This window comes from Macaca thibetana, chromosome 16 (genome assembly GCF_024542745.1).
Source record: "Macaca thibetana thibetana isolate TM-01 chromosome 16, ASM2454274v1, whole genome shotgun sequence".
Taxonomy (NCBI): Eukaryota; Metazoa; Chordata; class Mammalia; order Primates; family Cercopithecidae; genus Macaca; species Macaca thibetana.
Genome location: NC_065593.1, coordinates 59,580,430 through 59,864,380, shown reverse-complemented (window position 1 = coordinate 59,864,380; position 283,951 = coordinate 59,580,430). Strand labels below are relative to the sequence as shown.

General features: G+C 51.9%; 4 protein-coding genes and 1 long non-coding RNA gene across 17 annotated transcripts in view; 3 read left to right on the top strand and 2 right to left on the bottom strand.

Annotated features, from left to right (window-relative positions):
- Positions 1 to 48,296: 48,296 nt before the first annotated feature.
- TBC1D16 (TBC1 domain family member 16) lies at positions 48,297 to 151,244 on the bottom strand. 11 transcript variants are annotated; one of them, XM_050764227.1, is made up of 12 exons: positions 151,164 to 151,244; positions 130,282 to 130,524; positions 127,383 to 127,980; positions 68,742 to 68,903; positions 67,531 to 67,678; positions 66,499 to 66,666; positions 65,805 to 65,953; positions 64,962 to 65,096; positions 63,743 to 63,929; positions 60,914 to 61,093; positions 58,030 to 58,176; positions 48,297 to 57,023 (listed from the first exon to the last, which is right to left on the bottom strand). In XM_050764227.1, the coding sequence occupies exons 2-12, from the start codon at positions 130,460 to 130,462 to the stop codon at positions 56,775 to 56,777; spliced, it is 2,304 nt and encodes a 767-aa protein (XP_050620184.1). In that variant the 5' UTR covers positions 130,463 to 130,524; positions 151,164 to 151,244; the 3' UTR covers positions 48,297 to 56,774. The 11 variants fall into 11 exon arrangements, with proteins under 11 accessions (XP_050620184.1, XP_050620186.1, XP_050620185.1 ...); XM_050764229.1 differs by having other exon boundaries at positions 66,499 to 66,663; XM_050764228.1 differs by having other exon boundaries at positions 130,282 to 130,520.
- Positions 151,245 to 152,001: 757 nt separating this feature from the next.
- CCDC40 (coiled-coil domain containing 40) lies at positions 152,002 to 214,895 on the top strand. The gene is made up of 20 exons (XM_050764186.1): positions 152,002 to 152,061; positions 153,562 to 153,625; positions 155,583 to 156,050; positions 161,527 to 161,650; positions 163,468 to 163,646; positions 164,777 to 164,860; positions 164,935 to 165,154; positions 172,415 to 172,572; positions 172,777 to 172,899; positions 178,948 to 179,069; positions 194,224 to 194,467; positions 194,554 to 194,736; positions 199,220 to 199,465; positions 200,538 to 200,751; positions 202,130 to 202,299; positions 202,590 to 202,681; positions 204,340 to 204,460; positions 209,327 to 209,515; positions 211,277 to 211,435; positions 213,820 to 214,895. The coding sequence occupies exons 1-20, from the start codon at positions 152,033 to 152,035 to the stop codon at positions 214,066 to 214,068; spliced, it is 3,438 nt and encodes a 1,145-aa protein (XP_050620143.1). The 5' UTR covers positions 152,002 to 152,032; the 3' UTR covers positions 214,069 to 214,895.
- Positions 214,896 to 215,854: 959 nt separating this feature from the next.
- GAA (alpha glucosidase) lies at positions 215,855 to 235,276 on the top strand. Of its 2 annotated transcripts, XM_050764204.1 has the most exons (21): positions 215,855 to 215,899; positions 216,072 to 216,151; positions 218,793 to 219,367; positions 220,001 to 220,146; positions 222,356 to 222,521; positions 222,606 to 222,702; positions 223,138 to 223,257; positions 223,337 to 223,455; positions 223,545 to 223,676; positions 224,769 to 224,879; positions 225,544 to 225,657; positions 225,757 to 225,841; positions 226,810 to 226,927; positions 227,378 to 227,511; positions 227,676 to 227,827; positions 228,016 to 228,164; positions 232,420 to 232,561; positions 233,046 to 233,195; positions 233,591 to 233,755; positions 234,051 to 234,203; positions 234,670 to 235,276. In XM_050764204.1, the coding sequence occupies exons 3-21, from the start codon at positions 218,822 to 218,824 to the stop codon at positions 234,727 to 234,729; spliced, it is 2,859 nt and encodes a 952-aa protein (XP_050620161.1). In that variant the 5' UTR covers positions 215,855 to 215,899; positions 216,072 to 216,151; positions 218,793 to 218,821; the 3' UTR covers positions 234,730 to 235,276. The 2 variants fall into 2 exon arrangements, with proteins under 2 accessions (XP_050620161.1, XP_050620160.1); XM_050764203.1 differs by lacking the exon at positions 216,072 to 216,151 and having other exon boundaries at positions 215,896 to 215,967.
- A 15,479-nt stretch (positions 235,277 to 250,755) lies between these two features.
- EIF4A3 (eukaryotic translation initiation factor 4A3) overlaps positions 250,756 to 283,951 on the bottom strand; it is a 321,735-nt gene continuing 288,539 nt past the window's right edge. The window contains exons 2-13 of one of the 2 annotated variants that reach the window (XM_050764042.1): positions 265,748 to 265,997; positions 263,177 to 263,249; positions 260,818 to 260,884; positions 260,352 to 260,414; positions 259,067 to 259,199; positions 258,723 to 258,803; positions 254,683 to 254,824; positions 253,789 to 253,927; positions 252,715 to 252,830; positions 251,711 to 251,818; positions 251,487 to 251,614; positions 250,756 to 250,991 (exon numbers count right to left, since the gene is read on the bottom strand). In XM_050764042.1, the coding sequence (XP_050619999.1) occupies positions 250,975 to 250,991; positions 251,487 to 251,614; positions 251,711 to 251,818; positions 252,715 to 252,830; positions 253,789 to 253,927; positions 254,683 to 254,824; positions 258,723 to 258,803; positions 259,067 to 259,199; positions 260,352 to 260,414; positions 260,818 to 260,884; positions 263,177 to 263,249; positions 265,748 to 265,916 (1,236 nt within the window). In that variant the 5' untranslated portion in view covers positions 265,917 to 265,997 and the 3' untranslated portion in view covers positions 250,756 to 250,974. Of the gene's footprint in view, positions 250,992 to 251,486; positions 251,615 to 251,710; positions 251,819 to 252,714; positions 252,831 to 253,788; positions 253,928 to 254,682; positions 254,825 to 258,722; positions 258,804 to 259,066; positions 259,200 to 260,351; positions 260,415 to 260,817; positions 260,885 to 263,176; positions 263,250 to 265,747; positions 266,014 to 283,951 lie in introns of those variants that run through there. The other variant, XM_050764043.1, reaches the window with a different exon arrangement.
- Positions 266,085 to 283,951, top strand: part of LOC126939150 (uncharacterized) — a 24,858-nt gene continuing 6,991 nt past the window's right edge. Inside the window, exon 1 of the long non-coding RNA XR_007720308.1 lies at positions 266,085 to 266,215. This is a non-coding gene — a long non-coding RNA (uncharacterized LOC126939150). The remainder of the gene's footprint in view (positions 266,216 to 283,951) is intronic.

Genomic DNA, 283,951 nt, shown 5'->3' with positions numbered 1-283,951 from the left:
GCTACCGCGCCTGGCCTAGAATACAATTAATTTTTACATATTGATATTTGTTTATTTATTTCAGACACAGTCTCACTCTGTGCAGAGGCACGATCTCGGCCCACTGCAGTCTCCACCTCCTGGGTTCAAATGATTGTCCCGCCTCAGCCTCCTGAGTAGCTGGGATTACAGATGTGCACTGCCACGCCTGGCTAATTTTTGTATTTTTTGTGGAGACAGGGTTTTGCCATGTTGGCCAGGCTGCTCTCGAACTCCCGACCTCAAGTGATCTGCCCACCTTGGCCTCCCAAAGTGCTGAGATTACAGTCGTGAGCCACTGCACCCGGCCATATTGGTATTTATCCTGAAAGCTTGCTAAACCCACTTACTAGTTCTAGCAGTTTCTTTGTAGGTTCTGTTTCATTCTCAACATAGATGATATTGTCCACAGATAGTATCATTTCTTTCCAATTGGGATGCTTTTTTTTTTCCACAGGCTAGAACCCCCAGTACCATGTTCAACAGAAGGTGAGAGCAGGCATTCTTGCATTGGTTCTAATCTTTGGGGGAAGCATTTAGTGTTCCCCGTTTATTATGATGTTTGCTGTGCATTTTTCGCACATGCCCTTTATCACATTGAGAAAGTTCCCTTCTCTTCCTAGTTTGCTGAGAGTTTATTTTTGTCATGAATGGATGTTAGATTTTGTCAAATGCTTATTTCTGGCCAGGCACGGTGGTTCATGCCTGTAATCTCAGCACTTTGGGAGGCCAAGGCAGGCGGATCACCTGAGGTCAGGAGTTCGAGACCAGCCTGGCTGACATCACGAAACCCCGTCTCTCCTAAAAATACAAAATTAACCAGGTGTGGCGCACGCACGCACCTGTAATCCCAGCTACTCAGGAGGCTAAGGCAGGAGAATCGCTTGAACCCAGGGGGCAGAGGTTGCAGTGAGTGGAGATCGTGTCACTGCACTCCAGCCTGGGCAACAGAGTGAGACTCTGTCTCAAAAAAAAAAAAAAAAAAAAAAAAAATCAAGGTAATGCGTGCATACAGATTTTCTAAAATAGTGCAATAACTTCCTTGGCTTCCTTTTCCCTCTTCTGAACCTGTTCTCCAGAGATAGCTGCTCTTCAGGGCCCTCAGCTCTTTCTGGCCTTAGTTCTGACCATTGCCTCCAAGTCTTCAGATGGCAAACGCATGCAATTCCCCATTTGATGGATATTGACCGAGGGCCTCCTGTGTGCCAGCCACTGTCCCAGGCCCTTGTGAAACTCCAGAAACAAAACAGGCAAAGATCCCTCCCCTCCAGGAGCTGACACAGGGGACCGACCTCATCCTGGAGCAAACGTAATTCCTGCAGGGGCAGATGGACAACAACTGATAAACACTATGGTGGGTTTATGACCCGTGAGCGGGGTGCAGCTGAGAATGCAGGAAGCACTTTGGAAAAAAATAGCTCAGGGTAAGGGGGGAACCAGGAGTACCAGGAAGAGGGGGTGCAAGCTAAAGTAGGCTGGCCAGGGAACACTGAGCTGAGGAGACGTTTGAGCCAAGGCTTACAGGAGAGGAGGGGCTAGCTACGTGGAGGTGTGGGGGGACAGGAGGGGGTGTTCCAGGCAGAGGCCCCAAGGCAGGAGTGTGCCTGTGTGTTCAGGAATAGCAAGGAGGCTGGTGGGCTGGAGGGGACCCCGGAGTCAGAGATGAGATTAGAAGAGGAATGGGGAGAGGCACCCCATCACTTAGGGCCTTGGAGGCAATTGTAAGGACTTCAGATTTTTTTTTTTTTTAATCTGAGAAAAATGAGAAGTGCTTGCTAGATTCTGAGCAGAGAAGTGGCCTGTGCTGACTTGGGCTTTTAGAGGACCCTCTGGCTCCTCTGTTGAGGATCATTCTGGGGCAGAAGTAGGGACGCTGGTTAGGAGGCCAGTGCCTTAATCCAGGCAAGAGATGGCAGCTGCCTGGGACCAATGGAGGGGAGTAAGAAGGGAGGGTTCTGTATCATGGAGCAATACTGAGGGTAGAGGCAACAGCACTTGTTGATAGATTGGATGTGGAGTGAAAGAGAGAATCAAAGACACTCCAAGTTTTATTTGCTGGAGCAACTGGAAGGACGGAGTTGTCAAAAATTAGGGTGGAGCAGCTGCAGGGGAAGGTCAGGTGTCCGGTCTGTGGTGTGTGGAGGGGGTCGCCCCCTCGATGGTCTAGCTGGGATGTCGTCCATTTTAGTTGGATGTAAATCGACTGGGAGCATGGTTTGGGCTAGAAGTGTGACCTTAAGAGCTGATGACAGGAAGATGCTACTTAATGCCGTGGGACTGAGTGCGATCACCACTCATCTCTTATCTCTGCATCCGTATGGACGCGTTATCTCTTCCTGCTGTGATGGCTGAGCCGCAAACCCAGTCCCATCCTGCTCCTTCCAATACAGGAGGACCATGACTTGTATTTATTTATTTATTTTTTTAATTTTTTTTTCCCCCCAGAAACAGGGTCTCACTCTGCTGCCCAGGGTGGAGTGCAGTGGCACAATCACAGCTCACTACAGCCTCTACTGCTGGGGCTCAAATGGTCCTCCTGCCTCAGCCTCCCAAGTAGCTGGGACCACAGGTGCACACCACCCTGCCTGGCTAATTTATTTATTTTTTGTAGAGGTGGGATCGCACTTGGTTGCCCAGCCTGGTCTCAAACTCCTGAGCTCGAGTGATCCACCCGCCTCGGCCTCCCGAAGTGCTGGGATTGCAAGCGTGAACCACCACGCCCAGCTGGGTGGACCAGGACTTTCAGCTGCCGGTTGCTTCACGAAACTTTGTTACACCCGCATCTCCGACGCCACAGAAGACACTGTCCCAGCATCTCTCAACTGACTCTCCTCTGGGCTGTGAGGATATGAGGCCCCTGCCCAGCCCCTCGGGGCTTCCCTCTGCTCCCCTCTCGCCCTCTGCAGCTCTGCTTCTCTAGCCTGAGGCCGAGACTGGTGACCAGCCATCCTCCAGGCCTTTTTCACAGGCCGGTCCTAAAAGTGGGAGATTGATGGTGGTTATGTGACTATGGCACGGCCCATGAAGATTCAGGGCGTAGGTGAGTGGCACTGTGATCATGGCTGTGGGTTTTCTCTGAGTCTCAGCCTGCCCCCTCTCTCTGTTTGCACCATCTGCCTCTGTCACACCCCGGGCTCTTCTGACTTGGCCGTGATGGATAAACGCCTCTGAGATGCCCTTGGGGCTGATTCCGCTGTCAGCTTGACTGGAAGCTTCAGTGAGCTCTGAGCCTGTCCCTCTTCTGCTGAAAGGGAAACCCTGGGGTCTGGCCTTTGGTTAGAATATTGGGATGCCCAGCTGTGTCTGGGAGGGCATTTCCAGGGGAGATTGCTGCGTGGGTTGGGAGGCCAGGTGGCAAAGACCCACCCTCCATGTGCGTGGGCACACCCAGTGGCCCGGGTCCCAGATGGAACAAGGAGGCAGAGAAAGCATGAATTCCGGCTCTCTCCCGAAGCCGGTTCACTTCTGTCCTGGATGCCAGGACTCCAGGCTCTCTGGGTTTTGAACTCCAGGACTCACACCCATGGCCTCCTGCCTGGATTCTCAGGTCTTTGGCCTCAAACTGAGAGTGATGCCAGCAGCTTCCCTGGCTCTGAAGCCTTTGGACCAGGACTGAGTCACAGCCCGGGCTCCCTGGGTTTCCAGCTTGCAGACGGCCTGTCATGGAACTTGGCCTCCATAACTGAGTGAGCCAATTCCCTTCCGAACTCCCTTCTCGCCCCTCTCTCTCCCCGATATGGGTTCTGTCTTCCTGGAGAACTCTGACTGAAACAACTCCCTTGTGGGAGAAGCCCCGGTCCTTTGGGAGCCCCTGCCCCTGCTCCAGCTGGAGGTGGCTTGGAGCTGCTGCTCGGCAGGGGTCCAGGGACAGGGCTTCCCTTCATGCCCTTCCTGGGGTGGAGCCAAAGATTCCCATGACCCATTGCTACTACTGCTGCTGCCACTGTTACTACGAGCACTACTGCTGCCGCCACCACTGTTACTATGAGCACTACTGCTGCTGCTACCAGCAGCATCACCACCAGTACTACTGTTACCATTATTACTAGGAGTACTGTTGTGACCACCAACATTGCTACCACTGTTATCACAAGTATTACTGCTACCACCAGCACCACCACCACAGCACTACCGCTACCACTGTTACTCCCATACTACCGCTACCACTGTTACTCCCATACTACCGCTACCACTGTTACTCCTATACTACTGCTACCAATGTTACTGTGAGTGCTGCTGTGACCACCGGCACCGCTACCGCTACTACCATGATCACTGCAAGTACTGCTGTTACCATCTGCACCACCACTCCCAGTGCTGCTGCTACCACCATTACTATGAGTACTACTGCCACCACAGCACCACCAGTATTGCTTCCATCAGCACTGCTATTCCTTCTTCTAAATTGAGGTGAAATTCACACAACAGAAAGTTAACCATTTAAAAGTGTACAACTCAGTGGCATTTAGACATTCACAGTGTCATCAAACCCCTATCTCTATTTTTATTGTTGTCATTGTTTTGATTTTTGAGATAGAGTCTCACTCTGTTGCCCAGGCTTGAGTGCAGTGGCATCATCTCCGCTCACTGTAACCTCCGCCTCCCGGGTGGAAGCGATTCTCCTGCCTCAGCCTCCCGAGTAGCTAGGATTACAGGCGTGTGCCACATGCCTAATTTTTTGTGTTTTTGGTAGAGACAGAGTTTCGCCATGCTGTCCAGGCTGTTCTCAAACTCCTGCCCTCAGGTGATCCACGTGCTTCAGCCTCCTAAGTGCTGGGATTACAAGCATGAGCCACCGCGCCCGGCCCCCTATCTCTAGTTCCAGAACATTTTCATCAACCCATGGAAATGGAAACCACGCACCCTCTAAGCAGTCACTCCGCATCTCCCTGCTCCCCCAAGCTCCTGGCAGTGATGAGGCTGTTTCCTGTCCCTAGGGAGTGCCTGTTCCGGGCGTTTCATGGAACTGGAATCACACAGGCACGTGCCTTCCGCATCTGGCTTCTGCCAGCACAGCGTCTTCTACGTCATCCCTGCTGTGCACCCATCAGCATCATGCTCCTCTTTGTGGCTGAATGCTGTCCCCTGCACGGATAGACCACAGTTTGTTTGTTCGTCCATGGATGGAGACACGTGGCTTCCACCCCTTTCCGATTGTGGATAATGCTGCTGTGAACACACGCGTACTAGTATTCATCTGGGTCCCTGTTTTCAATTCCTTAGGATCTATATCCACAAGGGGAATTGGTGGGTCTGTGGACGTTCTACGGTAGCTGTTGGAAGAAGCCCTGTTGCTTCTTGGTGCTCCCTGCTGAGCATATCCAAAGGAACTTTCCAGGAAGGATCTGTGGGAGCCAGACTTCCTGAGACCTGGCCTGTGCCCCACTCCATCACAGCTGTCCTGGAAGCTGCTCCCCTCTCTCCCTGCCAAAACCTAGAGGACTCTTCTGTAAGAAAGAGGACGCCCTCGCCAGGGGATGCTAGGATGCAAAGCACAGTCCTGCATCAGCATTCCTAGGTCCCATCCCTGCCAAGATTCCCTTGCCCGTCGCTAACAGGAAAGCAAACTGCACAGCACCGCTCAAGAGCTAGTCGTGTCCTGACCTCACTTTATTTGCAGGACTGGCCAAGTGCAAGTCCCCGTGGGATGGAGGAGGAAAGGGGGCTCAGGGAGGCAGAGCTCCTGCTCCAGGTTCAGACGGAGTTAAGACAGAGCCTGGAGCCCTCACTCCGTGACCCCATGTCAGGGCTCCCTGCCTAAGGGTAAGGGACCCTGGATGAGGTCCAGGTTCAGCAATCCCTGGCCAGCATAACTCTGGGCAGGGACCTTAGCCAGGGGGATTATGGGGGCCAGGATAGAGGAGGTACGGGGGCCTGGGCCAGCACAAGGGGAAAACCTAACTCTGGGGTGGGGAGGGAGGTCAGGGAAGGCTCCCCGGAGGAGGAGGTTCTGGGGGCCAAGTCCTAAGGATGCAAAGCAGATAGTCAGGAGGAAGGGGGCTGATGGAAGGAGGGTGATTCCAGCAGTCATAAAGCTTGGGTGAGGTGGGAGAGTAGGGCCAGCGATTGAAGATGAAACAGGTGAAACTGAGTGGACAGGAAGGGCCCTCCCAGGAAGGAGCTTGACCGCCAGTGCAAATGTTTACATTTTATCTTGAAGGCCTTGGGAGGCCCTGGACAGCTCTGAGCAAGAGGAGCTGTGGGATGGGAGGTCTGATCCCATCTGGAAATCTTGTTCTGGATCAGAGGGGTGAGCTGAGGGAGGGACCCCACCACCCAGACCTCTGTCTTGCAGGGCTGGGGTGACTGTCAACAAGCTAACCAGTGAGACAGGCAGGAGCCCACACTCAGGGACTCGGGGTTCCCTGGAAGCCTCATCCACTCCCCATGTCACCCAAGCTTTCCTGCAAGCCTGGAACACCTCATTTCCCTAGACCCCTTCCTCCTGAAGGGACCCCACGTGCCCTTAAGCTCGTACACCAACTTTCCCACAAAGCAGAATCACATGGCATTCGGAACTTAGTGTACATGTGAAATGTAAAAGTCCTAAACTGCATCAAATGTCAGCTTTCACACGTGCAGCAATCATTTCTCTGCACCCCATCACCCAAGGACCAAATCTGACATTCAACTTGACAAGTATGGAGACAGCTCACGACTGGGTCGTACCTGGCTCCCTGGGGACAGAACAGCAGTGGCTGCCAGGCTGCTGATGGGCAGTTCAGGGTCAGCAGGTGTGCAGATCCCACCCACCTCCCCTCCAAGCCCTCACTGGGGATGTGGCCCCCTGGGCTTTATTCCTTCATTGCTTAAAAGCTGGTTGGCAGTTTGTTGTCAGCCTGGCTTTGAGTCTGGGGACCCCAGGACAGGTCTGGTCCCTGCTTTCCTGGAGTGAATGTGGCTTGGAAACAGCGGTAAAGATGCCCAGCACCAGGCAGGGACCTGTGGAGGACCCACAGGGGAGTGAGAGAGCCCTGCTCTGTCAGCCATGTCACCAGACAGGGCTGTACAGGTTGCCTCAGCTCTTGAGACCTCAGGATGAAACATGGCATGTTCTAGAAGCATTCGTGACCAGGAAAGCTGGAGACTTTCCTGAGGGTCTCAGCCAAGCCTTGTGGGGCTCCTTGGGGCCCCAGCCCTCAGAGGGCCCTGCTGGTGGAGGAGGGGCTAAGATCAGGAATTCTGTCTTTCTCCCAACTGGAGACCTTGACCAGAGCGGCACTGGGAGAGTGAATTCTCCCCTTTCTCCTGCCCCGTGAGCATGCCCCCGAATGGTTCTCTGTCCATTCCGGACTTCATCCTCTCCATCGAAAATGAGCAGACTGGATCAGACCACAGAAGTTTTCCATAGCTCTGCCCTGCATTCTGTAACTCTAGACAAGCTAGACCATCACGGCTCCTCCCCCAGGACAGATGAGGAGCAGAAACAGCGGGTGTCTTTCTCTAGATCACACAACAGAGGGATACCTGAGTGGAGGACAGACAGAAGTTTCTGAGCCACCGCCTAAGGTTCCTACCGGCAGCAAACCAAGAGGTCTGGCAGGTGCAGGGCAGTGCATAAGAGAGAGTGCGGGTGCGGAGCAGTGCATGAGAGAGTGTGTGTGGGTGCAAGGCGGTGCATGAGAGAGTGTGTGCGGGTGCAGGGTGGTGCATGTATGCCTGCACATGGGCATGAGAGAGTGTGTGCACACGTGTGAGTGTGTGTTTGGGGCAGTGGGCTGAGACCACTCAAACCTCTCCCCAACCCCCAGCACTTTGTCCAAACAGTTCCAGACAGCCTGGGTAGGCTGGGGCATGATCTCTTTTTCTGGCCTCTTGACCTCCCATGGAGGCTGGGACACCTCCCCTTCTCCTCACCCCCAGGTATTTTTAGGCCATCTCCTTGCAGGCAAGATCCCCAGAGACCATGGTGCAGGCAAGTGTCTGCAGCTGTCACCTGGAAGGCTCCTTTCAGGCCAGCAGCGGTGGGGGCAGGGTGTACAGAATGAAGCGGCCAGTGGTGCATCTAGACTTCAGTTTTCTCAGTGGCAAAATGGGGAGGATAAAATCAGTGGTTGGTTTCAGGTGACATGAACTGATGCATGGAGGGTGCTTGGCACAGATCCTGGCATTCAACAGAAGCTCGACAAACGTCAGCGTGGCCCCACGTCCCGGGTACATGTGCCCCCATATCTGCCATAGGTGCTACAGTTCACAAAGTGCACTTGCAGACTTCCTTCCGTCTCATCCTCACAACTGCCCCGGGGGCAAAGGCAGCCCTTTTTAGCCTCCTCCTTTGTCTTTGTGCTCCGCACCCTGCTTGGTTCCAGGAATCAGGAGAGGAATGTGGCTCCCCCAGCTCTTAGTTTGTCAATCCTGGCAGGAAGGTGACTGGAGTGGGAGAGGTCTGGGGGACCCTCTGCAAGGCTGGCCTATCGATCTTCCTGGGCACAGTGGTGCAGAGCTCAGGGCGGGATTGGGTAAAAAGGGCTGGATTAACGAAGTCACAGGGAGCATGAAGAGCATGGAACACCCAGCTGGCGGCACACCACAGGCACTCAGTAAATTGCCATCACCATCACCACCACCGTCACCGTCACCACTACCACCACCATCGCTGTCACCACCACCATCACCGTCACCACCTTCCTCTTCATCACGTTGTTGTGGGCATCCCCCCCTCCCCAGCACCTCCATCATCATAATGATCACCATCATGAGCCTTCCTCTCTTCTTCCTCATCCCCATCAGCAGCATCACCCTCATCAAAGTCATCATCATGGCCATCATCGTCACCACCGTCACTCTCATTATCATTCTGGGATTGGGAAGAGAGGAGGGAGTGGGCAGGATCTCATCCCTTTCCTGACATTTTGCCTGCCAATGTCAATCCAGAGTTGCGTGGGGCCGGCAACCCCCATCTCCATGTTCATTCTAGTCTCGATACTACAGACCGCCTTCCAAACCTTGAACCCTTGCACCCTCTTATTCTTCCACCCCCAACACAGATGATGGGCTGCCCAAGGAGTAGAAGTCAAGGATGTCAATCTGAATGCTCCTTGGGGAACTCTGCTGGGGCATATTTCAGAGGTCTGACTCTTCACAGCCCATCGGTTCTATGTTGAGATTGATCCTCGTGGTGGCTGATCATTAACTTATCTGCTGCTTCCACAGATATCAGCGAAGGACACAGTCCTGGCCCTGACCCGTGCTCGAGGGCTCTGGAGAGACCCACAGGGTAGCAGATGGGGTACAGGATGTGAGTCATGAGATGAGGTACACCCTTGTGAGGGGCGCCTAACCTGGACCTGACTTTGTTGTCATTGTTTCTTAGAAGATATTCCCTCCCTTCCTCCCTCTTTCTTCCTTCCATTCGAATTGAAATTGCTTTCGAATAGGTCACACAGTCACTTGCTTCAAAATTCAAAATATGCCAAAGGTTTGAAGTCATCTTTCCATCCCTGTGCTGGGGCTGCCAGGGCCCGTGCAAAATGAAAACGTGGGCCCTTTGTTAAAAAATCACTAAGAGTCATTAGGAAAATGCAAATGAAAACTACAATCAGGGCCAAGCATGGTGGCTCATGCCTGTAATCTCAGCACTTTGGGAGGCTGAGGCAGGAGGATCTCTTGACTTCAGGAATTTGAGACCAGCCTGGGCAACATGGTGAGACTCCATCTCTCCAAAAAGTTTTAAAAATTAGCCAGGTATGGTGGCATGTACTTGTAGTCCCAGCTACTCAGGAGGCTGAGCTGGGAGGATCCCTTGAGCCCGAGTTCAAGGTTGCAGTGAGCAGTGACCATGCCACTGCCCACCAGCCTATGTGCCAGAACGAGAACCTGTCTCAAATAAAAGCAAAAACAAAAAACTGCAATTAGATACCACCTCAAACCTGTTGAAACGACTAATATTAAAACAAAACAACAACAGAAAATATTACAAGTGTCGGATGGTGAGGACATGGAGAAGCTGGAACTCTCTTGCACTGGTGGTGGGAATAGCAAAATGGTGCAGCCGCTGTGGAAAACACGATGGTGGTTCCTCAAAAAATTATAGAATGATCATATGATCCAGCAATTTCACTTCTGGGAATCTACTTGCTGTGATGTCAGTGATGGGGTCCCTTCCAAAATTTATGGTGAAACTCAATCCCCAGTGCACCAATATTAAGAAGTGTGGCTTTTGGGAGGTGTTTCAGTCGTGAGGGCAGATCCTTCGTGAATGGATTTGCATCATTATAAAAGGTCTGGAGGTGGGAGGCAGTGCTGTCTTGCCCTTCCACCTTCTGCCATGTGAGGACTCAGCAACAGGGCGCCGTTTTAAAGGCAGAGAGCAGACAGACAGCGGTCCTCACCAGACACTAATGCAAGTGCTTGATCTTGTGCTTCCTAGCCTCCAGAACTCTAGGAAATACATGTGTGTTCTTTATAAATTACCCACTCTAAGGTATTTTGTTATAGCAGCACAAATGGACTAAGACAATATTCAAAAGAATTAAAAGCAGAGTCGTGTTTTTTGTTTGTTTGTTTGCTTTTTGAGACAAGGTCTCACTCTGTTGCCCAGGCTGGAGTGCAGTGGGGTGATTTAAGCTCACTGCAACCTCTGTCTCCCAGGTTCAAGCAACTCTCATGCCTCAGCCTCCCGAGTAGCTGGGACTATAGGCACTCACCACCACGCCTGGCTAGTTTTTGTATTTTAATAAAGGTAGGGTTTCACCATGATGCCCAGGCTGGTCTCACACTCCTGATCTCAAGTGATCCTCCTACTCTGGCCTCCCAAAGTGCTGGGATTACGGGTGTGATCCACTTTGCCATGTTTTTTTTTTTTTTTTTTTTTTTTTTCTTGAGATAGGGTCTCACTCTGTCACCCAGTCTGGAGTGCAGTGGTGCTATCATAGCTGTCTGCAGCCTTGACCTCCTGGGCTTAGGTGATCCTCCCACCTCAGCCTCCCAAGCAGCTGGAACAACAGGTGTGCGCCACATGCCTGGCTAATTTTTTTTGTATATTTTGTAGATGGGGTTTTGCCATGTTGCCCAGGCTGATCTCAAACTCCTGGACTCAAGCAATCTGTATGCCTCGGCTTCCCAAAGTGTTGGAATTAGAGCTACTCTGGCCAAAAGCAGAGTCTTAAAGAGATGTTTGTACACCCGTGTACATAGCACTATTCGTAGTAGCTAAAACATGGAAACAAGGCAAGTGTCCATGGACAGATAAATGGATTAGCAAATGCTCTTATCCAGACAGTGGAATATGATTCGGCTTCAAAGAGGAAGGAAAACCTGACAAATGCCACATCATGGATGAACCTCATGGATGTTCACATGCTGAGTGAAATAAGCCAGACACAAAGGAAATACTGTACAATACTTTTTCGAGGTACCTAGAATAATCAAGCTCATAGGGACAGAAAGTAGAAGGGAGAGTGCCAGGGGCTGGTGAGGGAGAATGAGAAGTCAGTGTTTCATGAAGACGGAGTTTCAGTTTTGGAAAGATTAAAAGAGTTCTGGGCCAGGCACGGTGACTCACGCCTGTAATCCCAGCACTTGGGGAGGCTAAGTGGGTGGATCACGTGAGGTCCGGAGTTCGAGAGCCTGGCCAACATGGTGAAACCCTGTCTCTACTAAAAATACAAAATTAGCAGGGCGTGGTGGTGGGCTCCTGTCATCCCAGTTACTCGGGAGGCTGAGGCAGGAGAATGGCTTGAACCCAGGAGGTGGAGGTTGCAGTGAGCTGAGATCGCACCATTGCACTTTGCACTCCAGTCTGGGTCATAAGAGTGAAACTCTGTCTCAAAAAAAAAAAAAAATCTAGAGATGTATGGGGGTGATGGTTGTACAACCATATGAATGTACTTAATGCCACTGAACTGCACACTTAAAAATGGTTAAAATAGTACATTTTAAGTAATGCATATTTTAACACAATAAAAAATTAGAAAAAAAAAATCAGGAATTTCAAGACGATGACAGAAGAGCATTAAACCATGTACGGGGCCCCTTGAAGCCAGGCCTTGTGGCTTTGCAGGTGTCATGCTCATGAAGCCGAACCTCTCTGTCCCTCACCACCTTGGGGCTTCTCCAGGAGCAGCCAGTACTGTCTCTTCTGTCGCTGTTCACAGATATCCCATGAATGTGCAATGACTGTGTGGATTTGTTTCCTTTCCCTTTGTCCTGCTTACACAAACCAGGGCACGCAAACCTCTGTACCTGGCTGCTTCACCTTGTGTCCTTAAGCTTTGCTCCATCTCAGAGTAGAAAGGGTGTCCTCATTTCTCTGACAGCTCCCAAGTTGTCCATTGTAAGGAGGTGTCACAGTTTATTAAACTGTACTACCACTGACGAACCTTTAGGTGGTTTCCTACTTTTGATAACACAAATGATGTGGCAGTGTTTGTAAGTGCACACTAGCTGCAGGTACACAATTTCTTAGTGTGCCGGCGCATCTAGGAAAAATTCCTAGACCTGGAATTGCTGAGTCAGAGTCGACTGAAAGAAGTTAGACTGGATATGGTGGCTCATGCCTATAATCCCAGCACTTTGGGAGGCCGAGGTGGGCAGATCACCTGAGCTCAGTAGTTTGAGAGCAACCTGGACAACATGGTGAAACCCAGTCTCTACTAAAAATACAAAAATTAGCTGGGTGTGGTGGCAGGGGCCTGTAGTCCCAGCTACTCAGGAGGCTGAAGCATGAAAATTGCTTGAACCTGGGAGGCAGAGGTGGCAGTGAGCCGAGATCACACCACTGCACTACTGCCTGGGAGACAGAGTGAGACCCGGTCTCAAAACAAACAAACAAACAAACAAACAAACAGAAAAACACAAAACAAAAAAACGAAGTTAGGCTGAGTGTGATAGCTCACGCCTATAATCCCAGCACTTTGGGAGGCCAAGGTGAGAGGATTGCTTGAGCCCAGGAATTAGAGACCAGCCTGGGCAACATGGTGAAATCCTGTCTCTACAAAAAAATATATATATATATTAAATTAGCCAGGCATGGTGGTACATGCTTATAGTCCCAGCTACTGTGGAGGCTGAGGTGGGAGGATCGCTTGAGCCCAGGAAGTCGAGGCTGCTGTGATTTATGACTGTGTCACTACACTCCAGCCTGGGTGACAGAGACCCTGTCTCTAAAAAGATTTTAAAACAGAAGTTATACTAATTTACGTGCATGAGAAACATGTTTACCCACCAATGAAGTGTGTAATCAAAGTTTCTGATCCTTACCAAATAAATATCTGAAAAATTTGAATTTCAGAATAGTTTTAATTTTTATTTGTCTCATTAAGCGGAGTTGACACCAAAAGTGTGGGCAGCAAAAGAAAGAAATGGATAACTTGGACTTTATCAAAATGAAAACTTTTGTGGATCAAAGAACATTATCAAGAATGTGAAAAGACCACCCATAGGATGAGAGAAAATATTTGCAAATCATGTCTATTAGTCCGTTTTCACACTGTTTTAAATAACTACCTAAGACGGGGTAACTTATAAAGACAAGAGGTTTAATTGACTCACAGTTCTGCTTGGCTGGGGAGGCCTCAGGAAACTTACAATCATGGTGGAAGGCAAAGGGGAAGCGAGGCACGTCTTACATGGTGGCAGGAGAGAGACAGAGCAATCCAAGGGGGAGTGTTAACCACTTAAACCATTAGATTTTGTGAAAACTCACTCACTATCACGAGAACAGCACAGGGGAAACCACTCTCATGATCCAATCACCTCCCACCAGGTCCCTCCCTCGACACATGGGGATTACAATTTGAGATGAGATTTGGGTGGGGACACAGAGTCAACTCATATCATCATGTATCTGATAAGGGTCTAGTATCCAGAATTTATAAGGAACTATTACAATTTGACAACAAAAAGACAAGTCAATTAACAAATGGGCAAAGGACTTGAATAGACATTCTGCATAGAAGGCACACAAAGGGCCAGTAAACGTGAAAAGATGTCCTGCATCACAGTCATAGGTGAAATTTAAATCAAAACCTCAATGAGACGCCACCTCACGCCCACTAGGATGGCTATTATTTTTTTAAAAGGGAGAATAACAAGGGTTGGCAAAGGATGTGGAGAGATTGGAGCCCGTATAAATTGCTGGTGGGAATGTGAAATGGTGCAGCTGCTATGGAAATTTTTTTGGCGTTTCCTCAAAAAGTTAAACATAGAATTACCAGATGGCTCAGCAATTCCGCTCCTAGGTATATTCCCTAAAGCACTGAAGACAGGAACTCTGACAGATACGCACACATTCATAGCATCATTCTTCACAATGGCTAAAAGGTGAGGACAACCCAATGCCATCTATGGATAAATGGATAAACTGTGGTCTGTCCTTACAAAGGAATATTATTCAGCTATAAAAAGGAATGAAATTCTGATACATGCCACAACATGGCTGAAATGCAGAAAACATAACTGTGCGAAATAAACTAAACACAAAAGCCTACATTTCGTATGATTGTATTTATACAAAATTTCCTTTTGGGATGATGAAAATATTTGGGAACAAGACAGAGGTGATGTTTTCACAACAACTTGAAGGTACTTGACTTAATGTCTCTGAATTGTTCACTGTAAAATGATCGATTTTGTTAAGTCCATTTCACTTCAATTTTAAAAAGTGAAGTTGAGCATATTTTAATGTGTTCAAGAACCGTATGTACTTCCTTGTCTTTGACCTGGTGATATCATTTGATCATTTTTCTATTGAGTTATTGATTTTTTAGAATTGATTTGTAATTCCATTTTTTAAAGACAATGATCTTGTGTAATAGATTGCAAATCTTTTTCTCAGTTTTAAATTTTTTTTTTCTGAATTGGGTTTTGGTGGATTTTGCTCTGAATATTAAAAAATAATACAGTAATTATAATCAAATTTATTATTATTTATTTTACTGCACCTGGTTTTGGAGTAAGATTTGGAAAGATCATTTAAAAATTCTTCCACACTTTCTTGGCGCTCTCTCTAGGTTCTTAGATTTTTGAGCCGTCTGGAGTTTATTTGATGTCAAGTGCAAGGTTCGGATTCAGCTCTTTTTTTTTTTGGATGGTGTCTGGGCTCGTCCATCACCGTTTATTATGTCATCATCCTTTCCTCTTTGGGTTGAGATCCCTCATGGGTCAGTTCCTGGGCACCAGATTCTGAGACTCCAAGGCTTTCCCAAAGTGCTGGGATTACAGGTGTGAGGCGTTGTACCCGACCTTCCTCTGCCCAATCATGCCTACCTCAGCCTCCACAGGTGTCACCACATCCTCTCAAGCTATGGCTGCTGTCTTCATGCATTTGCTGTAAAAACTGGGCATGGGAGTGAGAAGAGATGCTTTGCTGGGTTCACCCCTCCCTCCCATTCTTCCCTTCCCCGCTAGGGAACAGCAGCCCTTTCTCCCCATGGACCAGGGTCACCTGCCCCTGCCAGGATGGTGACTCCTTTTCTTTCTTGCTGGCTTCTTGGCACAGGAACCCGAAGTGCTCAATCAGCAGCCGTGGCGCCAAGTGTAATGGGACCCGTGATGCAAATCCTGCTGGAAGGGTCCCGCTCTGGGAATCGGGTCTTGCAGACTCACCAAACCTAGAGTTGTGAGGTTGGAAAGCAGAAATTCCCTCAAGGAGACCACTGGAGTGACAGTAAATGGAGACACTCCTCCTTCCGCCCCCTGCTTCCTTGACCAACGTATTCTGCCTACTGGGGACACGGCCCCTATAATGGTTGTTGATTTCAGGTGTATTCTGCATTTGGGAGGCTGAGGTCACATCCTTGCATCATCTTAGCCATGCCTTCAAAAGGCTGTTGCATCACACTATGAGGTCAGTGGCTTCTGGGTGGTGCAGCGTGTGACAGAGTCAAGGGACCCCTGGTCTACTCCAACACCCCTTTGGCCATCAATAGGCCCCTTAGTCCAATGTGGGGATTTTCACTTTCCACCTCCCAGACTCTTGAGGGTAGCAAGGGTGGCTTGCTTGTGCCTCTAGTCGTGCTCATGCTTGATCTTGATGAACAGTTTCTTTGTTGTTCGTTCTTTCTTTCTTTCTTTCTTTCTTTCTTTCTTTCTTTCTTTCTTTCTTTCTTTCTTTCTTTCTTTCTTTCTTTCTTTCTTTCTTTCCTTTTTCCCCCTTCCTTCCTTCCTCTCTTTCTTTCTCTCTCTCTCTCTTTTTTTCTTCCTTCCTTCTTTCTTTCTTTTTTTTTCAGAGTTTTTCTCATGTCACCCAGGATGGAGTGCAGTGGCACGATCTCTGCTCACTGCAACCTCAGCCTCCCAGGTTCGAGTGATTCTTCTGCCTCAGCCTCCTGAGTAGCTGGGATTACAGGCGCCTGCCACACCAGCCAGCTAATTTTTGTATTTTTTTTAACTAGAGACAGGGTTTCACCATGTTGGCGAGGCTGGTCTCAAACTCCTGACCTCAGATGATCCACCCACCTCAGCTTCCCAAAGTGCTGGGATTACAGGTGTGAGCCACCGCACCCGGCCTTGATGGACAATTTCTATCTCACAGTGGATCCTGCTGGGTCTACCTGACCTTCTGGCTTGGCAGGTCTGAAATGACCCAGCTCATGACAGGCAATTCTAGTTGCATGCCTGTTGATGGTTGATAGCCAAGCATTCCATCTCCAGCAGGCCCCAGAGCTGTTTTTCAAACTATGTATAATTCTCTGCTGCAAACGGCATGGCCTTTCTCTAGTTGGGGCTTGTCATCAGCAATGCATGGCATCTTTTTTCCTGCACAACCTCTAGAACCATCAGGTCTGCAGAGTCAAGTGGCCTGGGTGGCAGAGCTGTCCCCGCTGCAGAATCCCTTCCTGCTGTGATTCCTCTCAAAGCTGGCTGCCTTTCATGGATTCTCAAGGACAGAACATGCTGCTTCCAGAATCCAAGTAGTCTCCAAGGAGCCCTCCACGGTGGGAGCAAGTATTTGTCTACTTTTAATGTCTCAGCATGCCTTATACATCCAGACCCATACAAATCTTGTGGTCCTTTTTTTTTTTTTTTTTTTTAAGATGAAGTCTCACTCTGTCACCCAGGCTAGAGTGCAGTGGTGCAATCTCGGCTCACTACAACCTCTGCCTCCTGGGTTCAAGTGATTATCCTGCCTCAGCCTCCCGAGTAGCTGGGATTGCAGGCCCATGCCACCACACCCGGCTAATTTTTGTGTATTTAGTAGAGATGGGGTAACGCCATGTTGGCTAGGCTGATCTCAAACTCCTGACCTCGGGTGATCCGCCCGCCTTGGCCTCCCAACGTGTTGGGATTACAGGCATGAGCCACCGCACCTGGTCCCTGATAGGCTTTATCTCCTGTCCCTAGAGTGCAGGTGTCTTACAAGGTTTTCCAAAGTACTCAAAGTACTAGCTGTTTCTTGCCCATCTTATCTGATTAATGTGATAGCATCGGTGTAGTGGACTTCCATGGCATTCTCCTGGAAGTCCAGGTCCCTTAGGTCTATATTATGACAGATGGAAGGAGAGTTAACAGAGCCCTGGGGCAACACAGTAAACGTTCACTGTTGTCCATTCCATGTGAACACAGCCTGCTTCTAGCCTCCTTTGTGATCAGGATGGAAAACAATGCACTTGCCAGGTCAATCGCCGCCAACCATGGACCTGGGCCCATGTCACTCTGCATTAGCCGAGGTGTCACATCTGGAAGAACAGCTGGCATTGGGGCTACCACTTAGTTGGGTTTGCAGTCTACTGTTCGCCTCCAGGATTTATTTTGCTCTTGAGAGAGTCCAGTCAGTTATCAAAGTCATGGTCCCCTGCCCAGTTTTCAGACCTATGACAATTCTCAGATCTAAAACCCATCAGCGATGGAGAGACTAGGTTCCACAGGCAACCCCATGAATAGTGTGTATGCTCATGACTTCTCCAGTTCTTCCCCAGGGACCTGTGGCCACTCAGGTTACCACCCATGGAGAAAGGGAACCATTCACACAATGTCTGGGTGTACAGGAGGACTGCAAGGCCTGCATCCTTGAGGTCTCTGAGGGTGGTGCAATCTCCGCTACTCCCCCAAGGGTGCAATCCTTTTTCATATACACAGTCTTAGCTTGGGGGTGGTGGTGTATTAGATGACTATTGCTGCTGTAACATGACACCACACACTTGAAACAACATTGGCTTCAAATAACACAGATTTATTATTTTACAGTTCTGAAGCTCGGAAGCCCAAAATGAGTTTCACGGAGATAAAATCAAGGTATCAGCAGCGCTATGTTCTTTCCTGGAGGCTGTAAGCGAGACTCTGTTTTCTTGCCTTTTCTCCCTTCTAGAAGCCTCCTGCATGGCTCATGGTCCCTTCCTCCATCCTCCAAGCTAGCAACATTAGGCTGAGTCCTCCTCACACCACATTGCTCTGACTTCTTTTGTAGTCACACCTCCCTCTTACTCTTCTGCTTCCTTTTTTCAAGTCTAAAGACACTGTGATTACATTGGGCCCACCCAAATAACCCAGAACAACCTCCCCATCTCAAACTCAGCTGGTTAGCAACCTTCATTCCAACGGCAGCCTCCATTCCCCTTTCTGGGGATTCGAGTGCGGACTTCTTTGGAGGGCCATTATTCTGCTGCTATGCTCCGAATGTTTTTTACCCCCCTCCCCAATTCATGTGTTGAAATCCTAACTCCCAAGGTGATGGTGTTAAGAGGTGGGGCCTTTGGAAGGAATGAGTGCCCTCATAAAACAGACGGAAGGGTGTTCATTCATCCTCTTCCTCCATGCAAAGACAATGAGAAACTGTCATCTATCAAGTAGGAACTGAGCCCTCAGCAGACCCTGAATCTGCCGGTACCCTGATATTGGATTTCCAGTCACCAGAACTGTGAGTCATAGACTTCTGTTGTTTCTACACCACCCAGTTTATGGTATTCTGCTCCAGTGCCCTGCACGGACTAACACTACCTACCACCCAGGGGTGCAGTGGCAAAGGCTTCCACCTGCTTTCCTCATTTTGACAGCTCTTACTGGGATGAATGGATGAGGGCAGAGGTTATGTTCACACCAACTTTACCTTCAGGGAGCAGGAAATGACCACCGGGTGGGTCCCCAGTGCCAGTGAACCTGCTGTGAGCCACTGGGGCAGGGTGATACTTATCACTCGGCCCTCACACTCTAACAGAAGGACCATGCTTACACTTTGAGTGCCCAAGTATCAACTCAGACACTGTGTGAATGGTCCCCTTTCTCCATGGGTGGTAGCCTAAGTCAGTGGCCCAGGTCCCCGGAGAAGGACTGAGGGAGCCATGACCGTACACACTATTCATGGGGTTGCATATGGAACCTGGCCTCTCCTTAGCCAATGGGTCTTGGATCTGAGAATTGCCATAGGTCTGAAAACTGGGCTGGGGACCGTGACTTTGATAAGTACCTGCCCTCTTCTCCTGCTTGTCCACTCTTGGCTCCGTGAAGCTGTATAAGTGGGGCAGCCCCCTTGCTGGCTGCCTGTCTATCACACCCCTTGGGACACTGTGTTCTTTTTTGTGTGTTGGTTTTGTTTTGTTTGAAATTCCATCTCAAAAACAACAACAACAACAACAACAACAAAAACTCCCGGGCTCAAGCCATTTTCCCACCACTCTGTCACCCAGGCTGGAGTGTAGCGGTGTGATCTCAGCTCACTGCAACCCCCGCCTCGTGGGTTTAAGCAATTCCCTGACTCAGCCTCCCAGGTAGCTGGGATTACAGGCTCCCACCACCATGCCCGGCTAATTTTTGTATTTTTAGTAGAGACGGGGTTTCACCATCTTGACCAGGCTGGTCTTGAACTCCTGACCTCAGGTGATCTACCCACCTTGGCCTCTCAAAGTGCTGGGATTATAGGCATGAGCCGCCGCACCCAGCCGGACACTGTGTTCTCTTTTCTTTTCTCTTTTCCTTTCTTTCTTTCTTTCTTTTTCTTTCTTTTTTTTTTTTTTTTTTTTTTTTTTGTTTTGAGACAGAGTCTCGTTCTGTCACTCAGGCTGGAGTGCAGGGGCAAGATCTCGGCTCACTGCAACCTCCGCCTCCCAGGTTCAAGTGATTCTCCTGCTTCAGCCTCCTGAGTAGCTGGGATTAGAGGCGTGCACCACCACATGCGGCTAATTCTGTAATTTTAGTAAAGACAGGGTTTCACCTTGTTGGCCAGGCTGGTCTTGAACTCCTGACCTCAGGTGATCTACCCACCTTGGCCCTTCAAAGTGCTGGGATTACAGGCATGAGCACCCAGCTGGACACTGTGTTCTCTTTTCTTTTCTTTCTTTCTTTCTTTTTTTCTTTTTCTTTCTTTCTTTTTTTTTTTTTTTTTTTGAGACAGAGACTCGTTCTGTCACTCAGGCTGGAGTGCAGGGGCAAGATCTCGGCTCACTGCAACCTCCGCCTCCCAGGTTCAAGTGATTCTCCTGCTTCAGCCTCCTGAATAGCTGGGATTAGAGGTGCGCACCACCACATGCGGCTAATTTTGTATTTTTAGTAAAGACAGGGTTTCACCTTGTTGGCCAGGCTGGTCTTGAACTCCTGACCTCAGGTGATCCACCCACCTCAGCCTCCCAAAGTGCTGGGATGACAGGCGTGAGCCACCGCGCCCGGCTGGGACGTTGTGTTCTGTTAACCACACTCAGAGCTCTCTCTGGGTCAGCACCCCCACCACACTGCCAATCTGCCCTTGTTGCTGCTTATGGGAATTTGTAAGGTTGTCCCTGGGGGTCTACCATCCCCACTGGTGTGTGGGAGCCAGTGCTGTACCAGCACCTCCTACAGGCAGTCCTGCCCACAGATGGGCTTTCCAGCGTGTCTCCCCTCCCCACGTCCCTGGTTGCTTGGGTCTCCCATGGAACACAGGTGCTGAGTGCAGTCCCCAGCCTTTATGTGGAACGCCACTCCAGTGCCGCCACGTCTCTCAGTCTTTGGTCTCTTCCTCTGCCATCTGCCACAGTTGGTCTGGGAGTTTCGCTTTGCTCATTGTAGACAACCTTTTCTCCAAACAGGAAAAAGAGCCACTAATGGCACCGAAATAGGAGGCCTTTCTCTTTCTTCGCTCTGCAGAGTCTCTCTCTACTAAGTGCTTTTATTTGCTACTTAAGGCCACTCTAAGTAAAGAAAAATTAAAACTTTAAATTATTACATGCATTTCACTATTGGCCTTTATAAGGTGCAGTGACAGTTTTAATGGCAAATACAAGAGCATTTAACTCATGTGGAACCACTGAAATATCACGACCCCCGTTTCGTAGCTTGTTCACGGACACGTATTTCGTGTTTAGCAGCGGAGTGGAGACGCCACACAAACCGAACTCAGCTGCGTGTGTTTCACTTCTTGAGACGCACATTCTCCCAACACTCCCAGCCTCCAGCCTCCTGATGAGTAAGGAAGGGCTGAGAGGAAAAGAGCCGGAGCCGGCCCCGCCTTTCCCTGTCCTTCTATGCCATCACGTCAGCGTGAGTGCTTGGCTAATACAGGGAAGTGACACCAGTCAGGAAGGACTTCATGGGCTGCCTTGGCCATTCATGTTTCTTAAAATTCCATTGCGTTATTATTTCTGTGATTGAAGCAAGTTCTGGTTGGAACAGAAAGCGTGGGCATTTGGAACCACCTGGGTCCCCACGTCCTCAGCTGCAGACATGACATGTTCACCTTGTTCACTCTGAGTCTCACTGAACACCCACGGGCGTGGGTCTGCCGGGACACTGTGCTCATGGGGCTTTGCCAGTGGGATATAGTAACAGGGCACGTCCTGTGAGTATCCGCCCACACGTGTGCTCCACTACTCCAGAGACCTCAGTTACAAAACACAAGCTCAAAGACAAAATCATCATCATTATTATTATGTTGAGACAGGGTCTTGCTCTGTTGCCCAGGCTGGAGTGCAGCAGTGCCATCATGAATCACTGCAGCCTCAAATTCCCAGGCTTGGCCGGGTGCGGTGGCTCATGCCTGCGATCCCAGCACTTTGGGAAGTCAAGGTGGGTGGGTCACCTGAGGTCAGGAGTTTGAGATCAGCCTGGCCAACATGGCAAAACCCCGTCTCCACTAAAAATACAAGATAAATAAATAAATAAAAATTAGCCGGGCATGGTAGTGGACATCTATAATTCCAGCTACTTGGGAGTCTGAGGCAGGAGAATTGCTTGAACTTGAAAGGCAGAGATTGCAGTGAGCCGAGATCGCACCATTGCACTCCAGCCTGGGCAACAGAGTGAAACTCTGTCTCAAGAAAACAAACTGCAGCAGCAACAGAAACTCCCAGGCTCTCCCAGCACTTGGGGAGGCCAAGGCAGGCGGATCACGAGGTCAGGAGATCGAGACCATCCTGGCCAACATGGTGAAACCCCATCTCTACTAAAAAATACAAAAAACTAGCCGGGCGAGGTGGCAGGCGCCTGTAGTCCCAGCTACTCGGGAGGCTGAGGCAGGAGAATGGCGTGAACCCAGGAGGCAGAGCTTGCAGTGAGCCGAGATTGCGCCACTGCACTCCAGCCTGGGTGACAGAGCAAGACTCCGTCTCAAAAAAAAAAAACAAAAAAAAAACACAACCTCCCAGGCTCAAGCCATTCTCCCATCTCAATCTTCTGAATAGCTGGGACTATAGGCACATGCCATCGTGCCTGGCTAATATTTTTTATTTTTTGTAAAGATGGGGTCTCACTGTATTGCCCAGGCTGGTCTTGAACTCCTGGGCTTAAGTGATCCTCCCACCTCAGCCTCCCAAAGTGCTGGGAGTACAGACATGAGCCATTACACCCAACAAAGATAAAATTATTAAGAATTTTGAGCTGGCAGTGGCAGAGCATTAAGCCAAACATAGGGTCCTTTTGGGCTCGGGGCCCTGTGTGACCACAGCACTTGTATTCCTGCAAAATCAGCCCTGTTTATACACACGTACACCTATGTGTATACACACCATTGAAATGTTTTACAACTTTCTTTTATTTACTTAATAATATGTCTCAAAAAACATTCTATACAAGAATATGTCTTGCATATTACTTAAAAATATACTTAGTGCTTTTAAGAGAATGCATAACATTTCATTCAATGTATCAAAATTCATTTAGCCAATTTTCTTTTCAAAGACTCCCTTTTCCTCAATTTTTCCCTCTTACAAAACAATACTGCTTCAAATATCTTCGTGCACTTAAGCAAATGTTTCTGTCCCAATATTTCTCTGGGTGAAGTTTCTGGAAGTGGAGTTGCTGACTTACAGTGTGTGAAGATTGTATGTTATAAGAGAAAACAACACATTATCAATTTATTCCTTCAGCCCCCACAATGCACACCTGTTTCCACATGCCTCCTCCGACATGTGCTATTATCAGAGTTTTAGATCTTTGCATCCGCAAAAATGCCTCATTACTGTTTTTATTTTTGTTAAATCATCATTAAGATTGAGGATTTTATCATGTTTGTTGATTCATTTGTATTTCTTCTTTTGTAAACTATCTGTATTCTTTGAATGATGTTCCATTGCTTTAAAAAAGAAACAGTAAACATTTAATGTTAGGATGTTTTTCGACCTGCAGACACGCGTTGCAGACAGTACAGAGTTCCCATGAACCAACACCATTTCCCCTCGCATTAATGCCTTTCATTCGCGTGGGAAATTTGTCACAATTAAAGAACCAGTGTTGATGTTAAAGTCAACACTTTCCCCGCGTTGCCCTGGTTTTTACCTATTTCCCTTTTTCTTTTCCTGGATCCCACATGACATGCAGTCTTCAGGTCTCCAGGCTCCTCTTGGCTGTGACAGTCCTTGGACTTGCCTTGTGTTTTTTGTTTTGTTTTGTTTTGTTTTGTTTGTTTTTGAGACGGAGTTTTGCTCTGTTGCCCAGGCTGGAGTGCAATGGTACAATCTCAGCTCACAGCAACTTTCAGCTCCCAAGTTCAAGCGATTCTCTTTACCTCAGGCTCCCAAGTAGCTGGGACTACAGGTGTGCACCACCACGCCCAACTTTTTTTTTTTTTTTTTTTTTTGGTATTTTAGTAGAGACGGGGTTTCACCATATTGGCCAGGCTGGTCTTGAACTCCTGACTTCAAGTGATCCGCCCACCTCGGCCTCTCAAAGTGCTGGGATTACAGCTGTGAGCCACTGCGCCCAACCTGGTTAGGGGTTTTGCAGACTGTCCCTCTAATGGGATGTGTCTCGGTTTTTCTCTGGGGCCAGGAGCATGGTGGTGAAGTGTGCTTCTCACCTCACCCCATGCAGGGTCCGAGCTCTCACCTGCCGTGCGGCTGTGATGTGGGCCCGGATCACCTGGCTGAGCGGGAGGTGTCAGGTTTTTCCACGGACAGGTTGCTCTTTCCTCCTTTTCATACCACCCTGCCACATTTTGGTTTCACGCTCATTTGATTCATGTATCAGAAAATAAGCCCTTGAAACCCTAAGGCAGAGCGGCTTTCCCTGGTCTGCCCGTGGCGCTGGGCATTTGGGCTCCTGGTCTTGGTGCTCGCGGTCTCAGCGCCCGCAGTGGCTGAGTTCTCATCATCTCTCCCAGCACTGCCCACTACCCAAGGCTCAGGGCGTTTGCCCGCGTGGGTGAGGGCCCTCAGTGCCCCGGCCCTGTGGCCCCTGGTTTCAACTCCAGCCTTGACAGCAGCCTTTGGCAGGGCCTGGCTATGAGTAAGGAAGGGCTGAGAGGAAAAGAGCCGGAGCTGGCCCCGCCTTTCCCCGTCCTTCTATGCCGTCACGTCAGCGTGGGTGCTTGGCTAATACAGGGAAGTGACACAAGTCAGAAAGGACTTCATGGGATGCCTTGGCCATTCATGTTTCTTAGAATTCCATTGCGTTATTATTTCTGTGATGGCAGTTCCCAGGCCTGTCGTGAAATCCGGGTGTCCTGCTGGAACTTCAGACTCTACGTGGCCAAAATGAATGTTTTCCCCCTGCAGTCTTGACTCCTCCAACATCTGTTGATTGTCCCCAAACATTCCCAGAGTCTGCTCCGTCCTTTGCCAGCCTCTGTCTCTCTACCTGATGTACCATAAAGGCCTCCAGACCAGCCAGGCTGACCCACCGAGCTGACTTGGCTGGGACTGAGGGCCCTTTGGGGAGTGGCTGTCCAGTGCTAACACAGACGGTTAGACACCCTACAACTTGTGGCCCTCATCCTCCCAGCTTTCCTCCCATAAACGCTTGGCCACGGCTACAAGGGAGTTCTTTCTATAACTCAAATTCCTTCTCTTTTCTCTCCTGCCTGAGACTCCAAAGCACCTTCAGGATAAAATCCACCCCAGGGGGTTTAGGGGACTGTAAAAAGAAAAATACATGAATTAATGAAAAAACACAGCCATGTAATGGCACAAGAGGCCTTTCACCCTCCGCCTCGGGCCTCCGCCCTGCCCCGCCCCGTCCTGGTGCTTCAGAGACAGGTCTGCACCAAATGCTATGTCTTGGGGAAAAGGTGGCAAACAGGCTTGTGCAGGACAGACTACATCTTTATGTCTTTAGATCATTTTGCCTCTGAAATTGCATTAGTTTCCTGTGGTTGCCCTAACAAACTACCACAAACGAGGCGGCCTCAGCGACGGAAATCTACTGTCTCGCAGCTCTGGGGGCAGAAGCCCCAGGTCCAGGGCCCAGCAGGGAGGGCTCCTTCTGTGGCTCAGAGGGAGAGTCTGTTGTGGGCCTCTCTCCTGTCTTCTCGGGGCTGCGGGCAACCCTTGGTATGCCTCGACTTGTAGATGTGTGACTCCAGTCTCGTCCTCTGTCCTCTCCCTGTGTGTGGCAGTCTCTGTGTCCTCCCTCCTCTTACATGGTCACCACTGATGAGGTTTAGGGTCCACCCTAAATCCAGGATGGCCATGTCTCAAGATCCTTAACTAATTACCTCTGCAAAGACCTTCTTTACTCCTTTCCTGAGGTTCTGGGTGGACAGGAATTTGTGCAGACCACTAGGCAACCCAGTACAGACATCCTGGAGGCTGCATATGCTGTTGGAGAAACTGAGGCAGGTGTCTGCATCTGTTCTCAGGATTGAGGGTGAGTGGGTGGACCTGTGAGGTCCTGTTGCTTGCTTGCAGAGCTGGGGGTGCTCTGGGCAGCAGACTCACAGGGAGGCTCCTGGTTGGGGAGAATCAGTTCTGGATTCCTGTGCGGAGAACAGCATCAGGAGGCAGGACCCAGCAGAGGGCGGAGGTAGCTGCCACACAGTCCGTCCTGAGGAAGTGCATCCATCATCCTGCAGGAGCTCTGTAGACAGGAGGCCCCCAGCACTGCCCTGAGTTGGGGAAAGAGGGCTGGGCCTTCACATCGGCCTCAGTGGTCCTTGGAAGCCCCTGCCCTGAGAGGGGTGTGCCCTTGGCTGAGACCTCTCTTCCACCGAGGCAATCCCCCAAGGGGGCCCACGGCCGAGGGCCGCTTGATTTCCGATAATCAGCCCTTTATTCTGGAAGCGGAATCTGGTGTCTACCACCACGGGCCCTCAGGTGGATCTTTCTGTCTCTGAAACTCCCTGGTCCTTGCAGGTCTTGACTTGTCCAAGCAAGTCAGTGTGCAGACCCCTTGACCAGACAGGACACCCACCCTTGATCTGTGGCCACGCCCACACTGCCCCTTGGCCATGCTCATGCCACCCCATAACCATGCCCACCCTGGCTCACAGCCTCACCCTAACCCCAGCCAGGCCTCCAGTGTGGAACCTGACTGGGGACCCAACGAGGAGGCCAGTTTTCATGGAGAGGCTGCAGATTCTTCATCAGATTTGCCAAAGGATGTATGGCAGGAGGGATGGAAGCCACATCCACATTTGTGTTTTCGCCACGTATCTCTCGGGGTGCAAGAGGAGGTCAGGATGGACCTCCTAGCCTCTGACTCCCTGTGGGGCCAGGGCTAAGGGTGGCCACCCTTATGCTGGGTGGCCCCTTCGCCTTGTGTTGGAAAAGGCCCTGAGGGTGGGGGACCTTGTGGGGAACCGGCCCCGCTTCCCCGTGCCCCCCAGGACCCAGCAGGGGCCCCAGGTGTTGTCAGTGTGCCCCCCAAGAGCAGAGTGCAGGCTGCTGGGGGCTCTGCCGGTGGCCCCAGGACATGCTCCCTCATCTCTCTCACCAGGCCAGCGTTATCATCCCATTTTGCAGGAGGGGAAGCCGAGCTCTGGGGAAACTGGAGTACCAGCCTGTTCCTTGGCTCAGAGGCTGCTCGGCTCAGACTGGCCTATCTGATGCTGGAGACAGGGGATCTTTCTGCTGGGCCCAGGGGCCTGAGGGAGCTGGCTGGGGAGCCCTCCCTGGGGACTGACAGCATCCTCTGGGGGCTGTCCAAGCAGGGGGAGGTGGCAGTTGTGACTGCAAAACAAGTGGATACGTTTAGGAAGAAGGCAGGGAGGTGACTGGGAGCTTTTGCAAAGTGGACAAAGGTTTGGGGGCAAAATCCTTCAGATCCACGAGAAGGAGCTTAACATATCCTGGGTCATCAGGGATGCATGTATAGATTCGGGGAGGAGGCTCAGCAACCAAGGGGTGGGCCCTGGGGACAGGTACCGTGTTGGGGTCGGAGCTATTACGATGGGCAGTGAGAATGATGATGGCTTTGATGACAGGAACGTCCAGAAGCACAGCAGCAGCTGTCACGTGTTAAGCACAGACTCCATCCCTGTACTTTGCATCTGTTCTTTGTTGGGCTGTGCCTTGCACTAACCCTGAGAGACCAGTATTTTTCACCCTCTCTGGCAGTGGAGGTGACCAAGGCCCAGAGAGGTGAGGTCACTTGCCTGAGGTCACACAGCTGGAAAGGGGCAGAGCTGGGATTTAAACCCTGGTCTCTGGTCCGTCACTCCCTCCAGTGGCTTCTCTGTGTTGAGGTGAGCCCACAGCCGGTCCACACTGTGAGCCTGTCATCGACCTGGCCCTCCCTGGCCAGTGCCCGCTGCTGGCTGCACCTGTGATCCCCAGGGCTCCCCTGGGTTCTGGAGGCAGCAGGGGCCACCAGGCTGCCCTTCCTCCCTGTCCAGCAGCCTGCAGCAGGGTAACGGAAGGGGAGGGATAATTGTGGCTATTTATTCATGGTCACATACCTGTCGCCTGCGTGGTTGGGGCCTGAGGAAGGGCTCCCCGACCAGCTGCACAGGGGCTGAGCAGACAGACGTCCGCCTTTGCATCCCCATCAGCTGGACTCAGCTCCCAATTTAGAGACTGACTCCCTTGATTGAGGGCCAGGGAGCTCCTAGAGCAGCCAGGCTGACCTCGGCCTCCTGTCCCCAAGTGCTGTGTCCAGGAAGCCTGACCCCAGACCCCTGGCGCACCCCACCTGCCTTCTGAAAACCTGCCACCTGGGCCCTGGACACCCCTTCTTTGCTCCCACCAGGGCTGAACTCACCCACAACGGTCTCCCCAAGCCCCCAAACCTGCTGTGTGGTCAGGTGGCCACTCCACTCTCAGGCCCCCCTCGCTCAGCCCCACTCCAGCCTTGGATGTCCTCTGTGGCCAGGAATAACCAAGTGACTCAGACGGTGCCTACAGCAATGACCCCACTCCCCAGGCACTTTCCCTTACAAGGCTGTGTGCACAGCCCAGAGGTGATAGGCGGGACCACTGCCCCGCTTCATTCATTCACTCATCCATCCATTCATTCACTCGTCCGTCCATTCATTCATTCATTCACTCATTCATTCATCCATTCACTCATCCACTCATTCATTCATTCACTCATCCATCCATTCATTCACTCACTCATCCATCTATTCACTCATTCATTCATTCATCCACCATTTATTTATTGAGCCAGCTCCTTTGCAAAGCTCTGGGGCACAACCGGGAACAGGGAGGCAGCACTCCCTGCCCCGTGCTGCTTCTGTCCTAACAGCAGAGCTGGCAACCAGCAAAATGACCAGGTGGCAAAACACGGTGGACAGAGCGGAGCTGGGGAGAGGCAGCACAGGGAGGGGCTGGGCGAGCAGGCCTGTGGGTGCGTGTGCATGTGTGTGTGCGCGTGTGTGTGCACCTGCTTGGGTGGGTGGTCAGGGTAGGCTGCCATGCAAGTGACCTTTTGGAAAAGCTGGGTGGGGCGGCGAGGCCAGGCACAAGCATGTCTGGAAGAACCGACTGTCAGGGAGAGGGTGGCAGCATGAAGCCACAGGTGGAAGTTGGGTCCAGGGCTTGCGGAGCATCAGGAAGCTAGTGAGGGAGCAGAGGGAGGCAGGAGAAGGAGGTGGGGCTAGGGGCTGGGGGACAGAGGGGCAGGTGGAGGAAGGGCTTGAAGCCCTTTGGAAGGCTCTGGATATAGCTGGGGGTGGAGGTGGAAAGCCAGGTGAGGACAGATGAGAGGGCGCAAGACAGGCAACGTCATGGCTCAGGGGCTGTGGTTTTGTTGGGGGCTCAGAGCGAGAGTCAGGCCAGGCCTCAGCCCCAGCCCCCTGCCCACCTCCTTCTTGGGCCAGCTCCACTTCCTGGCCCCTCCTGGAGGGTCAAGCGCAGCCTGGCCACTGTGCTGCTGGACGATGCTCCTGGGACAGGCCAGGGCACGGGGGTGACCTCTCCTCGGGAATGAGGGAGGGGTGCTGCCCGTCCGCCTGCCTGTGCGGTAATTGCCTCGGCTGCTGCCTGCTTGCTTTGAGGGGAGCCGGCTGGAGCTCACAGCCAGAGGGGCCCGCAGGTCTCACCTGCCTGCCACGCCCGCTGCGGCCTCACCTGCCCGCCCGGCAGGCCCACAGCATTCCGGCCCCAGGGAGGGGCTGACTCCTGGCTGCTGGATGCCGCCGCAGCTGAGTCACAGGTCACCTTGGGCAGGGAGGAGCTGGTCCAGAGGCTGGGCTCTGGGATGGCAGTGTCACCCCAACTTTAGACGGATCCTGCCCCCGGGCTGTTGGCACACGCGGAGTAAAACATTTTCTTGGTTCTTTACTCAGACAAAGCCACTGTTAATGTTCGGTGTATTTCCTTCTAGTCTTTCTACTATATATGAGCACATATTTTTTTAAACAAAGAAATCAGAATGTACATACCGATGAATACCTTCAGGAACCTTTCCCCATGAGACTTCAAATATTTAACAGCTTTATTGACATATAATTAACATACCATAAATTCTCCCATCGAAAGTACACAGTTAAATAGTTTTTAGTAACTTTCCCGTTGTGCAAGCATCACTGTAATCTAATTCTGGAACACTTTCATCTCCCCTCAAAGAAAACCTGTACCCAGGAGAAGTTGCCTCCCATTCCCCTCCTGCCCCCGGCCCCTGGGCAAACCACACATCTGCTTCCTATCTCTATGGATTGGCCCGTTCTAGACATTTCAAGTCAATGGACTCACAAAGGTCTCTTGGGCATTTTGAAGCCCTATATTAAATGGCCGTCGGTGAGCTGCGCTTACACCATGCTTCCTGTTTTGGGCATGGCTCTGCTTTGGATGGGTCCTCACCGTGAGGCCTGAAGGAGGGGTTATAAATGGTGAGACAGAATTTGTATTCCCCTTCCCGGCCATGGTGCCCGCCAAGAAGAACACAACCGCAAGCTCTTCCCCAAGGACAGGGACTCATCTCCTTTTCCCACAGGGGCGTCCCCAGCATCGCCAGCGTTGGCTGTAAGGGGCTCCACAAACATGAGGGTGACACACACCTCAGGACTGTGGCCTCTCCAGCTGGCTTGGCCTTCCTGTGTGGTGCCGTGGCCCTGCCGATGTCAGGGTTGCATCAGGAACTCCTCTCCCCGATCCCAGCAAATGTGACCCGGGTGACCTTTCTGGTGGGAAACCATCATTCTCCCATGATGGAGATGATGGTTGGAAAGAGCCACCCAGGTGGGGTCACAAAGGTGAGCCATCCTCTGGGAAGGGGGAGTTACTGCCCAATCCAGAGAAAACCAAGGTGAACCTAGATAAGGCTGCAAGGTACTGGGACAGCAGCGTCTGTGTGTCTTGTCAACCGATTCTAAAAGGCAGTTCCCAAAATATTCTCAGCCATGGTCAACCACTAAAGCCACTGTGGACTGATCCAAAATGCCAGCTGCCCAGGACTGTGCGGGAAGGGGGGTGTCTGTGGGAAGCGTGGGGCCTCAGGGAGCCTGTGTCCTTTCTCTCCTGTGCACAATGGCAGGGAGGTGCCGCTTCTGGCTGCCGGCAGAGATGACTGCCTCTCCACTGGACACTGCTCAGGGTCCCCGGAAAGTCCCTTCCCTTGCAAAGGGCTTAGTGTGTCACCAACAGACCCTGGCAAGACATTGACCCAAATGTCCTCTATGTGTGCACATGCGTGTGTGTGCGTGTGTGTATGTGTGTGTGCGCGTGTGTGTATGTGTGTGTATGTGTGCGTGCATGTGTGCATGTGTGCACGCGTGTGTGTATGTGTGTGTGTGTATGTGCGTGTGTGTATGTGTGTGCGTGTGTATGTGTGCACTGTGTGTACATGTGTGCACGTGGGTGTATGTGCGTGTGTGTGTGCGTGTGTGTATGTGTGCACGCGTGTGTGCATGTGTGTGTGTGCATGTGTGCACGTGTGTGTGCATGTGTGCACGTGTATGTGTGTGCGTGTGTGTATGTGTGCACGTGTGTACATGTGTTCGCGTGTGTGTATGTGTGTGCGTATGTGCATGTGTGTGTGTGCGCACGCATGTGTGTGCATGTGTGTGGGTGTGTGTGCGTGTGTGTATGTGTGCACACGTGTGTGTCCATGTGTGCACGCGTGTGTATGTGTGTGCGTGTGTATGTGTGCACGTGTGTGTACATGTGTGCACGTGTGTATGTGTGTGCGTGTGTGTGTATGTGCGTGTGTGTGAGTGTGTGTGTGCATGTGTGTGTGCATGTACTGCACACCGAGCACCTGTCTGTGGATGGTGTACACACAAACACACCCGCCCTGCACAGACACAGAGGCAAGCCGCCATCCACACATCGAGTCACCTCCTCGGTGGAAGGCACAGTACAGTGACCCTGGCATTTCATTTTTCTAGTTCGGTTTTATCCAAGCTGGCTTGTGAGGTGCAGGTGTCCTCCTGCATCCAGGGCAGGGCAAGGTGGTCTGTGGTGTGGTGGTGTATGGGGGACAGATGAAGGCAGGAGCTTGCAGTGCACCCCACCACTGAGCACAGGATGAGGGCGAGGGGCTGTCCGCCTCGCTGGACTCCCCGTGACTGCATCTGCCTGCTTGCTCTGGCCAGACCTCTCCACTACAGCATGATCCACCCCAATGCCCACCCGCACCCCTCTCCTTCAGGGCAGGTCAAGCCTCCACTTCCCCCTCCGGATGCCCACCCTCCCTGGCCTGTGCCACAGTGTGGACTCCTGACTTCCTTCCCATCCTTATGGGGTGGTCGGCCTGTGCTGTCTCAGGTCCTGAGCAGCACTTCCCTTCCCAAGCCATGCAGCAGGGCCCAGCCCAGTGAAGCCATGTGGTGAGGGGATGACCCATGGCCTCCATCAGGACAGGTGGGGCTGTCCCTACAAGAGAGCTTTCCTTTTCCACCAGTCTTGGGTGCCAGGGAGAGATGCAGATGTGGGTAGTGGTGAGTACATTGGCTAGATCAGAGGGGGCTGGCTTCCCAGAAGGTGGGAGGGTCCCTTTTAAAGTCATAGAAAGTCACACGCCCGCTTGAGATAACAGTAGCACTTCTGGTACCTGCTAACGGCAACACTTACTCCCAATCCCACAACGCTGTCAGAGGAGTTTGCATTTTATCATGACAGGATTGAGATGACTGCAAGTTGCTGAGCAAACCTCAGATGAATGAATAATCACAGGGAGTTACTTGGTTGACTTTCACGCAGTGTTTGTAGCCACAGGGTTCCTGAGGTTTTGCAGAACACCCAGGCAAGGATCTTGTTGTGGTGTCGATGGCTGCAGGCCACAGGCTGGGACCCCCTGTCACACGGGGCAAGAGACCTCCCGTGGCAGCCTGTGTTAGCCCCCCAGGCCAGGCCCGCAGGGAAAGGGGGCTAGGGATTCAAACTAATCTCGCAACATTCCCTGTCCTCGGCTCCAGCACGTGGCTCCCAGGCCTCTGGCCGCTGCTGGCTGGGTCCCCTGTGGCAGGAGCTGGCCATCCTGGAGTTCAAGGCCCCTGAAGCACTGCCCACACCTGTTCTTCCTCCCCAGCGCCTCTCCGCTCCAGGGGAAGTGAGACAGCCCAGCCCTGGCAAACAGGTCCAGCTGCAGCTGGCAGCCAGTCCCGAGAACACTGCCACTCGGCCCTCCCTGCTGACCTCTGCACACCCTCGCCCGGCGCCCTGCCAGGCCTTATTCATGGGCTGGCAGTGCCAGGACCTCTCCCGGAGGCGGGGCAGAGTGGCAGCTTCTCGGCCCTGTGCCCAGCCCAGGCCAGCACCCTAGGCAGGCACTGCTCCCTGATCCAGGAACCACCTCTCTCTACAGCTGGGAGTGAGCGGCCAGAGAGGGAGAGAGCCTTGTCCGGTGCTACCCGGCAAGCTAGTCACCAAGTGGGCAGAGGGAGGAGCAGCCCTCACTGGGTGTCAAGCAGCCTGGGTCCCCAGTCCAGCTCTGCCTGTCCCTAGCAGTAAAGCCTCAGGTAAGTCACGGACCACTCAGCTTGTTTCCCTGTAAGGAAACGTCCCTTCTCCCTTGAAATACGTCCCTTCCTGTCCTCCTGGGGCCCTCGCAGGCAAACAGCCAGGAGGTGGAACTGAGCTGGGCTGGCGATGGTCACAGCAGCTTTCTCTCCTGCACTGGCTCCAGTAAGTCTTGCTCAGATGTTGGTGGGGTGAGGAGGGTCGCCGAGGCCGGGAGGAGCCTGGGGGTTCTCCTGTCATCCTCCTGGGCCCCTTGAGTAGAAAGGGCGTGCGAGGACCATCGAGGGTCCGAGGGGCATGGACCGGTGGGAGGGACTCACAGGGGTGGGTGGGAGAGGGAGCTTCCCAGCGCATCGCAGGGGTCCAAGCCCACCCTCCTCGCCCCCCCGCCCCACGAGGCTGTCTGGGTTGGGGATGCCCCAGGGGGGCCTTTGCGCAAACGTCTCCACTGGCAACAGCTAGTGGCGCTCGGCAACCCGGGGAGCCCTAAATGGGGCAGGGGTGCCCCGCGACTCAGCGAAGCCCCTCCTGCAGCAGACAGGGGAGTGGTGCAGGTGGCAAAGGGAGAGCACTCACCCACCCCAGAGCCAGCCGGGAAGCCCTTGCTGGAGCTGCTCCCTGGCACCGGGGCACCTGGGCAGCCATGTGTTGCCACCCAGGAAAGCAGGTGACCCAGGCTGCTCCCCAGGGTCCTGGCAAGCCCCTTCCCTTCTGGGACAATAGAGGTGGCAAGGCCTCCCCGGCCTTCTCCGGGCGCTGGGCGGGGAGCGAGGGCCTGCAGCTGTGACGCATCTGTTGAGGCACAAACCAGAGTCTGGGCGGGGCTCGGCAAAATGCAGTGCCCATGGGTGGTGGGTGGCAGGGTCCTTTCAGGTGGGATCCAGGATGTCCAAAGTGACATCCAGCTCTGGGCTGGTCCCTCTGGGGTCGGCTGGGAACTGAGGGCAGCAGCCGGACATGCCTCTTCCTGGACCCTGGGAGCTGATGGCCCACAGAGCCCAGGCTAGGAGCTGCTGGCAGTCATTGTGATTAGGGCCCCTCCCATGAAGTGCCTGCATTTTGGGGAGACATTAACCACCCTTGACACCAGCCTGATTTGGCGTTTAGTCACCACTCAAGGCCATGCATTCCAACCAAAAAGTTACAGGCGTCCCCATCTTAACCCACTGGCACCAAACCCGGGAGTGGGGCCCATGAACTTGGCCAAGCAGCCTGTGCCAGGATCCTGGAAGAAAGGGGTCTGGGCAGCTGCAGGGGTGAAACATGGCTTAACTTCTCTCCTGGGACTGGGGCAGGCTCCCGTTCAGCAACCCACCCTAGACACCTGCAAACACAGGGGAACTTGACACACGCCCAGCCCCCAGAGAAGTCCGGGGAGGCCTTGCCGCCTCTATCGTCTCAGAAGGGAAGGGGCTTGCCAGGATCCTGGAGAGAAGCCTGGGTCTCCTGCCTTCCTGGGTGGCAACATGTGGCCGCCCAGGTGCCCCAGCGCCGGAGAGCAGCGCCAGCAAGGACTTCCCGGCTGGCTCTGCGGTGGGTGAGCGTTCCCCTTTGCCTTTACACACCTGGGCTTCTGTGGTTTCCCAAGGGCTCTGGTGAGGAAATGGGCTTAGGTGCTGACAGTGGGGTGCATAGGAGCGGGGTCATTTGGCCAGGGTGGCTGAGCCCCAGAACCATCATTCCACACCCGGAAACCTTGCCTGTGATGCTTCTCTGTGGCTTCTTACCTGGAACCCTGGGGACACCCCCTTGCCCCAGTGACTTCTCAATGCCGACAGTGACCCAGCCCGAGCTCCCCACCTGCCAAGGTCTGAGTTGAGCTCTCAGAACCCTTGGCCTTTCCGCAGGGCCTCCGAGGGTGTCTGGTGGACCCTGTACCTGCTCTGCAGCGCCCCCTCCAGGCTTTTCCCACTCACTGGAGGCCCCAGCCTGGCTTCAGAGGGACTTAGTGGGGCTTTACCACATCCCAGTTGCGTGACCTTGAGCAGGTTCCTTGACTTCTCTAGGCCTCGGCTTTCTCACTCTGTAAAATGGGAACAAACAAGGCTTTGTGAGGATGAATGTGGCTGTCATGCCTGTGACTGCTTATGGGATTCTCACTCCTGCCCCAGGTCCCCTCCAGCTCCTCCCTTTTGTGGTCCCGAGGTCTAGCCTAAGTCTCCCTTGCTTCTCTTGCGGGGTGTTTATTTCTCTTGGCTTCTTCCTCTCCCTATGCTCTCACTTGGTTTTATTTCATCTCCGTCCCTCTGCCTTCCCCTTTTCGCTATCGGTTTCCATTCTCTGCTGAAACCTCTGAGGAGGCCCTGCCCACCCCACTGCCCCTCGGCCCTCCCCACAGCACCCACCCTGCCCGGCTTCTCCGGGGCTTGCCCTCCTGTAGCCCGGGAGTTGGGGCTGGGGGCGGCTGTGCTGACATCACTGGCGTTTATGCACTGCTCCTTGCCCAACGCAAATTTCATCCTCGTTCTCTCTGAATCAATTCACTTTTATTGCCTCAGCGGCTCAAAAGCAATTTTTCAAGAACAAAAAGGTCAGCACGTCCAAGACTAATCAATTCTCGGAGAGCTCCTGCAGCCGCCAGGGGAGCCGGGCACCGGCAGCCCCCCGCCCTTCCCGCCAGCACCCTCCCACCAGCCCCATCACTTTTATTGCTTCATGATGCCTGTCATTAGTGGTGTGTTTGAGACGCCCCACAGTGTTCTTACAACATAAAACCTGGCTGACTTGCAGGGGGTGGGGGCGGGCGCATTTATGGGCCCTTGCCGGCTCCGGACAGTAACAGCTGAGCTGATGGATCACCTGCCAGGGGAGTCAGCACAGGAGGCCTTCAGCCACTTGCTTAAAAGCAGAACCCGGACTGTCTGCCTGCTCCCGGACCCACCCTTCTCCCCCTCAACTCCCCATCACTGTGGCCTTGGCATCGGCCAGCTGTTATGCCTTCCAGGAACTTGCCCTCAAGGCCACCCTGGTCCCCATCACAGCCCTACCCCTCCCTGAGCACCCCCTCACCCCTCTGCCCGCCACGATGCCAGGCTCAGTCCCTCCAGCACTACAAGGTCTACATTGCCATTTCACAGATGGGGAAACTGAAGCCCAGCATCATGGAGGTAGGAAGGGGCAGACGTAGACCTGGAAGGATTCTGTGGCCTGTTCGAAGTTCCATGCATGAGCCGTGCTCTGTGGAGAGCCAGGTCTGCTGTTCCAGGCTTTGCTCTCCCAGGCCCCTGGCTGTCCACGTCCCACACCATCCTGACACCTGACACTCGGCACCCATGTCAATAACAGCTACAATGCACCACGGCCTTGGGACACCGCGCTCAGCGCTCTGCCTGGATGAGCCCTGTATCCCCGAGACAGCCCCACTGTGGACATTCTTATGTCCATTTTACAGATGACAAAACTGAGATGGGGGGAATGCAGTGATGTGCACAAGCCACACAGCTGGAAATGTGCGCTGGGGACTGGAATCCAGTTACCTGCTTTGGCTCTGTAATCCTCTTTTTATTTTTATTTAATTTATTTTTCTGAGATGGAGTGTCGTTCTGTCGCACAGGCTGGAGTGCAGAGGCATGGTCTCGGCTCACTGCAACCTCCACCTCTTGGGTTCAACCCATTGTTGTGTCTCAGCCTCCCAAGAAGCTGGGATTACAGGGGTGTGCCACTATGCTTGGCTAATTTTTTGTATTTTTAGTAGAGACGGGGTTTCACCATGTTGGTCAGGCTAGTCTCGGGCTCCTGACCTCAGGTGATCCGCCCGCCTCTGCCTCCCAAACTGCTGGGATTACAGGCATGAGCTGCTGCGCCCGGCCTTTTAATCCTCTTTTTAAAATACCTTAGGATATGAAATATCCATAATAGGCACATCCATAGACACAGAACGCAGATCAGTGTTGCCAGGGGCTGTGGGGTGAAGAGGAGCTGCTGAATGAGTGGGTGTTTCCTCCTGGGGTGACCAGCATGTTCTGCGGCTGCAGATGATGGCTGTGCCACCTTGTGAGTATACTAAATGCCACCCAGTGGTACACTTTAAACTGGCTGATTTTATGTTATGTGAACTTCCCTTCAATACATTATTTGAGGCTGGACATGGTGGCTCACTTCTGTTATCCCAGCACTTTGGGAGGCTGAGATGGGTGGATCACCTGAGGTCAGGAGTTCGAGACCAGCCTGACCAACATGGTGAAATCCCATCTCTACTAAAAATACAAAAAATTAGCCGGGCATGGTGGTGTGTGCCTGTAATTCCAGCTACTCAGGAGGCTGAGGCCGGAGAATCGCTTGAATCCGGAAGACAGAAGTTGCAGAGAGCCAAGATCGTGTCATTGTACTCCTGCCTGGGCGACAGAGCAAGACTCTGCCTCAAAAAATAAATAAATAAATAAATAAATAAATAAATAAATATTATTTGGGGAAAAAACAGCTTAGATATTTCTGCCACCTGTTTGGCAGGTGTCTGGGTGTCCCCACAGGCCATCTTCAGCTGCTCTCCTAATGCAGTCTGTGTGCTAGCAGGAGACACGTGAAGACATCCTCTGCCCAGCAGGAGCGTCCATTGCCTCTCCCAGGAAGCTTTCCTGGCTGTCCCCACCTGCTCTGGAGGCTCCACCTCTCAAACACCATGTCTTCTCTGATGTCTGGGGCACAGGCTGTTCTTGGCCAGGCCACAGCCTCGTCATGCATGGCTCTGCCTGGTGGCTCACAGGCTCTGTCCACAACACTGGGGGACAGGTGCTCTTGGCTGTCCCAGGAGCCAGGACGAGACGTGCTCATGCATGTATTGCCAGCTTCTCCTGGGATCCTGGGTGCTTCCTCAGCCCTTGGCCTTCCCTTGGCCTGAGCTCCCCACCTCCCTGGCACCCAAGGCTGGTGGGAAAGGAAAGCCCTCTCGTTCTGAGTTGAGCGCTCAGAACCCTTGGCTTTTCTGCAGGGCCTCCAAAGATGTCTGGTGGACCCTGTGCCTGCTCTGCAGTGCCCCCTCCAGGCCTTCTTGCATGGGACAGTGACAAGGAGCTTTGTCTCAGAGCAAGTCCAGCAGGGCCTCCATGGAGTGCAAGGTTGCCTGCCCTGCCAGTGAAAGAGCCAGCCTTGTCCCCTGTTTCCCAGACCCCCTGCCCAGTGGCCTCTGAATGTCCCCTGTGTGGGCCCCTCCCCAGCTGCCCCTCCTGCTCGCCAAGTCTGAGCCCACCAAGACCCCAAGCTCTCAGAGGCCCCTGCTACCTGGGAAGATGACATTGGGGCAGGGGTCTCTTCTGATGTCTGTGTTTTGTCTTCTGGACCTTGGGGTGCCCCTGCCCCTGATAAGAAGGGGTCTCAGAGCAGAAATAAAGCCTCAGACAGGTGAGCCTCCGTGGCACATGGCCCCTTGAGCCAGCCACGCAGCTGGGTTCAGCCCCTGCCAGGACACTGGCCAGACAGCTGACCAGGAGGCAGCCTTGACCAGTCCCCTTCCCTGCTCCGAGCTGGGATCGTGCTGGGAAGACTGAATGGGACAAAGCCGGTGAAAATGGCTGGAAGACAGTAAATGCCATTTTCTCTAAGCATATTTATTTCTTTAACAACAGTGACAGCCATTTGTGAGCCATGTCTCTGTCTTAGGCATGGCACTACATGCCAGCGAAACCTGCCGCCATTGAATCCTGGCCAGCCAGTGAAGGAAGAGTTGGGCCTGGGAGGTGCCACTTTACAGACAGGGGCACCAAGGGGCAGGGTGGCAGGAGGCCCACCGGACGTTCACCACGAAGTGGCAGTCCCAGCGTCCACACCCGGCAGGCACCACGCTGGCCCGTGGCCTCCCTTCCCGCATGCCTGGCTTCCCGGCCTCGGAACTTGATCTGCTCCCTCTTCCGGACACTGGGGCTCCTGCCAAGTCCTGGGCTGGGCAGCAACTGCTGAACATTCTAAGAAATCCCTCCCAGGGTTTTCTCAGGAGCCTGGGTGGGGCAGGAAGTCCCCAGGGGCTGAGGGGACCGTGGCAGCAGGTGGCACCCAGAGCAGTGCTCTCCTGGGGCCCAGGCTGTTGGGCCAGAGGCAGGACTGTGAGGCCTAGCGTAGGCCGTCCTGCCAGTGGCCGGCACCTACTTGTGGGCTGGGGGTTCCCCCAGCAGGCCAGGCTCCCCACCTGACACACTCACAGACCTTGCACCTTGGAGAGCCAGTGTTCCCGGGCCACATAGCTATGCCGACCAGGCGCTGGGCCTGTCCTGGCTCTGGTCCCCCGGCCCCAGGTCCTGGGCGCTGGCTCCACGCAGCAGCAGGCGGCCTCCCGAGGACACGGTCTGACCGGCTGCTGCTACGTCACACTCAGATGAGACCTGCTGCTGAGTCCTACCGGCCAGGCACGGGCAGGGAGTGAAAATTATCTACTGATTTTATTTCTTAATAACTGAACAAAAATAAACATTGGTGGTTTGACAAATAAGTACATATTTTCAAACCCAGCCAGTCCAGGGGACGCTGTTTCCAGGTGCGTTATGCAGCATGACGCCGCTGAGTTGCTCTGAGATGTCTCCTGGCTGTCTCGTGGGTTGTCTCCGGGTTCCCTCCCACTCCACCCTCCTTTGCCGCCCTCTCCCCAGCCCCCACTACCCTTCCATGCTTCTAAATTCAAGGGCCACACTGTCCCCTGAACAGACCAATCACCCACACTGTCCCCTGAACAGACCAATCACAATGAGATCCATTATAGTTCCAAAGATACCACAAAAAAAAAAAAAAAAAAAAAATGGTGGGGGGTGTCCAGGAACGCAGCCGCACCCTGGAGAGCAGTACAATCAGCTATTGTTGTGCTAGAAGTTTCTCTGTGATAAGAAGGGAATCTAGAAATGCCGTCTTCTGAACTGATTGCAAAACAGAATAAAAGTTCAAGGCCCCGAGATAGCCAAGCTGGCACCCCCTCCAGAGCAGCCCCAGGCCACACAGCTGGGCCTCCAGGCTGGCCAGCCCCTGTCCTTGTGTGCATCTGCACAGGGCTCCTTGGAAGGGGGCCTGGCTCCGTGTCCCCCCAGCCCTCCCCATCTGGGCCTAGGGCAGCTGAGCTGGCTTCCTGCACCACGGGGACCCTCCAGCCTCCTTCCTGAAGCAACTGCCCTTCCCCGAGGGCCTCCTGGGCCAGGGCCGCCCACGTTCTCTGCTTTAGTGATGTTGGTTCTCCCACAGACACTGCCTGCCCACCCCGCACAGAGGGCGTGACTGTCCTTCCCTTGCACAAGCAGGGACACAGCAGCACAGAGACGGGGGCCGATGGCTAGGACCTGAACTCTGAGCTGTGGGCCCCAGGTTTTTCATCCGCTTAGGCCACTCCCCACTTCCCAGACATCCCCTGGGGTGTCCGGTTTGCAGGAAGGGCCACCACTGGCCTTGAGCTTCCAGTGTCATTTCCAGGCGCTGACGCGCGCAATGGCTCTGACTGCATCACTGGGACCCAGGCCAGGTTATGCCGGGGCCTGCGCGGCTCCCTCCCTGCGACATTCGGGGTCCTCCTCAAAGCCACCCCTCCCCCTGCATCTAGGTCTCCAGGCCCTGAGCTTGGCCAGTCTTTCCCTGGGACACCTGTCCTTGAGCTGTCATCCTGTCTTGATAGCAACCTAGAGGGTAGAAGGCGACGATGCTGGAGTGGGGCGAAGTGTAGAGACTCGGTCCTGACTTTGAGTGTGGACTCTGGGCCAGGCTCCCCCTGGTTTGAATCCAGTTGGTCTCTAAGCAGCTGTGTGACCTCAAGCAGGTGACTTAACCTCTCTGTGCCTTGGTTTCCTAATCTAAAAACTGGGGGTAATAATAGCCCTGTCCAACGTGGCCATTGTGAGGAATGGCTGAGAGTGCTCGGTAGGTGCTCACAAAGCCTGAGTGTCAGCCCAAGCCCCTCGCTGTGTAGACTCAGCACTGCGGCCCAGAATCTCAGACCCCCGTTAGTCTGAATCGGGTACTCTTGCCATCCCGGGGCTCACTTTTCAGAACCAGCTGGCGAGTCTGCTCCTCCCTCCACCAGCACCAGCGGCCACCTGGGAGGCCTGGGCCAGGTTCCCGGTCCTTCCCGGCAGTGCCAGACACTCACTGGGAGTCGGCGGCCGCTGGTATCCCCAGGGCGGAAGGCATCGGATGCTACAGCCACAGGCAAGAGGAACCCTGGACCTTGGAGCTTCCTGATGAGCTGCCCGTGGGGCTGTGGGGGCCGGGAGGGCACTGCCAGTCAAGCCCCTGCCACTTCCCAGTCTCCCACTGTAGGGTCCTCGTGCCCCTTCCCATGCTTGGTGGCTCCTGGCCAGCAGCTCCTGCCCTTCGTGCGTCCTCAGGTCTGTCCCCAGGATGGAGGCCTTGGCCCAGCACCCCACCCCTGCCAGAGCTGTGAGACCCTCCTCCATGGGTTCCCTCACCCCTCCAGGGGCTCTGGGGACCCTTCTCCCCTGCTACCCCATTTCCCAGCACAGGAAGGCCAACTCCACCACAGTCACTGTGCCCCAGGCCCTGTCCCTCAGCTGAAAATAAACCAAGGAAACATACAAAGCCTACCTGGGAGACCCTTGCTCGCTGCCTGGCCCCGGGTCATATCCAGCAGACGCCGGGAAACGCTGCCAGGGGCGTCTGCTTCTAGGGCCCTGACCCCTAGGCCCAAGCAGTATACACAGGGGCTCAGGAACTGGGGCTACCTGGGGACAGGAGACCTGAGTGTCACAGCAGCCTCTGTGGGTGGGCAGGCCTGGGACTCCCTCCCTGACTGAGGCAGGCTGGACACAGGTTTGCAGCGACCGGAGGCTGCGGCCGGGCCTGGGCGATCTTCCCAGCCTGGGATGCCCATTCTCTCACCCCTCTGTGTTCATGGCCCCCAGCCAGGGCAGGGCCCTCTCCCCAGCCTCTGGTCCAGTTTGACTCTGAGTCACAGTCAGGTTGAGTGAGCATAGTACGTCCCCAAATTCCATGCCTCCATTTGCTCATTTGTGCAATGGTCCAGGGACTGCTGGCCCACAGGGTGCCATCAGGGCTGGAGAAGCAGCGGACAGAGACAACTGGGCCAGTGCTGCCATCCCAACCCCTGGCCTTCAGCTCTCACATCTGCTAGGGGGCAGTCACCTGAGCCCTTGGTGGGTGAGGCCAGATGTGGGGCTTTGTGTGACTGGGGTTTGTGTGGGGCAGCGGTGATGGGGACACTCAAGTCAGATGCAGCTGTGTCCACTGAGCTGGAGGTCACCAAGTGGGGCTTACAATGCAGGGCAGACCCTAATCTCGAGGCCCGCATCGTGAGGGGCTCCAACGGGCTGGCCTACGGGAAGTACTTTCTTTTTGTTTTGTTTTGTTTTGTTTTTGAGATGGAGTCTCGCTCTGTCACCCAGGCTGGAGTGCAGTGGCGCGATCTCGGCTCACTGCAAGCTCTGCCTCCCAGGTTCACGCCATTCTCCTGCCTCAGCCTCCCGAGTAGCTGGGACTACAGGTGCCCGCCATCATGCCCGGCTAATTTTTTGTATTTTTATTAGAGACTGAGTTTCAACATGTTAGCCAGGATGGTCTCAATTTCCTGACTTCGTGATCCACCTGCCTCAGCCTCCCAAAGTGCTGGGATTACAGGCGTGAGCCACTGCGCCCACCCCACAGGAAGTACTTTCTGTGTTTGGCCCTTCATGCTTTGCCTCTGGTTCCTGAAATGGGCACTGGAGGTGGGCACAGTTATTGTCCACATTTCATAGGTGAGCAAAGCGAGGCTTAGAGAAGCTAAGTGACTTGTCCAAGGTCACATAGCAAGAAAGGGCCCTCGGTCAGAACTAAAGGGCCCGTGGTGCATAGGCAGAGGGTGCCATAGAGCTGCCAGGGCCTTCTCAAACCTGGCTGTGAGCAGAAACTTCTCCTGCCTCCCTGGGCCCACCATGGTGACGTGTGGAGTGCCTCCATGCGCCGAGATCTCTTATCAGCCCATCAGCACTTGTCACGGCCACTTTTATGGTCTGTGTACTCTCGTGTGTCTGTATTGGCGCGACGTTCCTTCATTCAGGCAGTATTTGCTAAGCATCCAGGAGGCTCCCGTTTATTCATTTATCATCCAGCAAACACCACGAGGAGGCTGCCAGCCGGGGCCAGGCTGGGTGCGGGCTCCCGGGTTGGGGTGGGCATCACAGGGGCACTCCCTGGCTGATGTGGGGAGGGTCGTGATGGGAAGGACCAGGGCATGCTAGGTGTGCACAGAGATGCTGGGGTGCAGGAGTGGGCGTCTCTCCGAGCACGTGGCCCTGAAGTTGAGGGCTGTGGGTGCACTAATGTGGGGGAGAGGCCAACTTCCTTTCATTGGAGCCCCCAAAGTTTCTGGCAGGGATAACCAGGTTCGTAGTGGCTGACACTAAGTACAGGGAGGTCACAGGACGTGCTGTGAAGCAGGAGTTCAGGGTTCAAGCCCAGGCCTTTCTCCTCATACTGAACACACCTCTCCTGGGGCCATGGGGAGCCCTTGATCCAAAGCCCTCCACAAGGGACGTCTCATGGTATGTGGGGACAGGCCTTTGCCATAGCAGCCTATGCAAATGCCTTGGGGCCAGAGCCAGCCCCGCAGGGACTCTCCCTACACTATTCTTCACATACACCATGGAGGACAAGAGGAAGGGACACCCCTGGTCTGGCCATATGGTGCACAGCTCCCTGTGCATTGACCCCCAGGGGGGCTGCGATCCAGGAGTGGCCATGAGACAAGGGGGAGGGAGGCAACTTCCCAATGGGGCAGCGGGCTGGTCCGGCAGGCTGGGTTTGGTGGGGTCCTGGAAGAGGCTGTCCCAGCCCAGAGGCTGCCAGGCTTGGCCTGGGGCTGGCTCCTATTCCAGGAAAGGTGTGAGGCCTCTTGTGGCTCAACACTTTGGAAAGTCAGACAAGTTCTAAGCTTACAGGCGCATGAAGGTTCCATGTCTGTGGTTTCAAGAATATAAGAGTGGGGGTGGGAGGCCCTAGGAGGTGGTCCTGTGTGGGGGCAGCCAGGTAGCAGGCGTGGGATGGGGAATGAGGTGGGGGATGGAGTAAGATGTGGGAGAAGTGAAGTTGGGGTGAGATGGGGAAGTGGGGGTGGGAGAGGAGGAAGGGGCTGGTGCTGGGAAGTTGGCCCTTATGGACCTGATCTGTCTGTGACACCTTCTATTCCTGCCCCTCCACGTGGACAAGAACAAGTATTCCCTTCCCCAGCCTGCTCCCTCTGAAAAAAAATTATCTTCCTATTTAGTATGCAACAGGTGCTCAACGTGTGCTTCTACCGCTCTTCGGGAAAGGAGAGGGCTAAGCAGGACACAGCCCAGAGCTCAGCACTGCCCTAGCCTCCCACCCTCACCTCCCAAGGCAAGGGCCGAGCCCAACGGTCTGGCTGGGGACCCTCACCAGCCTCCCCCACCACGGATACAGGTGGCACTTCTGGAGGCCCAGAGGGGGTAGACATGACGTCCAAGGTCACACAGTGAGTCCAGACCACATGGCCTGCTCCTCACGCCCTGGAGAAAGAAAGTGCAGCCCAAAGCGGGGAGGGTCGTGCCCCACCTGGAGTGGGCCTTGATGACCTTGACGTCCCCTTCCCACCTTGAGATATTTAACAATTTTTCCAGGGTTTCCCCAAGGAGGCCTATTCACACAGGCGGGCCATCTGATGGACCGCCCGGGGGGGTGTCTCCTGCAGCCTCCTGGGAGGGGTGTGGCACTGGACAGGGAGGTCCATTTACCCCACACAAGAAGGAAGAGCCAAGTAACCCACCCTGATGGGCAGTTCCTCCACTGGGGCCGGCGCCAGGATCTGGGCGAGGGGCTGGAGCCAGGCTGCGGGAGCACAGAGCCCAGGATCTGCGCCCATCCGCCAGGCTGCCTGTCTCTCGTCTCTTCCTGCTCTAGCTTGGCCGAGCCAAGCTGCCAAAGGCCAAAGAGCACCATGAACTCATAAGAGTGACCCAAATAAATTTTCTTTTCAAGAAAAACAGGCCCTGCAAGCCTGTGGGTCCCCACGACAAGGGACCATCAGGCAGATAGACTGGACTTCAGTTTGGTTGGTGAGGACTCCGCCAGCAGCTCCCAGCCTGATGGGCCCCGGCCGTGGTGGTCACCGCTGTGGTCTCCTGCACCCCCGCCCCGTAGGGAGCTGCAAGGAGCTCGCGGTGCTGCTGCTGTTCTGAGGCGGGAGCGTCTCCTGCCTTTGCTCGGGTTTTATAGAGAGCGAGTCGGCTGGACAGGGACAGACCGGGGCTGGCGGCTGAGGGTGAGGGTGGAGCCAGTGGTGCGGTGCCCCGGCTACAGGCAGGCTCCAGGGCTGGGCTGGATGTCGGCTTGGGCAGAGTGGGTGGAAGGCTCAGAGGGGGCTGGGGCCGGAGCCTGGTGGGTCCTGCGTTGCCCTGGTTGGGGGAGGGATGGGTCACTGCAGGGAATTACAGCAAGTGGGAGGCGCCAGGACGTGGGGAGTTTCCTCTGACTTTTGGGACTGTCTGAGGCTCGGCCTGCTCTAGCACATTCTCCAGCCCCCTCCGTCACCGCCACCAGGTTATTACCTTGACCTGACGCACACCTGATGTGGCTGGATGACTGGGCCGGGGGGCTGCGGCCCCTTCTCGCACCCCTCCCCTCCCCTCCCCTCCCCCGTGCCCGTCTCCAGCCCTCTCCCGTTTTACGCGCCTCCTTCCTTCCCTCTCCCTCCTTCCCCGACTTGGACAGACTCGGAGGCCAGGCGTGTGCCGGGCGGGATCGCGCGCCCGCTGGGGTGAAATCAAAAGAAAAGCTTTGTTAAAGCGCCTTCCGCGGAAAATGGGGTGGATGTGAGCGGCGCCGGCCTCTTCCTGCTGGAATGGGAATTAGCGGCGAGGATTATTTTGAGGACGCGGGGTCCCATTGTGCCCACACGCGCCTCCTCCTGCCCGGCTCCGCGGGGTTCGCGGCGCATGGACCCCGCCCCCAAGGCCTCAGGTGGGCCGGGGGCTCCGGGAGGCCGCCGCCCCTGCGTCCCAGGAGAGCAGTTCCCGGTGACAAGCCCGGGCTCTGCAGGAACCCCACAGCAGTTGTGCGTCTTGGAGTGGAAAACGCGGCGCCTTCATCAGGACCGCACGAAGGAGGGGGTGGGGAAGCGGGTCCAGCCTCACCGGGAGCCCGCCGGGATCTGGCAGGCAGTGGCAGAGGAGAGTCCCGCTTTCTATCCAAGCCTCCCTGTGCCAAGCAGGCCCGAACCCGACCTTTGGAACTTGCTTTCTAGAAAGGGCAGCACCCCGGGGGTCCGTGCTGTGGGCATGATAGTCTGTCAGGTAGGGGGGAGGGGAGGGGACACTCTGGGGAAGCCACAGGGGGTCTCTAGGTATCTCTGGGATGCTTTCTGGTGGGGTGTCTCCTCTAATGAAAACCTTCTTGGGCCAGATTCTGGGGAGCTGGCAGCCCCCCAACACAAACAGACCTTGGTGTCCTGGATCAGCTTCAGGTGCCTGATGGGGTGGGAGGGTCGGTGCAGAGGCTCAGAGGCCAGGCCAGTTCCGTGAACCAGCAGCTGAATTTCAGACTCCGGGGTCCCCAACCCCTTGGGAGACACTGGGACCGTTTTGGGGCTGCCCTGAAGGCTCCAGAGGGTGGAGGGGAAGGGCACGGTGCTTTCGCTAACATTCTCACGTCCCCCGGGAGCGGGTGGGTGGCCACCCTGAGGCCACTGCACGGGGGAGGGGACAGAGAGAGGTGGGGAGGGGGAGGAGGGGAAGCTGCAGGCAGGAAGTGGGAGGCGACCAGCTCCCGCGGGGCAGGGAGAGGGGTTGCTGTCCCTGCTGTGGGCACCTGGAGTGACACCTGTGGGGGCAGCTCCTCATCTGACCTGCACTAACCAGTAATCTGAAGCCTTCTCCTGAGACTTGTCCACCCCGAAAGACCCCATCCTCAACCCCATCAATGGCTCTGGTTGCATTTCCGGCAAAATCTGGAAGAGCTCAGTTCTTTGTCTCACCCTCCCAGGAAACAAGCAGTTCACCTCCCCTGGAATGTCCTCACCCCCTTGCCTGGGTCCCAACACCCTCCCCACCCCCCACCGCACTCCGTCTCAGGCTGGCTGCCTCTGACCCTAAAAGTCCAATTCCGTCTGTCTGCCTGGTTGGGGGGAACTCATCTGTGGCCCAGCCAGGCAGAAAGACAGAGAACCGGGCGGGGGGAAACTCCCAACTACATGAGTCAGGGGGCAGAACCTGGGGATTTATCCAACAACCAAGAGGGTGCCTGGGCTGTGAAGAAAGGCAGCACTTGCTCCGAGGAGACTGTTTCAGGAGCTAGACCCCACCCTGCTGGTGGGGTGGGTGGTGGCATTTCCCGGGGGCACCTGGGCTCTTGCCTGGTGGTCTGGGGTCCCTGGCACTTTATTTCTCAAGTTGTCCACATCAGCAGGAGGTGAGTGGAATAGACGGTGGAGGCCAGGTGCCTGGAAACTGCTCCAGGGGCTGTGATTGGAGGGTGACCCAGGTGCCACCCACCTGCGATGTGGTCATGGTTGGTTTTATTTGAGCTGGTTGTTTGCTTGCAGAGAGGGAACCCAAAGGCCACACCAGAAAGCAGGCTTCCAGTGCGGCGAAGGCGAGGGCTAGAAAACCTCGCCCACCCCTGCACCCACCCCTGCACCCACCCCCGCACCCACCCCTGCACTTGTGTAGTCCTCACAGGTCCTCTACATCCTGGGCCAGAGGGAGAGGCCCCTTGAGCAGCGGCTCTCGCAACGAAGAGGAAGGCCCCACCAAGGGCACGCACTCAGAACCCCAGAATTCTAGGAGGCAGAGTGGACGGCACCAAGAGCTCAGTGGTCTAGAGTGGGTCTCCCGGTGCTCGCTCCGTGGCAGTGCCTCACGTGACCACTGGCGCGTTTGCCCAGTTCTCTGCACTGGAAAAGTGGAGAATGGCTAGATGGTGCCCTCTCCATTAATCTACAAACCTGGATGACATTTATTATCCTTCAGTCTTTATTTTAAACAAGGCTCCCATCCTTTACCCTTCCAAAGTACTTTTAGACATTTGCCTTCTGCCCAGAATCCTCTGCCCAGTCCCCTGTAGCTAGTGTCCAGACACTGGTCACAGACCTCCACTGAGCCCGAATACAGCGAGACCTCCCATCTCAGAAGGACTTCTTGGCCCTTGCCCATTGCCATACTCTACTGTTAGATTTAAAAACTGCTAGACCATGTGCCAATTCACCATTGACTTGTAGCCACTAGGACCCTCAGTGTATTTTTCTGTTGTGTTTGTTCATGGCCAGGAATCAATGAACTTTGGGTAGACAATCAGTAGACCTTGGGTGTGGCCTTGGTGAAGGCTTCCCACTTTGTTGACTTGCATGTGCCCCTCTTTGCTGAGGGGGTTTTGAAGCAGCTTCTGCGTCGTGGGGAGCTGGCTGCTGTACCCAGCCTGTGGCCCTGTACCCCTTTTGCACCATCCTAATTTCAACATCCAGATGTCAATTCAGAAAATTATTGTATCATTCTCTCCAATCACTCAAAACATAAAATCCTCTCTTTTGCCTCATGTTGAAGAGCTGATGGCATCGGACCTGTCAAATCGGGCTTATTTTCCTAGTCAGAGACTGAATGGCATATTTTCAAAGCACTTCGTCTAAACTGCATGGCACATACCCCAGGAGCCCAAAGATCTGGTTGTTCTCCTGAGATGCAGAGAGGAGGCCCGCAGGTGGCGGAGGGGGGAAGAAGGAGGAGCCACCACTTCTGAAGCATGAGAATGTCAAAATCTAAGTTTTCCACGAGGTCAGCAGCAGGTGTCTCCTAGTCTGGAGAGGGCATGGAAGTGGCCACAGGTCTGGACCTCTCTGGGTGGATGTGAGGGAGAGTAATCAAACTGGAGGAGGGGGCTGGCTTGAGATCTTCCTGTTCTATGTTGGGGGGGATACTGAGGGTCCCCCTCACTGGGACGAGGAGGGGACACAGACACAGGTGTGCCCAGGTACCTGAGTCCCAGCCAAAGTGGCAAAGCCAGACGTCCCGGGATTCCTTGGGTTTGGACAAAGGGTGTCCCCATGGCAATGAAGAACCAGGAGCGGACAGCCCTGCGTCTTGCCTGGGGCCCCTTGTACCTCTGGCTCATGGCCTGTCCTGGGCACGGGGAGGAAGGGAGACACCCTTAATAAAAACAGACTGCACTGGGCTATGGGGGATCACAATGGATTTCAGTTTGATTGAGAGAAAATAAGGTAAGGGACACTTGCTCACCTGAGTCTCTGGAGTAAGAGTCACGCCTTGGAGAAGGAGGGCAGCCAAAGGCCACGCAGAAATTGGGGGTTCAAGGTTTGCCCAGCTGGCCCCAAAGCTGTGGGGGTCCACATGGCCTCACCCAGGGGCCAGCTCATTTGAGGGTGTGCAGGGCACACGTGTGTCTGCCCCGGGAACCCAAGTAGCCCCAGTGCACTCCCGCCTTGCTTCCCTGGAGCGAGCCCACGGTGCCATGGTCCTTGTGGGATGAATGCATGAATGATGAGGACGAAGCCAGAACAGGGCTGCACACAGGATGCTCTCTCATGAACGAGGACCCCAAAGAAGCTTCCCTCTGGAGCCTGTGCGGCTGCTTGAGGTGTAAACACTGAGTCACGCCCACTGCCCAGCTGTGTGGCAAGAACACTCCCTAGGCACTGAGCAGGCACCGCCAGCCCCGAGGGCTGTGGGACAACAGAGAGCTGGGCCCCTGAAGATGGTGGCCCACCAGGTGGCACCTGTGTCCCCTTGGCCGGTGTGGGTGACTACACAGTTGTCATTTACGGGGGAAGTAGGGCACAGCAGAGGCGAACGTGAGGATGATGCTGCCTGTCTGGGCCTACCCAGGGAACCAGCTGCCAGACAGATTGGAAGGGACCTTCCTGGTGGGACAGGTCCAGTTGGTGGCCTGAGGTGGAGTCGTAGCGGGCCTTGTCCCCCTGCAGGGCTGACCCGTGAGGGTGGGATCATCCTCCCTGAGGAGCTGCCCTGTCCAGTCCCATTGCCTTGGAGGTGGTGACACCAGGGGCCCCTGAGCCACCAGGCTCCCCCGTCTTCACTTGGCCACCATGGCTGCTGCAGAGTCCACGGTAAGAGCCAGGATGTGGCTTCCAGGCAGGATGGGGAAGCACTTCCCAGTCCCACATGGACAAAGATTTCTTTAAACGGAGCCACCAGCCATGCCTGGTAGTGGGTGCCCTCCCTAGGCAGGCAGTGCTGGCTCTGCTGTCTTTCCTGGAGGAAGCCCATTGCGCTTCCTGGGGCCTGGCCCGTGGTACCTGCCCAGCCAGCCTTGGGAGGGGCACCCCTGGGCTTGTGGAGAGGAGGTGATGAGGCACTCAGATGTCTAGGCCAAGGCCAGGTAGGTGGCAGGTGAGACAGGCCCTTCAGACATGAGACCCCAGTGATGCAGATAAGAGTTACTCATGTTCCCCTCCAGCCTCCCGCCAGGCAAAAGGGGAAAAGACACACACGGAACCACAGAAAACAGCCGGGAACCCCAAAGGGTGCTTGATGAAGAGCTGGAGCTCCCCCCTACCCTCCATGCTCCCCGAGGACCAGAAGACCCGCTCCATGGGTCAACCCGCCTTTGCCCATCCCTCCCCTGACCCCTGCTGCACGGTTCCAAGCGCTTGGTGGGGCAGCCTGAATTTTCCCTAACTCCCACTCCTAGCAAGGTCAAATTCACCTTGTTTGCCTCCTTAAAAATTCACAAATGCAAGACTGAGGCTTTTCCTGAAACCAGAGCCCCGGCAGCCAAGGTGCAATAAAATGCTGTTTGTGTTTCCAGGCACTGGGGCGGGAGCGAAGCTCCCAGTTGCTCAGTTAACCGGTCCTTTCCCGTGTGAGACCCCGCGAGCACTCGTCAATTCTCCCATCGCTGCCTGCTGGGGCCCGGGTTCCAGAGCTGCTCTTCCTCCTCGCAGCCCACCCTGCAGGCCTAGTGCTGTCCAACCACAGCCCAGAGGGCAAGGCCTGCTAGAGCGGGCGCTTGCCGAGTCCCTGGCCAGTCTCCCGGGACCCTCGGTCCCCACAGCCCCCATCCAGCTCTTTTACACCTTCCCCTCCTCCATCTCGGAACACGGGAGAAGCAGGGCACACTGGAGTCTGCAGGCTGCCCTTGGGCTGCCACGGGGCCCTCTTTGCCCAGCACAGAGCCTGCCGTGCTTTGAGCCAGCAAGTCCCACCAGACCTTCTAGAGGCACTGTACAGCGTGCATCTGTTTTCAGGACAGTTTTATTTGCTGTGGAATCCATGAGAACCGGAAGCATTGTTGGGGCCGTGGCTAGCAGAGCTCATGGTGACCAGTCCTGGGCCTGACCAATGGGCGATTACATTTAAAAACCAAACCAAAACAAAACAAAATACCAAGAACAGATCACTTGCCATGGACATCAGTAATCTATTGGTAATGGTGGAAATTTCATGAAAATTTCCCCTAAACCATAAGAAAAACTGTCCTTCTTACCCCGAAAGTGCTGGAGGAAAGATGGTTGCATGACTCATCTCTCTTTGAACTTGAAATGCTACCTTCCTACCTGGAAACGCAACACAATATACTTAAAAGGCCAGACGGCTGAAGGCTGTTTGCACTCCTGGCTCTGCTCAGGGACACCCCTTTCCCCGGTTCTAATGTTCAGACCCGGGAGGCCAGAGTCTGCAGCCTGAGGGAGCTTCAAGGCCGAGGGGTAGGACCTGCAGGGCCCACACCACCCTTCTGGTGGAGAGCTTTGCACGTGCATTCACGCGCTCATGCCTGGCGGGATGGCTGAGGATGTGTCTCATGGCACGAGTGGGCAAAACGGGGTGCATTTTACAGAAGAGTCACACAGAGGCTCGCCCTTGGTGGAGGACACACAGCTGGGTGGGTGTGTGCAAGGGAGTGCAGGTGTGCTGACTCCGAACCAGGCAAGAGCTCTCCGTCCTGAGCTCGCCGCCCCCACGATGCACACGGCTGATGGCTGAGGTCAGCGGTCTCTTCCCTGAGTGCAGGTGTGGTCCCTGGGACTTCATAAACCATCCTCATGACAGTTTTACACTTAAGAGTCCCCACTGTGGTCCCAGGACGTGGCCTGGGCAGGCAGGCATCGTTGTTCTCGTTACAGGCTGGAAACTGAGCCTGAGGGAGGCAGAAGGCCGCACACCCGGGGAGAGTCACAGGCAGCAGGGGCCAGGCCCCTTCCACAGCACCGCCTCTCACCCTGGCCCCACCACCCCCGACCAGCCCCCAAGGGCATGCCTCTGGCTTCACGAACCTTCAGGGGAAATTAGCTTTCTAGTTTGGGGGCAGTTCCCTCTGACTGGAGACAGGGCAGAATGCTTTCAAACCCGGAATGGCCATGCAGCCTGGCTTAGAAACAGGGGACGAAGTGGATCCTGAGGCCCATTCCTCAGGGACTCCAAGAATGGGGCAGGCCCAGCTGGGCAGCCAGTCCTGGCCCCACTGACCTAGGCTGCACCCCTGCACGTGTGTATATGTGTGTGTGTGTGTGTGTGTGTGTGTGTGTGTGTGTGTGTGTGTGTGTGTGTGTGTGTGTTTTCCCAGGGGACCTCTCCTCCTTCCTCTGAGGCAAAGTGACTTGCAGGGGCCTCTGCAGAGCATACAGGGAGGTGCTTCCTTCCCTCTGCCCAGCGAGCCGAGGGTGGAGCCCTGGCACCCCCAGCACCCCCGCAGGGGAAAGGAGAGGCTGCACAAGGAGCGAGATTTCCTTCCCCAGAGGGCATGGCGTGAGCAGATTCCCATCATCAAGTGGCTGTGCCCCAGAGCTATTTCTGCCAAACAAGAAGCAGATGAGGGGACTCGGGGGGCGGACCTTACAGGAACGGAAGCACCACCCCACCCACTGTGGTCTACAGCCCGCACCCCATTTCCTGTTGCCACCCCACCTCTATTCCCAGTGGCCTCCAAAAGAGCTGGGCAACCTCTGCCAACCACTGCCCCTTAGCCCAAGGGGAGGCCTGGTTCCAGAACCAGCATCTTCATCTTGTCCTGATGCCCTGCCCACCCCTGCAAAGCTTCAGACTGGGCTGCTACGGAAAACTGAAAGGTCAGAGGGTGGAGGTCCTCTCCCTCCTGGACATGGAAACCTCCCCTGGCGCCCGACACTTTGGCTGGTCAGGAACAGTGGCTGCTCCTGGAGCTGCCCCTCCCACCTTCAGACCCTCCTCCTCCTCTGCAGGGGTGGGCTGGGGCCCTGCCTCCCTCCGTACTTGGTCCATGACTTGTGAGTTCTGAGTCCTAGGGGCTGAGACTTGAGTCAGAACCTTCTGGAGCAGAACACAATTCCCCTCTGCACCTGGTGAGGACACCAGGCTCCTCGCTTCCTCCCCAGATCTCTCTGAGCGCTCACCCGACCCCCCAACCCTGGCGGGACCTTCCAGAGTCGGCAAGCATCGAGCCTGACCGCGCGGCCTCTTGGGTGCCAGCACGCCCACATCAAAGGTGCCCTCTCTTCCCAGAGGCCCTGAGCAACATCGGGTAACGCTGTCAGCACAGACATTAGCAGCAGGGCCGTAGCACGCGTCAACTTTTAAGTATGCGCACACACGTACGCCAGCCAATAACATTAAGTGTCATTTTAAAAAATGGGTTAAATAAGCAGCATTGCTGAGGATGGCCGTGCAGGGCTGATTATCCCCTATTTGCACGTTCTGGCGGTGGGAAGGCTAGAAGTCTAATGACTGAATTATCGCCCTAATGCCTCTCGCTGGCTGGGAATAATCCCGGGGCAACAGCTGCCGCAGGGTTTTTGGCTGGTTTCCTCTAATTGCATCCAGATTAAGGGAGTTGCGGAGGGGCGGGGCTTCTCCATCCCCCCAGAGCAGCGTCTCCTCCACCAAGCCCTGAACATCCAGGTCACGGCTTCCGAGGTCCTGGCTGGTGGGAGAGGTGCAGACCTCACTGGGGTCCCGGCCAGCCCATGGGGAGCGTGAGGTGCGAGCAGTGCACGGCGGGGGTGGTACTTGGTGCAGAGATGCAGCTGACTGGTCTGGGTCAGGTCTTGGGGAGCAGCAGGAGTGAGAAGCTGTAGGGCCAGGAGGCTCAGAAGGAATGCCTTCTACTAGGACCTTCCTAAGTGAGGGGAGCCCTGGACCTGCCTACCCTCTTCCTCCCTCCCAAACACAGCAGCTCAAAGGCACGAGGTATCTAGTGAAATGCTAGGATCAGGGATGCTGTTCTCCTGGAGAGGGTGAGTGGGGAAGGAGTGCTCCAAAGCAGGCCTTATTAGGACACAGACTCTCCAGAGTCCCAGTTCTTCAGCTCTCCAAATTCTCAGCCTACTGCCACCCAACTGTGCAGAGGGGATGCTAAAGTGGCAGGTCCGTCCCCCACCCCTTAATGCTGAGCCCAGCCACGTGATTTGCTGTGGCCAAGGGGAGGGCTGCAGGTGCGGTGTCTGCCTAGGCTTGGAAAGGCACTTGCCGTCTCTCCCTCCTTGCCTTTGGCTCTGCCATGGCTGGCCTGCGGGAGGGATGCAAGAGACCACAGAGCAGGGCCAGGTCTGACCTCTGCACCATAAGCAGCCCCTGGGACTTAACAGCCCACTGGCCCTAAACAAGCAAGCTCAGCCTAGACCAGAAGAATCACCCCGCCCCAAACTGCTGACTCCTGCTCTAGATCAGTGCTGATTGTTGCAGGCCACGGAGCGTTGGGGGATTTGTTAACACAGTATTGCTGTGGCAATGGATATAACTGGTTTCTAGCGGAGGGTCAGGGCAGAAGTTCTAACCACCGCCCTAGCCCACAAAGGCAACCCTCACTTCGCAGAAGCAACGTGGATGAGAAGCCCACCCCACTCCCACTGCAGGACCCCCTACTGCTAGACAGAAATGGTCGGTACCCCAGGACGGGGGCACTGACTCCCCAAAAGGCTCTTGGGCAGACAGACCTGGGAACTTGGAAGTGCCTGCTGGAGAACCTGGGTTCATGGAGAAAAGAGAAGCCGAGGAGGAGGAGGAGTGGTGACCTCCCCTTTCCTGCTGGGAAACACTGCTTTGAAGTGGCATGGCCCAGCAGTGCCCACCCTCCAGGGAGAAAAGCTTCGAGTGGGAAGAAGCCCTCGGTCCCGGTCCCCATGATGGTTCTCAGCACATCAAGGGCTCTTCTCCCCAGAAGGATGCGATGGAGGATTTCAGGAGGGATTTGGTCTTCTTGCTGAAGGAGTGGCTTTCTGTGCAGATGGCTCGACACTTCTAAGCTGGCTGGGAGGGAACTCTCATAGCATAGATCGCACGCCCTTGTCTGTCCATCTCTAGATCCCAGAAGGAGCAACTGATAGACAATCTTTTGGAGTAGGGAAGAGTCTGTTGGGAAGACCTCACTCCCACATAGAAGGCAGAGAGCCCTGAGTGCTGACTCCTTCACTGGTCGCTCTCATGTCCGATCACCTGAGAAGCTGACTTACACATCTGAGTTCACAGGTCCTGTAGGAAAGTGGAAGAGTCTAACTACTTCCAGGTGTCCTTGTCTTGGTTGGTCGGCTAATATACTACCGTGTCCCTGGGACAAGGCAGATCATCGTCAGAGGACCTTGCAAACACAAACCCGCATGCATGCACGCACGCAGGGACACACGCACACATCAACCCACTCAAGCCCCAGCTGGTTGCTGTATTTGGTGGAGCTGACCTTAAACAACGCCAAGGCACCTCACGTAGGAGACCCCCAGCTAAGAAAAAGACATCGGATGCTTCTCCAACAGCCTGAGGCTCAGGCTCCTGGGCAGGGAGTTCCCTTCGTGTACCGGGAGGACGAAATGTTTAAATGGATGAACATTACAAGCCCCAGCTCCTCAAACCTGCCTGCTCTTCCACCTCTCTATCCCCATATGGGTTGAGCTCTTTATCTTTTTCTTTTTCTTTTTTTTTTTTTAATGGCAGATGTCTTTCCATCAGCATCCCAGCTGTGGCTGGGGAAGCTTTGGGAAGTGTGTTTGGCTCACTCCCAGAGAACAAGGTCTCATGAGGAAGTGTGTCTGGCTTGCAAGGATGTCTCCGGCCCTGGACAGGACCCTGCTCTGTTCTGCAGCCCTCGACGCGGTGGGTGAGTGAGGCCTTCCTCTCCTGTCTCTGCTTTCCTCATGGCCTGGTGATGCTGTCTGGCTGCCCGTGAGGCTGGAGCAAATCCTGGGACGTGTTGAAATCCTCCAGGGCAGCCAGCAGGAGAGTCCAGCCGGCCTGCGTCTCAGGTGCGGTGGCCACGCGTTCCACTGCAGCGTTTCAGGAGCTGACTTTCCTCTGGGTGGCTGTAGGTCTGACTTCTGTCACTTCCGGACTCTAATTTTGTCGTTAGTATGAAAAGGTTCCTCTCAAGTTGTCCAAAAGCATTTTCCTTAGGTTTCTACCATCCCCTGTCCCCTTCATGCCCAGCCCCACCCCCTCCCGTGCCCGGGGCCTCTGGGGAGGTCCCCTCAACCCCTGTCCAGCGCCAGGGGCCGACCTATCTGCGGAAGCCAAAGCCGTCCTGCGGCGTCTTTGGGCCCTTCTTGCCTTCCCTCAGGGGCTTGGGGGAAGGCATCTCCACCGTGCCCCCATAGGGACAGCTCTCCGAGCCTGGATGGTGGCCGGTGCACTCCACCGCGGGCATATAGCCGCTGTCCCACATGCCTGTCCCGCACAGCTTACACAGATCGTGCAGGCTGCAGGGGATCCGGGGCAGGAGGCGGAACTGGTACAGCAAACTCCTCGCCTGCAGAGAGAGGACGGGGGGGTGAGGAGGGGCCGGGGGACAGCCTGGCAGCCTAGGGTCCCCACGGGAGTGGCCAACAAAGAGCAACAGCAGCAACGGCCTGCACCTCGGGGGCTCATTGAGTCCTGGGTTGAGGGCTCTGCCTGCATCTCCCACCATCACTGGCACCACGGGCCCTGGGTCTTAGGTGGCTGCAGTGATAGGACCCACAAGGCGCTTGGGCTGTGCTCACAGGTGACTCAAGGTGAGGAAGGTCCCTGAAAGGGCTTCATCGGGAGGGTGAACAGGACCAACACCAGCCAGGGCTGGGCCGCGCCCAGCCAAGCCCACCTGTCCCTTCGGCAGCACCCCTCTCTTTCCCCCCACACCTTGCTCTGCACCCCCCCCACCCCAGCAGCCTCTCAGCTCCTGTAGCATCTGCGTCCTGTGCCGGGGGGCACCACTGACCTCAGGACGCCCCCTCACTGCCCTGAGGACAACCACAGAGCTAACAGGCAGTATCTCCAGGAGGAGTCTGGGAAGTGGGGGAGGGGGCCAAAGCCCAAGGCCTCCAGTATTCTGGCTACCCTGCCCCTGGGTCCAGCCTCCTCCTCAGGGTTCCTAGCTCTGGGTTGTACCTGTCCTGTCCGTCAGCCCCGGGGAATCCGTTCCCTCCTCAGCCAGCAAGGGAGGCTCCTGTGTCAGGGCTGGCATCCCAGGACAGTGAGGGGACAGCCGAGGTGACACAGCCAGGCCAAGACAGGTGCTGACTGCGAAGCCTTGGCAAGGAGCCCCCAGTGCTACGGGTGGGGGCAGGGCACGTGCTGGGGGGCCATGGTGGGGATGGGGCTCTGGGGGCGGAGCCCACATCTGGGGCAGCCTCACCTTCCTGAGAATGAGCCGGTGGGGATGGGGCTCTGGGGGCGGGGCCCATGTCTGGGGCAGCATCACCTTCCTGAGAACTAACCGCTGGCACTGAGGCTCTGGGGGCAGGGTGGGGCGGGGCCCACGTCTGGGGCAGCCTCACCTTCCGGAGAACGAGCTCCCCGTTCATGTGCATGGCCAGGTTTCCGAAGTGCAGGAGCATCTGGTCCGTGGCCAGCTGCTGCTCGATGACATCATCCCCATAGATAGCCACGATGGCCACGCAGATGAAAAGGTGGAAGTAGTCGGTCTGGGGAGGGGGGTAGAGTTCAGACACGGGCTCTGACCGAGCCCCAGGCCCTGCACTCAGGAGGAAACTGACTGCCAGGGTGCGAGCGAGGGCTCCAGGGCGAGGTGTCGGGGCTCACAGCCCAGCTCGGGGGCCATGTGGCCCTGGGCGAGCTGCATTGCCTCTTCGGCCCTAAGTTTCCCCACCCACACACGGGGTCCATCCTGGGTCGCATGCCCAGGCTGCTGTGACATCCACAGGGGACGAAACTGAGCTCAGCCCCACGGGCTGCTGCTGCTCTCCTGGGGGGCAATGTGGGTGGTCTCCATGACGGGGGCGGGGGCGGTGGGGAGGTGCCTTCCTCAGAAGGCCTGGCCTGCGCTTATGGGGAGGACTCATTTGTAACGGTCCTGAGCAACGGTGTGTGTGGAAGGCTGGGTCAGAACTCACTCCAGCGGCTCGTGGAATGTGCCTCTGGCAGCCAGCCACGGGTCAGCCTATCCTCCTGGCTCCAGGCCTCACCCCCCAAATCATGCCCCAGAGACGACTCTAGGGTTTGTGGCTAGAAAAGTGGGAAGATCCTAACAGAGCGGGCACAGCAGCTCGCCCATGGGGTGGCTGAAATGATCGCGCTGTCCTTGGGCCTCTTTTTGGGCGCCCTTTGAGGACTCCGCAGCCCTCCCTTTAAAGACCGCCCCACGGGGCCTGCCAGCAATGCGCTGTGCACCGCAGGAAGCCCACGCCGGGTCCTGACGGCTGCATCCTGTGTGCTCTCCGGCCTGGACGCCTCAAGGCACGCCACCTTTGATGCACACGCACTTCCGGAGGCACAGGAAGGACGGGGGCACTGAGAAGTCCATGTTTAGTCTCCTGACGTCGACCACACAGACCAGACGGAACGGTGTCCCCAGCCCAGGCTGAGCAGAGCACACCATGAGGGCAGAGGCTACAGGCAACTCCCACGCCCCAGCCTGCTCCTGGAGAGACCATGCACCAGGCTGCCCGGCTGCTTCCTCTGAACTAATCTGGGACGGTCTTGTTTTGGCTCTGACGGATCCTTTTGCAGTGATTTGAACTGTGGCTGGTGCGAGACACAGTGGAGGGGTTGCAGGAAGGTGGACGCCCAGCTTCTCTGGGAGAGGAATGTGCGGAGGGAGAGGGAGGGCACGATCTCCACAGCCTGTACAGTATAGGCGGATTTCAGTTCCCAGGACAGGCAGGGCGTAGGGCCGTCCAGCCCCACCACACGCTGGCAGCGGATGGATAGCATCAAAGGCCTTTTCTCGCTCAGGGGTCACTGAACAGTTAAAGACCTCACCTGGCGGCAACCTTCCCATTCCACAGAGCTCACTCCCAGCTCACTGGCAGCCCACCCCCACCCCGTAAGACTACCAAATTGATCGAGGGATGGGACCGACTGTGGCTAAATCGAGCCCACAGTCTGAAAACAACAGAAACGTGCTTTGTGGATTCCAACAAAACAGCAGCCAACAGAGATCCCACGTCACATCGGCCTCCCGCTGGAATTCCAACTAGATCTCATTACACTCGGGACATAGTAGGTGCCCGTGGGAAAGGGCCCTGTCTGCTGGGCCACGCCCTGAGTTCACATGTGACATCAGCCTGAACATAAAGGAATGAGGGCGGCAAATTTGCCACTGGGAAAACATGCAATGAGGCACGATTTTTTTCTCTGGGGTGGTGGGAATGAAGCGTCTCAGACCATCCATGCCGTGCTTCCCTTTATTAATGCAGACCGTCCACCCTGCACGTCCACGTCCAGCAGGCTAAGCCAGGAAGGAAACCTAGACCCGGGCCAGGGCGAGCCAACGAATGCATGCAAAGGCGGCGTGTGGCACCGGCACTCCGTGGCTTCAGACTCTCTCTCATCAGACATCAGCCCCCTGCAGTGTGAGTGAGGACGGGAGACGCTGACGCAAATGTCTTCCAGCAGATGGGTGTTTACCTGCATCTTCAGGGCTCTCTGATGGAGGCTGCTGGAGCTGCCGTGGTGGATGGAGCCTGCTCCTGCAAAAGGGTCCAGCCCTCCTGGATGCGTCAATGTGAGTTTTTTTTTTTAAAGGCTGATGGATTCAAAGAGACTTGCTTATCTTTTGACATCTCCAGCTTGTCCCTAATTTGGGAGTTAAGGCCATGTGACAGAGCCAGTGCTGTGCTCCAAGGGGAATTTGCTGAGAAGATGCTGGTGACGGTGGACGGAGAGAGGAAGTCGGTATCACTGATTGGAGCCCTCTGGAGGGGCCGACAGGGAAGTGGGAATCTCAGGCCCTTTCTCTGCACAGGAGGGTGACGGGTGAGTTGGCCCTCGTCCCTCGTGGCCGGGCGGTCCCGAGGGGGCAGGGCGGTGCTGGCTTACGCTCCTGGGTACCGGCATCCTGGGCTGCTGTGGTCTAGCGTAGGCCCCCGACAGTGTCACTCACACTGATTGGTTGTGACAGGAGGGAGCTCAGCCCCAGAAAGTGGTAATGAGTGCAGTCAGCGGGCAATTTGCATCGATTTCAGTGACTGGGGAGGCGAGCTGCAAGGTCTGAAGCCAGCCACGTGGGACGGGAAGGCGGTCGCCATATGGGGGACTCATGTGTGGCTGTGGTTGGGGGGCGGCGAGGCGGCCAGGGGCAGCAGGCAGGGTGGCCACGGTGGTTCAGGGGCCATGGTCCCAACCTCCCCGGCCCTGGCCCCCGCCCTGGCTCACCTGGTAGTAAACCCAGCAGGCCTCCTGGCCCCTGCCCTGGCTCACCTGGTAGTGGGCCCAGCAGGCTTCCCAGATCCGCAGCGCTTCAGCCTCGGGGAACTCCCGCTTGAAGCACAGCAGGAGCCAGCGGTGGCAGAAAAGCATCTGCAGGCCGTCCTCGCCCAGCGAGACCAGGTGCTGGTAGAAGCGCACGTGTGTCAGCCGCAGCAGCTCCCGAAGGTATAGCTGGGGGCGAGGCCAGCATGGGTTAGTTAGCCCTAGTCCCATGCAAGCCTGTTGCCCAGGGAGCCCACTCCCACTGGGGCCCTTCCCCGGGCCACCCCAACCTGGAAAAGCACAGCCAGGGGCCTCTACCTGCTGCACATGCCAGCCCCCCAGTGCTTTATTCCACCACTGGAATCGGTTCACACCTGCCTCTGCCAGTTCCTCCCAGATTTGACTGTTCCGGAGGCTGTGGCATGGCCCAGAGTGAGGCAGAGCATTGTTCCCTGGAGTGGCCGGATGCTGGGCAGCCGCTCCATGGCCAGGAAGGCTCCCCACTCTCGGTGGACACTTGGGGGCTGTTTCCCACATCCACCCCTCCTGGTGAGGTGAGCGGATCATCCAGGGAGCGCCCCCACCCCTCTTCAGCTATGCTCACCCAGATCTTTCATCTTCCAGAGCTGATTTAGGGCAGGAAGGGGACGTGTCTGAGCCCCAGGATGCTCGATTCCTGCCATTAAGGTCACCTCCCAGTGACGTGGAACAAGATTGGGGCTATTTCTGGCAGCACCCGGGCCCAGGCCACTGACTTCATCAATGTCGCTGGAAAATCAATCTCCAGCAGTCAATGAGTCACCCGGCCATGTGCTGCCATGAGCCTTCAGGGGCGAATGGCGTTGGACACTGTAACTGCCTCCCCAGGCAATGTGGACGCCTGACGTCACACCCACCCGTTGATGCAGAGTGAGCAGGCTCGGCTGGGGTCAGCCCCCCGGCCCAGGTGGAGTTAGATCACAGCTGGGGGGATCCTGGGGCAGGGCTCAGGGCCACATGCCCCCTTCCCACACAGGTGGCCCATTGTTCCCACGGAAACTGCGCTGAAGATGTGCAGCCAGCCGTCCGCCCTGTGGCCTGCAGCCGGGTCAAGCCCACCCATGTGGATGACCCCCTTGCAGACGCTCCACTCCCACCCCCTGTGCAGGTGCCTGCACCTCCCTGCTTGGGCTCCTTTGCCTTCAAATTCTCTCTGTTGGCTTCAACCCTCCCAGCCTGCCATCAGTGACCCACTAATAGTCAGTCTACAGCAGTGGTCCCCAACCTTTTTGGCACTAGGAACCCGTTTCCTGGAAGACAATTTTTCCACAGACAAGGTAGTGTGAATGGTTTCGGGTTGAAACTGCTCCCCCTCGTATCATCAGGCATTAGATTCTCATAAGCATCGCACAACCTAGATCCCTCACATGCAGTTCACAAAGGGTTCTTGGGTTCGAGCTTCTGTGGGAATCGAATGTGGCCGCTGATCGGACGGGAGGTGGAGCCCAGGCAGGGATGCTCGCTGGCCCGTCCTCCGCTCACTTCCTGCTGTGCGGCTGGTTCCTAACAGCCCACGGACCAGCGCCAGTCCCGGACCTGGGAGCGGGCATCCCATTCTATGAGACATGCTCGGTGGCCTGGGGGCGGGGACCCCCGTTCTGAGACATGCTCGGTGGCCTGGGGGTGGGGACCCCCGTTCTATAAGACACACTCTGTGTGCTGGGGCGGGGACCCCCATTCTGAGACACGCTCAGTGTGCTGGGGCAGGGACCCCCATTCTGAGACACGCTTTGTGGCCTGGGGGTGGGGATCCCCATTCTATGAGACACACGCAGTGTGCTGGGGCGGGGACCCCCATTCTGAGACACGCTCTGTGGCCGCGCAGTGGGGACCCTCGTTCTATGAGACACACCCTGTGGCCCTGGCCTTCAAGGCCCTCCATCAGCTCCTCCCTCACTACTGGTCCAGGAAGACGGGGTCACTCAGTCCCACCACTAGGACTGCTCTGCTCAGCCCAGCCTTAGCGACACTCAGGGCCAGACCCCACACACCCTGGAGCTGTCCCTAGTGCAGAAGCCCTCTTGTCCTTATCACAGGCGCCTCCTGCAGGGTTCCCCAACACCCAGCGTCCTCTGCTCACAATGCCAGCTTTCTGGCCCAGCCGGGAGGGTGAATGTCTGGTGACCGCACCCGGCAGGTACTTGGTAGACACGGGTGATGCGTGCTGAGAACAGTGAGCAGGTGCCCTGGCTCGGTCCCACACACTGGCCCTCTGGTGCTGCCTTACCCAGCTGGGCTCAGCCCCACCACCGACAGTCAGTGCTTCCTGGTCTACATAGGGCTGGTCCTTTTAAAGAGGCCTTGACGGGAGACGTGACAGCTGGGCACCCCAGGGAAGGGGTGGGGTGTGAGGACTGCCCCGGAGACCTCAGGGAGTTTCAGGAGCCCCTCCTCTTCCTGTCCGCACTCAGAAGCCCTGGCTGTGTTGACTTCTGCGGGGAGCAGCTTAGACACACCTGAGGACCCATTTCCTAAAGCTCAGAGGGGGCTGGGTGTGATGGTGCCTCCCCTTCCTTGCCAGCCAGGGAGCTTGGGCCAGGTTGTCACATGCAGGGGTGGGAGGCCACCAGGGTAGCCCACACAACACGGCCCCTGGACCTGCAGGGAGTCAGGGGGCCAGCCCCCGGAGATCCAGGGCTAAGTCACCCATATCCCACAGGCAAGTCCTATCCTGGCGTCTTCGCTGCCCACTGACCTATAGCAGCCAAGCCACGCGTCACCACGGCAACCCTGGCTACAAGGGGAGAGGCAGCATGGGCCCTCACATGCCCTCGGAGGTACCCATCCTCTGAGCCTCACCAGTTGTTTCTCCATGTCCTCGTCCCGAGGGGAGCTGACAAAGATTGTGTTCTGCATCAAACCCACAAAGCACCAGAAGGTGTCTGATTCATCCAGGACCTCGGCCAAGATGGGCGCCACCAGGTCCGACATCCCCTGGGAATAGCCGACGGCAGGGTTGTACACGGCATAGTTCAGTAAGATCCTCCTGGGAGACAGTGGAGACAGCAGTAAGCGGGATGACCCTCACCACAGCACACTGCCCAGCCCGTAGAACCCCAAGCTGGAGACCCCGCCTTCCCTCACTTGCCTTCATCTCAGTGGAAGGCAGCTCTGCCATCATTTCAGAGCCCAAGCTTAGGTTCCAGACACACAGACCCTTGCTTTGCAAAAGGTGATGGCCTGGCTGGGCATGGTGACTCATGCCTATAATCCCAGCACTTTGGGAGGCCGAGGTGGGCAGATCACCTGAGGTCAGGAGTTCGACACTAGCCTGGCCAACATGGTGAAACCCTGTCTCTACTAAAAATACAAAACTTAGCCAGGCATGATGGGGTGCACGCCTATAATCTCAGCTACTAGGGAGGCTGAGACAGGAGAATAGGTTGAACCTGGGAAGTGGAGGTTGCAGTGAGCCGAGATCACATCATTGCACTCCAGTCTGGATGACAGAGCAAGACTCTGTCTCAAAAAAAAAAGAAGTAATGGCCTGCTATTAGCTGCTGTCTAGGCCCAGAACCTTGAGAGCAGGGGTAAGGGGGAACATGGGTCTGATTTTCTGAAGGGTGGACTGCCTGTGACAAGGGGTGGGCTGGCAGGGACATTTCTGTGGGCTGCTAATTTTGTGCAATTATTTGCTAGGCTGCAGCAGAATGTCAGAGATGCCAGCCTTTGGCTCTGTGTGGCTGTATGACTGCAGGACCACCCACGGGGAGATGGAGGGGGTGCATGGGGAAGCTGGTCCATGGTTGGTGTGAGCCAAGCAAGGACAGGCTTGGTGGTGCCCAGGGGATAGAGGGGTTCTGCGGGCCCCACTGGCAGGGACCTGGGTGGCTTCCCTGGGATGCCACGGCTCTGAGATGCCAACTGAGGTAGCCCATGAGTAGCGTATCCTTCACTTCCGGGGCTTTGACGTATGAACCTGGAAGAGAGCCCCTGCAGAAAGTCGCTGGGGGCTCATCCACTTCCCAGGGCGGTCAGGTGAGACTTGCAGACTTGCAGGTGGCTGGGGAGGGAGTACCTCATGCTCTCCACGTTGGGATTGTCTTCCCCTCGGAAGAACTGGTTGTTCCGATCGGTCCGGACCACGTCTTTGTCCACAGTGAACTGCACATTGCGCCAGAACGCTCTGTGCTCCTCAGGGGTCATGGAGAGCCTGTGTGGAGCCAACCACCGAGTCGGGTCAGCGGGTGGCAGCCGGAGGCATCGTGTGGTGCACACATTCCAGGAAGCCACACTTCCTCCCAACCCCCATTCCCTGGATGGGAGCTGGGTGGCTGCTGTCGGCTGCAAACCCTCCCGGATGAGGCGGATGGGTGGCATGTATCCAAGGCTCTCCCTGATATTAACTCCGCCTCACAGGCTCCAGCGTCCCAGAGAGAAGAACAAGTTGTAGCCTAATGGGTAATGAGGTCTTGGCCCTGGCCCAGTGTTCTGGAGGGGAGCTGAGCACAGCCCAGTGGCTTCACCCAGTCCCAGCCTCCTGGAGAGAGAGCTGACCCCAGTTCTGGGTTAGCAGAGCCCAGGTGGGACAGAGTCTCCGGATGCCTTCACCCCTCCAGGCCCTGCTCCCAGCCCCAGCCTTCAGCTGTGGGACGTCAGCGCCTAGTTAAGTCTGTTGAACGAGAATTCTAAAACCTTGACATGTGAGCTAACGAGCCCCGCAGTTCCGAGGCCCGAGTGCTTGGTTTAATGACTGCACTTATCCCACCCTATCACTCACGTTCCTGGGAGACCCATTTCTGAAAGAAACTATGGGTCACGAAACATATTATCAATGCTGAATTGCACCTCAAATTGCCTTTTCAAATGACATTTTCCTCTGCGGCTCGGCGGGGTGGGCCGGGCTGGCCCCGGCGGTTACCTTTTCTGCTGGATCTCAGAGTACTCCTTCCGCTTCTGCAGCCGCAGCGCCTCCCGCTCCTCCGACGTGGACTCGTGGCTGTAATAGCGCAGCAGGAAAGGCCAGACCTCCCCCCGGATTGACACATCAATGCCGCCAAAGAAAATGGCCTGGAGGAAGCGGCAAAAGTTGGGGAGGGGATAAAACAGGGCAGCTCAAAGAACCCCCAAATCCCCAGAGATGTGTGTTTTGGTGGCTTTGGTGCGCCTGGATTCAGATCTCTGCAATTTGCACATATTTACAAGGGGAAAGCAGTGGTCTTCAATTCCCATACAGGACACAAACCCGGCTCATTTCAATGTCAATGCCCCCCCTGGGGTGGCGCTCAGATTAACGTGTCGTTCTCACGTCATGGCCTAATCCCTGGTTTTGGAAACGCTGCATTTCACTGCAAACCCTTCTATACAGGCTGACACGGTATCCCCCCAAACCCTCGAGGGAGGTTTTTTTTGTTTTTTTTTTTTTTTTCAACGCAGCAGCTTTGATTGCTTTATCGGAGTGTTCACAGAGAGCCTCACACAAGAAAACGGGGCTCTCCCAAGGAGGTGGCCCGTGGGTGCGGGCGGGCGGCCAGACCCTGGCCTCCTTCCCTCTTGCTCGTTCCCGGTTCCCGGCCGGCTCTCCACGGGGCCAGCGGGGAGGGCTCAGACCTCACCTTCCGCAGCTTGTACTCCTCCTCCACCTGGCCCAGCTCGTTCAGGTGGTTGAGCCAGGCAGAGACGCCGAGCCTCTTGTACATGCTCTCCTCGGGGTGCGTCTCGGAGGACGGCAGCTTGGGGCGGCGGATGGAGAACTGCATGCATGTCTTATCGGGGGCGACCTGCTAAATGGGAGGAAAACTGGGCAAAGGTCAGGATCTCAGCCGTGCGGCTTCAGAGGCCAGCGGTGCTTTTCCCAGGATTAAAAGCCTCTCTCTCTTCTGAAAGGAGGGCAAGGGCCGTCCCTTGCATACAAACCCCTAAATGGCGAGTGTAATTAGGCGCAATTAAAATGAAAATACCTTCATCTTAAAATCGGTTTCCCTCTGCGGCTCTCTCCTCCCCGGCCCACTGTGCCGCCGCCCCCACTCTCTCCAACCCCAGCCGCAAAAACGGAATTAATGCCTCGTTCGGCCTAACTTCCCTCTGCCGGGAGGGCCTGCAATGAATTACATGTGATTGGCCACATACAAAGGGATCGCTGTCCTGCGAGCAGGGAGCCAGCCTGTCAGATTGTCTCCGCGAGCAGTCACGAATCCAGGGCAAAACTGCAGCTGACATTTAATTCAAAAATCAAAGGTTGTTCAATGTAGGGGGAAAAAAAGCCATGCTACTGTAATAAGGGAAGCCAGCAGGAGGCTCTGTGGGAAGGAAGGGAATTTTAAAGTCAGCCCTGTTTCTAATAAGCACATACAGTATCTTCAACAGATAATTAAAGAGCTCTTATTACATTTGTACGTAGATTGAGCAAAATATGGCAGGAAGTCTTGTCAAAACACGATTTTTCAAGTGCAGGGCACTGACTTTACAGAAAGCCCTGGGCACAGGTTTCAAACCTGAAGCTGCTGCTCTGAAGGCCGAAAGCTACCGTGGGTCACACCCCGTAAGCCCCCGGGCCCCGGAACCCAACACGGGACCCAGGAGGGAGATGGGGCCCATGTGGGGGGAAGTGTCAACCGCGGGGCGTCTGGGGTGGTCTGCTGGGCTACCTGGTCTTTGAGCTGCATCTCGGTGCAGTATTTCCACTGCTGGAACACGTCGGACAGCTTGTCCAGGCCACCGTGGTGGAAGTGGAAGACCTTGTACTGGCTCTCTCGGCTGGCGACGACCAGCTGGCCGCTGGTGCAGGCCTCGTCGCTGAAGGGCCATTGGAGAGGGGAGAGGAAAGCCCGATGAATATGTAAACACGGGGGTTTTATTTCCAAGTATAATCAGAGGCCACTGTCGCCAACCTCAGGAGCAGGAAACAGTGGGTCCCGGTGGGGTTGGCTGCTGGCGGGAGGGGACAGAACTACACCGAACAAACACCATCACCCCCTTTGCTGAAGATGACAAAACTGCTCCTTTCTGGGGGGCCCTGGGGCTCCTCTCTGGAGACCTGCCAGAGCGACCTTCTCCCCACCACCACCTGCCCAGCTACATGGTCCCTGCAGTCCGGGAGACCTGGGTCCCAGTGCTGAGTGCCCTGGAATCCAGTTTTGAGCCCCGGTGGGCCATGTGCTAAGAGAACCTCCTGGGAACAGACCTCCTTCGTTGCGTGTGGGTGGAACTCTGGGAGAACCCTCCAGGGAAACTCACTAAACATCCGTCAGTGCTGTCAGCCCAACCCCGGCTGCCCTTAGATGAAAGGCTGGAATGTGGCTCTGGGTCTGGGAACCCCCCCAGCTTCTGGATACGCCGGCTTCTTCTAAGCCCGGGCCTCTTATTGGTGCTGTCTGCGGCTGGGCAGCCCTGACTATAAGGAGGAGGATCTGATGTGGGGAATGACTGCAGGAAACTAGGCATCGCCCACCCATCACGAAAGGAAGGGAGCCTCCATCCGGAAGGCTGCGGCCCGTCCCGCACAGGTGGCCGAGCTCCAGAGCATCTCCCAGGGATCACAGAGGCCTGCAGCTGCTACTCTCCGCCCTGGTTTGGTTTCTTCTCCCAAGCCAGAGTTGCAAGCAGTCGCTGGCTACCATCACGCTGAAGGTAGGGGAATGAGTTCGGTAGCTCACCTGGCCTGAGAACCGCCAGGGAGCCGCGGTGGGGAACCGCTGCCCGCAAGATCAGTGAGGGAGGAAGGCAGACGCTTGGGAAGACTCCATCCAGGGCCCTGCGTCCCCACGCCATGCACTGCACCGGCCACAAAGCACAGGCTGCCAGGGAAAGCAAGCACACACAGACTAACTCCCAGGAGACGCCCAGAGCTGCTTCCTACCTGAAGAAAAGGCGGAGGGAGCGCATGTGGCCCAGGTCCACGCGGAACACGCCACAGATCTGCTCTAGGGCGCACACCCGCTGCGGCTCGTCCCAGCGCGGGGTCTGCAGGAGGCCGTTGCTGTCCGGGAACCGCAGGCCGGTGTCGGAGCTGGATGGGGGGCTGGTGGAACAGGTCATGTGATGATGGCCACACATCACCCTGCCCACACCACCCAGAGGGGGACAGGGGGCATGGGGAAAGTCATTTAAACCTACGCAACAAGCTTAAACACACATACAGGCACAACTGAATATGCCCTGTAAACATCTGTGAATGAAGGCATGTATGAACCCCACTGCACAGTTCTGCTTCCACTTGGATGGGAAAGCATTTTCATGATCAAATTCCATTCCACTTCAATAGAGACAGTAAGTCGTCATCGCCCTGAGAGCCAAGATCACATTGACTGGGGTTCCTCGCTGGGTGACCTTGGCCAAGCCACCTAGCCTCTCTCAGCCTTCGTTTCCCCATGGGTAAAGCGAGGAGAGTAACAAGGCTTGGTTTCCCTACAGCATGGGGCTGAGCTTTACTGAAAGTAGCTGTTTTGTGATGACTTTAGATAGCATGGGGCTTCCGCCGTGGTTTCAACCAGCTCATTGTTCTCCTGAAAAGTACTGGTTCAGTTTACGCTTTGGTTAGGAAACATTTGGGTTTTCAGTACTATTAATAACGTCATGAGCATTTATGAAAACACTGACTATGGGCCTGGCCCTGAGCTAATGCTTCTCAGGTGCTTTTATTGCATTTAATCTTCACAAAAATCCTCTGAAATGAATAGTGGTATTACCCCATTATAAAGAAGAGGCAACTGAAGCCCAGAGAGGTTAAGTAACTTGCCCAAGGTCACACAGCTGGCAAGTGGTGGAGCGGAGATTAGAACCCAAGCTTTGTGGCCCGTGTTCTCACCAGCATATTGTGCAGCTGTCTGCAGTTCAGCAGGACAACCCCATTTATTCTGTTATTTTTTATGAGTTTGTTACATTTCAAATTGCTAAATATTTTATTATACAGATTCAGCCACATCACAGGTTAAATCCTGTCTCCTGAGATTTTTTCTTCTCTTTTTTCTTTTTTTTTTTTTTGAGACAGAGTCTCGCTCTGTCACCCAGGCTGGAGTGCAGTGGCGCAATCTCGGCTCACTTCAACCTCTGCTTTCCGGGTTCAAGTGATTCTCCTGCCTCAGCCTCCCGAGTAGCTGGAATTACAGGCGTCTGCCACCATAACTGGCTAATTTTATATTTTTAGTACAGATGGGGTTTCACCATGTTGACCAGGCTAGTCTTGACCGCCTGACATCAGGTGATCTGCCCACCTCGGCCTCCCAAAGTGCTGGGATTACAGGCGTGAGCCATTGTGCCCAACCCTCTCTTGAGATTTAATAGTAATGTTTAGCAAATGCCTGCTAAAATAAAACCAGAGTAAAGGCAAGACTCAGTTCTGGACCCCAACTGCAGCGTCCCACAGAGACTCAGCTGTATTCACTGCTCCTGCTTCCCGTTTGAGCTCAGAACATAAAGTGTTGGAGGCCATCAATCCAGAGGCACTTCCTCCTCCAAGAAGCACCAGGTCTAAGTAAGTAAAGCTCCTTTGGAGGGTTCCAGCACAATCCCTCCCCACTTGGAACTTCAAAGAGAGAAACCTGACTGGCCTTTCTAGAACCCTCTACTGCGTCAGGCACAGCCCTGGGCCTGGCGAGTGGAAGGCGGCCCTTCTTCCTCACCTGCCTAAGGAAGTCAGCTGAACAGGCCCTCCCACTGCTGGGGTCCCTGGGCTCTCAAGGAAACGGAGTCAGGTAAAACCAGATCAGAGATGGGCACATGGGCCCATCACTCGAACTGCCGTGGCTGCGCCATGGACGGGCCCAGAAGGCCGAGGGCTCCCGAAATCTTCTCAAGCTGACCTCTGACCCTGTGGGAGCTGTGCTTCGGAATCATTGCTCACAACACAGGGCAGGTCTCGGGTCTGAGGCCCCACCGCACCCATGGGTGCCCCCTTTCATCATCTGCTCCCTGAACCGCGGGGCTGCTGTGGCTGGGAGAGCTGCTGCCCCGCGTGCTGCCCGCCGGCCTGACCCACCGGGTGGGGCCATTAGTGGTATCCTTCCCGGCCTCCTCCCCCAGCCTTCTCACCACACCCAGCGGCAGAATCCCCTGAACCTGCACGTCCCTCCCAGCACACTGTGTCCCCTCACCGTACGGGGCAGGCCAAGGTTCCCAGAAACCAGATAGACCACAGAGACTCGCTTTGGCAGTCACGAGTGGAAGGCCCCCTTCCCTGCTGCTGTGGCCGGAGAAGACTGGTCCCCTGGAGGGCCAGAGCCGATTTCAAATCAGACAAGAGTCCCGGACACAGGGGCCACCGCACACCTCCCCCAGCAACATGCCTCCGGGCAGAAGTTGGCTTAAACCCTCTCACAACCCCTTAGGGGCAAATTATTTGCACTAATTAATTGATTGATTCATTAATTCAAGACACTGTGCTTGGGACCTACAGCTGGGTTCCATAGGCTCCAACTAGAGCGAAGGTGATGGAGACCTCAGTTCGCTTTAATTGGGGTATGTCTGGCAGGTACCCTGTGTGGTCATGGAGGACGAGGTCTGGTGCCCCTCAAGGCTGCTGTGGAGTGGGGGTTGCATCGTGTCTCTTCATCTTCAGCTCCTGGCCCTGGCTTGGCACAGAACACACAGCCATTTAATAGTCATGCCTGAAGTGAAAATGTAAAGTGTCTGGGAATTTTGAAGTCATAGAAAAAAATGTTTAAAGAAAATAAACTACAGGGAAAATGAAATATGTACAGTGTTTTATTTTTGCTTATCTTTCTACACACGTAAAGCAATTTGGTTTTAAGAATATTCATATATGCTGCAAATAATTTAGCTTGTTCATAAAATTATGTGATGCATTAAAACCGAAAGGATGGGTTTTACAGGCAATAACTCCCAAGATGCTATTACGTTAAAAATATCTCATACATAAAACTAGAAGATGCTAAACTTTAAGAAATGTAGCAGTTCTTCATTTCTATCATTTTCTGAAGACCACCAAAATGTAAAAGTAATAATGAAAAAAAGTCAGCAATATCACTGGAAAACACAAAAACTGGGTTCTCTCTCCACCACAGTAAATTACGCCACGTCAGACACAGAGATAGAGATTTGAAATGGCCTCAAATTCTTCACAGCTCATCTTATCAAGGATAGCACCTGTCTCTCCACCCCTGAATCTAGGTGGGCCTTTTTTGACCAATAGTATGTAGCAAACATGAGGTTAGGCGAGTTCTGGGGCCTGGGCAGCCCCTCACTCTCCCTCTTGGCACAGGCAAGACAGACAGACAAGAGTTCATGAGAGACACACGCAACTGGCAGTCAGCACCAGAGCCCCGACACCTGTCAACGGAGGCCACTCCAGACCCTCCACCCAACCAAGCCTCCTGGTGGCTGCAGCGACCTGAGTGAACTCCAGGGAGCCCAGCAGACCAGCCTGTCCCAGCCCAGCCCAAACCAAAGCCCTGTGAGCAAAGAAGCAGTTTTTTGTTTGTTTGTTTTTTAAAGACAAGGTCTCTCTATCCCCCTGGCTGAAGTGCGGTGGCGCAAACACAACTCGCTGCAGCCTCAACCTCCCAGGCTCGAGCGATCCTCCAGCCTCAGCCTCCCAAGTAGCTGGGACTACAGGCACTCACCACCACACTCGGCTAATTTTTGTATTTTTTATAGAGACGGGGTTTTGCCATGTTGCCCAGGCTGGTCTCAAACTCCTGAGTTCAAGCGATCCGTCCGCCTTGGCCTCCCAAAGTGCTGGGACTACAGGTGTGAGCCCCTGCAACGGGCCCGGTGGTTGCTTTAAGTTGCTAAGTTTGAGGGTGATTTGTTCCACAGCAATAGATTACTGACACACGCAGGACAGGCCAGCTCTCAGAAAAAGCTTGCGGGGGAGGAAGAAACCTTCAAACACATTGAGCTGTGGTTCTCAAGGTTAGAGACACCAGGGCCAGATTTTAGCATTATTTAAAATACCTAAACTGCTAACTTTCCTCTTGCTTTTCTTTGTCCTGAGCCTTTTGAGTTTGCTGAACAAAAAGTCGATGGGAACCCAGCTGTAGGTCCCAAGCACAGTGTCCTGAATTAATGAATCAATCAATTAATTAATGCAAATAATTTGCCCCTAAGGGGTTGTGAGAGGGTTTAAGCCAACTTCTGCCCGGAGGCACGTTGCTGGGGGAGGTGTGCGGTGGCCCCTGAATCCGGGACTCTTGCCTGGATAGAAATTGGCGCTGACCCTCCAGGGGACCAGCCTTCTCCGGCCACAGCAGCAGAGAGGGGGCCTTCCACCCGTGACTGCCAAAGCGAGTCTCTGTGTTCTGTCTGGTTTCTGGAAATTTTGGCGTGCCCCGTTCAGTGAGCGGGACACAGTATGCTGGGAGGGACTTGTAGGTATTGGAGGAGTGGGCAGGGTGTGCTTGGTGTGCTGGGTTGGGAGAGGAGGCTGTGATGGGAGAGGAGGCTGTGATGGGAGAGGAGGCTGTGATGGGAGAGGAGGCTGTGATGGGAGAGGAGGCTGTGATGGGAGAGGAGGCTGGAAAGAATGACACCCTTTGGTGGTTCCCCATAATTGCCAAAACCTGGAAACCACCAAGATGTCCTTTGGTGGTGAATGGATAAATAAGTTTAAATAACTGTGGTACAGCCAGACGAGGGAATATATTACTCATCATTAAAAAGAAATGAGCTGTCAGGCTGTGAAACAACACGGAGGGAGCTTCGACGGATCTTACTTCGAAACCCCGCTTCGAAGGGGTTTACTAAGCGAAGGGACCCAGTGTGATGAGGCTGCACCCTGTGGGATTCCAATTCTAGGACACTCTGGAAAAGGCAAAACCATGGAGACAGTGACAAGATCAGTGGTTGCCAGGAGCTGGTGGGGAGGTAGGAAGGTGAAGCACGGAGAACTTTTAGGGCAGTGACACACCGGTATGACACCAGAGTGGTCACGGTGACATGTGTCATTATACATTTGTCCAGACCCATAGGACGTACAAGATGGAGTGCGAATGTCGACATAAACTATGGACTCTGGGTGACAATGACGTATGGGCTTGTGAGTTGTAACACGAGTCCCACTCTGGTGGGGGAGGCTGTGCGTGTGGGGGGAGGGGATGGATGAGAATTCTCTGTACTCTTCACTCAATTTTGCTGTGAATCTAAAACAGTTCCAAAAAATAAAATCTATTTGAAAAAAAACCCCAACAAAACAAAATGAATAGCCAAAGAAACTGGGACATACATATGATAAAGATTAACATCTTTAATATGCAAAAAAAGTATGTAAATTAAAAAGAAAAATATAAATGCCCAACAGAAAACTGGCAAAAGGAAAATAAAAAATTTAGTAGAGAATAAATACAAATAATGAATAAAATTTCCAGGCCCAGGGTAATGCAATAAATGGAAATATAAACAGGATAGCATGGTGGGGGGGGTGGTTTATGAAATTGGCATCAATTAACAAATTATAAAATCTAGTGTGGTAAAGGATTTGGGGAAACAGACATTCTCGTTCAGCTCAGGGGGAGGAAGAATAGAAACTGCCCAATTTTTTTTTTTCTGAGATGAAGTTTTTTGCTCTTGTTGCCCAGGCTGAAGTGCAATGGCACGATCTTGGTTCACTGCAACCTTCGCCTCACGGGTTCAAGCGAGTCTCCTGCCTCAGTCTCCCAAGTAGCTGGGACTGCAGGTGCCTGCCCCCATGCCTGGCTAATTTTTGTATTTTTAGTAGAGATGGGGTTTCGCTATGTTGGTCAGGCTCGTCTGGAACTCCTGACCTCGTGATCCACCTGCCTCAGCCTCCCAAAGTGCTGGGATCACAGGTGTGAGCCACCATGCCCGGCCCTGACCACATATTTCTGAATGGCAATTTGGAAACAAGATGCCAAAGGCTTAAAAATGTTTATCCATTTTGACTTTTCACTTTCATTTCTAGGAATGAATCCTAAGGAAATAGCCAGAGGTTCCCACAATAAAGGCATACATGCAGAGATGCAGAAAAGCATTTGACAAAAATTGAATGCTCATTTATGACAAAACTGTCTACAAACTAGGAATGGAAGAGAAGCTCCTCAAACTGATAAAGGCACCCACAGATATTCCACCGTTAGCATCATACTTAATGGTAAAAGATGGAATTTTTTCCCCCCAAGAGCAGGAACAAGATAAGAATGCCTGCTCCCACCACTTCTAGTCCATGTTCTCACAGAGCCCCTGGCCTCTGCATCAGACAAGAAAAGGAAATAAAATGCATAAAGACCAGAAAAGAAGGAATAAAACTGTCCCTGTTTTCAGCTGATACAACTGTTCACCTGAAAAACCTCCTGGAATTTATAAAACAATCTTTAAAACTAATAACTGAATTTCACAAAACTGCAAGATAAAAAGTTAATAGAGAAAAATTAATTGTATTCTTAAACAGTAGCAATGCACAATTGGAACATGAAATAAATAAAACATTAAATTTACAGTAGCAAAAAAATCCTCATATGAAACACTTAGGAATAAGCCTGACAAAAGACATTCAAGAACGTCATACTGAAAAACACAAAAATTGCTGAGATAAGTCAAATAGGATGTTAGGAAATGGAGAGAAGCACCATGTTCATGGAATAAAACAGTCAACATGGTTAAGACGACAATCTTGCCAGACTGACCGATAGATTCAACACAAGCCCAATCAAAATTCCAACAGGAAGTTTTACTAAAATTGATAAGCTGACCCCAAAATTTTGAGCTCGTATAACCGGAGCAACTATAAAAAAGAAGCACAAAGTTGGAGGATTCATCTGATTTTGAGACCTACATAGCTATCATCAAGATAGTTTGGTACTGGTGAAAAGATAACTATGGTGAAATAGGCAAATAATCAGTGGAACATAACAGAGTCCAAAAATATCAATTGATTATTTACAAAAGTGCAAAGACAATTCAGGGGAGAAGGATAGCTTTTCATCAAACGATACTGGATCAACAGGATATCTGCATGAAAAAAATTGACATCAACTCTTTTCTCCCATCACTCCCCCAAATTAACTTAAAATGGATCACAGACCTAGATGTGAAACATAAAACAGGAAACTTCCAGAAGAATCTGTAAGAGAAAACCTGTGTAACCTTAGAATAGGCCCAGGTTTCTTAGATAGAACACAAAAAACACAAACTGTAAAGGAAATAATAAATTGGAAAATTAAAGACTTTTTTTTCATCAAAATACTCCATTAAAGGAAACAAAAATGCAAGTCACAGACTGGGAGAAAATATTCACAAAACATATAGTCATAAAAAACTTGTATCCAGAGTATGTATAATAAACTCTTAAAATACAATAGTATTGTTAGACAAAGGTTTCTTAGACCAGATACCAACATACGACCGTAAGTGGAAAAAAAAAATTAATCTCATTAAAATGAAAACCTTCTACTCTCTAAGAGATATTATTAAGAAAATAAAAAAGATAAGCCACAGACTGGGAAAAAGATATTTGCCAAATGCTTATATGATAAAGGGTTCATCATATAAATCCGTAATATGCTTTAAATCATCATTCTATACAGAATATAGAAAAGGTCCTCAAAACTTAGTAATAAGACAACACAATCCAAAAATGGGCAAAATATTTGAAAAGACATTTCACCAAAGAGGATATTCAGATGGCCAAGAAGCATATGAAAAGGTGCTCAACATCATTCATTATTAGAGAAACGCAAATAGAAACCTCAATGCAATCTAAAGGAACATGACGTGATCCGCCACGCATCTATTGGAATGACTGAAAAACAAATTAACGAGGCCGTGAGCAAGGCAGCTCAAGTTTGTAATCCCAGCACTTTGGGAAGCCGTGGCGGGCAGGTGACCTGAGCTCAGGTGTTCAAGACCAGCCTGGGAAACATGGTGAAATCCTGTTTCTGCTAAAAATACAAAAAATTAGCGGGTGTGGTGGTGCACCCCTGTAATCCCAGCTACTCTGGAAGCTGAGGCGGGAGAATCGCTTGAACCCCAGAGGCGAGGTTGCAATGAGCCGACATCATGCCACTGCACTTCAGCCCGAGTGACAGAGTGAGACTCTCAAAAAAACCCCACAAAAAAAAAAAAAAACCAAAAAACCAAAAAACCAAAAAAACCCAAAGGAATTAAACTGAACTGAGTGCCGGCCAGGAGGCGAAAGTAACGGAGCTCCCCTACCACGTGACGGGAAGTTAAATGATAGAACCTTTCTGGAAAACTGTTTGGCAGTGTCTTATAAAGTCAAACACACCCCTACCATATGACTCAGCAATCCCCCCCAGGTGTTTACCCAAAATACATGGAAAATGTTCACACGAAATCTGTGTGTGAATGTTTATAGCAGTTTTATTCATCATTGCAAAAAACAAGAAACAACACAAACGTCTTTCAACTGGTGAATGGCTAAACAATGGTACATCTGAACAAGGGAATACATATGCCTCAGCAATAAAAAGGAACAAACTGCTGCTATGCATGATGACATGGAGGCATCTCAGATGTATTAAGTGAAAGAAGCCAGACACAAAAAGCTACATGAGAAGATACTCAGCATCCTTTGTAGTCAGGGAAATGCAAATTAAAACTACAATGAGATACTCTTACTCACCTATTGCAATGGCTACAGTGGACAAGACTGATTATAGCAAGTGTTGCTGAGGACATGCAGGAAGTGGAACTCTCACGAACTGCTGGTGGGAATGCAACATGGCACAGTCACTTTAGGAAAACAGCTCAGCAATATCTTAAAAATTAAACACATGCCTGTTTCCAGTTACTCCATTCCCAAGTATTTACCAAGAGAAAAACGTTATGTCCACATGCAAAGACTTGCACATAAATGTTTGTAACAGCATTATCTAAAATAGCTAAGAACTGGCTGGACACAGTGGCTCATGCCTGTAATCCCAGCACTTTGGGAGGCCAAGGCCGGTGGATCACCTGAGGTCCGGAGTTTGAGACCAGCGTGACCAACATGGTAAAATGCTATATCTACCAAAAATACAAAAAATTATCCAGGCCTGGTGGCAGGCACCTGTAATTCCAGCTACTCAGGAGGCTCAGGCAGGAGAATTGCTTGAACCCTGCAGGTGGAGGTTGAAGTGAGCCAAGATCACATGACTGCACTCCAGCCTAGGCAAGAAGAGTAAAACTCCATCTCAAAAAATTAAAATTAAAATTAAAATTAACAATAAAATAACAAAATAAAATAGCTAAGAACTGAAAACCACCCAGGGTTTATCAACAGCCAACGCAGTAATGAATTGTGGTCTGTACATACCATGGCATACTACTCAGCAGTAACACACAACAACGTGGACACAAGAAAAAATTATTACGCTGACTGAAAGAAGCAGGATGAAAAACAAGCATGTACTGTGTGATCCCATTTACGTAAAATTCTAGGAAAGGCAAACGAATCTGGAGTGATGCAAAGCAGATGTAACTTTTTTCCTTTTTCCTATTATTTTATTGTGTTAAAATATACCCATCATCAAATTTACCATCTCAACCTCTTTTATTTTTTGAGACAGAGTCGTCTCACTCTGTTGCCCAGGCTGGAGTGCAGTGGCAAGATCTCAGCTCACTGCAACCTCCGCCTCCTGGGCTCAAGCAATTCTCCTGCCTCAGCCTCCCAAGTAGCTGGGATTATAGGCATGCACCACCATGTCCAGCTAATTCTTGTATTTTTAGTAGAGATGGGGTTTCATCATGTTGGCCAGGCTGGTCTCGATCTCCCGACCTCAGGTGATCCACCCGCCTCAGCCACCCAAAGTGCTGGGACTACAGGCATGAGCCACCATGCCTGGTGCCATCTCAACCATTTTTTTAATGTACAGTTCAGTGGTATTAAATACATTTCTAACGTTGTGCAATGATCATCACTTTCCATTTCCAAAACTCTTTTCATCTTGTAAAACTAAAGCTCTATACCTATTAAACAGCAGCTTCCAGGCCAGACATGGTGGCTCACACCTGCAATCCCAGCACGCTGGGAGGCTGAGGTGGGCGGGTCACTTGAGGTCAGGAGTTTGTGACCAGCCTGACCATTATGATGAAATCCCATCTCTACTAAAAATACAAAAATTCACGGTGGCTCATGCCTGTAATCCCAGCACTTTGAGAGGCTGAGAGGCAGGCAGATCACCTGAGGTCAGGAGTTCGAGACCAGCCTGACCAATATGATGAAACCCCATCTCTACTAAAAATACAGAAATTAGCCAGGTGTGGTGTCATGAGCCTGTAATCCCAGCTACATGGGAGGCTGAGATAGAAGAATCGCTTGAACCCAGGAGGCAGAGTTTGTAGTGAGCCGAGATCGCACCATTGCACTCCAGCCTGGGCAACAAGAGCGAAATTCCGTCTCAAAAAAAAAAAAAAAAAAAAAAAAGCCAGGCATGGTGGTGGGCGCCTGTAATCCCAGCTACTTGGGGAAGACTGAGGCAGGAGAAGTGCTTGAACCCAGGAGTTGGAGGTTGCCATGAGCCGAGATCATGCCACTGTACTGCAGCCTGGGTGAAAAAAAAAAAAAAAAAAAGCCCATTAACTTCCCATTGCCGCCCTCACACGCCAAGCAACATCAACTGTCTATCTCAGTGAATCTGACTACTCTTAGCACCTAATCTCAGTGAAATTATACAGTATTGTCTTTTTGTGACTGGCTTATGTCACTTAGCATAATGCCCTCCGGGTTCATCCATGCTGTAGCGTGGGTCAGAATTGCCTTCCCTTTTTTTTTTCCTTTTTTTTTTTTTGAGATGGAGTCTCACTCTGTCACCCAGGCTGGAGTACAGTGGCGCAGTCTCGGCTCACTGCAATATCCACCTCCAGGGTTCACGCCATTCTGCCTCAGCCTCCCAAGTAGCTGGGACTACAGGTGCCCACCACCACACCTGGCTAATTTTTTGTATTTTTAGTAGAGATGGGGTTTCACCGTGTTAGCCAGGATGGTCTCGATCTCCTGACCTCGTGATCCACCCGCCTCGGCCTTCCAAAGTGCCAGGATTACAGCCGTGAGTCACCGCACCTGGCCTCCTTCCCTTTTATGGCTGAATAATATTCCATTGCACGGATGGACCACGTTTTGTTTATCTTTTCATCCACCAATTGATGGGTTGCTCCATGTTCTTGTTGTGAATAATGCTGTGAAGCCATGGTGTCCAGATATCTATGTCCCTGCTTTCAATTCTTTCGGGTATATACCCAGAAATGGAATTGCTGGATGATATGGTCATTCTATTTTAATTTTTTGAGGAACTGCCATACTGTTTTCCACAGCAGCTGTACGGCCTGAGATTCCCGCCAGCAATGCACAGGGATTTCAATGTCTCCACATCCTCACCGACACTTGTTACTTTTTATTTTTTGATAGTAGCCATCCTTATGGGTGGGAGGTTGTATTCATTGGAGTTTTGATTTTGCATTTCCCTGATGATTAATGATATCGAGCACCTTCATGTGCTTACCAGGCATTTGTGCATCTTCTTTAGAGATACGTCTTTTCGAATCCTTTGACCATTTTTGAATTGGGTTGTTTGGGGTTTGATTTTGTTTGTTTGTTTGGTTGGTTGGTTGTTTTTTGTGTTTGTCTGTTTTGGAGACAGAGTCTTGCTCTGTCATCCAGGCTGGAGTACAGTGGCATGATCTCGGCTCAAGGCAACTTCTGCTTTCCAGGTTCAAGCTATTCTCCTGCCTCAGCCTCCCAAGTAGCTGGGATTAGAGACGTACCCCACCGTGCCCAGCTAAGTTTTGTATATTTGGTAGGGACGGGGTTTCACCATGTTGGCCAGGCTGGTCTCAAACTCCTGACCTTAGGTGATTTTGCCTACCTCGACCTCCCAAAGTGCTGGGATTACAGACGTGGGCCACCATGTCCAGCCAGTTATTGTTTTTTTTTTTGTTGTTGTTGTTTTTTAATTGTTGTTGAGTTTTAGGAGTTCTGTACATATCCTGGACAATTATTCCTTATTAAACATATATGACCTGCAAATATTTTCCCACATTCTGTGGGTTGCCTTTATACTCTGCTGATACTATATTTTGATGCACACATTTTTAAATTTTTCATGAGGTCCAGTTTATTTTTTTTATTGCCTGTGCTATTGGTGTCATATCCAAGAAATCATTGCCAAATTGCAGATAAGACATTGGGAGACATGAAGAAACTTCTGGGGGTGATGGATCTGTTCATTATCTTGATTGTGACAATGGCTCCATGAGTGTATATTATATGTGTCCAAACTGATCAAATTGTGCACTTTAAACACGTGTGGTTGATTGTACAATTATACTTCAAGAAAGTTGTAAAAAAAACCCACCAATATTCAACTCTCAGTATTATTGCTAAATTTTCAACCATAGGAGAATACTTCAATATATGGTGGCACATTCATATGATGCAACACCATTAAGCAATTATAAAATATTTAATAAAAGTACGTGATGACCAGAGGCATCCTCACACTATTATGCTGAATGAAGAAAGGAGGATGCAAAACTATTTAAAAAATGCTATCAATACTGTTTTATATATAATATATATTGACAGGTATATCTATGCAAATGTAGGATTAGAAAATAATACTAAAACTATAATAATGATCATATCTAGATGGCATGTCTATAATATACTTTCATCGCATTAAAAGAATTTTCTAAAAGGCATAATGTATCATTTTGATAATCAGAAATCATAAGTTAATTTTCTGTACTAATTTTTTTTTTTTTTTTTAGGCGGAGTCTTGCTCTGTCACCCAGGCTGGAGTGCAGTGGCGTGATCTTGGTGGCTCACTGCAGCCTCCGCCTCCCAGGTTCAAGTGATTCTCCTGCCTCAGCCTCCCGAGTAATTGGGATTACAGACATGTGCCACCACGCCTGGCTAATTTTTTTGTAATTTTAGTAGAGACGGAGTTTCACCATGTTGGCCAGGCTGGTCTCAAACTCCTGACCTCAAATGACCCGCCTGCCTTGGCCTCCCAATGTGCTGGGATTACAAGTGTGAGCCACCGCGCCTGGCCTGTACTAATTTTTTTAAAAAGAAGCCTGTGTGTCTTTTAATATCATATTTTAAAAAATAATAATTTAGAAAGGAAAAAGGTGAGACAAAATAACCAATTATCGTCATGGCTACCATTTATTGGAGCTTCCTGTGTGCCAGGAGCTCTCCTAATTGCTATGAAGACTTCCTTATGTAAACCTTGTGGGTGAGACAGCACTAACCCCATTTTATAGCTAAGGAGACTGAGGCCAGGAATCATGTCCTCAGGTTTCAGAATGGCCCACAGCAGGGCAGGATGGACAGTTAGGCGTGGCCAATGGGAAGCTCACGTTCCTGACTCTTTCGGCATATGCCTTCCAGAGACAGCGGCCATAACGACTGGAAAAGAAGACAACACGCTAAAACCAACATCTATGAAAGAATGTCTCTGCAACCATGTCCACTTCTCCCCTTCACCCCTGCTCCTGGCTCAGAAACTATCAACAGTCAGCTTTGTCTGCCAGTCAAACTCCCATCCATAGATGGGTACTGAGCCCACCCTACACGTTGGCCTGGATGCCTCTTTCCTCATTTTCCCTAGTATGAGTTTCCTAGGGCGGCTGCAGGAAACACCACAGCTGCATGGCTTAAAGCAACACGAATGTGTTCTCTCACACTTCTGGACACCAGAAGCCTGAAGCCAAGGTGCCAGCAGGCCACATTCCCTCTGAAAGTCTAGGAGACTCCTCCCTTGAGTCTCCCTAGCTTCAGGCAGTTCCTGGCATCTGTGGCCTTCCGTGGCTTGCAGCTGTATCACTCCAGTCTCTGCTCCATCATCATGTGGCCTTCTTCCCTCCGTGTATGGGTCTGCTGTGTCTCTGTTTTCTCTTCTTAGAAGGACACCACTCACTGGATTAGAGACCACCCTAATCCAGAATGACCTCATCTTGACTAATTGCAAAGACTCTATTTCCAAGTAACATTGCAATCTGAGTTTCCAGGTGGACATGAATTTGAGGGAACACTCTTCAATCCAGTATGTCCCTTACCATGCCCCCACTAGATCACAGGCAAACATGACAGCTCACTTCCTTTCCATACCCCAGGACCTCCTCTCTCCAGGATTTGCTTACGTGGGTCCCTCTGCTCTGTCCCTCTCTTCTGATTCTTCCTACTCTCCAAGGCCCCGCTCAAACCCACTTCCTCCAGGTGGCTTCCCTTCAATCCTCAGGGAAACCACTAAGCCAAGTGTCTGAGACATGCAGCAGGTCCAATATATGCTAATTTCCCTTTATCCCCTGGAAAATCCTTAGAAACTTATCAGTCTGGTTTTTTTTTTTTTTTTTTTTTTTTTTTTTTTTTTTTTTTTTTTTGAGACGGAGTCTCGCTCTGTCGCCCAGGCTGGAGTGCAGTGGCCGGATCTCAGCTCACTGCAAGCTCCGCCTCCCGGGTTTACGCCATTCTCCTGCCTCAGCCTCCCGAGTAGCTGGGATTACAGGCGCCCGCCACCTTGCCCGGCTAATTTTTTGTTTTTTTTTTAGTAGAGACGGGGTTTCACCGTGTTAGCCAGGATGGTCTCGATCTCCTGACCTCGTGATCCGCCCGTCTCGGCCTCCCAAAGTGCTGGGATTACAGGCTTGAGCCACCGCGCCCAGCATCAGTCTTTTTTTTTTTAATGTGTTTTGCTTTTGACTTTGTATAAAAATCATTTGTTGAAACAAAAACCAGATGAAAACATTACAAGAAAATAAAACTTCAGATCCCTTTGAATAGACCCCAAAATCCTCAACAAAATACTAGCAAGCTGAACCCAACTACATGTAAGAAGAGTTGTGCACCATGACCAAGTGGGGCTCACCTCAGGAATGCATGACTGGTTCAACATATGAAAACAGATCGATGTAAGACACTAGATTAGTAAAATAAAAGACAGGAAACACAAGATCATCTCAAAAGATGCAGAAAGACATTTAACAAATCCAACAGCATTCCAAAATAAAAACATTCACTAAACTAAAAATGGAAAGGAACTTCCTCAGTCTAATAAATGGCATATATGAAAAACCAACAACTTAAAAAAAAAAAACCCACAAATTTAATTGTGAAAGACTGAAAGCTTTCCCCCATATGACTGGGACCAAGACAAAGATATTCACTCTCACCACTTCTAGTCGACATTGTGCTGGAAGGTCTACCTGGGAAATTAGGCAAGATAAAGAAATAAAAGGCAGAAAGATTTTAAAAATAAAATCTTTGAAAGAAATAAAATTTTAAAAAGGAAAAGGAAGAAGATTGAAAAAAAAAAGGAGTAAAACTATATTAACAGATGACATGATCTGGCATATAGAATATCATTAGGAGTCTACACACAAACACACATAGAAAACCCACTAAAACCAATAAAGTCAGTAAGGTTGCATTATATAAGATCAATGTCTAAAAATGAATTGTATTTGTATACACTGGCAATGAACAACACAAAAATAAAATTAATAAAACAATTATCTTCACAACACACATACACACACAAGTACAAGACTTGTGCACTTAGGACTATAAACATTGAAACAAATTAAAGACCTAAATAATTGGAAAGGCATCCCATGTTCCTGGATTGGAAGACTTAATATTGCTATGATGGCAATACTCTCCAAATTGATATGAAGATTCAACAATTCAACACAATTTCTATCAAAATCCCAGATGCCTTTTTTGCAGATATTGACAAGTGGATCCTAAAATTCATATGGAAATACAGGGGACCCAGAATAGCCAAAACAACATTGAAAAATTAGGATTCACACTTCCTAATTTCAAAACTTACTACAAAGCTACAGTAATCAACATGGTGTGATACAGGCATAAGGATAGACATACTGATCAATGGAATAGAATTGAGAGTCCAGAAATAAACCCACACATTTATGGTCAATTGTTTCCAATAAGCTTGGTAAAACAATTCAATTGATAAAAGAAAAATCTTTAAAAAAATTTTTTGAGACATTTTCTCACTCTGTCACTCAGGCTAGAGTGCAGTGGCGAGATCTCGGCTCACTACAACCTCTGCCTCCTGAGTTCAAGGGATTCTCATGCCTCAGCCACCTGAGTAGCTGGGATTACAGGTGTGTGCCACCACACCCAGCTAATTTTTGTATTTTTTGGTAGAGACAGGGTTTCACCATGTTGGCCAGGCTGGTCTCGAACTCCTGAGCTCAAGTGATCTGCCTGCTTCGGCCTCCCAAAGGGATTATAGCCATGCTGGGATTAGAGGCATGAGCTGCTGCACCCAACCTGGTGAAAGAATGGTCTTTTCAGCAAATGGCATGGAGATAACTGGATAGCCACATGCAAAGAATGAAGTCAGACCATAACCTCACACTGTCTACAACAATTAACTTAAAATGGATCAAAGACTTACGTGTAAGAGCTAGAATTATACATCTCTTAGAAGAAAACATAGATACTTTGATATGACACCAAAAAGACAATCAACCAAAGAAAAAAATAGATAAATCTGACTTCATAAAAATTTAAAACAACACTATCAAGAGAGTGAAAATACAACTCATAGAATGGGAGGAAAATTGTTTTAAATCATATATCTGACAAGGGACTGGTACCCATATATTTTTAAAAAACACTTAAGATGTAAGAATAAAAAGACAAATGACTCAATTTAAAAATGGGCAAAGAATTTAAATAGACATATCTCCAATGAAGATATAAATGGCCAATAAGCACATGAAAAATTCTGCACATCATTATTCCCTGGAGAAATGCAAATCAAGGCTGAGCATGGTGGCTCATGCCAATAATCCCAGCACTTTGGGAGGCCAAGGTGGGTGGGTCACCTGAGGTTAGGAGTTCGAGACCAGCCTGGCCAACACGGTGAAACCCCATCTCTCTAAAAATACAAAAATGAGCCGGGCATGGTGGTGCACACCTGTAATCCCAGCTACTTGGGAGGCTGAGGCAGGAGAATCTCTTGAACCTGGGAGATGGAGGTTGCAGTGAGCCAAGACTGTGCCACTGCACTCCTGCCTGGGCAACAGAGCAAGAACCTGTCTCAAAACAAACAAACAAAAAGAAATGCAAGTCAAAAACAACGTTGAGATACCACTCCACACCCACTGGGATGGCTGCAATTAAAAAATGGGAAATACTAAGTGTTGGTGAGGAGCTCCTAAAGAAATATGAACCCTCATTCCATGCTGATGGGAAAATAAAATAGAGTAGCCAATTGTAGATAACAGTTTGGTAGGTCCTCAAAAATTAAACACAGTGTTAACATTTGACCAAGCAATTCCACTCATAGGCATATAGATAATAGAAAATAGGGCCGGGCATGGTGGCTCACGCCTGTAATCCCAGCACTTTGGGAGGCCGAGGCAGGCGGATCACTTGAGGTCAGGAGTTCGAGACCAGCCTGCCCAACATGGTGAAACCCCATCTCTACTAAAAATATAAAAATTAGCCAGGCGTGGTGGTGCATGCCTGTAATCCCAGCTATTTGGGAGGCAGGAGAATCGCTTGAACCCAGGAGGTGGAGGTTGCAGTGAGCCAAGATCACACCCTTGCACTCCAGCCTGAGCAACAGAGCGAGACTCCATCACAAAAAAAAAAAAAAGAACAGAACAGAAAATAGTTGTCTATATAAAAATGTGTACACAAATGTTCACAGTAGCATTATTCATAATATCCAAAAAGAGAAAAATGTCCATCAACTGATGACTGGATAAACAAACCGTGGCATCCATACAGTGCAATACTGTTCAGCTATAAACAGTAATGAAGTACCGGCCTGTTACAATATGGACGAATCCTGAAAACACGATGCTAAGCGAAAGGAGCCAGTCACAAAAGGCCATATGTTCTGTGATTCCATTTATATGAAATATCCAGAATAGGTAAATCCACAGAGACAGAAAGCAGGTTAGTGGCTGCCGGGGCTGAGGAAGGGAGAGCTGGGCTGTGGCTGCTAAGGAGTATGAGGTTTCTTTTTGGGGTGATGAAAATGTTCTGGAATCAGGTTGTGATTACACAGCTTCATGAATGTACTAACTGCCACTGCATTGTACACTTTAAAAGGGTGACTTACATGCTATGTGACTAAAAAGTCACTATGCACCTGCTCTCTCCCGTCTGATTTATCTTGTACATCTCCCACCAAAGGGTCTTGTACAAAGCATGGCCTGAGAAAATATTTGTTCTGCAATAAAAAGTTCTGGGTGTCCCCCCAGACCTCAACCTGCAGACAACGGGACAAGGTCCCCAACCGTGAAGAGTTTCATTGTGGTGGGGAGCCAGGCAGCAAACGGTAAATGGGTCATGGGGTGCTCAAAGGGAATGAACACAGGGTGGGAGGTGGAGGGGCTGGGCACGGCCACTCTAGAGAGGTGGACTTGGGGGTCCTCAGTGAAGCCTGCAGGAAGGTGAAGAGCTAGCAGAGGGCCCAGGGGAAATGCCTGCCTGTAATAAGCTAAGCACATCAGAGAAAGCACCAGTCCTTATACGAGTCCCAGTGCAAAAACAGCACCACCTTGGAAACGGAGATTCAGCTCGGTGCAAAAACAGCGCCACCCTCTGGAAGCGGAGGTTCAGTTTGCTCCTCCATTGTTGAGTTTTATGTTCCTCCCAGTGTGAGAATGGAAGTGATCTCATATTGTAAATAATTTTACGTTAATATACACTCCCTGTATTTTTATTTTTTATTTTTTTTGAGATGGAGTCTCTCTGTATTGCCCAGGCTGGAGTGCAGTGGCGTGATCTTGGCTCACTGCATCCTCCACCTCTCCAGTTCAACGCATTCTTGTGCCTCGGCCTCCTGAGTAACTGGGATTACAGGTGTGCACCACCAGGCCTGGCTAATTTTTGTACTTTTAGTAGAGACAGGGTTTCACCATGTTGGCCAGGCTGGTCTCAAACTCCTGGCCTCAGGTGATCCACTCACTTTAGCCTCCCAAAGTGCTGGGATTACAGGCATGAGCTACTATGCCCGGCCTACACTTCCAGTATTTTTTAAGTTGCTTAACATCTGCAAGTAGTAAATAAATTCACGCTGTGGTTGAAAATTTTAAAAAGACAAGCGTGCAGAATCAGCATTGGAAGCCCTGTCCCCCAAGTCATCCTGGTCAGCAGTTGAGTGACTCTTCTTCTAAAGTTCGTTCTGCGGGTTTACACACACTTGAAGGTATCTTCCCATGTTGCCAGTAGATACCATTTTGGAATAATGGCTTGGGGCAATTAGAAAAGAAGGGTCTTTAATGTATTCTTCAACTTGACTCATAAAAGTAGAGTCAGTCACTCTTCTCTACAACAGTCAACGTCTCTCAAGGAAGACCTGAGGAAGCTGGTGCCCGACCCACCTGGAGACACGGACCTCATAGGAGGTGAGCTAAGGACGTGGTTCATTTTGACACCACTTCGGCTGTGAGATGCTGGGAGGTGTCAGATGGGAGCATCCCACGGGGTGGGGATTGGGGCTCTAGAAGGCTTCCTCGTGGAGTAGGTGGCATGGGGGCTGGCTGTGGGGGTCTTTGTGGGGAAGAAAGAGCCTGAGTGGGTGCAGGGACAAGGAAGGTCCGTGGAGAACTGGCCGAAGTGCTCTGAAAATGGCCCTGGCATTGATTTTTAAAAAGGTTGCTCAAACGAACTGAAAGCAGGGACTGGAACAGATATGTGTACCCTGTGTTCACAGCAGCATCATTCATGATGGCCAGAGGCCGAAGCAGTCCAGTGTCCATCAATGGGTGAATGGAGAAAGAAAATGTTGTCCCTGCATGCAATGGCAGGTTATTTAGCTATAAAAAGAAGGAAATTCTTTTTTTTTTTCCCCCTGAGATTGAGTCTTGCTTTGTCGCCCAGGCTGGAGTGCAATGGCGCAATCGTGGCTCACTGCAACCTCCGCCTCCCGGGTTCAAGCGATTCTCCTGCCTCAGCCTCCTGAGTAGCTGGGATTACAGGCGTGTACTACCACGCCTGGCTAATTTTTGTATTTTTAGTAGAGACAGGGTTTCACCATGTTGGCCACGCTGGTCTCAAACTCCTGACCTCGTGATCCACCCTCCTTGGCCTCCCAAAAAAGTGCTGAGATTGCAGGTGTGAGCCACCGCGCCCTGCTAAAAAGGAAGGAGATTCTGACACAGGCTACAGCGTGAGTGACGCTTGATATTATGCTAAGTGAAAGAAGTCAGACACAGAAGGTCAAATCCTGCATGATTCCACTCCTATCGGGTCCCCAGAGCAGTCAAACTCAGGGACAGAAAGTAGAATGGAGGCTGCCAGGGGCTTGGGGGAGAGGAGATGGGGAGTTGTTTAACGGGAACAGAGTTTCAGTTTGGGAAGATGAAAAAGTTCCGGAGGTGGAGAGTGTGGTGATGGCTGCATAACAATGTGAATACACTTACTGCCACTCAACTGTGAACTTACAAATGGTGAAGGTTGGGTGCGGTGGCTCATGCCTGTAATTCTAGCACTTTGGGAGGCCAAGGTGGGCAGATTGCCTGAGCTTAGGAGTTCGAGACCAGCCTGGGCAACATGGTGAAATCCCATATCTACTAAAATACAAAAAATCAGCCAGGCATGGTGGTGCCTACCTATAGTCCTAGCTGCTCAAGAGGCTGAAGTGGGAGAATCACTTGAACACGGGAGGCAGAGGTTGCAGTGAGCCAAGATCACTCCCCTACATTCCAGCCTGGGCAACAGAGCAAGACTTCATCACAAAAAACAAAAATGGTTAAAATGGTAAATTTTATGTTATAGTGGCACCCCCTCATCCAAGAGGAGTACAACCCAATACCCTGGTTGGTGCCTGAACCCTTGGATAGTGCCAAACCCTATAAATACTATGTTTTTCCTATACATACACCTATGATAAAGCTTAATCTACAAACTAGGCACAGTAAGAGATGAACAACAATAATAATAAAATAAGTGGCCGGGCGCGGTGGCTCCTGCCTGTAATCCCAGCACTTTGGGAAGCTGAGATGGGTAGATTACTTGAGCCCAGGAGTTCAAAACCAGCCTGGGTAACACAGAGAGACCCCATCTTTATAAAAAATTAAAACAAAAAATGATCCAGGCATGGTGGTGCACTCCATCATTCCAGCTACTTGGGAGGCTGCAGTGAGCCATGATCGCACTACCGCACTCCAGCCTGGGCAACAGAGCAAGACGCTATCTCAAACAAAAACAAAACCAAAACCCTCCCCAAAAACAATACACTGTAATAAAAGTTCATTCTTACCATAGGTCTTAGCAACCTCAGCACAGAATTCTGTTCTTTCCTTATTCAGTTGAGAACTTCCGCCTTCTCGCTAAAAGGAAGTGCTTTACGGCTTCTCTTTGGCACATCCAAATTGTCAGCATCACTGCTCTTGTGCTGTGGGGCCATTATTCAGTCAAATAAAGGTGACTTGAACACAAGCACTGAGATCCTGGGACAGCCGATCTGATCACCCAGACAGCCGTCGGGATGGAGGGGGAGGGTAGGAGACTTCATCACTCTACCAGAATGGCATGCAATTTAAAGCTCATGAATTGTTTATTTCTGGAATCTTCCAATTTTTTTTTTTTTTTTTTTTTTTTTTTTTTTGAGATGGAGTCTCATTCTGTTGCCCAGGCTGGAGTGTGGTGGTGCAATCTCGGTTCACTGCAACTTCTGCCTCCCAGGTTCAAGCGATTCTCCTTGCCTCAGCCTCCCAAGTAGTTGGGATTATAGACATGCCCCACCATGCCTGGCTAATTTTTGTATTTTTAGTAAAGATGGGGTTTCACCATGTTGCCCAGGCTGGTCTCGAACTCCTGACCTCAGGTTATCCGCCCACCTTGGCCTCCCCAAGTGCTGGGATTACAGGTGTGAGCCACTGTGCCCAGCCCCATTTAATGCTTTTGGATCATGGTTGGCCGAGGATAACTGAAACTGCAAAAAGCAAAGCTGCAGTGAGGGGGGACTATATGTATTTTATTGCAACTAAAAAACAAAAAACAGGTGAATACCATAGAGTTTCTTGGCTTCCTCCACCCTAAAGCACATTCCCTTATCTTCCCTGGCTCTCCCAGGCTCTTCTCAGGCATGGCACCCACACGGTAGGGCTGGCTAACCCTGGGGACCCAGCAAGGGCTGCACCAACCCACAGGTGGGGCTGGCAGGCGGCTCGGTTCACACTCTGGTTTATCTTATGATGCTGAGGAGTTTGTGGAATAGGTTCAGAAACGTTGCAAGAGGGAGAAGCCTGGGCGCCTTGCTTTGAGAGTGGCTTTGTCGCTACCTCCTTGTCCGATTCCTGATTTGGTTTCAGTTCTTGCCTTTGACCTGGGGTTGGGGCCACCCCTGCAGCCACTGCGCCCTCTACAGGTGGGAAGGCCCGAGGAAGAAGCCCTCTGCTGGCCGGGCCGTCCCCACTGCCAGTGGGAGCGACTTGCAAGGCCACAAACACCTGGAACAATCCGCCGGGCTGCGTCCCTCCTCACCCTCCAGCAGGGCATTGGATTTTGGGACACGGCGGGTTCTGTGTCCTTTTGTTTACTTTTTCCCTTCGCATTTGGTGAACTCCATGTCAGGAAAGCTAGTCTTTGGGGTTCAAGGAAGAGCAAAACAAACCCGATCTCCTGTAATCTACCTGGACTGGAACGCCCGGCTTTGTGCAGCCTCAGCTCTGGCCGACTGGAATTTCTGCCAAGTCCTATTCACACCCTTCGCCCCAGCTGGCTGTGAGGTTTCCTGGGAACCCTTGCCTCCTCCGTGGCCTACTTAAAAGGCTGCTCAGAGCCAGCCAGGTGTTCTTTAAGCCCCTGTGAAGATTCCTTGATCAGTTACACAAAAAGCTTGCTCAAAAGAATGGGACCGGGAGCAACCGCAATGCCCTCTGGAGCCCCAACTCCTGATTTCAAAGGATCAACGAGTGACAGAGGGTTGGGGACTGGGGGGGGGTCGTGCATGAAGAGAGCCAGCACCCACAACAGGTCCACCCTGAAGCGAAAAGACAAATATCATTTTTCCTCCAGTCTGCAACAAATCGTGCACAGCTTCGGGACCCCCAGCCAGCCCAAACCTGTCGCTGGCTGCCCACTAACTCTCCCTGCAGCCCTTCATACGATACGATTTCGGGCAACGCCTGCGTCCGCCTACACCTGCAGAGCATAAGCCCCACTTTGGAACGGACAGGGTCTGTGCAGAGACTGGCCAGAGCTCTGGGCTTCAGGATGGCGGCAGCAGCTCCGGCAGGCAGCTCTCCAGGCCATGACATGAGTACAGACCTTCCTACACCCTCACAGCTTCTGTAGCTTCCCAGGCAACAGAGCCACTCAGGGCATGGGGACGCTAAGCAGCAGTGTCAGACTTGGCCATTTCCAAGTTCTGTCTTGTCCCGGCCAGGCAGAACAGGTGCACATCCAGGTCAACCTGTGACCTCAGCCTTACTAACTCTTGTCCAGGCAAACCTGGAAGCCAGATGGAATCAAATAAGAACCAACCTACACTGGGCAGTGCTTACTCTAAAGGCTTATGCAATAGCCCTGCTCCTCTGTTGATACCCTACATGTTGATGCGGAGACTGAGGCTCAGAGAGCTCACTGCTCACACCGGCCCCTGCACTGTCCCAAGCTATCTCTCTTGCAGCAAGAGAAAACCGCTCTTTAGCCTCTGTTACGTTTTAACCGTAAGGCATTTTCTCACGCAGGGCTTTCAAATGTTGGCCGACAGACAAGAAGCCCACTGAACATTTGGGAAGAAGAGTTCTAGAGAGAAGAGGATTCAGGAAGGCTAGAGTCACAGCAGCGTGTGTGCACGTGTGTGTTTACACGCCTGAAACACGAATGACTGCGTTGGTCACATCTGTGGTGTGCCCACATCCTTCCCAACAAAGACAAGCCCAAGAGGGTGAGGGAAACACACCGTGCAAAGACCAGCTTAGGGGATTCTGGTGAATGTCCAGAGATCCAAAGAGCAAGACCCCCGCAGCTCCTGACTCAGCAGGGACGCTGGATGCGAACGGACCCTGATACCCTGGGCCCTGGGGTCTTCTCCAGGTCATTATCTGGAGGGTTTAAGTCCCCCGAGGCAGGGAACCAAAGGGAGCAGCAAGTTTGAGATTTTTCTGAAGCCTCTTCCGTTGACAGTGCCTTTCCATTCATCTGGAACAGACTCCGAAGGGCTTCTCTCTACGGAATCCGAGCCCAGAGGCGGAGGCCGCTGCTCCATCCCAGCCTCTCCCATCGCAACCTCTCCTGCTTCACACAGCCCAGGTGAGGCCTGCCCTGCAGAAGGTGACAGGGAACACGGGATGGGGCAGTTTCTACCTGCCTGCTGAGCCGCTCTGGTGACTTAAAAGTGTCAGGACCCCCTGCAGGAGGAACGGAGGAATAAAATCCAGCATTCAACCCAAGCATCTCTGCTGCCCATGAATTCATTTTCAGCGATCCGTCCGCCAGAATATCCTACTTTGCCAGGTCATTTCATGCCTTCTCCAACAAGGCGAGCCCCAGCCCCACGTCCAAAGCTTTCCTGAAGCCCCACGGCCTCTACCACCCTCAGTAAGTGAAGGGAAGAGGCATGGAGCCCCGCCCCATCCCAGAGACGGCCCGGTGCACAGGGACGTGCAGGTCACACAGATTACAAGGCTGAGGAGGGGATGGGATGGGAAGGGGTCCGTGTGCAGCAGCAGCCTCCACCTCTGGTCTCTGACTCCAACAAGGTGGAGACCACCTTCCCCGACGCCTCATCCCTCCACCTGGCCCCTTCCCAGCATCTGCAACCCACTGCTGTGTCTTGGTCTCCCAGACAAGGGCGATGTCTCAGCCATCTCTGCAACCCTCGCCCCACAGGGCCTGGCACACAGGAGGACGGGGGTGACGGAGGAGTAGCTGTCTCTCTCTGCACCTTCCTTCCCCCACTTGTGAGACGGCGATGAGTCGGCTGGACACTACGATCTCTAGGAACCCCATTAGGCTCTAAAATCCTGGCAGTTTCTGAAATGCGCAGTAAGCTAACTGTTCCCAGCAAAACTGAAGCACGTCTGGCATAATTAGCATCACACACACATGTGCACATGGCGGTACTGGATCCATCCAGCCGCGAGGTTGGACTCTGCCAGCTTCCCGCTGACCACAGAGGCCGCCAGGCCCAGCTCTGGGGTCTGTTTGCAGAGCCCAGCCGGCTGTGCACGGGAGGACGATCGATGCCGCTGCCAGGACGAAGAGGCAGAGCAATAAGCCCTCGGCGACTGCGGTGCCTTCTGCTGCCAGGGTGGGACTCCTAAGCTTTACAGAGGCCTGGATGCTGAGGGGGACAACGGGAAGCTGGCTCTATTAGGCTCCAGCTGCCATTTCTGACATAAGTGGCAATGTTAAGTGATGGGCGCACAGCTGGCCGGATTCTGCCATCCCAACCCTAGAACCTGCCTCATAGTCGTGGCCGAGCTCGCGAGCGCCGACATCCTGCATGCACCGAGACAGCCTGGCTTTTCCGGCCAGAGGGACTGGGAGCAGCAAGGCCGGAAAATGCAGGGCCAAGCGGGGCGGGGGATGAATCGCGGCTCCTCGCGGCGCGGGAGGCGCACTCCAGAGCCAGAGCTGCTGGGAACTGGGAAGGCAGGGTCTCTGCTCCAGCGATTAACTCTGCCGATCTGCCACACCACGTGAGCGCGCTCAGGGCTAATTAGGGAAGGTGTAAATCACTGGGAGGAAGGGGGCAGGCACATCCTTCAGGTTGATTACCAGCACAGTTTAGGAAAAGATAACCAGGCCGGGCCTCTCTTCTGTTCCTTTGCCAGCGTGGGGGCGGGGTGGGGGCTGTGACAGGCTGGCAAGAATCCGCGGCAGGTAGGAGGAGAGAATGCACCAGGCCTTTGGATGCTGTTTCTGTTTTAATTTTTTCTTAGTCACATGGAGTGACCTTGTGGATTTCCCAGGGAAATTCAGAAAATGTTCGCCGAACAGATCTCACGGCTGTTACGAGTTTCTGAGCTTCCGTGGGTCCTGTGCATTTACGACTGTGACGACTCAGACTCAGGGTGTGCACGTGACGCGATACTGGGCTTTTTCCATTTAGCGTGATTACACGGTGTTATTCATTACGGGCTGGAGACGCTGATGGCAGGAATCATTTGTTTTTCTTTTTCCCTTAAGGCATTTGCAAATATGCTTGGAGGCAAAGGGACGCTGGGTACATCTAATAAATAAAGCAAAATAATTAATAGCTCCAGCAGTCTGGAGACCACTCCCAGCTGCTCCTGAACCAGGCTTTTGAGAGCCAATTGTTCTGTTTTCATTCCCTCCCGACTCCGTCCTTGAAATACACGTTACTGGGAAGAAAACAGCCAAGAGATTTGTGTGAACCCAAAAAGAATGTTTAATTTTTTTTGCCCCTAGATTTTATAGGCCCTTAACGTGGGCAACCAAATGAGATGATTCTAAACCAAAGTGCCCTCGTGGGCTCCATGCTCTCAGTCTGTCGATCAGCATCACACCTGGGAGATTCTGTACAGCCTAGGGAAAGGAGGAGCCGCAGGAGCTGGGCCCTGGCAGGCCCACGGAGGCCACCTGGCGACGCCCGGAGCTGGGCAGGGAAGGCCAGAGCACACCCGCTCTGGGGACACACACCCACACCCAGAGCACACACGCTCCGGGGAGGCACACGCATGCCCAGAGCACACCCACTCTGCGGACACACACCCACACCCAGAGCACACACGCTCCAGGGAGGCACACCCATGCCGCCCTGGACCCCAGCAGAGGGATCGTGAGCTCGGGCATCCCCAGTGCCGCCAATCACGTGGCCCTCTCGAGGTGAAGCTGCGACACTGCATGGAAACCCAGGGGAGATGGGAGAGGCCAGAACCGGGAGGTGGGAGGACCACGTAGCTGCAAATGCACCTGGGCGTGAAGACGTTCTTGTGTCGTCTCTGCAGGACCGAACGGCCAATTAGTATCTAAACACTTCTAGGGGACAGAAAGACGCTCACGGTTCCTGTTGCAGGTCTGGGTTATTCGATGCCATAAAAAGGCACACGTCGACCTTCACCGTTTCCTGCAAACACGGCTGGAACGTCAGCCCAGAAAGGAATATAACTTGTCAGGCCCCGAATCCCACGGGTCTCACTAGGAGCAGGAAAGGACCCTGGTCTCCCTTCACACCCACCGAAAGCTCACCCTGACTACAGAACCGAGTGGAGGCTGAGGCCAGAGAATAACCAAGTAGCAAGGAGGGGGGGGGTCTTCACTGATCGGGGCCTTGCTATGGGTGGGCTCTGGCTTCTAGGTGGTGGGCTCTGTGGGCCAGAGCTTGGGGCGCAGGAGGCCAAGGTCCAGGTCCCAAACACATCCATTATGGCCAAACACAGGAAGCCCTCAGGCCTGCCCGACACGGCTCTGGGCACCGGTGCCTCCCCAGACCCTCTGGGCAGCCCATCCTGACACCTGGAGGAGCAGCTCACTGTGCCATGGAGGGCGGCCGTGAGGTTCATCGGGGCCTCCGTGCCTCCCAGCGTATCCCACTGCTCTGCAGAAACAGAATAATCACCACCCAGGCTGGTGGCTTCCCAACTTTTCTGTGACGTTCCCCTAGGCAATTTAAAAATGGAGTGAATACTAATAATAATTTGACTAAATTTAGGTGTTCCCCTTAGGCATCTGATTAAATTTCATGAACTCTGTTTCAGGCTTTCAGCCCACATTCCCCTTCTCTCTTGGCTTCAAGGCGGGGGCTTCTTGACCACCATGTAGGGCCAGCGAATTCCGCCTAATAGGCTGGAGATTTCCTTCCTTCCCGGAGGAACGAGACACTAAGAAGAGGTTCCCAGGGGAGCACGCAGTGGGAGTCTGGGGTGCTACGTTGTGGGGTGGCATAACCGGCGTTTGTCCAGAAAAAGACACAGAACCCACAGGCCCCAGAGAACCCTGAAGATCACCAGGCCCAGTCTGTTCCTCTCCCTAACCCGGACACCACGGCACAGAGAGGGTAGGGATTGGCGAAGAGACACAGCAGGTGGCAGGAACGGGGAACAGAAAGCCAGAACCTTCTAGATTCCGAACTGCTGGGCTTTGTGACATCCCACACAGCTTGGTCCTGCCTTTCAGCCCCCCAGGGTTCACTCGAAACACCTCCGCGCACCCCAACAGCAGAGACACGCAGGCCTGACTGGTGCTTCCCAAAAATCTTCTCGGACTCAGTGGCACACCTGGGACTGCCCAAATCTGTGCCCTGGTCCCTGTTACTGTCCCTGCAGGCTGAAAGGGGAGCCTGTGAGTTGACCCAGAGCTGACCGGGGGCTGCTGGGACCATGGCTAGGGGCTGTGGTGTGACCTGGGCCCCAGGAGGCCCTGAGGGAGCTGGTGGGTACTCCCAGCACCCCGACCCCAACGGGCAAACAGTCATGATACCAATCACCGACATCCTTTGACAGGACCTTGGCTACTCATTATATTCATTTCAATTCCATCCACAGGCTTGATACAGTAAAGCTGAATTCTGTATCTAGCCCCTTATGGCAGCAGTGACAGAAAGACAGAACTTGTTTAGGCATCGTTTCCTCGCTGCCTCCTTAATCTCCACTCGGCTTTTTCCATCTCCTGGGCCTAGTTTCAGGGGAGCCAGCATCTTCCGCACCAACGCACTGCTTGGCCCGGCTCAGAGGATTTGACGCAAACCAGGACTGGGGCCCTGGCCGGCAGAAAATTCTTAGAGCAAAATGGCTGTTCCCCAGCAGCAAGTATGGTCTTAGACCCTCCATCTGCCCGGGCCCTGCTGGGAGAAGGCCTCGGGCCTCCACCTCCAGCAATCCTCTAATACCTCCTCAGAGCTTGCCGGGGAGAAGGGATGAAGACAGGGAGGCTCTGGGTGCCCCCGACGAGTTTAACCCCTTCCTTTTTTGGCACACACTTCACAAAAGAAGACACCAGGTGAACAAGCATGCAGATATATTCAAGATCGTCGGTGATAAAGAAATGCGCATGCACATGATTTTTCAGCCATCCTCCAGCAACACTTCATTTTCCAAAGCGGGGAGGCCAAACCTCCAGAACTGGGAGGGCAAGGGACGCACCACCCCCGGAGCGGCTCCCTCAGCTCTTCTGTAATCTCAGCAAGAACGTGCTCACTGCACAAACGCTGAACCCGCCACAGGCACAAAGCAGACCCACATCCGTCCCTGCAGCGGCAGCCTCGGCTCAACCTCAATCCCACTCCTCCAAGGGCGCTCCAGGGAACAGCAGGGCGCGGCCCTCCTGGGCTTCCCTGTGTGCATATGCACACACACACATGCACACACGCGTGCACAATGCACACACACACACATACACATGCACATGTATTAAAGCAAAAGTGAGATCGTGTTGTCGACATTGTGTTATGCCTGGATTTTTTTCAGTTAAGTGTATCCAGGGCCTATTGGTTTGCAGGGAGAAGCTGCACCTATTTTGGAGGGCCACTTTCACGTTTTCTTTAAACATTCCTTACAGATAAAGACTTGGGTTGTTTCCATTCTCATATTTCTGTGTTTTTTTTCTTTTTTTGAGACAGAGTCTAGCTCTGTCGCCCAGGCTGGAGTGCAATGGCGCGATCTCGGCTCACCACAACCTCTGCCTCCCGGATTCAAGCAATTCTCCTGCCTCAGCCTCCCGAGTAGCCGGGATTACATGCACCCACCATGAGGCCCAGCTAATTTTGGATTTTTGGTAAAGAGAGGGTTTCACCACGTTGGCCAGGCTGGTCTTGAATTCCTGACCTCGTGATCCACCAGCCTCAGCCTGACAAAGTGCTGGGATTACAGACCTGAGCCACTGCGCCCTGCCTCATTTTTCTGTAAAGTCAGTAATATCACATTGAACTTCTTTGTGTTCATGTCTGCACACAATACACTGAACCTGTGTGTGCACGTGTGTACAGGTACCGTGCATCTCTTTAAACAGTCCCTGAGGCCAGGCACGGTGGCTCACGCCTGTAATCCCAGCACTTTGGGAGGCCAAGGCAGGTGAGTCACCTGAGGTCAGGACCTCGAGACAAGCCTGGCCAACATGGTGAAAATCCTTGTCTAATAAAAACAATATATATACAAAAATTAGCTGGGTATAGTGGCCAGCGCCTGTAATCCCAGCTACTCGGGAGGCTGAGGCAAGAGAATCACTTGAACCCTGGGGGCGGAGGTTGCAGTGAGCCAAGATCGCGTCACTGCACTCCAGCCTGGGCAACAGAGCAAGACTCCATCTCAAAAGAAAAAAAAAAAAAAATCCCTGTAGACAAGAATTCGGATGTTACTCATTTCATTTTTTTTTGTAAAGTAAATAATATGACATTGAACTTCTTTGTGCATGCATGTGTGTGTACACATAAACAATGAACCCGTGTGTCATCCATGTTTGTGTGCAATCCCTCTGCGTGTGCACACACATCCACCCTGAGCCCCTGTGTGCAGAGCTCCAAGCACAGACGTATTCATCAAGGACAAGCGGGAAGCCAGGAGCAGCTCCACGTCCATGGAAGGGGCATGGGCAAGTGAAATGCTACGTCCCTCGCCAACAGGCTGCTGTGCAGGCGTGAAACCTGGTGGCCGTTCAGAAGACGTAGCGGTGCGGGAGGGGTTTACGGCAGGGCATGAATTGAGAATGGCAAGACAGACCACGGAATCCCGGGAGCTGTCGGCTGGCCCAACCCCAGGAAATGCAGTCAGTGTGTCTCAGGAGGTTGAGCGCGCATCGTAGGGCTCAGGAGGGGCTCCTGTTCCTCCGCACCAAAGATGTGCACCAGAGCTGTCACGGTGACATTCACAGAGAAAAACCCAAACGAAACCACACAGTCGTCAACAGGAGCGTGGACAACCTGGGAACAGCCATAGAGACAGTGTCCCCCCCGCCGGAGTGAGTACCTGCAGCACCTCAGGCACACGGAGCTGAGCCGCTGACGGCTCAGAGCAAGGCAGACGGAAGCGTGCGTTGTTGAGAAGTGCACATGCGTGCAAAGCCTGCTTTCGGAGAGCAAGGAAGTACCACCCGCGGCATTCCGGAAGGTGGTTCCTCCTGCAGACTGAGGCACGGAACGACCAGACTGGGGAGGAAGGAGTGGAGTATTGGCCTCCTGGGAAGCTCTAGTTCAGACACGGGGGCGCCAGGTCACGGGATTCATTTTGTGATTGTGTTTCATGGTTTACGTGCTACAAATATTCTTCTGCACGTATCAAATACGACAACCTTAAATTTTTTTTTAAAATTTATTTAGAGACAGGGTCTCGCTCTGTCACCCACGCTGGAGTGCAGGGGTGTGATCTCGGCTCACTGCAGCCTTGACCTCCTGCGCTTATGCGATCCCTCCTCCTCAGCCTCCCGAGCAGCTGGGACTACAGGCAGGCACCTGGCTATTTTTTTGTATTTTTTATAGCGATGGCAGGGGGTCTCACTTGTTGCCCAGGCTGGCCTTGAACCCCTGGACTCAAGCCCATCCTCCCGCCTCAGCCTTCCGGGTAGCTGGGATCACAGGCATCTGCTAGCATGCCCAGCTAATTTTTCAATTATTTTTTGTAGAGACGGGGTCTCACGATGTTGCCCAGGCCTCAAGTGATCCTCCCACCTCAGTCTCCCGAAGCACTGGGATTACAGGTATGAACCACTGTGCCTGGCCTAAAATTTAAAAAAAAAAAAATTTAAACCAAGAAAGTACATTTTATATATAGCCTGCCTGTCTACAACTCTGTAAAATAACTTAGGCATCGGAAGCAAAAGTAAAAAGTAAAAATAAACACAAGGCTGAAGGAAATACACCAAAAAGTTAACGATGGTAAGCTGGGCAGCAGGGAGCATGTGGCGGGGCTTCACGCCCTTCTTTTGTCTTTTCCCTCTCTCCCAGAATTTCCTTAGGAGCAGGTGCTACTTTTACAATGAAGGAAGGAAGGGAGGGAGGGAGGGAGGGAGGGAGGGAAAAAAGAAAAGAGAAGAGAAGAGAAGAGAAGATAAAAGAGAAGAGAAGAAAAAAACAAAAGCCCTCCGAAACATGGAAAACAGTAAAGGCAAAAAAAGAATTTTTTTTAAGAGCAAAACTCACCCTCCCCAAAACAAAATTAACACCAAGCAATCCATCCACAGGACCAACGGGGAACTAAGACAAGTAGGTGAAAAGACCACACTGAAGTCGGACCTCAGGTCATAACAGAAACGGAAAGCAGGTCCTAAGGCCTCCCTCTGGCTCACCCCGCCCCGCCCCGCCCCGCCCCGCCATCCTCCAGCCTCGGACACGGCCCTGCGATGGAGCTAGGGACTGCGTTTCGGGGGCTGCATTTTGGTGGTGACAGGGCATTTCCCAGGGCTGCTATAATGAAGGACCACAGATCAGAAGCCTGAAAACAACAGAAATGTATTGTCTGGCAGTTCTGGAGACCACAAGTCTGAAGTCAAGGTGCTAGTCGGGCTGTGCCCCCTCCGAAGGCTCCGGAGGAGGGTCCTTCCTGCCTCTTCCAGCTGGAGGTGCTCGTCCTGGATCCTGGAAGCCCCCAAGCCTGCAGCGGTATCGCCCCCATCTCTGCCTCCTTCTCCCTGCCCCTCCTGTGTCTGTGTGTCCATCTGTGTCTTTTAAAGACATCCGTTGGATTTAGGACCACCCTAATCCGGGACGACCTCATCTGGATCCTTCCCTTGATCCCATCAGCAAAGACCCTATTTCCAAATAAGGTCATATTCTGAGGTTCCGGGTGGCCATGAATTTGGTGGGGAAGGGAGTCACTACCCAGCCTACGGCCAACACAGTTCCCCAAAACTGAAGACGTGTTTACTCCCTTTTTATGGACAGGGAAGCTCAGCCGTGGGTGCGAAGCAGGATTGCCCCTCCAAGGCCAGGCAGATCCTCGAGGAGCATCTCCCAGCTCAGTCTCAGCAGGCACCAGCCTGGCACACTTGGAGGGGGTGGCCCCCCAGGCCCTCAGACCGGCGCTGGGTCCAAGGGTCCCTGTCCGGTGGCAGCCATTCCACATTGATCTCCATTTGCTTTTCAAACATGCATTTCCCATAAACTGTGCTAAATGCCATTTAGTAGCTAATTAACTTTCTGTGTGAAGACCTCTCTAATTGCGCACGCCCCCCGCTCGGCTGGGTCCTCGGGGATGCCCAGCTGTCCTAGGGTATTTGTTCTGCTGGCTCCCACCTCGCAGCCACAACTTCAATCCCCACAACAAACTGTCAATCAAGGCTGCGGAGGTCAAAGGGGACCAAATTAGGAGCCCTCTACTACTACCAAACTCTCCTGGCGAAGCTTAATTTAAATAAGAAAGCAGAAAGGTTATGAAAAACCATTTTTCCCAACGAAACTCTTCCGCCAGGCGGCAGAAGGGGCACGGTCCTCTGCTCTTCAGAACGGCTGGTTTCTGCTTTGAAAGGTGCCGACTAGAATCTGTTTATATTTTGACGGCACTGGCATCTGCCATCCCTCAAACGGAGAGATAATCAGGAAATAAAAGCTTTTGATTAGCAGCTGCATGAATCACTGCAGCGCCAATTTCCTCGTGGTCCCAACGTACGGGAGGCAGGAGGCGGCGAGCGTGGGTGCCAGGGCCACCTCACCCACTTGGGGCAAAGCCATCTCTCACTTTATTCACTGGTCTCGGACTTGGGGCCCAAGGTCTACATCCCAAGGCCACGTTCACTTCATAAACGCAAGGTGACCTCTGAGCACCTCACAGACAGAAGTCCAAGCGGACGCAAATGTGCAGCGCTTCAAAGCAGAGTTCAAGAGTGGATTCCCCAGTGCAGCATCGTCAGTGCTGCCGTGGTGGGTAAGAGGCCGCAGGATATTTTCGGAGGCCCCCTCCCTGCAGAGCAACCACATGAGGACTCCCTACCCCTGGACCTTCCATCAGAAAAGGCCAAAGAGAGACCACACAAGCCACCCCCTGCCGAAGCCTGGCCTTTGAAGGATGAATGGCAAGGGGTACGTCTGCCCCGACAGAGTGACCAGTACCCGCGGCGCCTGAGTTCTTTGCCTCTTATTAAAGGGCAGAGCCACCACGGTGGGTGAATGGGCTTCCTCTCAGAAACCAATACCCTAGTTGGGTTTTCCATTCCAAGGAAGCTTCTATGCGCCCAGCCCTCCTCAGAGCCTCAGCCCGCAGCGGGAGATGACACCTCCGCTCAAGTTCTCGGGAAGGTGTGGGTGAACGAGAAGCCCGAGGCCGGGCTGGTGGGAGAGGGTGACGCACGGGAGGAGCTGGACTGCGGTCAGCTGTCCCCGTGCACCCTCCAGTCTCTGCTGCTGTTTACTCGGCTCCCTTCCCGGGACGGCCTTGTAGCAAATCCATCTGGGATACGTTTTGTTTCCACAGAGGGACCCTGTGAATTTTGAGGTGGGGCCAAAGAACTTCCCTTGAGAGCCACAAAAGATCAGGGCCAGGATGGGCCACGGGGCTGTGCCTAGTGTCACTGCCCAAGGCAGAACTGGACGCCCACCAGGGGCAGGAGACTGGATGGTCTCTCCAGGCCCTGATCCCAAACTCAACCATTGGAGAAAATTGTTCCAGAGCATCTTGGTCTGGGTGGGAGTGGGGAATAAGCATTTCTTTTGCGGATCACGAGGTCAGGAGATCGAGACCATCCTGGCTAACACATTGAAACCCCGTCTCTACTCAAAAAAATACAAAAAACTAGCCGGGCGATGTGGCGGGCGCCTGTAGTCCCAGCTACTCGGGAGGCTGAGGCAGGAGAATGGCGTAAACCCGGGAGGCGGAGCTTGCAGTGACCTGAGATCCGGCCACTGCACTCCAGCCTGGGCGACAGAGCTAGACTCCGTCTCAAAAAAAAAAAAAGAAAAAAGAAATTTTTTTAAAAAATTTTTTTTCAGACTGGGTCTCGCTCCGTTACCCAGGCTAGAATGCTGTGGTGACATCACAGCTCACTGCAACCTCCATCTCTGCCTCCTGGCTCAAGCGATCCTCCCACTTCAGCCTCCCCAGTAGCTGGGACCACAGGTGCACACCACCACGCCCAGCTAAATTTTGTATTTTTTATAGAGATGGGGTCTCGCTATGTTCTCCAGGCCGATCTTGAACTCCTGGGCTCAAGTGCTCCTCCTCCCGAGGCCTCCCAAAGTGCTAGGATTACAGGCATGAGCCACCATGCCTGACCTATTTTTAAACCAGAATAAACAGGTACAGAAGTTTGCCTGGTGACCAGGAGTCATTACTCTTTCCGAGTGAAGGTGGGGTTGGGGGCAGGGAGTGTCCCCATGAAGGTATCCCCTGGCTGGGCATTCTCCACTCCCAACTGCGGCCTCCCTCTGCAGGCAAAACCCTGAGTGCTGCAGGGAGCCGGTTCTCAGGGAGAAGGGAATTAAGTCAGTACTGGGAGATTTGGGTTCCGCAGAGTTTAAGGGCTCCTACAAACAGCGGCTTACGGGCTGGTGAGGAATTTCCCTTCCTGAAGCTTTTAAGGCAAACAGAGGAGTGCTGGGCGGGGGCGGGGCGCTGGGAGATGCAGAGGCTCAGAGAAACCCTCCCAGGCTCTCGGATTTTACGCCTGCCAGAGATTTTGAGGGAAGAATCCTCAATGTGGGGAAATGAGGTTGCCCAGCAATTCTGAATGTGGTTTAAAAAAAAATTAGGCAGAGGAGAATGAGACGATATTAAATATTTCCTTCTGATTCAAACAAAATACTTCTAAGTTCTTCTCTGTGAAGCTGTGTGCGCGTTTAGAAGGGAGAAGGGTTGATAGCACGCCCTGCCAGAAGCCGTTTTATTTGCTAGTTTGGATGTTTCCCCTGACGCCTACCTGGGAGGTGCTTGCCTGGCCACCAGCCAGGGCCGTGGCTCCTCGGCAAGTGGGCGTCTGCCGAGCCTTTGATGGGCTCCCCGAAGTCACAGAGCAAAACAACACACTGAACAAACACCACCACCCTGAAAAGTCGCCAGCCCATGGGCCTCTCCCTGGCTCCAGCTGTGGCTGATTTACCCAAACTGAAACATTTTCCTTTTGTCAACTGCAGAGAGCTATGAGTCAGGTCCAAGCGCCACTGGGCATGTGCCCAAGAGGCACAGGGGGCAGGAACCGGACGGAGGCGTCCCAATCATAAGATTATGGCTGAAAGTCAAACACACCCAGAGTCCACAGTCGACCACCTCCCCACTCGGCAAGCCAGGGTCCTGGTGAACCCACGTGCCTGCATTCTGCACCAAACAATTCTGTCAACACACACCAGCAACTTAACAAATCAACTCCAATGAAGGGGGAAAAAATTAACATTAAGGGCAAAAAGACTGTTTCTGGAGGGTTCTATGCACCAGATGTTGGTTCTTTAATCGGCAGTCAACCTCGAAGCAAAACTTAGGAGGCCCCTGCTTGTTTTATCAGTGAGAGCCACAGAAAATCAAAGTCCAATCCTGCTAAGCATGGTGCTGTGTAGCCTGGCCAGCCCCGTGGAAATCCTCAGCATAGACTTCTTCTGCCACCCTCCCCAACCCACACCTGCCCGCCAGCCCCAGGCCCTCCCTCAGGACCCAGCGCCCTCAGTCCTCCTGCCGAGGAAAAGCCTTTCGTCGGTAAAAGAGAAAAAGGCTTCTCCAAAGGAAGTTTCTTAACTTGAAAAAACACCATGATTAGGGAAACTCCTCCATCGTCCAAGATACAAACACAGACTCCCCAACACCTGTCAGTCCTTCTCAGGGCTCCATGTGGCCCAAAGGACACCCCAAATGTGGAGGACCACTCAAGACCCTCAAATACAGCAAGCACTGTGTGCCCCCTGAACAGGGATCCCCACATTAGATGAAAACAAAATTGGCCAGCACAGGGACAACTTTTGCCCACGAGTTAAGCACAGCAAAGTCTCCAAAGCCAGAATCCCTCCCAGGTCCTGCTCCAAAGCCAGAATCCCTCCCAGATCCTGTCCGACGGGTTTTATCACTCGACACATCAAAGCCCCTTTCACTGGTGGTGGGTTCAGCAGAGTCCTGGGCTTCGGGCCTGCCCTGCTCTGACAGCCCCCACACTGCGGCCTTGATTGGGCCCTTTTCCACTCCGTGCCTGCTTTGAGTAACAGGCTCCCACAAAAACACTGCGCTGGGGTATTTCCGGGATGAAAAGCCACGGTTTGCTTTGCCTGCCGTGGACAGAGTCACAAATACGAGTCATTGTTGCCTCTTCCCAACAGTCTGGCATGGCACACCGGCCTTGTGGAGCTCAAGATTGTTCTAGATACTGCTCATGTATTCTCCAGCAGCTCTGGCTGGTTCTGCCCAGACACCTGCCAACGCCAAAGGCCAAGAGGCCAAGACACCACAACCTTCATTCAAATACACAAACGCCCTCAAATACACGAACGTCCTCACTGGACAAGCAGAGCAGCCTCGGCACCGGCCCTCGCAAGTCCCACCAGAGAACGGTATTGAAAAGATGACTGGGGTCAAGGGGCGGGGAGAGGGGCCCACTGTACCCTCATGACCACTCTAGCACCAGCCTTCTATAATGACCCCCTCTGGATTCCCAAAATCAGCCGAGGGGTCCCCACCCTCCTGGGGTGGCCGGGGAGCTGCTGCCCACCCCCAGGGGCAGGCCTGTGTGCAGTGTCCATGCCCAGAAACCTGCGCTCAGATTTCCCAGTTCCCAGAAGACAACAGGGAGAGTCTATTTTTCTAAGCTCAGTAGGTAAAGTGTTACTTCCTGATCTAATCTTGCCAGGCTCTGGAAGCTTCCGTCAAGGTTTTCCCACACTCCATGTCAGGTCTCTGACATGAACCAGCTTTCAGAGTCTAATGACTAGATTTGACTTTCAGCTGCTAGGACGGAGGCTTCAACTCGGCCTGAACAAGCCGTGTGGACAGCAGCCGTAGCTCTCACAAGGCTTGTGCGGTGATGGGTCTCGGGCGCCCAGCCAGCGAGGGGCCGGCTCCAGGTGGTGGGAGCCCACGCTCCCAAGCAGTGCTCCAGCCACAGCGCAGCACCTGCCCCATGTGAGTCTCCTGTTCTAACCCGAGCAGAGGTGAGCCTGGGCAGCCACCTCCAGCGTGATTTCCCAATGCTTGAAGTTCATGACCAATTGTTGGGGTGGGGACAACCTACACAGGCTTTACAGACCTAATCCAAGAAGTCAGTTCTCAAAAGGCTGGGAAAACGTGCACTAGTCTCACAGTGCCAGTCACCTTAAAAGATCTTAACTGATTTCTCCTTCTCTCTGTTCATTATGGTAAAATGTCCATGACAGAAAATTCACCACCTTAACCGTTTTTAACGTAGAGTTCAGTGGCGTTATACCATTCCTATTTTTGTGCAACCATCACACCACCCATCTCCAGAACTCTCCTTCTTCCCAAACGGAAGCTCTGTCCCCATGAAATGCCAGCTCCCTAACGTCCCCTCCCTCAGCCCCTGGCACCCCATTCTTTCCATCTCTGAGTCTGACAACTCCAGGGGCCACACACAAGTAGAATCGCACAGTTTTGACCCCTTGTGTCTGGCTTATTTCACTCGGCATAACGTCCTCAACTCATCCATGTTGTGGCGTGTGTCAGAACTGCCTTCCCAAGGCTGAACATTCCGCTGGGTGCGTGTGAAACGTGTGTGTGAACACACTGCATTTCTCTAGTCACCCGTCAGGAGGAACGTGGGCGCTTCCACTGTGGGCTACTGTGGACGGTGCTGCTGTGGGCAGGGGTGGACACGTATCTGTTTGAGCTCCTTCTCTTTATTTCTGACACTTCTATATGACCATGAATCATCTATGAAATAATTTTAACAAGCCAGAGGTTCACAAAGTAAATTCCAGACATGGCCGCCCTGGAGACCCAGCTGGGCTGTCCCAGGGGGTCCCTGCGTCCACCCCGGGAGAGCAGGAACGACACAAAGCAGGCTGCATGTGGCTGTGTCAGGCCTCCCACCCACCCCATCGGCCAGGAGTCTCTGCTTTGGGGCTGCAGGTCACACGTGTCTGGGTTCCGTGTGGTCTCAGGGGAGGCTGAGGCTGGTGTGAGGTGGAGTGGGGTGAGGTTGTGCTGGAAGCTCTCCACCTCTCCACCCGCCAGACATCCAGAGAAGAGGCAGCAAGTCAGCCAGGAAGACAGAAGGCTGCTAAAAGTGGACAGGATGCAGGAGTGGCATCTGGCTGACCCTGACCAGCGGGACCTGGCCCAAGTGAGTGTGCACCCCAGCCTGGCCCTCAGAACTGCTTGCAGGCACTTGCTAGTTAACATCCACGTGATTTAGGATTCACCAAAATCTGCTTGGAGGAGTTAGGGAGGCAAGAGGGAGGTCAGGTGGGGAGGGACGCAGGCAGTGCAGCCCTCCAAGAACAGGCAGGTGGGGGTGGGGCAGGAAGGCGGAGGGGAGGGGAGAGGAGAAGTAGGGGAGGGGAGGGGAGGGGAGGGGGAGGGCGGGGGTGTGCACTGCGGGCAACCCAGCCAGCCCTAGGCTGATTTGGGGGAAGCCTGCCATCTGCTGGGCACCGGGATCCCTCCCCGAGCAGAAGTGCCACCTCCACGCAGATGGAGTTTCCAAGGGGCGGTGCCGCCATCTTCACAGGGCCCCCGGCAGCTGGCAGGGGTGGGGGGGCGAGGCGGGGCTGTGTTGGCCAAGCCCAATTCTGGGGTGGGAGAAAACGAGCAACACTCTGCAAAGGGCCGGGGGCCTAGGGCCCCCCCATCCTTGCCAGACCGCGATGCCCTGTGTCCAAGCCTGTCCCGGCCGTGGCCACCGGCTGGCCTGTGTGGGATGCCTGCCGGCAAGCACTTTCCCGCTCGTGGACCCTACAAAGACGCCTGTCTGCAGCTCCGCTCATGCTGCGGGCACACAATGCATCCTTTCACCCGGGGTGGGTCTGGCGGAGGCGGCCCCTCCCCAGGGTACCCCCCGCTGGGCTCCTGACCCCACACTCCACTGCTGTTCTTGGCCTTCGTAGACCCGTCCCTTTCAACCGCTGTCAGGAAACTGTGTGGACGAGGAATCCCTGTTGGTCGTGCTGAAGGCGCACGCCTGAGACCATCTCTCCACGTCTCCCAGAAGGGGAAACCGTGACCCACATCAAACTGTGGCCATTGGAAAGGTGAACGCAGGGAGCCTGGAGCCGGTGGGGGCCGGGGGTGGGGTAGCCTTACGCCCAATGTCACTTGACACCCGTCCCGGCAGCCCGCCAGGCTCGGAGAGAGACCGTAGCTACCAAAAATAATCCTCCCAGTGTTTAAATATTTACAGAAGCAAGACAGATCCTGATGCCTTTACAATCTACTGGAGTCTGCCCTAACCGCCAGTCCGAGGCTCCCAGGAGAGGCCACAGCGACCACCTACCCAGTTTTCGGGGTCCCAGGTCGCCTCTCCTGTCCCTGTCCCCACCTGATATATATCGCAGGGCTCCTCCTCCAGTGACCACATATCAGCCACTAGTCTTCTCCCTCCTTCCAGAACATTCCCACTTCCAGCTCTTTGCTCTCACATCACCCAGCCCCAGCACCGACCTTCAGAAAGCTCGTTCTGCTTTCTCTGCAGAGCCTGCACCTCATTTTGGAAACCAGGGAACAAAATGTAACAGAAATAGCCTTTGTCAATGTAACCCCACTGTCCTTATAACCCCTGGGGCTGGTCTCAACCCCACTCCCCTCCTGGGGACACAAGGGTGAGGCAGTACAGTACCAGGCCAACACCAGTCCCAGCGGATGGCACAGACATGGGCACTGCTCTCAGGACCTGTCCAGATGCTACTTCTCATGACAGTCTATGGGGCAAGGAACACCAGCGCCAGCCGCATTGTGCAGAGGGGAAACTGAGGCAATGAGGGTCATAACCCACCAGCACACAGCCAGGCAGAGCTGGGGCGTGGCCAAGGACTTGGCTCCAGGGTCCCACACTTAAAGACCATTTCTGTCACCACCTGGGGGTAGTAAGGTCAGGGATATGCCCTAGGCCGCCTGCTTCCACCAGCCAGTCCCTTTCAAAGGGCGGAGGTTTCCACAAGTGTGGCTGAGTGTCTGTCTGTTCTTGACGGTCAGGGAAACCTTACTTTCAGGTTCCCAAAGCAGATTCCCTGAGGCCAGGAAGCACTTAGATGGATGGGCACCAGGAGCCCTGTGTCCTCTGCCTTGCAGGTGTTTAGGGAACACTGTTTAGACTGGAAGAAAGAGCCACGTGAAAATGCCCTTTCTGTTTACTCTGCTGGGAAGGATACGAAGGCAAACAGAAGCAGCTACGGGAGTCTTTCGACCGCAAGACAAAGGGTCCTTTGCCCCTACTACCCGCAACTTTTAGGGAAGATTTCATCAGGGGTTGGGTTACATTGCAACAGCCAGGCGTGGGTCCCCAGAGGTACGGTGTGAGCTCCCCGACTCACCAGGAGACAGGCGCTGCCACGTCACTGCCTCTGGGCGCCCGTGACCTCATGCTCAGAGCTCTCAGAAGCTCACGTGGCCTGTGGGGCCGCTGCCAGGGCTGCTGATGCAAGAGCTGGGGCCCGGGGGCCTCTGGCTTCTGCTCCCAAGGGCAACTCTGTGTGTTCAGAGCAGCTCAGGCCCTTGAGAGCACCAGGAGCCCCCAGCCCCCGTGCAACCAGTGGCCCGGGTTGCGTCAAGGCCTCCCGGAGCAGTTATCATGGTTTGTGAGCTGCGGTGGAAAAGGCTGACAAGTTTCATTTCCCTGGCCTTGGACAGCCCTCCTGACGCAGGGAGCGCCCATCCCCGGGGAGCACTGCCTCTCCAGGAGCCTGAACTTCCTCCTTTTTGGTTCAGGAGGTTTGATGCACTTATTTCCTCCCTGTCCTGACAGTTTTACTAGAAAGGTCAGCTTTTTAAAGAGCTGTCAGTCCTTTGGAAGACAGTAAACAACAGCATGGTTTTAAGACAGCCCACCAGATCTGTCTTAAAGATCACCCACCACTGGCTCCACCGACATCTCTTTAGAATCCAGCTCCCTTGGGGGACACACCTGGCTGGTGACTTCTAGAATCCCAGCTCAGAGCCAGGGGGTGCTGGGTCTGCGAACCCCCCACGAGAGGCAATGAAACCCCTCCTCCTAGAGGTCACCTAACCATCAAGGACAAAGGAAGAGGGAGTCCATGAGGAAGGGCTGGCCAGACAATGTTTTTTTGTTTTTGTTTTTTGAGACAGAGTCTCGCTCTCGTCCCCAAGGCTGGAGTGCAATGGCGTGATCTTGACTCACTGCAACCTCTGCCTCCCGGGTTCAAACGATTCTCCTGCCTTAGCCTCCCGAGTAGCTGGGATTACAGGCACCCGCCACCAAGCCCGGCTTGTAAATACACCGGTTGCAAATACACCCGGTTGTAAAAAACACCACGCCCATCTGTAAATACCCATTTTGTAAAAATACCCAATACAAAATACCCATTTTGTAAAAATACAAAAATTTTGTAAGGGCACCTTTCAAAGGGCGGAGGTTTCCACAAGTGTGGCTGAGTGTCTGTCTGTTTTAGAGACGGGGTTTTACCAGGTTGGCCAGGCTGGTCTCAAACCCCTGACCTCAGGTGATCCACCAGCCTCGGCATCCCAAAGTGCTAGGATTACAGGCGTGAGCCACTGCACCTGGCCGAGAATGTTTTTTCAAAAACGCAGGTCGCCAATCTGTGTAGACCCGTGCTGGCCAAAGCAGTGACCCCAAGCCACATGTGGCATCGCACTTGAGACGTGGTCTAAGTGTAAAGTACATGTGAAATTCCCAGGACTTGGTAAACAGAGAGAATGTAAAACACTTCCCATCGGCGGCCGTGTATACTCATCCCACATTGGAATGATACTATTTTGAACATGCTGGGTAGTTTACAAAAATTTTCACCTTTTTTGTTTGTTTTCTTTTTGTGTTTTCACTTGTAAAAATGTAGCTATGGCCGGGCATGATGGCTCACAGCCTGTAATCCCAGCACTTTGGGAGGCCGAGGCGGGTGGATCACCTGAGGTCAGGAGTTCGAGACCAGCCTGGCCAACATGGCAAAACCCCATCTCTACTAAAAATACAAAAATTAGCTGAGCGTGGTGATACATTCCTGTAATTCCAGCTACTCTGGAGGCTGAGGTAGGAGAATTTCTTGAACCCGGGAAATGGAGGTTGCAGTGAGCTGAGATTGCACCATGGCACTCCAGTTTGGGTGACAAACTGAGACTCCATCTCAAAAAAAAAAAAAAAATCTTACCTATAAGACCCACACAAATATGCCCAACGGATATTGGACAAAAGAGCAAAGCACCCCAGTGAAGGAAGAGCGGCCTCTTCAACAAACGACGCGGGAGTCATTGCGTATCCATAAGCAAAATAAAAAATAAACCTCAACCCCATAAAACTTTGAGGAAAACAACAGGAGAAAACCTTCAGGATTGGCCGGGTGTGGTGGCTCAAGCCTGTAATCCCAGCACTTTGGGAGGCCAAGGCGGGCGGATCACCAGGTCAGGAGATTGAGACCATCCTGGCTAACATGGTGAGACCCCGTCTCTACTAAAAAATAGAAAATATTGGCCGGACGTGGTGGAGGGCGCCTGTAGTCCCAGCTACTCAGGAGGCTGAGGCAGGAGGATGGGGTGAACCCGGGAGGTGGGGCTTGCAGTGAGCCAAGATGGCACCACTGCACTCCAGCCTGGGTGACAGAGTGAGACTCCGTCTAAAAAAAAAAAAAAAAGAAAAAAACCTTCACGATATAGGACTAGGTCATGAGTTCTTGAGCTTGACATCAAAAGTATGATTCATAAAAGGAACAACTGATAACCTGAACTTCATCAAAATTAAAGTCTTTTGCTTTATGCAAGATCCTGTTAAGAGGATGAAAAAAAGAACTACCGACTGGGAGAAATACTTGCAATCCACGTATCTAGCAAAGGACTAGTTTCTAGAATGTATAATCAACTCTCAAAACTCAGTAGTAAACAAACAAAAAATGGATTAGACTATGTCTCTTTGTCTCTTTGGGTACCTGTCTTCATTGCAATGAATCATTTGTATACATTGTTTTATTACAGCCACAAAAGAAATCATGTATTAATAGGAAGAAAAAAGCAGGTTATTACCTGTCACTGGAACAAAATGATCATTTCTGGTAGCCACAGTAAATCATATTATGACTTTTTTCAAAATCCTCCAACCAAAGGCTGTCCCCATAAGCCTTTCAATACATATTATTAAGACATAAGATGCTTAAGAGACAAAGAGATCTTCCACCAAAGAATCAGATACCTGGATGGCAAATAAACACACAAAAAGATATTCGACATCATGAGCCATTAGGGAAATGCTGATTAAAACCACAATGAGATGTCACTATACACCCATGAGGATGCTTAAAAAAAAATAGTGACAAAACCAAATACTGATGAGGATGTGGAGAAACGGGCACTCACAAATTTCTGGTGGGAGTGTAAAATGGCACAGCCACTCTATGCAACAGTTTAGCAATTTCTTTAAAAATTAAGCATACAGGCTGGGCACAGTGGCTTACGCCTACAATCCCAGTACTTCGGGAGGCCGAGGCAGGAGGATTGCTTGAGCCCAGGAGTTTGAGACCAGCCTCAGCAACATGGCAAAAACCCTGTCTCTAATTTTACTACATTAAGAAACGTATTTACAAAAACTAATCACACAATCAATCCACATATGACTCGGCAAGTGCATTCACGGGAATTTATCCTAGAGAAATGAAAACTTAGATTCCAACAAAACCCCACACATGAATATTTCTGGGAGCTTTATTCACAATCTCCTCTGAATGGGAAGCCATGGCTCGTGTCCTTCAGTGGGTGAGCGCACAGACTGTGGGATGGCCACATCATGGCGTACTGCCACTCAGCAGTTAAAAGGAACAGGTTCTCGACATGCACGACAGCTTGGATACAGCTTCACGGGATGATGCTGAACCAAAAAAAGTCCATCTCAAAGCTGACATTGTGCAGGGTTCCAGTTACGTAAAATTCCTGTAGAGGAGTGGTTGCCCGGGGTTAGGGAGTTGGCGAACTCTATGCCAGGGCAGCGTGGAGGAACCCTGTGGTGGAGGAGTGGTTCAGCGTCTAGCTAGTGGTGGTAGTTGCGGGAAGCTACATGTGACCCAGTGGCACAGGATTCTATACACACAAGCACAGATGGGTGCCTGTAATACCCGTGAGACCTGTGGACTGTACCAACCTCAATTTCCTGGTTTGGAGAATGCACTACATTTCTATGCAGGATGTTACCACGGGGGGAAGTGGGCGAAAGGTGTATAGGGCCTCCCAGTACCATTTTTTTTTTTGAAACTTCCTGTAGTTATTTCAAAATAAAAACTTTTAAATGTGGCCAATAGAAAATTTTAAATCACAGAGGTGGCTCACATTACATTTCTATTGGGCACGGCTAGCCTAAACCGGGGGTCCACAAACCGTGGCCCGAGGGCCAAATTGAGGCTGCCCTCTGCCTCTGCACAGCCCATGAACAAAGACTTTTTAAAATGAATAGACTTTTTTAGACCGATTTTAGGTTCACAGAAAAACTGAGCAGAGTACAGCAAGTTCCCCCTCAATGCACACACTTTCCTATACTATTTTATTTTATTTTATTTTCATTTTTTTGAGACGGAGTCTTGCTCTGTCGCCCAGGCTGGAGTGCAGTGGCACGATCTCGGCTCACTGCAAGCTCCACCTCCCGGGTTCACGCCATTCTCCTGATTCAGCCTCCTGAGTAGCTGGGACTACAGGTGCCCGCCACCGCGCCTGGCTAATTTTTTGTATTTTTAGTAGAGACAGGGTCTCACTGTGTTAGCCAGGATGGTCTCGATCTCCTGACCTGGTGATCCGCCCACCTCGGCCTCCCAAAGTGCTGGGATTACAGGCGTGAGCCACTGCGCCCGGCCACTTTCCCATACTATTAACGTCTTGCATTTGTGTGGTACATTTGCTATAACCGATGAGCCAATGTTGATACATTATCAGTAATAACTGATGTTCACAGCTTCTACTAGGGTTTACTCTTGGAGTGTACAGTCTATGGGGTTTCACAGACACAGTGGCAGGCGTCCACCACGGCAGCCTCAGACAGAAGAGTGTCGCCGCAGCCAGGCACGGTGGCTCATGCCTGTAATCCCAGCACTGTGGGAGGCCGAAGCGGGCGGATCACCTGAGGTCAGGAGTTCGATACCAGCCTGGCCAACATGGCGAAACCCCGTCGCTACCAAAAATACAAAAATTAGCCAGGTGTGGTGGCAGGTGCCTGTAATCCCACCTACTCAACAGGCTGAGGCAGGAGAATCGCTTGAACCCGGGAGGTAAAGGTTGCAGTGAGCTAAGGTGCGCCGTTGCACTCTAGTCTGGGTGACAAGAGCAAAACTCTGTCAAAAAAAAAAAAAAAAAAAGAAGAAGAAAAGGAAAAGAATAGTGTTGCTGCCCCTGGAATCCAGTATCTGCCCATTTATCTTTTTCTCCCCTTGAGCCCCCAGCAGCTGTTGATCTATTCACTGTCTTCCTAATTTTGCCTTTTCCAGAATGTCCTAGAGCTGAAATCATGCCGCTTGCAGGCTTTTCAGACTGGCTTCTTTTCTTTCTTTTTTTTGTTTTTTTGAGATGGGGTCTCACTTTGTCACCCAGTTTGGAGGGCAGTGGTGCCATCTAAGCTCACTGCAACCTCCGCCTACTGGGCTCAAGCAATCCTCCTGCCTCAGCCCCCCAAGTAGCTGGGACTATAGGTGTGAGCCACCATGCCCGGCTAATTTTTGTATTATTATTATTTTATTTTATTTTATTTTATTTTATTTTATTTTATTTTCTTAGAGACAAGGTTTCACCATGTTGCCCAGGCTGGTCTCCTGAGCTCAAGTGATCCACCCGCCTCGGCCTCCCACAGTGCTGGGATTACAGGTGTGAGCCACCGCGCCCGGCCTAGGTTGGCTTCTTTCACATAGTGATGTACATCTCAGCATCCTCCACGTCTGCTCGAGGCTTGACAGCTCATTTCCTTTCATCAATAAACAATATTCCCTTGCAGGGACGTGCCGCTGTTCCCTCACCCACCCACCACTGCAGAGCATCCTGACTGCTTCCACTGCACCTGTATGAATGAAGCGGTTACAAACACCTGTGTGCAGGTTTCCGTGTGAAGGATGGTTTGGAACATTTTTAAATGTTGAAAAAAATCCAGAGGAGAATATTTCACAACACACGAAAATTATATGAAATTCCACTTTCAGTATCCTTAATAAAATGCGAATGGGGCCGGGCACGGTGGCTCACGCCTGTAATCCCAGCACTCTGGGAGGCCGAGGCGGGTGGATCACCTGAGGTCAGGAGTTTTGAGATCAGCCTGGCCAACATGGCGAAACCCCGTCTCTAGTAAAAATACAAAAATTAGCTGGGTGTGGTGGTGCGCACCTATAGTCCCAGCTAGTCGGGAGGCTGAGGCAGGAGAATTACTTGAACTCAGGAGGTGGAGGTTGCAGTAAGTCAAGATCACACCACTGTACTCCAGCCTGGGCAGCAGAGTGGATACTGTCTCGAAAAAAAAAAAAGAATTTAATGGCACACAGCCATGCCAATTAACATACATTGTGTGGTGGCTTCCATGCTACAAGGGCAGAGTTGAAAAGCTGCAGCCAAGACCATTTGGCCCCCAAAGCAGAAAATACTTGCTGTCTGGCTCACCTGCCAACCCCGGAATAGATAATTACAATTCCCAACTTTGAAAAGCCAGGAAGAAAACCTACCCAAATGATAACGGCAACACCAGAGGGATCGAAGATCACAAACAAATATTTCCCTTCTGCCTTTCCCCCAAATTTTTTTTTTTTTTTTTTTTTTTTTTTTGAGACAGAGTCTCACTGTCGCCCAGGCTGAAGTGCAGTGGTGTGATCTCGGCTCACTGCAAGCTCCGCCTCCTGGGTTCAAGCGATTCTCCTGTCTCAGCCTCCTGAGTAGCTGGGACTACAGGCATCCATCACCATGCCCGGCTAATTTTTGTATTTTTTAGTAGAGACGGGGTTTCGCTGTGTTGGCCAGGCTGGTCTCGAAATCCTGACCTCAGTTGATCCACCCGCTGTGGGCCCTCAAAATGCGGGGATTACGGGCGTGAACCACCGTGCCCGGCCACCCTCGAATTTCTAAAATGAGCACAATCTCTTTTGTCTCTTCTGAAGCCCATTTCTACAGCGTCTTTGCTGGGGCCCCAGGGACTGTCCCCTGTCTAGGACTCCTGACCAGACTCACTCGCTCAGCTCTCAGGGTCAACGAGGCTGGGCCATGAGGAGCAACTGACACGACAGAAACAAGGGGTTGCTCAGGGCCCTGATTGTGTTTGGTTTTTCGCTTTTTATTTTTAACCAGAGTCACTGCTCAGCCATCACTTTGCATTGGAGGCTTGAGCTCTGCGTCACCCTTTCCTAAAATGGGGTGATGACCACACGGACATCAGGCTCTGTGTCTGGGATTCAGGTCAGCACCCATAGAGCATGTGTCGCGGTGAACAGTGCTCCCCCCAGATTCGTGTCCACATGGGAGCTCCCAATGCGACCTTATTCAGAAATAGGGTCTCAGCAGATGTCACCAAGCTAAGACGAGGTCACCCTGCATTCGAGTGGGCCCTATCTAATGACTGGCATCGTATGAGAAGAAGAGAGGGCACACAAAGGGACACACCCTGTCCATGTGGCAACAGAGGCAGAGGTCAGAACGATGTGGCCACAAGCCAAGGAATGCCTGCAGCCACCCAAATTGGAAGAGACCAGGAAGGACCCTCCCCTAGACCTTCCAGAGGGAGGCTGGCTCTGCAGACACCTTGATTTTGGACTTCTGGCCTCCAGGACTGTGAGAGAATAAATTTCTCTTGTTTCAAGAACCCAGTTTGTGGTCCTTGGTCACAGCAGCCTCAGGACACTGATACAAGCACATCCAACGGGGCTGGTAACTCAGTCAGATACACAGTGATGATGACTGTTTAATGCCCTGTACTGAGCCCTCTGCGCGGAGCTTTACATGCACAGCCTTCCTGAACCCCCATAATGCCCCAACTTCACAGAGGAGTAAACTGAGGCACAGAGTAGTTCAGCATCATCCAAGGCCACCCCTGGGGGTCCTGAGTGGGGCTTCGATTCACAGCTGGGCCTCTGACCAATGCTTGCCCACTCACAGGCCTCGCCCAACCAAGCCTGCCAGCCCCTTCTCTGCCTAGACATCATGTGTGAGCCAAACAGCCACGCCAGAGTCGCACACCAGAGGGCTGGGCATGGTGGTGTCCCGGCCGAATTCTTTGGCAGCCCCTCCAAGCTCCCGGAGCTGAGGGGCAGCCAGGGAGGGGCCAGTGCTCGGCTGGGCGCCTGCTTGGCCTCTCCACCTGGCAGTGAGACTCCCAGGACGAGGCCATGTCCTGTGGCCATTTCTAGACTGACCGTGGCCACACGCCAGTCCACGGGGCTTGGACCAGCCAGCTGCCCTTCCTGTAACAGCTTCCCTCGGACCCCCGCCATCGGCCACCCTCTGGGCGCAGGCAGAGCAGCTGGTAGTGGCCACCTTGGCTTGGGCGGGGGGGAGTCTGGGGGAGGGAGGAACGCCACACAGAGCCTGCCAAGTGCTACAGAAACAAGACGAGATTAGTCTGAACGCCACACAGAACAGATTGCAGGGTGTCGGGCAATGGGATGTTTTAAAGAAATAAATCTCAGCTCCCGGTTACAGAAGCACAAACAAACCCAAACAACAGATCTTCAGGAGCTGCTGGCTTCCCGGCTGCCAGGCTGTGCTGGGGCCCAGGAGGGGTGGGCGGGGGTTCCTGGAGCATCCTCAGGGGGCGGCAGGCGCTCTCAGGGCATCCCCGGGCACCCTGGTTGGCCCACGACGGGGATCGGTGACTTGATCCTGAAATTTGGGAGGAATGGAGGATGCAGCCCTCCCAGGTCCGGGCCATCCCACCTCTGAGGTCTCTCTGGGACCCAGCTGTCCCTCCCCTGGGTAGCGGCAGCTCCTGGATATCTGTGTTGCACCCACCCCTGGTCCCCGCTGCTGCTGGAGTGGCCCCTAAGACATGCACGGCCCACCCTCCCCACTCACTCCTTGCCCCCCTCTCCTTGCTGTCTCCTACCCTGGACCCTCTCACGTGCCCTTCTCTCCACCCCTGCCTCCCACTCCCTTCCTCGTCCCCCGCTTTGCGTCCCCCTCTCTCCTGCTCTGGGCTCTGATTTGCTGGGCAGCTGCCGCACCCCAGAACCCCGGAACAGAGACGGGAAGGGCAAAGCGCGTCCTGATTCGTGTGCCACCGCTCACTTCTTTGCCCATCTCTAGGAGTTTCTCATCTGCCTCGGGCTTGCCTGGAGGGTTGGGCAGAAAAGGAATGGCAGGAAACGCAGAAGGGATCCAGAGCCTGAGCAGACCTTTGCGAGGCCAGGGTGACACCCCCAGGGCCTTCCATGGGAGCTCCTGCAAGGATGCTTCCCAGCAATGGGTCCTGGCCCACCGAGCGCACTGATTCTAGTTTATTCTGAGACTGGACTCTTCCCCGAGAGCCTCATTTCTGTCCTCTGTGCTGTGTGGGAGGACAGGGGCCGTTACACCAACGATGAATGATAACGCCATTAATAATTCAGCCACTGCTACTGATACTTGATCGACAGGGAGCCTGTTCCTCCTAAAGGCAAAAAGCACTTAGATGCCGTTTATTTCTGCCTTGCATGCCCTGCGGGGTGGGCCGGCACCTGCCAGGGAAGCCATGTGAGGTGGGGAATAGCCACCCCTTGGGGTCTGCTGTCCAAGCACTGGTCGGCTCCTGGTGAACCTTTGTGCTATTGCCCCCACGACGGCGGCCACCCTGAGGGAGTAAAGGGGCCTTATCTTATCATCTTATCTTTCCCCCATTACTTTTGTCAGAATTTTTCAGGCCTGTCCTGCTGGGAGGGTTGCTACGTTTCTAGGGTCCACCTTCCATCCTCCCAGGAACATTGCATCCAGTCCTGTGCTGTCGGGCACGGAAGCCTCCCGCTGTGACTATCAAACTTCACATTCATTGGAGATAAAGAAAGACCAAAGTCCAGTTGCTTGGCCACATCTGCCGTGTTTCCAGGGCGTGGTGACCACACACAGTGGGGCATAGGCACAGGACCGCGTGCACTGCAGGACGCTCTGCTGACAGCACCGGCCCAGGCACGGGGAGGGCCCCGCGAGGAAGCACGCGGGCACGGTGGCGCACGTAGGGAACAGCACGCGGCCGTGATGGGATCTCTCCAGAGAGAAAACTCAGGTCCCAGCAGCGTTATGGAGGAGAAAGTCTTCTCTGCTTGCAGGTGGGCTGGGGTTTCAGCAGGAGAGAGGAGAACATTCCAGCTGCAGGGAGCAGGGTGGGAAGCGGCGATGCTTGGGGTGAGGTGTCCAGTTTGTGCACAGGAAAAGGCAAGAGGAAAGAGGGAGGGCAGGGGGTCCCAGCAGGACCCCGGGGGTGGGCAGCACATTGTTCCTGGCCCTTGCCCACCTGTGGCCGCACCAACCCGCCTGGACTAAGTCTGACCTGGCAGGAACTGTATGACAGAAACCACAGTAATAAGTGGCCAAACCCCGAGGCCAGGCCACCCAGCCCCTCCCAACACCCAGACACCGTCTTGCCTAGACTGGCTGCCTCGAGAACACATGCTGGGAATGACAAGAGGACCTGGGGAGAGACAGAAGGAAACACTCACTTCCCCAGGGGGAGGCCCCGCTGGTGGCACGGGACCTAAGGTGGCAGGGCGGTGGCACTGGTGTCACTGGAAGGACCTCAGTGACCAGCTTGCCCTGGAGGCCTCTTCATTAATTAGCAAGCATGAAGGGCAGTGGGAGATGCTAAACCCGCCCAAATGTGCAGGGTTCTCCCTGTCTGTCTATTTTTATACATTGGTTTTCATCTTAAGCTTAATATAATCACAGAATAACATTTTTGAAAACAGAAATTTCTTTTTAAAAAGTGCTCATAATCACACTAGGCTAACATATGGACACATCTTCCTCTCAACCTCTGCCATCCACTGCCGTGGCCACTGATCACAGGTGCTATTCCAGTTTATATTAATCAAGGCCAGGCACGTGGCTCATGCCTGTAATCCCAGCACTTTGGGAGGCCCAGGCAGGAGGGTCACTTGAGCCTAGGAGTTTGAGACCAGCCTGGGCAACACAGTGAGACTCTGTCTCTAAAAAATAAAATAAAATAAATGAACTGGGCCTGGTGGCGCACACCTGCAATCCCAGCTACTCAAGAGGCTGAGGTGGGAGGATCACTCGAGCCCAGGAGGTCGAGGCTGCAGTGAGCTGTGATTGTGCTGCCGCCACTGTACGCCGGCCTGAGCCATAGAGTGAGACTCTGTCACTAAAAACGAAATTTAAAAACATTTTTAAATTAAAAACAATTTTATTAATCCGTATTACGCAAAATTAAAAATTCGGTTGCTCGGTTGCACTTGCACCATTTCAAGGGTTCAAGAGCTGCATGAAGCCAGCAGCTGCTGTGCAGGATGGCGCAGACCTGGGTTCTGTCTGTCCTGGCAGAAGCTCTGCTGGGCAGCCCTGCTGTGACAGCCTCATCCACACCTCAGGCGTCTTCACATAGTTTAACTGCAATGTGCAGAATCATAACCTGTTTCTTGCTTTGTGTCTGATTCACTGTAAATTGCTACTCTGCAACACAGCATGGACTATTTGACAGTCCTTGTCAATCCCACATCTTCTATCTGGCAGCACTGAGCTTCTGAACCTTTTATGGGTCACAGACCTTTTGGGAAGTCAGATGGTGCCCCCTCCTCATATGAAAAAGGTGGGGTAAGATTTCAGGGGCTTGTGAGCCCAGGTTTGGAAACTCCCTGATCCAATAGAGGGACCTTAGAGAGACCTTAGTTGATCCACCTCCTCTGCTGTTGGATTCTTACGATCTGCCCCTTTTTCTCCACTGTAAGGAATACCACAATGAACATCTTCATGCAGATGCTTTTGTCTTTCTAATTTTTTTTTCTTTTGAGACAAGGTCTAGCTCTGTCACCCAGGCTGGAGTGCAGGGGTGCCATCTCGGCTCACTGCAACCTCTGCCTCCCAAGTTCAAGCAATTCTCTTGCTTCAGCTTCCCAAATAGCTGGGATTACAGGCACATGCCACCACGCTGAACTAATTTTTGTATTTTTAGTTGAGACGGGGTTTCACTGTGTTGGCCATGCTGGCCTTGAACTCCCAACCTCAAGTGATCTGCCCGCCTTAGCCTCCCAAAGTGCTAGAATTACAGGCCTGAGCTACATGCTGGCCACTTTGGCCTTTCTATACGTAATTTGGATTCTTTCTTAGGATGAGGCCCAGAACAGACATTTTCACTTAGGGAGCAGAATCTGGTATTTATTTTGTTTTGTTTTGACAAGGTCTCACTCTGTCACCCAGGCTTGAGTGCACTGGTGTGATCATGGCTCACTGCAGCCTCCACCTCCCAGGCTCAAGCAGTCCTCCTGCCTCAGCCTCCGGAGTAGCTGGGACTAAAGGTGTGCACCACCACACCCAGCTAATTTTTTTTCTTTTTTGGTAGAGACGGGGTCTCTCTATGTTTCCCAGGCTTGTTTCAGTTCTTTATCCAGGTCATCAATGCACATCCCCAGGGCAGGGCCAGTGGACACGGTGCCGGCCCCATGGTGCCCCGTTTTTCCATACCCTCACCCAACTGGCCTTTTAGGCTGGAGGGTACCTTCCAGCACAGAAACCAAGGGCAGGATGACCAGTCGTGCCTGGTGGTCACCCTCCCCAGCACACCCCAGAGCCTTGCTTTCTGACACTGGGAGGGTACAGGACCAAGACAGCCCAGGACTCACCCCCGGCTCGGGGAAGCCCAGGGTCTTGGGGTCTCAGCGCCAGGAGGCAGGACTTCGCACTGGCACAGCAGCTCTCCTTATCAGCCCATCCCCCAAGTCAGCCTTGAATACTCACTTGGTCAAGGATTTCCAGGCCGTCGCTGCACTGGGGGCTGGGGGTTCCAAAGGAGACCCCTGGGTTTGGTAGGTGGGCTCACCCTCCAGGCCCCACCTGGCCATACTCTACAGGTAGCACACGAATGTGGGCAGCCCAGGGGTCGCTTTTCTAACCCCTCCGCTCTTCTGTGAACTACTTGCCAAATAACCACGTACCTGGGGGACCCTCGGCCCCGCGGTGGGTGGGGGCGTTGTCCATCCTGGCCAATCCCAGCCAGACACGCAGCCTGCACGTGCAGTTCTTCAGATCCACCACTAGAGGGGACCCTCGAGCCGGTCTACCTGCTCTGCCCTCCCGGGGGACTCAACCACACAGTTAATTATTACTAGACGTCCCACCCCTCAGAGTGGCGATGGGTGCACCCGAGTCCTCACCAACACCCCTGCGGAGTGGCCAGTCCTCTGGGGGCCTCGGCCCTGACGCCCCTCCCCACCCCAGAGCACCAGGCGCGCGCTCGCTCTCTCACTTGCGCTGTCTCTCTGTCTCTCTGTCTCTCTGTCTCTCTCTCTCTCTCTCTCTCTCTCTCTCTCTCTCTGAGCCCCTTCACAGCAGGGGTTCTCAACGCTGCCTACACTTCAGAAACCCCCAGGAAGTTCAAAACATTCCCATACCTGGGCCCCTACTCCAGCGATCCTGGTTTAATTGGTCTGGGTGCAGCCTGGGCATCAGGATTTGTAAAGCTGCCCAGGGCATTCTCACCGGCAACTGGGCTGGGGACGCCTTCTCTACAGCGTCTAGGACAATTAACCACCTTAGCCAAGATCTCCAGTCCCATCACACGAAGGCCCGGGGGATGGGGAGGGAGCAAGAAGCGCCACCTCTGCTTCCTGGGTCTACCACGTTGTGGGGGCCAGAAGCACACAGAAGCAAGGGAAGACCAGGGAAATGCAGATTCCAGGGCTCACCCAGCCCCTTTCAGAATCCTTGTCTGCTTTTCTTTTCTTTTTTTTCCAGACAGGGTATCTCTCTGTCACCCAGGTTAGAGTGCAGTGGCGTGATCACAGCTCACTCCAGCCTCCACCTCCCAGGCTCCAGCCATCCTCCTGCCTCAGCCTCCTGAGTAGCTGGGACCATAGGAATGTACCACTATGCCCAGCTAATTTTTACGTATTTTGTATAGAGACGAGGTTTTGCCATTTTCCCCAGGCTGGTCTTGAACTCCTAGGCTCAAGCGATCCACCCACCTTGGCCTCCCAAAGTGCTGGGATTACAGGCATGAGTCACAGCGCCCGGCCTCTGTATCTACTTTTTTTAAAATAAAAAGAAAGCTCCCAGCAGTCTGTCTTGGAGACAGGCTGTTTTCACAGCCTGGACCAAAGCACACACTTCTGGAGGAGTGAGGAGAGTCCCATCCACATCCACCTCGTCCCAGCACAAAGCTGCACCTCGCCACATTCAGCGAGCCCCGCCTGGACCGGGCGGACACAGGCCTGAGGAGTGAGCCGCACCAAGCCCGCGGCCACGTGGCCAAGAGGCATTTTCTGAGCCTTCATCAGGAGCAGGACCAGGCTGCGGTAAGCACCCCCAGTCACGGTCTCTGGGTGGGGATGAGTCCCAGGCCAGGCTTGCTGACCCCATGCCCCAGGCTGGTACTCAACCCTCACGCCAACTCTGCCCTACAAGGGGATTCTTTTTTTTTTTTTTGAGACGGAGTCTCGCTCTGTCGCCCAGGCTGGAGTGCAGTGGCCAGATCTCGGCTCACTGCAAGTTCCACCTCCAGGGTTTATGCCATTCTCCTGCCTCAGCCTCCCGAGTAGCTGGGACCACAGGCGCCTGCCACCTCGCTCGGCTAGTTTTTTTGTATTTTTTTAGTAGAGACGGGTTTCACCGTGTTAGCCAGGATGGTCTCGATCTCCTGACCTTGTGATCCACCTGTCTCGGCCTCCCAAAGTGCTGGGATTACAGGCTTGAGCCACCATGCTCGGCCTACACGGGGGTTCTTGGCCCCATTTCACACCCGTGAGGAATCTGTGTTTTGGACATGGGAGGTAACGGCCACAAGATCACACACAACTCGGGTGATGCCAGGACTGGAAACAGATCTGTCGGGCCCCAAAATTTGCTCCTTCACCACCATCTGCCTCCCAGCAGTTGGGGACGGACAGGCGGACGGGGTATCTCAGTGGGGGCTCGAGTGTCACAGCAGAGAAGGGGGCCATGGGGAGTGCCCTCCTCAGCCCAGGGTTGGGGGGAATAGAGAAGCCTCCACCAAAAGCTGACATGAAGGTGCCCCGCCCCAGGAGCTGAGTCTCAAACATACAAGCTGGCCGGTTAGGAGAGAGTGGGAGGAAGAAGCCCAGGCCGAGGGGATCCCTGGCCAAAGGCATGAGGCAGAGAGAGCCCCACGAGATCTAGAGGCAGAGAGGATGACGAACTTGGAGGTGTGCACAGTGCGGGGGCAGGAAGGGAGGTGGCATCGCTCAGCAGGGCCAGATGGTGGTGGGCCTTCGACCCCGAGTGAAGGAGATGACGCTTCATCCTGAAAATGATGGGAGGCCCCCGGCGGGTCCCAGGCAGAGGGGCAGCTTGGCTTCCAGAGTGAGTGCACAGCACCCCTGTCCGCTGCTCACTGATGTCAATACACCCCTACCCTCAGTTGTGACAAAAAAGTGTCTCCTGGCATTGCCACACACCCCCTGGGGACAGACTCGGCCCTGGGTGAGAATCACTACTCTAGAAGAACCTGGAGGCACCTGGGCATCAGCGTTGTATAAAGGTTCCCCCCAGGAGCACCCCACATGCAGCCAGGTTGGAGAACCAGCAAGGCGGAGGGCAGGGAAAGGGGAACCGGGGTGCATTCTTACAATACCCCCAGAAAGTGGACATTACCAGCCTCATCTTACAAACAGGGAAACCGAGCCTCCAAGAACAGAAAGAATTTCCCAGGTTCACACTTACCAGGGGTGCCAGGACTCAACCAGCACTCAACTCCCTAACTCCTAAACCTGAGCTCCCTACGAGATGGGGCTGCTGGACAGAGCGCTGACTGGCCAGGTTCTGGTTGTGGTTCTGCCACGGAGTCCTCAGCCCCAAGACCGTGGGCCAACCCCACCACCTCTCTGGGACACAGCTGGGACCTTCCCCTCGCCTGGGCCCTGGGGATGCGGGGACATGGGGACGCCCGCAGGCTCTGCTGCACTGTCGGCCTGGCACCACCAGGGGGAGCTCCGACTGAGTCCGGCCAGCAGGACCCAGGCCAGGACCAGCGTTCGGTCCCCATCCCCCACCACCCCCTCGGGTTCCCTGGCCCCTGACGCCACCCAGCTCAGCAAGCCTCCTGGGACCTGGAGTCCTCGGTCACGGCTCCTTTTATCTGCACTCTCAAATAATTGAGATGAATGTTATCAGTTCACCCTGGGGCTCTAATGGACTGCATCTTATTGGAGGGATAAAATCAGGGAAGAAGCTGTCCCCCAGTCACCCCCGCTGAGGCCAGCAAAGCCTGTGTCCCTACGTCATGCCCTGCCACTCCCTGGCTTAATCGGCCTGGGGTGACCTTTTATGCTGCAGCCCTGGGGCAGACCCAGCTGGGTTCACATCCCAGCTTGGCCCGGGCACTGGCTGGGTGATGCCTGGCAAGTTGCTGACATTCTCTGAGCCTCCCTTTCCCCTTCGATAGCAGGGGATAAGATGAGGGCCCACCTCACAGGGCGTGGGGCTGTGGAAAGCACACACGTGTACCATCCACAGCCCGTGGTGTCCAGCGCCCAGGCGAGGCCTGGACCACCCACGTCCAGCATGCGCCCAGCTCACACCACGAGCTCAACAGTTAATGACCTGCTTGCTGACTGATGTCAGTTCTTACTGTTGTCTGTGGTCACCATCATTATTTGCCTAGAAATCTAATGAGCATAAGGACCACGGCCAGGGCATAGGAAGGGGCTGTGGAAGTTGGATGCACGGCCCCTGTGCTGGCTCTGGGGCTCCATGCCTATGCGACCTCACTGGCACTCACCCCAAGGCCATGAGGACCCTCGTGGCACCATGCAACCCTCCCCACTCAGGAAAGTCTCTTTGGGTTCCAAGACCCAGGGAACTCCCCACAGGGCATGGGTCCAACTCTAGCTCCTGCAAGCGTGGCTACCAAGGAGTCCAGGTACTCCGGCTGGACTCCCCGGGGTGCAGAGCAGCTGCCGAGTCAAGTGAATATGGTCAACACTGCCCCGGGACTACGTTCCATCCTCCACAGCTATAAGAAAGAGGGAGGCTAACACCTCCGGGGACCACAGGGGGCCAGGTCACGTGCCTGGTGGGCTGCAGGGCAGAGCGGGGAGCTGGGGACCAAGCGGAGCAGCACATCTGGGCTTAGGCCAGCCCTGCGCGTGAGCCTAATGATGCCACCGGGCCTCGCGAGCACTTGCTTGAGGACTGGCAATCTCCTGCCCCTCCGGAGATGGGAACAGAAGGGACAAGGACTCCTGGGGGCTTGGCCTTGGTCAGGGACCTGTCAGACCTGGCAGGGCCTGTTTAGTCCTAGTAAGGCTCAAGGAGAGAGAAGAATGTGGATGCCCCGGCGCACCCTTCACAGTCCTCTCAGTGGAGTGGAAAGTGGGGACTCCCTGCTGAAGCCCTCGCCTCGGGGAGGGGCTCCTGCCATAGCCACAGTCACAGGCAGGTCGGGCAGATGCCTCCAGCGCTCACCTAGCATCACAGGTGATGCAGGTGACTGCTTCCTGCCCAGGTCAGGCCTTGGGGGCCTCCCGAGAGCCCACACCCAGAACCAGGAACTCACCTGCTGTCGCTTTCCAGAAACACGGAGCCGCGGCTCTCGGCCAGTGCCGCGCTGATGGGCGAGAGGCAGAAGGGCGAGGAGAAGGCATCTGAGTCTGAGTCGAAGGAGCTGTCTCTGCTCACGCCCTCAGCTGACAGTTCCAAGGAGCCATCCTCCTCCCCGGCCTCGGGCCGCAGCTCCTGCCCCTCCTCGGTGACATCCTGCGGACTGACTGTCGACAAGATCCCAGAGGGGCTGCGCGTAGGCTGCGAGGCTGGCTGGGCACCATCCATCCCCAAGCCCTGAGCCAGCTTCTCCTCATCCTCCAGCGCAGGGCTGGCGAGCACGCCGTCCGGAATGCTCTGGGTCACCACCAGGATGTCCTCATCTTTTGGGGTCAGGGTGGGCCGCAGCTCCGTGGGGGAGGGCTGGTGGGAGGCTCCTGAGCTCCGGGTGCGCCGGCCACGAGGGCGGGGTGCCTTGCGAACGGGGGAGCTCTCGGGCGTGATGTAGCGTAGGGCCTCCTCGTCCTGCCTCTGGATGCGAGAGTTGGGGACCCACGCCAGGATGAGGGTGGCTCCCAGCATCTCATCCTTCTCCATGTACAAGCACAGGTAACCTGTGAGGAGCCAGGGGGACGGTGTGTTAGAGACCAGGAGGCTGTGGATGAGGCCCTTGTGGCACCTTTGGCGAGCTGCTCGGAGAGGCCACCGCCCTTCAGTGAAGTGCCAGTCCGGCCTCAGATACAGCCTGGCCCTGAGCAAAAACACCAGCGGGAAACTGGGGAGCTTGAAATGAATTCCAGCTACGCATGTTTTCTAAGAACACACGTCCAGCAGATCCAGGGGGCACTGGTCCCCGAGCACCAGCTTGCCATGCACCTTTCTTTTTGGTTTTTGGGTTTGTTTTTTTCCTTTGAGACAGGGTCTCACTCTGTGCTTCAAGCTGGAGTGCAGTGGCACAATCTCAGCTCACTGCAACCTCCACCTCCCAGGCTCAAGCAATCCTCCCACCTCAGCCTCCTGAATAGCTGGGACTACAGGTGCACACCACCACACCCAGCTAATTTTTTTGGTTTTTTTTAGAAATAAGGTTTCACTATGTTGCCCAAGCTAGTCTCAAACTCCTGAGCTCAAGTGAACCACCCACCTCAGCCTCCCAACGTGCTGGGATCGCAGGCGATGAGCCACCCGTTCAGGCTTGCCATGCGCTTTTCCAAGTACCAGGGGCTTTCCCTGTGTTCACATCCCCAACCCTGGCCCCAGGGCTCACCTGCCTCAGGCCTCCCTGTCTGTGTGAGCCCAGCAGCCCAGGTGCCCAGCTTCATGGCTTTACAGCACTGTTAGGAGGGATGGAGGCTGGAGACTTCATTCTATTGCACAAAAAGAATTCATCCAAGCTGGGTGGTATTTGGATCTTTTCCAACCATGAGTGGCACTCGTGGCATTTTTAAAATGCAGGTTGTTAGAGGAAGGGGCCATCTTTAGAGGTGAGCATTGGCGTCACAGACGGGGTTGCTGGGGACATGGAGAGGAGCAATTTCTCCTGGGCCAGAGCAAGTGGGTGAGTGCTCAGTTCTGGCGGGAGGTGGCATCTCCTAACACACCATCAAGCAGCTTTGGGATATCCCAATTCCTGGGCCTCCACCACCCAGTCTCCAGGTCTCCACAACTCAGACCCCTAGAATCTCCTAAGCACTGCTCCTGTTGCCAAGAGAAGCTGGGAAATGTGGGGAATGTCAGCCAGCTGTGCATTAGGGTAACATGAGCCTGAGGCTGAGAAGTGTTTCCACATCCTGGAAGCACGCAGCTTTGAGATCAGCAAGAGGGTCCGAGACAGCTGCTCCCCGGTCTCTCTCTCTCTAGAAGACCTCAGGCCAGGCGACCTCCAGGTCAAGGGGCCGCATCGCCCAGAACCTGCACCCCTTTCTAGGGCACTCCAGAGAAGCCCCTGCCCACACAGCCGCAGCCAACCAGCCAGTGGCTTTAAAGATACACTTATCAAGGCAGGGGGACAGAACACTCGCTTTAAATGTTTCATTGGCATTGGCGTAATTTAAACTTTTGTCTTGTTTTAAAATGTATTCAGTATTCGACTGAAACATAATTTGTATAAAGTGCCCAGATCTCACTGTAATGTATAACTTTGTTTTTAAATAGAGATGAAGTCTAACTCTGTTGCCCAGGCTGGTCTCGAACTCCTGGGTTCAAGCAATCCTCCCACCTCAGCCTCCCAAAGTGCTGGGATTATAGGTGTGAACCACCGTGCCCAGACGATAACTTTACTATTTTGCCATCTGTCTGGGCCTTCTGTCTGTACTCTTGCCCAGGCCAAGCAAATGTTAGGGTGTGCCAGTGCAGGCCACAGCTAGGCTGCAGGGCCCTGAAATATCTTTTTAGCAGCCAGGGAAGGGGACGGCAACAGGAAGAAATGAGAAGAAAGAGTCCAGAGACTGCCCTGCAGCCCTACCTCCACCGCACACTGGCACTGTGCAGCCAAGAGTCCCTCAGCCTCTCTGAACACCAGCGTCCTTACCCATCTAAAAGGCCTGCTGGGGCCCTGGCCACGCCCATGAGGTGGTTGTGCAAATTAAATAAAGCAACAGATGAACAAAGCAATGCATTTATTTGTTGCAAGTCATTCACACGAATGACAAGGGGCCAGGCAGGCCTCAGGGATCATCTTTTTGTCCCTCCCTCTGGAAGCAGCAGGGCTGAGGGACTCACCCAGCCTGCCATGAGCCAGACTTAACACCCCCAGACCCTCCTTCCGGGAGGACAGCTGCAGTTAGTTACATGCTCTGGAAAAGGAACCAAACACACTTGTCTCTCTTACGTGCTGTGGCCCAGGGCCTTGAGAGCCCTCACTCAGAAAATAACCTGGGCTCTGTGACCCTGGAGCCTCGCCTGCCCTGGCTCACCTGGGTGGTGCTCCCCCAGCCCCTGCAGCCCCTCCGGCGGGTGCACGCAGACATTGTTCTTGGAGTAGATGATCTCTCCATCCAGGACACAGGGGGACCCGCTGCCGCTGCCAGCAGGGGTGAGGGTCAGGAGGTCCGAGGCTTTGGAGGAGGCCCTGCGAAGGAGGCGGCCCAGAGACATTGCCGGGCAAGTGTTTCCATCCTCCGCACGCGTCAGCCCAGGCAGGGCTCGTCAAGACCTGCCTGGGGGAGGAAGAGAGAGGAGATGGTCAAGGTCGTGGACTTGCGTCCTGTCTCACAGCAGTACGTGTCGCCTCGGCACCCAGTGGGTACTGGTTAACCACAGGGGTGCATCCTGCTGGTGCCCAGCTCTATACGGGGTAGGCCACATTCTCCACCTGGGCCAGGCCACCCTGTCCATCGCAGGAGGCTGAGCAGCGTCCCTCGGCTCTGGATGCCACTAGCACCTCCCTTCCCAGTATGACAACCAGAACATCTCCAGGCTTTGCCAAATGTGCCTTGGAGGACAAAATCCCTCCCACGGAGAACCACTAAGCTACAGGAACCCCGTTCCCACCTCAGCAACTTCACAAAAACCTCCAGGCGTTCTCTTTTCCCAGTTTCCCACCTGCGTCAGCACAAGTGAGCCCTTCCAATTCATTAAAAAGAAATAGGCCGGGCGCGGTGGCTCAAGCCTGTAATCCCAGCACTTTGGGAGGCCGAGACGGGTGGATCACGAGGTCAGGAGATCGAGACCATCCTGGCTAACATGGTGAAACCCCGTCTCTACTAAAAAATACAAAAAACTAGCCGGGCGAGGTGGCGGGCAACTGTAGTCCCAGCTACTCGGGAGGCTGAGGCAGGAGAATGGCATAAACCCAGGAGGCGGAGCTTGCAGTGAGCTGAGATCCAGCCACTGCACTCCAGCCTGGGCCACAAAGCGAGACTCCGTCTCAAAAAAAAAAAAAAAAAGAAATAAACAGGCCAGGTGCACTGGCTCACGCCTGTAATCCCAGCACTTTGGGAGGCTGAGGCAGGCAGATTACTTGAGGTAAGGGGTTCGAGACCAGCCTGGCCAACATGGCGAAACATCACGTCTACCAAAAATACAAAAATTAGCCAGGTGCAGTGGCGGGTGCCTGTAGTCCCAGCTACTTGGAAGGCTGAGGCAGGAGAATCGCTTGAACCCAAGAGGCGGCGGTTGCAGTGAGCTGAGATCACATCACTGCACTCCAGCCTCAGCAATAGAGCGAGACTCTGTCTCTAAAACAAGAAAGAAGGAAAATGTATAAACCAAAGGATTAGTATCCAGAATATATAAAGAACTCCTATAAATTCATGATGAAAAGGAGTAATATCTCAACAGAAAAAAAATGGTGCTCCATACAAGAGGAAAACCAAAGAACTGATAAATATGTAAAGAGATTCTCAGTTTCAAACAAAAATTCAACACCCAACAGACCAGTAAAAGCAATTTTATGTCTAAAAATACTGAGGATGAGGGAAAGGGGAGCTGTCACCAGTCCTGTCTCCTCCAAGGCGGGAGCAACATGGCAGGATCTGGCACCACTGAGAAGGCCCAAAGCCCCCTGAAATTCCTCTATTAGGAAATACCTAAGGGTGGTTCCTCAAACTGCAATTTGCAGCCCTATTGTAGATCCTGAAATCAATTTAGTGGGTCAACACCAGCATAAGAAGAAAAAAAGAAAAAAAAATAGAAAATGCCCTTGAACCCTGGCCATAGGTAGGCTCAGCACTGTGTCAGGGAACTTCTGCCCCATGAGGACACACCAGTGTGGGTAAGACAACCTGGGACGTATGAAATGTATATATAATGTGTGCTGTGACCTAAAACATTTGATGACTCTGCCTGGAGAAACCCAAGGAGACACCTACTCAAATGCTCTGCAGCCAGTTTCTACCAAGAAAAACGAAACCACTGAACCTCTAGATAGCAGATAAGAACCAACTAGACTTCTGTACACACGTGGAGCTCACAAACACACACACCAAGCCACGCCAAGGAACGACCATGTCAGTGAAGAGGCAGGCACAGCCAGGCACAATGACTCATGCCTGTAATCTAAGCACTTTGGGAGGCTGAGGCAGGCGGTTCACCTGAGCTCAGGAGTTCGAGACCAGCCTGGTCAACATGGCAAAACCCCATCCTGACTAACGATACAAAAAAAATTAGCTGGGTGTGGTGGCACGAGCCTGTAATCCCAGCTACTCGGGAGGCTGAGGCAGGAGAACTGCTTGAGCCTGGGAGGTGGAGGTTGCAGTGAGCTGGGATTGCGCCACCACACCCCAGCCTGGGCGACAGAGCGAGACTCCATCTCAAAAAAAAAAAAAAAAAAAAAAAAAAGGCAGGCACAGAGCCATGCTGCATCCTGGTCACTGATGGGAGATGTCCAGGACTTTGACCACGGCTGGGCTGCATGCGGGCCAGCTTCACAAAAGTCTGCAGAGTTTGGGGGTCTGGGAGAGGACAGCCACAGAGGGGCTTCACCTTCATCTCTTTGAAGGAAGAAAAGGCTTGAAGCCAACATGATAAGAATTAGCAACTGGGAGTGAATAAACCAAATGTGGTACAATGGAATATTATTTGGCCTTAAAAAGAAAGGAAATTCTGACTGGGTGCCTGTAATCCCAGCACTTTGGGAGGCCGAGGTGGGCGGATCACCTGACGTCAGAAGTTCGAGATCAACCTGGTCAACATAGCAAAAGCCCGCCTCTACTAAAAATACAAAAATTAGCCAGGTGTGGTGGCACACGCCTGTAGTCCCAGCTACATGGGAGGCTGAGGCAGGAGAATTGCTTAAACCCAGGGGGTGGAGGTTTCAGTGAGCTGAGATCACGCCACTGCACTCCAGTCTGGGTGACACAGCGACACTCCATCTCAAAAAAAAAAAAAGAATTAGCAACTGGGAGTGAATAAACCAAATGTGGTACAAGGGATGATTATTCTGCCTTGAAAAGAAAGTCTGACGCCTGCTACGGCATGGATGAACCCCGAAAACATTGCGCTAAGGGAAACAAACCAGTCACAAGAGACAAGTACTGCACGATTCTACTCGTGTGAGGTCCCTAGAGTAGTTAGGTTCATAGAGACAGGAAGTGGAACGGTGGGTGCGAGGGGGTGAGGTGGGGGGAATGGGGAGGTCATGTTTAAGGGGGACAGGACTCCAGCTTGGGAGGATAAAAGCATCCTGGAGATGGACAGTGGCAGCGGCTCTGTCCACTGACTACACTGAATGTACTCAATGCCACCGAACCTGATACTTAAAAATGGTTAAAGTGGTTAAGTTTTACCTTGGATGTATTTTACCACAATAAAAAATTAAACATTATCAACTGGCAGAGGGTCTCCAGGTATATGATCTTGTTCTTTGAACTTTCTGCATTTTTTACATTTCTCCAAAGATCCAGAGCTGGTTGAGGGTGGTCCCTAAATCACCTCCTTTTCACCCCCAGCACTTGGCGAGGCTCTGGGACAGAGGGTGGGTGGGTAGGGGGGGTCCCCGCTGGCTCAGCAGAACTGGCTCCCGCCCTGGCAGGAGGCAGGGGGCAGATGTCAGTGGTGATAGCCACCGTCCCAGGACCAGGCGGTCAGCGCTGTCTGCCTCTCTGCTTCCCTCCTCTGACCCCCTCCGTGCTTCGGCCTCCCGCAACCCTGTTTGTGTATTTCCAGTTGTCTCCATGGCTGCTGACTTCTCAAGCACAATATTCCAAAGATGTTCCAGCCGGCCCAGGAGTGGCCTTCCCATTCCCATGTCTTTCCTCTGACAGATCTATCACTCCCGTCTCCCCATCTCACAGATCCCAATGTCAACATCACTTCTGAAAATCACCAGTTCTGGGGGTGGGGACCCAGCTCAGATTCTCACCTCCTCAGCCTTGAGCCACAGACGCCCTCTGCCTGATCTCGACCATCTCCAGGGCCCTCATCCACTCGGCTCTCCCTAGCCCACCCCTTCTTAGGCCCCCTCAACATGTCTAATGAAGGCAGCAGCAGAAGTCGACCCCTTGGTGCAGGGGTCAGCAAACTTGTTCTGCAAAAGGCCAGAGAGTAAATGCTTTGGACTCTCTGGGCCAGAGAGTCTCTGTGGTGACCACTCAACCCGGCCTTTGGAGTGCAGGAGCAGCCACAGACAGTAAATGATGGGCATGACTGTGACAGTGAAGCTTTACTGATAGACACCCAAGCTTAAATTCTAGATCATTTTTCACATGTCCCAAAAAAAATTCTTTCCATTTTTTCAACCCCCTTAAAAAACGTAAAAACCAGCCGGGCGCAGTGGCTCACGCCTGTAATCTTGGCACTTTGGGAGGCCTAGGTGGGCGGATCACCTGAGGTCAGGAGTTTGACATCAGCCTGACCAACATGGAGAAACCCCGTCTCTACTAAAAATACAAAATTAGTCAAGCATGGTGGCACATGCCTGTAATCCCAGCTACTCAGGAGGCTGAGGCGGGAGAATCGCTTGAATCCGGGGGGCGGAGGTTGTGGTGAGCCGAGATCGTACCACTGCCCACCAGGCTGGGTGACAGCGCAAGACGCCATCTCAAAAAAAAAAAAAAAAAGTAAAAATCATCCTTAGCTCATAAGCTGCACAAACAGGTGGAAGGCTGGCTTTGGCCTGTGGGTTGCAGATGGCAGTGCCCTGGCATAGACCATCTGAGCAAGTTCGGGGGACTCTTCTCCACCTATCCAAACCAGCTCCCGGCCAACCTCTCCAGGAAGCCTTCTGGCCACTCCTGGCCTAAACACTTCATCCCACACAGTGACATATGACAACTAAGTGATGAAACTTTAAAAAAAAATCACACTGCAAACTACAAATCAAAAACCGTATTGTCCTTCCCAATAATCATGTGGAAAAGCTGTGTTCTTTCTAATGTTGTCTAGAATATTTTTAGAATTCAAGAATTCTTCAAGAATTGCAAGGTCAGTTAATAAGCCCTGCAAGAAAATTGTTCCCTGTCCTCTAGACCAGCCATGTCCAACAGAAACACTGCAGGAGCCACAGATACAATCTTAAATTTTCTCGTAGCCATAGGTTTTTAAGCAAAAAAAAAAAAAAAAGTGAAATTAATTTTAATAATTTTTAGCATAATACATCTAAAATATTATTTCAGCATGTAGTCAATATGAAAAGAATATTATTATTATTATTATTTTTTGAGATGGAGTCTCGCTTTGTCACCCAGGCTGGAGTGCAGTGGCGCGATCTCGGCTCGCTGCAAGCTCCGCCTCCTGGGTTCACGCCATTCTCCTGCCTCAGCCTCCCGAGTAGCTGGGACTACAGGTGCCCGCCACCACGCCTGGCTAATTTTTTTGTATTTTTAGTAGAGAGGGGGTTTCACCGTGTTAGCCAGGATGGTCTTGATCTCCTGACCTGATAAGCCGCCCTTCGGCCTCCCAAAGTGCTGGGATTATAGGCGTGAGCCACCACGCCTGGCCTGAAAAAATTATTAATGAAATCTTTTACATTCTTTTTTTTTTTTTTAGAGACAGGCTGTCACCCAGGCTAGAGTGTAGTGGTGCGATCACAGCTCACTATATTCTCAAACTCCTGGGTTCAAGGAGTCCTCCTGCCCAGTCTCCCAAGTAGCTTGGACTAAAGGCACATGCCACCATGTCCCAATAATTTTTTTATTTTTTGTAGAAATGAGGTTTCACTTCTTTGCCCAGGCTGGTCTTGAACTTCTGGCCTCAAGTGATCCTCCTGCCTCAGCCTTCCTAAGTGTTAGGATTACAAGCGTGAGCCACTGCAACCGGCCTATTTTATGTCCTTAAAGTCTTCAAAGTCTGCTGGGCATTTTTGCACTTAAGCACATCAAAGTTTTGCCCAGCCACGTTTTGGGTGCTCCACAGCCTGTGTGGTGTCCACAGCGGACGAGGCCGCAGCAGGGCTGGAGCCCACCTCCTTCTGTGTTTCAAACGGCGCTACTCAGTATGACCGCCCCAGTCGCCAGAGCTGGCTGCACATAGCTCTCAGCTGCTTCCCCAAATCAAAATCCTCTTTAAGTGAAAATGTTTTGCCAGCACTGAGGATAATCAAAAAAGTGTGCTAGAAGTTTTAAAGGAGATTCCAAATTGTAAAGTATATTTGCTTTTTTGCAAGAGGCTATTTCATCAAAATCCAACCTAGTTCCCAACCTCTGGTCACCATCAAACTAGAAGTGGAGAATCCTTGACGCATTTTTTTCAACATTCTTTTAGTTATGAAACACACTCAGAAGTAAAAGGAAGAATACGTGTCCCTTAAATCACATAATCCTAAGACATCTGTGTATTCTCTACTATATTTTGCGTCCTATAATGAATGAATGAATGAAAAACCCACTCCTTGGAATTATATCATGTCTTGCTTTCAGTTGGATCATAATTATATTTTCCCAGGTGAAATATACTTATAACAAATTTTAGGGTTGAAGTACATCTCCTAAAATTCCTGTGTTGAAGTCTTTTTTTTTTTTTTTTTTTTTTTTTTGAGATGGAGTCTCACTGTGTCACCCAGGCTGGAGTGCAGTGGCACAATCTCGGCCCTCTCCTGTGTTGAAGTCTTAAACCCCAGTACCCAAGAATGAAGCTGTTTTTGAAGACAGCGTCTTTTTTTTTTTTTTTTTTTTTTGAGACAGGGTCTCGCTCTGTCGCCCAGGCTGGAGCACAGTGACCGGATCTCAGCTCACTGCAAGCTCCACCTCCCAGGTTCACACCATTCTCCTGCCTCAGCCTCCCGAGTAGCTGGAACTACAGGCGCCTGCCACCTCACTCGGCTAGTTTTTTGTATTTTTTAGTAGAGACAGGGTTTCACCATGTTAGCCAGGATGGTCTCGATCTCCTGACCTCGTGATCCACCTGTCTCGGCCTCCCAAAGTGCTGGGATTACAGGCTTGAGCCACCGCGCCCGGCCTGAAGACAGCGTCTTTATAAAGGTAATCAAGTTACACTGAGGTCAATATGACTGGTGTCTGTATAAAAAGAGGAAGTTGGCAGCAGGTGCCTGTACACAAGGAGAGCGCCCTGTGAATACAATGAGCCACCTGCCAGCAAGGAGCAGGCCTGGAGCAGCCCCTCCCTCACAGCCTCCGAAGGAAGCAACTCTGCCCACACCTTGATCTTGGACTTCCTGCCTCCAGAGCCGTCAGAGAGAAGATTTCTATTGCTCAAGCCACCTGGACCCTGGTACTTTGTTAGGGCAGCCCTAGCAAACAAATATACCACATTATTAACACATTTAAAAAGCATAAGACCAGGTGTGGTGCCTCACGCCTGTAATCCCAACACTTTGGGAGGCCGAGGCGAGTGGATCACCTGAGGTTGGGAGTTCGACATCAGCCTGACCAACATGGAGAAACCCCATGTCTACTAAAAATACAAAATTAGCCAGGCGTGGTGGTGCACGCCTGTAATCCCAGCTACTTGGGAGGCTGAGGCGGATCACTTGAGCCCAGGACGTCAGGGCTGCATTGAGCCGTGATTGCACCACTGCACCCCACCCTGGGTGACAGATTATCCTGTATTTATTAGACATCTGTGTGTTCAGCTGTGAAGTATCTGTTGGTGTGTTTTGCCAATTTTTCTGCTGGGCTGGTGGAATTCTTATTATTTTTAATACAGAGATTAAGCTGAGATGGAATTTTCATTGATATGTAAGAACTCTTTACAGAGCAAAGATCATTATCCCTTGCTATATTTGCTACATGTGTTTCTCCTAATTTGTTGTTTGCCTTTTATTTATATTATCTATTTTGACATATGGAGGTTTTAAAGTTTTATGTAAATTGATGGTAACTTTTTCTTAGTGACTTCCTTTATTACTTTTATACTTAAGATAATCCTTTCCAAGCTAAAGATCCTTAAACATTGGTCTGTATTTTCTTCTATGTTCAATGAACTACTTTTAATGTTTCAGAAGCCGAATTCAAAGCATACATTTACCTGAAAGGGACTCAAATGTTAACTAAAGTATCGAGCAGTTCATTGAATGTTTATGTTGTTTTTATTGCTAGGTCCTGTTTTTATTGTTTACTCAGTTATCTGACAAAAACACTGAAATCTATGATAAATTAATAAAGCTGGGACTTATTTATTTAGAGACACAGTTTTGTTCTTGTTGCCCAGGATAGTGGAGTGCAGTGGTGCTATCTTGGCTTACTGCAACCTCCGCCTCCCAGGTTCAAGCAATTCTCCTGCCTCAACCTCCCGAGTAGCTGGGATTATAGGTGCCCATCACCACGCCCAGCTAATTTTTGTATTTTTTTAGTAGACACTGGGTTTCACCATGTTGGCCAGGCTGGTCTTGAACTCCTGACCTCAGGTGATCCACCTGCCTCAGCCGCCCAAGTGCTGGGATTACAGGCGTGAGCCACCACATCCGGCCCTGTTTTTATTTTTTGTGAGGCAGAGTCTCACTCTGTCACTCAGGCTGGAGTGCAATGGCATAATCTTGGCTCACTGCAACCTCCACCTCCCAGGTTCAAGCGATTCTCCTGCCTCAGCCTCCCATGTAGCTAGGATTACAGGCACCCGCCATCACACCCAGCTAATTTTTGTATTTTCAGTAGAGACAGGGTTTTGCCATGTTGGTCAGGCTGGTCTCAAACTCCTGACCTCAGCTGATCTGCCCACCTCAGCCTCCCAAAGTGCTGGGATTACAGGCGCCAGCCACCATGCCTGGCCGGGGACATTTATTATATAAAACTTTATGGACAATTTTAAGAGGTGCCTTGGCCATGACCCGGAGGCCTATGTGGTTTGGCCCACTTCATGGTCCACACCCTCTCAGCTGCCCCAACCCTGCACATGTGACAAACACGTGTGTGAGATCTGCGGTTCTCACACTATCCACACGCTCCGGTGAGGGTAACGGCTCATCAGAGGCAAGGTTTAGCGTGAAATGGACAGGTGGGGTCATTTTAACTGCCTCCCCCAGGCCACCCTCTCCACCCTGTTGAGAGCACCTGTAATAAAATACATTTTCAGAAATTCAGCAGACGTCCCTTTCAAAGACCAAGCCCAGCAGCTCCCCTCCCCTTGATGAGCAGGCGGCCCTCCAGGGGAACTGCCAACAGGCTCCGGTGACAGCTGCTCGGAGGCTACCATGCGACAGTGCCTGGGCAGCCAAAGCCCTCCATGCCCTCCTTCCGCCCCGCAGTCCCAGCATGAAGCCACGGTTCCCCATGAGTCCAGAGTAAGCTCGTCAGAGACAGGCCCACAGCCCCTGCGGCCATTTCTTCCCCGAATCTCAATCCTGCTTTGTGTGGCCACAGCTTAAAGAGATGCTCAGTGACACTCACACCCAGGGGTCCTTCCGGGGATTCCTCACCTTGGTGCAGGCCAGGAGCGAGAACCGCCGCTGGGCCCCCCACCTCAGCTCAGGGCATGGCTGGCGTGGCCCTGCTCCTCGGTGGCCCGCCTGGCCCCGCTGTGGGCTTCCGTCCCACCACCCCAGCCACAGTCACAGCCACAGTCACAGCGGGGTGTGTCAGGTCGTCCTCATCTTCCACCTCCCAGGGCCAGCCGGTGCCTCCAGCCCTGGTGTGAATTTCCATTCAGGGTCCAAAATGCACCTTGGCAGCGCCCTCATTCTGCAGCTCCACCAGCCAGAGAAGAGTCCTCCAGCCAGAGAAGAGAAAGCTGAGTTTAACCCGACCCTGTCAGAGGCGGGGAGCAAAGAGCTCCAGGGGACAGGGCCCCCAGGCCCCTGCAGGAGGAGGCTGGAGAACAAGCGCAGCAGCTAAGGACGCAGCCCTGGGCGAGTGCGGGCGGGGCCCAGTGCAGGCGGGGCCCAAATCCCTCGCCGGCCGCCGCCGGCTAAGGAGAAGCGGCTTTTGGCTTTCCGCTACAAAGCACAGCTCGGGGCCAGAGGCCTCTGCCCGGCCCAACCCGCAGCCCTGGCCACAACCGGAGGCCCCACCTCAGGCCAGCCCGCCAGGGCGCGCTCCAGGGACCCCAGCCCCAAGGAGATCCCAAACTCATGCCTACTGCTCCCGCCCTGGAGGAGTCAGAGGCCGAGAAGCACGCACGTGTGGGCACCCACCACACACTACACACCATAGACACACACACTACACACCACACACCATAGGCACACACACTACACACCATAGACACACACACCATACCATACACCCTCTGTTCTACCAGCTTTGCCTCTGTTCTCCGAGAGCCCCATTGTTGACCCGCCAGCCACTGCCTGGGCCCCACTCCTTCCCAGCTGTCTCCAGGATTAGGGAAGCCCCAGGTGGATCCAGGGCTGCAGGAGCCTCCCTACCCAGCCCCCACGCTGGTCTGTCCTGGGTCCATAGACACAAGTCAGCCACCTGTCACTGGGCGGTAGGAAGTGCAGGTGCTGTGAGCTGGAGGAGGGGGCGCCTGGGCTCTGAGGGCTGAATGAGGGGCCTGGCAAATGCCCCTGGAGAGCCCTGGAGAGTCTTGCAGCAGCCTTGGTGCCTGGGCTTCAGGGCCTGCCTGCTGGGAGCACCCCTCTGCTGGGAGCCCCCCCTGCTGGGAGCCCCCCCTGCTGGGACCCCCCCCGCCCCCCCGTCCCAGGACTACCTTCCCGCTAGAGTGCCAGGGAGACACTGCTGCCTAATGGCCAGGAGCTTGCCCAGGGCAGTGGCCTCTGGTCCACTTCTGTCCCTTGGTTGTGTCCCTAAGACCCAGGCCCTGGAGGCCTTAAGGACTCTCGATCCATGAGACAGGAAGCCCCACAGGGAAGCGGTGGTCTCCCGTCCCCATCTCATCACATATAGCACTCTGTACCTTCTGCTCATTTTTCTGCAAACCTAAAACTGCTCTAAACAGTAAAGTCCGCCACGCAGAAACTGCACACGGATGTTTAGAGCAGCTTTACTCATAACTGCCGACACTCGGAAGCAACTAAGATGTTTTCCAATAGGTGAATAAATAAACAAACTGTGATACACCTAAATAATGGAATATTATTCAATATTAAAAAGAAAGGGGCGGCCAGGCATCCTGGCTCACACCGGTAATCCCAGCACTTTGGGAGGCCAAGGTGGGCGGATCACCTGAGGTCAGGAGTTCGAGACCATCCTGGTCAACATGGCAAAACCCCGTCACTAATTAAAAAATACAAAAATTAGCCAGGCATGGTGGCGCACGCCTGTAATCCCAGCTACTCAGGAGGCTGAGGCATGAGAATCGCTTGAACCCAGGAGGTGGAGGCGGCAATGAGCCAAGATTATGCCACTGCACTCCAGCCTAGGTGACAGAGCAAGACTCTCTGCAAAACAAACAAACCTCATCTTCTCGGGGAGGGGGGAATCTATTAGTTTAAAATAAAAAGAGGCTCGAGACCAGGAAGCTTGCATCCAAAGAGGCGTGGAGAAGGCGTGGACAAGGGTGGAGTTGTGTGGACCAACGCCAAGAACAGGCAGGCACTAGAGGCAGGCTGAACCGAGCAGAGTCAAAGAGAACATTTGGTTCCCGGACTGAGAACCCGGCTGCCAGCAGCCCAAGTTGTCTGGTGGGAGAGTTTCCTAATGTCCTTGAATCTGCAAGATGCAAGACTTTGAATGGCCCTTGTCCACAGCAGTGCGGAGTAGTTGATGCCCATGACCTTAGGGACCTGGAGTCCTTCGGGGTTGGAGGGGACCAAAGATAACCATTTGTCCTGGGAGGGAAGGAAGCTGGATGCCAGAAAGGCTGCCCCCGTATGGAACTCAGAGCAAGGGGTCATCCAGGTTTCCTTCTGTGGGCCTGGGGCTCTTCCTAGGGGCCAGATGCCTTCTCATGAGTACACGAACAGAGGCGGGGGCAGCCAGCAGAACTCCTAAGACACAAAATGAATGAACACTGGAAAGGGAGCTGAGACAGGCCTGCAGCAAAGAACAGACACCAGGCTTTTCCAGTCTCTAGGAAGGACTCAGAGTTCATCAAAATCAAAATAGCAATGCAAGATGCTCAAAGCACCTTGTGGCAATTATTACAAATCCCCTCCCCAAATCCTGAGACAGGAAGATGGATAGAGAAGCTAAAATGGCTGGGCGTGGTGGCTCATGTCTGTAATCTTAACAGTTTTGGGAGTCCAAGGCAGGCGGATCGCCTGAGTCTAGGAGTTCAAGATCAGTTTGGGCAACTGCTGAAACCCTGTCTCTACAAAAAAAGCAAAAATTAGCTAAGCATGGTGGCATGTGCCTATAGTCCCAGCTACTCAGAAGGCTGAGGCGGGAGAACTGCTTGAGCCCAGGAGTTCAAGATCAGCCTGGGTGACATGGAGAAACCTCATGTCTACAAAAAACACTTTAAAAATTAGCCAGGCTTGGTGGCCTGTGCCTATAGTCTCAGCTACTCAGGAGGTTGAGGTGGGAGGTCGAGGCCGCAATGAGCTGTGATTGCGCCACTGCACTGCAGCCTGGGTGACAGAGCAAGACTCTGTCCCCCCACCAAAAAAAGAGGCCAAATGCAGTGGCTCATGCCTGTAATACCAGCACTTTGGGAGGCAGGCGGATCTCTTGAAGTCAGGAGTTTGAGACCAGCCTGGCCAACATGGCAAAACCCCGTCTCTACTAGAAATACAAAAATTAGCTGGGGGTGGTGGCACATGCCAGTAATCCCAGCTACTTGGGAGGCTGAGGCAGGAGAATCTCTCGAACCTGGGAGGCAGAGGTTGCAGTGAGCTGAGATTGCACCACTGCACTCCAGCCCGGGTGACACAGCAAGACTCCATCTCAAAAAAAAAAAAGAGAGAGAGAGAGAGAGAAGCAGCTAAGGGTAGATCATTGACAATAAGAACCCCCATTCTCCTCAAATGTATCCACTTCACATTTGTGTTTTGGAACGGTGATGTCCTTGTCGATTTGTATTTTCAATTATAAGCTGCTGAGTGCATGACATCTCCGAGACGCTTCCTTTTATAATATGCCTCCCAGAATGCCATCTTCGTTAAGGTTCCAAATGCCTTGTTTTTGTTGATGGAAAGGATAGCAATGCCAACTTGGCAGTTGGCACAAAGAATTCACAGATGGAGTGAAGCCAGGATCTACAACTTGCATCAGCTTGAGTGTACAAAAAAAAGAAAAAAGGAATAACCAGGCGCGGCAGCTCATGCCTATAATCCCAGCACTTCGGAAGGCCAGCGCAGGTGGATCACCTGAGGTCGGGAGTTCATGACCAGCCTGGCCAACATGGTGACATCCTATCTCTACTAGAAATACAAAAATCACCTGTAATCCCAGCACTTTGGGAGGCTGAGATGGGCGGATCACGAGGTCAGGAGATCGAGACCATCCTGGCTAACATGGTGAAACCCCGTCTCTACTAAAAAATACAAAAAACTAGCCGGGCGTGGTGGCGAGCGCCTGTAGTCCCAGCTACTCGGGAGGCTGAGGCAGGAGAATGGCGTGAACCCGGGAGGCGGAGTTTGCAGTGAGCTGAGATCCGGCCACTGCACTCCAGCCTGGGCGACAGAGCGAGACACTGTCTCAAAAAAAAAAAAAAAAAAAAAGAAATACAAAAATCAGCCGAGCATGGTGGCACGTGCCTGTAATCCCTGTTGCTTGGGAGGCTGAGGCAGAAGAATCGACTGAACCCAAGAGGTGGAGGTTGCAGTGAGCCGAGATGGCACCATTGCACTCCAGCCTGGGAGACACAGTGAGACTCTGTCTCAAAAAAAAAAAAAAGAATGATTTTAGAAGGCAAAAAGTAAAAGCACCAATGCTGGTTCTGAACCATCGGACTGGGGCATGATGACCAGTTGATTTCTTTTCTTTTCTTTCTTTTTTTTTTTTTTTTTGTGAGACAGAGTCTCACTCTGTTGCCCAAGCTGGAGTGCAGCGGCGTGATCTAAGCTCACTGCAATCTCCGCCTCCCAGGTTCAAGCAATTCTCCTGCATCAGCCTCCAGAGTAGCTGGAATTACAGGCTCCACCACACCCAGCTAACTTTTGTATTTGTTTTTTAGTAGAGATGGGGTTTCACCACGTGGGCCAGGATGGTTTCAATCTCCTGACCTCGTGATCCGCCCGCCTCAGCCTCCCAAAGTGCTGGGATTACACGCATGAGCCACCACATCCTGCTGACCAGTTGATTTCTGTGCTGCTCAAAGCCATTGATGACCAGTAGGTAGGGCCAGATTTCTGCAAAAATAGGCCATTGTATAATTCAAAAGGAAAGAACAACTTGGCCGTTCCTCAACAAAAATACACAGGCTCATAAAACAAAAAGCTGTGCAGAAACTCCTCCACCAGAGAGTCACTCTTTCCCAGAAACCTGCAACTCTTTAAGAATTAGAGCACCTTTGAGAAGCATGGAGTCTCAGCACCTGCAACCGGCAGGGGTGTTAAACTGGTGATAAAGGTAGCTGAAGTCTGTTTCCAGGAGGAGAGGGCTTTGAGGGGGCTGGAGTAGGGGGAGCTGCCTGCAAGGTAAAGATGTGGGAAACCCCCGAAGCCCCAAAGAGAGAGGGGAGGGCAGGGGAGGAGAGGGGCAGCAGATGTATTCTTCACAATGCTGTTGGGAACTGGCCGGGCTGCTGGGTTGGAGCTGACACAGGGCGCAGCTGCGGACCTGCTGTTAACCACACATGTTCCCTTCCCATCCCCTAGGAGCTACTTGGCCGCTGAAACTTGGCCTGGAGCAGCCAAAGATTTTGTGACTCACTGTGTGAGTGGTGGGGGTGGGTCTTCTCTAGCAAATATTTACAGGGCATGAGGTTAAGACACCTACTACCCAAAATTCATTGTCCAAGATTTGGTGACTTATACCCTAGAAAACAGAGTCCTCCTCAATGTAGAAAGTGGCAAAATCACCAGAAAACCAGAAATGAGCAAACACAGATAAAGAAATGACACAACATTCTCCCCTCGTCTCCTTTTGAAAGCCCTCATTCCACATGTATGAGCTTCCTACGGCTGCTGTGACAAATAACACAAACTTAGCAGCTACAGCAACACAAATGCATGACCTTACAGTCCTGGAGGTCTGAAATCTGGAATGGGTCTCACGGGGCTAAAACCGGGTATCAGCAGGGCTGGTTCCTCCTGGAGGCTCTAAGGGACCGTCTGCTTTCTTGCCTTTTCCAGCTTCTAGAGGTCACCCCCACTTCTTGCTCTCGACCCCTTCCTGCATCTTCAAGGCCAGCAGTGGCCAGTCAATTCCTTCTCATACCTCATCTCTCTGACCCTGACTCTCCTGCCTGATCCCGCGAGTGCATCAGGCCCACCCAGACAACCCAGGATCATCCCCCATTTCAAGGTCAGCTGCGCAGCAACCTTAATTCCATCCCCAACTTGAATCCGTGGCCACGTAACCTGCCATATTTACAAATTCCCTGGACTAGGACATGGGCATCTCTGGGGGCCGTTCTTCTGCCAACCACACCAAGCCAAGGACACTGTAAGGAGCTGATTTCCAACTCGCAGGACAGCCTCTGACCTGCTCACCCACGGACGGTGAAACCTCCACGCAGAGCGACTACTCATTTAGCAGCAGGGTGAGGACCGAGGCCTAGAACCCAGGAGAGGAGCGTGCCTGGGCCCCAACGTCCCGGTCAGGGCAGCGAGAATGGACACAGGAGGGCTGCAGGTTCATGACTAGGACCTGCCCACAGAGGCTGCCTCCATCTAAGGCCTTGGTTTCCTGTCCTGGCCTAAAGGGCTCCACCAGTTCCCAAACAGGAAAACAAAAAGAACAGAGGTGCAAAAGTCTCCTCCAGATCCCTCCTGGAGGTAGCCTGGAGCCACTAGGAGAGAGGTATCACCCCAGCCTCTTCTCTTGCTCACTCGGTGCCGTGCACTGGCCTCAGGGCCACCTGGGGTCAGGGGCCAGGATGCAGCGGTCAGCAGGACAGACCCGGTCCTGGAAACCCATGGAGCTGGCAGTACCCACTCACTGGAGGGACGCAGCCCATGCCCGCTAGTGACAGGCAGGGGCAGAGGCAGAGGCAGGTAGGGTGTGGGGGCCACAAGACACAGCCCACAGCTGATTATTCCCGTGGCCGTGTCACTGCCAGACTGCTCAGGAGCAAAATGCACTGAACCTGGTCACCTGCCACATGGCTGGCAGAAACTGGTTCATCTGCTTTGCCCTCAAAGCCCAAGCAACAAAGAACAGGGAAACGGCGACACCTTATTAAACATGAGCCAGACACACGCAAACAAGGATCGTGCTCCCCCCACTGCAAAACATCTGCTGCTGGCATGCCTTGGAGGAGGCCCCAGCTCCCTCCACCTGCCCAGAGCCAGGCAGGCGCCCTACCCATCTTTCTGGGAACCCCTGGCTTTGCAGGTCAAAGGGCGACATGAAATCCTGTAGGCAGCCAGGATCAGGACCCAGTCCCTGCGCAACAGGGCTGGGGAAGGTAGCTCCTTCAGTCTCATCACGAGGATAATCCCGTGCGGGGCCGCTACGACTTCTTCTCGCAGCTGTGCTGAACTTCAAGTTACAGGATTAACTCAGAAAATAAAGATACTGGCCGCACACAGAAGCCACATTCAGGATACACCCGGAAAGGCCGGGGCCCAAGGATGAGCCTCTATGCAGAAGTGAGAACGGGACATCAAGTCGTACTTAAAATGAAGGAACTAGGGCTTAGGGCATTCACTGCAGTGCTGGGATCTTAGACCACAGGGCAAGAGGCCCCTTGAGAGGCTGTAACGGGGCAGGACCATCACCAAAACGGTGGTGAGGGAAAACCTGGTGGCCTGTGTGGCTGTGACTCTCCTTCTGCAACTGTCCAGCGGTCACCCTGATTAGCACCTACTCCCTGGAAGACTCCAAAGCCTCTGCCTCCAAGGAGAGGCCATCTACCATTTATACACCCTCGATAGTAAATTTTAAAATCCCATTTCCCCCGCAAAGAGTCAAGGAAGTCAGGCCTGGGAGAAGAAACTCAACTCAGAGGTGAGCCTGGATCTGGGACCGAGGAAAGACTAAACCCAAAGGGTAAGGGAAGATGCAGACCCAGCCGGGAAATCAAAAACCGCCAAGAGTCTGGCTCAGGTACCCCCTACTTCTATGCTGTGCCTATAAACATGGAGCCTAAAGCTTCTCAGCATCTGTGAGTGAAGCAGTAGCGAATGCCTCGCCAAACGAAACTGCAATTGGGGGGACATATTAAAAACACCCAAAAGCATCACAACTGATCAAGAAAGCATTTAAGTTACAGAAAATAAAACTCAAAAGGCTGTCAAATGACATCTGTCAAGTACGCCCTTTCTCCCACTTCCTGAAGGTTAGAGTAAAGATGAACTATATCAGACCACTGAATTCAGGCTCTCACTCAACATACAAAAAGCAGCCCACAACTGAAGTGTGCCAGCCAGCATGGACGCGGGCTTGGCACCCGCAGTACGGTGGCTTCATAGTGACCAATCCAGAAAGACCACGGAGAAAACACTGCCACATCTCAGCGTCTGCAGCCCATTCAGACAAGCAGACACATGTATTACCCTCTAACACCTGCACAAACTCACCACCCAAGGCTCAGCAGCAGAAGGGCAGCCCGTCCCAGCTGGACAGTGGATTTGGATTCTTTCTCTTTTCTTTCTGTTATTCATGTGACACAAGCCACCACGGGCAGAAATCGAACTCAGTCTTACAGTGGCCCAATTTCTCTCATCCTTTGAGGATGGTTATGTAAGTTCCGAAGACAGAGTAAAGAACGTATTTCAAATCAGATGCCACCAGACAGCTCATAAAAGCAGATTTATTAGAGATGCAAGACCAGGTGCTCAAAGGACAGCTAGGATAAAAACGCCAATAAAGCCAACAGGATAAAAAACACCGCTGCCGATGTGAATGGAAAAAGGTTTCCAACATCATTGCCCCGTATTTTTGGGAAGGGTGCAAAGTTGCGCTCTCTCCTGTGCACTGGCCTCATTAACAGCAATATAATTCAAACGCAATACAAATGATGTACAATTCGATCATAAAATCATCCTCGGCCGCCGTCACCTTCACATCCCAGAGCCACCCGCCCCGCAGCTTAACGCTGGATGAAACGAAGTAGCTAATCTTACAAGAGAATTTAGGCCTGTGACAAAAATCACGGTCCCTCAGCCAGGGAAGAAGGGGAGCTAAAATGTTCACAGGAGGTGGGGTGTTGCCAGGCAACCTGATCAGCTCTGCTCCCCACAGCATTCTACAGGGACCCAGCCCCCCGCCAAGTTATAAAGATAAGAGTACACATATGCACAAAATAGTGGATCCTACATCTGCCTGGAATCGCTTTCCACCTGATGGACGACACGAAGTGGAGTGAGGAGTCAAAGCACAAAAACGAAATGTTTTGTGTTAAATGTTAAATATGGAAAATCCAAATAATGGTCATTAATAACGATGTTAAAATGTTACCATTTGAAATTACTTACCACATCCTAAATGGTAATTTATGTGTCAGGAATTCAATATGCTTTCCATAATCCTTGCACCAAGTCTTTGAAGTAGGTAGAGTATAGATGGGGAAGTTAAGGCACTGAAGAATTAACTAAGTGCCAGAGGAGTTGGGGGTTTTGTTGTTGTTTTGTTTTTTGTTGTGGTTTGATTGAGTTTTTTAGTTTTTTTTTTTCAGCGGAGTCTCACTCTGTCACCCAGGCTAGAATGCAGAGGCTGATCATGGCTCACTACAGCCTTGACCTCCCGGGCTCAAGCTATCCTCCCACCCCAGCCGCCCAAGTAGCTGGGACCATAGGTGCCCGCCAGCATGCCCAGCTAATTTGTTCATTTTTTGTAGAGATAGGGTCTCTCTAGGTTGCCCAACGTGGTCTTGAACTTCTGGGCTCAAGTGATTCTCCCAAAATACAGGGATTATAGGTGTGAGCTACCATGCCCAGTCCAGGATTTGTATTTGAAGCCAGCAGTTCATCTTTCTATGCCATGTTCTTAACCACTGCACCTTACTACCCAAAACTGTGGGCAGAGACCAGTGGGTAGGTTCCGCAAATTCAGTGCCTTTATCCTGAAGCCTGGGGGATGCTTTCCAGACTGAAGTGAACCGAGATTGGCAGTTAGTGGTAACATGGGATTAGTCCCACCTCCTTGCACTGTTATGAACCACTTGGCAGAACGTTTGTATATGAATGGTAGGCACCCTCTGTAAGACAGAGGGCAAAGTGGTACAACGGTTTTCTGGAGCTGGGACGTCTTGGGCCTAAGGCCTAGTTCTGTCACTCCTAACTGCATGAACCTGAGGAAGTTACTTCTCTAAGCGTCAGCGTTCCCATCTGTAAATGGGCATAACTGCAGTCCTGACTTCATGAGCTTGTTTTGTGGGTTCAGTGAATTCATACATGATAACTAGGAACTACTAACACAATCACCAAAATTGCTAGAGGATTAAATTGAGATGGAGTCTTGCTCTATCACCTGCACTGGGGTGCAGTGGCACATCTTGGTTCATTGCAACCTTCGCCTCCCAAATTCAAGTGATTCACCTGTCTCAGCCTCCCGAGTAGCTGGGATTACAGGCTCACGCCACCACACCAGGCTAATTTTTGTATTTTTAGTAGAGATGGGGGTTTCACCATGCTGGCCAGGCTGGTCTCGAACTCCTGACCTCAGGTGATCCGCCCACCTTGTCCTCCCAAAGTGCTGGGATTACAGGCGTGAGCCACCGCACCCAGCCATGAAAACTTTCTTTAGCCATAGTCTCACTATAAACATGCCACTTACCAAAAAGATGCGCACAATAAACATACTCAGGATACAAACAACAGCCATTAATGAACTTTGTAGTTAATACTCAAAGTTACTCCTCACTTTATTCTTTATTTGCAAAAGCTTTCATGGTTCTTAAAAGTGTTTAGTATTCACCAATTTTACTGTTAACGTTTCTAATGAGAATTTTCTAAAACTGAGGTACAGATTTGAAAAAGTGCTCTGATCAATCGGTAACAGATTTGGAATGGAATTCCCAGGCGCCAGTCTTTGCGCCCACCCGCTGGCAATATGCTGCCTCACGTGAGCATCTTTAAGACCTTTTTATTCCAGATAAAAGAATTAGGTGCCTTCTGGTAGAAAAGAAAGTAGATCTTTAGGATCAAGTCGCAGAGGCTGGCCAATCAGCCCAGCTTCTCATTTGAACTTGACCCAGACAGTAAAACAAACTTTACCATAAGGAAGGCGAGACTAACTTTTGTTATGTCTTTTCTATTCATTTTCTATTTCTGAATCGAATCTGAACTACTTTGTGGCCAACATACGACACCAGCTTCTGAGTGTGGGAATCACAGGATTTCAGGATTCAGCGGCTTCCGGCAGGATCCCCTAGGTTATGTTTAGCAATCTTCAGTTTTTCCGGGTTTTTTTTCCTTCCTTTCGTTCTTTCTTTTTCTTTTCTTTTCTTTCCTCCCCCCCCCCCCCCCACCAAAGGAAAGAACAAGGGAGCCCAGGCGGAACGGAAGTGAGTATCCCGACACGCGGATCTTAAACAACCCAGACCACCAAACCCGACAGGCCAGGAAAGCTGAGCGCGCGCCGCTGGGGGGACGCACACTTTGGGGGCTGTGTGGGCGCGCGCCGGCACCCCACAAGTTCCCATTCGTCTGCTCCGCCGATCCAGTCAGACAAAGACCGCAAGTTCCCCGGTCCACGGCTCCAGAAAGGCGGGGACCAGTCTCCCCGAATTAGGCCCATTCCGAGGCCGGGGCGCCCTCACTCGCCGCGGGGGAATGTCCCCGGGTGTCCCTGCGTGATCCGGGTCCTCCCGCAACGCTCCCGCTCCTGCTGGCGCCCTGCACCCCGAGGACAGCGACCGGACCCCGGCCCCTCCCCGGTCCGGCGGCTGCAGGCCCACGCGCCCCGCGCGCCCCGCGCGTCCCCGCCCCAGCTCCGCCGAGGGGGCGCTGCTCGGTGCGCGGTGGACCCCTCGGACCCCGCCCCTGCGGCCCAGTCCGGGCCCCGATACCCACCCGGGTCCCGCTGCGGGGGCCGGATTCGCGCCGGCTCGGAGAGCCGCCACCGTCGCCTCCGCCGCTGCCGCCGCCAGTGAGGCACGGCGGGGCGGGGACGCGCGGGGAGGCCCGGCCCCTGGCCCGCCCCCAGGCCCGCCCCCGGCCCGGCCCCTGCCTGCCCAGGCCGGGCTCCCCGCCTGCCTTCTGGTCCAGCCCTGGGCCCAAGCCTCTCGTACCCTGCTGGCCCTCCCTCAGGCCTCGCCGCGCCCCGGCCCCGGGGACTGTGCCCGGACCCGAGCCCCGCGTCCCCGAGGGAAAGGCAGGGCCCCTCGGATGCTCCGCGTGCGCGCAGGCCCTCCGCTGCCGCCCTCTGCAGGGAGATTTCTCCTATTTGGGGCTAGGAAGGGAAGACACGCTCCGGAAGCCCCCCGGACGTCCCTGCTTCCCAAGGAGTCTCCGTAGGACCCCTGGAGAGGGGCGCCGGAGCCCCCTAGGGCCGGAGATGGAAAAGCGCGCGCCATGCTAGGGGTCCCCTGCCTCCGGTGCCCCCAGCCCGCCTGCCACTCCCGGGCGCTTAGCAGTCCGGGGTCCCCAGGAGCCCGGCAGGTCCCTCCGGGACCTCGAGCCGCCCGCTGGGCACAAGCCGACGCCGCTGTCGCTTTACAGAAACTGAGGGCGGTCGAGGGGCCACCTGAGCGCAGAGAGCGATAAAGGAAATGCATGGTCGGGCTCTAATTACAGTCTAAGGGATGACACATCGAGATGGCGAGGGTCTTTGCGTGCGTGGAGATGGCACAAAGGCCGCGCCGCCCCCGGCGGCCCCCGCCCTCGCAGCGCGCGTGGTCCCGGCCCCGCCGGATGTTGACGGCGTCACCTAGCAACGGGAGATGGCGGAACCGGGCGGCGCGGCTGGCGGGTAAGCCGGGCCGAGGGGCAGCGGGTCTTGGAGCCGCCAGGCCGCGCTCTCCGGTCACCGCGCCAGGTGGCCCCCGCGTCGGCCCCTGCCTCGCCCCTTCGCCTCCACTCCCACTTCCTCTCGCCTGTATCCCTTCTCTCGCCATTTTGCTGGCCTTGCCCATCCGCTGCGTTCAGGCTCCTCCGCCCCCCGCCAACCCTTCTCACTTCTTGCCTCCTGTCCCTTTGTCCTCTCTCAGCCTCCCTCTTTCCCCTACTCCAAACGCGCGACTCCCTCTAAAACCCGGGACCGCTCGCTCTGCAGTCACCATGGCAACCACTCTGCGTGGCGGTCCCTGCGCGCAGTCCTCCTAAGAGCAGAGGGCTCTGCAGGGCGCGGGTCTGTGGGATGCCGCCCCTGACCTTGCGCCGGGGCCACTCGCTGTGGCCGGAGACCAGCCCGGCCCCGTGCCTCCCTCCTGCAAGGACAGATCCCCTCTCACAGGCTTGGGGGTGACCCGCGATGGGAGGGGTCCCTGCGGTTAGGCGGCCCCGCGATGGACCGCGGTCACCGTCCTGGGGCCTGGGTGGAAGCACTGAGCGCGCACAGGGAGGGCGGCTGGGTGAAGATCCCTACCACCAGCCTCTGCTCGCTTAGGCTCTGTATGAAAGGACAGAAACGATTGGAAAGATTTTGGCCTTTTTACCTTAGACATATCGGTATTGTTTCTTTTTTTTAAGGTGGGTCTGTATGTACTGACATGGAAAGACTAAAGGTATTATTAATAAAACGATAGGCATAAATGTAAAAGGATAGGTATACTATGATCTCTAATTCAGGGTGTGTGTGTGTGTTTAAAGCATAGAAAATTGTTGAAAGAATGTAGTCCTAAATGTTACCAGTGATTATCTTGGGAAGGAAAGGGAAGATCACAGGGAAATGTCACTGTCTGTCTCGAACATATCTATATTCCTTTGACAGATAAAAATAGCTTGAATCTTTAATTTTTTAAAAAAAGCAATATATATGTGTGTATATATATACGTGTGTGTATATATATATGTGTGTATATATATACGTGTGTGTGTGTCTATATATATATATACCACGGCATTCTTGTGCTACATAAATCGTGGAGAAACTCAGAGTCCCTAGAACATTTACTCTGATCGCACTATTTTCTCTACTTTGTATTTCTTTTCCCCAGTTTTGTCCCAGACACGAGTTATATTTGAGGTGACTTTTCTGGGGTGATCTAATCCTGCTGTTCCTTCAATGTTTTAATAATTATATTTTTCATTCATTCATGGAGCTTTGCTTTTGTGGCACCTCTGCCACCCGACAGGCATGATATAGTGCTATGGTTCCTGACAAACAGTACAAAGTCCTGACAACAGCCTGGGGGTGGGGGAGCAGAGAAGTAACAAGTAAATAAACAGATATGCAGAATTCAGGAGGGGATAAGGGCCAAGAAAAAGAAAACTGTTGCTTGAAACTGTTCAATTATTTCTCTAAAACCAGGTCTCATCCGGAAGATGGATTGGCTTCTGAGGAAGAGAAGGAAGAGAATAATGAAAGCCACATGGTAAAATTCCCTATGGGAAGTTATTCGGGGCTTATATTTACTAGGAATTAAAGAGAATCAGAGGCCGGGCGTGGTGGCTCACGCCTATAATCCCAACACTTTGGGAGGCCAAGGCAGGTGGATCACATGAGGTTAGGAGTTTGAGACGAGCCTGGCCAACATGGCAAAACCCCATCTCTACTAAAAATATAAAAATTAGCTAGGCGTAGTGGTGTGTGCCTGTATTCCCAGCTACTCAGGAGGCTGAGGCAGGAGAATGGCTTGAACTCGGGAGGCAGAGGTTGCAGTGAGCCAAGATCATGCCATTGCACTCCAGCCTGGGTGACAAGAGTGAAACTCTGTCTCAAAAATAAACAGACCAGGCGCAGTGACTGACGCCTGTAATTCCAGCACTTGGGGAGGCCGAGACAGGCAGATCACGAGGTCAAAAGATCGAGGCTATCCTGGCCAACATGGTGAAACCTGTCTCTACTAAAAATACAAAAATTAGCCGGGAGTGGTGGTTCATGCCTGTAGTCCCGGCTACTCAGGAGGCTGAGGCAGAAGAATGGCTTGAACCTGGGAGATGGAGGTTGAAGTGAGCCAAGATTGTGCCACTACACTCAGCCTGGCAACAGAGCGAGATTCCATCTCAAAAAATAAATAAATACGGGCGCGGTGGCTCAAGCCTGTAATCCCAGCACTTTGGGAGGCCGAGACGGGCGGATCATGAGGTCAGGAGATCGAGACCATCCTGGCTAACACGGTGAAACCCCGTCTCTACTAAAAAATACAAAAAACTAGCCGGGCGTGGTGGCGGGCGCCTGTAGTCCCAGCTACTCGGAGGCTGAGGCGGGAGAATGGCGTCAACCCGGGAGGTGGAGCTTGCAGTGAGCTGAGATCCGGCCACTGCACTCCAGCCTGTGCGAAAGAGCGAGACTCCGACTTCAAAAATAAATAAATAAATAAATAAATAAATAAATTAAATTAAAAATAAATAAATAAATAAAGAGAATTTGGACTTGATCAAGTATATTGTGTGATGACATTATCTTGCACCGGAACAAACTCAGTTCAGTTGAAGAGAGACTCATTTTCTTCCTACCCCATTCTAAAGTGTCAGTGATTAGTTAGGAATGCAAAGAATGTCCAACTTTGGGTTGCCCTGAGTTTTTCAGAACTCATTTCCTGTAACGAAGGATGCAAAAATGATTATGAAAAGCAGAGAGGGCCGGGCATGGTGGCTCATGCCTGTAGTCCCAGCGCTTTGGGAGGCTGAGGCGGATGGATCGCTTGAGGCCAGGAGTTCAAGACCAGCCTGGTCAACATGATGAAACCCCATCCCTACTAAAAATGGGAAAATTAACAGGGCATGGTGGTACACACCTGTAGTCCCAGCTACTCGGGAGGCTGAAGCAGGAGAATCGCTTGAACCCAGGAGATGGAAGTTGCAGTGAGCCGAGATCATGCCACTGCACTCCAGCCTGGGCAACAGAGTGAGACCCTGTCACAAAAAAAAAAAAAATTAGAAAAGAAAGAACAGATAAACTGAAGCATGAAACATGATTTTTTTTTTTTTTTTTTTTTTTTTTTTTGAGACAGAGTCTCACTCTGTCTCTAGGCTAAAGTGCAATGGCAGAATCTCGGCTCACTGCAACCTCCGCCTTCTGAGTTCAAGCAATTCTCCTGGCCCCAGCCTCCCAAGTAGCTGGGATCACAGGTGCGCACTACCACACCCAGCTAATTTTTGTATTTTAAGTAGAGATGGGGTTTCACCATGTTGGTCAGGATGGTCTCGATCTCCTGACCTCATGATCTGCCTGCCTTGGCCTCCCAAAGTGAAACATGATCTCTTACAGATGCTGAGAAGGGTATAAATGCAGTTTTCCTATTAGTATAATTTCACTATAAAGAATAAAACCTCACAAGGTCCTTTATACTTTGTTTCCTGATTTTTTTTCCTGCCACACCTTTACAGGCGTCACCACCAGAGAAGGATGATGGCCAGAAAAGTGAAGAAGCTGTCGGTAGCACAGAGCATCCTGAAGAAGTCACAACCCAAGCGGAAGCTGAAATTGAAGAAGGGGAGGTCGAGACAGAAGGGGAAGCTGCCGTGGAAGGGGAAACCACAGTGGAGGAGGAGACTGTGTCCTATGGAGATGCTGAGAGCGAAGAGGAATATTACTATTCGGAAGCTTCATCTGCCGAAGGGCAGATCGGTGCTACAGATATGACTTACCCATATTTCAGTCCTCAGGAACTGCCTGGAGAGGAGGCACACGATAGTGCTAGTAGGGAAGCTGGTCTCGAAGGCTCCCACCAAGAGGCCACTGGTCCACCAGAATCCAGAGAAGGGAGGGTCACCTCCCCAGAGCCATCCCACAGAGTCTTAGGCCCGTCGGAGCAAATGGGCCAGGTCACCTCTGGGCCAGCAGTAGGCAGATTGGTGAGTAGTCCTGACCTCTGTTTTGTGCCAGTGTCTCACGGCCTACAGGGTTTGTCACCCTATGTGAGGAACTTGGGGATACACTATAAATACAAACTGCAATCCCTGTTAGAAATTTCTTAGCAGGGCTGGGTGCTGTGGCTCATGCCCGTAATCCCAGCACTTTGGGAGGCGAAGGTGGGTGGATCACCTGAGGTCAGGAGTTCGAGACCAGCCTGGCCAACCTGGTGAAACCCTGTCTCTAGTAAATATGCAAAAATTAGCCAGGCGTGGTGGTGCACACCTGTAATCCCAGCTACTCAGAAGGCTGAGGTGGGAGAATTGCTTGAACCTGAGAGGCGGAGGCTGCAGTGAGCCAAGATCGCACCATTGCACTCTGGCCTGGGCAAGAATGAGACCTTGTCTGGAAAAAAAAAAAAAAAAAAAAAAAATTCTTAGCAAGCTTAGGTCTCAGGATTCACGGTCAAATGCTGAGAGATCCTGGACTCTGCTTCAGCGTTCCCAAGCCCAAGGCTGGAGGCCTCCATAGCCGCCATCCACCTAAGGGCATCCACGTTTCCAGGCTTCCAGAGCAGCATTGTGCAATATGGTCCATCAGTCATATGTGGCTACAGAGAGCTCTCCAAATGTGACTTGCAAGCTGGAGGAATGGAGCTTTTAACTGTTTGTAATTTCCATTTCAATAGCCACCTGTTGCCAGCAGCTGCCATAATGAATAGTGCAGTTCTAGATAATAACAATGAGACAATAGCTGCATTCTTACATTTTTTCATTAAGTTTTTTTTTTTTTTTTTGAGACGGAGTCTCGCTCTGTCACCCAGGCTGGAGTGCAGTGGTGTGCTCACTGCAAGCTCCGCCTCCCGGGTTCACGCCGTTCTCCCGCCTCAGCCTCCCGAGCAGCTAGGATTACAGGCGCCCGCCACTACGCCCGGCTAATTTTTTGTATTTTTAATAGAGACGGGGTTTCACCGTGTTAGCCAGGATGGTCTCGATCTCCTGACCTCGTGATCCGCCCGCCTCGGCCTCCCAAAGTGCTGGGATTACAGGCGTGAGCCACCGTGCCCGGCCCAATTTTCTTTAAACAATCACAAAGTTACAGAAAAAAATGAAGTGCAGTAAAATGGATCTTTTATTTTCTTAAACATTGGAGAGTGAGTTGTGGATCTGATGCACCAAAGCCTTCGAATGCTTCTGTATGTGTTTCCCACAAACAGCTGCAGCACAACCTTCAACATCTGGAAATTGGGCCAGGCATGGTGGTGCATGCCTGTAATCCCAGCACTTTGGGAGGCCAAGGCGGGTGGATCATTTGAGGCCAGGAGTTCAATACCAGCCTGGGCAACACCCTAAATGATGCCTGAGCATTCCTTGGAAATGGAGCAAGGCAATTTCCAGAATTTTTTTTTTTTTTTTTTTTTGAGATGAAGTCTCGCTCTGTCACCCAGGCTGGAGGGCAGTGGCATGATCTTGACTCACTGCAACCTCTGCCTCTCGGGTTCAAGCAATTCTCCTGCCTCAGCCTCCCGAGTAGCTGGGACTGCAGGCACACACCATCACACCCGGCTAAAATTTGGTATTTTTAGTAGAGATGGGGTTTCACCATGTTGGCCAGGCTGGTCTTGAACTCCTGACTTCAAATGATCCGCCTGCATCAGCTTTCCAGAGTGTTGGGATTACAGGCGTAAACCATCGCTACTGGCCAGTATTTCACATTTTTATGCCATTATAAATGGTTTCCAATTGTATGTTGCTAGCATGTAGAAATACAATTGGTTTTTGTATATTCACCTGATGTTCTGCCACATTGCTAAAGTCTCTCACTTGTTAGACTAGCTTGTTTGTAGAATTCGTAGGCTTTTTCACAAAGATAATCATGTCATCTGAGAAAAAAGGCAGTTAACTTCTTCCTTTCCAATCCAGATGCCTTTTCTTTCTTTTTCTTGCCTGATTACATTGGCTAGAACCTCCAGCACCATGTTGAATAGAAGTGGTGAGAGCAGACCTCTTGTCTTGCCCTGATCTTACGGGAAAAGCATTCAGTCTTTGACTGTAAAGCGCCATGTTTGCTGTAGGTGTTGTAGATACCCTTTATCGGGTTGAGGAAGTTCCCTTGTATTCTCGGTTTGTTGAATGTTGTTGGGTGGTTGTTGTTTTTTAATCATAAAAGGGTATTGGTTTTGTCAAATCCTTTTCTGTGTCTGTTCAGAAGACTGTATTTTCCTTTTTAGTTAGTTAATTTGGTAGATTACATTGGTTGATTTTCAAATGTGCAGGCAACCCTGCACTCTGAGATAAACACAGGGAGCCACTTCAGAGCCATGTGAATGTCGGTTCCTCATTAAACTCTTGGTTTATTTATATTCTTACATCTGCATAGACTCAGGCTCTGCATGTGATTCACTGGGTTATAACCTGTTACTGTCATTATGTATTTTGATGCTCAGTTTGGCCAATGAGGGCCCATTTAAACCAGCTTTTGTGTCGTCTGATGCACCTCCATCCTTCTTTGAGGACTTTCTTGCTTTCTGGCATAGACTGCCCAGTCTTAGAATCAGACATTTCTCCAGGAGCTCTGTTTCTGTTAGTGGAAAATAGAATTTAGAAGTTATGACTTGGGTGCTGGGGTCCTCATTGATGCTGGGGTGTCACTGTCCCCACGCCCTCTCAGTGGCAGGAGATAGGACCTGTGTGCATGTACTGTCCATACTTCCCCCACATTTATGTATGTTCCATGTACACAGATATTCGCTCACATCTATATTTATTGGAATACACCCCTGCCCCCAGCCTTGGCTCACAACAGCCCCTCTAATTCCATCTCACCTCCATAAGGGGTCCCTCCCAGTTTTCTCCTCTTCCTTTTTTTTTTTTTTTTTTTTTGAAACGTAGTCTGGGACTACAAGCACTCACCATCATGCCCAGTTAATTTTTGTATTTTTTGTACGGGAGGGTTTTACCATGATACCCAGTCTGGTCTTGAACTCCTGGGCTCAACCAATCCTCCCGCCTCAACCTCCCAAAGTGCTGGGATTACAGGCATGAGCCACTGCGCCCGGCCTCCTCTTCCATATTTGTAGCTTCTTTCTCCAACAGGGAGAAGCCTGGCCCCATGATCCTTACTATATTCACCAATGTGATCAATCCCCCTGGATGTGACCTGTCTCCCACTTTCATTGCCTTGGCTGCCCCAACCCCCAGCATAGCTTAGGTTTCAGTTATTCTGGAAGGGGAGATGGGAGCGTGGAAGGGAGGCAGGGAAAGAGGCTGCTTTATGCTTCTGAGCACTGACTATGGGCTAGACACCGTTCTGTGTTGTCTTAGAATCCTGACAACCCTATGAGGTAGGAACTATGATTGTGCCCATTGTACAGATGAGGAAACTGAGAGGTGAAAGGTCATTGCATAGTCACCCAGCTGTTGTGGCAAATGGTGGCTCTTGCTTCAAAGCCACCGTTCTGAACCACAAGGCACCCATCCCTCCTACTCCCCCCGCCGGGAAACCCGAAAGAGTTTCTAAAAGTCACTTTGGAGAATAGCATGCTTTGGTATTCGGTGAGCCCTAATTAAGTTTTATGATCACAAGTGACAAATATAAAACCAAAACCACCTTTAAGAGTTTAACAACAACAACAGGCCAGGCCTAGTGGCTCATGGCTGTAATCCCAGCACTTTGGGAGGCCGAGGCAGGCGGATCACTTGAGACCAGGAGTTCAAGACCAGCCTGGCCAACATGGTGAAACCCCGTCTCTACTAAAAATGCAAAAATTAGCCAGGTGTGGTGGCGCATGCCTGTAATTCCAGCTACTCGGGAGGCTGAGGCAGGAGAATCGCTTGAACCCAGGAGGCGGCGTTTGCAGTGAACTGAGATCGCGCCACTGCACTCCAGCCTGGGCGACAGAGCAAGATGCCATCTCAAAACAACAACAACAACAACCCTGAAAAACAGAGCTGGGGAAAGCCATTAAGGGGAGGGTTTCTCATAACAAAAACTATCAGAAAAGACTCTGCAAAACCCACAGTGTTGCACAGAGGTCATCATAACCTTTCAAAACAAAAACAAAAACAAAAAAACACTTCCACAAGGACAGCTGCCCAGCAACTGCCTGTGGAAACTTCCAGTGATGCCACCCTGTTATCGATCCTTACAGCCAAGGAGAATTACCACAAACAATTATGTCATCCTCCTCATTTTTCCTGTATTGACTTTCATCTTCCTTGACCTCCCTGAATACAAACATAATTTACTATGGCACCTGTATTCCCACTGCAATGCCCTATCCCCAAATAAATATCAGTTTCCTTTACGGAACCTCTCTCTGTTATTTAGGAGGATACGTTGCTCAAAATTTAACGTAATTGTTAAAGTAATAGGAAATCACTTGGATATAAAGATCAGCATTTGACTTTTGCAAATGTTCAAATGGAAAACATCTACCTCTCCCTTGCCCAGGGAATTCAGAAGTGGTTCCCCCAGCTCACACCTGTAATCCCAGCACTTTGGGAGGCCAAAGCAGAAAGGCTGAATGAGGCCAGGAGTTTGAGACCAGCTAGGGAACATAGCCAGACCCCACCTCTAAATAAAATATTAAAAAATTAGACCAGTGTGGTGGTGTGCACCTGTAGTCCCAGCTCTCTGGAGGCTAAGGAGGGAGGATCACTTGAGCCCAGAGGTTGGGGGTTGCAGTGAGCTATGATTGCAACACTGCACGTCAGCCTAGGTGGCAGAGTGAGACCCTTACTCAATAATAATAAAAATAATAATAATAAAGGAGTGGTTTCTGCCTGTCTGGGTCTGTAGCTAAGTGTAAACACTCAGGCACAAGAATGTGTGGGTCATGGGATCTTTTGCTCCCACATGCTGAGCGCCTCAAGGACGGGAAACCACAATTCTGAGCACCCTCTTCATGAAAGCATGCGGGAAAGCCTCGGCTCCCAGCCAGGGTCTCCCAAGAGGACTGTTTCCTCTTCTCTCCTTTCAAACCAGCCCCCTTTAGGGAAATTTCAATAAGAAAATGTCTTCCCTTCATAAAAACACCCAACTCGATTTTAACTTTATTTTTGAGAAGGGGTCTTGCTCTGTTGCCCAAGCTGTAGTGCAGTGCTGTGATCTCCACTCACTGCAACATCCACCTCCAGGGTTCAAGCGATTCTTGTGCCTCAGCCTCCCAAGTAGCTGGGATTACAGGCATGCACCACCACACCTGGCTAATTTTTGCATTTTTAATAGAGACGGGGTTTCACCTTGTTACCCAGGCTGGTCTCGAACTCCTGGCCTCAAGTGATTCACCTGCCTCGGCCTCCCAAAGTGCTGGGATTACAGGCATGAGCCACCGCGCCTGGCCAGGTTTTTTAAAAAACACGCAGGTGACTATATTTTGATTCTGACAATTTTCACAAATGTAATGAGTTAAAATTGAATAACTTCTCTGTGGCAGTTAATCCCTTGTTGACTTAGTTTGGGTTGTTCTTGCCACAGACAGGATCCACAGGGGAGCCCCAGGGGCAGGGGCTCCCGACGGGCGCATGGCACCGCTTCCGGCTGAGCCACTGGAGCAGCATCGAGTCCTCGGACCTGGAGGAGTTCGTCTCACAGGAGCCAGGTGCCGCCCACCCGCTGAGGTCATCCTGCTGTGGCGGCATTAAGCCACCTGCACGGGCCCTTCTGTGCAAGGGACGCCACTCGTTTGTCATCCGTTTGTTACCTGTTTCCTGAGTGGCTGTGAGCTGAAAGAGAAAAATCTTATTAACAGATATGGATAACATTTATTGGGTGTTTACTGTTTTATCTCATTTAATCCTAACAGTGACTGATGAAGTAGGAACCGTTCTGCATTCAACAGACAGTTCCCCTAAGGGTATTAAGGAACTGGTTCGATTAAGTGACAGAATGCAGACTTCGCCGAGATTCAGTGATGCCCAGCCCCATCTCCTGACGGCCATTTCTCACTGCCTCCTGGTCTCAGAGCGAGGCATGCCGTGACAGCACCCCCAGGCCTGAATCTGTCTGCTGACTTTCAAAGGCTTTCCAGAACCCCCGTCTTCTTATGTAGTCCCGGCATCCCAGTGCTGTGGACACGGGAGGGCAGATCAGGAAGTTGCAAATTCCCTGTGGTACCAACCTGCAGCCAGTCCAAAACCTTGCATTACTTGCAAAGGACATGAAAACAGCATCTGTCTAAATTAGTAAAAAACAGGCCGGGTGCCGTGGCTCACGCCTGGAATCCCAGCACTTTGGGAGGCCAAGGCCAGTGGATCACCTGAGGTCGGGAGTTCAAGACCAGCCTGGCCAACATGGCGAAACCCCATCTCTACTAAAAAATACAAAAATTAGCCAGGCATGGTGGCAGGCGCCTGTAATCCCAGCTACTTAGGAGGCTGAGACAGGAGAATCACTTGAACCTGGGAGGCGGAGGTTGCAATGAGCCAAGATTGAGCCACTGCATTCCAGCCTGGGCAACAAGAGCGAGACTCTATCTCAAAAAAACAAAACAAAACATAATTAGCCAAGAGTAGTGGCGCATACCTGTCATCCCAGCTACTTGTCACTCCCGAGGGATTGAGGGAAGCTGAGGCAGAAGAACCACTTGAACCTGGGAGGCAGAGGTTGCAGTAAGCTGAGATCGCACCACTGCACTCCAGCCTGAGCGACAGAGCAAGACCCTGTCTCTAAATAAGTAAATAAATAAATAAATTAGTACAAAACAGAACAGGGATCCCTCCAACCTAGAATTATGTAAAGGCCAAAACTAGACCCTCATTTATTATTTCCTTTCTTTTACAGTCTTATCAGCTGTTTCACATTTTTAAAAAAATTCAAATCTAGGCTGGGCGCAGTGGCTCATGCCTGTAATCCCAGCACTTTGGGAGGCCGAGGCGGGTGGATCACAAGGTCAGGAGTTTGAGACCAGTCTGGCCAACATGGTGAAACCCCGTCTCTACTAAAAATACAAAAATTAGCTGGACATAGTGGCGGGTGCCTGTAATCCCAGCTACTCAGGAGGCTGAGGCAGGAGAATCGCTTGAACCCGGGAGGCGGAGGTTGCAGTGAGCTGAGATCCCACCACTGCACTCCAGCCTGGGCGACAGAGTGAGACTCTTGTCTGGGAAAAAAAAAAAAAAAAAAAGCTATCTAATCCACTAGTTAAGTGGCCACCTTTCTATTCACTCTTTATGTGGAAAGAAGCCTCTCAAAAATAATTTCCTTGCTGCCTACCTTTAAAACGGGGCCCTTTCTCTGGGATGCGCTGAGTCAGTGAATAGAAGATGGGGTAAATGATGTCTGACCCACAGGCCGTTTGGATGCTTTTGCTGTCACCTTCCCATCGTGCTGCAGGAGGCATGACAGCAGCTGTGCCATTGACGCCCCGGAAGAGAATCACTGAGCAGCTCTGAAATGTGTCTCTGTCTCTCCCCACAGTGATCCCCTCAACGGCGCCTGATGCCCACCCCAGGGAAGGAGACCGGCCAGTCTTCCAGGACCAGATCCAGCAGCCCAGTTCCGAGGAAGAGGCCGTGGCAGAGAGCGTGGAGTCCGAGGGGAGTGACGAGGAAGGAGAAGATGAAGGGTCCCGACTGGTGGTTTTGGACCCAGACCACGTAAGGAAGCCTTCCCGGGTTTTACTTTTGCCTACACAGATGGAGAATGACTCAGGCCCCTTTCTCTGCCTGCACTGTGACCCACTCCTGACCCCACATGCGGTACTTGTATCTCACCTGTTCACTGCACCGTTTATAGGCACTGATTGACCTGCCTCTTCGTAGGGTACTCTCTTCTAAGATTGGTACAGGTAAGGCCTGTGTTTCTCAACCCCTGCCCTGTGGGGCCGGGTCATTCTGTGCTGTGCCTTGTGTGGTGTTGAACGGCATCCCTGAGGTCCCCCCACTACATGCCAGGAGCATCCCCCCTTTGGTTGTGACCATCAAAAATGTCTCCAGGCCAGGCGTGGTAGCTCACGCCTGTAATCCCAGCACTTTGGGAAGCCAAGGTGTATGGATCACCTGAGGTCAGGAGTTCAAGGCCAGCCTGGCCAACATGGTAAAGCTCCGTCTCTACTAAAAATACAAAAAAAAAAAAAAAAAATTAGCTGGGCGTGGTGGTGAGCACCTGTAATCCCTGCTACTCAGGAGGCTGAGGCAGGAGAATCACTTGAACCCAGGAGGTGGAGGTTGCAGTGAGCCGAGATGGCACCACTGCACTTTAGCCTGGGCAACAAGAGCGAAACTCCATCTCAAAAAAAAAAAAAAATGTCTCTAGTCATTGCCAATGTTGGGGTTGGGGGTGTGGGGCCTATCTTAGGAGCCACTGCCTTGAGGGCACCGATTGGATCGCAGCTCCCTGCCCTACCCACTGGCAAGGGGAAAAGGCAGATGTTGATTTCATTCACCCATCAGGAAAGCTGCCGAGCTCCAGGAGCTGCAGGAAGGAACTGGGGGCTGCAGGGGGAGGTTCCCCCCCCAGACCACTGCTCCGCCCACCCTCTGGCCCCAGCTCACCATCATTTTGCCAAAATATGCATTCAGTTCTGCAAGTACCTGAGATGAGACCATGAGGTGCCTTTAATTTGTGGCTCCCAGAGTAAGAATCCCAAGCAGAAGCAGGGAGCACTCCACACAGAAGTCGCCTGTGGCCCACCAGAGGGAGACCTGTGGCCACCTGTGGCTGAGCCCTGGGTTGGGCAGGAGGGTAACCAGGAAGGTAACCGCCTGTGGTTTTTCCATTGTTCTAGCCCCTGATGGTGAGATTTCAGGCTGCCCTGAAAAACTACCTGAACCGACAGATCGAAAAGTTGAAGCTGGACCTCCAAGAGCTGGTATGTATCCGTCCAGTCTCCCACCCTGGCCGGATGCCTGCGTCCTGGTGACCCTGTTTCTCTCTCTGGTCCAGGTTGTGGCTACCAAGCAGAGCCGAGCCCAGCGCCAGGAGCTCGGGGTGAATCTCTATGAGGTGCAGCAGCACCTGGTACACCTGCAGAAACTGCTGGAGAAGAGTCACGACCGCCACTCAGTCGCCTCGAGCGAGCGCAGGCAGAAGGAGGAGGAGCTGCAGGGCGCCCGCGCACTCTACACCAAGACCTGCGCGGCCGCCAACGAGGAGCGCAAAAAGCGTAAGGCAACCCCGCGGCCCCACATGCCATCGGGTCCTGGAGGGGTTTCCCGGGGGTGTCCCCATGTACCATGGCCAGGCACCTAGAAAAGTAAGATGTGTGTGTCCTGGAAGGATTCCCACCCTTTTAAGGAGGGGAAGGCACATAAATCAAATGTCTTCTTGCTGTTATTTGAGTTAGAGTCTTACTCTGTCACCCAGGCTGGAGTGCAATGGCATGATCTTGGCTCACTACAACCTCCCCAATCCAAGATCAAGCCAGTCTCCTGGCTCAGCCTCCCAAGTAGCTGGGATTACAGGCACCTGCCACCATGCCTGGCTAATTTTTGTATTTTTAGTAGAGACAGGGTTTCACCATGTTGGCCAGGCTGGTCTCAAACTCCTGACCTCAGGTGATCCACCTCCCTCAGCCTCCCAAAGTGCTGGGATTACAGGCGTGAGCCACCGCGCTCGGTCATACATATGTTAAATGGCACCTCTCAGGACAAAGCAGCAAATGCTGAAGCTGCTAACAGCCAGGGTGTAGAGACTCAAAACTGAGAGACACGGGTGGGCCGCAGGGGTCCAAAGATAGGCAAGACCAGGAGGCGAGAGCAGACCAGGGGTGCTGGAGGGTTTCGACAGGTGCGAATGCAAGGGTGAGGCCAGGGCTGGCACAACAGTGAGACCATAGCCCAGGGCCCGACCACCGCAGGATGTGTGCGGCAGGTCACTGGGTAGCTTCGAATCAGATAAGACAGTGGGGGGCTACGGCACATGCTATGCAACATTACCACTAAAGCAACGTGCTTGCACAGAGCTGGTCATGTAGGTGACCGGGCACAGTGGCTTCCTCTTGTGGCTACGTAGTATTTCAGTCTTTATGCTTTTTGATGTTTTCAACGTTCTCAATCAACTCTGTATTACTCTTATCATGGGGAAATGGCCTACACAAACCTGGAAGAAAACAGAAGCGCGTGGCCATCCCAGCTGTTCTGGAAAGAAACATTTTAAACCCTGAGAAAAGTGGAAGAGGTTTCTGGAAATTTCAGAGTTAGGGTAAGTGGGCACTTTTCAAGAACCTCTCTCCAGTTACCATCAAATGAACAGAAAACACCAAAAGGAAAGAACGTGACATCCATGCTGAACTGAAAAAACTGCATCCTCCAGAAGTAACAGAATTTAGACCCTCCTGAAGGAGGACGCATGCCCCCACCTGCTCTCCACCCCTGCAGTGAGGCTGGAGCTGTGGAGCTGGGGTAGAGCACCCGCCGGCTGCCCTCTGCTCAGCGAGGCTGGAGCCATGGAGCTGGGGTTGAGTGCCTGCCGGCTCCCCTCTGCTAGGGCTCAAAGCGTGGGTGGGATTCTGAAAAGATCTAAACACTCTGGTGGACTCTGTGCTTCCTGGAGATTAGGAAAGGGCTGGAGCCAAGGCTCTTCAACCTGGCAAGACCTGCCTCAAACAGCACCATCTCTGCCTTCTCAGAACTGAAGAATTTGGGCAGCGGTCCCGGCCCTAACTGGGGGTCAGCCACCACTGCACAGTCCCTTAGGTGAGACGTGGGGTCTAGGCCCTGGAGAAAGCCCACGGTCACCTCCCTCATCTGGGAGGGAGACGGAGCCCATCAGTCACTGTATTAGGGTTCTCTAGAGGGACAGAACTAACAGGATAGATATATAGAGAAAGGGGAGTTTATTCAGTATTATCACAGGATCACAAGGTCCACAATAGGCCATCAGCAGGCTGAGGAGCAAAGAGAGCCAGTCTGAGTTCCAAAAATGAAGAACCTGGAGTCGGATGTTCAAGGGCAGGAAGCATCCAGCACAGGAGAAAGATGTAGGCTGAGAGGCTACACCAGTCTCGCTTTCCACATTTTTCTGCCTGCTTATACTGTAGCTGCACTGGCAGCTGGTTAGAGGGTGCCCTCTGCCTGCTTATACTGTAGCTGCGCTGGCAGCTGGTTAGAGGGTGCCCTCTGCCTGCTTATACTCTAGCTGCGCTGGCAGCTGGTTAGAGGGTGCCCACTCAGATGGAGGGTGGGTCTGCCTTTTCCCAGGCCACTGACTCAAATGTTAATCTCCTTTGGCAACACCCTCACAGACACACCCAGGATCAATACTTTGTATCCTTCAATCCAATCAAGTTGACACTCAGTATTAATTAACCATCACAGTCACTAAACCTTCACACCAAAATGTGAGTTACCAACTGGAGATCCCCAGACCTGAGAGGAGACTGAGCTGAACAGACAGGCAAACCCAGCCCTGATTCCAAAAACAGAGCGTGCGGAGGCACCAACTGGTAGTCTCATGAGATTTTAGAGGACGTTGTGTCTGTAAAGAGAACAAAGTGTTAGGAAAAGGGGTACATGAAATTTAAAAATGTAATCATCATCCCAGAGCGTGCAGAGGCACCAACTGGTAGTCTCATGAGATTTTAGAGGACGTTGTGTCTGTAAAGAGAACAAAGTGTTAGGAAAAGGGGTACGTGAAATTTAAAAATATAATCATCATCCCCCCAAAAGGCACTAACTAGACAAGTGAATGCGTTGAAAACTGAATTTCTTAAGTAAAAAGCCAGTTTGAGGAATCTTCCCCGGAAATAGAGCAAAACACAAAATGTTGGATATCTTGAGGAGGAGATAAAAGACATGGACAATAGATCAGGAAAATCAAACCAATGTCCATAAGAGAGAGATTTCAGGAGATGAGAGGCAATAGCCAATGACCAGGAGAACAGATGTGTGAGTTCAGGAAAGACGAATCTGCAGATAGAAAGACTCGTGACAGGCCATGCAGCTGAAAGAGGAAATGAACCTCCCCGACATTGCTGGTGGGATTTCCAAATTCCACTGCAAAAGAAAAAATGCTGCAGGCTTCTAGGCGGGAAAACCCAGATGGCCTCTTGAGGCCGGGCCTGGGCTGCGTTTTCATCAAGGTCTCCATCAGCTGCCCCTTGGAGGAACCAGGGAGAGCTCAATACCACCAGGACCCATCCCAGCCCAGATTTCAGATTGATTTGTTCTGGGAAGGATGAGGCATTGTTTGTTTCTGGCTTTCTTTTTTACCCTTAGGCTTCCAGATGATGCTAACATGTGGCCAGGGCTGAGAATTGCAGAACTTAAATATAAATAGCAGGATGTCAATGCATACAGAATTCTTGTTTTGTTTTGTTTTGTTTTGTTTTTTGAGATGGAGTCTCTCTCTGTCGCCCAGGCTGGAGTGCAGTGGCGTGATCTCAGCTCACTGCAAGCTCCGCCTCCCAGGTTCAAGCGATTCTCCTGCCTCAGCCTCCCAAGTAGCTGGGACTACAGGCACATGCCACCATGCCTGGCTAATGTTTGTTTTTTTGTAGATACGGGGTTTCACCATGTTGGTCAGGCTGGTCTTGAACTCCTGACCTTGTGATCTGCCCACCTCGGCCTCCCAGTGCATGCAGAATTCTAAGGGAGAAGGATTGTTAGCATTTGACCTGCATGTCAGTTATAGACTCTGGAAATTAACAGCAGGAAGTCCACGCGTGAAGACTTCCAGTTGCAGCCAAATCTGCTCAGACAAAACCCGTGACAGAGTTTACTTACATTTCCACAAACAGGCCTGAAAACAGACATTCTATTTGAGAAGCTCAAAGGAGGGAAATAAGCTGAAAGAAATAGAAAAAGAAACCAATAAAGATCAGAAGCAGAAGCTGATGAAATAAATCAAAAATGAATTGACTTGATAAATAAAACTGCCTTTTTTTAATGACCAATAAACCTTACACAGTGCTGGCTTGTCTGGCAATAAAAAGGAGATCATGCAAGTCACAACGTTGGGAATGAGGACAACTTGGGGGAGGGTTTTTTTGTTTTTGTTTTTAATTTCAAGAATGCTATGCATTGCACTAGTTACATCATGGAACAAATTGAAAATGTCAAAAATCTGTTTTCCCTAAATGCACCCATATTGGAAGATGTTATGGAAGCCTTCTAGTAACCTTCAAGGAACAAACATTTCCTGTGTTAGCAAAGCTCCAGGGGATGGAAGATTCCGGAAACTCCCCGCAGGCTGGTCCTGCGATGCTTAGTGAAAGCCTGGCTGCAAACGCTGACAGCATACAAACAGGAAACTGTAAAGTGGCCCCACGTATGAAGAGTGAAAATCCTGAACAAAACTTTAGCAAAATAAGTAGGATTTACTTCTGGAATTCACACAGGAATAATTCACAATTAGGAAATCTACTAATTTCATGCATTATATTTATAAATTAAAGGATGGAGGCAGGACGCAGAGGCTCATGGCTGTAATCCCAGCACTTTGGGAGGCCAAGGCGGGCAGATTACCTGAGGTCAGGAATTTAAGACCAGCCTGCCCGACATGGTGAAACCCTGTCTTTACTAACAATACAAAAAATTAGCCAGGTTTGGAGGCAGGCGCCTGTAATTCCAGCTACTCGGTAGGTTGAGGCAGGAGAATTGTTTGAGCCCGGGAGACAGAGGTTGCAGTGAGCCGAGATTGTGCCACTGAACTCCAGCCTGGCCAACAAAAAAAGGCTTCCTGGGTGTGTGCCAAATGGGTATTTAATAAAACTCATCATCCATCCCAAAATAGGAAAAGTTCTAAGTATTTATACTTAGAAAGAAAGTTCTAAGTATTTATACTTAGAAAGAAAGTTCTAAGTATTTATACTTAGAAAGAAAGTTCTAAGTATTTATACTTAGAAAGAAAGTTCTAAGTATTTATCAGAAGCTAACAAGAAAATGTGATCCAGTGGAAAGACTAGACTTAAAATCAGGAATGAGATGAGGCGGCCTGCTAGCACAGCAGTTACCCCAGACTGTTTTGGAGGCTCCAGCAACACAAAGAAAATAAGAGAGGCCGGGCGCGGTGGCTCAAGCCTGTAATCCCAGCACTTTGGGAGGCCGAGGCGGGCGGATCACGAGGTCAGGAGATCGAGACCATCCTGGCTAACACGGTGAAACCCCGTCTCTACTAAAAATACAAAAATAAATTAGCCGGGCGTGGTGGCGGGCGCCTGTAGTCCCAGCTACTCCGGAGGCTGAGGCAGGAGAATGGCGTGAACCCGGGAGGCGGAGCTTGCAGTGAGCCGAGATCGCGCCACTGCACTCCAGTCTGGGCGACAGAGCGAGACTCCGTCTCAAAAAAAAAAAAAAAAAAAAAAAAAAGAAAATAAGAGAAAGAAATGAGATATGGATCTAGGAATGAAATACTGAAACTCTCAACCTCTACTAATGAAAAAAAAAAGTCAGTAGAAACAGTAAGGAATCAATAAAGTAGCTGGATGCCAGCTCTATAGTTTTCTTCTACACCAGTAATATAGTTAGGAATTACAATTTTTTAAAAAGCTCATTCATAATAGCTATAACAACTTTAAACTAAGTCCAGGAATAAGTCCAACAAGGAATAAGTGAGCCTATCTGAAGAACAATAAATTTTATGAAAGGTCATAAAACAGATTTAAATAAATGGAGTGCCCACGTTACCAGCTGGGAAGATGCGTGATATAAAAACGCCATTTCCCTCCAAATTAGCAATAAATCCATTGCAATTCCCGTTACCATCCATGGTGAGATGTTTTGGGTGAACCTAAATTTACTCAACATAATTATTTACTTATTTTGGAAAAGTAATGGTTCAAAATGCAAGAGCTAGCTCTACAACGAAAAGAAAATTTTCCTCTCTTTGCCCCTTCTCCCACCCAGCCACCAGGGCCCTCCACAGAGGCAACGTAGATTCTTGTGGATTCTTTTCGCTTTTGTTTTCTTCCAGACAGCATCTTGCTCTGTTGCCCAGGCTGGAGTGCAACGGCGCAGTAGCCTTGAACTCCCAGCCTTAAGTGATCCTCACACCTCAGCTTCCCAAATAGCTAGGACTATGCACGCGCAACCAGGTCTGGCTACTTCTCTCTCTCTCCCTCTCTCTCTCTCTCTCTCTATATATATATATATGTATATATATATATACACACACACATATATGTATGCAGGCCGGTCTCTATATATATACATATACGTGTGTGTGTGTGTGTGTGTGTGTGTATATATATATATAGAGAGAGAGAGAGAGAGAGGGTCTTACTGTGTTGCCCAGGCTGATCTGGAATTCCTGGGCTCAAAAAAAAAAAAAAAAAAAAAAAGAAGCAAGTCCCCAAAGAGAACTTAAAGGAAATTTACTTTGAAATTTAGCTACTGCAAACTATATTAATGCACAGGTTGCATTTTTTTTCTTTTTGAGACAGAGTCTCACTTTGTCACCCAGGCTGTAGTGCAGTGGCGTGATCCTCCCGCCTCAGCCTCCTGAGTAGCTGGGATTACAGACGTGCACCACCATGCCCTGTTAATTTTTGTAATTTGAATAGAGACAGGATTTCACCATGTTGGCTAGGCTGGTCTTGAACTCCTGGCCTCAAGTGATTCGCCCACCTCAGCTTCTCAAAGTGCTGGGGTTACAGGCGTGAACCCCGCGCCCAGCCAAAATGGTTTTGCAAGTTTAAGCTGTATCCTTCGATCACACCTGGCTCCAGGATGATACGCGTCCAGCAGTCTTTTGCCCTGTAATTCCGTTTTCTGTTTGGATCCAGCCACTGAAAAGGAGTGCTCTGTGCAGTGGGTAAACAAGTACTGAGCCACATGTAGCTCCCTCAATAAATTGGTACTGTAGCTTTAGAAATTCATCTCATGCAAGTTTTGTTAAAGGAATCAGTTCCTCGGGCCTTGGCGTCCTCTGAGAGCACTGACATAAATCTGTCACTTACTGGGATGGAAGGTGCTGCCTTTTCCAGCCTCGTCCTCTCTGCCCCGCGCTGCTGCCTGGCGGCGTCAGTGCAGGGGCGTCCGTGGAGCTCAGCCTGCCCTGGATGCTCTGGTCTGCTCCCAGGGGACTTAAGACTCCACCTAAGGTTGCCAGCCTTTCAGTGGTAAGAAATCTATCCAATCAACCCGAAGCCTTACCACCTGGCACCATTTCAACGTCTCTTTAGACGACCGGGAGGATCTCTGAGACTTGGTGGGGAATGGAACAGCTTGTTGCAATTTGTGGATGTAGATTCCGTATATTTTTGTCTCTTCCACGAGATTGTAAACTCTTTGCTGACGAAGTCTGGGTCTTGATAGTTTAAAAGCAGTTTCCCACTCTCACCCAAAAATGGCAGGAAGGGTGCCCAGGGCAGCTGTTCCCCGCCTCCTCCTAGGTCTTTGCATGGGGGACGCTGGGACAGCCTCCCCACACTCGTTCGCTCTCTCTCTCTCTCTCTCTCTGCCACCACCCCCCGCCCCACCTGCAGTGGCAGCTCTGCAGACTGAGATGGAGAACTTGGCCCTGCATCTCTTCTACATGCAGAACATTGACCAGGATATGCGGGACGACATCCGTGTGATGAAGCAAGTGGTGAAGAAGGCCGAGACAGAGAGGATCCGGGCAGAAATCGAGAAGAAAAAGCAGGTATTCTGCAAACTTGACACGTTTAATGATCACCAGACCGTGGAGCTTCAAAAAGGGGCTCAGCTTTGTCTCCTGCCTGAAGGCTTCCGGCCGGAGGGGTGGTGGCCGGCCTGGGTGGCCTCGACTTGTATCAAGGGTTGGTGGAGAACAGGCCCTCAGCCACGGACACCTCCTGACGGGGCTGCTTCTCATCCTGTTTCCCAGGACCTGTATGTGGACCAGCTCACCACTCGAGCCCAGCAGCTGGAAGAAGACATTGCTCTGTTTGAGGCTCAGTACTTGGCCCAAGCTGAGGACACCCGGATTTTAAGGAAAGCAGTGAGTGAGGTAAGAGCAGTCCCTGCCGCTCTCAGTGTTTGACCCACCAGTGAGTGCTCATGCACGGGGTGCTGGTGGGTCTACTAGACTGCACCTGCCCGTCTGCTGGATGAGTGACCGCAGCCAACTTACATCTCCTTCAGTATCTGCAAACGTCGGGCCCTCCCCATGGCAGGGCCACAGTAGATGCCGACTGGTGGATGGCCCGGATTCCTAGTCCTTCCCTGGCTAGTGGGTGACAGAAGGCCTCGCAGGGTTCAGGTACTCTAGTCTCTTCATGACCGCCAAGGCCAGCTTGCTGGGGGGATGCTTGGCAAGTTCCTTAGCCTGCAGGGACCCCTTCCAGGGAGGACTGAAGTCTTTCTAACAATTCTCACCCACGTGGGCAGCCGGCCTTCCGGGTAGCGCCTACATCTCCGCACCATGTGGAGCAGGGAATGGAGGGGACAACGTGGGTGGAAGCTGCTCCCTCTCAGCCCCAGATTCAGGTCTGTAGTGGCAGCACCAGAAACCAAAGTTACTGCAACTTAAAAAAAAAATATGTGAGTCACCATCTGCCTTCACGGGTGCGGGAATGACACAGAGGAAACAATTAACTTTTTGTTTGTTTGTTTGTTTGTTTTTTGAGACAGAGTCTCACTCTGTCACCCGGGCTGGAGTGTAGTGGTGCGATCTCAGCACACTGCAACCTCCGCCTCCCGGGTTCAAACAATTCTTCTGCCGCAGAAGAGTGGCTGGGACTACAGGCGCCCACCTCCACGCCTGGCTAATTTTTGTATTTTTAGTAGAAACAGGGTTTTGCCATATTGGCCAGGCTGGTCTCAAACTCCTGACCTCAGGTGATCCACCCACCTCAGCCTCCCAAAGAGCTGGGATTACAGGCATGAGCCACCACGCCCAGCCGATTAAAGAGATGGAAGAGGACTTGAAGGAACGGATGAGCACGCTGGGCTCCCAGGGGGAAAGGGAGGGCCCAGGGCTAGGCGTTACTCATCACTGGTGTCTCCAGCTGCAAATGCAGTTAAAGTAGAGCACGTCCCAATCAGAATCCCAGGAACAAACAATCCCTTAATTAACCAAACAATTCTGGAGTTTTTTCTGAAAAATAAATTAGGAAGGCTAGCCAAGAATGGTTTTGGAAGAGAAGATTCAAATGGGGCAAGCAACCATGCCACTCTGCTCAGGACCGAGGGGTCCCCGAGACAAGGGACTTTCCATGCTAAGCCCAGGGGGTCCTGGACACAGCAGGATGGCAGGTCACCCTAGCATCACCCCACCAAACATTGAAGTATACAGTAAAGCTCTGGCCAGGCGAGGTGGTGCACACCTGTAATCCCAGAACTTGGGGAGGCTGAGGCAGGAGGATGGCTTGAGCCCAGAAGTTCGTGACCAGACTGTTCAACATGGTGAGACCCTGTCTCTACAAAAAAAATAAAATAATAATAAAACATTAGCCCACCATGGTGGTGTGCCCCTGTGGTCCCAGCTACTCAGGAGGCTGAGGCAGGAGGATCACTTGAGCCTAGGAGGTCAAAGCTACAGTGAACTATGATCATACCACTGCATTCCAGCCTGGGCTAAGGAGCAAGACCCTGTCTAAAATAAAACAAAACCATAAAGTTCTAGAGGCTAAAATAATGTGTTACAAGATAGACAGGCAAAACATTGAAGCCTATGAGAGCCCCAAAGCAAGCCGGAGTTTATATAAAAACCTAGTAGATTATAAATTACCAGAGCGCGAATGAATTATGCATCCAATGATGTCGGGACATTTGGTTAATCATTTGGGAAAAAATTAAATCTTTTCCTCATACCAGACACTAAAATAAATTCCAGATGGAATCAAGTATTTAAATGGGGGAAAATGTGCCAGACGAAAACAAATGAAAATATTTATATAATCCTGGGCCGGGGAGGCCTTTCGAAGCATAACACCAAAAGCAGGAACCTTAAAGGGAAAGACCAGGAGGGGCCGCGTGCGGTGGCCCACACCTGTAATCCCAGCACTGTGGGAGGCCGAGGTGGGCAGATCACCTGAGGTCAAGAGTTCAAGACCAGGCTGGCCTACATGGCAAAACCCCATCTCTACTGAAAATTCAAAAATTAGCTGGGCGTGGTGGTACGTCCCTATAATCCCAGCACTTGGGAGGCTGAGACAGGAGAATCGCTTGAACCCAGGAGGCAGAGGTTGCAGTGAGCCGAGATCATGCCATTGCATTTCAGCCTGGATGACAGAGCCAGATTCCATCTCAAAAAAACAAAACAAAAAAGACTAGGAAGGCAATCACACCCTCAATAAAACTTTTGTAGATTAAGGACCCCACAAACCAGATGAAGGTGGGGAGACAGGCAGGAGAAGACAACTCACAGCCTTTAGTAAATCCAGGGATGTGAAGAGATGCTGAAAGCCAAGGAGACGCGCCTCTGTGTTTCCACACCCTAGAGGCAGGTGGGCTACGTGGTTCCTTTTGCACCTGCCGCCCTCTCTTCCATGCACCTCCCCCAGGGAAGGGAGCCACCCGCACTTCGTTCATTTCTCATTTCCAGCACCCGGAACAGTGCGGGGGCAACAGCAGGCCCCCCGTTCATCGAGTGAAGTCACAAGTAACCAAAGGACAGGGAGTCCCCTACGGAGTTGGCAAAGATAAGGAGAGATGAGCCCTCCCTGCTGTTGACCACGAAAATACAGATTGGCCTTTATCTTTATCAAGATCTTTATCCAGGGCAATATGGTCATATGCAGCCACTCCCTAACCCTAACCCTAACCCTAACCCTAACCCTAACCCTAACCCTAACCCCGCACCCTGCCATGGCTTAGACTGCATTCCAAGGAACCTAGCAAAGATGTACGCAGATACCATTTTTGTATGTTAAAAACAGTAAAGCCACCTGTAGTCCCAGCTACTCAGGAGGCTGAAGCAGGAGGATCACTTGTGCCCAGGAGGTCAGGGCTGCAGTGAGCTAAGATTGCACCACTGCACTCCAGCCTGGGCGACAGAGCGAAACCCCCATCTCCAAATAAATAAATACAATAAATAGAAACTCATGGGGGAGATGGCGCTTATCGCCGTGTTCTGTGTCATCAGAAAGAAGGACCCCAAGAAGGGGACGTTAATGAAGCCCATTTTCATACACCTGTGCATCAGAATATACCCCACCAAAAAGAGCTCTACTGACATGGAAACCTGTGTCGATATTATTTTCTTACTTTCATTTTTTGGAGACAAAGTCTCACTCTGTCACCCAGGCCGGAGTGCACTGGGGCCATCACTGTAGCCTCAGACTTCTGGGTCCAAGCAATCCTTCCACCTCAGCCTCTCAAGTAGGTAGGACCACAGGCACACGGCACCACATCCTGCTAATTTTTTTTTTTTTATTATTATTCTTTTCGTAGAGACGGGGTTTCTTTTTGTTGCCCAGACTGGTTGGGAACTCCTGGCCTCAAGCAATCCCCCCGCCTCAACCTCCCAAAGTGCTGGGATTATGGGCAGCACTGGCACAATACACCTGCACCTGGCACAATACATTAATTTTTAATGTGGCTGGGCATGGTGGCTCACACCTGTAATCCCAGTACTCTGGGAGACCGAGGTGGGCGGATCACCTAAGGGTCAGGAGTTCGAGACCAGCCTGGCCAACATGGTGAAACCCCGTCTCTACTAAAAATACGAAAATTAGCCAGGCGTGGTGGTGAGTGCCTACAATTGCAGCTATTCGGGAGGCTGAGACAGAAGAATTGCTTGAACTCAGAGGCGGAAATTGCAGTGAGCCAAGATTGTGCCGTTGCCCTCCAGCCTGGGTGACGAGAGTCTCAAAAACAAAAAAAAAAAAAGTAATAGGAGCTTATGAAACAATATAAAGAATTTGATTTCACACACACACAATCACAGGGGTGAGAAGCTGGAAATGGTTATCTCTAAGTGGTAGGATTACTGGCATTTTCATTTTCTTTTTGCTTATTTGCACATTCTATTCACACTGGCCGAACACTTGCCTTTGTGAAAAACTGAGGTCTAAAGGCACAGGTGACAGAGCCCAGCAGCCATCTTTCCGCCTTTATGCCTTGACCTGCACCTCAGTCAACCAGGCCGCGGCCGGCAGCTTTGGGGACACCATGGGGAGGCCCCGCACAGGCTCGGTTTAAGGTGCATCCTGGCTGGATTTGGGTGCCCACCTGCTGCCTGGGCCGGCTCCCACTGCCCAATGGCACGGAGCAGCCTCCTTTGTAAATAACTTACCCCAGTACAAAACTGTGACCCAGCAGTCCCACAACTGGGCATTTATCCAAAGGAAAGGGAGTCCGTGCATCCAAGAGACACCTGCACCCCATGGTCAGGCTGGTCTCAGACCCCTGACCTCAGGTGATCCGTCCGCCTCAGCCTCCCTAAGTGCTGGCATTACAGGCATGAGCCGCCGCACCCAGCCTAGTTAACAAGAATTTGTTGTACATTTTCAGATAGCTAGAAGAGAGGATTTTGAATGTTTCCAACTCAAAGAAATAACAATTGCTGGAGGTGATTGATATGCTAATTGCCCTGATTCAAGCAGTACACAAGTGGCGAAATATCACTCTGTACCCCAGAGAGAGAGCTGTAACATGTCAGCTACAATACAAGGAAATACTACAGACAAAAGGGAAGCCAGGCCCTGGATGTACACAATGTCCCTTCCTAGGCTGCTCAGTAATCCTAAGTAAGTGTCTGTGAGAGGAAAAACCAGTCCCCCTCATCGTGGTGTACTTAATTCACACCTTTTTAGGTTATATCATAATGAATAGATGGTTCAGAAACCCTCACAACCAAGCGTGGTGTCTCCAGGGCGATGGCCTCTCTCATGCCTGGCGCTGCCCTCGGCTCCCCTGTGATGTTCTAATGCACTGTGGCTTCAGTCATTGTCTACCAAGCTTGTCTGGGTGTCACGGCGTGCAGGCACTTCTGGGACTTGGCGTTCCGCAGGATGCCCCAGTTGGCTGACTCGGGCCGCCGGCTTGCTAAAGTCACAATGCTTTGCATTAGGGGATGACTCATCAAGAATCCCAAACACCACTCAAAATAAGACCACAATCCAGGCTGTGCTGGGCATGCAGGCCTCAACTCACTTGACCCGACAGCCCCGGGATGTAGGTGCCACTCTTGTACCTATATCACAGCTGGGGGCACTGAGGCACAGCGGGTGAGATTCAGCCCAGGCAGCTGTACCAGCCTTAACCTCTGTGCCCCGGGCATAAAGGAACTCCCCTTGCCCTTGGAGTAAATTCCTGAACCACCCACCTCATTTTCAAGCCCCTTCCCTACATGGGGCCAAGCCCTTACTGCAGGTGGCCCCTCCCCGCCCCCCACGATGCCCCTAGACTTCCAGCCTCCCTCAGCCTGCCTGACCTACCCACACCTGACTGTCCAGTTGTGCCTCCTCATTCCCAGTCTAGGCAGCCCTGCTTCTCCTGGCTGGACGAGAGCATCCAGGTCTGGTCATTCTTGAGACAAACACCTCCTTCCATCGTGGGTTCCCTACAGGAAGTGGTGCTGGGCCCGTCACATCCTGTAGGACCTCAGCCTGAATCAATGACACCACCAACCCCACAATGGTGTTTCACGGATGCTGGCCAGGATCCCCCTCCTCTTCTCCCTCCTCCCCTCCCTCCTCCCTCTCCCCACTCTCTCCCCCCTTCCCTCTTTCATCTTCCCCCTTCTCCCTCTTTCATTTTCCCCTCCTCCCTCTCCTCCCTCCTCCCTCCTTCATCTTCCCCCTCCTCCCTCTCCTCCCTCCTTCATCTTCCCCCTCCTCCCTCCCCCTTCCTCCCTCTCCTGCCTTCCCTCTCCCTCCTCATTCCCAAGCACTGAGCACCACAGGCCCTGAGCAAAGGCTCAAAGCAGGTGCGGGTTATCTTGAAAGCTACATTCAGGCTCATGTTTACTCCTCTGCGGATGCATGATCAAGGAAAGTAGGTGATAGAAGGAAAAGAGGAAGATTTGGGAATGTGAGGCTCCAGTGTTCTTGGGCTTTACTTGCAAATGAAATGAGACAGCCGTTCCTGCCCTCTCCCCCGTTGGCTGCAGGCCTGCACAGAGATCGATGCCATCAGCATGGAGAAGAGGCGCATCCTGCAGCAGTGGGCCACCAGCCTGGTGGGCATGAAGCACCGTGATGAGGCGCACAGGGCAGTGCTGGAGGCACTCAGGTACTGCAGGGCCACAGGCGGTGAGGACACGCGGGAACCCCAGGGGTCCGTGGCAGGCCTGCCCCACGCGCCTCCTTCTGGGTCTACCGGATCTCTGGGACAGAGGGTGCACCTGGAGCCCCGGGTCCAGGCTTCCATCTGGAAAGCTCCCTCATTGTTTGATAAGATTTCAGCGATTCTTAAATCCTTTCCAACACTGCGGCACTGGGAGGAGTGAGGCTTTTCTGCTCAGATTTCCTGGCAGGATTAAGTAGAAACAGAGAGCAGGGTAAAGAGAAAGGTCTCTTTGGGAGGTAAAGGTGTCCCTTTGATTTGCAGTATCACCACCTGAGTGCGGAAACCCCATCCCGTCCAGTTGTTCTGCCTGAGGGCTGCATTCCAACTGAAATTCTGTTTTAATCTCCAAAGGAAGGGGAGGAAGAGGCCTCCTCCAGGCATCCCGTCACTTCTGGGGATGGATGCATGGCTCGGGGCGGGGCATTGGAGACACAGGTGCTGCCTTCATTCCTAAAACCACCCAGGGTGACCAGGTGTCGGGACCTGGAAGGCAAAAGCTGGGCACTGTGGTGGCACGTGGCTCACCCGCTGAGCTTTAACCTCACGTCCACCTTTCGTAGTTTCCACCCCTTGTGCCCAGCACAGAGCCTGGCATACAGCAAGCGCTCAAGAAAGGCTGGACCAAGGAATGAGGGACAGACTGGTCCCACAGCACCCACAGCCAGGTGGCCCGCAGCAGTCACACAACCAGGAGATGCGTTTCCTTTTGGCTCCTGTGACTAAAGAAACAAAAAGAAACCGTTTTGTTTTTAAAAGTTTTTAGACCAAAACATTTTCAAATGAATAATGCTGGATTAAACATACTCATTTCCGGCCGGGCATGGTGGCTCACACCTGTAATCCCAACACTTTGGGAGGCCGAGGCAGGTGGATCATGAGGCCAGGAGTTCAAGACCAGCCTGGCCAAGATAGTAAAACCCCGTCTCTACTAAAAATACAAAAATTAGCCAGGCATGGTGCGGGCGCCTACAATCCCAGCTACTCGGGAGGCTGAGGCAGAGAATTGCTTGAATTTAAAAAAAATTACATAGCACCCTGGTGAGCATAGCATTCCTGGACCTGGTTATCTACAGCAACACCACAATAACAAAGGCGCGCAAACACCCTCGATGCCCCGGGCAGAAAGCTTCCCTGTTGAAGTATCCCAGTGGAATGCCACATGGTGGCAAGGCGGGAATGAGCGGTGTTTGTATTTTGACTTGGAAAGTGCTTCAGGACACGCTGTTAAGTGGAAAAAGCAATGAGGTGCAGAACAGTGTGTGTGGTGTGCTCCCACAGAGCACGAGAGGGAAGGAAGACTGGACGAACGTATACGCTTTCTTGCGATTGCACAGAAATTAGGGAGGAGATCCCAGAAAACCAGGAGCCTTTGCTTGTCGTGGGAGGGGGTGCTAGTGACTGCGGGCTGGGGAGGAGGAGACCTGATCGAATACGATTTTTACAATGTTTTGCAACCAAAAGGAAGCCATGTCTCTGAGGGCAACGAGGACAGTTTGCAGAGAGGACGCTGGTTAGTCTGGGATGCAGGGGAGAGCTGGACCACAGGAACATCTCGGAGGTGGCACCTTCCCCTGGGGACACTGCGGAGTTCACAGGCCATGAGCCTTGGAGAGTCAGGCTAGGTGCTGGATGCTCAGAGAGAACCCAGCCTTGACTTTTCTCAAGGCCCGTGGCAGCTGAGCAGTGTAATTAACAGTCAGGTATTAAGTCCTAGCCTTGGGGCAGGAGGAAAAAGCCACCCATGTGGGCAGATGGCCAAGTCCTCTCGTCCCGGTGTGCTGGCAACCCCGGTGACACAGGGAGAGGGGCCCTTGTCCGGCCACAGCTGGCTCCGATTCCTCTACCTGCATCTTTACAGGGGAAACCAGGCTTCAACCAAACATCGCCTATATCAAACCACAGTGTTCCCTTTGGCTTTATATTGTTGACTCATGAGAGTGAAGGGAATGACTTTTTTTTTTTTTTTTTTTTTTTTTTTGAGATGGAGTCTCGCTCTGTCGCCCAGGCTGGAGTGCAGTGGCGTGATCTCGGCTCACTGCAAGCTCTGCCTCCCAGGTTCACGCCATTCTCCTGCCTCGGCCTCCCGAGTAGCTGGGACTACAGGCGCCTGCCACCACACCTGGCTAATTTTTTGTATTTTTAGTAGAGACAGGGTTTCACCGTGTTAGCCAGGATGGTCTCGATCTCCTGACCTGGTGATCTGCCTGCCTCAGTCTCCCAAAGTGCTGGGATTACAGGCATGAGCCACCACACCCGGCCTAATTTTTTTTATATTATCCATCAAGCCTGGAATGTCTGGGTCTAGCGGGTATTGCTAAGTAGGATTGTGACAGTCACACCCCCGGCAGCAGTGTTTCAAAGTCCCCTGACAGCTCAGTGTGTTGTCACACTTTAGGACTGTGCCAATCGGATCAATGAAAAAAATAGATATCTTGTTTTATAAAACATGCATGCACAGAATGTTGAGTGAATATTTTAACCAAATATGTACACGCACAAACACTTCACGAATGAGAGAGCCCCTGACTTCACCTGCAGCTCAGTGCACCAAGGCCCCGTGGAGGAGTGAGGCCCATCTTCTATTTATTTTATTTTTATTGTTTTTGCAATGGAGTCTCGCTCTGTCCTCCAGGCTGGAGTGCAGTGGTGCCATCTTGGCTCACTGCAGCCTCTGCCTTCTGGGTTCAAGCGATTCTCCTGCCTCAGCCTCTAGAGTAGCTGGGATTACAGGCACGCACTGCCACGCCCAGCTAATTTTTGTATTTTTAGTAGAGAGGGGGTTTCACCATGTTGGCCAGGCTGGTCTTGAACTCCTGACCTCAGGTAATCCACCCGCCTTGGCCTCCCAAAGTGCTGGGATTATAGGAGAGAACCACTGCGCCCAGCCAATCTTTTAAAAGTGCAGGCCATGTAGGACATTGTGAGAAGTGTAAACAGTAATTGCAGAGATTTGCTGTTTGCACCCAGATAGATTTGAAGAAGCAACTTGGAGACAGGTTTAATAGGTGAGGGCCATTATTACAGAAATAAATTATTGCATTGCTTAGGACTTCCAAGCTAGGAGTGCAGTGACTGAACTATACCTCAAATATTGACCTTGAGATGTTCAGATTTGTAGAGCATCTTAGAAAATGGTGACATTCCTGGCTGATGGTCAGGATGGTGCATACAGGACCAGTACCCTGGTGGCTGTCTGGGCATGTCTGGAGCCTTCACCCTGTAAGATCCCTGTGGGGCAGGACCCCCTGGCCCAGAAGCTTGGTTTTGCCATCAAACCGAGAAGGCACACTTGTCCTGGAGTTAGCTTACATGAATCGAGCTCACCAGAACCTGACGTGTAACTGAGAATAACAGCCCATTCGTGTGCGTGATGAAATATAAACACCAAAGAGGCTGGGCGCGATGGCTCACGACTGTAATCCCAGCACTTTGGGAGGCCAAGGCGGGTGGATCACGAGGTCAGGAGATTGAGACCATCCTGGCTAACACGGTGAAACCCCGTCTACTAAAAATATAAAAAATTAGCCAGGTGAGGCCGGGCGCGGTGGCTCAAGCCTGTAATCCCAGCACTTTGGGAGGCCGAGACGGGCGGATCACGAGGTCAGGAGATCGAGACCATCCTGGCTAACACGGTGAAACCCCGTCTCTACTAAAAATACAAAAAAAATTAGCCGGGCGAGGTGGCGGGCGCCTGTACTCCCAGCTACTCGGGAGGCTGAGGCAGGAGAATGGCGTGAACCCGGGAGGCGGGTCTTGCAGTGAGCTGAGATCCGGCCACTGCACTCCAGCCTGGGCAACAGAGCCAGACTCCGTCTCAAAAAAAAAAAAAAAAAAAAATTAGCCAGGCGTGGTGGCGGGCGCCTGTAGTCCCAGCTACTCGGGAGGCGGAGCTTGCAGTGAGCCAAGATAGTGCCAAAAAAAAGGAATATAAACACCAAAGAACCAAATGCTGCACACTTGGACTAGCAGATTATAATCTGTGGGGGAGGAGGACACAGGAATCGATGACGCAGACCCATGCTCAGGGACCCGCTAGAGGGCAGAATGCCTGGGCCCCAGCCCTGCATGCTTCCTGCCTCCTCCCCGAAGTTCATGGCCAGTCCAACCACATGGGTGGGAGGTGTCCCCCGAGCAACCCTCACCCTGACCTTGGCTGCTTTCTCCATTCCATTCCCCACCCCTCCTCCCTCCTGACGCCCGTGGCATTTTTTCAGATAAGTTAATACCTTTGCTTAGGTTCCAGCCGAACCTCACCCTTTCTCTTTTCCCATGCCTTCGTGTCTCTCTTCATCTGATGTCGAGTCTACAACCTAATGCTCTGAAGACAGTCTGACTTCCCTGTCCTTGGTGGGGGGTTGCTGTGGTGGAGGAGGCGGTAACCGTAATCTTGCCCCCGTGTCTCATACACAAGCTGCAAGCTTAGCTCAGAAGCTGTGCTTGTCTTGGCTGCTTTTTTTTTTTTTCCTGTCTTCTCTATTTCTTCAGGGGTTTTGCACACGGTCATAAAAGTTCAGGAGAAACATGAAACGTGTTATTCTGTTTCCTGTTTACGTCAACCCAAGGAAGCTGAAGGGGCCGGGCGCGGTGGCTCACGCCTGTAATCCCAGCTCTTCGGGAGGCCGAGGCGGGTGGATCACGAGGTCAGGAGATCGAGACCATCCTGGCTAACACAGTGAAACCCCGTCTCTACTAAATATACAAAAAGTCATTCAGGCGTGGTGGCGGGCACCTGTAGTCCCAACTACTCAGGAGGCTGAGGCAGGAGAATCGCTTGAACCCGGGAAGTGGAGGTGGCAGTGAGCCAAGATGGCGCCACTGCACTCCAGCCTGGGCGACAGAGCGAGACTTTGTCTCAAAAAAATAAAAAAAAAGAAAGAAAACTGAGGGCTTGCTCTAATCTCCTAGACTTACTTTTCCCTCAATCTTGATGATGGCAGAGACAACTCCTCAAAGGCTCTTCCCCTTGGTGTGGAGTGCTGGAGCCTGCCCTAGGGAGGGAGGACAGGATGGAGAAAGACTGAATGCAGAATTAGAGCCAGTCAACAAGCAGGCAATTTCACGTTTCCTGGGTGACAGGCCCCAGGCTCAGCTCGGTCTGGTGTAGCCCGTCAAAGGGGACACTGTCCTTGCCCCCAGTTGATGGAGGAGAAAGGAGTGGAAGGCAGTGTGGGATGGGTTGGGTGTGGGCATTGCCACAGTGTCCCCAGCAGGCCTCCTTCTAGCCTGGGGATCTGGCAGGTGGGGCCCAGTCACCACCAACGCCCCATATACCCAAGGACACTGGTGACCCAGCAGACCTGAGGCCACAGACCAAAGACAGAGTAACAACCCCCTTAGAAATGTGCCCCCATGGGCAGGCATAGTGGCTCCTGTCTGTAATCCCAGTGCTTTGGGAGACTGAGGCAAGAGAATCCCTTGAACCCAGGAGTTCAAGACCAGCCTGGGCAACATAGTAAGACCTTGTCTCTAAAATAAAATATAAAAAATAGTCAGGTGTGGTGGTGTGCGCCTGTGGTCTCATCTACTTGAGAGGTAGAAGCAGGATGATCACTTGAGTTCAGGAATTTGAGGCTGCAGTGAACTGTGATTGTACTACTGCACTCCAGCCTGGGCAACAGAGCAAGACCCTGTCTCTCAAAATTTTTTTAATTAGCTGGGCATGATGGTGTGCACCTGTAGACCTGTAGTCCCAGCTACTCAGGAGGCTGGGTGGGAGGATTGCTTGAGCCCAGGAGGTCAAGGCTGCAGTGAGCCGAGATGGTACCACTGCCCTCCAGCCTGGGCAACAGAGTCAGAACCTGTCCCAAAAACAAACAAACAAACAAACAAACAGAAATAAATGTCCCCAGACACAGGGACATGGGTGAGGCCCGTCAGGACTGCTGTGGTAGCTCACGGTGTCCCGTCCCTCCTTCCCACCGGGGAATGACCGTGCTTGTGAGCACGTCCCCTGTCCATCTGGGCCTGCCTGTGGGAGCTGGACACTGCCCTCTCCAGCAGCCGGAAGTCCTGAAGGAGCCGTGTGTGACCCTCGAGACCAGACCGGCCCCACCACACCAACCCTCCAAAGACCACGGCGGTCCACGGAATCCAACATGGGTCCCTGGTGAATAACCACGAGGCGCCCACAGTCAGCCCCTTCCCATCACGTATGCAGGGAAATGGCTCACTTTCACTCAGAAAACAAAGCCTGGACTGTACTTAACTTGGGGGCAGATAACCTAATCAGAATTCACACGCCCTTGGGACTTGCAGCCAAAAACACCCGTCCTCTTACCTGCCTTTGTCCTATTTCCTGGCAGGAAATACAGGGGGCAGACAGGTCTTGGCCCGCAGCCGCCGCCCCTTTACCCCGAGATGTGAATCGGTCAGTCGCACTGCCTCGCAGCCTCCTCCCAGGCCCTCAGCTGTGGCCACGGCTGCCGGGCAGGCCAACCCGAGGACAATAGCCGTGGGCAGCGTCCTGGGAGAGAACCCGGCCTTGACCACAGGTTGCTGGACACCTCCTGCGTTCCCCCCTTCATCCTCAGAGGCCCAGGGCCCAACACCTGGGCCATATTCTAGATTCCATATGTTCTTTTTGTTTCGTTTACAGACAGTCCCTGACTTAACGATTTTTGGACTTTACCATGGTATTAAAGCAACAGGCAGGCAACAGAAACTGGGCTTCGAGTCCCACACAACCTCCCTGGTTTTCAGCACGGTATTCAATAAATTACATGGATGCCCAACACTTCGTTATCAAACAGGCTTTGTGTGAGATGATTTTGCCACCCGTAGGCTCATAGGAGTGTCCTGAGCACGTTTGAGGGAGGCTGGGCTGGGCCGGGGCGCCTGGCAGGCAATCTGCAGGAAGTGCATTTTGGGTTTTTTGTTTGTTTGTTTGTTTGTTTAAGATGAAGTTTCACTCATGTCGCCCAGGCCGGAGTGCAATGGCTCAATCTCAGCTCACTGCAACCTCCACCTCCTGGGTTCAGGCGACTCTCCTGCCTCAACCACTCAGCTAGCTGGGATTACAGACATGCACCACCACCACGCCCAGCTAATTTAGTTTTTTTTTTTTTTTTTTTTGAGATGGAGTCTCGCTCTGTCACCCAGGCTGGAGTGCAGTGGCCGGATCTCAGCTCACTGCAAGCTCCGCCTCCCGGGTTCCGGCCATTCTCCTGCCTCAGCCTCCCGAGTAGCTGGGACTACAGGCGCCCGCCACCTCGCCCGGCTAAGTTTTTGTATTTTTAGTAGAGACGGGGTTTCACTGTGTTAGCCAGGATGGTCTCGATCTCCTGACCTCGTGATCCACCCGTCTCGGCCTCCCAAAGTGCTGGGATTACAGGCTTGAGCCACCGCGCCCGGCCCTAATTTAGTATTTTTAAAAGATACGGGGTTTCACCATGTTGGCCAGGCTGGTCTTGAACTCCTGACCTCAGGTGATCTGCCTCCTTGGTCTCTGAAAGTGCTGGGATTACAGGCATGAGCCACCGCACGCAGCCTGCATTTTGGACTTAGGATATTTTCAACTTACGACGGGTTTGCTGGGCTGCACCCCCACCGTGAGCTGACGAGAACCTGTATTTTCTATTGGTGCCTGCTAATCTATGGAGTTTTTAAAGTGTGATTTAAAAAAAAAAAAAAAAAAAAAAACCCTTATCAAGCATAAGTGATTGCATTACAGGACATTTGAAAATCAGAGAAAAGGATTTTAAAATACCATCGTCTTTCTCCGTTTGTGACAAGGAGACTCGTTAGCATGTCCGCGCACCCTCAGGCACGCGTTTCCTCCCCCAGCCCCCCGCCAGCATGTTAGGAGTTCTGTCGAACAGTTTGTGAGTGTATCTTTTTAAATCAGACATCTTATTTGTATTGTCAAATTTAGATATTTATAAGGCCGCTCCTTCCTAAAAAAAGAAAATGAGTAACTTATTTACTTGAAGTCAGGATTACTAGGGATAATTTATGTACAAAATTGCATACCTCCAGCCCTGGCAACCGCTGTGCCGCCTTCTGTGCCTATAGCTCTGCCATTTCTAGAATGTCATATAAATGGAATCGCACAGTCTGTAGCTTTTCTCGTCTGGCTTCTTCCACTTGGCATCATGCTTTTGAGACCCACCCATGTTGCAAGATCAGTAGTCTGTTCCTATTTATTGTTGAATAGTATTCCCTTGCATGGATACATCAGATGTATTTGTCCATCCACCAACAGATGGACATTTGGCTTTTACCTTTGGAATACCATGAAGAAAGCTGCTGTGACTGTTCTGAAAAGACCTTTGTGTGGATACCTGTTTCCGTTTCTCTTGGGTAAATACAGGCACATCTCGTTTCAATGTGTCTCGCCTTCTCCTACTGCGTGGAATCATTTTTTTTTTTTTTTTTTTTTTTTGAGACAGAGTTTCACTCTGTCGCCCAGGCTGGAGAGCACTGGGGTGACTGCAGCTCACTGCAACCCCTGCCTCCCTGGTTCAAGCGATTCTCCTGCCTCAGCCTCCCGAGTAGCTGGAACTACAGATGCCCGCCACCACGCCCGGCTAATTTTTTGTATTTTTTAGTAGAGACGTGGTTTCACCGTGTCAGCCAGGGTGATCTTGATCTCCTGACCTTGTGATCTGCCCACCTTGGCCTCCCAAAGTGCTGGGATTACAGGAATCACATTTTTTACAAATTGAAGGTTGATGGCAGCTCCGTGTGGAGCAAGTCCGTCGGCACCATTTCTCCAGTGGCCTGTGCTCCGTTCCTGCCTCTGCACCACGTGTTGGTCGTTCTCATATTTCAGACTTTTTCATTGTCATCGCCTGGTATGGTGATCTGTGATCAGTGACCTTTGACGTTAACTATTGTAATTGGTTTTCGGCAAAACCACGGACTGCCCCCATTTAAGACAGCAAACTTAAGACATGTTGTGTGTGTACACCTCCATCTGCCGCCTGCCCAGGGTTAGTGGAACATGCAAAGCTCAGAGGGTGGAGGCAGGGGTGGTTGCTGCTGAGGCCAGATGCTCAGCTAATTTTTGTATTTTTAGTAGAGACAGGGTTTTACCATGTTAGCCAGGCTGGTCTCGAACTCCTGACCTCAGGTGATCTGCCCGCCTCGGCCTCCCAAAGTGCTGAGATTACAGGCGTGAGCCACCACGCCCAGCCCCAAAATATAACTTTTAATGGCAAAACCGCAATTACTTTTGCACCAACCTAATATCGACATTAACAGAAGTGATTGTAACCCCTGTGGATGACTTTGAGGGTTCAAGACTTCAGTGCAGAAAGTCACTGCCAATGTGGTGGAAACAGCAAGAGCTAGAATGAGAAGTAGAGCTGAGATGGGATGGAATTGTTGCGTTCACATGATCAAACTTTAATGGATGAGGAGTTGCTTGTTATGGATGAGCAAAGAAAGCGGTTTCTTGAAGTGGAATCTGCTCCTGTGAAGATGCCATGTGCATTGTTGAAATTAACAAAGAATTTAGAATATTCTGGGTGGGCATGGTGGCTCACGCCTGTAATCCCAGCACTTTGGGAGGCCAAGGCGGGTGGATCACGAGGTCAGGAGATCGAGACCATTCTAGCCAACACGGTGAAACCACATCTCTACTAAAAACACACACACAAAAATTAGCCGGGCGTGGTGGCGGGCGCCTGTAATCCCAGCTACTCAGGAGGCTGAGGCAGGAGAATGGCATGAACCTGGGAGGGGGAGCTTGCAGTGAGCCAAGATTGCAACACTGCACTCCAGCCTGGGCGACAGAGCGAGACTCCGTCTCAACACACACACACACACACACACACACACACACACACACACAAAGAATTTAGAATATTCCATGAACTTGGTTGATAAAGCAGCAAAGGGTTTGACAGGATTGACTCCAATTTTGCAGGAAGGTCTTGCCTGGGTAAAATCCTATCAAACAGCATCACATACTACAGAGAAATCTGTCATAAAAGAGGAGTCAATCCATGTGGCAAACTTCATTGTTGTCTTATTTTAAGAAATTGCCGTCCAGGTGGGGTGACTCACACCTGTAATCCCAACACTTTGGCAGGCCAAGGCAGGCGGATTACTTGAGCTCAGAAGTTGGAGACCAGCCTGGGCAACATGGTGAAACCTCATTTCTATAAAAAATACAAATATTAGCCAGGTGGGGTGGTGTGCACCTGTAGTCCCAGCTACTCGAAAGGCTGAAGGAGGAGGTGGCTTGAGCCCAAGAGGCCGAGGTTGCAGTGAGCCAAGATCACACCACTGCACTCCGGCCTGGGTGACAGAACCAGAGCCAGACCCTGTCTCAAAAAAAAAAAAAAAAAAATTGCCACAGTCACCCCAGCCTTCAGCAACCACCACCCTAATCAGTCAGCAGCCAGCAACATCAATGCAAGACCCTCTACCAGCATACTTTATCAAGTATAACTTGATAAAGGCTCAGGTGATTGTTAGCATTTTTTAGCAATGAAATTTTCTTTTTCTTTTTAAAAATGGAGTCTCGTTCTGTTACCTAGGCTGGAGTGCAGTGGTGTGATCTCAGCTTGGGTTCAAGGGATTCTCCTACCTCAGCCTCCTCAGTAGCTGGGATTAGAGGTGCCCACCACGACACTTGGTTAATTTTTGTATCTTTAGTAGAAATGGGGTTTCACCATGTTGGCAGGCTGGTCTCGAACTCCTGACCTCAGGTAATCTGCCCACCTTAGCCTAAGTGCTGGGATTACAAGTGTAGGCCACCGCGCCCAGCCTGTATGCACCGGGGAACCAAAAACGATTGTGTGACTTGTTTTACTGTGATACTCGCTTAATTGTGGTGGCCTGCAACTGAACCCACAGTATCTCCAAGGTCGGCCTGTACCTAGAAGTGACGTGCATTTTACTTTATAACAAGTGCTTGCAGGCCACAGTGGCTCACACCTGTTATCCCAGCACTTTGGGAGGTGCATGGCAAAACCCCATCTCTACCAAAAATACCAAAAATTAGCCAGGTATGGTGGCACATGCCTGTAATCCCAGCTACTCAGGTGGCTGAGGCAGGAGAATTGCTTGAGCCTGGAAGTGGAGGTTGCAGTGAGCCAAGATTGCACCACTGCACTCCAGCCTGGGTGACAGAGCGAGACTCCATCTCAAAAACAAACAAACAAGAAAACAACTGCTGCAGTGTTTTCCCAAGTGACTCATTCCAATTTGCATTTTCTCCAGCAGTTTATGAGAGTCCCAGTTGCTCCACGTCCTCGCTAACATTTGATATTACCAGTCATCTAATTTTAGCCATGAAATATAGCCATTAGCAGATGTGTGGTGGCTGAGGCAGGAGAATGACGTGAACCCGGAAGGTGGAACCTGCAGTGAGCCAAGATCGCGCCACTGCACTCCAGCCTGGGGGACAGAGCAAGACTCCACCTCAAAAAAGAAAAGAAAGGAAAAGATTTCTGGCCGGGCGCGTTGGCTCACACCTGTAATCCCAGCAACTCAGGATGGTGAGGCAGGAGGCGGCTTGAACCCAGGAGGCGGAGCTTGCAGTGAGCCGAGATCCCGCCACTGCACTCCAGCCTGGGCGACAGAGCAAGACTCCGTCTCAAAAAAAAAAAAAAAAAAAAAAAAAACAACTCTCTAAGGGTCACAAAGATTTTCTCCCAGGTTTTCCGCTAAAGTTTTCTAGGTCTTGCATTTAGGCATCTGGGCCATTTCAAGTTCACTTTTGTTGTGGTATGAGTGGGGTCCAGGCGCAGGTTTTGTGTGTCTCTCTCTAGTCGTCCCAGCAGCGCTTGTTGAAAAGATTGTCCTTTTCCTGTTGAAATCCTGTGACACGTTTGTCAAAGATCCGTTGGTCATGTGTGTGTGTGTGTGTGTGTCTGTTTCCGGACTCTCGATTCTGTTCCGTTGATCTTTTTGTCATTCTTTCACTAATACCACGTTGTCTTTCTAACTAGAGCTTTATGGAAAATCTTAAAATCAGATAGTATGAGTCTTTGATTTTGTTTTACAAACTTATTTTGGTTACTCTAGGTCCTTTAGGTTTCCATTTAAATGTTAAAACTTGCTTGTCAGTTTCTGGGGGGAAAATGCCTTCCGGGATGTGACTGAAATTACATTGCGTCCATAGATCAATTTGAGGAGAATTGAGGCCTTAATAATATTAAATCTTCTGCTTCACGGACATGGCAAATCTCTCCAGTATCTTCTTTTTTTTTTTATTTTTGAGTCAGAGTCTTGCTCTGTCACCTGGGCTGGAGTACAGCGGAACAATCTCAGCTCACTGCAACCTCTGCCTCCTGGGTTCAAGTGATTCTCATGCTTCAGTCTCCCAAGTAGCTGCGACCACAGGTGCACACCACCATGCCCGGCTAATTTTTTTTTTTTTTTTGTATTTTTAGTAGAGATGGGGTTTCACCATGTGGGCCAGGCTTCTTTTCTCTATTGATAGTGTCTTATCCTTTGAATAAGTGTTTATTTGAATATTCAAGAAGTACTTTCTTCTTGGACTAGAATAATACCTTCCATATTTTTCCTACATCTATCCCCAAGTCTTTCGATTCTCTTTTCCAAGCAACCTGTTACTGTTTCATAAAAGCCTTTCCAGATACATTTCATGCATGCATATGCATTATTCTCAGGCGTTTCTCTCCACTTAAAAATCACCCGTGGCAGCTTGGTGTGTCCCGCTCTGTACCTCGGTTTTTCTTGTGCTGTGTCTTAGAGTCATTTCACATCAGAACACACAGAAATCACCGTTGTTCTTTTCAGTTCTCTTCACACTGTGTTCTAAATGATGCCTGTGCCATAATGTAATCATCCTCATCGATCCATAATGAGGCCCTTTCCTGTTTTTTGTCTTTTTCTGATGTCATCAGTGTATCAATAAATATCCACACCCATTAAACATAGATACCGGATGGCCAGGCGTGGTAGCTCATGCCTGTAATCCCAGCACTTTGGGAAGCCAAGGCAGGCAGATCACTTGAGGTCAGGAGTTCGAGACCAGCCTGGCCAATGGGGCTAAACCCTGTCTCTACTAAAAATACAAAAAAAAAAAAAAAAAAAATTAGGTTGGCATGGTGGCGCATGCCTATGGTCCCAGCTACTCGAGTGGCTGAGGCATGAGAATCACTTGAACCCAGGAGGCGGAGGTTGCAGTGAGCCGAGATCATGCCACTGTACTCCAGCATGGGTGGCAGAGTGAGACTCTGTCTCAAAAAAAAAAAAAAAAAGATACTGGATGACTGGGCGCAGTGGCTCACGCCTGTAATTCCAACACTTTGGGAGGCCGAGGCAGGTGGATCGCTTGAGGTCAGGAGCTCGAGACCAGCCTGGCCAACGTGGCAAAACCCCATCTCTACTAAAAATACAAAAATTAGCCAAGCATGGTGGCGCACACCATGTAATCCCAGCTACTTGGGTGGCTTGAGGCTGCAGTGAGCTGAGATCATGCCATTTCACTCCAGCCTGGGTGACAGAGTGAGACACCATCTCAAAAAAAAAAAGAGAGACAGACAGAAAGGAATGTTTAAAGTACAGCAGAACATCTCAGAATAATAGGAAAACATGCCTCACATACAAACAAAAATTCAAATCCTCATGCTGAAGCATGAGAATCACTTGAACCCAGGAGGCAGAGGTTGCAGTGAGCCAAGCTCATGCCACTGCACTCCAATAAATACAGGATTTGAATCTGTATTTTAGATCTGATTATCCGATATCTGTGTTTTAGAGCTTGATATTAATGACAGGTATCTCATCGCAGCATGCTAAGGGGAAAGACAATAGAATTTGAAGCGCGCCCGCTGGTGTTCCCTCAGCCACACCATTTCCTGCGGACCTTGGGCTAGTGATTGGAATGCTCTGAGTCTCAGTGGCCACATCTGTAACGCTGGACTCTTTCCTTCCTAGGACTATTGTCATGGTTAAGGCAGATGGGCAGATGAGAACCCCCAGCCCAGCTTCTGACCCACGTGTCGCTTTCCTTCTCCCCATAATCATAGTACAAAAGAGTTGTCAACGTGGACTTTCCATAGGTAATAGTTCTGTTCATCCATTTGAAAATAATAGTTGGCCGGGCGCGGTGGTTCACGCCTGTAATCCCAGCACTTTGGGAGGCCGAGGTGGGCGAATCACAAGGTCAGGAGATCAAGACCATCCTGGCTAGCACGGTGAAACCCCGTCTCTACTAAAAATACAAAAAACTAGCCAGGCATGGCGGTGGGCGCCTGTAGTCCCAGCTACTCAGGATGGTGAGGCAGGAGAATCACTTGAACCCGGGAGGCAAAGCTTGCAGTGAGCAGAGATCACACCACTGCACTCCAGCCTGGGCAACAGAGCAAGACTCTGTCTCAAAAAAAAAGAAAAAAGAAAAAAAGAAAATAATAGTCAAGATTTGGTTATTGGGTGCAAAATACAGTGAGGGAGAAGGAACGAGGCCCAGTGTTCAATAGCATGTCACAGTGACCACAGTTCACAGTAAGTTAGTGTATATTTCTGAATAGCTAGAGGAGAAGATTTGGAATGTTCTCCACACAAAGGAAGGATCACGTGTGAGGTGATAGATGGCCAGTTACCCAGATTTGATCGTGACATGCTGTATGCTTGCGTCAAAATATCACATGTACCTCTCAAATATGTGCCAATCTATCCATAAAAATTTTTAATCGAAACATTTTTTAAAGATTTGGCTACTATTTAAAAAGTTGGTTTCCTGCTGGGTGCAGTGGCTCACGCCTGTAATCCCAGCACTTTGGGAGGCCAAGGCAGGCACATTGCTTGAGCTCAGGAGTAGGAGACCAGCCTAGGCAACATGGTGAAACCCCATCTCTACAAAAAGAGTTTAAAAATTAGCCAGGCATGGTGGCGCACACCTGTAATCCCAGCCACTCAGGAGGCTAAGGCAGGAGAATCACTTGAACCCGGGAGGCGGAGGTTGCAGTGAACCGAGATCGCACCACTGTACTCCAGCCTGGGTTACAGAGTGAGACTCTGTCTCAAAAGATAAATAAATAAAAAAGAGTTGGCTTCCTAATTTATTTCTCTATGCATTGAGTTCTACTTAGTGAGCTCCCTCGTGTGGGGCACAGCTCTGTGCACTGGCTCTCTGATGTCTCACACGTAACTGGCTCTTCCCCCTCCATTTCTGCAGAGAATGCCAGCATCAAGCCAGGTCCATCGACAGTGAGATTGAGGCCTATAAGAAATCCATCATGAAGGAGGAAGAAAAGAACGAGAAGCTGGCGAGCATCCTGAACCGGACAGAGACGGAAGTCAGACTGCTGCAGAAGCTCACCACCCAGTGCCTGACCAAGCAGGTGGCCCTGCAGAGCCAGTTCAACACTTACAGGCTCACCCTGCAGGACACAGAGGATGCCCTCAGCCAGGACCAGCTGGTGAGGCCGGGCCCGCCCCACAGGTCACGCCTGGCACGCTGTGGTGCCTCTTCAGGCACATCCACCCTGTGGCTCCTCCTCTCCAGGAACAAATGATACTCACAGAGGAGTTGCAGGCCATCCGCCAAGCCATCCAGGGCGAGCTGGAGCTCAGGAGGAAGACAGACGCCGCCATCCGGGAGAAGCTGCAGGAGCACATGACCTCCAACAAGACCACCAAATACTTCAACCAGCTCATCCTGAAGCTGCAGAAGGAGAAGACCAACATGGTAGGCCCCTGCCCCAGGGTGGGGCTGTGCGAAGTCGCCTGCAGCCTGTGCATGTGAGGGCAGAGGCGTACTGGGGGCGGAGAGGGCGGAGTCAGTGTGAGCAGAGGGCCCTCGTGTGCTCACGCCTTTCCATGGCGTTCCGGTTGTAAGGGTGATACATTTTTACTGTAGAAAGCCTAGAAATAGGCCAGGCGCGGTGGCTCAGGCCTGTCATCCCAGCACTTTGGGAGGCCGAGGCGGGTGGATCACCTGAGGTCAGGAGTTCAAGACTGGCCTGGCCAACATGGCAAAACCCTGTCTCTGCCAAAAATACAAATAATTAGCTGGGTGCGGTGGTGGGCGCCTATAACCCCAGCTACTCGGGAGGCTGAGGCAGGAGAATCGCTTGAACCTGGGAGGCAGAGGTTGCAGTGAGCTGAGATCATGCCATTGTACATCAGCCTGGGTGACAGAGCGAGACTCCGTCTAAAAAAAAAAAAAAAAGAAAAAGAAAGAAAACCTAGAAATACAGAAAGGCATAAAGAAGAAAATGAGACAGCTCTAGGCCCACCATCCAGAGGCAACTTTTTTTTTTTTTTAATTTGGTAAATTTCCTTCTGGAAATTTTTTTTTTTTTTTTTTTTTTTTTTTTTGACGCGGAGTCTTCACTCTGTCGCCCAGGCTGGAGTGCAGTGGCACCATCTCGGCTCACTGCAAGCTCCGCCTCCCAGGTTCACGCCATTCTCCTGCCTCAGCCTCCCGAGTAGCTGGGACTACAGGCGCCCGCCACCGCGCCCGGCTAATTTTTTGTATTTTAGTAGAGACGGGGTTTCACCTTGTTAGCCAGGATGGTCTCGATCTCCTGACCTCGTGATCCGCCCGCCTCGGCCTCCCAAAGTGCAGGGATTACAGGCGTGAGCCACCGCGCCCGGCCCCTTCTGGAAATTTTTAATACAGAAATACATTTGCACCCACCCACAAACATACACATGTAGTCATTCTCACACATGCAAACACATTCACACACACGAACACACATGCAATTGCACGTGCCCCCACGCACACACAAGGAAACGCAAACTCACATATACACACACCACACACACAAACTCCTACACACACACACACACTCAAACTCCTACACACACACAGTCAAAATCCTACACACATACACACACTCAAAGTCCTACAAACATACACACTCAAACTCCTACAAACACACACATACACAAGCACACACCTTATGCAGCACTGGACTCAGGCCCATTTTCTTTTTCTTATTTATTTATGTATTTTATTTTTTGACACAGGGTCTCTGTCACCTAGGTGGGAGTGCTGTGGCACAATCACAGCTCACTGCAGTCTCGAATCCCTGGGTTCAAGTGGCCCTGCCACCTTGGCCTCCCAAAGCCCTGGGATTCTGGGCCTGTGCCACTGTGCCCAGCCCCCAGGTCCATGTACATCCATTTGTGATTAATATCACTGAGCTATGGCACAGAGAATGGGAGTCAATGAATCTTTGCTACTTGTATAGCTTTTCATTTTGCTGTATTGACCGTATTCAACATAACATTTCCTCATGCCACCAAATATTCTTCAAAACCTCAATTTTCATTTCTGTATAACATCTTATCCTACAAATGTACATATTTTGTTTACTAAGTCTCTTGTTAGGCACTTCAGGCTGTTTCTCGTTTTTATTTTATCTTATTTTATTTTGTTGTTATTTGTTTATTTTTTTGAGATGGAGTTTCGCTCTTGTCACCCAGGCTGGAGTGCAGTGGTGCCATCTTGGCTCATGGCAATCTCCGCCTCCCGGGTTCAAGCAGTTCTTCTGCTCAGCCTCCCAAGTAGCTGGGATTACAGGCATGCGCCACCGTGCCCGGCTAATTTTTGCATTTTTAGTGGAGACGGGGTTTCACCATGTTGGCAAGGCTGGCCTCGAACTCCTGACCTTGTGATCCACCCGCCTCAGCCTCCCAAAGTGCTGAGATTACAGTGTGAGCCACCGCATGGCCAGCTGCCAGTCAAAGGCAGATTTCCCTGGGGGGCCCTGGGGTGTGACCTCAACGTGCATTCCATGGCAGGGCACCCCCGATTCTGAGCTCACGTTCACTTCCCCTGGGATCTTGCTTTATCCTTTATCGCCTGTGGTAGGGGGTGGAGGGGACTTGTGTCCTTAGAAAAAACAATTCCTTACTTGAATGGTTTTTTCTTTGCCTCTTCCTGAGGGGTAACCCTCTCCCACCGGCCTCAAGCAGGCCCCTTTGGAGGACCCCCCCAGAGGCTGCCACAGACCGCGCCATTTCCAGGGCACATCCCAGCAGTGGGGCCTGTCCAACAGTCCCCATTTTAGTCTCGGGGAGAGTGACGGATTCCCGATGCCAAGCTCTGCTGGTTTTGCCCTCCTGAGGAGTGGGAGAGGAGCTGGCCAGGCAGAGCTGAAGGGCGTGGTGGGTGTGAAGGAGCCTGTCCAGCCGTGCTGCTACGCTGCCAAGTCCAGTTCCCAATCCCCAGGCCCCAGGCCCCAGAGCCCCAGGGCCCCAGCCGAGCCCCTTTCTGGGCAGCCCGATAGGTCATGCCTGTACTGCTGCCAGTTTCCAGAAGAGGGCAGCAAAGAGTCTTGGACCAACAAATTCGTCTATTACGACAATTTTCCAACGGATGCCAGTCCAGCTGTTGAAAACGGTACCTCCCACCTGATTTTTGAACTGCTCAAAGCCCCATGGGCTGATAGAAGGTGGGCTGGGGCGGCATATCTGGGAGGAGGAGCAAAGTGTGGATGGGCGGGACCACCCGTCTGGAGCTGGCCGTCATGGGGTCCAGGCAGTTAATCCAGGAATGGTGTAGAGGCCTGGGGGGAGCCAGAGTGGGGTCCGCATGGACCACAAACAGTCGGGAGTGGAGCAGGGGAGGCAGGCCTGGCTGTGATGGGGGAGGGACTGAAGGGGACTTGGCGCCACAGCCCCTGCGGGGCAGCTGGGGAGGGGGGAGGCAAGAGTCCTTGTGGGGCCCAGATCTCAGGGTGACCTTGGCAAAGGAGGAGGCTGCAAGTTGACATTGCCACACAACTCCGGATACTGGAAGCTTCCACTCCAGGTGGGCAGGGTCTGGGTTCCGCACTCTGGGGATGCTGGGTCTCCTGGGAAGTCACCTATGGTGGCCGGCGAGAGACATGGAGCCCACAGGCGTGGTGGGAGGAGAAGCTCAGATGGCCCTGAGGAGGCTGGGGTAGGCGGGACCCACAGACGTGAGAGAGTTGAGGCCTTGTGTGGCAGGAGCCGACGGGCAGGGGTGGTCAGGGCAGACACGTGGCCTGAGGCCACCTGTCAGAGCCACGCCCTGGGGAAGAGGACCCCGTCCCAGTGGTGAGAGCAGCTCCCTATTCCCAGAGCAGCTCTGGCCGTACCATTGCAGCCGTAAGTGTCACTGCCTCACTCCTGATTCTCACAAACGTTCTCACAAACGTCCTCTCAATAAAATCCCCATTGCCAGAAGGGATCCAAAAGAATCTGTCTAGTGCCTCCAAAGAGCCCACAGAGGAGGCCAGCACTGGCTGCTCAGACCTGCAGGACAGCAGGACGGGTCAGAACCCACAGAGGAACCAGGGTCCAACGATTGCTTCTTGCTTCATAAACCATGCTCCAAATGTGACAGAGTGTAGCACAGCCGTTAAAACTTAGAGAACGTTGTCAGATTAAAAAGCAGGTTAGCACCCAGTGTGTAGGGTGTGATCCTATTTTTATTTTGGAGAGTTATATAGAAAAGCCTGGAAGGAAAAATGGATTCAGATGGGAATGGTAGCTAACTTGTGTCAGAATTGCGGGCAATGGAATGTGTTATCCTCTATTCTGGCCTGTTTTTTCACATTTCCTCACAATGTGTGTGCTCCTATTTAAGAAGTGTGTTAGTCACACTGCTGTAAGGAAATACCTAAGACTGGGTAATTGATAAAGGAAAGAGGTTTAATTGACTCACCGTTCCACATGGCTGGCGAAGCCTCAGGAAACACAATCATGGCAGAAGGCGAAGCAGGCACCTCCTTCACAAGACAGCAGGAGAGAAAAGAGTGTGTGAAGGAGGAACCGTCAAACACACAAAACCATCAGATCTCGTGAGAACTCACTCACTATCACAGGAACAGCATGGGGGTAATGGCCCCCATGATCCAGTCACCTCCCACAGGGCCCCTCCCTTGACACGTGGGATTACGGGGACACAATTCAAGATGAGAGGTGAGTGGGGACACAGCCAAACCACATCAATAAGAAAAGTGAATACCATGATCTCCCTTTTATGTAAAAACCCAACATCTGGGTTCCAACAAGCAGGTTCCCTGCTGGGGCCTCGAGACGGCGGGAAATCCAGTCTCCTGCTCTCAGGACTGTGAGTTTGGAATTTCTCCAGAGGAACATCCCGACCGTCAGGGAACGGTGGATCGGTAAACTCGTCCCAGGCCTCTGGTGGGGGCAATATTCACAGGCATTTCCTTTCATCAATTCAGATGACACATCTTTCCAAAATCGACGGCAACATTGCCCAGACCACCCTGGACATCACACGCACCAGCAGCAGGCTGGACGCACACCGGAAGACGCTGCTGGAGCTGGACCAGGACGTGAAGAAAGTCAACGAGCTCATCACTAACAGCCAGAGCGAGATCTCCCGGCGCACAATCCTCATCGAGAGGAAGCAAGGGCTCATCAACTTCCTCAACAAGCAGCTGGAGCGGATGGTGTCCGAGCTGGGGGTGAGGTCCCGGGCAGGGAGACTCAGTCCCCGGCTGACTGTGGCACCTGGCGGGGCAGAGTTCCCTCAGGTCCCCTATGGTCAGACCTGAACTCCCGGAAGGCACAGAGCTGCCTCTTTCCCCACCCACTTTACAGACAAAATGGCACGTGTGCCAAGCGCTCTAAGTCATATTTTTCTGCACAGGGCCAGAGCGCATTCAGGCTTTGTGGCCAGCTGGTCTCTCCCACAGTGACACAGCTCTGCCTCCATAGTGAGAAGGAGTGTAGATAAAATGTAAAGGAATGGGCATGGCTGTGTCCAATCAGATGTTATTCAAGGCCACTGAAGTCTGAATTCCAAATAATTTTCACCCAGCACGAAATATTCTGCTGCTCTAAGAGTAGTAGCCTAATGCGTTTGAGGCCTGATGCCATATACGTCATCCAGGTCCCTGTACTCTCAAAGCCCCTTTGGGTTCCAGATGCCATATACGTCATCCAGGTTCCTGTCCCTCTTTGAGGGACTCTCAAAGCCCCTTTGGGTTCCAGAGGCCCTACCCATCCTGCTGGTGCACCCACCATGGGGAAGCTAGAGGGGGCTCCAGAGCCCCTTAGTCGTATTTCCTCCAACGGTGTCTGTGGCTTGCAACCCTGCTGAGAGCTAACTTGAGCCCCTCAGCCTTCGTCCAGTTTCATGACCTCAGGGGTCCAGACCCTCTGCAGCCCACTCACAAAGACATTTGAGCCCAAGAAGGCTAATTTTGCTTTTTTTTTTTTTTGAGACGGAGTCTTGCTCTACTGCCCAGGCTGGAGTGCAGTGGCGCCATCTCGCTCACTGCACCTCCGCCTCCTGAGTTCAAGTGATTCTCCTGCTTCAGCCTCCCAAGTAGCTGGGACCACAGGTGTGCACCAGCACACCTGGCTAATTTTTGTATTTTGGGTAGAGACGGGGTTTCACCCTGTTGGCCAGGCTGGTCTTGAACTCCTAACCTCGGGTGACCTACCCGCCTCAGCCTCCCAAAGTGCTGGGATTCCACGCATGAGTCACCACACCTGGCCCCAATTTTGCTTTTTGATGAATATCCCATCTAGGGGGAAGAAGTGGGGCCCCTGGAGCTTGAAATCAAAAGGCTGAGCAAGCTGATCGAAGAGCACAACGCCACGGTGGTCCAGGCCCAGGTGACCTGGCTGCGCCTGCAGCAGGAGATGGTCAAGGTGACACAGGAGCAGGAGGCACAGCTGGCCTCCCTGGATGCGTCCAAGAAGGAGCTCCACATCATGGAGCAGAAGAAACTACGAGTAGAAAGTAAGAGCTGCCATGCCCGTCCCTGCAGTGATGCTCAGACAAGCTCTGGGGCGGGGGCACCTCCCACGGGAGGGACACTCAGTGGGGCACGTCGCTGGATTTGCACGCAGCCTTGAAAGCAAATAACAAACGCGCGTGCTCCCCATATTTTGTAAATGTGAACCACTGCCTGCCCAGCTGCCCAGTTCGCAGTCACAGCGGCAGGGTTGAGAAATGTCACGAAATGTCTCCAAACTCACAGACCTCGGAGCTCTCCTCGAGAGAGGAGCGTGGAAGGTTACCATCCCCGCCAAGCCAGGGCACTCAGGTGGAAGCACTGGCACGGGAAGAGCCAGGGTCCTGCCAGGCGGGCTCCTGGTGCTGTCCCCACATCACCTCCAGTTGGGCTTAGAAAACCATTCCGCCAGGACTCCCCAACGCTTCTGAGGCCCAAGGGGCTGCCAAAGCGCCAGGGTGCCTGGAATGAGGGAGGCGGGCATCCTTCCTGGACCACTCTCCACCCACATGGCCACCTGCCGAGACATCCCGGGTCCCGCCTGGTCTTGGGTCAGGGATCCATGCTGGTCAGGCCTGCAGCAAGGCCCCCATGGGAAATGCTGCCCAGACACATCGCGTGCCCTTCTGGGAGGTCCTGCTGCCTCTCGCCCTGCCCTTGGGTTGCCCAAGCCCATCTTTTGGTGAGTAGCGAGTCCTAAAAGACCCTGTGGAGCTGTCAGCTGAATATCGGTGTCCCAAGGCAAGAGGTGCCGAAACACCATGCTGTGAGATGGGATCGCCCATGGAAAGGGCAGAGAGAGGGGCTCACATGCCCATGCCCTGGGGCAGTCAGGGCACACCGTGGGGACAGCAGGAGGAGACAGAGAAGCCCTGTGAGGAGTGGCCAGCGGATGAACCAACTGTGGCCTCTCGTGCCCTCCACTCATCTTCACATCAAGAAGGGCTGTGGTTTTCTGCCCCTACCCCTGAGCTTGGCTGGGGCGGGGCAGGGGTCTAAGGGCCCCGCTCTCCTGGAGACTCACAGTGTCTGAGCATCAACCAGGTCCCCAGGCTCCACAGATCTGCGCGTGTCCTGGGGGAGGGAGCCTGGCCCTCCCACACACCCCGCCCACACCTGCTGGCTGTCCCCACAGGCGGGTCCTCTCAGTTCCCTCGGAGGACCAGGCTTTGGGAGCTTAGCCGCCGAGAAGAGACCCCTCTCCTCTCCTCTGTCCTGGCAGGGGTGAGATTCAGGCAGGAGCACTGGGAAGGACAAGAGCGAGGGGATGAAGGGAGCTACAGGGAGAGACAAACCCCGGCTCACCTCTCAGACGCCGCTGCCCGCAGGCGAGGACCCAGACCCTCCCGGGGTCTCTCCCCAAGTCTCTGTTCTCTGCCATAGGCAAGATTGAGCAGGAGAAGAAGGAGCAGAAGGAGATCGAGCACCACATGAAGGACCTGGACAACGACCTGAAGAAGCTCAACGTGCTGATGAATAAAAACCGGTGCAGCTCGGAGGAGCTGGAGCAGAACAACCGGGTGACGGAGAATGAATTCGTGCGCTCACTGAAGGTCAGGCCGCGTCCACACGGTCCCGGGGCTCGGGACGATGGAGGGCGGGGGGACTCGGGGGCACGGTCCCTACGGGGGGTGCTCTGCACCAGGACGTAACTTCCACACCCGTTCAAGATACTTGTAGGGGGATTAGAAATCCAGCCTTCAGCCCTGCCCTCGGTGCTGGGACAGAGGGCACCAGCCCCGGCACCCACAATCCCGCCCTCGGTGCTGGGACGGAGGGCACCAGCCCCGGCACCCACAATCCCATGGCCCTCCCATAGCTGTCCCGCCCCGCCCCTGTGCAGGACGCTGAGAGGGAGACCATCAAGATGCAGGACAAGCTGAACCAGCTCAGCGAGGAGAAGGCGACCCTCCTCAATCAACTGGTGGAAGCAGAGTGAGTCGCAGTCTCCAGCCACACATGGGTCATGAAGGTCACTGCACCTGCAGGCCTCTGTCCGTTGAAGACCATGTACGAGGCCGGGTGTGGCAGCTCCCACCTATATCTCAGTGCTTTGGGGGGGGGGGTGTGTGTGTGTGTGTGTGTGTTTTGTTTTGTTTTGTTTTGTTTTGTTTTTTCTTTTGGAGACAGTCTTGCTCTATCCCACAGGCTGGAGTGCAGTGGTGTGATCTCAGCTCACTGCAACCTCTGCCTCCCGGCTTCAAGTGATTCTCCTGCCTCAACCTCCTGAGTAGCTGAGATTACAGGTGCACGCCACCATGCCTGACTAATTTTTATATTTTTAGTAGAGACGGGTTTCACCACGTTGGCCAGGCTGGTCTTGAACTCCTGACCTCAGGTGATCCGCACGCCTCAGCCTCCCAAAGTGCTGGAATTACATGCGTGAGCCACCGTGCCCGGCGATCCCAGTGCTTTGGGATGCCAAGGCAGGAGGCTCCTTTGAGGCCAGAAGTTTGAGACAAGACTGGGCAACACAGTGAGACCCCATATCTACAGAAATGTTTTAAATTGGCCGGGCATGGTGGTGCACGCCTGTAGTCCCAACTACTCGGGAGGCTGAAGTGGGAGGATCACTTGAGCCCAGGAAGTCAAGGCTGCTAGGATTGCACCACCGCACTCCAGCCTGGGCAACAGAGCGAGACCCTGTCTTTAAAAGAAGAAAAAGACCACCTGGGCATGGGTCTGGAACCCACCCTAGTGGATCCCAGATTCCCCACAGAGCTCTGCCTGCCACCCTTGGCAGCAGCTCTTGAGCCAAATGAGTTACTGCTAGAAATTGAATGGCTTTCTTTGCTATAAAGATTTTAAATATCCATTATTTTATGGTGTCTGATTATTAAAGTACCACACAGCCAGCTCTAAACATTTTAAATTATACAATGCGTGCAACGTAGCCAGGAAAAATTGCATATAATTCCAACGCTCTTCACTTCCCAGAAAACCAATGTCTAGCTATATTCCTTTCTTGTTTTGCTCTGTTTTTTACACAAATGGGGTTGTTTCAGAAGTTCCCCTTTGAAGCACTTTAGTATTTTCGTGGCCATCTTTCCCGGTCACACACGTGGGCCCACATCTCCCTGTGGAAAGGGTGCGGAGCAGGCGTGGTGTGGAGGCATCATCCTTTTCTCAGTGTGCTCTGGAAGGGATGAATAGCACAGGGATTGCCTGTTCCTTGCGGTTTGATAGAATCCAGGCAAAAAACCACCTGGGACCAATGCTTTGGGGGGCTTGTATCTTTGGTGACATTTAAATAGCTTTTAGACTATTGGTGTATTCAGGCCTTTTACTTCTCCTTAAGTCAGCTTCTATCAATTATACTGACTTCCTCAGCTCCTACAGTTATATATCCCTGTTCTCTCTCTCTCTCTTTCTTCCCTACCCCCATCTCCCTCTCTCCCCCTATATGCCAGAGGCTGGTAAACGTTTGCATAAGGAGCCCAACAGTGAACGTTTCAGGCTTTGAGAGCTTCACGCTTTCTGTCGCAGCTGCTTGGCTCTGCCATGGCAGCTGAGAGCCTTGTAAAGCCTTAGAGCTCACCGAAGCATCAGAAGAAAACTCCTAATTTCTTACACTGCCTCTCCTACCTCTCAAGACACCAGATTATGCTTTGGGAGAAAAAAATCCAACTGGCAAAAGAGATGCGTTCTTCAGTGGATTCCGAGATCGGCCAGACGGAGATCCGGGCCATGAAGGGCGAGATCCACAGGATGAAGGTGAGGGGAGGAGAGCCGCGTGGCAGGGCCTGCTGGGTGCCAGCCCTTGGGCTCCAGAGACCTGGCCACACCAAGGCCCTCGGCTGCCCCGGGGCTCCGGTGGGAACCACATTGGCCACAGTGGCTGGTGGCAGCGGGTGAGATTTCCGGGGAGCGACCCACTCTAGCAGAGTGACCTGCACTCCAACGGAGCACTGGCAAAGTGCACGTCCCCCTTGACCCAGCTTTCACGGCATCTTGTTCTTGCTGTGCAGAAATACTGTGGACAATACCACGCACACACAAGCGTGTGCGTGTCATTTCGCAAAACACTGTTTTATTCCTACTCCATGTAATCACAGCACTCCGGTATTTTTAAATGCCAGCTGTAACCCTCAAATTTCGTGACCCTCTAATGTATCCCACTGGGAGACAGAGTCTCACACCACAGAAAGGCTCAGTGAGCACCCCCGTCTCATCCCTCACAGCCACATTTTCTCTTCAATGAAATTAGATTTCATTGCCTTTAAAAGCCTGGTAATTAAATTGCAAGTGATAATCAAGCTAAAGGTTCAGGGCCTTAAGGATAACAATAAGAGCAGTTCATAACATTAATGGGTCTCATTTTCACAATGCCATGCTAAATAAAAATTCCTCTGCTGAGTTATTTTCCAGATCAAGTGCATATGCTAATGAGACGTTGTGTTTAAAAATACCCAATTTAATTGACTTTTCACATTACAGAAGCCACGTGTGTTGGCTGGAGCAAGCCAAGTTCTCCCCCACAGAGTGGGGGGCAAAGAGAAGGTCCGGGCTGTTCCTCCCTGTCCCTCCTTTCCCAGCTCCCCTTCCTCAGCCAGGGCGACCGTGTCAGCCACTGCAGGGAAAAGGCCTCTCACCTTCTCAGATCTCACACAAATGCACAGGCAGGGCTTGCCTTGGCCCTACATGGATACTAACCCATTCTGTAACAGTTATAATATATATTATGGATATTTCACAATTTACAGATCCAGTCCCACGTTGGTGAAAATTCAGGTTGTTTCCAATTTGTTGTTGGCGTTGTTTTGTGCTAGACACAATGTGTGTTAGGGTTCTCCAAAGAAACAGAACCAGTAGACTACACAGAGAGAGAGAGAGACAGACAGACAGAGAGAGAGAGATTTATTATGAGAATTGGCTCTTATGATTATGGGGGCCGAGAAGTCCTAGGATTGGACATCTAATCTGCAGACCCAGGAGAGCCCCTGATTCAGTCAAGTCTAAGGGCTGAGAAGGAAGCAATGGTGTCATCCCAGCCTGGTGTTCCCCTACCCCCGCCCCACCCCGCCCCACCACCTTCTTCTGCCTTTTTGTTCTACTGAGGCCCTCAACAGACGGTGATGTCACCCACCCTGACGAGGGGGATCTTTACTCTGTCCACTGGTTCAAATGCCCATCACTTCCAGGGACACCCTCACAGACCCACTCAAAACAGAAATCATGTTTTCTCAGCTATCCAGGCATCCCTTAGCCCAGTCAGGTTAACATAAAATCAGCCATCGCGGAGCATTATGATCACATTCTTCCTTACTGGTTCTTTTTTTTTCTCTTCGTCTTCTAGACTAGGTTCCCAAAGGTGAGATTCCTAAGTCAAAGGGTGTATAAATTCTGACTGTAACAGCCTGACATTTTACTTGTCTAAAAAGCACATGGCGGCTGTCATAGCCGTACCTTCTCCTCAGTTCTGGTGTGATTTATTTTTTTTTTTTTTTTTTTTTTTTTTGAGGTTTTTCAGTTGAGTGGAAGCTCACAGATTACAGTATTCAGCCCTATGAGGATTTTCTGGGTTATTTTGTTTTGTCTGTTTGTTTGTTTTTTGTTTTGTTTTTGAGACAGACTCTCTGTCGCTCAGACTGAAGTGGTGTGATCTTGGCTCGCGGCAACCTCCGCCTCCCAGGTTCAAGCAATTCTCCTGCCTCAGCTGCCTGAGTAGCTGGGATTACAGGTGTGTGCCACCATGCCTGGCTAATTTTTTGTATTTTCAGTAGAGATGGGGTTTTGCCATTTTGCCCAGGCTGGTCTCAAACTTCTGAGCTCAGGCAATCCACCTGCCTTGGCCTCCCAAAGTGCTGGGATTGCAGGAGTGAGCCACTGTGCCCAGCCAGCCCTACAAGTTTTGATAGAGACGTACAATCATGTAGCCATTGCCACATCATGATATATTTCCTCATCCTCGAATTCCCTCATGCCTTCTGTAGTCAGCTCACCGCACACCCCAGCCACCATGACAGCCACCAATCTGTCTCCATGCCTGTCGTTTTGGCTTTTGCAGAATGTCACATAAATGGGTCAAACAGGGTGAGACATGTTGAGCCTGATTTTCCTTCCTTAGCCTCATGCATTTGAGATTCTTCTGTATGGTGAAGTCCAATTACACAGTCTGTTCTCTTCTTTTGGAGACAGGGTTTCGCTCTATTACCTAGGCTGGAGTGCAGCGGTGTAATCATGGCTCACTGCATCCTTGACCTCGTGGGCTCAAAGGATCCTCCTGCCTGGGCCTCCCAAAGTGCTGGGATTATGGGTGTGCACCACGGCACCCACCCCTCAGTCTGTTCTTCCATGAGTCGTTTCAGTAGCTTATCTAAGGAGCCTTTGCCTAGCTGAAGGTCCCAAAGAGCTTCTCTTCTATTTTCTTCCAGAAGCTTCCTGCTTTTAGGTTTTACATTTAGGTCTATAATGTATTTTGAGTTAATTTTTGTGTATGGTACAAGCTGTGGATTGGGGTTAATTTTTTTTTGCATTTGGATGTCCACTTGAGTCAGCCTTGCTTGCTTACTGAAAAGACTGCCCTTCCTCCACTGAACTACCTCCCAGGCCTTGTTGAAATCAGCTGACACATTTGTGTGAGTTCGTTTCTGGGCTGTTTTGTTTTACTGATTCATGTTTCTGTCCTTCACCAATGCCCTACTGTCTTGATTTCTGTAACTATGTACTTATGAAATTCCTCTGACTTCCTTTTTTTTTTAAAGACAGAGTCTTGCTCTGTTGTCCAGACTGGAGTGCAGTGGTGCTCACATCTCAGCTCGCTGCAACTTCCGCCTCCCAGGTTCAAGCGATTCCCCTGCCTCAGCCTCCCGAGTAGCTGGGACTACAGGCATGAGCCACCACACCCAGCTAATTGTTTGTATTTTCAATAGAGATGGGGTTTCACCGTGTTGGCCAGGCTGGTCTCGAACTCCTGATCTCAGATGCTCCACCTGCCTCGGTCTCCCAAAGTGCTGGGATTACAGGCTTGAGCCACCGCACCTGGCCTGTTTTCTTATTTCTTAACATTTTTTAGGAGTTCCTCATATATTGGGTTATTAACCCCTGTCTTCAATACCTATGAAAATAGTGTCTCTGGCCTGTCATTGCCTTTGCCCTCTGTTTAGGGGCTCTTTCTCCCCACAGACTTTTTAGTGTGTCTTCATGGCTCCAAGTCACTTTATGGTACATGTAAACCTGAGCGAGCTTGGTCTCCCTTCACCCTGCTGATCTTCGGGATTCTTGCCTGTTTTTTCTTTTACATCAACTTTAGGCTTAACTTTGATAAGATAAAATGTCCTTATTTTAAACACAGAGTTTGGGCTGGGCGCGGTGGCTCACGCCTGTAATCCTAGCACTTTGGGAGGCCGAGGCAGGTGGATCACTTGAGGTCAGTTCAAAACCAGCCTAGGCACCATGGTGAAACCCTGTCTCTACTGAAAAATACAAAAAAAAAAAAAAAAAAAAAAAGCTGGGTGTGGTGGCAGGTGCCTGTAATCCTAGCTACTTAGGAGGCTGAGGCAGGAGAACTGCTTGAACCTGGGAGGTGGAAGTTGTGGTTAAAACAAGATCGTGCCACCGCACTCCAGCCTGGGCAACAGAGGGAGACTCCATCTAAAAAAAAAATTTTTTTTTTTTTTTTTTTAAAAAGGCTGGGTGCAGTGGCTTATGCCTGTAATCCCAGCTTTGGGAGGCCAAGGTGGGGAGATCACGAGGTCAAGAGATCGAGACCGTCCTGGCCAACATGGTGAAACCCCATCTCTACTAAAAATACAAAAATTAGCCAGGCGTGGTGGCAGGCACCTGTAATCCCAGCTACTCAGGAGGCTGAGGCAGAAGAATCACGTGAACCCAGGAGGCAGAGGTTGCAGTGAGCCAAGCCGCTCCACTACTCTCCAGCCTGGTGACAGAGCAAGACTCTGTCTCAAAAATATTAAAAAATTCACGCCTGTAATCCCAGCACTTTGGGAGGCCGAGGCGGGCGGATCACAAGGTCAGGAGATCGAGACCACGGTGAAACCCCGTCTCTACTAAAAATACAAAAAATTAGCCGGGCGCGGTGGCGGGCGCCCGTAGTCCCAGCTACTCGGGAGGCTGAGGCAGGAGAATGGCGTAAACCCAGGAGGCGGAGCTTGCAGTGAGCCGAGATCGCGCCACTGCACTCCAGCCTGGGCGACAGAGCGAGACTCCGTCTCAAAAAACAAACAAACAAAAAACTATTAAAAAAAAAAAAAAAAAACGCAGTTTGGTGGGTTCTAACACACACACACATCTACGTAGCCACTGACACCATCAAGACATAGAATCTTTTTTTTTTTTTTTTTTTTTTGCTTGGTTGCTTTTAGTTCTCATGCCTCCTTGGTCGCCTCAGGTCTCGGCCATTTCTCCGCCTTGCATTGTCTGCCTGTGGATTCCGGGTTCCCACCCAGGGCTGCGGCCTCCATGTCCCTTGTTCCTCCTGGCGGCACAGGCATCACTGTTTCCCCGCCGATCCCCGTACATGTCACCTGAGGATGAGCGAGGCCAGCGCCCCGGCCGCTCTCTCTCTGAGGCTGCAGCTCGGGCCTGCCCCAGCCCCAGCCCCTCTGTCCTGTCTCCCAGGTCCGGCTTGGGCAGCTGCTGAAGCAGCAGGAGAAGATGATCCGCGCCATGGAGCTGGCGGTTGCCCGCAGAGAGACCGTCACCACCCAGGCCGAGGGGCAGCGCAAGATGGACAGGAAGGCGCTCACCCGCACCGAGTTCCACCACAAGCAGCTTGAGCTGCGCCGGAAAATCAGGGATGTTCGCAAGGTAGGGAGCAGCGGAAAGGAAGCTGGGCGCCTGCTTCTCCCTCTGGGACTCAAGGAACACTCCAGGAAGGCGTCCTGCTGGGTCCGGGGTGAGGATGCAGAGGCTGTCAGAGGGGGTGTGCTCAGCCCTGCTAACCTGCTGCCGGGTGCCAGGTCTGGGGTGAGGACCCAGAGGCTGTTAGAGGGGCTGTGCTCAGCACTGCTAACCTGCTGCTGCCACGGGCCTGTCTCTGGGAGTTTGCAGAATGCCCACACCGGACAGAGATGCTCACAGCCAGGGACGGCCATGTTTCATTCAGCCCCTCCCTGTATATCAGAGGTGGCACTGGGGAGGTAGAGAGTTCTGGGGAAGAGGCTGGCTCATGCTGGGGAGCCTGAGTGGGCACCGGGGACCAGCTAATGGGAGCGTGGCGGGCTCCCCAAGAGCCTGCATCCCGGTACACCAGGCCATGTCCACTGGGCCTGCGCTGGGAGGGCCCAGCTGGTGCTGTCCGGTGCTGACTACCTCAGCTGTCGCCAGCCAGGGGCCCTGCACTCACACTTCCCAGGTTGGCTCCATGGCCCCACTGACCCACTGTGTGACCTCAGAGCTTGTGGGCCTTGCCAGACCTGCAGGGCCTCGTCTGCTGGGGGGTGGGGGGCAGAGTTAAATGTGACGGCAACCACAGCCATGGGTGGGTAGGTGGCCTTGGGGACAGCTGACAGCATGGCTTGGAGCCACGCTGGACCATTCCTGACTGGGGCATACAGTCTGACCTCCCAGAGCCTTGGTTTACTGACCTGTGAAATGGGTGCCTACCGCTCAGAGTCACCCAGAGGGTTCCCTGGAGAGTGCTGAAATCACCCCTGTAGGGAAAGGCTAGCCGAAAACGACAGACATGCCTGGGCTGCTCATTTGGAAGTAACTGGAAGTTTCTGGAGAGAGGCGGAAGAGCGGCCTCTTCTCAGTCCTTGTCCGCCACATTGGCCATTCCTGATGTCCATCCCTCCCTCAGCTTCCTAGCCCAGCCCCTGACCACTCCTTGCTGCCCTGGGCACCACCTCAGTCCCTTGCCAGGACCCCCATGCCCACCCCTCACCCCCGTCTGCTCCAAGCAACACACTCTAGTCCCAGGCCCTGCACCTCACACGACGCCATCACTGACGCACAAACAGGTTCTTGTCCTCACCCCTGCCATCCCCCCGGCAAAGACCTTCCATGTCCCCAGCCAGCCCTGAGAGTCACTGTGTCTCCTCCATCATCCTCTGGACCATGTCAGCTGCCAAACGCTGCTGCCGGGCTTTCCTTTCTCTTAATTGTGCTGCTTTCCCGGAGGGCGGAATGAACACCACACAGATGGCGCCAGCCTTGCCTCCCCCTCAGCAGAGGCCCCCACCCTCCTCTTTCCCAGGCTCCCCAGCCCGCCTCTGGGCCCTTACAGCCTCAGCCCTGCCCTTGGCACACGGCTGCTGAACTGTGCCGGTCCCCTGCCCGGGGAAAGACCCACTGCATGGGGAGCCCCAGAACCGCTCAGGCCCCCATATCTCGGCCACACCCGCCTTAAGGGAGCAGTGTGCAGCGTGGGCCGGCTGGGCCTGGCATCTCCCAGGCCTCACCTCTCCAGCCCACCCATTCCTGAAGGCGGCAGCTCCCATTCCTCTTTGTGAGCCTCCTCAGATGGAATGTGTAGAAGGTGCCTGGCAGGTCCTCCCAGCCTGACTCTTCCCTATCTGCCAAGTAGCCGGGCTGCAGGGGCCCAGCGTGGTCCTGTGACTCTCCTAGGCCACTGAGGAGTGCACCAAAACCATCCTGGAACTGGAAGAAACCCAAAGAAATGTGAGCAGCTCCCTCCTAGAGAAGCAGGAAAAGCTGTCGGTGATACAGGCAGACTTCGACACACTTGAGGCCGACCTCACCCGGCTTGGGGCTCTCAAACGACAGGTAAACATGTCCCAGGAGGTCACTGGGGATGAAGGCCATGGAACGTGCCACTCGCACAGGGGTCCTGCCTCCCCTAAGTTCTGTCCTCTCTTGATCCCAGGCCAGTGATAGCACCACCGGCTGCTCACATGTTTGTGGTTTTGTGATTTGTTCAATTGACAAATGTTGATGGAGTATCTGTTACGGGCTGGGCTCACGTTCAATGTGCGAGGGTTGCAAAATAGAACACAAAAGACAAACATCCCTGCCCTCCTAGAGGTTATCTCCTGGGGCAGGAGGACAGATGATGAGCGAAATAATTTTAAAAGATACAGTGGGCCGGGCGCGGTGGCTCAAGCCTGTAATCCCAGCACTTTGGGAGGCCGAGGCGGGCAGATCACGAGGTCAGGAGATCGATACCATCCTGGCTAACATGTTGAAACCCCATCTCGACTAAAAAAAAAAAAAAACCAAAAAAAAAACACACACAAAAAACTAGCCGGGCGAGGTGGCGGGCGCCTGTAGTCCCAGCTACTCGGGAGGCTGAGGCAGGAGAATGGCGTGAACCCGGGAGGCGGAGCTTGCAGTGAGCTAAGATCATGCCACTGCACTCCAGCCTGGGCGACACAGCGAGACTCCGTCTCAAAAAAAAAAAAAAAATACAGTGTATTTGCATGATGGTACACGCCTGTGGTCCCAGCTACTCAGGAGGCTGAGGTGGGAGGATCGCTTGAGTCTGGGAGGTCGAGACTGCAGTGAGCCAAGGTTGTATCACTGCACTCCAACCTGGGTGACAGAGGGAGATCCTGTCTCAAAAAAAAAAAAAAGAAAGAAGAAAAAGAAAAAAGGAAATGGTGTGTTAGGTGGTGGTAAATGCTTTGGAGGAAAATAAACCAGAGAAAGAAGCGTCAGGGGCATTGGGGTGAACTGAGGGATTGACAGTTTGAGTCAGGGTGATGTGGGGAAGCCCCGCGGAGCAGACACTAGAGTCCAGACCTGAAGGAGGGGACGGCCCACAAAACCACCCCAGGCAGATGGGACAGCCCAGCCAAGGCAGGAGCCTGAGACTGCACAAGGGCTACCAGAGGCCAGTGGGGCAGGCTGGGGAGGTTAGGGTATGTAAGACCCAGGCAGAGGGCGGGCCCAGACTGTGTGCGGCCTTGGGGAGAGCACCATCATGACTTTGGACTTTTCTCTTGGGGAGGTGGGCACACAGAGGAGGGCGTCGGGGCTGAGAGGTGACTTGGACTTTAGCGGGCTCCCCCAGCTCTGATGTTGCATGTGGATGAAGTGTGGATGCAGGGGGGCGTCTGCAGCTATTGCAGTGCTTCAGGGTGGCCCCTGTGGGGCTGGCGAGAAGCCATCAGACTCTGCATATGTGTGATGCCAACATCGCCCGGTGGGATTCCTGCCGGGTTGGCTGTGGTGTGAGCAGAGACTGGGGTGGAGAATGGCTCCAAGGTTCTGGCCTGGCCAACTGAGATGATGAGGGGAGCATGCCTGGCACTTGACCTGACACATGGCACATGTCAAGAAGGTTGCCTAAGCTGGGCACAGTGGCTCACGCCTGTAATCCCAGCACTTTGGGAGGCCGCAGAAGGTGGATCACTTGAGGTCAGGAGTTTGAGACCAGCCTGGCCAACATGGTGAAACCCTATCTCGACTAAAAATACAAAAATTAGCCAGGCATGGTGGCAGGTGCCTGTAATCTCAGCTACCCAGGCGTGGTGGCACGTGCCTGTAATTCCAGCTAGTTGGGAGGCTGAGGCAGGTGAATCGCTTGAAGCCAGGAGCCAGAGGTTTCAGTGTGCCGAGATTGTGCCATTGCACTCCAGCCTAGGTGACAGAGCGAGACTGCCTCAAAAAAAAAAGGATACCGGCTGGTCTCAGTGGCTCACACCTGTAATCCCAGCACTTTGGGAGGCTGAGGAAGGCAGATCATGAAGTCAGGAGATCGAGACCATCCTGGCTAACATAGTGAAACCCCGTCTCTACTAAAAAATAGAAAATATTAGCCGGTGGTGGGCGCCTGTAGTCCCAGCTACTCGGGAGGCTGAGGCAGGAGAATGGCGTGAACCTGGGAGGCGGAGCTTGCAGTGAGCCGAGATTGCACCACTGCACTCCAGCCTGGGCAACAGAGCAAGACTCTGTCTCAAAAAAAAAAAAAAAAAAAAAAAAAATAATGCCTCCTAGATGGCGATGATGGATGACCCATAAAGGCACAGACCCAGTGCCTCTCAGTCTCTTCCCTGAGATCCAGGGGTGCAACGCCTTCATGCCGTCCCTTTTCAGGCGTAGGTCTCACCTCCTTTTCGGCATTTCCTGGAGTCTGAGTTTGTGGGGGGCCAGCAGGTGTCTTTCTTCCGGTTTGTATAGTCCTATATGGAGTCTCTTTTCCTACCCAGAACCTTTCAGAGATTGTGGCCCTGCAGACGCGCCTTAAGCACCTGCAGGCTGTGAAGGAGGGGCGCTACGTGTTCCTATTCCGCTCCAAGCAGTCCCTAGTGCTGGAGCGCCAGCGCCTGGACAAGCGGCTGGGTCTCATCGCCACCATCCTGGACCGCGTGCAAGACGAGTACCCCCAGTTCCAGGAGGCCCTGCACAAAATCAGCCAGACGATCGCCAACAAGCTCGAGTCACCGGGGCCCTCCTAGGGAGCAGCTTGGGCTCCGCCTTGCAAGGCCTCCAGGAAGAGATCCGGAATTGTGTTTATTATGAGGGACTTGGAACTTTTTGTGTTCCTAAAAACCACAGGTACCCTCAGAAGGGCATTGTTTAAGAGAAATAAGCCAGCCCCACCCGTAGGAATCTTTTTAGCCACTCAGCAGTTTAATAAACCAAGTAAAATTCTAGCATTTCCCATGGCATCCCAGTAAGCCTCCCATTGCAAAGACAGAGCCTGTGACTGCAAACCCACACTCCCACACTGGGCTTACTCGTCCAGGTAACACTTTGCTTTGCAGCACTCCCAAATCTGCACGTGCCTCTCACAGCACAGCACTGGCACCGGTCTGCAAGCTGCTAGGCTGAGCAGTTAAGGCAGCTCCAGCCAGCCTGGCCTGGGAGACTGCTGCTCCCCAGCACTTCCCTCTACTAGGTGCATCTGAAAACCCATAAACCACCTTCTTTTCCAGATTTTCCCACCCCACCCCTTAGAAAGCTCAGGTCCCTTTTCCTGCCCCCACGTCCCCATTTGAGTTAAATTCAGATCCACAACTTGCAGGAGAAAGTCAGTGGCCCCAGACACACCTAACAGGGTAAGCACTGAAATAAGAGCCCGCTGGGGCATCCACACCAAGGGACTATGCCCCAGTCTGCCCACCTATCTCTTCTCCATCATTAGCCAGCGCTCTTTCTCCCTGGACTTCCAAGTACCAATGACCTTGGGGCTTCTTTGCAGTTTAAAGGGAAAATGCTCTACAAAATAATTTCTCTTTCAAACGTATCAGTAGAAGAATAAAATCTTTTTTTCTGAATATCTAAACCTTTCTGAGTAACGCTTACTTATTCTAAAACATTGTAGAAATACAGAAACCACAACAGAGGTGGAATGGGGGGCCTTTTTTTTTTTTTTTTTTTTTTTTTTAACAGAGTCTCGCTCTGTCTCCCAGGCTGGAGTGCAGTGGCGCGATCTCGACTCACTGCAAGCTGGAAGCGGGGCTTTTAGTACCCCTATGCCGCTAGCCAGGGACACCACCTCCGTGTTTTGGTGTGGCTCCTTTTGTATTTCTCTGCACATACATTTTATTAGGCAAGTTAAGGTTATAGCGTGTGTTTTTTGTATCTCACACCTAAAAATGTGTTCCTCTTAATGTAAGCATTTTCTCATTTTATGAAAAAATTCCCCGTGTCAGTTTTATGGGTTATCACAATGTTTTGATTATTTCTTTCTGGAATCAGTGTGAGTTATGGAGCACACTTAAGGACTTTCCAAATGTTGGCTGTTTCTAACTTGGCGCCGAGCGCCTTTGGCCGCCTTTCCGACGACGCCCTCGGGACGTGTTGGCGGGACGGGCGCAAGACGCGGCTGGGCCAGCCCCTTACAAAGCCCTACGAGCTGCTGGGACCCAGACTGGGGCAGTGGGGACCACGCCCCATCTCCGACCCCACGGGGACCGGGGACCGGGCCGGGACTGCGCCAGCGGGGGCCTCGCCCCATCTCTGACCCAAGAGGAACTGGCAGCGGGCAGCAAGCGTAGGCCTCTCCCCGCGGGACGCCGAACGCGCAGCCAGACGCGGTCCCCGGGCCCCCTCCGAGAGCGAACACGCGCCCAGGCCCGCTCTGCCCGAGCCGTCACTTGGGGGCGGCGCAGCGCGGACGCGCACCCTTGCCTCGGGCGCCTGCGCAAGAGGCCGCATCACGTGACCCACCGCGGCCCGGCCCCGCCCCGCGACGAGCGCCTGTCGGTCACGTGACCCGCCTCTGCGCGCCCCCGGGCACGACCCCGGAGTCTCCGTGGGCTGCCGGGGCGCGCGTGCGCGGAGGTGAGCGGGGCCGGGGCTGAGCGAGGGACGGTTGGTTAGGGCAGTCGGCTGCCCGCGCGGCCTCTCAGGTGGGAAAGCTGAGGTTGTCGCCGGGGCCGCGGGTGGAGGCCGGGGATGAGGCAGCAGGTGGGACAGTGACCTCGGTGACGCGAAAGACCCCGGACACCTTTAGGTTCTCCTCGTCCGCCCGTTGCTCAGCGAGGGAGGCTCTGCGCGTGCCGCAGCTGACGGGGAAACTGAGGCACGGAGCGGGTGAGACACCTGACGTCTGCCCCGCGCTGCCGGCGGTAACACCCCAGAAGCGGGTTTGAACCCGCCTAGCCGCGCCCCCAGCCTCTTTCCCTGAGCGGAGCTTGAGCCCCGGACCTCTATCTGAGTTCAGCTCAGAGTTGAACGGGGAGCCGCTCTCCTGTGTCGGGCTGGGGCTGAAGGCTGCGGCTTCCCGTTTCTAGGCTTTCCCCTTTTGATTGATGCAGTGCTCAGTCCTGGCGGGGACCGAGCCACCTCTCCCGCTCCTGCAGGACGCACATGACTGGGTCTGAATCCCTGGGGAGTGAGGACACCGTGGTCTGAGTGAGGGCCCCCGGGGCCAGCTCTGAGATCTGAGTGTCTGAATCACAAAGACCCCCTTAGGCCAGGCCAGGGGTGACTGTCTCTGGTCTTTGTCCCTGGTTGCTGGCACACAGCACCTAAAACCCTTGGAAACCGAGTGATGAGAGAGCCTTTTGCTAATGAGGTGACTGATGACTGGGGACACCAGGTGGCTTCGTGATGAAAGCAGATGGCCAGAAAGACCAAGGCCTGATGACTGGTTGGAATGGAAAAGGGGTGAGGGGCTGGAGATTGAGTTAATCACCAGTGGCTTAGTCAACCATGCCTGCATAATGGAGCCCCAGAAAAACGCACAGGGATCAGAGGGCTTCCCTCCGGGTTGCTGAACACACCAACGCATTGGAGGGTGGTGCGAGCAGAGAGCACGGAATCAGTGCCCCCACCCCACACCAGGCCCCACGCATCTCTTCCATATAGCTGTCTGAGTTTTATCCTTTGTAATAAGCCAGCAAATGTAAGAAACGCACTTCCCTGAATTCTGTGACCCTGAAGAGGGAGTCCTGGGAACCCCTGAGTTTATAACTAGTTGATCAAAAGTACAAGTGACAACCTGGGGTTTGCCATTGGCCTCTGAAGTGAGGGCAGTCTTGTGGGACTCAGCCCTTAACCTGTGGAGTCTGCGCTGACTCCAGGTAGCGTCAGGATTGAATTGATTCGTAGGACAGCCAGCCATGTCCAGAAAGTTGCAGAATTGATGGGCGTGAGAAAAACCCTACACATTAGATGTCAGAAGTGTGGGTAAAATGTTTCACCCTCCAGCCCAGAGAGCCCTAATTTACGAGTGGCCCACGGTGGAACACCAAGTCCGGCCGGGGGCAGAGTGTTCCCAGCCCAGCCTTCTGTAACATGACATGACAGGTCAGACTCCCTCGGGCCCTGAGTTTACTTCTTCCTGGTGTGTGACCAGCTCCCAGTACCGGAGAAGGTTTCACGGTCCTCTGCTCCAGGGAGCTTCACTGGCCAGGGGCTGCATTCTGAAATCCTTCCCTGCCTCTGCTCCAAGGCCCGTTCCTCAGAGACACAGACCCCTCTGATGGCTGATTTTGGTTTGAGGGCCTCCCTGCATTCCTCCCCCATGGCCTTGCTCCTAGGACACCTTCTTCCTCCTTCCCTTGGGGTCAGACTTGCATAGGTGCAGTGGCTCTCCCAGCCTTCCCCACTCGCTCCCCATGGTGTATTACACATGTCAAAGTACTCCCCTATTAAAATCCATGCATATTGAATCGCATGTGGGTTCCCGCTGCTCCTGGGAGGAGCCAGACTAATAGAATGTTTGTCATAAGATGCTAATGTACAGACAAGCAAAACAAAGGGAGTTGGCGCTTGTTAATCTTACCAGCAGTCATGAAAGCAAACCGCTGTATCTCATCTGCACACGACATCCTTGTTGTGTCTGTATCTGAGGCTCCAGGTGCAGCCACTGTTACGAGACTGTTTCTCCCCCACGTGCCTCAGTGGCTGGGAAGGGTTCTGATCTGCAAAGTCGCCAGAGGTTAAGTCCTGTCTCTTTTGTGGCTTTGCCACCCCTAGAGTGTCACCCTCAGCTGCAGTGCCCGGGATTCCCCACTGTGGTATATCCGTGCACCAGTCAATAGGAAAGAGAGCAGGGGAAGGTGTCGGGTCTCCCTAAGGACGTATGAGTTGCCAGAATCACTTCCACTAACACCCAGTGGACCAGACCACACCTTTATGCAGAAGTGGGGCTCCCAGCCAGGCGTGGTGGCTCACCCCTGAAATCCCAGCACTTTGCAAGGCCGAGTGGCGGGTGGATCACTTGAGCTCAGGAGTTCGAGACCAGCCTGGGCAACATGGCGAAATCCCATCTCTACAAAAATACAAAAATATTAGCCGGGTGCGGTGGTGTGTGCCTATAGTCCCAGCTACTCAGGAGGCTGAAGTGGGAGGATTGCTTGAGTCTAGGAGGTGGAGGTTGCAGTGAGCTGAGATCTCTCCACAGCACTCTGGCCCAGGCGGCAGCTGTTTGGCCCGTTTCAAGTGTCCACCTGTCTTGCTGGTCTTCCTGGGGACATTCTAAGCGTGTTTGATTTGTAACATTTTAGCAGACAGTGCAAGTGCTCTGCACTCCCCTGCTGGAGCTTTTCTCGCCCTTCCTTCTGGCCCTCTCCCCATTCGAGACAGCACTGCAGCACCCACCCTGGCCGCCTTACCCCACCTGCCTGGGTGCTGCAGTGCCAGCCACGGTTGTTCTCAGAGCTGCTTTGAGAGCCCCGTGAGTGCCGCCCCTCCTGCTCCCTGCTGAACCAGCTTTCTTCTCCTGCAGGCCTCCAGGAGCTGTCCGGGTCATCTACCATGGGAGTGAGGCACCCGCTCTGCTCCCGCCGGCTGCTGGCCGTCTGTGCCCTTGTGTCCTTGGCCACCGCTGCGCTCCTGGGACACATCCTGCTCCATGATTTCCTGCTGGTTCCCCGAGAGCTGAGTGGATCCTCCTCGGTCCTGGAGGAGACTCGCCCAGCTTGCCAGCAGGGAGCCAGCAGGCCAGGGCCCCAGAATGCCCAGGCACACCCCGGCTGTCCCAGAGCAGTGCCCACACAGTGCGACGTCCCCCCTAACAGCCGCTTCGACTGTGCCCCTGACAAGGCCATCACCCAGGAACAGTGCGAGGCCCGCGGCTGCTGCTACATCCCTGCAAAGCAGGAACTTCGGAGAGCCCAGATGGGACAGCCCTGGTGCTTCTTCCCACCCAGCTACCCCAGCTACAAGCTGGAGAACCTAAGTGCCTCTGAAATGGGCTACACGGCCACCCTGACCCGTACCACCCCCACCTTCTTCCCCAAGGACATCCTGACCTTGCGGCTGGACGTGATGATGGAGACTGAGAACCGCCTCCACTTCACAGTAGGCAGGGCAGGGGCAGAGGCGGGGGCAGGGGCAGAGGTGGGGGCGGGGGCAGAGGGTGCATGTGGGCAGCGACACACATGCATCTCACAAGGGTGGGGTGCGTGTTGCACCACCGTGTGCTGGGCCCTTGCTGGGAGCAAAGGTGTGAGCAGACACGGCAGCGCCCCTCGGGGAGCGGTGGGGACACCACAGTGACAGGTACTCCAGAAGGCAGGACTTGGGGCACATTCATCTTTATGAAAAGGTGGATCAGGTAGAGTAGGGCTGCCAGAGGTTGCGAATGAAAACAGGACACCCAGTAAACCCGAATTGCAGATACCCCAGGCATGACTTTGTTTTTTAGCATAAGAATGCAATATTTGGGATGTATTTATACTAGAAAAGCTGCTTTTGTTTATCTGAAATTCGGAGTTATCAGGTGTTCTGTATTTTACCTCCATCCTGGAGGACGCATCCTCCTCCTGGCTCTGCAGATGAGGAAGCCGAGGCTCAGAGAGGTTGAATGCGCTCCCCGTGGTCCCACACGCACGTGCGACTGCACCAGGACCTGACCCTGTCCTTGGGGTGCGGGTTCTTCTCTGGAGAGTAAGGGGGCTGTGGGGGACATTGATACACCCCCGTTTCTTGTAGATCAAAGATCCCGCTAACAAGCGCTACGAGGTGCCCTTGGAGACCCCGCGTGTCCCCAGCCGGGCACTGTCCCCACTCTACAGCGTGGAGTTCTCCGAGGAGCCCTTCGGGGTGATTGTGCGCCGGCAGCTGGACGGTCGTGTGCTGTGAGTTTTGGGCTCTGTGTCAGCACCCTGATGGGGAGGGCGACGTGTGTTTCTCACATGATGGGGAGGGCGACGCGTGTTTCTCGAACGGGATGGGGAGGGCGATGCGTGTTTCCCACACAATGGGGAGGGCGACGCGTGTTTCCCGCGCGATGGGGAGGGTGACGTGTGTTTCTCGAACGGGATGGGGAGGGTGACGCGTGTTTCCCACGCAATGGGGAGGGCGACGCGTGTTTCCCGCGCGATGGGGAGGGCGACGCGTGTTTCTCGAACGGGATGGGGAGGGCGACGCGTGTTTCCCATGCAATGGGGAGGGCGACGCGTGTTTCCCGAACGTGATGGGGAGGGCGACATGTGGGCGACGCGTGTTTCTCGAACGCGATGGGGAGGGCCACGCGTGTTTCCCGAACGTGATGGGGAGGGCGACGTGTGGGCGACACATGTTTCCCACGCGATGGGGAGGGCGATGCGTGTTTCTCACATGATGGGGAGGGCGACATGTGGGCGAAGCGTGTTTCTCACAGGGCGCTGCCTGGGTGTATTACTCATGTAGGTCTAAATCCCACATAAACACGTGCTTAGGACTGACCAAGTCCCTGCTTGTCATTTAACTCAGGAGAACCACAGCGCTTGGATTTGCTTTAATCTTAAGAGAAGTCGCCTTTGGAAACACGTTTTTCTTGTTTTGCTCTTTCATTTACTCAGTGTTCACGCACTGACCCTGCGTGTGCTGGGTAGTTTGGATCCTGCTTTCGGGGATGGTCACACAGTGAGGGGAAGCCATAAGCAAGTCCATGCAGACACAGCGTCAGGGAGCAGCCACAGCATCAGGGAGCAGCCACACAGAGAGCACTCTAGAAGCCAGCTCTGCAGACATGGGGCAGGGATGTCCCCTGTAGAAGCCAGCTCTGCAGACATGGGGCAGGGATGTCCCCTGTAGAAGCCAGCTGTGCAGACATGGGGCAGGGATGTCCCCTGTAGAAGCCAGCTGTGCAGACGGTGGAGACAGGGATGGCTCCTCTAGAAGCCAGCTGTGCAGACATGGGAGCAGGGGTGGCCTCTCTGTAAGGCAGCTGTGCAGATGTTGGGGGCAGGGGTGGCCTCTCTGGAAGCCAGCTGTGCAGACGCAGGGGGAAGGGGGGCCTCTCTGGAAGCCAGCTGTGCAGACGCAGGGGGAAGGGGGGCCTCTCTGGAAGCCAGCTGTGCAGATGCGGGGCACAGGGGTGGTCTCTCTGAGGTAACCTCTGAGTAGAAAGACCCAAGAGAAGTTTGTCAAAGCATCTTATCAGGCTAGGTGTGGTGGTTCATGTCTGCAGTTCCAGCACTTTGGGAGGCCAAGGTGGGAGGATCACTTGAGCCCAGGAATTCAAGACCAGCCTGGGCAACATAGCGAGACCCCATCTCTAAAAATAAAAATAAAAAATTACCCAGGAGTTGTGGCACATGCCTGTGGTCCCAGCTACTCAGGAGGCTGAGGCAAGAGGATCCCTTGAGCCCAGCGTTCTACAAGGTTGCAGTGAGCCATGGTTTTGCCACCGCACTTCAGCCTTGGTGACAGACTGAAACCCCGTCTCAAAAAACAAGCAACAGACAGGCATCTTGACAGATTTCGGCTGTGAAAGCAGTCAGCGTAGTCTTGCCCAGGGAATGGTGGGTGCGGTGTGAGCACGTTCTGTGAAATTAGCTGTGATGTGTTAACAGAGGACACGTCTTCCTGTGGACGGGGCTTATCTGTGGCTTTCATTCCTTGGAGGTGCTGTTTGCCTTGCACTTGACCCCCAGCAAACCCCAGGGGTCCCTCTGGGGCATGGCTGGGCCTGGATCTGGGAGGACTTTGGCCACAAGCTCCTAGGCCTGGAAAGGTTCTGTTCAGCCCCCGCCTAGCCTTGCTTGGGGTCAGGGTTCACGGGACAGTTCTGGTGCCGGCTGGTTCCTGGAGGTCAGCCACTTGGGGGCCCGTCGGGGTGGTGTGGGCCCAGCCAGGCAGTGCACCTCCTCTGATGTGCCCTGAGTGTTTATCATGCTGGTGCCAGGGTGCCAAGGGCTGCAGGGCTTGGCACGGTCACCTGTCCCAGGGTCAATGTGCTGCAGGGCTGGCCAGGCCACTCCGCCCTCCCAGGGCACCAGGGCCTGGGGGTGCTCTCTGGGTGCTTTCGGGCTCATCTGGCCCCTTGGGTGTGAGCAAGCCTGGCTGGCCTCTGTCCTGCAGGCTGAACACGACAGTGGCGCCCCTGTTCTTTGCGGACCAGTTCCTTCAGTTGTCCACCTCGCTGCCCTCGCAGTACATCACAGGACTCGCCGAGCACCTCAGTCCCCTGATGCTCAGCACCAGCTGGACCAGGATCACCCTGTGGAACCGGGACCTCGCGCCCACGGTACAGCAGTGGGCAGCGGGCAGCGGGCGGGGGCACAGAGCTGGGGAGCACAGGTGCTGAAGCGCCGTCTCCTGCGTGTCCCAGCCCGGTGCGAACCTCTACGGGTCTCACCCTTTCTACCTGGCGCTGGAGGATGGCGGGTCGGCACATGGGGTGTTCCTGCTGAACAGCAATGCCATGGGTAAGCTGCCCACCGCCCAGCACCTGGGCCGGGGTCTCCTCCGTGCTGCCCGCCACCCAGTGCCCGGGCCGGCCGGGTCTTCTCCGTGCTGCCTGCCCTGGAGACTGGAGGTCCACATGAGGGGCCCTGGGCACAGTGCTGGGCCTCGTGTTTTCTGGGAAATGAGTCCCATGGGCTGATGCCTCTCCCAGCTCTGGCCTTCTGTGCTCCTAAGGAGGGTTCTGGGGTCCTGCCTGGAGGTGGGCTGGGGCCACATATCATTCCGTCCCGTGCCAGGTTCCTCCTGAGTCAGGCTTAGCACGGCTTCCCCAGGCCACTCTGAGCCCCCCATGGGGAGAGAGCCTTGCTGTCCGCCTGTGGTTGGCCCATCTGTGGGGTGCAGAGCCCTTCAGGTGAAGAATCTGTCCCCAAACCCCAGAGCTGCTTCCCTTCCAGATGTGGTCCTGCAGCCGAGCCCTGCCCTTAGCTGGAGGTCGACAGGTGGGATCCTGGATGTGTACATCTTCCTGGGCCCGGAGCCCAAGAGCGTGGTGCGGCAGTACCTGGATGTTGTGGGTAGGTCCTGCTCCCTGGCCACGGCCCCCACCGCGAGGCTGCCTCCCGCCTCGCTCATGAAGTCGGTGTTGGCCTGCAGGATACCCGTTCATGCCGCCATACTGGGGCCTGGGCTTCCACCTGTGCCGCTGGGGCTACTCCTCCACCGCCATCACCCGCCAGGTGGTGGAGAACATGACCAGGGCCCACTTCCCCCTGGTGAGCTGGGGTGGTGGCGGGGGAGGCGAGGGGCTGGCTGGGACGCGTCTCCTCAGGCCGCAGCAGACGGTCCCGTGTTGTGGCTGCAGGACGTCCAGTGGAACGACTTGGACTACATGGACTCCCGGAGGGACTTCACGTTCAACAAGGATGGCTTCCGGGACTTCCCAGCCATGGTGCAGGAGCTGCACCAGGGCGGCCGGCGCTACGTGATGATTGTGGTGTGTGCCCCCACGCTGTGGGTCTTTGGGAAGGGGGCCGCCCGGTGCCCAGTGGTGGCTCCTCTGTGTGGCATCATCCTCGTGCCTGTGTGGTCATCGAGGATGTTTTCTGAGGGTCTCTGTGATATCGAGGGAGTATCAAGTTGGCAGGCTTGGCCCCTGCTGTCCAGGGAGGTCAGGTTTGAGGGTCCCTGGAAACGGGTTCTGTCCGATGTAGGTTACTTGAGCTGCCTTAAAGCGAAAGGCCAGAGGCACGATAAGCTGATGTCGCCTGGTCCTGGAAAGTAGAGGACCTGATGGCCCCGGGCGCGGGTAATGTGGGAACTGTGGAAGGTGCGTGTGCCTTCTGGCCGTGCCTGTCCTTCAGGCCGGCTCTGAATCGCTGGAAAGGACGACGTGAGTGAGGGCAGCTTCCGGCTTCCGGCCCTCATGCTAGCACCCCAGAGCGGAGACTTCTTCCCGTCAGCTCCCATAGAAAAGCCCAGGGCAGGACTCTTGAGTCAACAAGCACAAAGAGGCCCTTCCCTGAGCCAGTCCCACAGCCAGAAGGATGCAGTTTGCGGACTGGTCCAGCCCAAGTCCTGGTGCCCGGCATGATGGCCAGAGCAGGAGGTGGGAGGCAGGGCGAGCTGAAAAGACCCAACCGCTCCTGCCGGGAAGATCCGCTGCCGCAGAGGAGGCACCGATGAGACGTGGGGCTGTGCTGACGCTGCCCGTCTCCAGCCCTGCCCTCTGCGGGCAGCAAACATTAGTAGCCCCTAGGAGCAGGAGTGGAAACAGAGCTCTTCTTTCTCACGTTTTTTTAATTGTAAAAGAAAAGTGATTACTGTGGAACACTTGGGAAACTCTAGAGGTTTAAAGACAAGGTAAAGCTTCCATTCCGGCATGCCCCTCATCAGCCAGCTGGCCCTGACTCCCCTGGCCCTGGCTCCTCTCCAGGCGGGCGTGTGCAGGTACACAGGCGGGCGTGCTGTACACACGCATGATGTCATCCCCTGCCTCGTCCTCTCGCTGTCTCAGTTTCCCGTTTTCCCCGTGGCTGGCGCCAGGGCTCTGGGCCGCCCTTACCTTAACGGGTTTCCCTCTTCCCAGGATCCTGCCATCAGCAGCTCGGGCCCTGCCGGGAGCTACAGACCCTACGACGAGGGTCTGCGGAGGGGGGTTTTCATCACCAACGAGACCGGCCAGCCGCTGATCGGGAAGGTAGGCGAGGGCCCAGGGGACGGGTTGGAAAGCAGAGGCCTCCAGCCGGGAGGAGCCGGCAGCTGCTCAGGAAGAGGGTGGGATTTGAGGAGCCAGCACACCCAGTGGGAGAGTTGAGAGGAGTGGGCCACAGTGGTGACGATGGTGGCTCCTACAAGGAATGCCCCCATGAGTTCTTCCATCAGCAGGCCTTTGACTTCATGGGCAGCTGGACCTGGCCCAGGCACAAGCTCTGCAGACCCTCAGTGAGGCCTTACGGTCCTCCTTGTCCTCCCAGCTCCCCCAGTGGCCTCCGGGCAGGGGCCCCGCTGAGGGAGCAGCTAGGGAGGGTCTGGTGCGAATGTGAGATTCCCTGGCAGGGCTTATATGGGGCCGTCTCCACTGCCCTTCTCCCTGACGCTCTCTGGTTCTGAAGCCCAGCCCCTGGGTGACGTGTTGGGGGTGGCCCCTTGTTTTCCCCAGGCTGAGGCCCCTTGGCCCCGCATCAGTTCCTTGTGTAGAAAGAGCTACCCGTTGACCCCCAGGGTGCAGGTCCTTCAGATTTACAAATGTGGGCATCCCCTAAGAGTGAGGCTGCCCCTCTGCTCAGGCTGAGGCTCAGTGGGGCTTCCGTGCAGGCCCTGGGTGGGGCCGGGTCTCCCCACTCTAGCTTCTCGTTGTCCAGGTGTGGCCTGGGTCCACTGCCTTCCCCGACTTCACCAACCCCGCAGCCCTGGCCTGGTGGGAGGACATGGTGGCTGAGTTCCATGACCAGGTGCCCTTCGACGGCATGTGGATTGTAAGTGTGGCGCCTCCCGAGCATGCCCAAGGCCCCTGGGGACTACCCCACCCTCCTCACTCTGGGCAGAGTCACCCACCAGCAGAGCTTCTCTTGCAGGACATGAACGAGCCTTCCAACTTCATCAGGGGCTCTGAGGACGGCTGCCCCCACAATGAGCTGGAGGAGCCACCCTACGTGCCTGGTCAGCTCACCCCCCACCTACCCTGGGGACTTCATCAAACCAGAGACTCCCTTGTCTGGCCTGGGCGACTGAGCGCCCTCATCTCTGAGAAGCAGATGGGCCAGCCAGGAAAGGGGCGGGAGGGGAACCCCAGGAGAAAGGCTCAGGCAGGGAGACTCAGCCAAGCAGTGAGGACAGGGTGGGTGCAGAGGCCCAGGCCCTGCCGGAGGAAGCGCTGCTCGGGGGTGCTTTGCCAGAGCACAGTGAGGCTGACTTAACTCAGGGCAGTCTCGATAGGCGCAGGGACCACGAAGCAAGGACCTACCCGTATGTGGGGAGAGGTCAGGCCCCACTCGAATGCAGCGCGGGCAAGTGGGTTTCTAGCCAGGGAGCAGGGTGGGGGTCAGGGGTGGGAATTACCAAGAGGAAGCATGGGGGTCAGGGGGTTTCCGGCTAAACTGACCCAGCAAGATTCTTGCCGAAGGCAGGCCGGGGTGACCAGACGTCCCCTGAGGGTAGTGGAGGAATGGGGCTTCTTGCCAAACTGACTTCGCAGGAATGGCAGAAACTGGGTTTTACAAGGAAGTACACAGATGGGCCTGGGAGAAGGTTTGGGGGCCTGAGGCTGTAGCTTGGCCAAGCGAAGAATCAGTCAGAGGGTGGGGTTTGGAGCTTAGGTAAACAGGCAGGGGGATGCTTGGAACGGGCTAAGAGACGGTGGATGTGAAGTCTGGGGGTCTGCAGAGCCCAGCCCCCAGCACCTACCCGGCCCTGTCTTGGAAGCAGTGGAGATGGTGCAGGATGTGCCCCAGGTTCCCAGGGCAACACCAACCCCACAGGGGCATGGGGAGCGGCTGCAGGTGCACCTCCAGGGCCAGCCTGAAGAGGCAGCGACCTGCACGGGGGCTCCCGGGAGGTGGGGGGCAGGGAGGGCACCTTGGAGCCTGCCGGGAGGAAGCTCCCTGGAAACCAGCCCCTGCCTCTTCCAGGGGTGGTTGGGGGGACCCTCCAGGCGGCCACCATCTGTGCCTCCAGCCACCAGTTCCTCTCTACACACTACAACCTGCACAACCTCTACGGCCTGACTGAAGCCATCGCCTCCTACAGGTGAGGGCCCTGTCCCTCCCCATTGGGCTCTGCCCTCACAGCCTGTCCCATAAGGTTGGGGCCTCTGCAGGGCCTCAGGGAGGAGGAAAAGCGGAGGCCCAGACCACCCGGGGTCTGCCGGCAGCCTGAGTGCTGTCCCCACCCGCTGCCTGCACCCCAGCCTGAAGCTGGAGAGCTCCCTCCCACTTCATGCCTGAGGCTTGGAGAGGAAGGACCCTGGATGCTGACAGGGAGTCTGCATCAGCGGGGACCTCATGACTCCTGTGAGGCTGGGGAGGTCCTGGACAGAGGCAGCTGTGCCCGCAGACATGGGCAGTGGCCTCGCCGTCCTCCTCCCTAGCCTCTGCCTCATCACAGACAGCTCCTTGCTCCCAGCTCTGCCCTGCTGGTGACAGGGTTCCCGGGTGACCCTGCTCCACACAGCCCTCACGGTGTCCCTTACCCACCCAGGGCACTGGTGAAGGCTCGGGGGACACGCCCATTTGTGATCTCCCGCTCGACCTTTGCTGGCCACGGCCGATATGCCGGCCACTGGACGGGGGACGTGTGGAGCTCCTGGGAGCAGCTCGCCGCCTCCGTGCCAGGTGAGCTCCTACCAGGAGGGTCTGCTCAGCGGAACAGAGCCGGGGGCCTCTATGGGAGGCTTGCCTGGGCTCCCTGCCCACTCAGCAGGCGGGGCTCTGGGTCCCTTGGCCTGAGCTGGCTCTGCTGCAGCAGACTGAGGCCCAGCCTGACTCTGCCTTTCCAGAAATCCTGCAGTTTAACCTGCTGGGGGTGCCTCTGGTCGGGGCCGACGTCTGCGGCTTCCTGGGCAACACCTCAGAGGAGCTGTGTGTGCGCTGGACCCAGCTGGGGGCCTTCTACCCCTTCATGCGGAACCACAACGGCCTGCTCAATCTGGTAGGGTGGGGGTGGCGGCGTGGCAGGTGGGGGATCCCCCCACCCCAGACTCTCCCCTGGGAATCCCTCCCCTGCTGGAGAAGCACCCCATGCTGGGTGGTTAGGAAGTACGGGTCTCCCGAGGCAGGGACTCCGGGGGACCGCGGCCCCAGGACCCAAGGCCTCCTTTGTCCCCGCCTGCCCTGCAGCCCCAGGAGCCATACAGTTTCAGCGAGCCAGCCCAGCAGGCCATGAGGAAGGCCCTCACCCTGCGCTACGCACTCCTCCCCCACCTCTACACGCTGTTCCACCAGGCCCACGTCGCTGGGGAGACCGTGGCCCGGCCTCTCTTCCTGGAGTGAGTGACCTGGGCAGGGGCGTGGCCCATGTGTGCCCTGGGGGAGGGGCACGTGACACCCGGGCAGCCCTGTCCTGCTGCGGGCCGTGTCCCCCAGGACCCCGCAGGTTGCCACTGAGTGAGACAACATTTGGGCCTGGCTTAAGGGAGAAGGGCAGCAAGAAAACCCAGTAATATCCCCCAGACAGGCCTTAGTACACACGAGGAGTTCCTAACAGCGGCCCCTCACGTCAGTGTGTTGAGGGAGGATTCCCAGAGAGGAAGGTAATAGTTAACTATTTGCGGAAGTCAATTTATTTTTCTTGTGTACCATAGAAACATAAGTTCCAGATAAATAGTTGATGTCAAAAATCAAACTGTGGAGGCCAGGCGCGGTGGCTCACGCCTGTAATCCCAGCACTTTGGGAGGCTGAGGCAGGTGGATCACCTGAGGTCAAGAGTTCGAGGCCAGCCTGGCCAACATGGTGAAACCCCATCTCTACTAAAAATACAAAAATTAGCCAGGCGTGGTGGTGTGCGCCTGTAGTCCCAGCTACTCAGGAGTCTGAGGCAGGAGAATCCTTTGAACCTGGGAGGAGGAGATTGCAGTGAGCCGAGATCGCGCCACTGCACTCCAGCCTGTGTGACTCTGTCTCAAAAAAAATAGAAATCAAGCTGTGAAAGACTCCACAGGAAAAGAGAAGTGAATGTGTGCCTCTGCTGTGGAGGCAGAGGGCTAAGTATCAAGGCAAAGAGAAAGGGAAAGGTTTCATTTAGGAAAAAAAAAAAGGTAAACTTTATTTGACCATAGCAGAAAAAAAAAAATGTAAATCTCTGAATATAAACACAAAAAGATTAAAACTGCTCTGAACATGGATTGTAACAGCAGAGAAGGCATCGTCAATAAAACGGCAAATAGCCACTCTTCCTAATAGATAGAGAACTCGTACGTTGGTGAGACCAAGACTAAGAACCAAACTGGAGGAACACTATTTGCAAAACAGGAGATACGAATGGTATCCACACGTTCTTCACCAGGAAATCCAAGAAACGCAATTTGTGTTTTAATGACTATTTTAATGACCTTGTCGTTTCTTTCACTACACCAATTTTTTGTTTTTTTTTTTTAGTGGTTGCCATAGGGATTACAATTAACATCTTAATTTTAGCCTCGTCGGAACTGATGCCAGCTTGCTTTCAATAGTGTAAAAAAGCTTTGCTTCTATGTGGTTTCCATTGCCTCTCGTTCCTCTGTGCTGTTCCACATCTGTATACGTTATGAGCCCATCCACGCAGATTGATAATGACCGCCTTATTCAGTTGTCTTATAAGTCAAATAGGAGGGAAAAATGGGTTACAAGCAAAAAGTACATACATACTGTCTGCCTTTTATATTTACCGATAGTTACCTTTACCCATGTTTTTATTTCTTTATGTGGCTTTGACTTCTTGTCTAACATTTTTCGTTTACACAGAGGGACCCCCTTTAGTATTTGTTGTAGGGCCGCTCTGCTGGTGATGAATTCTCTCGGTTTTTGTTGACTTCAGAGTCTCTTAATTTCTCCTTCTCTTTTTTCTTGGGACAGAGTCTCTGTTGCCCAGGCTGGAGTGCAGTGGCGCGATCTCGGCTCACTGCAAGCTCCACCTCCTGGGTTCACCCCATTCTCCTGCCTCAGCCTTCCAAGTAGCTGGGACTACAGGCGCCCGCCACCATGCCTGGCTAATTTTTTTGTATTTTCAGTAGAGACGGGGTTTCACCATGTTAGCCAGGATGGTCTCGATCTCCTGACCTCATGATCCGTCTGCCTCGGCCTCCCAAAGTGCTGGGACTACAGGCATGAGCCACCGTGCCCAGCCAATTTCTCCTTCATTCTTTGAAAGTTCTGCTCAACGTAAAGTTCTTGACTGGTGGTCATTTCTCTGAACACTTTGAACTTGTCAGTCCATGGCCTCCATGATTTCTGCTGAGTAGCTTCTGTCTTGCCTCTTCCCAGATTCTCTGTCTTTGGCCTTTGAAGCTCCGATGGTGTGTCTAGGTGTAGATCTCTTTGACTTCATCTTGGAGTTTGTCGAGCTTCTTGGACATATGCATTAATGTTTTTCATCAAACTTGGGAGGTTTTTCAGCCATTATTTCATAAAATATTTTTTCTGCCCCTTTCTGTCTTCTACCTCTGGGTTTCCCGTTCCACACATTGGTATGCTTAACGGTGCCCAGGGGTCTCTGCAGCTCTGTTGACTCCTTCCTCGTTGTGTTTTCTTTCTGTTCTTCAGACTCCATAGTCTCGACTGCCCCATCTTCAAGGTCACTGATTCTTTTTTCCGCCTGTTCTCATCTGCTGTCGAGCCCCTCTAGTGAACTTTTCCTTTCAGTTGCTCTCTTTTCAACTCCGGAATTTCTGTTTCATTCCTTTAAATTTCTCTTGTTAAGGACATTCCCTATCTGGTGAGTCATGTTCTCACACTTTCCTTTAGTTCTTTAACCGTGGTTTCTCTGAGCTCTTTGAACACATTTAAAGTAACTGACATAAAGTCTTTGTCTAGTAAGTCCAATGTCTGGGCCTCTTTAGGGACAGTTTTTTTAACTACTTTCCCCCCATCTGTGGGCCATACTTTCTTGTTTCTTTGCATGTCTCATACATTTTTGCTTCAGACTGGACATTTTCAATGCAGCCACTGTGGTCGTCAGATTCCCCATCCCCCTCAGGCCGCGCTGCTGTTGCTGATTGTTTGGTGACTTTCTTGCGCTAATTCCATAAGGTCTGTGTTCTTTGTTGTGTGTGGCCACGAAAGCCTCTGCTTGACTAGCTTAGTGGACAGCTGATAATTGGACAGATACCAGATACCCTTCACACGTGGCATCCGTGAGGCTCCCAGCCTTTGCCAGTGGCTGGGGTGAGGTGGAGAGCATCTTCAGCACTTAGCAAAGCTGAGGATTCTTGCTGTTCTTACAAAGATTCAGCCGTTTTCTTTTCTTTTTTTTTTTTTGAGACGGAGTCTCGCTCTGTCACCCAGGCTGGAGCGCAGTGGCCGAATCTCAGCTCACTGCAAGCTCCGCCTCCCAGGTTTACGCCATTCTCCTGCCTCAGCCTCCCGAGTAGCTGGGGCTACAGGCGCCCGCCACCTCGCCCAGCTAGTTTTTTGTATTTTTTAGTAGAGACGGGGTTTCACCGTGTTAGCCAGGATGGTCTCGATCTCCTGACCTCGTGATCCGCCCGCCTCGGCCTCCCAAAGTGCTGGGATTACAGGCTTGAGCCACCGCGCCCAGCCGCCGTTTTCTTAAATACACGCTCCCCAGATCACTGCAAGCCTGTGGCTAGTTTCTGGAGTCCTAAAAATGTCAATTCTGACCATTTTTGCCTATGTGTCTGTTTTTACAGAGAAGAGGATTTCAGAGGTGTTTATTCCACCATTTTCACTGACATCACTCCAAGAAATGTAATTTGCAAGAAATATTTTGAAGCAGAAAGATACCATTTGTTTTGCCTCTGAATTAGAATACATTAGAGGAAATGAGACTATCTCTTGCTGGCAAGAACACAGTGAACGGAATAGCAGGGTGGAATATAAATTAGCACATTTGTGGAAAGCAGCAGTACCTATCCGTCAGTATTTTTGAGACTCACATTGAATTGATGCGTTAATTTTACAAATAGAAATAGGGCCTAAAGAAGTCACCTCAAAAGGCATGAAAGCTCCATGAATTGAGTATCCATGCAGGGATCATAGCTGAGTACTGGATGCTGCCTGCACGTCCGGGGGTCGGAAACAGGACGTGGGCAGAGCCGCATCACAGGGCAGGACGGTCTCCGTTAGACGGAGACTCTTCCGCAGAGCTGCTTGCGCGTGCACATTCATCTTTTTGTCAGATGTTAATTCAGGTTGCCTGTGGTTGGGGGATTGGAGGGATCTTTTCTCTCTGTTGATACTTGTTTGTACTTTCCAAATACTTGACCGATGATCACGCACTGCCTTGGTCACTGGAGGATAAGTGAGCAAGCAAAGGGAGGCCAGTGCTGTGTCCATCCTGGTGCCTCAAGTACAAGCCCCTATTCCTGCCCTGAGCCCAGCTGCCAGAATGTCCTGGGAGACGGCCTCTCCCAGCTCCGGCATTGACTTCTGTCTGCTGCAATCATCCCTGCCCGTCTGACCTGAGTCCTCCAAGTCCTCCAGCTCCTTGAGCTCGCCTCTCTTCCCGTGCCTCCCTGTGGGCGGGCACGAAAGCCAGCCCCATCCCATTCATCTCCCGTATGCCTGTGTGCCCGTCCCCCTTGCAGGTTCCCCGAGGACTCTAGCACCTGGACTGTGGACCACCAGCTCCTGTGGGGGGAGGCCCTGCTCATCACCCCAGTGCTGCAGGCCGGGAAGGCCGAAGTGACCGGCTACTTCCCCTCAGGCACATGGTACGACCTGGAGACGGTGAGTCTGGGGACCCTAAACCCCAGGGAGGCAGGAGACCAGAGTGGCCCTCCCACCTGCCCCCTCCACCCAGTTGGTGTGACCAGGTGGCGGAAAGAGGAGCATATGTGTTGAGTCCCGGCCGTGTGCCAGGCCCCAGCCCGGGTGGTCTGCACCCATCAGCCCCTCCACTCCTCACACCATCCCCATTTCCCAGATGAGCAGACTGAGACCCGCTCGCAGAACCTCCCTGAGTCCCACGGCCGTCACAGGCTGTGCTGAACCGGCATACCCAGGCCTCTCAGGCTCTGTCCCCACTCAGTGGTCAGGAGGGTCCCTACGGTGAGCCCTGAGTCTGCCCCTGAAGTCATAGCTCAGCCCGTCTGTGCCAGGCCTCCTAGGCCTCCACGTGGAGCCCCGGGAGACAGAGAGCCTGGTTCCTGAGGACAGCATGGGGGGCCTCGGCACGGCCCAGCATCCTTCTCAAAGCAACATCTCCCTCCAGGTGCCAATAGAGGCCCTTGGCAGCCTCCCGCCCCCACCTGCAGCTCCCCGTGAGCCAGCCATCCACAGCGAGGGGCAGTGGGTGACGCTGCCAGCCCCCCTGGACACCATCAACGTCCACCTCCGGGCTGGGCACATCATCCCCCTGCAGGTACCTGATCCAGGTGGCAGAGCCAGGGGAGGCACAGGGAGATGGTGGGGGAGAAACCCAGGCAGGACTTCTGAGGGGCCGCCACCGCCAGTGTAGGTTACCAGGGAGCCAGCCAGGCCCGTGAGGTGGGGAGGGCACAGCCCTGCAAAGGCATGGAGTGTGGTCAGCAGGAGCTCAGTGGCTGCACGGTGGAGGTGCTGCCGGGCCCGGCCTCCAGCAGCCGTGGGATAGCACTTGAGGTGGGGCGGGTCTTGGGCCATCACCACAGGGTTTCAGCCCCTGCGGCCGCAGGCTTTCCTGCAGATCCTAGTTCCTGGCAGCCTGGTGCTGTCCCAGCCTAGCATTTGCAGGCACCAGGGTGGGGATGATGACATCACGTGTCCTTCCCTTTCCAGGGCCCTGGCCTCACAACCACAGAGTCCCGCCAGCAGCCCATGGCCCTGGCTGTGGCCCTGACCAAGGGTGGGGAGGCCCTAGGGGAGCTGTTCTGGGACGATGGAGAGAGCCTGGAAGTGCTGGAGCGAGGGGCCTACACACAGGTCATATTCCTGGCCAGGAGTGTGAGTCCTGGGGCTGCTCAGGCTGGTGGGTAGGGGGCGGCCAGGGGTTGAGGAGGGGTGAGGAGAGCTGGGCTTGGGGGTCCCACAATGGCTGCCTGCCACTGGGGCATTCTGCCAGGTGGGCCGGGGTCCTAGAGTGAGCAGTGGGACCGTGCACTCTGCCCTTTCGTCTACACAGAGGGAGGTCGTCCCCCTGAAGCCATCATGAGTCCCTGTTCTCATGGGTGTCCCTACCCCAGCTGTCTGCTGACACCTCCACATTCTCTGTCTTTTCATCTCTCTCTGCTCGGCCCAGAACACGGTCATGAATGAGCTGGTACATGTGACCAGCGAGGGGGCTGGCCTGCAGCTGCAGAAGGTGACCGTCCTGGGCGTGGCCACAGCGCCCCAGCAGGTCCTCTCCAACGGCGCCCCTGTCTCCAACTTCACCTACAGCCCCGACACCAAGGCAAGAGGGCCCAGAGGGGCACAGGGCTCCCGTCCCCCAGCCATGGTGCAGGGGGCAGAAGGTGCTGGGGGTCCTGGTGACCCGATGCCAGGAGCAGAGACGCTGGGACCTCCCAAGGGGGCGTTTGGGGAGGAGTGGGAAGGGTCAGGCCACACAGGCTGTGCCTTTCGTCCTCCTGTGTCTGCACGTGGGTGATGGGGCCACGATGGCGACCCTCGAGCCGTGTTGAAGCAGCACTGCCTTTCCGGCACGTGTTAGGGTGACCGGCACTGAGAGCCAGGGTCCCCCTGTGCCTGCTGGGGAGGAACCGGGCGCAAAGGATCCCAGGGCTGGACGGAGCCACCTCCTGAGCGCCGGGCCTGGCTGCTGCTGGGATCTCGGGGCCAGCTAGAGCTGCCTTCTGAGCGCTGGGGTCTCGCTGCGGCTGGGATCTTGTGCTGCTCCATTTGTGCTCTCTCTTTTCCAGGTCCTGGACATCCCTGTCTCGCTGTTGGTGGGAGAGCAGTTTCTCATCAGCTGGTCTTAGCAGGGCAGAGTGTGTGAAGTCTCTCCGGAGGGAGACTGGTTCCCCAGGGCAGCAGAGCCTGTGTGTGGGCAGCAGCTATGTTTGGGCCTGGGGGTTGGATGCGTCACCTGGAGCTAAGCACTGACCCGAGCTCCCACATCGCTCGTTTCTACCTCCTGGGCCGGGGCTCTGACTCCCAACATGTCTAGGAGAGGTTTCTCCCTCTATCGTGCCGTGGGCCGGGGCCCCGGAGGGCTGCTCTGCGTTAGTAAGATTGTCAGGTTTGCCCCCCTCACCTGTTGCCGGTGTGCGGGCAGCATTAGCCACCCCCCTCCATCTGTCCCCAGCACTGGAGAAAGGGGTGCTCGGATGGAGGTGTGGGATGTGCGCCTCAGTTCCTGCCTCGCGCCTGCTGCTCCACCCCAACACCACCACAGCCCGGCTGCCCAGAGGGCTGGATGCCTGCTGGTCCCCGAGCGAGCCCCGGAACTCAGGAAAATTCACAAGACTTGGGAGATTCTAAATCTGAAGTGCAATTGTTTTTAATAAAAGGGGCATTTGGAATCAGCTTCTGCCGGTCTCTTTGGGATTCAGGGCAGGGAGCATGTGTCCAGGGGCCCTGGAACCGAGGCAGTTCCTTTGTCCTCAGCAGGCCCCCGGACCTTCCCACGGAGGGTACACACCATCCTCTGTCTCAAGCCGGCATCCATTGCATCATGTCCCCATGTCACGAGGCCTGACGTCACCTCATATGCTGTCCCCATCTCACATCCCATCACCTCACATCCCTGCATCACCTAAAGCCCCATGTCACCTTTGTGTCCCATCCCCCCATCTCACATCCCTACCTCATGTCCCCATGTCACCTTCACATCCCATCTCACCTCCCCTCCCCATGTCCTCTCTCCCCACCTCACCTCCACTCCCCTCCCCTCCCCTCCTCACCTCTCCCCATTCATCCTCACACTCCTGCCTCCCCCATCTCTAAGGTGACTGGGGAATGTCCAGTGGGGCCTGGTGTCAGGCATGTGGTGGGAGATGTGGCCCCCAGGGCTGTGTAGACAACAGGAGCCTGGAAGGAAGGGGCCTTCCAACAGTGGGGCCTAAGACCTGAGGCAGAGGCTAGAAATCTGTCCCCAGGTGATGCAGTTAGAGAGGATTTCAGGCCCAGGTTCTCCCTGGCGAGCCCAAAGAAAGGGAAAGAAGCCCATTTTATTGAAATAATACCAGGAGAAATCACTGCCCTTAGCTAGTCAGACACTTCATTTTATCACTTAGAATTAGTGGGGCCAAAGAAGTGGCCAGCCTAAGCCGGGCACAGTGGCTCACACCTGTAATCCCAGCACTTTGGGAGGTCAAGGCGGGCAGATCACTTGAGGTCAAGAGATCAAGACCAGCCTGGCCAACATGGTGAAACCCCATCTCTACTAAAAATACAAAAATTAAGGCCAGGCGCGGTGACTCAGGCCTGTAATCCCAGCACTTTGGGAGGCCAAGGCAGGTGGATCACGAAGTCAAGAGATCAGACCATCCTGGCCAACATGGTGAAACCCTGTCTCTACTGAAAATACAAAAATTAGCTGGGCATGGTGGTGCACACCTGTAGTCCCAGCTACTTGGACTCGGGAGACTAAGGCAGGAGAATTGCTTGAACCCAGGAGGCGGAGGTTGCACTGAGCCGAGATCGCGCCACTGCACTCTAGCCTGGTGACAGAGCAAGACTCTGTCTCAAAAAAAAAAAAAAAAAAAATTAGTCGGGCATGGTGGTGTGTGCCGGTAGTCCCAGCTACTCAGAAGGCTGATGCACAAGAATCAGTTGAACCCGGGAGACACAGGTTGCAGTGAGCCAAGATTGCACCACTACACTCCAGCCTGGGCAACAGAGTGAGTCTCCATCTCAAAAAAAAAAGGCCAGACATGGAGGCTCACGCCTGCAATCCCAGCACTCTGGGAGGCCAAGGCCTCCTGATCACGAGATCAGGAGTCCGAGACCAGCCTGACCAACATGGCAAAACCCCATCTCTACTAAAAATACAAAAATTAGCCGGGCGTGGTGGTGGGCACCTGTAATCTTAGCTACTCAGGAGGCTGAGGCAGGAGAATTGCTTGAATCCGGGAGGCGGAGGTTGCAGTGAGCTGAGATCGCGCCACTGCAGTCCAGCCTGGGCGACAGAGTGAGACTCCATCCCAAAAAAAAAAAAAAAAAAAAAAGGCCAGCCTCGAAGTCCTCTGCAGAGCGATGGATTACTTTTAACACCTTCCTGAAAACCAGGAGCAGACAGTGCGGTGACTTCCCCGGGGAGCAGCATGAAGTTCCTGGGGGGCAGTGTGTCTACCTGGGTGACCAGTGCTGTTGTCTTCTGGGTCAGCTTTTATAGAAGTGACACTGCCCTTCTGCCACGTCACAGGCCAGGGTCTGACCCCCACGTGCCATTTTTACCATCCAGATTGACATCACTAAGTCATCTCATGCCCTAGAGTTCCTCTGTAAGGTGGACATAGTAGTGATAATAACATATGTTACTTCCTTCCCTCATCCTAGTCCCATGTGGGGTTAAGAAGCAGGGGCATTTATCTTGAGGCCGGCAGCATGCCTGGCCTCGGGGCTGAGGGCATCCTCCCCTAACACTCTGCCAGGCCCATGAGGTCTGCAGTTGACACCCAAGACGGTTAGGCAGGGTTGATGGAGAGTGGTGGCCTTGGCCAGCCTGGACCGGCCATCAGCGTCCTCACCTTCTGTGCCACCGCCCAGCCCAGCAGGGCCACTGTAGCCTCAGCCCCTTGTAGGAGCTGACCCTTCCTTGGCTGCTATAACAAAATACCCGAGACTGGGTAATTTATAAACACAGAAATGGATTTCTCACAGGGCTGGAGGCTGGGAAGTCCAAGATGGAGGCAGGTTCTGTGTCTGGTGAGGGCTGCTCTCTGCATCATGAACGGCGCACTCTCCATCATCGTGGTGGAAGGCGAAGACAAGCTCCCTTGAGCGCTGAATGCCACTGATGAGGATGGAGGACCCTCGGGACTCATCACCTCCCAACATAGCCCCACCTCTTTTTTTTGTTTGTTTGTTTGTTTGTTGAGACCGAGTTTCACTCTTGTCACCCAGGCTGTAGTGCAGTGGCGCAATCTTGGCTCACTGCAACCTCTGCCTCCCGGGTTCAAGTGATTCTCCTGCCTCAGCCTCCCGAGTAGCTAGGATTACAGGCATCTGCCACCACGCCTGGTTAATTGGATCTTTAGTTGTATTTGTATTTTAGTTTATTTTTCATTTTTAATTGAGGTGGGATTTCACCATGTTGGCCAGGCTGGTTTTGAACTCCTGATCTCAGGTGATCCACCTGCCTCAGCCTCTCAAAATGCCGGGATTACAGGCATGAGGCACTATGTCCGGTCAGCCCCACCTCTTAAAACCATGTCATTGGGGATTAGGTTTTAGCATAGGAATTTGTGGGGGGACACAAACCTTCAGACCATAGGACGGGACTATCAGGAGTCCTGAGTGAGGATGATGGCATGGAGTGGGACATGCTCCCTGTGTGGGAAGGGACAGCATCGGGGTGGGGAGAGGAGTTGTTTCCATCCTCTGAGAGGCCAGGGGTCTCCTCATAGGCTGGTCCACACAGCACAGCCCATCACGTGAGACGCTGGCCTGGGGGCACCTCAAGGCAGCGGCCGAGATAGCTTCATCTGTTTTCTCACCAGTGCCTGGTACAGGCCCTGCCTCGGTGGGACCCTATTAAACTTAGGTGAATTTTAAAGCAATAGGCCGGTGCGGTGGCTCACGTCTGTAATCCCAGCACTTTGGGAGGCCTAGGTGGGCGGATCACCTGAGGTTGGGAGTTCAAGACCAGCCTGACCAACATGGAGAAACCCCGTCTCTGCTACAAATACAAAATTAGCCAGGCGTGGTGGCACATGCCTGTAATCCCAGCTACTCAGTAGGCTGAGACAGGAGAATCATTTGAACCCGGGAGGCGGAGGTTGTGGTGAGCTGAGATCGTGCCACTGCACTCCACCCTGCGCAACAGGAGCGAAAGTCGGCCTCAAATAAATAAATAAAAATAAAGCAATGTGGATGTGGACCCCAGGGAGCCTTGTAGTGCAGACATCCTAGTGCCTAGGGGCGTTCAAGCTGGCACCCCTCTGCCCTGGGAGAAGACGTCCTGGGGGTCTTGTGGCTCAGCCCCCTCATATCTCTCCCAGCTCTGCCTCTAAAACAAGGCCTGCTGTGGGTGACGAAACGCTCTTGGCTGATGTACTGGGCAATGAGTCACTGTGTGTGGCTGGGCCCACAGGCCCGGAGCTCAACAGGCTGCAGCTGGGTTTGATGCTCCACGGTCACCATCTTGAAATCGTGAATAGCTTTTGAACAAGGGGCCCCACGGCCCTCCATTTTGTGAGAGGCCCTCGGCAAATTCTGTGGCCGGTCCCGCAGCGGGTGGTGCGTTCTTTCCCGTCTACACTGTTATAGATTAATAGAAACACTTGCTTTCTTTCCTTGCCTGGTGGGGAATGGATCAGAAAGCCGGGGCTGATGATAGAAACCAGCAGAGAATCTTCAAGTGTAAGACATTAGCCAAAGGCCCAGCGTGGAGCCCACAGGTCCTTAGCGTTCTGAAGATGATGGCCTTCCCAGCCCACTCCAAGGACGAATCAGTGCTGTCTGGCGGCAGCCCCCAGGTGTGTCTCCACAACTGCGCAGCTTTCCTTGTTGCAAATCAATGACATCAATGATCCATTACATGGCCTGCAGAGAAGCCCTCTGGCGGCCACTGTGGGGCCCTGTGGGTCTTATGCCTGCTCCTCCTGATCTGGTGAAGACTCAGAGAGGAGCTAGGACAAGGGATGGTGCCGCTATACCACCCCACCCCCACACCTGCCTGCAGAAGGCCGCATGACCAGGATTATGGTGGGTGAGGGCCGGAGGGAAGGCCCAGGTGAGAGGGTGGAATGTGAACAGGCTGGTTATATACATGTCGGGGACAAGAGGGAAAAAAGCTCAGCATTAGCAGAGAAGACGGACTTCCGCGGTGGCACCTACAGCTGCTCCCATGGCCTCATGAACAACCCGGGTGTGACGTCGGGAACCGGGAATGCAGGCAGCAGCGTGATTCCAGCTGCCTCACAAGGAAAAGGGTCTGTGGGAAGAGCAGAGCCTCCGGGCTGGAAGCACAGTCAGAACCATGCGTGAAGCCGGACACTCGTCGTTCTTCCCCACGTGTGCTGGGCACCCGCTCTGGGTCGGGCTCTGTTCCAGGACTTGGATGAAATGGTGACTGAAATAGACAGGACTCCTGTCGGCGATACCCACATGAGAGAGTATAATCCATGGACAATGCACCACACATATTTAAAACGTGCAAATTGATCCGTTTTGACATACGAATGTCTGTGAACCAGCTCTACGATTTAGATGGTGACCACTCCATCATCCTCCAAGTTTCGCTCTTCTTTGGAATCCCCCACTTCAGTGTCCAGCCGCCTTCAGTCTTCAGCCTCCAGCCACCCACCGGCAACCACCGGTATGTTTTTTGTCAAAATATATTTCTTTGTATTTTATAGAATTTTATATAAAGGGAAAATTTTTTGTCACACTACTCCACATGATTTCTTTGAGATTTATCCATCAATAACTCATCCTTTTTAGTTGCTAAATCGTTTTCCATTGTATGCAAATACCACCATTTCTTTCTCTGTCCTTTATGGACATCAGAATTGTTTTTCATTTTTTTGTTTCTTTAAAGACAGAGTCTTGGCTAGGCATGGTGCTCACGCCTGTAATCCCAGCACTTTGGGAGGCTGTGGCAGGCAGATCACCTGAGGTCAGGAGTTCAAGGCTAGTCTGGTGAACATGGGGAAACCCCATCTCTACTAAAAATACAAAAATTAGCTGGGCATGATGGTGGGCACCTGTAATCCCAGCTACTTGGGAGGCTGAGGCAGGGGAATCACTTGAACCCAGGAGGTGGAGGTTGCAGTGAGCTGAGATCGTGCCACTGCACTCCAGCCTGGGCAATAGAACAAGGCTCCGTCTCAAAACAAACAAACAAACAAAAAACCAGGGTCTTGCTCTGTCACCCAGGCAGGAGTGCAGTGCCTCCATCGTAACTCACCACAGCCTCAACCTCATGGGTTTAAGCGATCCTCCCATCTCACCCTTCTGAGTAGCTGGGTCTACAGGCATGCACTAACACAAGTGGCTAATTTTTAAGAATTTTTGTAGAGATGGTGTCTCACCGTGTTTCCCAGGCTGGTTTGGAATTCCTGGCCTCAAGTCATCCTCCTGCCTTGGCCTCTGAAAGTGCTGGGATTACAAATGTGGGCCATCACCCCCAGCCCCTTTCTGCAATTTTTGACTATTATGAATAGAGCTGCTGTGAGCAGTCATGGACAAGTCTTTGACATTATTTTGTTTCTCTTGGGCAAATAGCAAGGGTGATGTGGTCAGTTCATATGGGAGGTAAACCATTCATTGTTTAAGAGGCTAACAAACTGTTTCCAAATCGCTGCACCATTCTGCATTCCTCCTGGCTGTGCAGGGGAGTTGGCAGGGGTTGCGTATCCGGGCCAGTGTGGGCGTGGTCTATTTCCTTTTAGCCATTCTGGTGACTCTGTATCTCATTGTGGCTCTTACACTCCCCTGATGACTACTGATGTTGATCATCTTTTCACCCACTTATCTGTCATCCATAAATCTTCTTTGGTAAAGCGTCTGTTCGCATCTTTTGTTCATTGTTAAACGGGGTCATTCCTGATTATAGAGTTATAACATGCGTCAGTTTTCTAGTGCTGCCATAACAAATGACCACAGTTCTAGGGAATTAAAATAACACAAATGTATTTCATCACAGTCCCATAGGTCAGACATTTGATACAAGGGTACTCTCTTGGCTGAAATCAGGGTGTCAGCAGGGCTGCCTTCCTTTCCAGAAGCTCCAGGGCAGAATTCGCCTCCTTCCTTGCCCACATGAGCTACTGGCAGAATTGTTTCATGCAGTTGTAGCACTGAGGTCTCTGCTTCCCTGCTGTCAGTCCTTCTCAGCCTACAGAGGCTTCCCCCATATCTTGGCTCATGCCGTCCTCAACCCCAGGAATGGGGGGCTTGAGTCCCTCTCATGCCTGTCCTTCCTTCCATCACATCATTCTCTGACCAACCATAGCCAAAGAATAGTCTTGACTTTTAAGGGCTCATGGGATTAGATTGTGTCCACCTAGATAATCCAGGATCCCCCATCCAATATCCTGCACTTACATCTGCAAAGTCCCTTTTGTCATGTAAAGTGATATATTCACAAGGTCCAGAGATTAGGACATGGCAATCTTTGAGGACAATTATTCGACCTACTACATAAGGCTTCTTTATAGGGCCGGTGTGGTGGCTTATGCCTGTAATCCCAAAACTGGGAGACCAGGACAGGAGGAGCTCTTGAGCAGGAGTTAGAGAACAGCCTGGACAACACAGCAAGACCCCATCTCTACAAAAAATAAAAAATTAGTCTGGGCGCAGTGGTTCACGCCTGTAATCCCAGCACTTTGGGAGGCAGAGGCAGGCAGATCACCATAGCCAGGAGACATCCTGGCTAACACGGTGAAACCATGTCTCTACTAAAAATACAAAAAATTAGCTGGGCGTGGTGGTGGGCGCCTGTAGTCCCAGCTACTTGGGAGGCTGGGGCAGGAGAATGGCGTGAACCTGGGAGGTGGAGCTTGCAGTGAGCCAAGATGGCGCCACTGCACTCCAGCCTGGGCGACAGAGGGAGACTCTGTCTCAAAATAAATAAGTAAATAAAATAAAAATAAAAAATAAAAAATTAGATGCATGCAGTGGCACATGCCTGTGGTCCCAGCTACTAAGGAGGCTAAGGTGGGAGGATCTCTCGATCTCAGGAGGTCAAGGCTGCTGTGAGCTAAAATCATGGCCACTGCACTCCAGTGTGGGCGACAGAGCGGGACTATCTTTAAAAAAAATAAAATAAAAACAAAAAAACACACACACACACACACACCCCAAAAATCATTATGCTTTCCCCATAGAACTGCTGAAGTGCCTTTGTTGGAAATCCATTGACCATAAATGTGTAGTCTTTCTGAACTTTCTACTGTTTTCCCTGGATCTACAACAGGTCTATATTTATGACTATACCACACTGTCTTTGCTACTGTAGCTTTATAATATTTCTTGGTATCAGGAGTAGCTTGGTGCACTTTTCCAAAGTTGTTTTGGCTATGCTAGATCCTTTGTATTTTCATATAACTTTAAGAACTAGCTTGTCAATGTTTAGCCCTATCCCCACTCTCCCAAAAGAGGCTTCCTGGTATTTTGGTTGGAATTGTGTTGACTCTATACATGAACCTGGGGAGAACTGATGTCTTAATATCAACTCTTCCAGTCTGCTCAGTGTCTCATTTATTTACATCTTTAATTTCTCACAGCAATGTTTGGTAGCTTTCAATCACAGAGTATGCTCATCTTTTGTCAAATGTACCCCCAAGTATTTCATGTATTTGATGGTACTGTACATGGTGTTTTCCAAATTTCCCTTTCCAAATGTTCATTATTAGCATATAGAAATACAACTGACTCTTCTATATTGACTTTGTAGAATGCTACCTTCCTGAAACTCAATTATTAGTTCCAGTAGCTTTGTGGTAGACTTCTTAGGATTTTCTACGTAAACATATAATCTGTGAAGAAAGACTTCTTCCTTTCCACCCTGGAGGCCTTTTCTTTCTCTTGCCTTATTGCACTGGCCAGAATCCACAGTGTAATACTGAACAGAAGGGAGAGGACACCTGTGCGTTGTTCCTGAGAGGGTTACTGAAAGCCCCAGTTACCACTGTGGATTTGTCTGTTTCCCCTTGCAGTTTTATCCATTTTTACTTCCTGTATTTCCTGTATTTTGAAGCTCTGTTATTAGGTGCATAGGTATTTAGTATTGTTATATCCTTTTAATGAACTACCCCTTTATCATTATCAAATGACTCTCTTTGTCCCTTGCAATTTTCTTTGCTCTGAGATCTCCCTTGTCTAATATTAATAGAGCTGCTTCAGGTTTATTTTGATGTGTGCATTACCATGGCATATTTTTCTCCATCTTTTCACTTTCGTCTTTATATTTCTCATAAGCAGTAGTATATAGTTGTGTATGGCTTTATAATCCAGCCTAACAATATCTGTCTTTTAATTTTGCAGTAGGCAATTTGCTTTTTTCCCTTGCTCGTGCTTTTTGCTTTTTAAGTGTAATTTTAGAGGAGGATGCATGAGATTCCTCATATTTGTGCTGAGATGTAATCCACATACCATAAAATTCACCATTTTGAAGTATGCAATTCAGTAGTTTTTAGTACACTTGTACAACCATCACGATTATCTAATTAATTTCAGAACATTGTAATCACCTTCAAAAGAAACCCTATACTCATTTTCAGTCACTCGTTTTTTCACCTATCCCCCTCCTCCCACCTCAAGCTCCTGGAAACCGCTGTGAATGGTTTCCTGCCAATGTCCCTATGGATCTACCTGTTCAGGACATTTCATATAAATGGAATCACACCATGCGTGGCCTTTTGTGTCTGCCTTCTTCCACCTAGCATATTGTCAAGGTTCATCTAGGTTGTAGTGTGTCAGCACTTCATGCCTTTTTATTGCCAAGCAATATTGTGTGGATTCACCAGGTTTTGCTTATGCATTCATCAGCTGATGAGCATCTGGCTTGTGTCCACTTTTTGGCTCTTACGAACAATGCTACGACACATTAGGTTTATGTGTGCAGATTTTTTTTTTTTTTTTAAATTCCTTCAGCATAGACCTAGGAGTAGAATTGCTAGGTCAACTCCGATGTTCAGCATTTTGAGGAACTGCCAAGCTGTTTTCCATAAAGGCTGTGCCCGTTTACAATCCCACTAGCAATGTATGGGGGTTCCAATTTCTCCACATTCTCCTCAACACTGCAGATCAGTATATTGTCTGTTTTCATATTGCTATAAAGAACTGCCCGAGCCTGAGTGCTTTAAAAAGGAAAGAAGTTTAATTGACTCACAGTTCAGTGTGGCTGGGGAGACCTCAGGAAACTTACAATCATGGTGGAAGGCAAAGAGGAAGCAGGAATCTTTTTCACAAGGCGGCAAGAAGTGTCAAGTGAAGCGGGAAGGGCCCCTTATAAAACCATCAGATCTTGTGAGAACTCACTATCACAAGAATAGCATGGGGGAAATGGCTCCCATGATTCAGTTATCTGCACCTGGTCTCTCCCTTGACATGTAGGGACTGGGGGATTACAATTCAAGATGAGGCCGGGCGCGGTGGCTCAAGCCTGTAATCCCAGCACTTTGGGAGGCCGAGGCGGGCGGATCACAAGGTCAGGAGATCGAGACCACAGTGAAACCCCGTCTCTACTAAAAATACAAAAAATTAGCCGGGCGCGGTGGCGGGCGCCTGTAGTCCCAGCTACTCAGGAGGCTGAGGCAGGAGAATGGCGGGAACCCGGGAGGCGGAGCTTGCAGTGAGCCGAGATCGCGCCACTGCACTCCAGCCTGGGCAACAGCGTGAGACTCCGTCTCAAAAAAAAAAAAAAAAAAAACAATTCAAGATGAGATTTGGGTGGAGACACAAAGCCTAACTGTATCAATCAGTTTGGGAAAGTTATCTTAATACCATCTTCCAATCCATTAACCTGGGATATTTATATATTTAGGTTTACAATGCCTTTCAACAAGCTATTAGTAGTTTTCAGTGGACAAGTATAGACCTTCTTTTGTTAACTTTATTCCTACGTATGTCATTCTTTTTGATGCAATTATAAATGGAATTATTTTCCTAATTTCGTTTTCAGGTTGTTCAGATTGCTAGTGTACAGAAACACTGGCTTTCCTATGTTGAACAAATATCCTGCAACCTTGCTGACCTCATTTGTAAGTTCTGATAGGTGATTTTTTTTTTTTTTTGAGACGGAGTGTCACTCTGTCGCCCGGGCTGGAGTGCAGTGGCCGGATCTCAGCTCACTGCAAGCTCCGCCTCCTGGGTTTACGCCATTCTCCTGCCTCAGCCTCCCAAGTAACTGGGACTACAGGCGCCCGCCACCTCGCCCGGCTGGTGTTTTGTATTTTTTAGTAGAGACCGGGTTTCACCGGGTTAGCCAGGATGGTCTCGATCTCCTGACCTCGTGATCCGCACGTCTCGGCCTCCCAAAGTGCTGGGATTACAGGCTTGAGCCACCGTGCCCGGCCTGATAGGTGATTTTTTAAATGTGTAAATTCCTTAAGATTTTCTAGGTATAAATCATGTCATCTGTGACTAGAGAGTTTTGATTCTTCCTTTCCGATCTGGATGCCTTATTTCTTTTCTTGCTTAATTGTCCTGGCTCATAACTTCCAGTACAATGTTGGAATAGACGTGGCAAGAGCATTCTTATTTTGTTCCCAACCTTAGTGGGTAATGCTGTGGTTTTTCATCAATGCTGTTTATAAGGTTGAAGCAGCCCCCTCCCATTCTTATTTTCTATCTTGAAAAGGTGCTGGATTTTGTCCAATGCTTTTTCTGTATCTGTAAATGATCATGTGGACTTTGTCCTTTATTCTATTGATAACTATGTCTATGTGAGACTCTGTGTACAAAAAACAAAAATTGTGATAGTGATAATTCTATAAAAGTTTAGCAGGATTCACATGCCTTGGCTTTTCTTTGATAATCAGTTTGATTACTGATTTAATCTTTTTTTTTTTTTTTTTTTTTTGAGACGGAGTCTCACTCTGTCGCCCAGGCTGGAGTGCGGTGGCGCGATCTCGGCTCACTGCAAGCTCCGCCTCCCAGGTTCATGCCATTCCCCTGCCTCAGCCTTCGGAGTAGCTGGGACTACAGGCGCCCGCCAACACGCCCGGCTAATTTTTTTGTATTTTTAGTAGAGACGGGGTTTCACCGTGGTCTCAATCTCCTGACCTCGTGATCCACCCGCTTCAGCCTCCCAAAGTGCTGGGAGATTTAATCTTTTTACTTACTAGTCATTCTGTTTGTCCTAGGAATTTCTCCATTTTATCAAAGTTAATCTGTTGGCATACAATTCATGGCACTGATACTCTGTATTCTGTAAGGTCATCTGTACCATCATCTCTTTCACTCTTGATTTTAGTTATTTGAACATTTTTTTCCTTGGACTTGCTAAAGATTTGTCAATTTTGTTGACCTTTTCAAAGAACGAACCATTGGTTTTATTGATTTTCTCTATTATTTTTCTATTCATTTATTTCTACTCTCATCTTTATTATTTCCTTTCTTCTGCTTCCTTTGGGTTTAGCTTGCTTTTCTTTTAGTTTGAGGGGAGATAGACCATATGCAATAAATGTAATTATTGACATGGTTATTTCGAACCTACCGTTTTGTTTTCTATTTGTCCATCTCATAAGTTCTCTCTTCCCTTTTCCTTCCTTTTCAGGATTCTTGGATTAAGTATTCCTTAGAACTCTATTTTGTCTCCTACGTTGGCTCTTTATTTCTGTTTCACATTTTTGTATTGCTTGAAAGGTTCATACCTAAAAATTGCTTAACACTTTTATATGTTTTACATCTTTAATTCATCACAATCTGCCTTCAAGTAATAGTGTAAGAATCTTGACAGTATACTTCCATTACTCCTTTCTTCTGTGCTGTGCTATTTTCATCATACATTTTATGTCTGTGTATGTTATTTTAAACAATCTTACTACAAAGAAACATGCCAACAGCATCAACATTACCACTCTATTTCTATACTTTAGACATACAACAAAGGGTCAGGGCACTCTGGCTCTTGGTTAGAACCCTCTTTATGTGGTTTTCCTTTTAGGAAAATTGCCTGGCTTAAGACAAGGCACCCTACATATAGTTGTTGAATAAATTTCAACCATCAAAAAAAAAAAAGAAAAAGAAAGAAAAACAGAAAATACACTGTTAGGAGTGTAAACTGGCGGAAAATCTTTCTGGAACGTTCATTTGAAACATGTACCTTGATCACAAAAATCACTTCGAAAGATTATTCTGGCTGGGCACAGTGGCTCATGCCTATAATCCCAGCACTTTGGGAGACCAAGGCAGGAGAGTAACGTGAGGTCAGGAGTTCAAGATCAGCCTGGCCAACATGGTGAAACCCCGACTCTATTAAAAATACGAAAAATTAGCCAGGCGTGGTGGCAGGCGCCTGTAATCCCAGCTACTCAGGAGGCTGAGGCAGGAGAATCGCTTGAACCCGGGAGGTGGAGGTTGCAGTGAGCTGAGATTGCACCATTGTACTCCAGCCTGGGCATCAAGAGCAAAACTCCATCTAAAAAAAATAGATTATTCTAATGAATCTTCAACTGCTTCCAAAGGAGGCATGGTATAGAGGATGGAAAAGTAGTTTTTTTTTTTTTTAACATAGTGAAATATATATGATGCATTACTAAGCAAAAACCTGAGTTAATAATGGCAAAGTGAGTTACCATTTTTGCTTAAAAAGGTCTTCATATAAATGATATACAAGATGAATTAAAATACTGGATGGACAGTCATCAAATTGTGAGTTATATCTGGGTAGGAGGATTAAGGATGACTTTTTTAAATTATGCATTTCTATGTTTTTTTTTTTTGCAGTGAGATTATACTTTTGTAATGAAGCGTATAACCCGGGGGAGGGGGGCTTTCATCTGGATTTGGCTGCTGGGACCTTGGGACGCCCCTCAGGATCTAGAGCCAGTTTTCCCTCCTGACCAGAGGCCCAAAATACCTACCTAGCAAGGCTCAGCAGACCCCTTGCCTGAACTTAATTCCATTTGGACTCTGGGAGGCTCCTGGCCTCAAACCATCCTGCCCAAGAACCTCCATGAGTTCTCTACCTCTCGTACCCTTCTCTTCCCAGCATCACTGTAAATGTTCCACCCCTTCCCGTACCACGCCCCCTTCCGTGAGCACCTGGCGTCCTTTCCTGGTGCAGGTAGGAGCAATGCTGAACTTCCTGGAGCAGTCCACGTTCCAGACAGCTGCCTGCAGCAGAACCACACACCATCAAAGGGAAATAGCATTTTCATCACTGACTGCCAAAGGGCCAGGCCGCTCTCCAGAAAGTCTGGAAACTTTGTCAACCTTTAGGATTGGTGGTTTTTAAATTTTGGATCATCACATACCATTTCTGATTTGTCAGCACAGTTTCACATTTTCATGAACATTTGTTCTGTATTTTTCCTTTTAGGATGACCTTTCCTAGATGGTGTGTGGGGTAGCTTAAGCTCCGCCCCCTTCTCCTGCCATCTCCTCCCCAAGGCACCAATGCTGCCTCCTCTGCTGTAACACCGTGTGCTTATTCATCTACAATCATTCTTACTGGCAATGGAGGCCTTCCATCCTCTGCAGTGACTGTGGAAACCTGAGCCACTCCTCATCTCTAACACAAGCCTGGCAGCAGCTCCTGATGAGACCAGGTGAGCCTCAGTGAGCTCAGGCGCTGGCAGATACGGACATTGAGGCTGGCACTGGTCAGTGCTGTGGTGGGCATCACTCTGCACTGCTGCTGAGCAAATGCCCTGAACACACCTGTATCTGGTTCCTCCTTGCCAGGAACTCATTAAGCTGCCTGGGCTTGTAGTCTCATGCTCCTCCCGCTCGGCCAGCAGTGCCACCTGAGAGCCTTGTTAACCGCAGATTCTCACTCAGCAGGGCCAGCGCAGGGCCCGAGCACTTGCATTTCTAACCAGCTCCTGATGATGCAGCTGGTCTACCAGCCACCAGCTGGCTAGCACGGGTCCAGTCACAGTTTCAGTAGAAGGAAGTTCCATTCATAAACTATACAATTTCAGATGCCTTCAAGTAGAATTACCTGATGAAATTTAAAAATATTTCCAAGCTCACCCTAACCCTGAAATGAAGATTATCATCCCAACCAATTTCGGGAAGGGAGGGGCCAGTTAGTTTTAATGTTTCCATTTCAAGTATTAGAGCCTGATCGGTGGCTCATGCATGTATTCCCAGCACTTTGAGAGGCTGAGGCGGGAGGACTGCTTGAAGTCAGGAGTTTAAGACCAGCCTGGTCAACAGAGGGAGACTCTTGTCTTTAAAAACATTCAAAAAATTAAAAATTGGGCAGCTGTGGTGCTGTGTGCCTATAACGCTACATAATTACTTTAAATATTTGGACAGATAACTTAAATAATACTTTAATAATTTAAATATTTAAACAGATAATTATCTGTTCTGGTTTGTCAACACTGTGGCAAGTCATGCTCTTGCCACTATACTCCTGCCTGGGCGACAGACAGGGAGATCCTGGCTCTCAAAAAAAAAAAAAAAAAAAAAAAATCAGAAAAGTGAGGCCAGGCACGGCAGCTCACACCTGTTATCCCAGCACTCTGTAAGGCCAAGATGGAAGAATCACTTAAACCCATGAGTGACAGACCAGCCTAGGCCACAAAGTGAGAGACCCTGTCTCTACAAAAAAGTTAAAAATTAGCCAGGTGTGCTGGCATGCACCTGTGCTCCCAGCTCCTCAGGAGGCTGAGCTGAGAGGATCGCCTGAGCCCAGGAGGTTGTGGCTGCAATGAGTTGTGATGGTGCCACTGCACTCCAGCCTGGGCGGGAGAGCAAAACTCATCAACAATGAAACTCTCTCAAATTAAAAAAAAAGATTAGAAAAGTGAGTGAGATGGGCCGGGTGCGGTGGCTCACGCCTGTAATCTCAGCATTTGGGAGGCCAAGGCGGCTGCATCACGAGGTCAGGAGATTGAGACCATCTGGCTAACATGGTGAAACCCCGTCTCTACTGAAAATACAAAAAAATTAGCCGGGCGTGGTGGCGGGCTCCTGTAGTCCCAGCTACTTGGGAGGCTGAGGCAGGAGAATGACGTGAACCCGGGAGGCGGAGCTTGCAGTGAGCTGAGATCGCGCCACTGCACTCCAGCCTGGGCGACAGAGGGAGACTCCTTCTCAAAAAAAAGGAGACTCCTCAAGAAAAAAAGAAAAATTAGAAAAGTGAGTGAAATGACCCAAGACTACACAGTAAGTTACTAGAGAAGCTGTTGGCATCTTAGAAATATAGAGTTTATGGGAAAAGTTTTAAATTTTTAATGAAAAAGACTTAGAACAATGTATTATTTACATGTAAATAAGAAAAGAGCAGAATCCCCACATCCTCTTCGGAGGGAGACAGGAGGCCGTTTATGAGAAGAGAGTCCATATAAACCCCATTAAATAGAAGCTGGACCTAAATACTTCCAAACAGGAGTACAGAACAGGTGGACAGTCTTCACTCATCCCCTCGATCTGCTTCAGATCAGATCAGCAACTGAAAGTGAAGAAAGAAACAGATTAAGGAACAATACAAAAAAAAAAAAAAAAAAGAAAATTTGTAACGTAAATTTAACTAAAATCTCACAAGAGACTTCTCAAAACAAAAAACAGGCCAGGCATAGTGGCTCACGCCTGTAATCCTGGCACTTTGGGAGGCCAAGGTGGACAGATCACTTGAGGCTAGGAGTTCAAGACCAGCCTGGCCAACATGGTGAAATCCTGTCTCTACTAAAAATACAAAAATTAGCTGGTTATGGTGCACGCATCTGTAATCCCAGCTACTCAGGAGGCTGAGGCAGGAGAATTGCTTGAACCCAGGAGGCAGAGGTTGCAGTGAGCCAAAATCATGCCACTGTACTCCAGCCTGGCTGACAGAGCAAAACTTCGTCTCAAAAAAAAACCACAACAACAAAAAAACAAACTCAAGTGCCCCAAACTAAGAATAGGGAAGTTCTCTCTACAATTCCAGTAGAGCTGGACGATTTCCTACCGTTCATAGGCATCTCATCGATCTGAGTGGAATAGTACTGCTCGATATCTCTGAGGATGCGGATGTCATCGTTCTTCACAAAGTTAATGGCGACCCCCTTCCGGCCGTATCGACCTGATCTCCCGATTCTTCAGGAATAAAACAATATCACAGTCAGTATCTACAACAATCAAGATTTAGTAAATGTGTCACAGAAGTGAAGTCAATGAGAGCTTGCATCCTACCTGTGTATGTACAATTCTCTGTTATTGGGGAGATCATAGTTGATGATGAGGGACACCTGAGGGACATCCAACCCCCTGGCCCAGACGTCTGTAGAAATAAGCACTCGGCTGCAAAACAGAAAGTGTGTTTGAGGCGATTAAATTACTCATGCAAGTTTAAGACTGGACTTGCTTCCATTGCTAATTTTGAGGAATCCTGGCTACAAGTTCAAAAGATATGAGATTCCCCCTCACACCAGTCTGTCTGCAAACATGAAGCCTCAGGGACAGCACCAAAAATCCCTGTGCAGAGGGGCTGTTGCTGGATTTAGTTACTTCGGTCATGTGCTCCATCAGATTAAAAAAACAGACATCTTTTACTACACTACCTTTAACTTGTTTTGTCGGTCCTAAACCAATTAATTGGGAAAAATATTTTACTTTTGCCTAGCAACAAATTAAGAACAGTATCTTTGGCTGGGAGTGGCAGCTCATACCTGTAATCCCAGCACTGCCAGAGGCTGAGGTGGACGGATCACCTGAGGTCAGGAGTTCGTGACCAGCCTGGCCAACAAGGTGAAACCCCGTCTCTACTAAAAATGCAAAAAAAAAAAAAAAAAAAAAAAAAAAAAAAGCCATTCCAGCTACTCAGAAGGCTGAGGCACGGGAATCACTTGAAACCAGGAGGCAGAGGTTGCAGTGAGAAGATACCTGACCACTGTGGAATTAAACTAATTGAAACGATGAACAGAAAACCCATACTTACTGGAAAAGAAGACACACACTTGTAACCAAAGTGCCAACCTGGCTAGTTAAGGCTCGTTATCACCTCAACCGAAGTATTACAGGAGCACAGCGAACGTCTCATTAACTGGAAGGTTTTCTGCTCACCCAGGGCCTCAGCTTTCAGAGCAGGAGCTCGTCATCTCCCCAGCTCTGGGGCCTGCCTCAGGCAGTGCATATGAAGTGCTTAGCACACAGTCTAGCAAACCCTGACCGGCAAAGCCACAGCACAGCGGACCCACCTGGCGCCCGACCGGAACTCCTTCATGATGGACTCCCGCTCTTTCTGGGGCATGTCTCCGTGCATTGAGGACACAGTGAAGTTGGCTTCTCTCATTTTTTCTGTCAGCCAGTCCACCTACAAATCCAATCAGCAGATGCTACTGCAAGTTCGTACACCAAACCAGAGATGTGCATTCGGGATTTTACCCCCATCATTCGCAGAACCAGTATCAATATTCACAAAGTAACTGCTCTTAAAACTCAGGATCATCCTAACTGGATGCACAAACTTTTTCCCAGAAAATGTTGGGGTGCACTCACAAAACCCTCTTACTTCATTTTCTCCACATAATGACTCTATGGGGGAGGGGGCCAGGTGTGCTCATTCTCATTTGAAATTTGAATTCCGGCCGGGCGCGGTGGCTCAAGCCTGTAATCCCAGCACTTTGGGAGGCCGAGACGGGCGGATCACGAGGTCAGGAGATCGAGACCATCCTGGCTAACACGGTGAAACCCCGTCTCAATTAAGAAATACAAAAAAAAAACTAGCCGGACGAGGTGGCGGGCGCCTGTAGTCCCAGCTACTCGGGAGGCTGAGGCCGGAGAATGGCGTGAACCCGGGAGGCGGAGCTTGCAGTGAGCTGAGATCCGGCCACTGCACTCCAGCCTGGGTGACAGAGCGAGACTCCGTCTCAAAAAAAAAAAAAAAAAAGAAGAAATTTGAATTCCAGTCTTGTCAGCATGTAGCCCAATTCCTTTCCTTTCTCAGGAAAGTGGCCGACAGTCCTCAGGTCTGCCTCCACATTATCATCACCTGGGGATCTAAAACTACTCAAGCCTGGGTTCCACCTTCAACGAAATCTGAATCTTTCAGGGTGGCTGGCATCGCTGTTCTGTAAATAAAGTTTTAATGGTCACAGCCATATCTGACCATTTGCATATTGTCTACAGCTGCTTTTGCAAGAGACCACATACCCCGAAAGCTTAAAATATGGACAAACTGGCCCTTCACTGAAAAATCTTGATTTAAGTCATTCAGAGACTCAATCTGCAATTCCCCTTCAAGCACATGGAGGCCATGCAGTACCTCTTACCTTTCTTTTGGTGTTGCAGAAGATGACCGCCTGAGTGATGGTCAGTGTGTCGTAGAGGTCACACAGAGTGTCAAATTTCCACTCTTCCCTCTCCACTGCCACAAAAAATTGCTTGATGCCTTCCAGAGTCAATTCATCACTGAAGGACAAAGACAAATCCTGGTACATCCTCATTCTTCCAGCTAGGACTTGAGGGCGGGCCAAGCCAGGATGCAGGGAGACCCCGGTGGAGAAGGTCACACCGTGGTATCTGGTGCAGACCCAGCGCCCCAGCCCTATCCTCCATCCCGTCAGCACTTCCGTCACACAGGTCTCTATTCTGTATTCTACTGAACATTTCACAATGTGCACCACGTGGAATATGATTCTAAACAAAACACTGGTAAGTAAATACAGTCATCTAATTTTTAAATTTAGAATTATTGGTTCAAACCACAATGAGTATTATAAAAGATGGGTTTTTTTGTTTTGTTTTGTTTTGTTTGTTTGAGACAGGGTCTTGCTCTGTTGCCATGGCTGAAGTGCAGTGGCACGATCACAGCTCACTGCAGCCTCAGCCTCCTGGCCTCAAGCAATCCTCCCACCTCAGCCTCCTGAGTAGCTGGGACTACAGGCATGTGCCACCCTACCTGGCTAATCTTTTATTATTTGTAGAGATAGGGTCTCCCTATGTAGCCCAGCCTATTCGGTTTTTCAAAACAGGAATTTTAAAAGAATTTGCATGCTTTAAATTCCTTTACACTCAGGCAGGAGGATAGCCTGAGGCCCAGATTCTGACACCAGCTTCAGCAACACAGCAACACCCTGGCTATAAAAAGTTTTTGAAATTACGACATAAAATCCTTTATAAATGGGGCCCAGTGTTTTAGTAAACTCGACTAGAGGGGCTCCTACCGTTTCACCAAGATGCGGATTGGGTCGGTCATGAACTTGTTGGTCATCTCCAGAATCTCGTGTGGCAGCGTGGCACTGATGAGCACCACCTGTGTGGCTGGAGGCAGGTACCTGTACACGTCATAGATCTGCTCTTTGAAACCTGGGACAGGGCGCAAGACAGGTGAGGGATGCTTAGGGCGGCACGCCCAGCGTTCCCACTGGGTGAGAGGCAGAGTGGGGATAAGGTACGGTTGACAGGATCTCACTTTTACAGAACCAGGCCACATCCACGCGTTCTCTCCGTCCCTACTCCCCGCCCCCCCCGAGTGTTATCTGGTTGAGGGAATCTGGTTTTCCTCTGGTGCTTCTTCAATCTGAAGTGCTCTAGGGATCAAGAAACCCACCCCGAGAGTCCTAGACGCCAAATAAAAAGCAATAGAGAGGCTGGCCTGAGTCACCCACAATCTCAGATGCCTGCGGCGCAGTCCCGACTCACTTCCACCTGCCACTGTCCTGTGAGATTGGCATCCACTGGGCCCAGACCTGCCACATTTTAAAGAGAACCCAGACATCTTGTTACAGAAAATCTCCCAGTGAAAAATGCTGCCCACTTATTCACATTATTTAACATGGCACAGGCGGAATCAACACGGGAGCCAGCACACATGCACCCTCCGCCAGGCCTGGGCAGAGCTGGGCAAAGGAGAAGGGAGCCAGGAGCAGGCAGGGGCCCAGCCTCCTCACCACAGGGCCAGTTAATGAACTGGAGGCTCTGACTCCATAAATCATATGCGGCCAGAGAATCTGCATTTCTACAAGTCCCCAGGTGACAAGGATGCTCCCGGCCTGTGCCCTTCACTGTGAGGACCTCTGCCCTAAGTGCCACAAGCACAAAGAGCCACCCACAACCCAGGGCTTCCTCAGCCACCACAGAAACTGAGTGTGGTCACCGAACCTTTAACCTCAACGAGGAGCAGGGGGTCCAATAAAGGGCCCCAGAAGGAGGAGGGGAGGGATGTGAGGTGCTCAGAGCACAGGCCCCCCAAAGAACTGCTGGAACCAGAGGCCCGAGACGTGGCTGAGAGGATGCCCACAGGTACCGCTGGTGAGTGCTGAGAACAAAGCACTTCCTCACCACCCACCTGATACCCTTATGAAGACCCTGGGGGGCCTGCCACAGACCCTCACAGTGAATTCGAGGTGACACATCACCATGCATTTCCCAATCACTATTCTAAGAGAAGAACTGCTATCACCTAGAGGTCCTCACTTCAAAACACCTATGAAAATCCAAGAAAGTGTACATCCGAATCCTACCAATTTATCTTTGTGTGCATGTGTGTGTGGTTTTTTTTTTTTTTGAGATAGAGTCTTGCTCTATTGCCCAGGCTGCAGTGCAGTGGGGCGATCTTGGCTCACTGCACGTCCACCTCCCGGGTTCCAGCAATTCTCCTGGCTCAGTCTTCCGGGTAGCTGGGATTATGGGCACACATTACTACCCACCACCACACACACCTGGCTTATTTTTGTATTTTTAATAGAGACGGAATTTCGTCATGTTGCCCAGGCTGGTCTTGAACTCCTGACCTCAGGTGATCCTCCCACCTCGGCCTCCCAAAGTGCTGGGATTACAGGTGTGAGCCACTGTGCCCACCCTCCAATTTATCTTAAAGAATGAAAATAGCCTACACAACCAAGAAATATATTATGGAACATCCCTCCAACAGAATACCTTATTGCCATTAAACAGGCCACAGAACACTTATCATGGACAGATGCATTTTTTAAAAAGCAGATTATCAAACCGAATACACGTGATTCCACATCTATTAACTACAGTTATGTACAGAAAGTCTGGAAACATATTGTTTTAGGAAAAACCCCCAAATTAGGTTTTTCCTCTGCTCTCACACCAACACAATCCTCAACACAGGAGATGACGTCTGTGAGTGACTGGTGAATGGGGCTTTTCCTGCCCACCAAGCAGGAGACGGGAGTGCAGTGCCCTCCAGTGAACTCTGAGACTCCCCACCTGGAGCTGCTGCATAGATGCATAGTGTATATATGTATATGTATCATAATACCACGCACATATTTTGCAGTATTTTTTAAGATAGGCTTGTTCTGTCACCCAGGATGGCACAATCACCACTCACGGTGGCCTCCAACTCCTGGGCTCAAGTGATCCTCCCGCCTCAGCCACCCAAGTACCTGGGACTGGCCCATGCCACCACACTCTGCTAATTTTTAATTTTTAATTTTTTAGTAGAGAGTACGTCTCTCTCTGTTGCCCAGACTGGTCCTGAACACCTGGTCTCAATGGTACTCCCGTCTTGGCTTCCCAAGGTGTCTGGATTATAAGTGTGAGCCACCAAGCTCAGCCTTATTTTGTGATTTTTATTCATTTTTTATAACTATGTATCCTCAATAAACATGTATTTGCATATATTACAAAAGAACATGAAAGGCATTTGTAGGAAGTCCGGGCCCTGCTGGTGTTGCCCTCCACTGCTCCATAACCCCCGTGGGCCATGTCCTTCCCGGAGCGGCGCCCCCTTCCCTCCTTGCTCCTCTGAACTCATTTCTCTAGCCACACAGCTTGCAGTCTCACAGCTCTGCCTGGGTTTACTTCTGGGTCTTTAGCCCCCAGCCCAGGATTAAAGGCCTCGATGACGAAGTCACCGGCACCTGCACTCCGCTACTCCACAGCCGCTCTGGGCAGCCACTGCCCCAGTGGGCCGCGCGCTCCTGACTCTAGGCTCTCTGACAATGGACATCCTGACAGATGGCCTTGACCTTGGCCCATGAGTTTGTCTGTCTTGAATGGGCCTATGAGTTATGTCCACGTTTCTTCCAACTTTGATAAAAGCTCCTCCACCCTCAAGTGTCCTTTCTCTCTGCTTCCCCTCGGCCAAGCCTTCTGTCAACCACACCACACGCTCCTTCTCCATCCTCCCATCACCACATCAGGCCTCCACGGAGGAGCCTGGAGTTGGCTCTGAGCACTCAACAGAAACTGTCTCAGAGGATCCCTAGGAGGCTCTAGGACCCCCTTCCAGTGCTGACCCGCCCACCCACCCCTGCCAGGCCCCTGGTGGCTGCTGACCCTGTGTCCTCCCTGGGCTCTGTCCCACCTCTCCATGAGACATACTCTGTGCTTCCTAGGTCCCCCTGCCCCCGTCTCCCAGCTGTCTGCTCTTCCACTTGGCCCACATGTTCCCAGGGTTCATGGACCCCACTGCCTGGCTCTACCCAGGGGGCTGTCGACACGCAGCCGAGGCCAGACCCTTCCAAGCATGTGACAGACTAAGGGTGTACCAAGGCACCTAAAAGCTAAGACATGTCAAGTCTGAAGTAACTATGCCACCTGACTCCCAGATCCGCCCTCACCTGCCATCTGCCTTACCACCCGTGTGCCAGCCTAGCGACATGCCTGGGACCCTCCTGAGTTAGGAAGGCTGCCTAGGGGTTGGTGGGGGTGGCAGAGGGGCCAGCCACCAGCCCTCAACCTTCCCTCAAACCTTCCCTTCCTTCAATCCGACCCCTGCTTTGGATCCCCACTGCCACGTGGGTGAGGCCACCACCTCACCTGGATCAATGCCGCTGCATAAAACTGTGGGTCAAACAGGCCTTCTCACTGCAGCCCTGGATACGCAGCTCAGGGTTCATCTCTTGCACTTCCCTCCCGCCCCATCCAGTTCAAGCCATGGTGAGCCACTTCCCTGAAGATGTGTGCACACATCTTTAGCCACAACTACCCAGAAGGCTGAGGCAGGAGGACTGCTTGAGCCCAGGAGGCAAAAGCTATAGTAAGCCATGATCATGCCACTGTGCTCACTCCAGCCTGGGCAACAGAGCAAGACCCTGCCTCAAAAAATGAATAAATAAAATCAAGGTAGGAATTTCTGTTCATAATTGCCACCAAGGCACAACTATTTTTCCACAATGAAAACACTACTCACATTCAGAACATTCATTGGCTATCTGTTTGTTTTACACTGTGAAAATTTAAGAACTAAGAATTACGTCAGTAGAAAAGTAATTCTTGTTACTCATACCTTTATTCAACATTTCATCAGCTTCATCCAAAACCAACATTTTGATAGCACGTGTCCTTAAGCTTCTGCGACGAATCATATCTATGACATGAGATTTTGAAATAATTACGACAAATCATATCTATAACATGAGATTTTGAAATAATCACACCTGAGGCTCCCAGGAAAGAGCTCATCATTCCAGCTGGTCTCAGTGTTCCAGAGACCTTCCCTCTACCTCCCGCAAGTGATCCAGGTGCAAAAGTCTACCATGCAGCCCACCAAATTGAAAGCCGTCCTGTACCGTTTAAGTGCGTCTTACAAATACTACTGGCAGTACCATTTTTAGTGACAAAAGTGCTTACCAAAAACACGCCCTGGAGTGCCCGCGACAACATGCTGTCCATAATCCAGCTTCCTGATGTCCTCCCCAACATTGGTGCCTCCAATGCAGGCATGGCACTGGACATTCATGTAGTCGCCGAGAGCGAGCAGCCCCTAAATCAAAGCACAGGTTCACGTCCAGGGTGGGAGAGGGAAACATCCGTGGTTTCCAAAAAGAAAGATTGTTTCTACTCCAAGATGATCACCGATTATTATTTATGCCATTATTATCTTGAAAACACAAAATTCACCTGCTCTTTTCTCTGACAAAATCAAGGTAATTTTGCTGGTTTCTTTCTTTCTTTTTTTTTTTTTTTGAGACGGAGTCTTGCTTTGTCGTCCGAGCTGGAGTGCAGTGGTGTGATCTCGGCTCACTGCAAGCTCCGCCTCCCAGGTTCACACCATTCTCCCACCTCAGCCTCCCTAGTAGCTGGGACTACAGGCGCCCACCAGCACACCTGGCTAATTTTGTTTTTGTATTTTTAGTAGAGATGGGGTTTCACAGTGTTAGCCAGGATGGTCTCGATCTCCTGACCTTGTGATCCGCCTGCCTCAGCCTCCCAAAGTGCTGGGATTACAGGCATGAGCCACCGCGCCCGGCCTGCTGGTTTCTTATTACAAAAATTATACCATTAACAGAAAACAACATATAAAATTCATAATCCCATCCACCAAAGAAACCAACATTAACATCTTAATATACATCTTTTTAAATATACATCTTTATATTATGTAAGTATAAAATGGGTACAATTTATTTTTTTGAGACGGAGTTTCACTCTTGTTGCCAGGCTGGAGTACAGTGGCGCAATCTCAGCTCACTGCAACCTCTGCCTCCCGGGTTCAAGTGATTCTCCTGCTCAGCCTCCCGAGTAGCTGGGATTATAGGCACCTGCCACCACGCCCAGCTAATTTTTTATATTTTTAGTAGAGACAGGGTTTTACCATGTTGACCAGGCTGGTCTCAAACTCCTGACCTCAGGTGATCCACCCACCTTGGCCTAATTTATTTTTATTAAAATTTTTTGCTGAAAAATCTACATTCCTAAGGCTGTAAAAAACTACTGAGAGCACACAAGCCACACCAAAAATGACTTAATACAAACCAGCAATTTATATAATGATTCATGGCAAAATGTTAATCAGGAAGAAAATTTTGAGGTATCAGAAAACAGGATTGGATTAAATAAATAAGTCAAGTGTTTCACAACTAAATCACAAAAGCAGTACTTGCAAATCGGACACCGCTATCTTTAGCCATCTCACCTTCTGAATCTGCACAGCTAACTCTCTCGTGGGAGCCAAGATCAAAGCTTGAGTTTCACGAACCTGGTGAAATAATTTATCAGAAAATAGAGAATTCTCAGTATTATCAAGGTGGATTGTAGTAATTCACACTGAGATCTATATGAGAAATAGTATCTCATATTAATCATACTTCTCATCTCTTACAGAGGTTAGCAAATCTTAATGTCATTTAAATTGCAAATCCAGCAATAACTTAATGTGTCAGGATCCTTGTTTGCAGACAAGAACTTCCTCTAGTTAAATAAAGAATCATGACAGAATATTAGTGCAAATATTAGTGTACAACTAAGACTCTGCAAAAATTTGCTGAGTCAATACATACTAGAAAATTTTTAATTGTACTTTTTGAACACTGTAGTTACAGAAGAAAAAGCAGTTATTTCCTAGAATTACAGAACAGTCTGTTTTAAGAATGACAAATTACCTGAATATCCAAACACTGGAGGACTGAGATACTGAAGGTGGCTGTTTTGCCTGTGCCGGACTGAGACCTATTGAAGGAAATAAGAGCAGTGGGATTAGAGGGAGGACAGGCCATGTCACAGCTGCACTCCAAGGCCTGGGCTCCAGAGGCACTTATGTACCTTATTCCAAGAAGCCCCCGTACCCAATAACATCTTAACTGCAAGGAGGCGGGACTCGGGCCCAGTGTCACAGCTTGTTAAGTGTCCATGAGGAGAGTAGATATGGCTTCTGCATGGGGGGCAATGGAGCCACAGACTCTGTCACTTCAAGAGGTGTTTCATAGGTGTCAGAAAAAGGAGGACTCCCCTTTATCTAAATACAATTCTTTTCCTTCTAGGATTTTGGACTAACTCTCTCCTCCAAAGAAATTTTTGTGTAAATGAGTTTTTTGAAATTAGGCAAACGAGGAATAAAGCTATTAAAAGAGGATTTGTGGTGCTAGGAGATAAGACTACATACAGGTTTTCATTCATAGTTCCTAGCTCACAGCTCCCATAGCCCTTGTTACAGTCTTACTAAATTGATGGGTTTGTTAGGCCTCAGGAAACAATCTCTCTGACCTGCTCTCCTTTCGCCTGCTCCACAGCGGGGCTCTAATCTTCCCTGCCTTTCAGATTTTAAGTCATAAAGACCCTCATTTCACGGCATGGTGGATCAGGCCTGTATTCCCAACACTCTGGGACGCAGAGGCAGGACTGATTGAAGCCAGGAATTCGAGACCAGCCTGGGCAATACAGGAAGAGACCCCATTTCTAAACAAAACAAAAAACCAACCAGGAATGGCAGCACATTCAGGCAGTCCCAGCTACTTGGGAGGTTGAGGTGGGACGATTCCTTAATCCTTGGAGTTAGAGGCTGCAGTGAGCTATGACCGCACCACTGCATTCCCCCCTGGTGACAAAGTGAGGCCCCATATCTTAACACAAAAAATGTTTAGGCCGGGCACAGTGGCTCACGCCTGTAATCCCAAGGCTTTGGGAAGCCAAGGCAGGGAGACTGCCAGGAGTTTGAGAGCAGCCTGGGCAACACAAGGAAACCCTGTCTCTACAGAAAATAAAAAACGTAAATGATGATGTGTGCCTCTAGTCCCAGCTACCTGGGAGGCCGAGGTAGGAGAATCACTTGAGTCTGGGAGGTTGAGGCTGCTGTGAGCTGTAATCACACAACTGCACTCCAGCCTGGGAGACAGAGTAAGACCCTGTCTCAAAAAAAGTAAAAAATTTAAATTAAAAAAAATTTTTTTAAAAAGCATTATGGTATTATCCTAGAAAAGCTCCTGCCCTATTCCCTGGGCGGGGGAAAGAATGCTGACCTCATGGAATTTTCCATAGAAACCCAAGAGGACCAAGTTCGAAGAGCTTCTGGATGGCTGAACACAGACAGTGGAACACAAGGAGGTTCTGGGAGGCTGCACCCCCGCCCCCATATCTGTATCCTTTGCAGCACCCTTTATAATAAACCACTAAATGTGTTTCCCTGAGTTCTCTGAGCTGCTGTTCCAGCAAATTAATCCAACCTAAAGAGGGGATCATGGGAACCCCAACTCGAAGCTGCTTGGTCAGAAGTTCTAGACATCCAAACTTATAATTGATGCCTGAAAAGAGGGTAGTTGAGGGGACTGAGCCCTCAACCTGTGGGATATGGCCTGTCTCCAGGCAGATGGTATGAGCTGAACTGGAGGACACCCAGCTGGAAAACCCCCACACAAGTCGTCTTCTGTGCTGATGACTGTGGTGGTGGTGTGAGAGCAGAGGAAAAGCAGTCTGTTTTTCCGAAATTGTGTTATATACAACTCCACCTGCCAGCAAACCACCAAGCAAAGCTGGCTAAGAAAATGAAAGCCTTGGCCGGGCACAGTAACTCACGCCTGTAATCCCAGCACTTTAGGAGGCCAAGGAGGGTGGATCACCTGAGGTCGGGAGTTTGAGACTGGCCTGACCAACATGGTGAAACCCCATCTCTACTAAAAATACGAAAAGTAGCCAGGCATGGTGGCGGGCGCCTGTAATCCCAGCTACTTGGGAGGGTGAGGCAGGAGAATCGCTTGAAACAGAGAGGCAAAGGTTGCAGTGAGCCGAGATGGTGCCACTGCGCTCCAGCCTGGGCGACAGAGCGAGACTCCATCTCAAAAAGAAAATGAAAGCTTTCTATAGTAGAGAACAGAAATTTAAAAATTATTAAACCCTGTGGCTAAAGTCAGGGCACGTGTTGGTACTGAGTGTGTAGAAGCTGAGGGAACCAGTCATCCCAGAGCATCTAACTGCACTGCGCTGCCCAAATTTGCATCCAGCCCCGCGCCGCACCCCAGCACAACTTACTGCGCGATGACATCTCTCCCTTTGATGATCTGCTTGATTGCTCGTTGCTGGATTGCTGATGGTTTTTCAAAACCTGCAAATAAAAACAAAAAAATAGCTCTCGCTACAATGACAGCACAGAAACCCTGTACTGTGAGCTCCTCAGGGGCAGACGTGGTTTGCTGTTTGAACCTGTCCTCCCGCCTAACCCAGTGTTCAACATAGCAAGCTCTCAAAACCCAGGGGCTCAATGAATCGGACTAAGTGGATTTCTAAACTAACATAAGATATTATTTGTAAAGACAAATCTCTATTTTAAAAAAACCACCAAATTGTAGAATACAGAAAAATAATAATGATAATCTTCTGGGTGTGCAGCATCTGGAAGTATAAGTGCCAAAATGTTCCTGGCAGTTACTGCAGTAGAGGGGTGAAAAGCAGCTAACTTTTTACTCTAATTACTTCCTTAGGTTTGACTGGATTACAAACAACCTATACTACTTTTTAAATTAAAAACAAAAACAAAAAAAACCAGGAAAGTCACTGTAGCCATTCTTCTCTCCTCCTAGCTAGCATTAAGTCTGTGTGTTGCTGACAGGTCTACAACTCTATTTAACCTGCTTGGGTCACACTGTGGGGTGTCCTACGCTGTTCTCCTGTCTGGAGGCAGCTCCCTAACTACCATACCATCTCTCCTGCGAAGCAACTACTACACCAAAGGGGGAGGCTATTTTGAAGAAGAACCATGTGTTTTTCAAGTAAGTAAATAAAACTTTATGTACAAAACTCTAGTTCAGTTATTTTTTGGTAGTCTCTTAAATGTAGCTCTGTTCAGTTCTGGGGCATAGCGAAAAATGAGAAACAAAAGAAAATGTAGCACAATTTCCCATCTTAACACAAAAGCAAATATAGCAGATGATTTAAACTCTTCATGAAGAGCAAGCACATGGATGGGAAACTAACAACAGTGTCTTAGGGCAGGGACTGCCTGAGTGCCAGGAAACCAGGTGGGGCTGTCAGCCTGGCTGGAAGGCTGGCTGAGATGCTTTCTCACCACCCATCCTCAGCACCTTCGCCTCACTTTGTCCAAACTGTTGTGGCATCAAGAATTACAGGATAAGACCAGGTGGGGTGGCTCACACCTGTAACCCCATCACTTTGGGAGGCTGAGGCTGGCAGACCACTGAGGTCAGGAGTTCAAGACCAGCCTGGGCAAGATGGCAAAATCCCATCCCTACTAAAAATACAAAAACTAGTAGGGCATGGTGGTCGGCTACTTGGGAGGCTGAGGCAAAGGAATCGCTTGAGCCCCAGAGGCAGAAGTTGCAGTGAGCCGAGATCATGCCACTACAGTCCAGCCTTGGTGACAGAGCAGGACTGTCAGAAAGAAAGAAAAGAGAACTACAGGATAAAAAATGTCCCTGTCCCAAGCATTAAACACAGGCCATTTACCCCAGATGCTGGCCATTCCCATCTATGTGCCCAACCCAACCTCTTCTCCAGGCTCTCTCTCAACTTCCACAGATCTTTCAAACATACCAAGAGACAACTCCTGATTCTGACTCTCTGGAGTGCTGCCTACCTAGCCAAATGTTTGCAGCATCAACCACTGGTTACTGAAAACACTAACCCTCCTCCTTCTGTCGCTCACAGTCAATCCATCAGCCAATGCTGTCAGTTCCCTGGCACTCCATCTCCAAGGCAGCACAATCCTCTCTTCCCTGAACTGGAGCAAAAGCTTCCCAAATCTTGTTTCCTCTCCTGCCCTGCCTCGCCTCACCTGAAATTCACAGACACCCAGAAGAATCTTTAAAGCTGTAAATGTGATCGTGTCACATAGCTACTTACTACATTCCAGTGGCTTCCCACTAGATTTCCAAATGAAATTCAAATTATTCGTCACCCCTACACGTCTTTGCTAAATCTGGCCCCTGACTAGCTCTCCAAAATCCCACCACAGGGGACTTCTTTCAGTTCCTGGAATGCAGCTGGCTAAGGGCTGCAAAGCCCTGGCACCAGCTGTTCCTTCTGCCCCAACTGCTCTTCCCTCCTCTCCTAAAAGTCTCCTTCATCCATACCTCTGCTCAAATGGCACCCCCTCCTGCGAACCCCCTTACCTCTCTGCTTTACTAATTATCTCCTCCTTCCCAGGCCCACTCTATTCAATTACCTAGCTTCGGGTTCTTCCCAGCAACAACCACTGCCTGGGCAATCTGACCGCATGCTGTCCCCCCAAAGGAAATTCAAAACCCGTAAAGGCGCAAACCCATCTGGTTTACCGCCAAAACCCCAGTAACTAGAAAAGTTAGTAGGTACAAAACAGTTATCTGCTGAATGAACGACTCCGAGGTGCCTCGAAGCGGCTGTAGCCCCCGACGGACCCAGCGCCGAGCTCTGCACAGGGGACACAGCGAACGCGCCGACACAGCCAGGCGTGAGGGCAGGGGTGGGGGTGGGGGTCGCACGTCACTGGCCCCCGAGCCTCGACCCTGACCACGACCTCCGGAGTGCAGGGCCGGCCCGGGAGTCACCAGTCGGGCTCTCAGCCCCCGGCTCGCCGCCAGCTGGCCCCCGCGGCCCGCGCCCACTCACCGTAAGCGTAGATGCCCCGCAGTAGGTCCTCCCGCAGGCCCATGGTGTCGAACGTGGGGGTCACATCCACCTCCTCGCTGGTCTCGAATTCCACTTTGGTCATGTCTTCCTCTTTGAGCAGACGCTTTCGCGCCGAGCCCGAGGTCGCCATCGTGGCCGTGGTCGCCATGATTTAGAGTCCGCGGAAGAGCACAGCGCGCGCCACAGCGTAAACCACCTCCCGACTCCTCTCGCTGCCGGGGCCGAGAACTGACGCCTTAGCGTGAGAAAGCGTAAGACGTGCGTACGTGCGTATGTGCGTGCGTACGTGCGCGCGAGGCGACCCCGCCTCTGGGGCGGGGCACTCTTCGTCACTTGAAAGGGAACTGGGCGTTTGCCGCAGGAAAAAGTAAGGTGTTTCTGCTCTCGCGCCATATGCAGTTCTCGCGGGATCTCGTTGAGGGCGGGGCACCCGGTTCCTTATAAAAGGTACGGAAGCGGGTGGATTTCCAGAGTTGGTGGCGTTTTGTGGCGGTTGTGGGAGTTTGGGACGCTAAGGCTCTTTGAGCGGCGTGCGGCCCTGAATCCCCTGACAACAGGCTGGGGGCCGCCAGGGGCCTCCAGTCCGGGTGGCGTCGCCACACAGCCCCGCCTCGAATGAAGAGGACGAACACGGGTCCTCTCTCGGGCCCGCATTGGGTGGACTGCGTCGCGGACCCGTAGTGGGGGCGCCCAGCTCGCCGGGGAGATTCGGGTGGAAACCCTCACGGCCCCCGGTGGTGGGCGCCGGCGCGGCGCTGGGCTCGGGCGGGTCTGCGCTGGGGAGGGCCAGGGCCTCTAATGCCGGTGTCTTTCTTTGGGGACGCGCCTGTGTGTGTTTTCGCCGTTTGCCTGGTCAGTTGGAGACAGGGTCTCTCTTTGTCGCCCAGGCTGGAGTGCGGCGGTGGGATCAGGGCTCACTGTAGCCTCCGCCTCTGGAGTAGCTGGGACCTCAGGCGCGCGCCATCATGTCCGACTAATTTTTTTAAATTTTTTGTAGAGACGGTGTTGGGGGAAGGGTGGGGGTTAGGGTTGTCCAAGCTGGTCTTGAACTCCTGAGCCTCAGGTGATCCGCCCGCCCTGGCCTCCCAAGGTGCTGGGATTACAGACATGAGCCACTGTGCCCGGCAAGCAGCTGTTATAAAGTAAAATACACGCAGAGCCTGCAATTTACTCTTAATGAAAGCCTCCTGTCTAGACGGTGTTAATAATGCGTGTCCTGCAGCAAAGATAACCCAGACGGGATCATGTAATTGCCCAGCAGAACGGTAACCAGTTGCGCATCTTAACCTGCTTTTAGTTCATTTGTTTTGAGACAGAGCCTGGCTCTGTCGCCCAGGTTGGAGTGCTATGGCACGATCTCCGTTCACTGCAGCCTCCACCTCCCAAGCCCAGGCGATCCTCCCGCCTCAGCCTCCAGAGTACCTGGGACCACAGGTGCCGCTGCTACGCACAGTCCTAACCACTTTCTTATCTGACACTTGAAGTGCTTCTACATACCCAGCTCCTCTAATGCACTTTGAAGCAGCTCCATCATCTTTGAAGGGCAGTTCACGCTGTTGAGAATCATGTTTTTAACTGTGGGAAAAGTAAAAATTTCCACGAGCACCAGCTGTGTCATTTTTTTTTTGGACGGAGTCTTGCTCTGTCACCCAGGCTAGAGTGCAGTGTCGAGACCTAGGCTCACTGCAAGCTCCGCCCCCCAGGTTCATGCCGTTCTCCTGCCTCAGCCTCGCGCCACTACACCCAGCTAATTTTTGTATTTTTAGTAGAGATGGAGTTTCCTCATGTTGGTCAGGCTGGTCTTGAACTCCTGACCTCATGATCTGCCCACCTCGGCCTCCTAAAGTGCTGGGATTACAGGCGTGAGTCCGGCCCTGTGCTTATGATCACAAATCTGGCTTACATGGCTGGGCACATCTTTAATCCACGGCTTCTTTCCAGGAGTGCTTGAAAGCTCTCCTTTTATGAAGGTTAATTTTAGTTAAAACCAGAGCATCCTGGCCAGGCCCAGTGGCTCACACCGGTAATCCCAGCACTTTGGGAGACAGAGGCAGGTGGATCACGAGTCTAGGAGTTCGAGACCAGCCTGGCCAAAATGGTGAAACCCCATCTCTACCAAAAAAAAATACAAAACTTGACTGCCCGTGGTGGCGGATGCTTGTAGTCCCAGCTACTCTGGAGGCCAAGGCAGGAGAATCTCCTGAACTCCGGAGGTGGAGGTTGCAGTGAGCTGAGATTGTGCCACTGCACTCCAGCCTGGGTGATGGAGACTGCATCTCAAAAACAAAAAACCAGAGCACCCTTTTATCAAGAAATTGGTGGATTGCAGTATTTCAAGGGTGAACAAGTAAATGCAGCCTTCTCCAAGAGCAAATCTCATTCTGGCACCAGAATTTATCCATGACAGATAATTGACCCGAGAAACATTCCTTGTAAGGTTGCTGGTGTCACGTAACCAAAATACTAAGTATTGTAAGTTCTGATACCTTCTTCACTCTACAAAGGATGGTTCAATGCCTCACACTGTTTGCCAGGCGGTGCTCTAGGGCTTTGTTGTAAAATACACACAGACTTCAATGACAGTGTAGGAGAAGAATGTCAAATACCTTGTTGACTAAAGAAATAACAGTTAAGCTTTTAAAGAATTAGTTTTATTCAGAAGCCTTACCAAGGACCCTACACCCCAGCCCCAGCCCAGGAGCTCAAGCGATCCTCCTACCTCCGCCTCTGAAATTGCTGGAATCACAGGTGTGAGCTACCAGGCCTCACCTTGTTCAAAGTTTTAAAATCTAATCCACAAACTGCTTAGGTTTGTTTTCCTTCACCTTTTTGTGACTAGATGATCTAACATTTTACACCGTTTTCCTGGAAATGTTTATGCCAGATGTCTGAATACACATCTGAAAGGTCTCTAACTTTTCTGGGGAGCAATAGCTTTTTAGCCCAGAGTCTATGAAAATGATGAGAGCTGGCGAGGTTTGGTGCAGTCTCTGGGTGAACGATGCTTTCTAGGGAAACGATGGGGCATAAGACAGACATGGGGTCTCCTGCTTTGAGATTAATCGGCTGAAATGGACCCCTCCCCAACATACAAACATTGCAGGACATGAGGTGCTGAAGATGGGGCTGCTGACCCAGAGCTTAATGGATCTGTCCACCTTTGTGACCAAGAAGCTTCTTTCCTTAGACACTGAGGGGCCCTGGGATTATGAAGGTAAATCCACTCTTTAGAGTAGGAATCTCCAAACCCCAGGCCACGGACCAGTATCAGCACCTGTCTGTGGCCTGTAAGGAACCAGGCTGTGCAGCAGGAGGCGAGCAAGGGAGCTAAGCTGAGCTCTGCCTCCTGTCAGCGGCAGCATTGGATTATCAGAGGACTGTGAACCCTATTGTGAACTGCGCATTCGAGGGATGTAGGCTGTGCACTCCTCATGGGAATCTAATGCCTGACGATGTGAGGTGGAATAGTTTCATCCCGAAACCACTACCCCATCTATCTCCGGAAGAATTTTTTTCCACCACCTGTGGAAAAGTTATTGACATGGTTAGACTTTGTGTCCCCACGCAGATCTCATCTTGAACTGTAATCCCATAATCCCTATAACCCCCACGTGTGGAGGGAGAAACCAGGTGGAGTAATTGAATCACAGGGATGGGTTCCCCATGGCATTGTCTTGATAGTTCTCTAGAGATCTTACGGTTTTATAAGGGGCTCTTCCCCCTCTGCTCGGCACTTCTCCCGTCCTGCCACCTTGTGAAGAAGGTGCCTTGCTTCCCCTTCACCTCCTGCCATGATTGTAAATTTCCTGAGGCCTCCCCAGCCATGCTGAACTGTCAAACCTCTTTCCTTTATAAATTACGCAGTCTCAGGCAGTTCTTTATAGCACTGTGAAAATGGACTAATACATTTGTATTCCACAAAACCCGTCCCTGTTGCCAAAAAGGCTTTAGAAAACGCAGAGTGGGAAGGTGGTGAATAGATGGGAGGAGACTCATATTTTTGTCATGTAGGAGAGCAACAAGATCTCCTCTCAGCAGAAGAGGTTTTTGCTGTGAAATATGGTGTGTACTTTTCCATGGCCTATGTGGTGCTCAGCAGATGCCCTAACATCAACAGGACTCCAAGCCCCTCGTTCTGTTTATCACTGGTAGGCAGTTAGGATCGCGTCAGCCGTGTCTTGAGAACATGTCTTGTGAGTCATGCACCCAATTTGTTAAAGCGTCGACTCTGTGTAGCTCTGTTGTGCTATGCATAACATCTACTTAAAAAATGAGAGCTGACATCCCAGCTTAGCTTTCTGTCCACAAGTCCCCTGCTTAAACTTCTGGATAAGTGTTTCCATTCCTATGGGAAACCTTCATTATCTCCATAAGTAGAGAATGCAAACAGATATCTTGTCTCTTTTACTGATGGAGACATTAAAGCCCAGTGTGATAAGTTCAAGTGCCCTACAAGGAAAGGCACAAGCAGGCCAGGCTCTGAGTTCCCTAAACAGTGGCTATAGTGCCTGCCCTTTGTCCCTGGCCCCCATGGTGTCTAGGAAAAGAGGCTCCCAGTCACGAGGTAGACAGACTCGTAGGCCTGGTCTTAGCATCCTCGCTGTCACCAGTATCTCTCTTCCCACATGGTTTCCACCTTGGAGAGGGAGACTACCCACCCCATTAAATGTGGCTGCTAGGGTCATGTCTGTTTCACCCCTACTATTTCCCTAATGCTCAGTAGTTGTTCAATAAAGAGCTGTTGGCTTACTCAATGTGTGGACCTCTGGGGCAAGAGGGAAGGAGGGACACAATGCAGTCCCAGCCGGCCAGGAGCACAGGAGGTTGCTGTGGGGGAGATGGTGAGATAAGAATTTGGCAGGGCTTGTTTCACAAGATGCAGGTCACAAAGAACCGCTGATAAAACAGCATGTGGTAAAGAAACCTCCGAACCCCACCAAAAGCAGGATGGTGATGAAAGCACCCTCCGCCTGTCCTCACTGCTCCTTATATGCTAATTATAATGCATTAGCTGCCGAAAGACACTCCCACCAGTCATGACAGTCTCCACATGCCATGGCCACCTCTGAAACTTACCCTGTGTGGTCTGAAACAGGGAGAAACCCTCAGTTCCGGGAATTGCCCACCCCTTTCCCGGAAAACTCATGAACAGTCCACCCCTTTTTAGCATATGATTAAGAAATTACCATAAAAGCCAACCAGCACCCCCCAGGGCTGCTCTGCCTATGGAGTAGTCAGCTTTTACTCCTTTACTTCCTTCATAAACCTGCTTTCACTTCATTCCATTGGCTCACTTTTGAATTCCTTCCCGAGGGAAGCCAGGAGCCCACGTGATCTCAGAGACTGAGTCCCACTTCGGGGGTTTGCCCTGTGACAATGGGAACAGCCCAGTGGTCTGCCCCCCTCCAGACCCGACCTGTCCCTTTTCCTCTACCTTCATTGGCTCCGGGAATCAGGTAGAAAAGGGCGAGGGGGCTCATCTTGCCCAGGAGGCTTGGGGGCAGTGCTGCTGGGCTGGGCTGGGTTCCTGTAACTCATCACTGCAGGAGTTGATGTCCTGGATAGAAGTGACCTTGATCTGATCCAGGAGGCCATCCACTAGGAGTGACTTCCTGCCAGAAGCCTCCACCCATCCCTAGGTATTAAAGGTGAACACTGTTCCTTTCTAGGCACAGCCCTGCCTAAACCCAACTGGCTGGGGCAAGGCACCTTGCTGAGTGCTGCCTGGACTCACCTCACTGCTGTCTTGACTCTGGGACCTGCACTGGCTGGGCAGAGTCTAGCACATGTGCAGTGTTAACAGAAGAACCAAACTCTGTAAAAATGTTTTCAGGAGGGTTATTCTGAACCAATAGAAGTGACTGTGGCCTGGAAAAACACAAACCCAAAAAGCCTTGAGTAAGTGGTCACAAGGTACCCAGGTAACAGTTTCTGTCAGCCTCTGAGCCCAAGCTAAGCCATCATATCCCCAGTGACCTACACGTAGACATCCAGATGGCCTGAAGCAACTGAAGATCCACAAAAGAAGTGAAAATAGCCTTAACTGATGACATTCCACCTCTGTGATTTCTTTCTGCCCCACCCTAACTGATCAATGTACTTTGTAATCTCCCCCACCCTTAAGAAGGTTCTTTATAATCTCCCCCACCCTTAAGAAGGTTCTTTGTAATTCTCCTCACCCTTCCAAATGTACTTTGTGAGATCCACCCCCGGCACACAAAACATTGCTCCTAACTCCACCGCCTATCCCAAAACCTGTAAGAACTAATGATAATCCCACCACCCTTTGCTGGCTCTCTTTTTGGACTCAGCTCACCTGCACCCAGGTGAAATGAACAGCTCACACAAAGCCTGTTTGGTGATCTCTTCACACGGACACATGAGACAGTGTCCAATTTTTTTTTTTTTTTGAGACGGAGTCTGGCTCTGTCACCCAGGCTGGAGTGCAGTGGCCGGATCTCAGCTCACTGCAAGCTCCACCTCCCGGGTTTACGCCATTCTCCTGCCTCAGCCTCCCGAGTAGCTGGGACTACAGGCGCCCGCCACGTCGCCCGGCTAGTTTTTAGTAGAGACGGGGTTTCACCGTGTTACCCAGGATGGTCTTGATCTCCTGACCTCGTGATCCGCCCGTCTCGGCCTCCCAAAGTGCTGGGATTACAGGCTTGAGCCACCGCGCCCGGCCACTTTTTTTTTTTTTTTTTGACATGGAGTTTCACTCTTGTTGCCCAGGCTGGAGTGCAGTGGCACAATCTCAGCTCACTGCAACCTCTGCTTCCCAGGTTCAAGTGATTCTCCTGCCTCAGCCTCCCAAGTAGCTGGGATTACAGGTGTGCACTACCACACCTGGCTAATTTTTTGTATTTAGTAGAGATGAGGTTTCACCACGTTGGTCAGGCTGGTCTCAAACACCTGACCTCAGGTGATCCACCTGCCTCGGCCTCCCAAAGTGCTGGGATTACAGGCATGAGCCACTGTGCCTGGCCAGTAACAGTTTACCTTTATATATTTTAGGTAAACAGGAGTTACAGGCAAAGACATAAGTCAGTACATGGAAGGTATGTGTTTGGTTCAGCCTGAAAGGCTGGATATCTCAGAGCAGGGGCTTACAAGTCATAGGTGGGTTTAGGGATTCTTTAGTTGCCATTTGAGAGAGTTAAGCTATTATTTATATTACGTTTTGGGGGAGTCAAAAAGAGTTAAGCTATTGTCTAAAGACCTGAAGTAAGTAGAAAGGAATGCTTGCATTAAGGCAATTGTGGGGGTGAAGGCCCTTGTTATGTAAATGAAAGCCTCATAGGTTTCTAGCAGCCCTTTGAGAAAATGGATGGCAAATGTCTCTTTTCAGACTTTAAAGGTGTCAAGCTGTCAGCAGATCTCTCCTAGATCCAGGCACGGCCTAGAAAGGGAAGTCCTGGATGTGTTAATGGACATTCTCTATAGATGCAAATTAATTTCCCCCACAAAAGACAGCTTTTTTTTTTTTTTTTTTTTTGAGACAGAGTCTCGCTCTGTTGCCCAGGCTGGAGTGCAGTGACGTGATCTCAGCTCACTGCAAGCTCTGCCTCCTGGGTTCATGCCATTCTCCTGCCTCAGCCTCCCGAGTAGATGGGACTACAGGCACCCACCCAGCTAATTTTTTGTATTTTTTAGTAGAGACGGGGTTTCACCATGTTAGCCAGGATGGTCTCGATCTCCTGACCTTGTGATCCACCTGCCTTGGCCTCCCAAAGTGCTGGAATTACAGTTGTGAGCCACTGCACCCAGCCAAAAGACAACTTTGCAGGGCCATTACAAAATATGTCAAAGAAATATATTTCATGGTAAAATATTTTGATTTCCATTCTGTCATGTGTGCTCATCCAGAACCAGGTTGGAAAGGAAGCCACATTGTACCAGGTTAATTAAAAAAAAAAAAAGGTTTGACAAGGGTTTATGGTTAGTAGGATATGAATCAGCCTTTGCCTGCCACGGCCATAGGTCTTGTTTATAATTTGGTATCTTATTGCCACAAAGAGTCTGTTTGATCAATCTTATCTCTATTTTAATCTAAAAGAAAAACTTCGGCCTGTTGTGGGAAGTTAGGGACCCTGAATGGAGGGACCAACTGAAGCCATGGCAGAAGAACATACATTGTAAAGATTTCATGGACATTTATTAGTTCCCCAAATTAATACTTTTATAATTTCTTACGCCTGTCTTTACTGCAGTCTCTGAACATAAATTATGAAGATTTCATGGACATTTATCACTTCCCCAATCAATACTCTTGTGATTTCCTATGCCTGTCTTTAATCTCTTAATCCCGTCATCTTCATAAACTGAGGATATATGTTGCCTCAGGACCCTGTGGTGATTGCGTTAACTGCACAGATTGTTCATAAAGCATGTGTGTTTAAACAATATGAAATCTGGGCACCTTGAAAAAAGAACAGGGTAACAGGGATGTTCAGGGAGCAAGGGAGATAACCATTAGGTCTGGCTGCCTGAGAGCTTTGCGGAACAGAGCCATATTTCTCTTCTTTCAAAAGCAAATAGGAGAAATATCGCTGAATTCTTTTTCTCAGCAGGGAACAGCCCTGAGAAAGAGAATGCGTTCCCAGGGGTAAGTCTCTAAAATGGCTGCTCTGGCAATGTTTGTCTTTTGCGGTTGCAGATAAGGGATGAAATAAGCCCCGGTCTCCCATAGCGCTGCCAGGCCTGTTAGGATCAGGAAATTCCCGCCTGATAAATTTTGGTCAGACCAGTTGTCTGCTCTCAAACCCTGTCTCCTGATAAGATGTTATCAATGACAATGTGTGCCCAGTGGGACATGAAACTTCATTAGCATTTTTAATTTTGCTCCAGTCCTGTGATCTCGCCCTGCCTCCATTTGGCTTGTGATATTTTATTACCTTGTGGAGCATGTGATCTCTGTGACCCACACCCTATTCGTACACTCCCTCCCCTTTTGAAAATCACTATTGCAAACTTGCTGGTTTTGCAGCTTGGGGGGCATCACGGAACCTGCTGACATGTGATGTCTCCCCCAGATACCCAGCTTTAAAATTTCTCTCTTTTGTACTCTTTCCCTTTATTTCTCAGACCGGCCGACACTTAGGGAAATAGAAAAGAACCTACATGAATTAACGTTGAATTATTGGGGGCGGGTTCCCCCAATATCAGCTGAATTAAATTTAAAGGAGTGTAACTGAGTAATGAATGCTTTGTGAATTGGGCAGCCCCCAAAATCAGCAGATTCAGAGAGACTGCAGGTGGTGCCCCATGGTCAGAACAAATTTATACATAGAAAAAGTAAAGCGACGTACAGAAATTGGAAGTATTAGAAACAAATTTTTGGTGTCGCAAAGTGAAACAAGTACTCAGGCAAAAGTTTTCTCAGCAAGGCAATTTACGTCTATAGAAGGGTGTTTCCTGCATACAAGGCAGAGGCAAAGGAAAGCATGGAAAACAAAGGCGAGCAGGAGGTTTTTATCTCTAATGCAGGCCCTGCAGGCCCTGTTCCTGTGTCCTCTCCCTGCAGGCTGGGGTTGGACTGCACAATCTAGGCTAATTCCAATTGGCTACTGTTGACATAATCAAAGGAGGCGACGGTGGGCATTTGACAGGAAGGATAGGTATGGTACATCCTGGGATGTTTGGGCACAGCAGAGAGAGGGAGAGCTGATAGATGAATGTGTACGATTACCTTTTAGAATAGAACAAAGAACCAGGGACTAAAACCCTTTGAAGAGGAACTATTTGTTCTTAATAACAGAAGTGAGGTACAGAAACAGCTGGATTGGTTACAGGTTGGTGTTTGCCTTGTTTGAACACTCAGCAGTGTGTGAGTGGTTGAAGTACGGCTGCTGGGATTGGCCAAGACTCAGCTATTGTTGCAGGCACATACTCCTAAGTTAGGTTTTCAGTCTTGTCTGCCAAGTTAGGTTGCAGTTCGTCCATGAGGACTCAAATATATTAGAAGCATGGAGTCCTTCTCAGGCCATATTTGGTTTGCTTTAACAAACCTCAATGCTGGTCAGTTGTGCCTGAACTCCAAAGGGAAGAGGCATAATGAGGCATGTCTGACCTCCCTTCCCATCATGGCCGGGAATTGTTTTACAGGTTTCTCTGGAGTCCGTTTGGCCAAGAGGGGGTCCATTCAGTTGGTTGGGGGTCTTGGGGTTTTATTTTTAGTTTGCAACAGGCATTGTTCTTACTGCTGGATAGATTTAGAGAATGCACCTGCCCTCACAGAGTTTCTGTTGCAGAAGAGGACAAGACCAAAAACACAAACAAATAAGATAATTGTAGGTTTGATAATTGCTGGGATGTAAATAAAATAACACAAAGTGGAAGAGAGTTAATGGGTTGCTGATTTACATGAGTGGCTGGAGGTAGGTGCCACCTAAGTTGAGAGGAAGTGGCCACAGTGACATGCAGGGGTGGAGTGTTCCAAGAAAAGGGGATGGTTGAAAACACTAGAACAGTCATCAGCCTTTTTCCATTCCCATAGCCCACACCATAAGAATAAGGTGTGATGAAACCCAAAGGGAGGGATCGAAACCACCTTTGCAAAAGATTAACATTGAGAAAATTATGCCAGTGGAAAAGATAGCATCTAACCAGCCCCCATCTTTCCTTTAACCTCCAAACTGCCCTTAAGTCATTCCTTGACTTGGGCCAAGTTAACTCTAAGAGACATTCCGTTTAAAGGATAATAGCCTTTAGTTTAGTAAGCTAAAACCAAGCCTTTGTAAAGCTCATAAAAGACCACCAAGTTAGGACGATGAAAGGAGCGTAAATTCTGCTAAAGTATAGACATAAACAATTACCAGCCATTATTCCCATGGTCACAAGATTTGCAACTTCCCCAATTACTCCTTCAGATAATTAGACTCTTGTAGACCCTAATGTTGGTCTTTTGAGAAGGCTTTTCTGGTTTTTTGCATTTCTCATGACCGATGGCCCCAGCCAGACCCACTGACCTTCCTGTGGCCCCACCAAGGAGCTGACTGAACACATGCACACAAGAACCATGTTCCACCCTTCAGGATTCTGCCCTCGCCAGTCAGCAACACTCATTCCCTAGCCAACCCCTCCCCACAAGACTGTCTTTGAAAACCTTAGCGTCCAAGTTTTGGGGGAAGGCTAATTTGAATAATAATAAAACTCCAGCCTCCCATTAGCCAGCTCTATATGTATAAAACACTTTCTCTGTTACAATTCCCCTGTCTTAATGAATTGGATCTGTTTCTGCAGTGGGCAAGAGGAGCCCATTGGGTAGATACACAGTGAGTGCAAAGACCTTGAGACAAGCAGGATACTGGCACAATTGAGGGACAGAAGACAGGGAGCTTGTAGCATAGTGAAGGTGAGCAAGGAGTGTGCGGTGGGAGGAGAGGTGCGTGGGGCCAGATCATAAAGAGTCTCAGAGGCTATTGGGGCCGTAGCCCCTGGCGGCCCTCTAGAGGTTTGCTGAAAATCACTGACATGAGTCAGATTGATTAAGAGGAGAGAAGGCATGCAAACTTATATAATGTGTATACACAGGAGGCTTCAGAATGAAGATCCAACCCCTCAATGAGTTAAGAGAAGCTTGTATACCATCTTGAAGTTACAGAAAGAAGCAGGGTTTGGATCCTGGTAAAACTGGTTATGGAAGGGATGAGAAGAGGAATTCCGTTGAGATTTTATTGAGGGGCAATAAATGATTACTAGGGAGAATGACCGGGTCAGGGAACAGAAATCTACTTGTAAATAGTTCTCTTTGTTGTTTCTCTCTCTCTCTCTCTCTCTTTTTGAGAGAAGGACTCACTCTGTCACTCAAGTTGGAGTGCAATGGCATGACCTTGGCTCACTGTAGCCTCAGCAGGCTCAAGTGATCCTCCCAACTCACCCTCTCAAATAGCTGGGACTACAAGTGCATGCCACCACAAGTGGCTAATTTTGTTTATTTATTTTTATTTTTTTCTGGAGAGACGGGGTCTCAATATGTTGCCCAGGCTGGTCTCAAACTTCTGGGCTTGAAGAATCCTCTCACTTCAGCCTCCCAAAGTTCTGGGGTTACAGGCATGAACCACTGCACCCAGCCAGTATCTCTCTATGGAATTCAAATGATCCCTGGAGACAGTCTTTATTCTTGCAAAAGAGTCTGTTCATGTGTGCATTCATCTTAGTCTTCTTTTCTGCAATAGTTAATAACAGGGAGGAGAGAAGAAGCTATTGTTCTCCTTGGTAGAACTGGGTCTTAGACAGTAAAGAAACTTCAACATTTGTGCGAGAGAGACTGGGGGGAGTGCTCAGAGAGACACTGAGACATCTTCATTTCCGCATGTCAGGACACCATTTCGATGCAGGATTGTTTACTCCGTAGCTCAGCTAGGTCCAGGTTCTTGTCTCACAACCAGGAAGAAATAGGCACATGGACATCAAAGAATGAGTGTAGTAGAATTTATTAAGCAAAAAAGAAAGCTCTCAGCAAAAAGAGGGGAGCTGAAAGCAGGTTGCTGGTTGCCCCCTTCACAGTTGAACACAAGGGCTTTTATATAAAAGCTAATGGAGCTGGGTTCCTTATTTGTATAAGGTGTAAATTCCTGTTGGCTCCATCCCTTCCCCTCAGTGTGCATTCAGGCCATTAGTCTGCTGCGGTCATGTTCAGGCAAGCACCCTGTGCAAGTTCCCTTATCTGCACAAAATATCTGGTGTAAGCACTTGTGGGGCAGGTCGGAGATTCTCCAGGGACCCTTCCCTTACTATCTGCCTGAAGCAAGCTAGCTAACTCCTTTCATTCCCCCCTTTAAGAGTGGAGACCCCAACTGCTGTTGGGGAAAGTGGACACTGACCACTCTTAACTGTTTCCTGCTGACGGGGTGCTGTTTTGGGGAAGCAGCAGTTAGGCTCCTCCTGAGGTAAGTTTAAGGATCTCCAGAAGAATGGCGCATCTGGCCCAGCGTGGTGGCTCATGCCTGTCATCCCAGCACTTTGGGAGGCCGAGGCAGGCAGATCACAAGATCAGCAGATCGAGACCATCCTGGCTAACACGGTGAAACGCTGTCTCTATTAAAAATATAATTAGCCAGGCGTGGTGATGGGTGCCTGTAGTCCCAGCTACTTGGGAGGCTGAGGCAGGAGAATGGCGTGAACCCAGGAGGCGAAGCTTGCAGTGAGCCGAGATTGTGCCACTGCACTCCTGCACTCCAGCCTGGGCGACAGAGTGAGACGCCATCTCAAAAAAAAAAACCAAAAAAAAGAAAAGAAAAGAAAAAAAGAATGGCGCATCCATGCATGGTTCCATTTGCATCACCATTTGAAGTTTAATGGGCTCTAAGTGAGAAGAAACAATTTGGGCTGTGAAAATGAAACAAGAAGGGGGAAAGGACAGCTCAAAAATCCCAAGGCTACTGACAAGCCCTGATAACTGGTGGCTACAGTCATGCCTGCTAAGCTTTGGAAGCATGTGGCTTTGGTTAGCTCCTTGGGCTTATTTTCCTAAACAAAGAATCCTCCAGTTTTTGGGCATCCTATTTATTCCTATCACCTGGTAGGATTTGTAGGATAATTGCCCAAAACTAGAATATTGATCCAGATTTTTACATCACCCATTCATTTTGTTACTTTTGAGCTACAGCTGGAGAATTGTTGATTGGTTCACAGGAATAAACAGGGTTAGTTTAAAAGGTAGGCAGAAACAAAAACAACTAATGAGATTAGAATTTAATGACAAACGGCCGGGCGCGGTGGCTCAAGCCTGTAATCCCAGCACTTTGGGAGGCTGAGACGGGCGGATCACGAGGTCAGGAGATCGAGACCATCCTGGCTAACACGGTGAAACCCCGTCTCTACTTAAAATACAAAAAAAATTAGCCGGGCGAGGTGGCGGCGCCTGTAGTCCCAGCTACTCGGGAGGCTGAGGCAGGAGAATGGCACGAACCCGGGAGGCGGAGTTTGCAGTGAGCGGAGATCGCGCCACTGTACTCCAGCCTGGGTGACAGAGCGAGACTCCGTCTCAAAAAAAAAAAAAAAAAAAAAAAGAATTTAATGACAAACGTATGATAAGTTCTGGAACATAAGTTTTCCAACTCCAGTCCTCATTTTTTGTCAAAAAGAAATCATGATAGGACTGAGTTGTTTGCAAAATAAGCTTTAGTCCTATACTTGGCCTGATTATTTGCATAAAGTGCAGCAAGAATAATTATTCTTCACATAGACTTTTCAGTTGTCTTTGATGGAACTCTATTCCACTAGGAATCTCAGATAAGGTCTTGTAAAGCTGAGCCCAGCCACAGGTCTGTACCTTCAGATCCCTGAGTTGGGTAACTCCCTCTCTTCTTGAGGTCCCAAGAACATGGGGCACCTGGGCCTGTTAGCATGTGACATTCTTTCCTCACCACAGGTTAGGAACCCCGTGCAGGGACTCTGTAGACAGGGTGTTAGGCCAGTTTTCCCAAGGGGATTTTATGGGCTCTGCAAGTCAAACTTGATTCCTTAATGGGACACCCTTCCAGTCAAAGCCTTGGTATAACAACCCGTTTCTCCTATTGTGTCCTGTTGCAAAAGAAAATGGATTCTTATTGCACCAATGCAAATAACTATACTGCCATAGGTTAAGAATACTCACAAGTAGTTTCCAAATTCTGGAGAGTCCAGGCAGAGAGAAACGAACATGCTCCAAATTTTGTTCACAACAGTATACCTTACTCAATTATTAAAGGCTGTAAATAACTCAAAATAAGCTTCCTTGACTCTGAAAAACCAAACAAGGATCAGAAACATTTTAAGCAAAAAGGTTAAAAAGATTAGTTTTATGTTAGTTCAGTCCATTCTGTTAACTCTTGCTCTGCTTGATATTCATAAACATTTTAGCTCTTCATGAGTCTTGTACATTTTTTCTTTATTCCAATGTCACAATCTTCAAAGTTATTAGAAACCTGCATTTGAGAGCACTTGTCAAAGTCCTATAACTCATTATAAACCATCTTTTGAAAAGGATCAAAGCAGCCAGGTGCAGTGACTCACACCTGTAATCCCAGCACTTTGAGAGGCCAAGGCGGGTGGATAACCTGAGGTCAGGAGTTCGAGACCAGCCTGGCCAATATTACAAAATCCCATCTCTAATAAAAATACAAAAATTAGCCAGGTGTGGTGACAGGCACCTGTAATCCCAGGTACTCAGGAGGCTGAGGCAGGAGAATCACTTGAACCCAGGAGGTGGAGGTTGCAGTGAGCCAGGATTGTGCCATTGCATTCCAGCCTGGATAACAAGATTAAACTCCATCTCAAAAAAAGAAAAGGATCAAAGCAAGACAACAATTGTCTGCAAATGACAAAATGTCCAGGGTGGTTACAGTCCAGAACATGATTGACAAAGAAATTTGGTAATTTCTGTGGTTTACAATAACTTAACGTAACCTTAATTAAGATTGATAGCATATACTCAGACATTAGAATTTTAGACATTCCATATAATTTTAGAACATAATATTATCACTAAAATATAACCTAAAGGAGATTAGACATCACTTTTGAATCCCATGTAACTAAACATGTCAAATAATCCTGTCTACCTCTCTTTTGGATGCTCCAGGGGCCCTCTGTAGCATCCAAAAGCTAGGGGGTCAGGAAAGACAATTTTGAAACTGAAGTTTGATTTGGGGAAGACTGTTAAATATGTTAGAGGTTCAAAGCACTTAATGCTATGAGATAGAATTCCAGATTACCACAGGTCATTTATTTTAGCCAAAATGATGACTCAAAAAATTTAAAACAAAGCAAAAACCTTTACTCATTCAGAGGAAGATTTAGCTTTCCTACCTGTCTTTAATATTACATAAAAATCCTGCTCTAGAGGAGAAAGCCAAATTTCACCCTTGCATTATTCTACTATTAATATCAACCCGAATTTTTTTAAATGAAACCTTATAGATTAATTATATCCAGTATTTTTTTTTTTTTTTTTTGAGATGGAATTTCACTTTTGTTTCCCAGACTGGAGTGCAATGGTGTGATCTTGGATCACCACACCTCTGCCTCCCAGGTTCAAGTGATTCTCCTGCCTCAACCTCCCAAGTAGCTGAGATTACAGGCGCCCACCACCATACACAGCTAAGTTTTGTATTTTTAGTAGAGATGGGGTTTCACCATGTTGGCCAGGCAGGTCTTGAACTCCAGACCTCAGGTGATCCACCCGCCTCAGCTTCCTAACGTGCTGGGATTACAGGTGTGAGCCACCATGCCAGGCCAATTGTATCCAGTCTTAACCAGTTTGACCATGAAGTGAGATTCTTGTAAACCTTTTAGAACCCTTTACAAATTTTTGTTCAAAAATGCATTCATGCCTTAAGAAAACCTTGTTGTGCTGTTTTTTGTTTGTTTGTTTGTTTGTTTGTTTGTTTGTTTGTTTTTTGAGATGGAGTCTCGCTCTGTTGCCCAGGCTGGAGTGCAGTGGCTGAATCTCAGCTCACTGCAAGCTCTGCCTCCGGGTTTACGCCATTCTCCTGCCTCAGCCTCCCGAGTAGCTGGGACTATAGCCGCCCGCCACCACGCCTGGCTAATTTTTTGTATTTTTTTAGTAGAGATGGGGTTTCACCGTGTTAGCCAGGATGGTCTCGATCTCCTGACCTTGTGATCTGCCCGTCTCGGCCTCCCAAAGTGCTGGGATTACAGGCTTGAGCCACCGCGCCTGGCCTGTTGTGCTTTTATTTCAATGTTCAATTTATGGAAAAACCGTATAATACCTTTGTGAAGTTAGTCAGTATGTTCACACACAGAATTTCTTTTGCAAGATTAGTTTGTACAAACCTTCCACCAATGATCCTTTAACCCAAGGCAAAAATTTACATTGCCATGCCTTCTGACAGTCTTTTATTAAAAGCATATTTTACTTTCCTTACACACCTTGCATGTAAATCTATTTTTAGTAGTCTCAATTACATGTTATAATGGCAACTCTTAGCAATTTTTTTTTGAGATGGAGTCTTGCTCTGTCACCCAGGCTGGAGTACAGTGGCGCAATCTCGGCTCACTGCAAGCTCCCCCTCCCCGGGTTCGTGCCATTCTCCTGCCTCAGCTTCCTGAGTAGCTGGGAGTACAGGTGCCCGCCACCACACCTGGCTAATTTTTTTGTATTTCTAGTAGAGATGGGGTTTCACCATGTTAGCCAGGATGGTCTTGATCTCCTAACCTTGTGATCTGCCCACCTCAGCCTCCCAAAGTGCTGGGATTACAGGCATGAGCCACTGCGCCTGGCCAGCAATTTTTAACTTTAGTATAAAACCTGGTAAGTTGTTTTAATTATGTACTAGGCACAGATAAAGTCTGAGTCCTTCCAACATAGTTATGGATGTGGTTAATTCCATATGTCCCCATGCCTTACCACGTTGTAAAGCAGACAAGTCAAACAGTTCTTAAAAGCCAAAGAAGCAGTTGATAGTTGAAACATTTAGCAAACCTAGTATCTAACCTACATGATTCAGCCCATGTATTTACATTTTGAAGACATTTGTATTTTACCAATGGTCTTTAAAACTGCCTTTATTTCTCAATGATTAAAGTCACATGAACTAAAAGGCATCACAGTTTTTATTTTTCCTTCACAAATATTTGATCTAAGCATTTATTTAATTAGAGACCTTTTTTATATTAGCATCACACACATAACACATATATGATTACACAGGCAGACAGAAGAAAATCCAGTAGTTGTAAGATTTTTCCTTTGCCAATCTCCTAATTGGATTATTGGCCTCAGGGTGGAGTCCTTCAAAAAACAGGGCTAGGAAAGCATACAGTTACTGGGGCCCAATAAACAGGTATAGCTGGAAGACAAAAACAGACATTGAGAGGAATCTATCTACTTTTAGTTCCTTTGGGGTTCCATTTGGAAAACAGGGTTTTTTTTTTTTTTTTTTAAATGGGAATAGGCCATTCCATTAAACAGTTACACCTCATTTTAGGAGATGGCATTGCAGATGAGCTTGTGACATGGTTTGGACATGTGTCCCTTCCAAATCTCATGTTGAAATATGACCTCCAGTGTTGGAGATGGGCCTAGTGGGAGGTGTTTGGATCATGGGGGCAGATCCCTCATAGGTGTCTTGGTGCTGTCCTTATCGTCCTGAGTGAGTTCTCATTCATTTGAAAGAGCCTGTGGCACCTCACCCCCTCTCTTACTCCCTCTCTCCATGTAAAATGCCTGCTCCCCCTTCA

Excerpts from the sequence above, each read along its gene's own strand:
- TBC1D16 (XM_050764227.1), bottom strand. The coding sequence starts at position 130,462 with ATGTCTCTGGGCCGCCTCCTTCGCAGGGCCTCCTCCAAAGCCTCGGAC. Across the intron at positions 127,981-130,281 it reads GCTGGGGGAGCACCACCCAG|GTTACCTGTGCTTGTACATG; the intron begins GTGAGCCAGGGC and ends GGCTCCTCACAG. Across the intron at positions 58,177-60,913 it reads CCTGCTGGGCCCACTACCAG|ACCGACTACTTCCACCTTTT; the intron begins GTGAGCCAGGGC and ends CCCCCTCCCCAG.
- CCDC40 (XM_050764186.1), top strand. The coding sequence starts at position 152,033 with ATGGCGGAACCGGGCGGCGCGGCTGGCGG. Across the intron at positions 163,647-164,776 it reads TGGTTTTGGACCCAGACCAC|CCCCTGATGGTGAGATTTCA; the intron begins GTAAGGAAGCCT and ends CCATTGTTCTAG. Across the intron at positions 202,300-202,589 it reads AATTCGTGCGCTCACTGAAG|GACGCTGAGAGGGAGACCAT; the intron begins GTCAGGCCGCGT and ends GCCCCTGTGCAG.
- GAA (XM_050764204.1), top strand. The coding sequence starts at position 218,822 with ATGGGAGTGAGGCACCCGCTCTGCTCCCGCCGGCTGCTGGCCGTCTGT. Across the intron at positions 222,522-222,605 it reads ACCGGGACCTCGCGCCCACG|CCCGGTGCGAACCTCTACGG; the intron begins GTACAGCAGTGG and ends TGCGTGTCCCAG. Across the intron at positions 233,196-233,590 it reads GGCACATCATCCCCCTGCAG|GGCCCTGGCCTCACAACCAC; the intron begins GTACCTGATCCA and ends TTCCCTTTCCAG.